This window comes from Necator americanus, chromosome II, assembly GCF_031761385.1.
Source record: "Necator americanus strain Aroian chromosome II, whole genome shotgun sequence".
NCBI lineage: Eukaryota > Metazoa > Nematoda > Chromadorea > Rhabditida > Ancylostomatidae > Necator > Necator americanus.
The window spans coordinates 35,875,908-36,091,280 of NC_087372.1; the positions used below are offsets into that span (position 1 = coordinate 35,875,908).

Genomic DNA, 215,373 nt, shown 5'->3' on the forward strand with positions numbered 1-215,373 from the left:
CTGCATGACCGGTTATGGTTAAGTAGGATTCATGTTGGTTTACCCATTGCATTCGTTGCTGTTATCTCTCTATGGATAAAATCATGGCTGTACTGTGAACCAAGATATGCAAAATGGTGTGAACACGAAAGGAAAAGTTATCCCTGTCGAAGTCCGGCACTCTCCTTAGCGCACAAATTCTTGTTCTGTTATTGAAAATGCCCTGATAAGGGAGTACAGTACTTTCGCGTCTCACGTTTGATTCACTTTCTATTCACATGCGTGCCAAAATTCATCGAAATAGCCATCACTTCGTCAAAAATTGTCATCGTTGTGGTACAGATTTCTGTTGGGTCCCTACTGCCATCCGCCCAAGCTGAGCTTAGCGCTTAGTGTTCGTCTACTAATGTAAAACTTAGAACGTTTCCTCTTCCGGAGAGTTAATGAGTGATTCTGAAGCTGTAAGTTTCCATGGGAACCAAATCATAAATGTTCGAGGTGTTTTCTTCATGTTTTTCTTCTGAAATATACTTAGGAAGCACCCGCTTAGGCTACACACTTAATTATTCATTCCTAAGCCCTCGTGTAGCGGTTGTAAATGCAAATCTGCACCACTTTCGCTCAACGGAAACTGCTGGTTGCCGAAGTTCTACAATTCGCTGGAAGCGGTTTATAACGGCCGTGTTCGCAGAGTTGGCTTTTTTTTTAAGATCTCAGGTGTGATGTAGGAGAAATGACAAGTCTGCAACGGTCTGTTGCTTTTTTTTATGCTGACGCTGCGATGATAGTTGGGTGAAAATTGCATGCAAAAATAAGAAGAGGACGTAATTTGCTATCCGGACCCGTCTACAACGGATCTTCGATGTTTTTCTCGAAGTGTGAGTGAAGGAAAACTCTCAGGCATGAACGAAAAAATAAAAGCAAGACTGGACAAGTTTGGATGCGGTAGCGGATATATAGCTCATGGAATAAATAATAGATAAATAAAAAATAATAAATAAATGAATAGAGTTCAGATGCTGTTACGAATCTATAGATCATGAATGAATATTAGACTATGGAATTTTTGTGATGTAAGGTGTATGATGCATTTCTATGGCGTTTTTTGTTTAATTTTTTAGTTAGTGTAGATTTTGTGGCAACTACGAAACTATTGCTCCAGGCTGGATATTAGACTGTGGAGTTTTATGATGTATGGTGTGTGATGCATTTTTATGGCGTATTTTTTTTTAGTTAGCTTTAGATAGAATTTGAATTGAGATTATTCGTATGAAAACCTAACAAGTTCTGAAGTGATTTCGTCCTCATCGATCTGGTTTTGCTGCTATCGACATGATCTTTGTGTTCGCAATATCTGCAACTTCCTTGTTTTTCGACATGACGCACCTCAGTCAAACTTATAACAATCAATTGTTCACCTTCTTGCTTTCACGGCTGGCTTTTTCGACTCGCCTCTGTCTATTCTTCTCTCCATGGATGAGGTCATCGCTCACGTTAGCGGATTATGAATAGCTGTGCCAAGGTTATGATACAAAAACGTTAGCTTGTTTACACTTTGATTTTCGTCGTCAAAATCGAAACGAGCCAGCTAGGATCCACATAAGTTGTCGTTCTTCATATGAAGCCGTGAAAAAATCTCATCATCCGCATTCTCGTGCAATAACCACTATAGCAATTCCGTATCGTTTCAGAGGGTTCCATTCATAACTAACCTTATTGTGCGCAGCTTTCAGCGAACAATGCGCTGTTTGTGATACGAAAAAAATGATGCGCTTTGAATACTAGGAAGTGACAGGACAATGCAAAGTGCAGAAGAAACGTCAGAACTAGTGAATCCTTGGAATTTCAGTGTGTGCGTCCGCAGTTAGACACTTGAAGAAGGCAAACACCTCATCAAGGTTAAGTTCGAGAACTTGCCTTTTTTTCTTGATCATGCATTGTTAGGGGATTGGCGTTCCTTACTTTTTCTTCCACGAATATGTCCGTTTTTTCTTTTGGTACAGTTAGGGCTGAGTCTGTTTTGAAAATTATCTTTGCTACTTTCAGTTCTGTACTATTTTGAAATGCTAGAAGAAAAGAGTTGTCTACGTTGCACTGAGTGGGTAGTTATTGAATTAGTGAGTAATTAGCTACAAGCGGTTACCACAACCTAGCTCATGCACAGAACTCACCTATTACTTTCAAATGTGACTTAGGTAGATCCGAGTGCGACGAAATTTACCGGGGATAGAAGTGACAACTTGCGATTTGCCATCCTAGTTGATCTAAGCCGGATCGTACACGGGACTGATTCCAGCTCGTTGTGTCCTTTTGGCTTTCTTTTTATCATTTATTTACTGTATTTTAATTGTATTCATCCTCGTTCCATCCTTTTTGGCACGTCATTGACCGTAATAAATAAATAAATCCTCTAATAATCTTCAACATTTGATTTGTTACACATGCTTCGTTTCCATGTTTGATTGCTCCATGAAATCTTTGTTTTTCACGTAAATGAATATAATAGTAGATTCCTGCTGTTCAGAATAACCTGTATTAGATTTTGAGGAATTCCCCCAAGAAATATTCAGTACACTGGGGTAAACGCAGACAGTCATTGAAAGAGAGAACAGCTGGAAGGGATTCCATTACTGTGGAACACTATTGGTTTCGAAATGTAAAGTCGTTCTTACATCTGGTTGGATTTTGATTTGCTTTCATCCATCTTTTACGTCCTAGCGACCGTCTAAAACATGCCTATTGAATCTGTCATCTTCTTACAACCGCCTCCTGTTATTGAACCTGTGGTGTAACGTTTGGCATAAATCTGGTTTGAAGCTCTTTTTTTTGGATAGATTCCCCATAGAAATAGAATTGGAAGGTGAATTAGATCTTGTGTGTTCTCAAACACTTGAGTTGACGCAATTAAACTAACATTTGTTTTGAATAATATTTGTTTTGTCATCAGATAGCCTCTTATTTTTTTTTCAATTTTTACTGAACGTCAGTAGTTCTACCTGATGCAGTTGGACTTTATATCTTACAAGAAGAAAAAAGACTTCGAAACGTGCTCATTTTGCTTAATTGTGCTTATTTACTTGTTTATTTACTTATTTATTTACCATTACTGCGATAATGTTGTTTATGGAGCTACTACAAATGTAATTTGTAACCTTCTAGCAGGTGACTCTGTTCATATGAGGGTATATGCGGGCACATAACTTTTAATTTCGTAATTCTGCGAGGTTATAGCATGGCAGTAGATCCATACATCATGTCGGCAAGCCGTAGATTAGTCTACTTTAACCAGCTGGTGTTATTTTGCTTCTCGAACCTTTCCTTTCTTTACATACATGTTTTCTCGCTCACTTTCGATGTTTCGCGCTGATCCACTACTTACATTCGACCTTGTTTTGTCGATTCGAGTACTGCCGCATTTTTGTTTTGTAGTTGGTGAGCACTCAACCTCAGCGGTCAATCCATGCATGAATGAATGGATAAGTCTATATGGCCATGGTCCCCCCACACGCATTAATCGCATACAAAGGCGTTTTGTGCCGGTTGCGCGACGCGACGGCCCTCATTTCCTCGTCGCCTCATCCACACATTCGCCTGCACATATTTGCACGCATTTCACTCTTCATCTAGATTCTATCTCGCCTATCGTCTCCGGCAATCGTCGTTAGTGCATCACTTGCATCAAAGAAAAAAAGAAACCTATCGTGTGCAGAAAGCACTTTCCGTTTTTCCGTTGTCCAGATACTCATCAGTGTTACTTGACTGATGGCGTTCCTTTAATAGTGAGAATGCTCCAAGGATGAAAAAATGGGAGCATGAAATTGATGAAATTGCCGATACGGTCTCTCGTCATTGTTTGCGACTTGACTCGGCGTGGAGGTGATTGGGCGGTAGTGTCGCTTCACGAACCATTTCACATGCGGTCTAGTTCGTCTGCCTTCTTTCACTCACGCTTGTTTTGCGTAAACATCACGAGGTAATGTTACAGGTAATGCTCACTTTGTTTGAGTGCTGACAGACGATGGGAAGTACACAAAAGAACTGGATCGTTCCCTGTACGTACTCTATCTGGATATAAATAGCTCCCCAGGACTGTTCGTTCATACTTTTCTGAAGAGATGATGTCGACTCTGCCTTAGAGAAGATCGAGACACGGTCTATCTTGAATGAATTGGTGAACTTTCTGCTGATGGTGATTTGTTTTCTTTTCCTTACGTTAAAATGACATTCAACAAGTACCGTCGGTGGGATTTTTTGTCTAACGAAAGAAAAAAGGAAGGTAAGAACTTGCGGTACATTTCCTTCTGTTTCGGTATTATTTTTTTGAACATTTTGCTCTATTTCTAATTCTTTTTTTTGCAAACTTTGCTGTTCAAACTTCCTTTTAACGAGGACTTTTTTTATATTTGGCTAGATGACGCATTAGTGCTAAAAGCAACTCAGAAAATTGCAAAACCGTTTGTTTTTATCCGTTGTTTGTAACGACTGTGCATTTGCGGTAGCGGAATAGTAACTCGACATTTTTTTGAATTGTAGTTTTTCCTTCGTCCTTACTGGTTTTTTGCTACAATTTTTTGGGGCGGCGGAGAGAAGGGAGACACTCAACCGCGCTCGTACCTCTGTAAGTTCTAACTTCCTTTTTTTCCCTTAGTAACTTTGTAAGTAACTTTAGTTTACATGTCATAGGTCCTCTAAGTTAATGCTTAGGTCTTAAGGACCCAATCGATTTAGTTATTTACTTCCAAAAATAAGAGCGCGACTGAGTACCCCGTCTCCCGAGCTACACTTTAGCCCATTTTTTCTCGTTCTTTAACGAATAACCGCTGGTGGCTATGACGATTCATATACCTCTCTATTTCCCTACAACAATAGATTCTGCAACCAGAGACGGTGCAATATTCTGCTATGCTGCATGTGCATTTTGTTCGTATGTCAAATGTTGCGCAAAACTATCGTGCACTTTGTGAATGGCCATGGTGGTGCAACGTTGCAGTGACATGATATTGTGACTATCGTGCAGATGTGAAAGACAGTTCACATTTGATGTGTATGCCTGTATGTGTAAAATACGTTCTGACAAATCTCTCGAATATGATTTCATACTATTATTTATAGTGCATCACATCATTTCGATATAGATTTTTCATTTCTACCACGTTCGGTGCTATACATTTGCATTATCAACAAGTGCATTGCCTCCGACAACCAAATTTGATTTTTCAAGAGAATATTTTGAAGTGCAAGATGCGTGCACCTACGAAGGACATTAAATCCTTGCAAGAAGAATAGGAGAAACAAAAACAAAATTCAATTCATTATCGAGCATAGCGAGAGCTCTGTTGACTTTTTTTTGTCACTGGAACTGAAGATGTGATTAAGTAGAAAGCAAGCGTACGAAATTCGAATAAAGTATAGCATGGGCTCGATTTTTCTTATGGGTTGCCGTAAATTCTCACCAAAAACTCATGATTCCGTAAATTCGATGGGATTTTTTTTGCTGTATTTCTAATCTGTAATGAAATCTTTACTATCTTTGGGAACATCGTTGAGATTATCGAAGTGAATCGCAACTGCACGTGGCAGTATGAAAGAAACTGAAGATTTTTTAGTGAATGTCGTTTCGTGCCAGTCGCAAAATTCCCCATTCGTAACAAATTAGCAACGAAACACTACGGCTGATGTGCACATTCATTAACGTTGCAGACTTCGTCCCGTTAATTTCGGTTAAAGCACATTATTGTAGTGGTCTGTGTTTTGTTTCGAGCTTAACAGCGTACGACAACGAATCGTTTCAATTCTCTTAGTGACTTGTGCGTCGACAATGTTGACAGACACCCGTCCACTTGAGTACGTTACGTGTCACGTTGCCGCCTTGTGGTTAGCTTTCTGCGTGGAAAAGCGATCGACACAGAGGAACTAAGAGTCAGTTCGCAATCCACTCGAAATGACTTTGCTGACTCGAATTGCCTGCCATTCAAAGTGCTCCTTCGCTCGCTAGTGGTTCTTTTTTTTTCTTGTTGCGCAAAAGCAGTTAGGTTGCACGCGCACTTTTGTTCTTTGTTTTTTTTTTTCAAAAAGAAGACTTGTTCTTCAGTGTTTTGTTTGAGGTTTTACGACCAACATAGTTAGCGGTTTCGATCTAAAACAAGAACAAGAAAACTTAAGTGCAGTTCCGAATGTCTCAATGCCAAGGTTTCAAGAAGAGAGGACATGCAGATTGTTGGAAAACGTTCTCTTCTTATGTTAGATCGGAGAAAATAGGGCAGAACATCCCCCATAAAAACTGTGAAAATAAGTACTGATCAAAGAATTTTGTCGTAACGTAGAACAGTGCTTTTTTCTTCGTTGGATCCGAAAAGATGTGATGACTTTGATGAGTGAGGAAATGTTTATAGTTTAAGCTCACACCTACACAATATTCCGCTGAGCATTTGCACTCGTTCTAAATTCTTTTACCGTTTGTATTCTGCCTGCTTTCACGGTAATTGTGGTAACTATTGCTAATTGAGCCAGCTTATAGTTTTGTACTTGGTGAACTGGAAATTTCTCTGTTTTGTGCTGACGGTTTCATGACGGTTTATTGAAGTTTTGATAAGCACTTCAATTGGTCGTTCTTGTTAACAATTATACTGACTCACGCAACGTATGTTTCTTTTGCACTTTCGCTTCACCTGAGACACTCCATAACTTTTTGCTTTTCGACAAAAGTGTAACACTTCCTGCGGTTATTTTTAGCTTTTTGTTTCATTACATATTCAATTTTTACGGCTCCGAAAAGCCTGCTGTATTGTCGCTGCTCCGGCGTTATGAGAGGTGGTCACCTCAATTTCAAGCACCTTTTACGTGAATGTTTAAATCATTAAATCAAAACACTTTCTTATGAGGAGTGTAGTAGCTTTACAACCGATCGTCGACATTTTAACTACGATTGCCCGATTGAATGTATTTGCGACATATTGCGCCAAAAACTCACCCATATGTTCCGAATCGCGGCCATATCCTCGTTACTGCGGCGATTTTCTGGAGGAATTTCGGCGTTGTTTAGGTGTTCAGTGTCGTTTGCTCTTCAGATTCCACACGTCCTTCACATATGGCGTGTCACACCACCATATCCAATTCGCACGGATGGTTCGCGCGCACGCATGTTTGTTTTGTTGTGACCATGCGCGGTGCGCTATGGGCGTGTGCACGCCGCATTTGTGTCCACAACACACACACACACACACACATGTCCATTTCCTCTCTGAACAAAGCTGAGCGGATGGCATTAGGTAACGGTTGAAGGTCGGCATCTTTTGATACGGTAATGGTTGTGTGGTCAGTTGGCCATGGGCTGTTAATCCACAGTGGAAACAGTGGGTGCTAATGCGGTCTGTGATGCGAACGTTTTATCAGTTTTGACTTTGTTTATTCGTGACGATCAGTTCTCAACAGCTGTTTGATTGGTGGAGTCGTTTCGGTAGAATCAGGTGATATGTTTTTTGTCGACAGTTACGAGAATTTTTATGTTATATTCGGAGGGAAATTTGATACATTCCAAAAGCTATTGAACAGGTTAAATTTTTTGTATAAATGCACGTACTTTAAGTGGTTCTGTGATTTCTATAATCTTATGTTATTTCTTATTATAATTGTAGATATAGATAACCTTGCTAATCACTGAGGGTCATGCGAATGACGCGACAGAGAGGTGTTTTCTGCGAGAACTTTCAGTCTCACAAATAGTAAGGATTCATTCCTTTGTTTTCTTCACACTTATTTACTTTATTTGTTTACATTTATCGACATTCAATGTGTACATTTCTACTCGGAATTACGAACTCGATTCCTGATCGTAAAATAAACAGCGCTCTTCCTGATCGCCGAGATTTTTCTGGATGTAGGTTTCCGCTCAATCCTGCAGGAAACAATGTTGTAGATTATAAAGTATTGGTGTAGAGTTTCTTACATTATATTTAGGCGTTCTGCACGCTTCTCACTTTCTCACTTTGAGAACAAATAACGATCAACCAGTTTACGTGGTGAGCCCGGAAAATAAGGTCCAAAAACAATTTTATATACGGTTACTTGCTCTAAGTTAAATTTGAGCTACAAATTTCCTACATAATAGTTAAAACCATTCCATATTTTTTCTATCAAAATTTTTGACTTCTATAAGATTTCGAGACAACGTTGAGTCACGTTTTCACATTAAGAAAAAAGGTTTCGTGGATTTAGTGTTGTTACGTAGGTTCGTTTTTGTTGGAATTATCAGTTCCGTAGCAAATGCTTTTCTGCTGGTGTTTCGACATGAAAGCAGAAATCCACTAACAATAGATTTTTTCTTGAAAATCTGCCAATCTTGCTTTGAATTGGCATCTTTGCCGTGGGTTTTCGGAGATTTTATGCCTGCATTGATTTTAGTAATTTCTCGGCCACTCTGTGCCGATTAATTTACACGTATTTAACATTTTATTCGGAATCGTCATGCTCTCTCGTTACCAATCTCTGTTTGTCTAACGCTACAGTCATCTGACCTTTAATTTCCGCTTCTGATGATTTATCATTTTTATATTTGGATGCTCCTCTCCTTATTGTTTCTATATCATCAAAATATGAACAGTTTTCCTGAATTTTGCAACAACAACTCTGGCTTCCTCTATGGAAGTTTTTGTGGGAATGTATTATGTGGTAGTTCATTTTCGTAATTGTGAATAAAAAACAAAAAAAAAAAAAACGATGCGAAGTTGTTTCCTCTTTGTTTGCTAAACCGCAGATGTTCGCTGCGCAGTCATTGTTAGCCTGCAATCATTTGCATCTCCTGTTACTGTACGATTTATACACCCACCGATCGATTATCTTCGACGTATGGATGGATAATAATAATGTCAACCACCACCTGGATGTGGGGCCACATCGCCGTGCTTTCATCCTTCGAAGACCACTACTTTGCGCGTGAATTTATGAGTGGCATTTTAGCGATGATATACGAGGAATAAATGAATGAGTAAGAGAGCACCAATTGTTAGTAAGTGAAGTGTTTGAAGTATTCTGAGGATAGAAACCGTTTCTGAATTTGTGCCAATTCACGACGTCGCTTCGGTGACCTTGTTAGGACAATTCTGTGGAAGGAGGTAAGGTCCGAGTTCTTAATAGCATTCATATATCAACTCTTGGCTGAAATTTCCTACGACATTTTTGATTCGAGGACAGCGTTGGTTACTCGCGAGTCAGTTTAGTAGTTTTAGAAACGTAAGTGAGAACGTTGCTGTTTTTTTGTTTGCTTTTTTAAAATTCTTCTCTGTGGTTTCATGGAGGCTTTTGTTTCTTTTTTTTTGTTTCGATAGGGCTCTACAAGACAGTTAATGATTTCACTTTCAAGTTCCTCACTTCATTTTGTTCTTATTTCTTTTCTTCATAGCTAGTTCTAGTGGGACGTAGCAGTTTCTGCCATTCTTCCTAATCCCTCCGTTGAGACCTGTTCTTATTCTACTTAAAGTTTATCTTCTAGAAACTTACAAAGTGTGCATTTCGCAGTTTTGCAAATTGCGAATCTAGTTATTTCGCCGACATTTCATGGACGTCCAGATTTGACATATTTTCCATTAGAGCGATGACTGTTCATTGCCCAAATTCTCCTTTATTATTGCAGTTTTATTTTTGCATCCATAGGTTCTTTTTTGGGCTCATTAGAAGTACAGTCACGGTTCTGGTTAGTTCTAGATATTTCTCCAGAGTTTATGTGACATACTGCAATCGGAAGATGAAATTAATTGCAACTGCATGATACTCTTTTGTTTTGCACTTGCGACTTATTTTGAATACTTGCGATGCGACAACTTTTTCATAAGCGCTTGTTTCGTTGGTTTGACTGCCGTTTAACTGAAAAGGATAGCAAGACGTAGACATTGCTCTCTTTTTCGTTTCTCCAATTTCCTAAGCGAAGTGTTGTTGATGTTTTAGCTTCGCTTCCTTGTTTGATTAATTGTATGCTGAAAAATATATGGGTTACATGACGTGGCTCCTTGTCTGGAGAAAAAGTTCTCTCTCCGCCCTCGTCAATGTGGAAAATAGCTGAGTTTCTCTATCTGCGATCTTGAGTTGCTTAAGGTCTGCACTCATTTCCTGTTGGAGGGGTGTTATGGGCTCTTAGAGTTTTTCTCGAGTCTTTTGCTTGCGTTTCCGCTCGTTCGCCTTGTGTTGCTTCAATGCGGGTGTACACACGAAGAATTCGGTGCCCTATCGCGAAAAGCCGTTTGTTTTGCATTTGCACGCGATGTTTTTCTAGCCACTGATTTCTTCCTCTAGCACAGCTAGACCGCTAGATGATAAGACGTCTCGTGGTCAGATGCCGCCTCTGGTGCCGAAACCATCCGTACGTGACCCTCTTGTGTGCTGATTTTTCTGTCGGCCGCAGTGTTCTGCTTTTGTGTTCCGTACCATCTGCCGTACATATCCAGTGCGCATGTGTACGCGCTTTTATTGCGTTGTTCGGTGCCGCGTTTTTCACCACAAGGACGGGGTTATTTGTGGCAGTTGGCGGCACACAGCTTTCCTCCTGCCCGTACTCGCCCATATTTCACTGCGTGATTCGTCTTTTTGCGTTCATCAGCGTTCCCGTATTCCCCCCACTACCGTATTCGTATTTACCACCCACATATAGTGCCACTTCATCTAATATTTACCTTCACTTATGACCGGTGTTAGTTCCGAGTGTTGCATGAGGTTACGTAGGCGGTTTACGAGAAAACTGTGATGTTATGATATTGAGACTTGCTCTTAAACCTTCACAGCCCTTTCACATCTGTGTATTTTTGGCGCGAAAGAAGTCGCGCTCCCACTTTGTGGTCAAATATAAGTTCCTGCAGTTACTGATAGGTAAAATCTTGTACATACGAGGTGTAGAAATTCAAGTTGCCTATACTGAAGTTTTTTTTTTTCTGAAGAAATTGTTCTGATTTCATGGTCAACCACATGTAGCGAATTTGGTAAAGTAACGAGACTAGTGGAGGTACTTATTTCAATGTTTTAAGCTTTTTTTTTCAAAAATATATTGTTCCAAACTTCCGAAGCAGCCCTTTTTCCGAGTCTTTCACAACTAAAGTTATTAAAAAGGTATTTTTCACGTCATAGATGCGGATTTTGTTTTTCATGTCCGTCTTGAATTTTCTGCAGGACCTTTTTTTTCTGCGTTCTCACAATACTTCACCTCCTGCAGTTTAAGTATATATGATAATGATGGTATGCTAACGAGTATGATAACAAAATTCGCGTAAATTTGAAAATGTATTCTTAATATCACTGTTGCCGGAAACGGACAACTTCCCTAGGCATGTCTTCAAGTCTCTAACATCTCACTAACCATTTTTATTCACATTTAGGTTTTTTCGAATTACGTCCTCGACACCTCACCTATTATATGAATGTTTTTCTTCACTTACTGCTGAGAGGAAAAAATATGCGATTGCAAGTAGTCTATAACCGTTTTCGAAATTCCTGGGTGTTATTATGTTTTCGTTTTTTTTTCGTTTATGTTTTTGTTAGAACAAGTAAAGTCACTGCTTTTATAAGTTAATGATGTGGTTTTGTTAAGCGGCGGAATTTTTCAAGTGTTGGTGGCTTTAAAGTGTTTGTTTGTGTTGCTGCGCTTTTCATTTCATGTTCTGTTGGAATTCATGTTTTTGAGTAACGTTTGTTATCCATCAGTCGTCTTAACGTTTCTTTCAATCACCATCCTTCTGACCTTTCTTAAATGCAACGTTTTCGTTTTCTTTCGAGTGTGATTGCTTTACGACTCAATGCTTCTTTAAGCATGCACATTCGGGGCTGGTGGGCACCAGCAGGAGTCGCCCTGAGGCGGTCCGGTTGTAATCGGAGCATGTGCGCAGTTTGGATGCTAAATGGAGTATGTATTCTATGGCCGTTTTGCTAATCGACGAACACTAATGCTTACGCGGATGTCGGTTTCCATCGTAGCATAGCCTTTTATAGCGTTGTGGTCTTTACAGCAGTGAATTACATTCGGGGTGATGCGCAATTTTGGCTCACATCAGAAATATGTTGATCTTCGTTTTTCGTAGGTGTTTATCAGGAGAGCTTCTATGCTAATTTTTCAACTAAGGAACGGAAATTTGGGAGAGAAGTGACTCACGAAGGGGTAAAGACTAATTGACTTCTCCTCTTCGTTCTCTTCGTTCTAAGTGGTTGTTTTCGAATTAGCTTGGAAAGGTTGCGGACGAAACCTCCATGCTTTTTCTAGTCTTTTCTTCTGAACGATTGTCTGATTCCATATGTTATTTCAGACATCAGGGGCGAAGAGAGTCCGTACTTTTTTAAAAGTGATAGCTTTACCCTCTTGGCCCCAAATTTCTGTAAAAGTTTAAAAAACTGCTCTCAAACTAAACTTTTTAGCTAGCTAACTACTAATAACTGCTTTTAGCCATATAGGGTTGTTTCAGGTCGTGAAAGTAACTTCAGCGTCTACTTTTCCGCATTCTTAGATCTAAAAAATGTTCAAATTGTTGAGGTTATTTGTTCTACGACTTCTTTTGTATTTGTGGGATGAATGATTCAATTTTGGCAAGATGATTAGAAAATGAGAAGGCTGAATCAGCTGAAGACTCAGCAGTTTTGCCATCGTTGCTTTTCATATACTTTTGGTCCGCGCCTATGTATTATTGTAATATTTTTCCAAAAATCCTCGCTGCATCTTGATTTATTTTCCGTAAAACTTTGCAGCAATTTGAGTTCTTGTTTAGAATTCAATTTTTAGCAATAATTTGTGATTTATTATTCATATTACAGACACAGGAATTTTTTTCATACCGGCTATCCAGCGTTTGAAATTACTAAGTTACCATCAGCATGACTGTATTGTTGACGTGTGAGAGTTTCACGTAATCCCGTTGCACTGTAGTGGTTTCCATGAATATTCGACTATATTATATTAAGGTTGTTCTTTTTTTTCCAGTAGTTTTTGCCACAGTACAATTGTAATTCGACACAAAGGACGTGGGGATCAGAACCACTTCTTTTCCTCTCATCCGGCCTACAACGATTAGCATGCAGTAGTTGTAAGAAGCTGAGAGAAGTGTTTGCGCGCTCGAGAAAAAAGGTATCAGTTCGCCATGAGTCGCTCAGGGTCTGTTTGCTATCCGTTCTGGTTTTGTAGAATTTGTAGCGTGGTGCCGTGTAGTTACGTAGTCCTATACTGTTGTTCTCTAGGGTCTTTCTTCCAGGCGACAAAGATTTACTGCAACGTTTTCCCTACGACGATTTTTCTTCTCTCGCTCAAACTAGATTAGTGTTCGAAACTATTCATTTCTTCCTTTTTTTGCAGCGTTTCATGCCTTTTGTTTTTTTTTTTCCGCGGACAAAATGAAATACTGTAATTGTGGGCGTGAAATGGACGAAGTCATCAAAGTGATGCTGTGGTTCCAAAGGTGCATTCCAGTTCCTAGTGGGTTTTGACACAGCACATATTTTGTATGTTATTTCATTATGTAGCACGTCTGAACGTAAAGTCAAAACTCCGTCTTATTCTAGATTTCGTTCTCGAAAAGGTTTCTTTCATCTGCTTCTGTGGATAGGAAAAATTAGTTGGGAAAAATGATTATTTACTACTTTGGAATAATCCCTTCTTGAGAAATTGTGATGATTTTGAAAGTCGACTGTCGTGTGTTGGCTTTCTGTATATTGAATAAATTCAAAAGGAAATTGACACTAGCGAAGCATGGTAGTATTCTTTTAAGTAGGAAGGAGGGAACGAAGTTACCGCTTCTGGTCTTTGAAAAATATTCCGTTTGATTCCCAGACTGACGCCTTCATCTGCCAGCATTCCCCTCTTCTGACCAATGCATAGGAAATATCGTAATTCGTCTCATGTACAGAGCTCACTTCCATTTTCACTTCAATACTCGGTTTTTCGTCGAATTCGTGTGTTCAAATTTAACAGATGGTTTTGGACAAACGAAAGAAAAAAATAGTCCCCATGAATAATATTTTCGTCGCGGCATAGCATCTTCAAGAATGCATCGCCAAGGCCGTTTCATTTTTTTTTTCGTAGATGTGAATGATTTATTGGTGAATAGCGTGATTTTTCTCTCTCTCCCTCTCTGAAAAGCTGCGTTTTCGATTATTTTTTGTCGTGTCCAGTACTACATTTTGTCGTCGCATTTATTTCGTTCCACAATTTTCTCGCTGTTAACAATCGCGTGTTCGTTTGCTATTCCAAGACTGTATATCTCGACAAGTTCTTCGTCGGGTCGCTCCTAATTGTGTCGTGATGGTCATGATGTAGTGTTTTTTTCTTTTTGCGCGCATCAGAAGTGCCGCCGTGTGAGTAATCATACAATGTTTTTCTTACAGTAACGAATGCTGTTCGCAGTGACGCTGGAGTTACAATTGACCTCATCGCGAGCACATTGATAAAGAAAGAAGCAATCCGGACTAGTAAAAATGAGGTTAGAGGACAGAGACTGTGATATGCGCGCAAGCATGGCGTCAACGAATGACACGAAGAAACTGTCAAGCGCAAAACAGGAGAAGGCCATTATGCACGACTTCGAAATGCATGTCAAAGGTGAGTATTATTAATTTATAATGTGATTCATTTTTAATTCTCCTTGGACGATCCCGATTATTTGTGATTTTATACAGTAGAAATGTGACAATTCGAAGAGTTTGCAGACAAAACAAATGGAGTGAAAGCGAAAAAAAGCAACAGACGTCCTAGTTTTGTGTAATTTACGTTTTTTGAGTGATGAAGTAAATTGGCGAGCGGGAATTTACTGCTGCTGCACAACAATATCTGAGTGGTTTTGATTGATGAGTTCAAGAAGTGAGAGGATGTACTTCCTGTTACTTCAGTCAATAACACAAAATGTGATATAAGAGCTAGAATTTTGCAATGATTTTAAAGCCCAAGTCGAGAACGATTTTAAAGACTCGGCTTTCGAGGATACAGCGAATCTGATCAATAAATATCCACTGGATGAAACTGTCCCCTATCAGATAGAAACAGAATTGTAGAAAATCCCATCTTCATTGTAGAAAATCCCATTTTTTTGAGTGAATAATTTCAATGTAGCCTTGAATGTAGTATACGGTAGAATAAACCTCTTCGATCATTTGATCCCGAGTCTAGAACGCATTACGTATGATCTTGCTGCAGCTCCGAGTAGCTCACAATTTGAGGCTAAATTTAAAAAATAAAAAAATTCGGTGCTCTGTAAATCCATTGCTGAACCAGGAGGTTTATTAGAAAAAATGAATGCAAATGTATGAATAGTTTCAAAAATTCAAATCAGATTAATCACTCACAATCTACTATTACTAGTCTGCCTTTTTTCAAAAAAATTTCTCTTCTTTTTGTTTTGAAAGTTAATCTGAAGCTATTCTCAATCTTTAGTTTTCATTGTTTTGCAAGAATATCCCCTTTTTTTTACCAAGAGTGCGTCTTTGAATTTGAAGCCTGCAAATTTTTCTTTGCATTATAAATAAGAGGAATTTGGATGAGGGCAAGCTAAAGTCGGATGAACTAATTTGATGCAAGAAGCGAAAGTGCGTGGAGATTCTCAGGGGAATCACGCAAAGTTGAGGTATTCAAAGGGAAAAAGGAGTGGAGCGATTACAACGATGGAATTTCTAGTTTCTTCCGGTTCATATACATGCAGCATATGATTTCTATGTTGTTCTGTCGTTGATAGAAAACATTTTCCATTCATTCCTAGTATGCGGGGAATTCTAATGGTGTTATTATGATGGCTATTAGTCGTGGGAAATCCCAAAGACTCAAAGATTGGAAAATTTGCCTATTCATAATGTTTTGTAAAGTTTGACGCTGATAACGATTCCAACATTGGGGAATGTTTGAACAGCGCTCATTCTGCAGAATCAAGGTTGAAAACAACAAAATAGCGCAAAGTGTCCGACTAACTGTTTGAACTTAACGGCGAATTCCAGGTGGAAGTTTATATTTATAACCAGCAGTTAAATTCTTTTTCTGGATCCATTCGAACGACTTTGACTTCGTTTGAGCCTTTTTTTCGTTGAAATCTCGTAGAAACACTTGTTAAGTGCATGTGTGTGTGTGTTTTTCGTTGGATCAAATTGTTGTGATCGCTGTGCCCACAGCTCAACCTTCGATTCGATTACTGTTTGATTCGCAGCAGAGGGCCAGAGAACAGTAAGGGCAAAGCTATTGAATTTCGTCTCACCGTGAAGCTCTCTTGATCTATAAACATGTTTATATGATATTATTGCGGGTGTCAGTCGGTGATCATGCGGCAGACGCAAAGGAAGCGACTGGTCGACTTGTGACATGCGAAGAAATTCGTTATGATCAGCTAGAGGAGTATAATTCATGAGATGGCTGCTAGAAAATAGCGAGCGAGCGGTGCGTTTGCACTTTTCGCAAATTGCATTGCACCGAAAAGGATTATCAACTGCTAGTGGATCTATTATGTCCAGATTGCAAAGAGGCTGTTAGAAATTTCCTCATATTTAAATCTTGGATATTTTGTCATCTAACCAAAAATAGAGAAGAATTCGGAATCGGAGAATATAGTTTATTTCATTTTATTTTATATTTTATAATGTCCAACTTTCCAAACCCTTTCAGCAAAAAGAGAAAAAAAATCACTTCAGAAATATTTTTATTCATTAAATTCTACGTATTACGAGATTTACGTTCATATGCACTTTGGCGGTGACATTTTGGTGGCAAATATTGCTTCACGCCGTTTTTGTTTTGTCATATTGTTTTTAATTTTTGAAAAAAGTTGAAGAGAATTCCCTTTAAAATCTAACATACGTCCTCCATAATTATTGAAATTAAAAATTGGAATCCTCTTTCTTTTATAGATTTTCAATGCCTCTGTTCTAGGACTGAAATAGAGAGAACTTTGTGCAATTAAAGGGGAAAAATTGTATAATTTATTATTTATATTATCAACATATTGATCCATACTATACTACTTCGTTGACTTGATAATGTCACGTAAGTCAGAAACTGGAAATAAGAATGTTTGTTCAAGCCTTCACATCGATTCGGCATGTAGTGCTTTGAAAAAAATATCACACGTTTGGCTCATGAAGTCCTCTATAATTCATGGTTGCGGCGATAAAATTATTTGCAAAACATTGAAAGGTTGAATATGGCGGCACAATGATCGACTGCGTTCTGCAAACGTGCGTTCCAGTTTCGTTTGAATTGGAGGAACGTTAGTTTTTTTTTCACCTGCTGTCAATTACAATTTCTTTCCGTCTTTCTTAGAAAAGTTCTTTGTTTGGACGGAGTGTTCTGTGCTTGAATCTGGAGCTACCAACATCGCATGAGAAACGTTTTTTTTCTCCTTTTTTCCTTTTCCAACTCATAATTTGAGACGAATGATGCAGTCAAATTTCTGCGGGTCATTCTGTTTTTAAATTTAAAGACCTGCTTAAATTTAACATAATGGCTAAATCAAGCTAAAGTGTGAGAAGGTGCAGAAGTTGGGTCAAGCGAATTTGTGGGAGAAACGGTAGCAAATTGTCCGCTATTTTTTCTGGGTGGATCGGAACTCCGATATCACTTCCACTTCTTTTTTTTTAACCTGAATTCCTGCATACGGTTCCACTTTCACCCATTTTCTGTTCGTGGCGACTGTCTACGGTTCGATACGGCTGAAAAACTGGTGTTTGTACAGGTTTCAGTGCCACTACACCTAGAAACGAGTGATTATTTTAAAAGTTAGGAGTCGAGCCGAGAAAAAAAATCCGGAGAGTATTCCCTGAGAGTTTAGGAAGAATTTGTTTCTAAACGGTGAAAGGGGAAAGTCGGATGAGTTGTGTCACTTGTCTGCGGCTTTGTGGTTTTTTTCTCTTCTTGAAATCCCTTCGAATCGATATGTGAGTTAATCCGAGCGTGTTCAACGGGGTGAAAAAGCTTTTTGTTGATTTGCAACTAAATTATGAGCAAGACACACTTGTAAAGTAGAGAGTGTAAGTGTAAGGCAGATAGGCGGCGCAATTGTGATGTAATGTATTGCGCGCTCACATACACAGACACACACAGCCAGACACTCTCGTCCTCGTGCTACTTAGGCTAAGGCGGGAAAGCACCATTAATCGTCTAATTATTTTAAAGTGTTTACTCTGTACTCAACTGTGAAAATACGTGCTACAGTTATTCACCTCACTGATTGATCCTTGAGTTGAATCGCCTATTGATCGGCGATGAGCCTCAAATTGCCGTTATGTGCATCGCTGACGCTAGATCAGCAACTTATTCATATTCAAGGTACGATTAAGTGTTCGAAGTTTTTCGACAATTTTTTTTGGAATAATTTCTTAGAATTTTCTTCTTTTACAATTTGATAGTGTAGCCATTGTCTTTGATTTGTTCTCTTCCGTACGATCCTCTGTCTCTGTAACAGCTGAGAGAGAGCGTGCTTTTGTTTGATGGAAGTTTATGACGTCGCTGTAGATTGAGATCGAGATTTCTCGATCAGTAAATGAAAGAGATCAATCATTTTTTGAAGATCTTTTCTGACATAATCGAATTGGCCTATTTGATTTGACGCAATTTTGAGTCTATTCAGAAAGTACATGGATGCAATCCACATTTTCGGGAGCTTTCCATGATTTCACATTTTCTTGCAATGAAAAAGTTCATTGCAAGAAAGCTTAAAGTGGTTCGAAGTGGGCTTTTTGCTGTTATCACATACATAATTTATACCTCCATATAGTGAGGTTCGGAAGGAGGCTCCATTACAGGGCAGCAGACCTTGGGTACACACACAAAAAAAAACTGTTATTCTTGGCAATTGCACTTGCGTGACCACCGGAGCAGCTGTAGTTCCTGCTCGAGGATTTTTCCCGGTTTTCGTTTCTACCTCAGCGGTCAACACGATCTGGTAAAGAACAGATGATCACCGCAGTTGGAGGTGGAGGTTTGTATAGCGTTGAAGAGTCCACCTGAACTTTGTCTTGGGACAAATGAGACCAAAATTTGATAAAATACTAGAAAAGGGTAAATTCAGCGTTAAAAGATTGCAAGATGTGTTTTATAATGGGCTATAGGAAAATTGCTTTGATCCTGACCCTCTGGAATTCTTGGAAGCCCACCTATGTTTGTTTGTTCCTGAAGATTTCCCTTAATCTGGAGATTTTCAAGAAAATACACTATATATACATCGTGCAAATCTGGTAGTTAAAGAAAGAAACAAATTTTGTTTGGAATTTTGAGGCGATATTCCTCGTCGTTTCGTCAAAATGTTGCATTTCTCTATTTTACCAAGAAGCTCCATAATTATGTGCGATTCCTCAAGGGAGTCTTTCTTTGCTCCACACATACAAATCGTTCACATGATGAATCGACATCCAGAAGCTCTGTCCATTCCATAGCTACTAGCATACTTTGTTTGTTTGCGATGTTTCCTTAACCGGATTTGATCCTGAATCATTTTCTGCAACGGTTCCCGACGGTTACCTAATCATCCGCATTTGTTCGCAGTATTCAGTTTAATTTCTGAAACGAGGCGTTTTTTTCTGTTGTTGTGAGTTTTATTTTATGCTGAGTCGTTCGGCAAACTTGAAACAAGCACTGCTTCGTATTTTTAAAAAAAAGTATTGGAATCGATATGTTTCAAGCTTAAAGTACTCTCATTAAATGAATCTTAGTGTTTTTGAAGGGCATATCTTTGCTGTAGTAGGTCTTGAAATGACTGGATTGGTCTGCTGTTAATTTATTTCTGGAGGATATGGTTACCTAAATCTGGTCAGCTTATGGGTAATGCTCTGGCATAATCCGCCACTGTCTTAGTCGGGATTCTGTGCTACTGAGATATGTCCTTGAAGGAAGAAATGAGTTCATTGGAGAAATTGGATTGGAGTCGGAGAGAAATTACTTTTTTTACGGCTACTGGTCTTTTACTGGACTTTTGTTTTAGCATCATCAGTTTTGATTGTTACAAATTTCTAGAATTAATTAAGTACAGTCATTACATAAAATATGAATAATATGAAATGTTGAAGTGTAGAGAATTAGTATAGGGGGGGGGGGGGGTATTCTAATCTGCCTTTGCATCTCTGCTCTTTTTCCCCCATCATGATTTCCATCGTTGATGACGTTGCAGTTCTCCATCTGACAATTTCTATTAACGTTACTGACTGGATTTTGTACGCTTACATTTGTGGCGGCTGATATTTTTATTGTGAAAAAAAGTCCACAGTTTACGTGGCATTTTATGATTTTCATAGGCTTTAAAGGACAGACAGCAGGTGTAGCTGTGCGCTTTTTTTCTGGAGTTGTAGTGAAATAAGGAACAGATTGCCGAAGATTTCATTGTTGTCGTTTTTTTTTGTAGTGGCGAGTTTCTTTTTCTGAACGCTGACGAAGCGTATTTCGTGCGGAAACACGAACAGACCGATTCGATTTCGTTTTCGTCAGATTCGTCATTTGCATATGTTGTGGTGTGATTGATTTTGGATTTCCCTGAAAATCCGGAACGTAAGCTGGTCACTGGACTGATTTTACGAAGTGGAATTAAAATGCAAGTAAAATGTCCAGGTTAAGGAACATATAGAGAATATCGAAAAGTTTAATGTTGACGAAATTCTTTTTTTATTCTACTTTTTTTTCTTAAACAGCATCTTAGCGATCTCATAATCTAAGAAAGTTTATTGTCTAAGTAAAATCTGAGTTAATTTTCCATGAAGGTTCAATAAGATCACTGGTAACTTTGAACCTTGTTTATGAACTGTGAAATTGTTTATATGGCGTCCCAGTGGTCGACGCTGAGCATAAAATTAGTAAGTATAAATTTTTCGATCTAATTATTTCCTACACTTTGGCGGGAAATTTCTCGAATTCCCATTATTTTTAGATATCTATAATGGGAAATTTCTTTAGAACTACGAAAATGTGATCTTTTTTTTTGAAAACAGATATTGTTTACATATGATAGTTTAGCTTGGAATGCTCATCTATTGTCTTTAGGTTCCTGGTTTGGTTAACGAAGGTTATTTTCCTACACAAATAACCGTATAGTCGTTGCACTTAAGCTATAGATGATTTAAAGTGCTTTGACTGTGGTTAGGATTCCTAAAAGTATTTGAGAGATCCATTGCGTTATTGTAGAAGAGGATGAGAGCAAGTTTTTGCATCCACTTTTTCAAAATCTTAATTGCCCGTCTCTTTCCCACATGCTTTTCTGAGGTTGGAGCGTGCTTTTTTTGTTGAGGATATTTGCACTTTTGACCGGTGCGCCCCATTTTGCACTATGGAATTTAATGGTGGATCCAGTAAAAACGCTGCAAAAAGTTCCCCTAATCGTCACTCGTTTCACCTTGCACGCCTAGTTGTTCTCCGAAAAATTGCATCTAACGGACTGTCACGGATCTGTAACACGTGTTAGTAATTGATATTTATGAAACAATTCTGTCGGCGATGGCTGTGATGCGGCTGTTCGTGGTAGTAGATACTTTAATGAGTGATCGGAGATTTGCTTAATGGTGGACATCGACGTACACACACGCGCCGCCCGAATGACCATCGCCCAGGCAGGCGGCTGTCGGCCCGATTGGTGGTCGAGAATTGCCCCGCAGCGTAGGTAGTAGTATCCTTGAGGGGTCAGGTGTGTGTGTGCCGTACGGAATCGATCTCATGCTATTGGACAACTGGCGGATGTCCGGGTATCTATGGCTTCGTTTGTGTAAGACATAGATACGTTTTAGTAGTAGCGTGGGAACGTCCGTCCGGAGAAGATATGGAACCTCTCGACTAGGTGGAGATGTTTTCCACGATGTATCTAGAATGTCGTAACCATGGTGAACATTACGAGCACTATACGGTATCAAGTGTACGGTACGTGTATCTCGTAGTTGCTTGGAAAGTAAACCGGTTCCTGCTGCATGCGGGAATTTTGATTGCATAGTCAGAGCAGTTTTTCTCAAACGAACGTTCTAAGCAAATTATGTAGTTTGCAATGGCGCCACCTAAAGAAGTGACACCTAGGAATTTCACGTATGTATATTTGGCTAATATGGGGGAAATCATAGGTAGAAGAAACTATTTTCACCACTGCACAAAAAACTGGGGTTAACATGCCGCCCTTTAATCGTTTTAAAATGTTGACTTAATTTGTTTAAAATTCTGAATTATTCCTGTAGAAGTAATGGAATCATGAATTATTTAGTATTGGTTTGGTTATATTTATTTTTACTGTAAGAAGTGTTGGAAGTTATTTTGGTTAATGTTTGACCAATGATCTAATGTTGCAATGCAATGGTAACCGGTTACTGTAACTAAGACATATGATTAAGTTTTTTGCAATGTTAACTGTTAGAAAACCGATTTTTTTGGAACCTCTTTTCCAAAATGTCCTTTTTTTGGTTCATAACTATGTGACATTTGTTCCACTGGCTTTTTTTTTGCTTGAAGAAATTTTGATTGATGTGAACAAGAAGAAAATAGTGCGAAAATAGTTTTCATGAAGAGTTCACATCTTGCAACTACCTTTTTCTGGATGTAGAAGAAAAGTCGTCCTACCTAGTTTCTCCAAAGCATACCAGTACTGTAATCTTTCGTGTACTTTACCCGTTAGAAGATCTGCTACAGGTAACCGGTTACCGTAACCAAAGCAAAGCCTGTTAAAATTATTTATGTTGTTGTGGTTAAAATTCAATGAAAAGAGGGTTGAAAAGAATTTTAAGTTTGTGGAGAGTATGTTTTCCGCCTTTTTGAATTTCTATCTCTCCCTAATCTTAGGATTGGATTGTGTCCTTTTCCAGCGATAAGTTGTGACGTTTTCTACACACAGGAATTACGAGCACCGATTTAATCCATTTAGATCGAGCGTAGCGCCAGGAATTTAACCGGAAAAAAAGTGTCAGTTTCGTTCTACTGCAGTTGTTTTTACATTCTTCCTATATTGTGCGAGCTCCGCCTGCATTCTCGGCAGCAGAGTCCGTTGCAGTCGCTTATAGTGCAAACGATTCAGGGACAGAGGTTGAAAGTCAGATGTGACCTTGAAGATTTTATCTGTCAGCGGTGTTTTCGTTCAGTTTTCGGATGTGCAAGTTAAGGGAAGATAAATGTGCTGTTTAGTGAAAAGAAATTGGTGTGAACAGGGATAGATTTATTACGAACACCTGGATATTTCGTGCACGGGACAAATCCCTGCTTATTCTATTCTTTTTGCTGTATTTTTTGTATTCATCCTCGCCTTCATTGTTTTGCCACGCCGCAGAGCATAACAAATAAATATTTTCTACTTTCTTATGCATTTTTAACGGCAAAGTATTCAGTAGAAGTATTCTGTTCAGTAAAATCAGCTCCAACCGTTTCATTCAAATTAGCCATCTTAACAAAACTATCGGACTTATAAAAATACCCTCAAGACCGGTAAAACTGTACTGTTCCAAAGTTTCGTTATTTTTCACTAGAGAGGCGAGAATTCGCACCTTTGCTTTAGTACTCTTCCACCTCACCCTAGGGACTTATCACGTTCTCACGAAAGTTTTTAAATGTAAGTATATAGATTGCATACATCGGCTCAACAGATGACTCAGTGCTATTTTTGAAAGCACTACTCAATTTTTGCTTAAAATTTCTATTTTTCCGTAGATTTTTCTAAGCAGATAGCGCAGTGTTTGCTGCCCAAGAAGTCCACAAAGTTGATCGTGCTTGAAGATCAGAGCTGAAAACTAACGGTTCAAGTTCATCAGAGATGTAGTCAGTTCGTTGAAAATGCTCTCATCATCGTCATCCACAGTCAAAAAATTTAAAAAAAAAATCAACTCAAAAGTCAATCAGAAATTAAAATCTAAAAATTGTCACTAATAAAACAGGGCACCAATTATTTGATATATCCGGTTTTGGAGTGGGAATAGTGGAGCAGATAGTTTTCGGTTTTCCATATAACTATGTAAAATATTCCTATATTACTTCTTCTACTATATAACAATAGAATAATCCTAACTATGTGACACAGTGAGGAGAAACTTAAGATTAAGACACTATGATCAATGAAAGTTATTTGAAATCTTGAGAAATTCCCTACTTTCAGAGATTCGTGCCCAGTTAAACGAACAGATTCGATGTATAGGCGAGCGGACAGAGACGCAGATAGCGGTTCTTCAGGTGAGTGTATCAGTATTGATTACTTAGACTTTTCAATCAATACACCTCTTTTTTTAATAGTCATCTATATGGTTCTGTTCTTTTCAATAATGGAATTGTATCCTTTTTTGGTCCCTTGTATCTACCACATTTTTTTTCTATGAATAATATTAAAATTTTGGTATGGGTTTCTTTTTATACGATTTCTTTGGTGCTGTTATAATTTGGTTGTACAACCATAATCTGTTTTTTTTTTCATTTTCAGGAAGTGGACGATTTCTTTCGAAAGCGTGGCGAGGCCGAAGCAGAGTATTCGCGACAGTTGGAAAAACTAGCAAAAGGCATTATGCAACGTCATAAAGCTGAAAAGAACAGGTTGGTTTGAGAGAGAATACGTTCTATCACAAGATTCATGAAAAGTACAGCAGTTATCACAACGGGAACGTGAATGACGCATCGGATAGTTCCCGTGGGAATATGTTTCCTCGTTTTTCATTCCTTCCTGCTCGGATTTTCTATACGTCAGTTGTTCTTTTTCTAATTTCCTGATCTTTGGTGATACCTTATTTTAAAATGAGAAAGGTTTTTTGATGTTTGATGGGAAATTCCTGGACGTTGCACTGGATTTACTTCATCTTAGGTTTTGAGAATGCCCTTACATCCTGGCTTAGCTCATCTGTAAATGGATAATGTTTTTCTGTGGTTGTTGGTGGTTAGCAGTTGGGGTCTTCTGGAAAGATTCTGCGTTGATTATTTGCGACAGAAGTTTCTCTTTTTGTTGATTTTGTAACTATTTACAAGATTTCTTCTGTATGCGGACATATGTTGAGCGTTCGATCTCATTTATGTCCTAGATTCGACTTCCGCTAAAAAAACATACATTGGTCGGTGGTCTATAAAGTGTCATGTCGTACGGGATGCGAATTCCGGATTTTAAGTGATTTATGACAGCCGCAGATGCATTTATGGCTGGAATAAATCCAGACACAAGGATTACGGCTTTTGCTTGAGATGGTAAATGGGTATTGTGTGGGAAAAACAGCAGAACTACTCTTCTAACAATATCCGGTACGCAAACGTTCAAAAATTTCGGTTGCATCATCTTTTCTATGAAAAACTATGAACTCGCGTTCATATCTAAATCCCAAGAAACTGTTGATTTTGTCCAGGCTGATTTATCTAACTTTCCAATTTATTTATTATTGATTGGCCCTTATCCACTGATCTATCTAATTTATTGATAAATCAAGGTGTAAAACGGTCGTTGACTGAGAAAAATTTTCGTAGTGAGTGTTTTCCTCATTGTTTACTAGTGGTGATGAGGATTCTTTTCTAAGCTAATAGTACATCTATAAACAAGAGCTTGATAACCGTAAAACGTTTACAGTATGACCATCGAAAGTACGATTTTTTTCTGGTAATCTGATCAAATTTCACTCGAATGCATTCAATTGTAAGCGAATTATGGGGAAATGAGGGATAGGGGGGAGGGGGAGCATCGTATCCTTTCTCTCCCTTTCTCTTTTTTTTTTCGAGAATAGGTCCAATTAGTGAATAGTATAGGAGCTTCTGTTTGAACAACACGATCCTACTGTCATCGAAAATGTACGAGACTCGATCGTAGATCTCGAATACGGATACGGTAGACGAGTATCCATATGCACAAGTTCTATTTTCCACGATTTTTCTAAATCGTTAACAAATCGTTTGCTTGTCTGGAGCTTTCATTGATGTGGCCTTTATGTGGTAAAGGGATTGTTTTCTTACTCCAATACAACTTGTTCTGTCTATTTTTCTATTTAAATATTTAAATATTTAATTAGGAACAAGAGACGAAACATAACTTATTCTGACCCTCACAATCAGCAGCATGTACGTAGCATCTTTCAGTTTTTTTTTTGTTTGGCTGACCAGAATTTGGGGAAAAAAATGGACGTGATTCTTGATATTTGTGTTAGGGATAGTCATTTGTATAGTTCCACTAATATTTTTATGATTGTGGCTTACCATTGTTGCTCCTATCGATAGTTGTTCCAAAAAAAAACTGCTGATACGGGCACTGTCTTCAGAAAGTACTGCGACATCACCGAAAGGCAAAGAAAGGCTGTTTCCTTGCGGAATTCCTAAGAAATAAGAATAAATGTCTAAAATTCAGAAATACGAGGAAAAGTGATATAAAATTTAATAAGGGTTTGTGCAAAAGTAAGTTTTTTTTTTGAATAGCGTCATCCCAACAAATCAGGTGAGATCGAATTTTAAGCAATTCTTAAGGAACACTTTTAGAGAATCGCTAGAAATTATGTTTCACTTTCTTTGTTTGTTGGATGACGCGATTAAAGGACAGATCGAGAATTAGGTTAGTAACGTTCTCCCAGAGAGTTGTAAATATATTTATTCTAGCGTAGCTAAGTTTTCTGATTGATATTGCAGACGAATAATTTGTTTAAGACCTGTATATGGATTTTTTTAAATGAATTAGGACGATTTATGAAGTGTACTGTGTACTCTGGACGCACAAACGATCCTCGGTTTCCCAATCCTTGGAAATAGTATGGAAGAGGGAGGGGGTTTGTGTTACTTCGTTGTACAACCTCGTACTAGTACCCTTTCGTGTTTTCAAGTGACATTTCAGTTGAACCTTATGTTGACAAATCTAATTATGGACGAAGTACATTACAGTAAACTCGCCCTTGCTACTTTAAACGGACACATTTGATCCTATTTTGAATATGATCGTATGTCCCTGTTTTCATCCCTGAGAATTCTAGCGGTAACGTTAGTTAAGTGTACGTGGATCAGCCTACGACAGGTTGTAGAAATCTGTGAAAACGTCATATATGTGTTCAGTAACTGCTACAGTAATCCTGCCAAAAAAAATCCTCGTCGGAGAAATGTACGTTGGAAATGCAGTTCGTTTTTTTTTAATGATGAAAACCCGTCATTTAAAGTGCATGAATGCTGATCGGGTTGTGTACCAAAGTGCTAGAATTGACGCTCACATGCATTGTTTTTACGGAAGGAGAAAGCTTGAACGATGTTCACGAATAGATCGGAGTGGAAAATGACGGAAGCTCGGCATCATGCACTGGATCAATGTTTTCTTATTTTGCCAACAAGGTTTTCTTTTTTGGAACTTTATGTATGACTCGATGTTTTGACAACTTTGTCCTTGTGAAAGGCCTGAAATAAAAACAAAAGATTTCGGGAGTAGTTTTTTGACGTGAAATTGTGCATTTGCATGTTTAGGGATGTAGGCTTATGTTTTTTTTTTCTTTCTCAAAATTTTTTCCCAAATTTCCAGATTTTCTCAAAAACAATGTAAAAATTTATTTTTTTACTGAACTGGCTAGTGCAGTTAATAGTTAATAAGGAATGCACTACTTTTTTTTGCAACGAACCAGTCAACGAAAAAAACGACATCGATGTCAAATACCATAAATCTATCAAAACGTGGAATCCTCTTTGCAAACCTGTCATCCTCGATGAGGATGAGCTTGACTGATATGTGGGACACAGTACGCCAGCCACATTTTTTCTTCTTTGCACTAAACTGACTAGTGCATCGTAAAAGGCAAGCCGAACGTTTATTCCATGACAACAAATGCGAGATTTGAAGGTCGTGAACTAGAAATGTTGGTAATCGATGGAAACCTAACCTTTCCTGAACATTTAGTGGCACTTATTGTAATTAGGAAGATATATCTGCAAAATTTAGTTTTTGTTCAGGAACTGTCTCAAAGAAGATATAATTAAACATAAAACATAACGATGAACACATATCATTGAAGTAGTGTGCCGTTAAAGGCATCACCCCACGAATCTGAGATGGTACGCATTTCAGGTGGAGTATTCGTATACGGGATAGTAGATTATTGAGAGGGTGGTGATTCCGTCTATTTCTTCCTAGTTGCCGTAAAAAAAATTCCCCGGAAGATGCGGCACGTGCACAAGGCTGGCGCGCTCCAGTCGAACACCTTGTAGAAAATAGTGCGCCAGAACGCCCGAAGCCGTACCTTCGGGGAGTTTTTTTACGGCAACTAGGAAGAAATGGACGGAATCACACCACTCTCCATAATTCACGATCCCGTATACGAATACTCCACTTGAAATCTGCACCACCTCAGATTCGTGGGTGATGCCTTTAACTAAGAGCTAACGTTTCGCTGTTATCGCTTTCGTCAGAGCTTTATTTGCTGAAATTTGGTATGCTCAAGCAAATCAATCATAACCACACATTGAATTATCCCAAGATTCAGCGACAGTCGAACATACGCACTATCCGCTCATTTTTTGTATTATCTAACCAGAGATGTAAGAGTTAGGCAGCAAAATTTAGGAAAGAGGTGAAAAAGTGCTTATCACTCTCTGCGCTTATCAATCGAATCGAAGTATTTTGGACATCGACCTAGTGTTAAATAAAAAAAAATCAGTATCGCCAAGAAGTGGTGATAGAATGTGAAAATGAAGTGATATCCCACATGGCTGATACAATGTGTTTTATTTTGAAATAAGCGAATAAATGTAAGCTTTATAAGGAAAAAATGCATTGTACAAAGTTTTCTGAGGAACGTTGCAATGTAGTGTGCCCAAGAATTTTTTTTGGGAACGTAATACTTAATACAATTGCTGTGATCATGGCCACATACTTACTCAGGTCCATCCATCGTTCCCTGTTTGAGAAGAGAGATCGACAAGCAGGATAGAAATCGTATTGGGGAGAATTTCATCTTGTTGGACTCTTAAAGATCACATCTTCATTTGGAAGAAACAATTTTTTATTCTTGGTAACGCTTGTATACAGAAGAAAATCCACTCACAAGCACTCGTATCAATATTTTCTTCTTCTCATTTTTTCTAGTTCTCCTATTTTTCATCAGAAATTAGTGTGTGCATCCAGAATGTACAAATTCTTCTCAGGTGACGAGTTTTTACTATTATATTATATATTCTTGTTATTATTACATTATAAATTATATTATTATATATTCTTGGCGAGGAGTTACCAAATAAAGAACGTTGAGAATGCGTTGCATTTTAAGCTCCTTGGATCTGAGCGTTGATTAACGTAGAATTCCGGATACGCTACTAGTATACCGTATTTTCAAGGGATGCGATTGGGAATGCTAATATTTGCTGCAGCAGAAAAAAAAAAAAGAAAAAACTGTGTTTGCTCGGCATTTTTCGAAAATTTTTGTAGAATTACGTTCTATAGTATTGTGTAAACATTGACGGAAAACGCAAAACCATACCGTTACGAAATGTTTGCTTTTCTGCGATTGTGCTGCTACTTTAAAAAAAGATTCAAATTCTTCTTGTGAAAATTGAAACGACGAAAACCGTTTCTAAATGCACCATATTTTTTTCAAATATCCACTGAAAATAATTGGACATTTGAGACCTATAGAAGTATGGCACTTTATTGCAATAAATATGGGAAATTTTCCGTCGTATTATTTATTTAACTTTTTTTTGTAGTTTTTGGTGAAGTAATGGGCAGTAGAATGCTTGATGAATGACGAATTTTCAGGGCTGAGCCTCTTTGACTCTAATTTTGGATGGTTTTCTTTTTGGGAATTTAAGAGGGATAATTTTTTCCCCCTTCTCTTCTTCGCTGACGTAAAAAAGAAAACTAGTTATTTGGAGAGCTTCGAATCACTACAGTAATCAATCTGACGACAACCGGTAATGTATTCTAGAAGTGCCTTTCCAGAGTATTACCCGAGTTAATGATCCATAGATGTCATTATACTCAGATGTAGTTCATATGTATAGATTTAGGGTAGCTTTTACGTTCTCTTCCAATCGGTAACATGATGGTGATTGTGTTTTGACGTATGCTACGCAGCAGTATGTCATAAACATGGATTAGTGGATTTATCGGCGCTGTTTCCACCGGCAGCGAAATGGCGGTAAGCTCCTCCACAGATGCCTATAAGCGCTGCTCATAAATATCGGACGCGACACACTCGGTGGTTGGTTGTGTTTCTATGGTGAGGATCGGGGGGTTTTGAAGTGGATTTGAAAGAAGAGGTCCTAGAAAGAGAATAGAAAGTCCCAGAAAGCGAATAGAGAAAGAAGAGGTCCTAGAAAGGGAATAGAAAGTACTAGAAAGGTCCTAGAAATTATCATTCGAAAAAAAAAACTATTGAACTTCTATATTGTGTTATTTTTATGTTCGTAACTTCTGCCCAACATTTTATGAAGTTTTGAGTAATTCATACTGACGGTTTATGTCATGTGTCATTGTCTTACACTGGAAAGGAGCCGAATTATCACTGACAAATCTTGACCTTCCAGTGATTCGCTTACGAATTAAATTAATAAGAGGAATATCTGGGGAAGAAGTAAGAATTCCATTCAGAATAAAAAAAATTTTCAAATAGTTTTTGATATCATTGAACCATAACTCTTTTTTTTTTATAAAAATAGGGATGTTTGGAACCTGAGGAAACAAAGTTGCAAAGATACAACAACTGAGTTTGTTCGGGTTCCCTTGTTCCTTGGTGAATTTTTTGGAGTTATCTTTTTTTCTCTCAGGAAAATCAGAAGAATCAGCCGTAAAGGGGTTTTTATAGGCAATTCAACGTCAACGTTATATTTATTTCCCTGTACTTGTCTTCCTACGTTCAAAATTTAGTTCCTGATTCTTCCAGATAAATCAGTTGCAACGTTCACAAAGGGCATTTTCTCTGTTACTACCATAGCCAGGCAGAACAGAAAGAAATGTCCTTCAGTGTCCTTCGTTCACATGCGCATCCGGCGGCAATTTTATAATAAGATTAGATGGGCGGCATGTGTGTTCCCACGATTCTAGATTATCCTCTCAATAAGCGTGTTGCCTTTACGATTCTAACGAAATCGATATATTCAAGGGAACGAAGAGATCTGGCCGGGTTTTCCACGAATTAGAGGACACCACTGGTTGAAAGTTCGTATGGACAAAGGCAATTTCTCATCGTGTCACTGGAGAAGAACATCGCTTAAGTACACTAGGTTCAGAAGTGCGTGCGAAAACAAAGGAGCGTTTTGTTTCAGCCACATTGTGAGGGGATCGAAACGATGTTTTGGTGAATTCGACATTTCTGTGTTCCTGGTTTGGTAGTGTATGTAGTCAACGAGAGATGAGATAATAAGAAAATCCAGTGGATCCCTATTATGGGCTTGCCCTTTGTGAGATACGAACAAATTCGAGGATTTGCTTGCATGTCTATTTTGAATAACTGCCATTGTTAAGGTACGATGCTAGGAACTAGGTAATTTATTCACCCTGTTATCCCGCAAAGAAAGAAGACGTCGGAAGTCTGGTGATGGAAAGGGTATTGGTAGTTTTGGTATTCGATGATTTGAAGAAGTACAGGGATCAGATTTTATGGAATTTTCGGACTTAACTGGCACTTAACTGTGAAGAAAAAGAAAAGGAAAGGAAATAATTTGCATAAAATGGATGATGTTATCGTTAGCGGTCCAGGTCCCCTACAACTAACCATCCTAACCATGCTTACAATCTTGAAAACCGTGTCCCTTATTGTCAGTTACTGTACTTAACATTCCACGAATTCTGGGTGATATTTACTAGTTCTCTTTTTTTCTGTGGCGTTTCAAAGCATTAGGTAAAAAATTTGAAAAAAGAGCATCAAATAGAATACTAAAATATGCCACACCTTTCCGTAGCTAAAAACCAGAATTGAATTGTCTTTAACGGCGTTCTGAAATAGAAAATTAGTAAATTAGAAAATTAGCAGTGTAGTTCCACAAAAGCCACTAGCAAAGGACAAGAAAATCAAGTATTTTTTAATTGATTTTTTTTATTGTGGAAACTATTGGTTGTTGTGGCCATTATTTTTTTGGCCTATTATTTGTACATCATTACCGGCATTCCTTAGTTACATTACATTTTTATTTTTCTGAAATTTCCTATCAGTGGGACAGATTTAGCGCAGTCGGTAAGAGGTTCCGCTGTGTCTGCGCGATCAAGCGATGGTTCGAAACTGTCCCAGGGCCAACCAAGCCTTTCATCCTTCCGGAGTCGATATATTGGTACTTTAGTGGTACGGGAGGATAAGAACACTGACTTGACACATCGTTTTGCCCCGCGAGTCGTTGTATAGGCTGGACACGCGTTCGTAAACCTCAAACGATTCTGAATTGAAGTGATTGTGGTGGCGCATCCCACATGGATTGATTACCTCCAGATACTTAATCTTTTATCCTAACAGGGACGAGTATCAAGCTTCATTTCTTCATCGATTTAGTGAGGACTGATTTAATTTATCGTTTTGTTGGTTGATGGAAAAGCGGAGTTAGCAGCTTCAGACAGGATATTGGATTCTAGTTCCTTGTTTCTGTTGTGATCACTGCTGGACGAGTTCTCGATTGATAGGTTTTGTCACTCATCCTCTGCTGTTTATTTCAGACGTGATAGTTGGACGCAACATGCAGCATGCTCTGCTTGGCAACAACTGGTCGACGATACTAAAAGCGAGGCTCAACAAAGACAGGTAAAATTGTGGATTCTTGGAAAATTCTATTCGTCCTTAGTAGATCGTAACAACCGCATTTAGGCACTCGCCGAATTGTACAGTAAACATATCACAGCGAGTATAAGCTCAAGATGTGAGGATTTGGGCAAGATCAGCAAAAGGGTAAGTTTGATCACTTATTAATGTCGATCGGAGTATTTAATGATCTTAAGGTGCATGATTTTGACCAGTTCATTATTTTCTTTCTTAATTTCAAAGTAAAAATTTGAGGAGAGATTTTTTTGGAGTTTCAGAAATACATTTTATTGAAAAAAAAAAATCTTTTTAGTGCCGGGAAATTGGTGCACTTTCCCACAGCGAAATTAATCGGGTTCTTACAGAATTGCACACGGCAATGAAGACTTACCAGGTATGGGTTTCGGGTGTTTTTTTTTCTATGTATTGTTTCCGCTATTGGTATTTCCTTTGTTTTCCTGAAGAAATATTCCACTTTTTGCTGATTTTTTAAATTAGATGGTTCTTTTTATTCCTTTGTTTTTTTTCACTATGAACTCTCTAGCTCTGCTATTCCGAAATGGCTGCCGTGGAAAGGAAACTAAGAATAGCTGAAGAGGAGAAACGACGATACGAAGAAGCGAATCCGGGAAAGGCAGAAGGAACTCGGAAATATCGTAATTTATGCAAATACTTGAAAAAGGTTAGCATGGTTTTTTTAGATTTTCCTTTTTTTTTAATAAAAAAAAAAGTTCATGCTTCCTGTTCTAGACACATTGTTCGATTTCAATACTACATCGGTTATTCAATACCGTAATTTTCATTTTCAGAGAGAAGATAAATATGAAGCGGTGCATTCGAAATGTACAAAAGCGAGAAACGAGTATCTCATGTGTGTACGAGCAGCAAATGCAGCACTTCACAGGTAGTCAGATTTTATCCTGTTCTTTTAAGTGGTCTTTATCCCTAACTACTTGCTGTATGTTATGTTAAAATGCCATTCAATCGTTTCCATTTTAATCCCAATCAATCTTACTTTTCCCTTCGTTGGATTCTTTTTTTTTCATGTTCTTTAGCCCGCAAATTTGATTCACACAAAATGTTGACGAGAAAAATGATTAGTTACTAAGTATTTGACGGTTTCTTTAAACTGGTTCCATTCTAAAATGCATTACTTGGAGCTGTTACCATAACTACTAACTTACCATAACTACTAACTTTATCTTCTTTTGTGGAGCCTGAGAAATCGGAGACATAAGTGATTTGCTCAAAATTTTTGAAATTTACCCTGTCCCTGTAATCGGGAACCGTCTTGTCTTTATCAACACAAATTGCAAACTTCCTGTCACAATTCAAATCGGCGTGTTATATTTGTGGGGGTGGTTAGGCAAGGAGTTTTCCACTAATAGTATATATTTTCAGGTTCTTCGCTGAAGATCTCAGTTATCTTATTGACTGCACAGATCTAGGCATGGATTATTGGACGAGAGCACTATTAGGTAAGTGTTTCAAGCAGGACTCTCTCTTATTTTTTATCCTCTCCATCTCCAAACCTTTTTCATATTCTTTTATTTGCGCTTTGGTGATTATATGTGTAGTGTACCGCTCCATAATAACATTTTTTTTTGTATTCGATTCGATTTCCTTTGTTTGTTTATTGCCATCGAATTCTTTTTTCGATAATAAAAGCTCTGCTGAGGTAAAGTGCATTCTGCAGCGCCGAAATTAGCTTCATAATGCAGTCATCAAGGGAAAATCTCAGATTTCATAACCGATTCATCTTTAAGCGACCACAAAAACTCAAAAGAGTGCAAGCCTACTATCCAGCAACTGGATATCTGTATACGAAATTTAAGCCAACGTAAAAATCTTCGCCGTTCACGCTGCTCGATCTCCTCGATTTTTCCGCATGAATGCTTCGATATGCAAGGCAAACGCAGTATTAGTCTTGTACATTCTCCTCCTATCTTTTTCAGGACAAGTAGTTGAAGTTCGAAAACGCCTTACACAACGAGAAATGGACAGTTTGGCTGAGCTTGGAACACTAAGATCGGCAATCGATGCGAAAGCGGACAAACAACGCTTTTTCGAAGCTCATCATGCTACATTCATGTTACCGAAACAATTCGAATTCAGGTAATTGGAACGAATTTCATTCGGTACGGATCAATTTTAAGGATTGATGGATGACAGTTGACGAGCAGATTGTGACAGGGTGCACGTTTTTCGACGTTTTGCAGGCCGCAACTGGGTGACTGCATATGTACCGTATCTGCTGAAAAAGGGATTGCTGGTGAATTAGCGCAACGACAGAAACAGATCGAGAAACGTCTCGAGGGATTGCGATTTGAGAGCGATGAGGTAGGGTTTCATCTAAATTGCGGCGATGAAAAGCTGATGGATGATATGAGAGGGTGCGGTCCAGCTATTTCTGTAACTGATTAAGTGACGAGAACTATCTGTATGGGTAAACAGCGTCTGTTGTGACGCAGAAGATTTTCTTCCGTCCTTGTCATAGAAATACTCGACTGTATGAATTACTGTATAGGCGGGTGTAGGGTAGCGGTTAGAAGTTCCGGTGCCTGCACGATCAATAGGAAGTTCGAGTCCGTCCTAGTCCTCATGAAGCCTTTCATCCCTCCGGATAAGTAGGTGCCAGACTTGTCTGGGAGGATAAAAACACTGACTTGACCTATCGGCTAGCCACCGCAAGTCATTATATAGGCCAGTTACACGTTCTTAAACCTCAAACGATTCTGAATTGAAGTGAACGTGGGGGCGCATCCCAAGCGGATTGATTAACGCCAGACACTTTATCCTTTGTCCTTTATCCTCTATCCTTTATGGATTACTGTAGACATGGGCCTTGCTAGCTCGAACACTTCTACCCTGGGGTAGCCTACGGTGTATGTATTAAACGCATCACCCCACGAATCTGAGGTGGTGCAGACTTCAGGTGGAGTATTCGTATTCGGGATGGGAGACTATGGAGAGGGGGGGGGTGATTCCGCTCATTTCTTGCCAATTGCCGTAAGAAACGGCACTGAAGATGCAGCGCCGCACAAGGCTGGCGCGCTCCAGTCGAACACCTTGTAGAAAATAGTGCGCCAAAACGCCTAAAGCTGTATCTTCCGGGCCGATTTTTTACGGCAATTAGGAAGAAATGGACGGAATCACCACCCTCCCCATAATCTACTAAGTCGTATACGAACACTCCACGTGAAATCCGTACCACCTGGAGTGAGATTATATACCTTTCTCTGAATCGATGTGAATTACGGGACCTTCGCATTTCTCTGTTTTTCACAGCCATTTTTTTATCATAAAATTTGTTATAGGTAAAAGCAGTACGCTTTGCAACGTTATTTATTGATTCGTAATTTTTACTTCGTAAATGATGAATTAGCAACAAAAGAATGGGATAGCGATGTCTCCTTTTCTGTCTCCACTGTTCTTTTGATCTCAGCTTGAATCATATTTGTATTAGGTATTCTGGATACTCGAAAAGTCTCAATTCTGTTCTCATAGCACTGTTTTAGTTGATGTGAAAAAATCTACATACACGCTGTTATCATCCCATTCAGGTCTGGAAAAGCCTGGAAGCGTCCGACCGCCAACTTCTCCAAATGTATAATAGCGACTTCAGAGAGAAGGAAGAGCCAGGCAAATGGCGTCAGGATATTGTGGTTACTTATCAGTATTACCTCAAGGTTTCTTTTTTTTCACCACCATTTTAAGATTCTTTTCACCTTTTAACAATAAAATATCGCTTTGCAGAAATTTGAATATTTCTTACTAAATGGTAATCTTATTGAACGATTGGAAGCAAGAAGTAAAGCGATCACTGAAGCATTGTCGAGAGCTTCAGGAGCTTCAGCAAATAACAGCCTGATAATGGGAACGGAGGAAAGAACTCGGCGACGACCGAAAAGAATAGGCGTCGCCGGCACGGATGATTCGAAACCGCGTCCAAAATTGTTCGGTTGGTCACATTTTGCAGAAAATGCTGGAGTTCTGCGTTTTCAAAGCAAGATCGATTATAGGAGGAAGCCTTGATGAATATGTGGAGGCAACCGGTGAACCTATTCCGTTGGTTGTCGTATCGGCAATCGGATACTTGTCCAGATACTCTTTGAGGAATCAAGGCCTATTCCGAGTTAGCGGCTCACAATCGGAAATCAATAGGTTCAAGGAGGCGTATGAGAGGGGTAAGTGCGCGCCGCAACTTTGACTCCTACTTTTTTCTTTTTTTGCTTTGTGCAAATTTTTTCTTAATGTTTTTCTTTCTTTTGGCGATGAACTCTGACACGCCAATTTAATATTTATTTATTTATCACGCTCAATGTTCGCCGGGGGCGGGGAATGCAACTAAATACAGAAGATACATAGTGAAAAAGCAGCAAACAGAATACAATGGACAGGAATTAGTTTTGTTTCTTTTCTTTCCTGTGTTCCATTACACCACAAAGATGATTTACCATTCAAAGACATCAAAAACTCAGAAAGTCAGGTATTAAGACGGAGGAGTTATTAAAGTGAAGGCAGGCTACAGATATTAGTGGCATCCATCACATAAATCAGCAAGATGTCCTCTTCATGATTTTTATACTTGCTATTCTTCTTTAAATATCAAATATGAAAGTTTTTTCTTATGGTTTGTACAATGTTTTGCACTTTGTTTTCTTTCATCTTTCGTTTTAACTACAGTATTTTAATTCAGGAGATGATGCATTCGCTGATCTAACAGATGGTAGTGAGTCGAACTCAGTAGCTGGAGTACTAAAGTTGTACCTAAGAGAGCTACGCGAACCGTTGTTCCCAATATTTCTTTTCGATCAATTCACAGATTGTGCTAAAGCAGATTCTACACAGGAATTTGTGAGAAAGGTACGTTCGTTGTTCCGATATAATCATGGAAATAGCTAATTCTAGTGATTGAAACAATCTGTTATTGTTGTTGTTTGCAAAATGTTATTTTACAAAGGAGAAGTGTAGGTACAACTATAAAAATATCTTCAAAGGTTTTCTTTTTGAAATTTATGTAATTGGATAATATGGTTGCGCTTGAAACAGGTTTGTCCCCTATTTGTTTTCCTGCATATTTGTTTTTTTTGCTTCTTTTTTCTTTGTTCATTTCAAAGTCATGAAAATGACAGCTCTTTTACTGCATCGTCTAGTCACGAAGTTTGGAATGTACATTATATGTTATAGGAGTAATAAAAATTCTAGCAAACATTCCAGAGTTATTAATATAGTGTACCCGAGAATTTTATTGAATTTCGCAGTAGATAATAACTGCGTGAGTATGCATTAAAATTTTCTTTTTCTGGATTTTCTTCTATTGCATCAGGAAATTTCTAATGTTCCAGGCTCGAGAATTGATTGAGAAGTTACCAGTTTCGCATATTCTTTTGCTACGTTTCCTCTTTGCTTTCCTATCACATCTATGTGAATTCGCTGACGAAAATATGATGGAACCGCATAATATGGCTATATGTTTTGGCCCAACATTATTACCGATTCCGGAAGGCAAAGATCAGGTTTGTGGAATGGTTTTGCGGTTATTTTTTTTTGAAATATAGCGGACTTAAGAATTGTTTTTAAATTTTAAAAAAAATTCTGACGAAAATTTCTTTATGCACGCTTTTTTTACTCCTTCAATTACATGTCAAAGCTAATATAGCGGGTCTGGACTAGATTACGCTCACGAAGTAGTGTTCAGTTTCCTTCTCTTCTCGATATACGTACCATAGTTGTATGTAAGGGCTTTTTAGTTCATGGAAATTAACACAAAAATTTGACTCCAAGAATTGTGAGACATTACTTTTGTGAAAATTGTACTATTCGAAATGAAACCATAAGAGTTGTGCCATCAAGTGTTTCCTAACACCCCTAGTATTGGATTAGTATTCTGCTCCACGAAAAATCTTAACCAAAAATGGAGATAAGGTCGTTCCAGGTTTTCTATCACAATTTTGTAAACGAACTAGTGAGGAATCTGATTTTGAACGTCAATGATGTGTTCCCACATGATCTTCCTGGTCCGGCGTATGATAAATATGCGGCTGTAGCAGACGATGTGGATCACATGGGTTACATGGACGATGTGTAAGTGATGCATTTTGTGTAATTTTCAAAGTAATGTAATTATTCTTGTAAATAGAGAGTTGAGATCTTTTTTTACAGAATCTTTCTACCTAGCGTGCTATTCTGTATTGGAGTTTTTTTTTTGCAGATCAAACTTATGAACGCCTCGCTGCAAATTTTACATACTCGTTTGGTTCGTAAGCCACGGAAACACAAAGTACATTAGTGAAATAAATTTGTTTTTTTTGCCAACAAGGCTTTGGCAAAACTGTGTTATTTGTGCCTATTTGTTGCCTGATGTTTCGACAACCTCGTCTTTATTGAAAGCCTGAAAATGTTTCGAGGTTTTTAAGCATGAAAAAAAAATTATAATTGAAAATAGTTGCAGTAGTCTTTTTTTGCATATCGTGGGATCTTTGAAAGCAAACGGAGGGAAATAGTTGTTTGTGCTGATGTGAAATAGCTAAATATAGAAAATTTGTAAAAATTTCTTTTCTGGTTTTTTTAAAGTAATATTATCCCAAAAAAAGGTAAAAAAGTGAAGTTTAGTTGATTGTCGCTGCCGTATTGGCGGAAACACAGAAGAAAGCGAGACTTGACCCCTCAGCTCCGCTTGCTTCAGAACTCGCAACCAAACCTTTCCATTCAGTGATGGCATCTCTGACGATGAGGATTGTCTCCGAAATGGTATAGGCGGTGGAATGTCAGCCGACTCTGCACTCGTCGAATCCACTTACGATATGTCAACATCCACGGATATAGTGAAAGACACTACCTCATCAACGATCCAAAGAGCACCGACACCTGAAGAAACAATGAGCCAACCGCCAAGTGTGTCCTCAAGGTAGAATTCGCCGAATTATTTACCATCTACTTCTAGACTCTTGGTCCACCACTGAGTGATTCCTGTGATTTAGGTCATCAAATCGATCGAATCTGAATCTGGAGGCGTACTTGAGGCGAATGTCCGAAGATGTTTCGCCAGCGCTGAGAACTGAAATGCCACATTTGATCGCAAATGAAGCTGCGGCGAAGTTTGCTGCGAGAGAACGAGCGGCAACTGCGCCTAAATTAAACTCTAGGTAAGTTTGCAAATTTTATGACCTCTGGATAAGGATCTGACTAGATTTTTTGTATCGTATTGATTCTATGTATTGTAATGTACTGAACAGTGTATTGTTCATTATGCACTCACCTTTACGGTCCCCCTTGAATTTTTTCCCGTTGAGATCGTACATGAAATAAAATGACACCGAAGGAGTTCTTGATCTCAGAAAAGTCTAGGATTTGAAGTGTGAGCGAAGTATTTTGCTGGAATGACACTTACACTTAATTTTTAAGCGAAATTCGTAGGCGGTTGGCCAATGTCTCTAGCTGAATCCCACTTTTTTCAGGCAAACCCCGATTTGGGAACAAGAACGACCGTCCTCACATGGTTCCCATTCCTCAACAGGTCATTCGTATGCATCCTACTCATCTCAACAATCCACGTCCAGCGTTCAATCGCAAACAGTGAACACTTCGACAAGTACGGTACATGGAAGTAACAATACAGTTACTGGCGTACGATTGCCTACGATGACCTCGTTACGGGACCAACTTCATCATTTCCGAAAAGAACTGAATAGTGGAAGAGAGGACACATCGAGGGTGTACCCGATGTGAGTTCTTATATATTTTAAGGATAGGATTGTGTTGAAAAATGTTAGTCTTCAAGGTCTGAGGGATTATCGGGATTTCCACGACGAGTGGGCCAACACAGTGATGGTACGGTGCTTGATGCACGAGGAGGTAGCGAGGCGCCTAGGTGGGGATCATTTATAGTGTTTATATTGTTTGTAATTTATTATATTATATGTTTTAAGACAACTGGACAGGTGCTTAAATGATGTCCGATCGGGAATTGGTGAACGAGGCAGTGAGCCAGCGTTGATGAAGTGGGTTATCATTATGTTCTCACGCTTTCACGTTCTTTTTTTCTAAAAAAAAAAATTAACTGTTCGACGATCGAACATGTGTTCACTGCCATTTCTCACTTTTTTCTCACGATTTTCTTGATGTGAAGCTGTCAACGCGGGAAATTGCAGTCGAACACATGTTGTCGATGAATGTTTTTGTTCGATCTGTGTCCATTAGCACGCTTTCTAACCTGGTTTATGGCAAGCATGGTACGGGAAAAGGGGCGCAAATGCAATATAAGCTTGTTCTTGGTTCATTCTTCGCTTTGGGAAGGTCGAGTTCTTTTTATTTTACGATTTATTTGAGAAGAACTCAGTTAAGAAATCGCAGTCAACCAAAGGCAAACTGACATGCCCATGCCCTTTTTCCTCAGACTATCTCGCGATCGCACCTATCAGGTGAAACTGAGGCAGTGAGAGATGTCTACAACTACTTACACACAAATTTCATCTCATTATAGGACTGATCAACCAGATGTGGTCGCATCCGCTCGACATTCCGTACGAGCACAAAGTGAGCTGCACAAATTACGCGATCGTGAGAACTCGTCACCACCATTGGAAGAACTGGCAGCAGCAGCGTTAAAAGCGTCCCAATTTGACTAGGATATTAGGAACAATATCTGTTTTTTTTTTCTTCTTCGTGGTCTCGTTGAACATCATAGACAGTACACTAGTAGCTTTATCAATATCGATTATCGATTGATCGATTCATAAGAGGGTCATATGAGCATATATATGTAAAACACTTGTCGAGATAGTACACATGTTATATATTCACGTATTCCATGAAGCTAGTCTTTATTCATATTTCGCCCCTGTACTCTTAGTTACTACGGTCCTTATATTCGGATTTGAGGGAAGTTGGCTTCTTACCTTCGGAGTTGTGTACAGACCATGTACCCTTATTGGGTTTCGGTTGAACCCCCTTGAACCCAAATTTTCACAATTTTATTAGAATGGTCCGTGAGTTTTAGGTTACAGCATTGCTTGGACCAACTTGACCAGTCGGCACTTTTTTTCGTGGTTAACTGTCCACAAAAATTCTTCATTAATCAAATTCATTTTCCATTGTTGCGGTCGGTATTCCGCCTTTTTTTTTGAAGATGTTTTTATGAAAAGGATCATTTTTCTGTATTTTTCTCGCCTGGTTCACTTTTCGGGAGTGGTTTCAGATAATTAAATAATAATTTCGCATAATAATCGAATAAACACAGTGAGTAGAGTAGGTTATCGTGTGGCCGATTAGTCCTCGTCCAAATGCTGTACCTAATTTCCGGATTAGAGATGAGAATCGAATATTTTATTCCATTAATGAGTCATTCCGTATCGAAAATGTAACATTTTTCGTGACAAGTTCGCTGAAAAGCGCTGAATCCGCATTGGTAGATGTCTTGGTACACACCTGCAGCCATTCAAAGACTCCAATATTGATCGTTTTTGTAGTGTCTGTTTTTTTGGGACAATGCTGCAAGAGTAAGTCGTGTTCACCTACCTACCTATGAGATTCAGCCTGTGCGCTGCGTTTTTAAATTTCTCTCGTGATGTCTGCCGCCTTTTTCTTGATCTTTCGCTACTTCTTATATTTCTTTCCCCACTCCCCACTCTACATTGTCACTGTCACACAAGATCAACGAATTTCCACCCTATTCGTATCGAATAATAGAAACGACACGAGAACTCGTCCTCACATGTACTATTGTACTTGTTTGAATGTTTGTTTGTTTGTTTGTTTTTTGTTGAATAGGTGAATTGGCGGGTGCCTTTTTTCCTATGAAGAATGAGAATGTTCGTGTATATCCGGCTATCCGCGACTACTACACTACAAACGATGCCTAAATTCTCTGTGACGTAATAAAGTACCTTCCATATAATTGTAAAGTGTTGTTCTAATTGTGTTTTATTGTTTCGATTTACTAATTAATAAAAAAATTCCTGTATTACTGGTTCGTGTGTTTGTTTGTTTTTTTTTCTCGAGCGTTATAACGCTATGAAATTTTGATTGTTCTTTCCATTGGTAGCATCGTTAACTAGAAAAGATGCTTTACTATACTGGAAATTAGAAAAAAAATTGTAGTCTTAGGTGAGTATCCACTAATTTTAACTACTAGCGTCTCTTCAAACCGAGATATTGACAACGATTTGTTGCAGAGAAAAATCGGGAGGTTCACAGAAAAAGGGAATACACGGAAAGGAGTTTCAAGGTATGATATCGTTAACTGAAGACAGCTTCTTTTTAAATATAAGTTGAGTGGTTAGATAGAGTTAAAACTGAAGTGCGTTTAGTAGCGCTTCCTCATGTAGTTGTAATTTGATGGAACGTGTAAAAAGATCGGTCTTCAGCTGAACCTGGACAAGACGATGTTCATGAGGAACGGATTGGTTTCTAATGCCTCATTTACACTTAATTAAAAGAATATATCTTAGTGCTCCAGCTGTGTATATCTGGGTAGGGAAGTTAATATGATGAACGGCTCGACCTCCGATCAGAGTAGGAGCAAACGAGCAGCCTAGGGAGCGTGCAAGAACATCGAGGATGTAGTGAAGAAGACTAAGAACATCCAGGCCCGCGGTCACCTATCCAGCACTGTCGTTCCTTTCTGTTGTGACCTACGCTTTGGAAACCTGGGCGTTTCGCAAGCAGGGGGAAAGTGTGATCAGCATCATAGAAAGCTCAATTGAAAAGCTGATGCTGGGGGTATCTCGATTTTGCGCAAAGCGAAAGACGGGACTAAAGTTCACGTTCAAAATAAAGACTTTGTTTTTGTTTAGATAATTTTTAGACACATTTTTCTCACTGAGCTATACTATGCGTCAGGTCCTATGATGTGTTCTGTTCTTCGGCTGGGAGTAGCCGGTGCTACTGGAATATTGAAACAAACGTCATGTTCTGCAACACAAGCATATTCGAACACGATACAGGTAATATTTGAAACGTTCTTTTATTGCTCCCTTCTCCCTTCCTTTTCCCTGAAACTCGGAAAACTCGAAATATATACATAGAGATTGGAAAAATTTAAATAAGGTTCACTTACTTTTTTCGATCCTCTATTTGATTATTCTCAAAAATTGATCATATGCTTTGTTCCGATTTGCCTGACTAGCTTTTGGTTTAACATAGTGTTCGAGAATCGAATATTCATTGCAGATGATTCATTGGTTAGGAACGACATATTGATTTTTCCAGCGATTATATTGCGATTTTCTCTTCTTTAGAAACGTCCTACAGGACCTCCCGTAGAACCAATGGTGGCAGCATGTTGTGGACAAGGTTGTGTGAACTGTGTATGGTTGGAGTATGCGAATGATCTTATTGACTATTACAGTGAGTTTGCCTCCCACTGCTGGCTTTTACCACGATTATCGTTATCAGTTATCCTTGCTTCCATACGAACTTTACTTTGAGTTTATTGCCTTCTTTATTTAAAAAAAGCGTTAGGATTGTAGAAAAATCTCTCGTTGCGTTGGCAACTACAAACTTTGCCTCTGTGGAAATATTTTGGAGTTTTTCTAACTTTTTGATTAGATTTTGAATTGCTCTTTTTGAATCGATGGAACGATGAAGCAATTTTGGCCGCAGTGGGTTCGTGAAAAGAACGACAACTAGAAGGACCTGTTATCTATAGGAAAAGAAAAGAAAATTAAGTAGAAGAATGTGCGAGAAAATGATTAAATGTTATTTGAGGTGGTCAACGAATCGAAGAAACAATAAAAGAGCTTGAGAAGAAAGTACCGGACGCGAACGTCCGAGCCTACGTGTTAAGCGAACTTCGCCTGAAAATGAGAAGATTTCACTAAACATATGACGTTACCCATCGTTATAACTCGTCAGGATTCACTGTGTCTTTATAGAAAAGCTCAGTGATTCATAAACCCTTAGTAAAATAAAAAAAAAGCGGAGTTTCTTATGCATAACCTAATCGTTTTCATTTACCTTTTCACCATAAAGTACTGTCAACTAGCAATTTCAAAGAGGAAAAGGGCGTTGGCTTGCGGTCATCCCAAAGAGTGCTCTAATTGCTATCTAAGCAAGTTTGTTGAGGTCTGAACTACTAAACAGAGTTTGTTGATTCAGTAATTACGTAAACTAGCAAAAATTTGAACGTCCGGCTAGGGCAGGACTTCAGACTACTTGCGATGCTCGTTCCGCTTGCATTCACTGATCAATAAAGATTAAGAGTAGCGGCACTTCATGCAAATTTTTGGTACAGAATTAAATTTGTCTTTTCCTTAACAACACTTTTTTCGTTCTTTTTAGGAAGATTTAGCATTGATGAGAGATTCCATAGTTTTCTTCCTAAAGACATCAGTACTACATTCGAAGAGTATTTAAACTTGATTTTACACCTATGTTCTTTTGATACTGCTACTTTTTTGAGAACTTGTCTGAACGTCCGGTTAAAGCCGGCCTCCAGACTTTTTGTTGTGTTCCCTTCGCTCGCCATCACTGACCAATGAAAATTAATAGTAGTGACATTTTCTGCAGAATTAGAATGGTACTTTTCTAACAACGCCTTCTTCTTTTTGTCATAAATTTGGGTGAAAGGTGCCACAGGTTTCTTTATACTCGCATCAAATCTACATTTGAAGAATATTCATACTCCAGCTTCAAACACTCCTTCGATACTGTTTTGTCCTTGCATGAGTTGTCAAGATGGTTTATTAGATAAGCATACTTGCTCACAAACTAGACCAAAATCTGGCAACTATGCCAAACATTGCTGCCTACATTGAATGGGTGAATAAGAACCTCCCAACACATGGAAATTACACACAACGGCAATAACACAATATACACGACTACATGAACTAACACAGTTAACACCTCTACGGCTCCACAACCTCCCCCCTAAGATGAACGCATCAAGTACGCCTTCATCTTTGGGTCGGGTTGCAATCGACGAGGCAGTCGGCGTTGTCGAAGTGGTCTAGTCGTCGTCGTCGGCACAATAGTTGGTGCTCGATCCTTGACATTGTCCTTGACGTCGGCGATCGTCCTTGCCATACCATGGTAGCGTCGGTCTTCCTGGTTGAACGGCATCTTGGAGGCTTCAGTCTTCTCGCAGCTAACTCTCCGGTGCTTTTCTCCACGCATCTGATTAACGTGTCTTTACCACAAATCGTCCTCTTCTGTTAGCACGTCGTACACGGCTCGTCCATAGCGATTCTTCACACGTGCAGGGATCAATTTCTCATGTCCCGGGCGGTAGTCACGCATCCACACGAGTTCTTCCTGGCGGTACGATCTCTGCTGTGCTCCATGATGACGATTCAACTGCTCCTCAATTTCCACATTGCCCGTTCCTTCTTCTTTAGCTTATTCCTTCAGCAGCGTCAATGACGTCCTCAACTGACGCCCTAGGAACACCTCCGCTAGAAAGAGATGTCCTGGCGTTGACGCACATGGTGTTCGTCGATGACACTGCAAAAGTTCTGCAAACTTCTCTGACGTCCCTTCCTCCTTAATCTTATGAAGGGTTCTTTTCAAGGTGTCCACAAAGCGTTCTATTTGACCGTTTGACTGTGGATGGAACGGCGGCTCAATTCCCTGCATGTCGCAGAATCCCTGGAACTCCTTCGCTGTAAGCTGCGTACCGTTGTCTGACACGATCACCCTGGGATTTCCGAATTGTGCCAGCAGTATTCTGAGTCTCTCAACGTTGCAGTGGTTGAGAACGACGACATTTCAAAGACTTCTGGCCACTTCGAATACGCATCAACTACCACAAGGTACATCCTACCATTGAGTGGTCCCGCATAGTCGATATGAATCCTGTCCCACGGTTTCTTCTCAGTGGTCCACGAGTTGAGAACTGTCTTCTTTGGCATCTTCGCAGCTTCTTGACAGTTGCGGCAGTGGCGTACAGCTTCTTCGATGTCCCTGTTGATGTTCGCCCAGTACACATATCCTCGGGCGAGCATCTTCATTCTTTTCATTCCTGGATGTCCTTCATGCAGTTGTTTCAAAACTGCTTCTTGAAGTGAGGCTGGCACGATGATTCTGTAGCCAAAATGCAGGCATCCGTTCTGCACTGACAGTGCGTAGCTCAGAGCGTTCCAGGTGTTGATTTGTTCCTTAGGCTTGCTTGGCCATGTTCCTGTCTGCAGCATCCATATGACCTGCGATACCCTTTCATTCTTCCTAGACTCTTCTTCAATAGTTTTCCTGGTCACGGATAGTGCTTTTACGGCAGCACTCTGAACAGCAAGAATGTCCTGTTCAATTTTGGCTATCACAATATCTTCTGTCTGAGCCGGTCTTGGAGGGATCAGGCGTGATAAGACGTCAGCTTGTCCAAACTCTGTCGTCTTGTGATATTCGATATCAAAGTCATATCCGAAAAGTATCAACCTCTAACGTAGCAGTCGGTTTGCCGTGTATACGGGAACCATTTTCTTTGGTCCGAAAATGTGTACCAACGCCTTGTGTTCCGTGAGGAGCTTGAATCGACGTCCATATACGTAACGGTGGAACTTCCGAACAGCGAATATCAAGGCGAGTCCCTCTTTCTCGATCTGACCGTAGTTTCCTTCTGCAGCGGTAAGACTTCGGCTTGCATGCCATATTGCCTTCTCGGTCCCATCCGGCATCCTGCCCAGGATCACCGCTCCAATTCCATGGTCTGATGCATCGGCCACTACAATTATATCCAGACTAGGATCAAAATGCGTCAGGAGCAGGTCTGAAGCAAGTACTTCCTTGGCGCGATTGAAGGCTGCTTCACATTCCTCATTCCATTTGAACGGAACGTTCTTCTTCAACAAAGTATCCAGCGGTGCGCGTAACTGGCACATCTCCGCGACAAACGATCCATAGTAGTTGATCATACCAAGGAACGAGCGAACCTCTGCCACGTTCTTTGGTACTGACATCTGGCGGATGACCTCAATCTTATCTGGGTCAGGATGACATCCGTCCTTATCTATGATGCATCCGTGATAACGGATCTGAGGCATCAAAAAGTTACACTTTTCCAATCGGACGCGTAAGCGTATTCGTGGATCCTTCCGAATAGCGCTTCCAAGTTATGGCGATGCTCCTGTTGTGTGCGGCCTGTGACTATCACGTCATCCAGATAGGCAGCAACGCCTTCCAGTCCACATATCACTGAATCCATGATCTGCTGGAATATGCCAGGTGCTGACTTCACGCCGAAGGGTAGACGATTGTAGCGGTACAGTCCTCTTTGCGTATTAATCGTCAGCATTTCCTTCGATTCTTCTTCAACTTCCACCTGCAGATATGCTTCTGCAAAATCGATTTGCGTGACAAGCTGTCCTCCATTCAGCTTCGTAAACACGTCCTTCGCCGTGGGCAACGGGTGTTGGTGCAACTGCAGCGCATCGTTCAATCCTGTCGAGAAGTCTCCGCACAAGCGGATTTGCCCACTTTTCTTCTTGACTATAACCATAGGCGTGGCCCACTCTGAGTGCTCTACTGGGGATATCACTTGTTCGGCCACCAGCCGATCAATTTCAGCATCCAAATCCGGCACGGAGGCATAGGGTACTGGTCGCTTCTCCTTGAAAACAGGTACTGCGTTGTCCCTTAACAACAACTTCGCCTTAGTCTTGACGCATCTGTCAAGTCCGCATTTGAACACTTCTGCGTATTCCTTCTTCAAGTCTACGGCGATTTCCTCTCGGTTTGCTTCTTCTTTAGTCACCATTCAGCAGTAGTATTTGTCTTTCAACTCCTTGTACGCTGGAAGTTGAATACACCACTCCAGTCCTAGCAGATTCGTGCCTTCGGTGACGTAACAAGTTCCATTACCTAGGATTTTCTTCCCTGTTGTCCGGTCTCTGACAAAGAAGCCTGTGGAGAATCTTCCATCAATCTTCATCGGTGATCCATCTGCCGCTTTGGCTGGCATGATACAGGGTTCCAAGGGTGGAGATCCGAGCTTTTTCCACGTTCGACGTGATACCAACGTGATATCTGCGCCTGTGTCGAGCTGGAAGCGTAGAGAACGTCCGCTGATATTGACATCGAGGTAGGCTCGAGCGTTCTTAGCGGCGAAGGTGACAACGTTCTTGCACTGGCTTTTCTTGCGACGGTTGGATCGTCTTCTTGGTTTCTGTCCCATCTTCTGTCCAGTGCTGGAGGAGAGAAGCGGACATGTGCTTCTGTAGTGCGGTAATCCACATTCCACGAAGTACTTCACATTCTTTTTCTGCACGACATGGACATCATGACTTCCTTCCATGTCTGTGTTGTCCATCTTCAATGCGGTGAAGTTCTCACATTCAGCAACGAGGTCTTCTATCGTCAATGGCGCATCTTCTGTGTGCGTATCCAGTCGACGGAGCATTCTGAGACGAACATCTCGAAGCGACGGATCTTGAAGTCCTGCTACGAACTGTAGCGTCTTCAGTGCTGTGTAGTGCAGCTCCTTCAGTTGACCTCCTTTGTCCATTCGCTTGCGTAACGGCCGATGACTGGCCGTCAGCGGCAATCAGTTTATCCTGAGACACTCGTACGGTCGTCGAATCAGCGTCTTCTTTGACGCAAGGAACTTTTTCAGATTCGCGACCGTCGTCTCGAAGTCGATCTCGCGCGGTTGTTTCGGTAGTATGTCATTTTAATATTTCCGATACGCATCCTCGTCCAGCTTCATGAGGATCAAATCGCGCCTCCTGCTATCCGGCAAGACCGAATCCGGGATGACCGGGCTGTACCTCTTGTACCAATAGGCGAAAGTGTGACCCACCTCCTCGTCGGACACAAACATTTGCACGTCCTTACTCAGCTGGTCGTATTGATCCTTGCTGACCACCTGGACGGCGGTTCTCTGCGTGGGTGCCAAGGCGGTTAGCAGCGTTTTCATTTCTTCATGTTCAGACCGCATTTGTTCAACCATTGCTGCAAGAAAGTTCTCGAGCTGTGACTCTGAAGCCTTACTTTTGGTTCCTCGCATCCTGAGGGGTTCCGATGGACTTGTTTGCGCTTCTTCTGCCTCTTCTTTCTTCTTGTTCGTTGATCGGCTTCTTCTGAGTCTTCTTTCTTCTGGATCCTTGATCGTGCTTCTGCTGGGTCTTCTTCTCCTGGATCCTTGATCACCACTTGTTGTGTCCTTGATTGAGTTGTGAAGATGGTTTAATGGACCGCTTACTTGCTCACAAACTAAACCAAAATCAGGCAACTGTGCCAAACATTGCCACATACATTGAGCGGGTGAATAAGACATACAATGGCAATAACACAATATACACGACTACATGAACTAACATTGTTAACAGCTCTGCGGCTCCAACAGATACCAAATTGGTATAGACACAATTTGAAAGCATTACCCTAAGTATAGGCTTTCCTCCTGTTTTTCCCCAACAGTTATCACAGAATGATGTTTTGACATAAAATGACGTGAACAACATCATCGTACTGACAAGGATAGTCAGATCATGTGAACTGTTCGCTGCTATTTAAGTAGTCGGTTTCCATTCGCGTTGCTCCCAGGGGTGGCCACTGCTATGAAACGGTTGCAATGTCCCATTTATTATACCTTTTGGGATGTGCACACGAAGTTAGTGTTCGATACTACTGCACTGTGGTGCATCAACTCCACATCGCGTCATTCCATTTTACCGCTTTACGACGTCGTCGCACCAATCCGACGTCGTGGGACCCGTCTCACCCCATTTTATAACTATCTAGCGCTGGCGCACTAATTCGACGCTGTGGGACCCTTCTCACTGCTTTCTGGAATTTCGTTGCAAATACGTCACAGCTCAAACCGGTTACTATACACATAGTATGATAATTACCTTATCCTGGAGCTTGTAGCACTTTGTACCACCTTGTAGCGCGCATCTTGAAAATTCGCGTTTGCTTGCTTCGTGACTTTACGAAGATTTCCGCAGTTAGAGTACGGTCGCTCTTTCTATAGCAATTAAGGATCATCAAACCATCCGTGAAATTCTTCCTTGCACTTCGATGCAAACTTCGGCCACAAAGTAATCAAGAGTGAAAGCGAAAATAGTCAGCAAGTTAGCAGTAGCCTCTTTAATGGCGGATACCCGTCGATTTGAAAGCTTTCAGTAGAAGTCGTTGCGATGAATTCTGACAGAAAGTTATAACTGGTCAAGTAAGATAATTGTGCTAATGAACGTAACGACTAAACCAACCAATCTTGTTTAGTGGCTCAGACCTCAAGAAACCTGGTTATGTAGCGGGTAGAGCACTTTTTGAGGCGCCCCTCTCCTCTCCCTCTTCCCCATCCTCAATTCCATTTTCGCCATTTTTGTTCTGAACCATTGGTCATTAAACTAGAATTGGAACTGTGTAAACCGTCTGATACTACTGTACATACGTTGAAGCTCATCTGAAGCGATCCTTCCAATGTTTTTAAATTTCGTTAAGGATTGTGTTTGGTTTTGGTTTTTTCTCTGTGAGTTCTTTTAGTTTCTTGCCATTGTAATACACTTGTTGTGCGATTCGATTGAACAGCATTTGTTTAGGCTCGTTCTAGCTTTCTTTTATGCTCTGTACACAGCTCGTCCCTTTTTTGGAAAGGTCCCAGTCAAGCCCTGTTTAATGTTTTTAACTTGTTTTTCTTTTCCTCGGACTTTCACTGAGGAACCACTAGAACTCACAGTAACACAGGGTAAATGCCATGTTTTTCCCCTAGCATTGCCATGAAAATGTGTCAAATATCAGCCCAAACCTCTTCTCTATTCGTTTTGTACCTCATGCAACAAATAAATTTCAGTGCTTTCATGGGTGAATCATCACTAGAATTTTCCAGAAAGGTTGTTGTTGTACTTCGTTCGAGCATATTAAACATGTGGATTGCACTAACAATGGTACTGGACTCCAAGAAAAAAACTGCATCTATATAAAATGACCGCACGCATTTTTTTTTGTTCCAATTTTAAAATTCTGAGATTTTAAAAGAACCAAGGATGATCTCATGCTGCTCAACAACAATGAAAGAAAATAGCTTTATGCCTAACATATATCCAAGAAAAAGACATTTTGATATATTATTGATTGAACCCGTTATAATGACAACTATGGACAATTGACGTCAATGGATTTGATGAGAAATCAATCGATAACATAAAAATACAGAAAGTGATGGAAGCTCGATTGATTGGGCTGAAGAGGAGAGTGTATCATCCAATAATCATTTACAAATCAACATAAATCAATATGGATCAACCGGATGATCACGCGAACTGAATGAGGAACTAGTTTATGAGGATAGATATCTGTTACGATTGTTTGACAAGTAGTAGTCACCTTCATAGTAAAGTATCCTGGCTGTTGAACATGAGAAACTGTTACCGCTGCTTATAAAAGCACGGATAGTATAGAGAAGTCAAATTATGAGATGTGAGAGACACACGAGGATCTCCTATAAGTTCCGGATCTAATCATATTGAGTTGTCTCATGCATGTGTTACTTTTGGGACAAGTGTTGGCCGCTGTTTGTTACTTCCTAGATGCTGCAAACGCTTCTCTATATTTTTTGTTGTTGTCTGGTTGACCCTTATAACCACCACAATGCGCAGAATAAAGTCCATGCGCGATTTTTGGGACAGCTAAGTTCGTTGGTACACTAACCTTCAAAATTACGACCGATCCATATCCAAAAAAGTTTTCTAGTATTTCTTTCACTGTTATAATGTAGTACAACACCTTCTTCTTTCTGGAAGTTCCAGCAAATCATGCGCTACTTACGGGACAACGTAGGTCACTGATTGTTTGAACAATATTAGATAGCTGTCATATCTCTGCTCCATTTGTGAGAGAAGAGCTTGGAGTCCAACAGAGTTTTACGCTTGCGCCGACCGTGCCCACATACGCGGTGATATATCCTCATTCATTGATCGAACCAGAGATGAACTTGACCTTCTTGACCTCCATGCGTGAATTTATGGGATGTGTTTGTTTCTTGTCGCTGGCTAAACAAGCAATCCAGCTCCCGTAATTACTGGCACAGTTTGTTTAGGTTTCGGATCATCGGTAAGTTGGAATTCGTTGATCGAATGATAATGGCCAACAGCAATCGTTCGATCCTCTTCGATGATCTCCACTCGGAAATTGGATTTATACTGAGGTGGATCCGTACCGGCCGCGGCAGCCGAGAATCGCTCCTCGTCGGTCACCAACTTAAACCCAGGCAAATTGCTGATCATGCTCTTTTTGGCCATTTGCCAACTGGGCGCAGGATCGCTTTGCCAACGACCCGGGCGAGGTGGCGATGAGGCGGCCGGCCAGTCGGAGCCGGTCGAACCGGGGAATCCGGAATCGGAGCTGCTCACGTCCTGCACAATGACGTCATGCGGTGTTTCTTCATTGTGAAAGTTCGGCGCCACAAATGACGGTACGGATTCCTGAAATTGAGCCACGGATAATGACATCGGTGAATAATTTGCTGGAAATGTAGAAAAAATAAGATAACATAGAAAGTCATGCCTGACTGTTCCCAGATTCCGCCAGCGTTTGAGATGCAACGGAATTAAGACGATCTCGGGATTTTCCCGTACCTTTATCGCGTATTCGCTCGTACAACCCGCTATCCATTGAAGTTTGCTGGAAAAAAGTGGGGAAATTTCTGCTTTCCTGCAGAGACTGGAAATTTCTATGGTACAAAGTGTTTCTCATGAGTTCAAAGATTACTTTCGATTTTTTTTTTGTTATGAACGATTCCTCTGGAACAGTTTCACTATAGCCCAATTTCCACTTTTCCCCATCTCCATTCGTCCAAGGTTTCAATATATTACTTGTTGCTTGTCCCAATACATTGCTTGCTTATTTAATTATTTATTTATCTATTTATTTATTACGTCCAGTGGCATGTCAAAAAGGATGTGGCAAAGAGCACGTATACAGAGAAAAACTAAAAAAAAAAAGAAAAAGAAAGTCAAAATTAAATTTTGAAAATATCTTACGAAAGTAAATGAGCTGCAGACTTCAAATATATTTGAAGTTCAAGAATTTAATTTTGACAAAGGTTTAGCCTGAAAACATCCAAAGTTTCCTCAATATTCGTTAATTACTTTCACCCCTACGCAATCCTGCCATCGGCATTTCCCGCTGGTACATCTCTGCGGAAGGATGAGCTGTTTATTTAGGATTTGCGCCGACTGTAGATGATTTAGAACTCAAACCTGCTCATATTCAGCAAGTTCAGGATCTGATAGCTGAATACTAATCAAAGTATAAGCAAGACATAGATATAAACGGCATCCATTTACATCATCCACGAAGATAGATTTCATAGAAGTCACCAGGAGTTCGGCAACGGGTACACTGTCTCACCCTACTCCGCAACCGGTGTCTAGAGATGGAAGCAGTAGCAGTATAGGGTTGCCAAAGCAAGAAATTAACAAGGAAATATCACTAATGCTGGAGTATTGCAAAATTTGTCCAGAAGGAGGTGAACACCGGCCATAATTTGTCCCAAAAGAAACGCTTATGAGACAACCGAATATGATTAGATACAGACAGGTAATGAGTGATTAATCTGTTACCCTGGCTCATCATATTAGCCGCATAAGCTCAAACGGTCACTCTCTCTCTCTCAGCTTCCTGGGAAATTCCTAATAATTCAGGGGAATTTTTTGTCGACCTGAATAAAATTCAGGTGTATAGAATCTAAATTGGCGGTTTTACGAGCCTGGTGTGAGTCTATCGCTACTTTAATTCGCTTTCTAAGTTAGTTTGGGGTTTTTGACGACAATTATCTGATTTTACAAAGCACATATGTTCGAGTTTGTACATAAAATGGGGCCGAACGGATAACCATGAAGAGGTTGATGACCTTTTTGACCTTTTCCTGAGCCTCCTGCACGAAATATCCCAAAAAAACGTTATTAGTAAAAAGGATAGAGGGTAAAATTGAAAGGGTGGATTGTTTCGAAGTTCATTGCCGACGATATAAATTTGTTGGCTACCGAACCTAATAAACCAGTACTTATTTATGCGAAGTTAAAGCAAGCACTGGAAAATGTGCTTATTGATCGGGGGCAAAAATAATGTATATGCGTGTTGTGTACCTTCGACGGTATTTGCCTCCCCGCCACCAACTAGCGCCTCAAACCGTTTCTATCAAATCTTAACCCCACAAGGCATGAAATACCCAAAAATTATCGATTTTTCGAATATTCAGTAGACCTGGACCGGCTCACCTTTCCTATTTGACAGTAGCCCTCAGCCTCGTCGTCATCAGATTCACGATGTTCCCGTACGCGAAGCAATGTGCGACTCTTCGGATCGAAACTCACTAGTGACGTCATCGTTCCGGAGATCTTTCCGAATTCTTCCTCATTGGGTCCGTCATAACCTCGCAGCTCCTACAACACCCATACTTTATGTACGTTGAAATAATGCATATTGATCGGAATGTCGGAACCTCATGCATGCTAGCTCTACGTGGCTGTTCAGACGACTTCCGGAAACGTCCATTCACTGTTGTGGACGACCTCAATGTCTGAGGTTGTGGTTGGATGTCGTCCTTATCGATCGATTTCACCGAAGAATATTGATCGAAGTGTGGTTGTGGCTAAAACAAATGTGCTCTGTCTGAGAATCCTTGCGAAAAACCAATTCAAAAATCGATAAAATAAGTAAGTAATCACCATCGAATTTGGTCGTATTCTTGCTCTTTTGTTTCGGTTATTTCTCTCGTACGGATACGGTGGGATACGATGTTCAGGCAACGCTACCGTACGCATATCATCATAGGAAGAGTTCGTATAACCGCTCCTAAATCATTTGAAATCAAGAAATGATTATGCGGGAAGAAAGTTGCCATTTTTACCGAATATCGTTGAGTGACGACGTTGTTGGCCGATGATGCCGTTTGATCTGCGCGTACTGTACTGGCAACGGCATCTTGGGACGATCCTTCTCACGGCGTCGTTCCAGGATCACTATGATGCTAAGGATCATAGTGATCGCCGCTAGAATCACATGCAACAGAGCTTGACCCGCTTCGATTTGATTATACGGTAGTATGCACGGTGATTGGACCCATTTTGATCTGAAAACCACACTGATGAACTGCTATGCTCGGAGAATTGTGCTTTTGAATCAACTGATCCTGGAACGTCAGCAGGATCCCTTCATTTACATAAGCAGGAGTAGTGTAACGGTGAGCAAGAAGTGAACACTCACTTCTGTAGATCAAAATGCGCTCCACAGTAAGGAGTGTGTCTCAGGAAGAACGAATAGGAGTACGGTAGACCGGCTGACAGTACCGGTCTGGAGATATCTCCGAATATCCCGATATACCTGAATATGAACAGAACTCTCCAAAGAAATCAATAAAAATTTTGCAGATCTGTAAGGATTTGAATTGATTCCCGGATTTTTTGCTAGTACCACCTATGCATACCTACACTGACTGTCTAGAGAAATCAGCGACTGTTTATGGTTCTATTACGATCGCCATGAAAAGTGTGCATATTGATCAGTGCAGTGTTTTTGTTCTCATTCAAACACGGGAGTTTTCAATTTTCAAACACGTTTTCTAGGAAAACAAAATTGATTGGAATAGAAAATGGATATGTGCGGCTATGTGACGCGGCTATTTAAATTTTAAAAGCCAGAATTTTAAAAAAAAATTAGAAGAAGATTCTGTGAAAAGCATACATATTGATTAGCGGTAGCCTTAACTCAGCCCAGCGAACGCCCACAGAAAAATTTACGTCTGGTGTAAATAAACTAAAAACTCGACATTTAATTTCAAAAATATACTTGAAATATAAAAATAATAAAATATGGTAAAACAACATTTCAGCCTTAAATCCCGGATACGGACGCTAGTAGCGTTGTTCGAATTTCCGGCAGTCAGCTATAGAAATGTTATTCCATCGTATTTTTTTAAAAATTATTTTCATACTTTCAATTATATTTTTTAAATTTAGATTTATTTCATTAATAAAGGAAATATTGTAATAAAACTCACCATAGAAATATTAATACATTTTGACATATTGATATTACGGTAGATATTGTGAGCGCTACCAGAAGAAAAACTCGTTTCTGACATACACCAAATAATCCGGTGATACAGCAAAGGATCTGAAATTAAACCAGCTCAGCTGAACAATCAATAAATCAATAAAAGGATAAAAAGGAGAAAAGTTGAAATTTTGTGCAGATTTTTGCAAGCAAAAGCATAAATCTCCAACCAATCTCTTGAAGAATAAGTTCTGGTGTTGTACGAGTTTCACACTTTTATTTCCAGAGCACTTGGATAGTTATTTGCTTGTTGTTCATAGTACACCACTCGGTAAATTGATTTCTTCATTATACTATTATTTATTCATTTATTCGTTCATTATTTATGAAGAACATAGATATTGATTGACGTAGCAGCTGTTCTTTTCTTCATTTTTACCACTTTTCACCATTTTCAATCTTTTTTTTTTAACCATTACCGTCTTATTTATATATATTTCACACATATATGTTCCATATATATTATATACATATATATATTTGACATATATTTCATTCTTATAGAAAAATGGGAAGAAAAATTTCGTATAGAATAAAAATTTACCAAAAAAAAAACTAATTTTTGCAAAATTTTTCGTCACTTCCCAAAACATCCGAATGCGAGTTTTGGCAGAAGACCCTCTTTTTTTTTGCAATAAATTTCACCGACTACCCGTCGATTTTTCCAGAACATAATCAGATTTACCTTGAAAATGGTGAAAGTTATCGCCCTGCTCGGCATTGTAGAACCAGTTCGTCATAACTGGTGGTGGCGAAATGTTTGACCTTTCTTTCGGCGTCTGCGTTTCTCTTTCGCCTACTATTTCTCTGATGCACACAAAATGTGATTAGGCGATACAAAACTTGATTTCAAAGTCGGCCTTCACATTTGTGGTGTTCATAAGAAATTTATGATCGACGTTCGTTGAGCGCAGCGCACAGCGCACGCATACGCGCACAAGCGCGTTACGTGCTTGAAAAATTTATGTGATCATCGTCGTCGGCTGGAACGTGCGATGCATTTTATGAGGTACATATCACAGCAAGAACGCGTTCCTGTCGACCACCGCACACGCAAAACTCGAACATTCGATCCAAGGTGAAATTCTGAGGAAATTTCGATCAATTAAATTGAATGAATCAATGAAATTCTGAAATTTTGATCGCAAGCGAAGGGACCTACGGCATACGCTAAACTGAGGCTCCTTCTCGCATCCTACCCAAAAGGTGCTGGTAAGACCCTCATTGGATCACACCGACGACGCGATTAGGGTGGGAATAAATTTTTGAAAAAAAAAGAATAAAACTCTCTGTCATCTCAAAACACCAAACATAAACTTGGTTCCTCAAACAGTCATTTAACTGTACAGTTGTGAGGGAAAATATAAATAAAATTATTTTATAAAATATCCGGGAAATATCCTGAATAGTAGATTCAACGTAATAGTACAACCAATCGCTTTTCACGAACAAAAATTGAGACGTGATTATCACATCGTTAAGAAAATTTCGGAAGTTTCAGGAATTCTTTAAAGAGCATTATTTTGGACATGGCCTGTACTTACAAAGGATTAAGTATAAGGTGTCAATCCGCTTGGGATACGCCAACGGGCTTTTACTGCAATTCAGAATTGCTCGAGGTTTACGAACGTGTAACTGGGCCATACTTGACTTGCGGTGGCTAGCGGAAGATCAAGCCACCTCGCCACGGAAGATGTTTTTATCCTTCCAGACAAGTCTGGTACCAACTAATCGACCCCGGAGGGATGAAGGGTTTGGTTCACGCTGGAGCGCAATCGAACTTCCGATGGATCGTGCAGACACAGCGGAACCTCTCATCGACTGCGCGTCTATGCTTCTATGTATTAAGCAAATTGGTTAGATGAAAGGATTTTTGAAAAATCTGAAATTGGAGGAGTTTAAAAAAAGAGATAAAACAAAAGATTTAAAAAAATTGGAATTGGAAGATTTGAAGAAGGAGATTAAAGAAATTAACCGCCGTATTTCCGCAGCTTCGCAGCTGATCTATCCGTTATCAATTTTTTTGCTATTTATCAATATAAAAGGGCGTGTGTAGTGTAGCGGTTAGAGGTTCAGCCACTTGCACGATCGATCGGTGGTTCGAATCTGCCCCAGTGCTCACCAGGTTTTCCTCCGGGGTCAATAATTTGGTAACAGACTTTTCTGCAAGGATAAAAACACTGACTTGACCCATCGGCTAGCCCCCGCAAATCATTGTATAGGCCATTTGCACGTTCGTAAACCTCAAACGATTCTGAATTGAAGTGAACATGAGGGCGCATCCCAAGCCGATTGATTAACGCCAAACACTTTGCCCTTTATCCTTTATCAGTATAAATCTACAAAAATAAATCTACGAAACACAATACATGTATTTTAGCCTCCAATATTACGCTAATGATTTTTCCAGGTGCATCTCTACGATCTAATTTTTTAGAAATATTTAATAAAGGTGCACAAAAAGAGCGCAAAGAAGGAGAGATGTGATTTGTCTGCGTCCTTGCCGTTAAAGTTTAGCGTATTTCAGCGGACCAACATCTTGTGGTGATTACTTGCATCTTTTTAGATTTCTAGAAATCTACTGTAGTATAATTAACTGGATTTCAATTTTGTTTTACGTAAATTTATTATTATACATGCATTATGTATGTATTACGGTGTATTATATGTATTATGTAATAGCATATCATAATTACGTTGTATTATGTGTATTATGTATATTTCCTTTATATATTTATATATATATATATATATATTACGATGTATTATGTTGTTTTACTGGTTTTTTGGACGTAAGGTGATATCCCTGAAGTCTGTCGCTACTTCAGTGCAGACGTTGATTCCTTTGTACTGGTCGGTCGCGTCGTCTGAGAGGTATTTTGAGTAAACAATGCGCTATTTTCAAGGAATGAACAAAGAATTCAGCTGGTTGTTATGTACAAACAACTTGAGAACCTTTTAATTCCGTTGTGGATCGAATTCGACACTAATCCTTTCCCAATGTCCACTTCCACTCCAATAAATTTCATGAGGAGATACTTCTGGAAAACTTTTCTTTTCCAGAGAACCTCAGAGAACCCTCAGAGACGAGCTGCGCTACCCTTTCTCGGCGAAATTCCAGCGTGACGACCCCCTGCTGAGCAGCAACTCTTGGTCTGCGGCCTTCGTCAGTGGATTAAATGCGTATTGATTGGATATGGGGGATCCCTGTTTGTAACGTATGTTTAATGGGATGTAATCCCTTGGCCATATGTTGGTAATCCAAACCGAGCATGTATCTGTGTTGTTTGCGCAGGTACGTATATGTAAGTACATTATTGATTGCTTCGAGGTGAAACCACGATCGCTAATCCTAGATCCTAGATTACGAGCGCAGGTTCACGCTAATGAGCACTTCATTTCATATCTGAGATGATTAAGGTAAAGACATAATTTTAGTTTTAAAAAAAATAAGTTGAATGTTATAAGTAGAATGCAGCACGAATTGGTGAAAGAGCAAATCATAAATATAATATTGATATGAAAATTCTAAAAGAAAATTAAACCTGGATAAAAATCCAAAAACAGAGTGTTGTACAGAATGAAATTCTCTTTCAAATAGTTTTGTTACATAACCCTGAACACTTTTTTTCTGCCCGTCTAAGAGTTTAAATTTCAAAAAAAAAAAAACACCATTACTTATGGATCAACCTGAAAGAATTAGCGCCACACGGTTACCAAGGAGGTGGGTCCGATGGATTCAGCTTCAAGACCTCAAAGCATAACCCTTGCACAAGCTAATTATGTGATTAATTAATTAATTAATTAATTAATTAGCAAATAAGGATATATGTAGGGTAAAATTAAAAAATAAAGAAGTTTTTTGACGACTTGTTTATTTTCTCCCTTTCTAAGCACCGTTCCTACAGACTAAATCTTAGCGCCAGCAAGAAAATTGATGAATCCCTCTTTAATTGAAGAGGTTCCGATCGAGATGGCTCGAAATTTCAAAGTTATTTTCTGCCGCCAAAACGAAAATACGTCAACTTCCTCTAAAAAAGGAAAAACTTTAGAAAATAGTTGCGATTTGCTGGCTGTCGGTGAAGAGTTATATCAAACTTTTCAAAGCAGCTAATCCTGAGGATTTTCAGCTTGTTAAAAACAATCATATGATTTCTTACTAAGAGATATAACATGGGAAATTTCGAAAAAAAAAAAGAAATCAATCCCTTCTATTCGTATTAAACTGTTAGTAGTGCTTTGTGGAAAATATCTAGTACGAATTTCCTGTTTCATCTCTCACAACTAGTCCGCCTTTCGAAATTTCACAGCAGGCAGAATTTCCTAGCAGGACCTTTCGGCTGATGTATATGCTAGGAAAACGAGTTAAACGTATAACTTGCCCAAAATTAGGGGACAAAAAAAAGCACTTATACTAATTTACTACTAAACATACTAAATGATTTACCACTAAACTACGCACTACATCCTAAATAGTTTTTTTTTTTCTTGAAAATTTTTGTCGAATGTTTTCCGGATTATATTTCAGGGATTGACTACGCATAAAACATGAAGTAATTCCTCAGCACGTGAATTCGTCCCTCCAAGGATGAGGTAAATCAAGACCTCACCGCTCACCGCACTGGGTCTTACTCGTGAAGGGACTCCCATAGAGAGGATAATCCTATTAGTCGATGCGATTAACTGTAACTGGGTCCCGTGGAATATTCGGCTCTAGTCCTTCAAATTCACCTCCTTGCTAATACTCAAGGACTCTTTTTCCACGTAGCTAAGCGTTGTAAAGAAGAATACACAGCTATGACGTATTTTTGTTCGCAGCTAGATCATCCCGTCGATTTTTTTCTGCGTGTAGCGCTGCAGCAACAACTGTTATCCGATCGTAAACGAGGCTGATCCTTGCGTAATTATGGTTGCTTTACAGCCGGTTGACTGGGAAATTCTATGGCCATCGGTCGAATTATGTTCGCTCCCGTCACCACGGACCACCACCACGACCTAGTTGCATGTCATGCGTGCATTATCCCGATTCACTTTAACCTATGGGGAGATCCACTGAAACAGTTCGCGGAGGCACAGCTAGATCCAGAAAATTCTCTGGAAAATACAATCTCCTAGAACTTGCTAACAATTTTCCATAAACTATAATTTTGTACTTATTTGTATTATGTTATTTTATTATTTTTATTATTTTATTTCATTAGTTGTTCATTTGTTTATAGAATATATTTATTGTTTATTTATTTTATAATTATTTTCCATTTCCATAGAAGCTCACAAAGATAATAAAGGTAGTTGGCAGTTTTAAATAAAAAAAAAATAAATTATAGTAGGTAGATAATAATAATAATAATAATAATAATAATAATAATAATAATAATAACAATAATAACAATAATAATAATAATAATAATAGTAATAACAAATTTTGCACACACTAGTTTACTACAATAGTGTTCAAAGTAATCCGCAGTCCGTGCGGGACCTCCAAGCTGTACATAAATGTGAGTATTGATCGAGATATAAAGTACGTGTGCACCAAGAAACATACAAATATTTTGAATTCTTGAGACTCTTAAGCAACGTGATTGTATGTTAATTTATCACCTACAGTAGCCTGATCAAAATAGGACCAGAAACGCTTCTTCAGCGTGAATTTAGGGAAGTGATCGATTTTTTGAAGGTATGTATCACATGGGGAATCACTTTTAAACAACGCGACTAGCGAATACAGCCGTACAGTTTGCACCACTATTCGCGAGGGTCCCACATCCTCTCAGGAATATGCCCCCCTATCCAAAAGACGAGGAATCCTAACATAATTAGAGCATTGTTAACGAAATCAGTGGAAAATACTTGCGAAATATTCAACAGTCATAAGATCCAAGCTTTTGTGGGTGCTAACGGATAAGAAATTTCTTGGAAAATTTTAAAATTTAAAATTTACATAGATAGCACATCATCATGTTACGAAAAATACGATTACAACAAATTTTAAGCGTTTTCAACTCCACATGTAGGTTCAATTTTGCATAATACGGTAGATCGTTGAATTATTCGATTAGGGTTAATAATAACTTGTTTACGTAACTATTTAACCAATTATTACCGATAATGTGTTCGTGTATCGGTAGGAAATTGGCCCACTTTACTTGAGTCCGACCGTAGTTGATCAAGGTCTAATTGCATCCGCAAGAAATCGAAATGATAACCAATGTTTGTGCGCTTCAGAGACGGCGATAAGGGGATTTAACGTGACCTCACTAGGACATTCTTCGGGGAATTTGAGACGTGTACGAGTTATTCGCGGTCGTAGACACATATGAGTGTTTATTCCCCAGCAAAAAAAATTCTCAATCAGCATTTATAGAGCAAAACGCTAAAGAAATTTACAATAATTCGTTATTTGTGACTGTGCCTGATGCAAGTGCACGGTGACATTACAACAATTCCATTTGTTGGAAACTATATGAATGAGACACGAGAATTGGTCCCCACTCACATCCCCAAAACCACGCGCTTGAAAACTTCATGTTTATTTCCCTTGTGAATAGAAGGGAGACATCCAGAATTGCTCCAACCTATTTATATGCATGTTCACTGACTCCATTTCTTCTTCCTCTCTCCCATCCAATTAAAAGGATAAAGGATAAAGTGCCTGGCGTTAATCGATCCACTTGGGACCTTCGCCACCACTTCTATTCCGTGGTCGTTAGAGGTTCATGAACGTGTAACTGGCCCCAGCAACGACTTGCGGTGGCTAGCCGATGAGTCAAGTCAGTGTTTTTCAGCGCCACTGCGGATTCGAACCTCCGATCGATCGTGCAGCCAGCGGAACCTCTAACCGCTACACTACACCCGTCCATCTTTCTATTTATATTCCGGTATTTTCCTCACATATCCTCTCTTGCACTCATTCATCACTCTAATACATATTCCCATCTACTTCCTTTTACTCCTATCTTGCAAAATGTGTTCACAAGTCTTCACACGCCTTTTCTCTCTTTGTTGCTCGGCAGACGATATATCCAGGAATCGTCCAGGAACTCTTCCAGAACCAAGTATTTTTCACCTATTGGTCCTTGAGCAAGTCCGAATTTCACGCGATTGCAGTGGAGTGAATAAGATAGTTTTATAAGAAGAAGATAGTTTTATAAGTACGCACTCTATTAGATTTCCATGGCTATTGTTCACGTGGTTTTTTTTTTTTTTTTGAGAAATTCTACTTCGCCCACTTCTAATTCGTAGCCAATTGCGATTAAAAACAGAGATCTGATTTCTTGCTGCGTACATACAAAAAAAAAACAAGCTGCAACGAGGCAACCGAAACCATAACCGTAATTCCTGGAAAAAAAATCCAGGAAAAATTATTGGTTTTTTTTTGCTATTCAAATTTTGTTTTTTTGGTCCTCTTTTCTTCTGAGTAGTTAATGGAAAAATCTAGCACTAGTTTGAGGACTTTAAGGACTTAAATTTTTAGATGAAAAAATTGAAAAAATTCTGAATATGGTTGGAGGTAAAGAATACCATTTCTCAGCTATTATTTCGCTACGGTATTGCAAAAATGAGGAAAATCAATTTACTTCAGAATAAAGTTCCAATTCAAGCAAACTTAACATCCAGGAAAAAATGGTGATTTTTTTTGCTATTCAAATTTTGTTTTTCTGTTTATATTGCTCTGAGGAATTAATGGAAAAAGCTAGCACTAGTTTAAGGACCTTAAGGACTTACGTTTTTAAATGAAGAAAATTAAAAGAATTAGTGGATATAGTTCTACAAATCATAATTTTGAAAAGAGAATAAACTGAAATAATAAGGAAAATGAGGAAATAAGTCCCATATGATTTTGATTCCTCTTTTTTTTTTATTTTTCATCGCTTCAGATTATAGCTGACTATTTACATACGATTATACGGCGAAGTTGTGGTTGTCGTGTGATGTTTAGCAGTAACCTGTTCGGTGTAACCTGTCACTGCCCACCGTATTTAACCCTGAACCCACAATTAGCCCTGTTCGGCCGATGTGATCGTCGTCGGATTCGGCGATCCTCGTAAGGTCAACGATGATTTTCTGCGTAACGCAGTAATTATTGTTTGTGCTGAAACGATACGATGTCATGTAAATTAGAATGTCAGTGTCATCGATTCGGATGAGTTCTACGGTCATTTTCCTCCTAAGTCATTTTCCTCCCTCGTCATTTATTCTCGTTTCCCTTTTTAGTGACGAAGCTTTCGCGTTCATCGTCTGACAAACAAAGGAGAAGTAGCAGGCGGTAGCTCAGCAAGCAAATAGTTGCGGTCAGCCGTCGCGCATAGATAAAGAGGATACCTTCGGGTAAACAATGTCCCCGTTATTGATTGTTTCGAGATCGATATTTAAAAAAACTTGAAAGGTTCTCAGAAGGTTGGGTCGTATTTAACTGTGAGGAGAAGAAAAACCGTTTTCAAATATTAAAGAAGCGAAATCATCGATTTTCATAAGATTTTCATATCGCCACTCCCCCGTTTATACTTCACTTGAACAGAACCCGAGAAAAACATGCTCTAGTGTTTATTTGTTGACCTGCTGTAAATCTAAGCAGCTAGTGAAACAGGAAAAATTCAGTAGAATTATCGGTGAAAACAAAAAAAGAGGGCTAATGTAATGAGTGCATTCCTTTTGTAAGTAAAAATATTCTTATCGATCGAAACATAGTCTTATCGATTTTTTCGGTGGAAAATTACGTTAATCACGTGAATTCACCCCCCACCGATTCGTTTCGTCCCCAATCGAGCACCAATTATATTTATAACAATCGACAAGAGTTAGCGCGGCGTTGTGGGACTGGTTGCTATGAGATGATTAAGGGAATAGGCGATTAATTATGCAATAGTATTAACCACCACCATTACACGGCCATAAACCGATCGATAAATCAATCGATATGATGTCAGTGTTGAAATGATTCGCTCATCCGGAATAGTTGAGATGGCACACATAAATCAGCTCAAATAAATGAAATAACGCAGATAAAAACCTACACAATCCTCGAAAATTATTGACTCCACACCTCAATTATCGATTAGATCAAGGACAAAGCAAGATTCAATGGCGTGAAGGTATTCAATCAATACTATCCAAGTATCCGTGAATCAACAACATCTAATACTCCAGGAGTAATCAATAAGCGATCGATTAATCCCGTAATTCCTGCATAATCCCCAACATAGGAACTGTCCTCAAGATCATCCTAATCCGAATGCTGTGCACAGCAATCAATCGATTAATTTCCCCTCTAGAATTTGCGCACGAGTTCCACACTTACGATAACATCTAAACTGCCATCGATAGCCATACAGGTTCTAAGATTGGGACGGTGCTTTTTTTCTGCTGTCCCTGATCCTCAATGCTTTTCGAGCGGCGGAAAAACACTTCAATCAATTGCAACGGCGCGTTCAAATCAATCTTTATCACCATTATTTTCAGACATACGGGCGGAGCAACGCTGCCAAACGTGTTCGGAACGGATGCTTTGTCCCCTCTTCTTACCCATGGCATAATATGTAGAAAAAAACGCGCTCGAATAGCAGGTTGACGATTACGGTACGAGTCCTTTGATGTTAGCGCCGCGATAACGTTTTCACGCATTTAGATTGTGGATCTTGATGTATGGATTTTTATGGACTGCTTCAATTTAAGTGTACTAAGGTCTTCTTTCATGATAAGGCATTCTTTAACCTTTCGATGACAGCGCGGTTCAACAATGAAGCGAACTTTTTCTGACCGAGTGGTACATTTTTCGCGACTTTCTAGTTCTTTGGAGGTTTTTTTTGTACATTCTGTACTTTTTTGTACCGCTTATTGTTTATTACTATTAGTACTATTATTTCATTGCGCAAGTATTGCCCGTAGAAGTCGATTGACGCCAGATACGCAAAAAAGCGCGCTGTCGTCAGTGGGTTAAAGGCATCACCCCACGAATTTGAGGTGGTACGGATTTCAGGTGGATTTCTATTCGTATACGGGGTAGTAGATTATGAGGAGAGGTGTGATTCCGTCTATTTCTTCCTAATTCCCGTAAAAAAAACAGCCCGGAAGATGCGGCGCGCGCACAAGGCTGGCGCGCTCCAATCGGACTCCTTGTGGGAAATAGTGCGCCGGAACGCTCGAAGCCGTATCTTCCGGGCCATTTTCTACGGCAATTAAGAAGAAATGAACGGAATCACCCTTCTCTCCATAATCTACGATCCCGTACACGAATACTCCTCTGGAAATCCGTACCACTCCAGTTTCGGGATGATGCTTTTAAAATTCACCTGAATTTCTGTCTCAACTGAGTCTGTTTCTCACATTTCTCACATTTCTCACATCGATTTATCGATTTCAACCCTGCAGTTGATCTCCTGATTAAACGCCGCAAGTAGGTGTGCCGTCGGGCTTTTTCTTTCAAATGCGATCGCGTAAGAAGCTGTCCCAAGACGAATCTCCGGTTACTGTGGCCGGACCTTTGGTGTTAACGACTCGTTTTAGTGGTTGCTCTAAGCAGACCTCGTACTTATGCGATAGGACAAGAAAATATGAAAGAATATTCCTTAGTAGTTCGTTTCAGATGACGATAAATGTAAGACAAACGAAACAAAACCAATAAGCGATCAATAACCACCCACCTGTAGCAGATTGAATCCGACCGGGATCCATAGTTTTCCGATCAGATCGAAAACTTGCCGAGCAATAGTGATCAGCAGCCAGAATGTCAACGTGACAATCAGCCAAATACTTGCGGACATAATAATTTTAGTAACAGAGTAGCACGAATAGTAATCAATAATCACACTCGATCGATAATCAACATTTTCCAATAGTGTTTTCGCTGCAAAAAAATATATGTCACATCAATCTCGTGCGTTTATACTAGGCGATAAGAGAAAATCAGGGAACGAACGTAACGTGAAGTATGGCCAGCACATTTTCAAGAAAGCAACAGGGCTATCGGCATGAGAACACGTCACTGACATGTTTCCAATACAGTTCATACTATATTTATGTGCGCGATGTGAAGCGAGAACAAGCGATAAGCGATCTAGGACACCTTGTTGTAAAAAGGACTGCTAGTAAAATTATAGTAGTAATACAGTACAAATACTAAGAGTGTTTTTATGAAGAAAAATAAGGAAGCAGGCAAACAATTACAACAACAATAATATTAGAATGTGTTTATAATAATAACGTGACCAATTTGAAAAATAGATCAATAAAAAATGGTGAAACGCGACTGCGGCACGGTTGTACATGTGATTTTCGGGAAAAGTCCCGTTCAAGCACTTATGCAAAGCCCCAAAGCGTCGCCACATAAAAGTAAAACGGCAAGACAAATACGGTTGTCGCTGACTATGCCCGCTATGCAATGTTTGTTTACATTGCAGGTGTGTGAACAACACCGCTAAGCACTAAGAAACACAATGACCAAGAGAGCGCTGACACCGTATACGATTTCAGGCGAGCGCCTGGACTTCGATCTGTCTCACATACGAGCATGTGAAAAAGCGTGCAGCGTTCGCAGCAGCCGCATGGTTTTTGTGATCTGGGGGAAAAAAAGTCGATTGCTTCACGATTCGAAAGCTTCCCCTTATGCGCTCTTCACCGAATGTACCTAATTAAAGGTTAAAAATACAATATGGAAAATACAAGCGAATGCGAGGTCCTGAAAAGAAAGTGAAATCTAGCCACGAGTGAAGCGCATCAAGGCGGTTTTGACACGATGTTGGAGCACCGTGAAGAGAATAAAAGATGGATCCTGCGACGAAAATAGGATATATTTGGAGTGGGATCTTTGCGTATTGACGGGAATCGCTTGTGGGTCCCACAACGAAGGGAAGCAATAGAAATTCCAAATAAGATATAGGCCGCAAGAGTCGTCTCGATCTCAATTTAGCCAAAATCTAGATACTTTCATGGAATGACGATGTTACATAGTGATACCCGTTTATAGTCGGCGCAAAAAAATCGCTACATTGAATCATCGCAGACCATTCTTCAACGAATAGTTTCCTCCACGCTTTCTTCTTACTGGAGAAACTAACCAGTAACCAGTAGAGCGAGCGGATATAGTTTCATCGAAAAACCGATGACGACGCAACGCGGTCCTGTAAAAAGACACTTTGTTCGCGCTAAGCTTCGATTACAGAATAAAAAGTGGGTCCCGCGTGGAGAAAGAGAACATCCACCGAGGAACCGGTTTTGGCGGGCGGCAACGATAAATATAATAGTACATACAAACTAGGCTGGATTTTTGTGCGAGTTTTGTTTTAATGGGAATTATCCAGAATAAACAAGGTGTAAGCGTTCTTTGCGGAGAGAACCTGATATCGTTACGATTCAGGTGCTGGATGAGTCAAAGAATTGAATGAGGAGGAGAAGCTATGAATGAACGGAGGAAGGAGAAAAATAGACCTGCTGTCGGCCGTTGTTGTTTCGTTGAAAGAAACGATGAGTGTTATGAGATCGCGACGTTCACCAAAGGAAGACCGAACGGTTGAAGAAAAAGCGGTTCCCATACTATTGTCCGCATTTTCGAGAACGGAGAACATTCTGGATCTTCTTCGTTTTTTTTTTTCTCGGAAATGCTATGCCTATGGAGTCGTGCTCGAACGGAAGCGTGAAGATCTGGGACACGGGAAAGAAACCGAAATGCTGAAGTATACTTAGAGAACCTGTTTCAACCTTGGAACGACTTCTTTTGCTAGGTAATTGTGATCGTACCTCTCAATCAATAAGCATCTAATTCACAGGAAGATTAATTCCTATAGTTTTCCGTCGACTATGAACAAATATTTGAGGGATTAACGGTACTGTAGTCCTGATATGGAAGCATTGAAGGAAATATAATTTCTAGTGTACAACTAGGGCTTAGCTATAGAAATACAATATAAATACAATTAATTATGAAAAAAGGAGCTAAAATTATAAAATTACAAAAATAAAATAAAATAAAATAAAATAGTAAAAATAACAGAACAATTTGTAAAATTAATTCAAAAAAGGAGTTTAAAAAGCATGGAAAGGAGCAAATCTGAAAAAGATAATGTTCTGAAAAGCAACTATAATGATAGAGACAGATAGGACACGTGGAGGTATAAACGACTAGAGACTGCTGAAAATCGCTGCGGATGCTGCGTTTGCGGACGCGTCGCGGCCACTGGGATGAACATAAGCGCTACACTAATATATTATTAATAATTATGTATATATATATATATATATTGAAATAAGGATGTCAGAGCGGATTGATTTCTCCGTAGCCAACTTTACGAGCGGAATTCCGCCATATCCAGTAGTGAATGCTGTTCGACGTGACCTTCAACCTCCTCAAAAAGTAGACTCCACTTCTCCCGATGGGGGAGGAAAAAAAACCAAACCACATAGTCGTCGGCCACGGTCGTCGATGGCAGTGAATCAGTATGTGCGATCAATTATTAGAAAAAAAACCGCGGCGCTCGTGCGTAGTAGTTGCCGAAGCGTGCGATGAACACGAAAAGAAAAAAAAAAAAGAAAGGGCAGGGGGAAAAAAAGAGTGCAAATCGAACTAGTTTTATTTTATTCACGGCCGTGCCACTACACTTCACTAAGCCTCTATCCATAATTATTCGGGTCTATTGAGGAACAGAGTGATAGAGCAGCCAGTGAACGAGTAACTATGCAATTAACTGGGTTAATGATGGATTCCGGAAAAGATTTACGGACCCGCTTTAGAACAGTGAAATCGTATAGATCGTAAAAGTGAAAAAACGATAATAATAATTTATATACGATGCAACCAGCATACAAATTATAGCAATATTATTATTATTACTCCATGATTACATTATTATAAGGTTTAGTGCTACGAAAAAAAATTGACATTATTAGGAGTTAAAAATACATTATCCTGTGTAACGCGATTATAGCCGCCACTGAGCAACTGCGATGAGCGCTGCGAAGTGGGATCCAGCGAAAGTGGCATCGATAAAACAATAAAAGCGCATGCGTTGCGGCGGAAGCGTTGCGGCGGAAGCGTCGCGGCCAGCCGTGTAAACATAGCTTGCACGACTATGTACTGTTCGCAACGATATAGGAGGTAATTTCTTAGCTATTTTTTTTTAGAAATTTCGACGTTAAATAAAGAAAGGTAGTAATAATGTGGTAATAATAAGGGGCGGATGTGGTGTAGCGGGTAGAGGTTCCGCTTCCTGCACAATCGATCGGAGGTTCGAATCCGCTCTAGTGCTCACCAAACCCTTCATCCATCCGGGGTCGATGAACTGGTACCGCACTTGTCTGGGAGGATAAAAACACTGACTTAACACATTGGCTAGCCACCGCAAGTCATTGTATAGGCCAGATACATGTTCGTAAACCTCAAACGATTCTGAATTGAAGTGAACGTGGGGACGCATCCCAGGCGGATTGATTAACGCCAGAAACTTTATTTATAACTTTATAATAATAATAGGTAATAGAGGTAATAATAAATAATAAATAATTTCTTAAAACATTTATTATTCGTATTTTCTCTGCAAGCTTTAATAAAGACATGACTTTTTTGTGAGAACAGGCATTAACTGATTTTCTTCTCGTTCCACAGTCAGTTTAACGACGAAGGACAAGAATCTATTGAAGATAGGATCTCAAGGATAATTAGCACATGTTGATTGGTTCTTCTTCTTCTTAAAATTTTTAATAAGTTACAAGTACGCTTTTTTTGTCAACTCTGAAATTCGTTGTGTAACTGATAGAGGATTATCGGGAAAAATGTGACTGGAAAACGGATAGGAGTGAAATTACCGATGGAGAACTCATAAAAGCAAAAATCTGTCACCGGTTCATGGGAATATCGTGGATTCAACAGCTGTGCCGTATATTTCCACAAATCTTTATACATTTGCAATATGGTTAGGAGAAATAGTTACTCCTACACATAGCCCACTCAACATCCCAAATCATCTATGTAAGTGCACTAAATTGAGGTGTAAATCTAATTTCTAGTTATTTTTTTTTCTTGTAGAACTCATATTCCTTCTGCAAGAGTTTGATTTGAAATAAACAGGAGTGGCGAGGGTCAAAATCACGCATTAAATAAGTAATAATATTCTTAATTAATTTGATAATAATTGTATTACTAGTAAATAAAGGAAAAAAAAACTTGTAGAATGAAACTTCCAGATAAAGATTCCTTAATGTGCTTGATGCATCAAGAATTTTCATCTCACATTTCCAGATGTCCGGAAAGAAAAGAGTTCTAGTAACTTATGAAAATTGTGAAGAAGAACCAATCAACAGTAGTAAGAGAAGAATCAGTGCTGGATTTCAATTCTTTGGTAATTTTGTGAGTAATAAGAACAATTTCCCCTTCAAAATACTAAGAAGAGGTCGGCAGAAAACGAAACAAACCGCAAAAATCGATGGAAAATTGTGAATTCGCAGGAATTATACCGTGAAATTTGCAAGTGCACCAAAACTGAACGTGACATTTCACAAACAACAAAGAATACGGTTTAAAAAAATATGGAAAAAAATTTGTAATGAAGTCCATAGCGCAAAAATTTGAAAGAGATACTAGAGAAATGTTGTGTCATCAAATAAAAACTGTTTTCTTCGGTAGTACAAATAAAAGACATTAGCGCCGTTCTTATCGTGCTCCCGATAACTATAAACCCTTAATCAGGCAAATATATTGCCCTTCTGTGCAGGTAAGCTGGATGAGAAAAGGAAATCACGCTGAAACGAATAAACGAGCACGGAAATTGGAGGTGAGAGTGAATATAAAAGGGGCGGGGCTTGGAGTTCTGCACTGAATGCCCTTTGAAAATATTCGTCGCTAACTAGTAAGGTAAGGTTTCAAGGCAACACACACAATAATTACGCGGAACTGTGCCCGCACGTGCAAGTGTCGTATAAAAGAGGGTAAGACGATGATCGGCTGGTCGACGGGGGGGATAGGGACGGGGGCGACGGCGGCGGTGGTCGGAGGTCGGCGTCCGCCCGTCCGCACGACAAGATGGGCGGGGCCGCCGCGGTCAGCCGCGGCCCCGCCCACCCCCACAGCGGCTGGCACCATCCATATGATACAGTACATCGCCGCCGCGCTATCACCACACAATATTGTTGAAAAATTTGAAAAGGGGACTGAAACGTGGCCACCAGAAAAAAACAAGATTGGTCCTGAGAAGAAGAGGCAAAAGAGCACAAAGAATAGGTGGTGAGATGTAGAGCGTGCGGGTGAACAGCGGCGCCGAACAGTCAACTTTAAGGGGAAAAAATCAAGTGCGACCGAAAATGACACCATCACGTTTTTCTGCGTGACGTCTAGAGCACTTAGATGGAAAAATCTGAAAAATCCCTCGGTATTGATCAGATGAGAAATAATCGCACTCATCTGGAAAGTACAATATAAATAGAAAAATATAGTGAAGAGGTCACCTACCGAGGTATCCACGCCGCACTTATGGAATCTGAGAAATTTCAAGATTTCTTTAACTTGGTACACTTTTTTCCCACGGTTCGTACGATGTCGTGAAGTAAACACAATCATCATAGAATGAGACCACTTTTTACGTGAAAATACACTTGAACTCTGAAAGACCAAAAAATGGAGCACTTAGACACGATTTTTAAGAGGATGGCCTGCTATTCATTGAGTATTTTTAGAGAGACGCAGAGATTCAGAAGATTCTGGAATGTTCTGGAGTACGCAAAAATTCCTCTCGGTTACGATTTTTTCACAGCACTTGAAATCTGAATTCCCTGTGTTCCACGTGAAGAACAAAAGTACGCATATAAAATAATCTAAGAACTAAAAAAAATAAATAATTTCAATAATAATGGTAGAACTAATAAATTAGATATATTAAATCAATAAACTGGATATATTAAATTTTAGAACTGCCACGAATATACGGGATTTTCCTAACCTGCACACGCTCGTGAGCACTTTCCTAACTTCAGAAATATAGATCCGAACACATAGAAAAATTGATCCACAACTCGGAACCTAATTTTTAAAAAAAAGTAACCTTAGGTATGCACTTTAGTGAAATATAACTCAAAAAGTGAATATTTCGCAATAGAGGACTCAATGGTCACTGTATCGATCGATAGTTAGGAATGTTTATGGAGCTGTTCCTACTTGCTGATTAATTACTTGAATTAATTGATTAATTATACAACATTACGATTAATGACCTTTACTAACTTCACTAATTAATGTTATTAGCTGCATTTATTGCCAAAAAACACTCCATTTAAATTTTTTTAAGAACAGTTTTTTTAGTGGAAGTAGATCCGGTAGAAAGTAGGAATAAATGCTAGATAGGTAGCAGGCACGACTACTCGCCGCTACATACGTCTTCACCTAAAATTGCAATTACCGACTACATGGGTCCTAAAGGGAATTCATGGGTAAATTATTGTCTCATGCCATTCTCATGTTACAAACAGAAAATTATTTAAAAAAGAAATTAATCTTAACAGAAAAATTAATTAACGGGAGAAAAATTTAAAAAAAAAGGTTAAACAACGGAAACAGCAGCTGCCAGCAGTTCACATCGCTTTTCTTAGTAGACTGACACAAAAAATATATGTATCGATCGAGGCCAATACATTACGTGTATTGCAGGATTTTAACCGTGTTCCGCAGGTTCTCGGTATAATCTCGGTGTAATTGTTCTCTCGCGTATGAAATCCGTTCAAATCAACCGGAAACGAGAACCGAGAACCTTCGTCTTAGGTTTTTCATTGTGTAAGCAACGGCGATGGCGTTCGTATATCAACGATTAACGTGATTAATGACGACAACAACAAGGCGACACGGATACGGTAGCCGGAAATATTCCGCAAACTGACATTGAATCACCAACGATATCTTCGAAAATGTCTTTCTATGCTCTAAAGCGATCAGACATGTGCATACAACTGGAATCTAAATACGAATCCAGAAGAAAAATAAGAAAAGACAGATGAAGCCGTATAAAAGCAATCAAAATGGATGCTAATGTTACGCTGTCACTGAAGTATAAACGGACATTTGGACACAATAGAAAAGTGGGTAAATGTTAGGATATTTGGTAGTTATACCTATGTAACGATACCAAAAAAATAGCTGATCAATTGATCCCGAAAAATAAGTGCTTCTGTTTCACAAAACTTCTCACGTCATAGTATTCGTGTGAAAATTGCTCGAAAAATTCCGATTTTTGATACGGTTCACTAAAAAAGGGAACAAAGGAAAAGATAAGCAAAAAGTAAGGTAAGAAAAAGAATCAGAACATTTGCTTCTGCCTTGTGAACTTTTGGGAAATCGACAAAAGAGATTGAAGTACAATAAACGCTAACTTTGGACCATCCTACGCTCATGAAAGTGATCTACCCGTCGACGTTTCGCCAAGTAACCGGACGTTGAAGTTGTTTTGTCGATGTTCATAGGAAATATTTAGAATATTATAGATATTTTTGTCTATATAGATAGACGTGAATGAATTTCTCCCAAAAAAATCCTGAAAAATAAAATCAACTGAGAGGGAGAGTAGAGAAATGAGTAGAATGACGTCAATTTTGCAGTTTTTTTTTTTCGTCCAACCGCTTCTGCAACTCCAATTACAAATAACAAGAGAAAATTGAGGGATTCCCGGAAAAGTGGCAGCTTTATACGAGAAAGTTTTGAGAAAACAAATTGCTAGAAGAGTTTTTTTTAACCGAATCCGCAATAGAGTAGTGATTCCGGCTTAATTCGAAATCGAAAGAATAAGAATACATAACACTTTCCCATCACTGCGTTATAAATCCAGCAAGTAATACTCCAGAAGAGAAAAGGATAGGAGTGGATTAACTCGATATTGCTTGTCCGTCCACTTATCGTTCTGAAGTATCGTGTTGAAGTTTAGCTGCTTTTTTTTCCTAGGAGAGGACTAATTCGTCTAATCCTAGGCAGTAAAAATTGTGCGTTGAAGGGTTCTGGAGCCTGATCTTGTCCTATATTCTTAGATATATCCATTATATTCGTCGAATTGCTTATGTACTTCGCCTTTTTGCTAACCTTTTGACAAAAATAAACCACCGATTCAATCCTGCAACATTTCCGCTTCAAACACTCCAAGATACATTCTATACCTCATTAAAACGGACTGTTTCGCTAGTCATTTTCTCATAAAAATTAATTATTTTATAGAACCATCACCCCAACAAACAATTTTTTTATAGAACAAAGCTAACGTGGCATGAATTTCCTATGCGAAAACTCTGTCTCTGAGCTCGTAAACTGCGGGATTGGAGAGTGGATCTGTTCATCTCTTCCTATTCGTCGTGAAAAATGGCGTGAGAACCGCCTTAGTTCCTACGAGGCACGTGAGAACAAGCACCGTACACGCGCCGCATCCAGCTGCACAGCGGTCGAAAGCAATGGGTTCTCCTCAACCGCCTATTCAAGTGAAGCCAATGGATGGATTTCTGAGGGGACCAGAACGTGTACATAGAGGAGCGTTCTAACGTTCCTCGTAAGAATTAAAGGCGTTCCCACGCCTGTTTTATTGAGGACGATTAGGGAGAGGTTAGCGAAACTGCTCTTGATCCTGCGATCCACAATCTCATCTCTTGATTTTGTCGTGGATTCCCTCACCACTTTGGATTCCTGATATGCTTCCTTTAAGCTAATTAATAATAATTAAATAAATTCAAAGACAAATTATATTCATTTTTGAAATTCAAATATTTTATATTTATGTAGTATTTAAATTCAAATACTTTTTTCTACTGTACTTCTTCTAACGATCTACAAACATAACTATAAACTATAAACCGACTAAACCAGTAGATATGTATGTCTCATTGTTTACTTGTTTACTCATACACTTATTTATTTATTTATGTACCATGGATTTGGCAACCATTTGAATCTGACGACAACCACTTCTTAGTGTATCAGCTTTTATACGGTATGGCTTATTTAGCCATTTGTTTACGACCACTTGTTTGTTTGTTTATTCGTTTAAACTCGTCGAAGGTGCGCTAGAAACAAGGCAGTAACACCTTCGAACAATTTGTAAGAATAGCTCCTGAGATCGGTACGCAGCTGAAAACTTGTAGCTATTTGTACTTTTTGTTGTCAATAGTAAAATAAACAAATACAAAAACATGATAATGACATGAACAGTAATTATGAAAATAAAATTAAATGAATATGAATATTTGTGAAAATTAAATAATAATACAAATGAATATACAAATATAACAATCATATAAATAAATATAAAAATAAAATAATGATATAAGTAAATGTAAATAAAAATACACTAATGGATGTATTCTTTAGAAACGAATGTCACATTATTTATATTTGTTTACCTATTTATTTGTTTATTTACATCCACTTATATCACGAAATTAGTGCACAAATTGCTGAAGACTTGCGCACCCATGAATAAAATCGTCCTTTGGCCTGTGATCCAGCGATGTGAATAAAAAAAATCGAGAGAAAGCTAAAAATATGCTCCATATCCGTGGATCGTGCCTGTAATCCGTGAATGTGGTATAATGTGGTATAAACGACTGGTGAGAGATTCACGGCGTACAAATTTCTTCTCACTCACTCACTGCTACTTCAAATCCATTCTCATCCAAGAGGCTTATCCAGAGAATAGTACTTGAACGTTCTTTTTCACGTTGCAAAAACACTGTAACGTGTTCAGTTCTCCCGTAACGCAACGCAAAAGCACACGCACGCGTATGTAGTACGCAGTGATTTCACTCATTCATCCCCGTCATCCCTCGTCTGCCCTTCAAATCCAGTTCCCATTGAAAACGAGTATAACAAGTATTTAAAGATAATAAGATTCACACGATTTATGATCTTGTGAGGAGTAGGAGGCGGGGGCGGCGGGGGAAGATTAAACAGGATTTGCATAAGGTAGTTAGTTGTAGACGCGGTTTGTAGGTTGTAGAAGCGCATACGACGGAGAAAAAAAACCTCCGACTGATTCCAGAAAATTTTCCCCGCCCCGATCAATGAGAAGACAAGAAGAAGAAGGTGTGTGAAACTGTTTCCCTCCACTGTATCCACGTAAAATCCAGCGCGCCACGGAGGGTTGTGAGAGTAGAGGGATGGAGCCCGTAAAATTTTTCGTTCGCTTATTCGATCACCCTGCTGTTCACGGTAGATCATAGCGTTTGAGTAAAGCAGTACATCATAATCTCATTAAAACTATGTTTTTTGTTTCATTTCGTTTTGTTTGTTTATGTACCATTAATTTATTCATTCTTTTCATAGAATTTAGTTTAAAACCACTTATTTTTATGATAGACAAAAATTGAAACTAAATTTGGAAAATTTCCAAAAATGACGTACAAAAATTATTCAAAAAAAGGATTATTGCAGAGCAACAAGTGTAGAATTTCCTTAAAAAAAAAAAGGAAACAATATTAATAACGACATTGAAAACAGTTCTCCTAAGTCCTCTTACCCTAATCAAGAAAGACACTGACGTTATTTCCTGAGGAATAACGGTTACTTTTCTGGATTGATAGAAATTGTTCTTAGTGCTTGTAAACAACATTTTAAAAAATTAACATTGTTTTATATGACATATTATTATTTTTACATTTTGTTTTTTTGTTCAATCTTTAATTATTTTCTGATTCTGACTTTCTGTCACATACATTTTACAGTTGCTTTCTTAAAAGTTTATTTATTTACTAGTTTCCTTTCATTGTACCTACATTTCACCGTTTTTTTCCTTCAAACTTCATTCGTTTTCTATTTTCTTGTAGTATTACATTAAACATAACATATTTAATATTAATTATTAATGTTATCTATTATTAATGTTTAATATCAACATTAATATATTTTAATGCCATTTTTCCCAATCAGGAATAATGCGATTCTTCAGAAATCTCTTCTCTTCTTGGTTTTGCATTCACCTTTTCCTTTTTCAGGGTAGAGTGAATCCGATTTTAAAGGCACCATCGCTAACTGCAAATTACGAGATCGATGTTTTCATCGCATTTTTCATTTAAAACCTATGCTACAGAAGAGAAGTCGTCATGAAGAGCTGTGAACCCGTTTTTTTTTTCAAATGAGGTCTCCGAAATCACTTACTTATTTTCGCATCAATTAATTGATGCGAATTTTTAATTGACAGAAAAGAAAGAAAAAACAGAATAAAGCCAAACTTTGCTCTTCGAAATTGCACCCATTTCCCGTCAATGTCTTCGTGTGTCTTGGATCGCCTATGATTTGACAACGTGAGAAAAAAAACGAAGAGAAAACAAAGTAACTCCTTTACATTTTGTAGGAAAAAAACCTCATTTATCCCTTAATAATCAACATCTTCTGAATACGAATCCATAAAAATCAAACAATAAATTCCTACATACATTGTAATTTCTAAATTCTAAATCCTTTTATAGGAAATGTTATCAAATCATAACATTTCACATTTATTTTTCATTCATTCATTCATTCATTCATTCACTGGTACATCTACTCATTTTTGTAGTCATCCAACACGAATTCATATTTCTGATTCTCCTTACTTTTACTTCTCTTCCACATTCACAAAACCGCTTGCAGTTTCTCAGAAACGTCTAGAAATACAGGATATTTTTCTCCATAACATTTCTCTTCACTTTTATTTTTACATTCTGTCGTAACAATTTCATTATTCACGTAACACATACGGTTCTTTTAAACGATAAACATTTACTCTAGTTGTAATCCAACAAAATACTGAAATCGACAAGGAGATGTTGATTTTTGAATCATTTTTTGATAACTGCACCAAATAAAGAAATTCTACAAGATTGTTACTGTCGAAATACTGTAACAGCACTAGAAATAATTTATTGAAAGGGGAAAATCCGTGAACGTGATATCACATTATTTACAAGAAGTCATTCAAGCACATTCTACAATCCACAACCTTAGCACACAATTACAAACAAAAACAAAATAGATGCGAAGCATGGGGACTGTGGCGGTTTCGGAGAGCACACAACACATGTATGGAAGATAAGAGGAACATCATTTGAATGGGAAAATCGAATTTTTTTCCAGAACGTTTTCAAATGATTGAATCCACCATTTTCATCATTATTTACAGGTGATTAGCACTTATAAGAACATCTACTTAAATAAAACAGTAGGCGAAAATGCTTAGAAAGCTGTTCGATGAGCAGAACTATAGAAAAAAAAAACATCGAGGTTACATTGAGCTACCTATTGTTTCAAATATTTTAAAGGATGAAGAGCACATACCTAGATACGGTATCGAGAACTGCTGGTTTACTTTGACCTATTTATTGTAAATTACCAGTTAAAATGAGTGCAGTAAGTATAAACCCATGAAAATTACCAGTGAGGCAACACAAACGCTACAGAAACACAGCGAACTTAATTTTAGAAAACTTCATCTTAAGTGCTATAGCAAGATATTTAAAAAAAAATTGGCACGTTTCCAAAAGCATACTTTCACTTATTCATCATGATGTAACGTTCATTCTTTTAATTTACCGTCCAGTATAGTGACTAGAATTCCAAATTTTTTTCTTCGAGAAAAAAGTTCTAGAAAATGCTCTTATGGACACACATACACACAATTTCCCTACTGGCACCCACTCTTTTAAGGATCTGACAATAGCCTAGCCATATTTGACAGCACATCTCCTCAAGACAATTCGAATCCAGCTCCGGCGTTGATCGCATACCTATAAATACTGTATTATCATATATTAAGAGGTGTTGAATCATCATAAAAATAAAATAACCGCATTTTTGCAATCGCTAATAGCCGAAATAATTCTGATCCACTACAAAAAAGAACCATTCATAGCAGCGCCCATTCATTCATTCATTCATTCATTCATTCATTCATTCACTCATTCGCACACTAATTCGTCTACTCATTTTGGTAGTTATTCAACATGAATTCATATTTCCTATTCTTCTTGCTTTTACTTCTCTTCCACATTCAACCGTGTGCTGCTTCTCAGAAACGTCTAGAAATACAGGATATTTTTCTCCTTAACATTGTCTTTAGCGAAAAATAAACGGAATAAAAATAAACTATTAAAATAAGTGTGTAAAAAGAGTCACAAAAATAGTAGAATAGCAAAATATAGTAACAATTCCATAAACAAGTGGTTTTGACAACTGAATCACAGGACCAACAAAACGGTAAACTCAATACGGTTCACACAAAAAGCTTAAAGAAAGGAAAAAAATAATAGGGTGAAAGCGTGTGAGTGCACAAAGCAAACGGAATGTTTTGTGGACATGAATCTGGTTTTTATATTGTCCTTAAAGGCATCACCCCACGAATCTGAGGTGGTGCAGATTTTAGGTGGAGTATTCGTATACAGGATGGGAGACTACGGAGAGGGGGGTGATTCCGTCCATTTCTTCCTAATTACCGTAAGAAACGGCCCGGAAGATACGGCTTCATTCGTTTTGGCGCACCATTTTGTACAAGAGGTTCGATTGGAGCGCGCCAGTCTTGTGCGGCGCCTGCACCACCTCAGATTCGTGGGGTGATGCCTTTAATTCATAAAACTCATCAACTACCACTAACTAAACCTTAACTTTAACTTAATTTGAGGTATTTGATGAGTAGTTGATGCTAGTTAACTATTAACTGATTGATCTTTTCTCCTGACTGCATTTTAACCGTAATGAGATAACAAGGCTTTAAAAAATTAGAATGATAGATAAATTTAGATATTACTTTATTTTTCATTTAATTTTTTTAGATATGATTTAAAGACTGGGGGGAAGAACGAATGTTCCTTTTTTTAGGCCAATCAAATCCATTTCAGTTCGTTGATCGGCTACGACGCCTGACGATAAATCATCCTTTATCCGATATCAAAACGTTCCACCTTTTAATTATGACATTTCGTCATCGGAATCAGAACAATTCCAAGTCAAGAAAGAAGAAAAAATACGGGCTTTGTTGCGCGTGTGTAAATATTTCCATCATAAGAAAAAATTCCAATAAACATTGCTACTAGAAAATAACTTTCAGCCATACGCACGTCTTAAAATGCATCCACATAACTCGAGGACTGAACCATGTTTTGTTACATGTAATTCAATAATAATTTAATATTAATACAATACAATAGTAATATTTATTACACATACTTTGTAATTAATTCACATGCGATATTTCTTCTTCTTCTGGTGGTCACAGCCCCACAGCAACATCTCGACAGCTTGACGCAGCGGTCGAAATGTAACTCAAATCAAAATCGAGAAGTTTTTTTTTGTCTACATGCCAATTATACTAAGCATTCAAAATTGTGAAATTCCTCAATAATCTCCTTGACGAATTTTTTCTTAATGAAGAGGAAATTGCATAAAATGAAAAACTCTTGTATTTTCAGAAAGGGGCAAATTTAACGTGATTAACTTCATTAAACGGCTCTGTTTAAACAATGTTTGTAGTTACCAACTGTTTGGCATATACAATTTGTAACTACAGTATCCGAGGTAGATGGATCAGAAAGAAATCTCCCTAAGAAAAAAGGTGAGGTCAGTGGTTATCGAACAAAACCAAAAACCGATTGCTCCGTTGAAATTGTTTTTAAAGAAAAATCCTTGTTATCCCAATTGCAAGTCCTCTACCCCAAATCAACCAATCTCTGATTCATTTCATCACAAATATCGATTTCAAAAAAACGTTCTTAGAGCAACGAACCTCAATTTATCTTCAAGTTTAGAGCGCGAACTATATATGGGCAACTTGAAAAGATTCATGCATGTGGCACTTGTCGGTAAATGATCAGAGTCATGTACCTGGAACGAACGCAATGATCAATCAATTTTGATGAAACAATAAGGAAAATAAGCACTTGAGAAGAGTGCGAAAACTGATCCTTGATCATTTCAATGACATGGAATATAACGCATAGGCCAAACGACATGAAATACGCACGCAGTTGCGTACGCAGCTTCTCTCGGTGGAGCGTAGCGGCTAGGAGCGCGGTGAAATCCTTGCTGGCACCACCTATCGCTGCATTTAGCGACGGTCTCACCTCGATTCCAAGGGCTGCCTCCACCGCACCGTTTCGAGCGCGTACGCAAATGCACCGCAACTACACTCGTGATTCTTGTCGCTTTGACCCGACTATACTCCACTTTTGAGCATGTTCCCCTCTATTCTAAAGAGCATTTGCGAGAAGACTAGCTTCTCGCAAAAAAAAAAAAAAGAAAAACTCACCAGCTGAATTCCGATGGCTGGGTAAAGCATTTTAAATCCTTCAATTGGTGGACGTGAGCAACCCGTAATGAACCTTAAATTACACAGCTATTTCCCAGAAGAGGTGAAGTAGTTTCAAAAAGTAATGCAAATGCAGAAAAAAAATAATGATAAAGACGAATATACACAGAAGAACTAAATAGAGAACTCTAAGTTCACTTACTTTAGTAACCCGCGTTTATCTTCTGGCGACATGTCTGAGACAACGCTCCAAAACAAATTCATGTAGTCACGATCAGCTTCGTCTAGGACACACACACAATAAGAAAAAGTAAAACAAAAACAAACAAAATAGACTTTACTTGTAAGTAAGAAAAATTGTTCAAAAAAAATTGTACCAAAATAGTTGCAAAGAACAAATGAAAACAATTTTGCGCATCATCAACAACAATGGACGTAAGTTTGGCAAAAAAGTAGAGTTTACATCTCTAATGTGCAAACAAGAAGATCCTCTCCGGAACGATTACCTTGGATTGAAATTTCACAGAAAGAGAAGCAAATTGTGGAAAAGGAGTGTTTTCAAGTTCCATGATCAAGAAGAAATTCAAAGAAGAGTAAAACCAACGAGACGCAACCAAGAAAAAAAGGATATCACCTCGAATATTATGAACAGCGGTATGCTTCATCATATCGTCCACATCCAGATCAGCATCCGCTCCACTCACAAGCGTTTGCAGTTCAGACGGAGAGAACATTGCTAACCATCCTGGATCTATTACGGTAGAAACTCCAGCACGCATTGCGTCCACTAATGGTTCGATCTGCACGTAAAGCAAGCTTTTTTTAGATAATCCCAATTTACGAGGTTCTTTCCAGAAGTCGCATATGTATCGTAAGATCGCAGCTCAGCACAAATTTTTGAGAACAATATTGCAATCCACAAATGCGACTCCACCCAATAATAGCTTAAAAAACGAATGTGCATCTTTTTAGGACATTTATTTCATATTAACTAACCCGCTTGTACAAGAACAAGTTGACATATGATCTAATGTATTCCAGTCGATTGTCGACGGTTACACGAATGTTCCGACCACCCGGTACAAGATCCACCGTCTGTAAATTGCGTATCACAACATTTCCTCAAACAAACAAAAAAGACAGACAAGTCAAAATCCTCAACAAAAATTATAACATAAAATAATATGTTACTTTCTCTTTTTAGGACGTGCAGATGAAAAAAAACCGAAGAGTAAAGATCCGATGAATCGGAAAAAATAGGACCCGTACCTGGACATCACCAATGTCATCAACAATAACACTAAAATCGAGTTCCAGAGCAGCTAATTCGTCCGCTGTCAGGCAACGCAAATTTTTCAGATGTCTGTAATTACAAAAGTTAAAAATAACGCCTAAGCATCAGTACTGTCTGAATGATCCTAGGTGCTACGACGCCTACTTGTAAATCGCTGGATCGTATGACTTCATGTGATGTAGATCAACATCAGTTTGCCTTCTTCCCAACAGTTGCGATACGAAGAACTCAGCAAATCGTATTTCTGCCATTTGCTTCTCGTAGATCAACTGAATAGCATGTTTCCACAGATAAATGTCGTAGAGAACAGGAAAAGTGAAAAATAATATCAGTCCAGAGTTAAAGAACAAAACTCATTGCTTTTTTTTGACTGTTCCAAAAGGACACTTTTACTAATTGTTCAAAATAAGCCAACGAAAGCCTAGTTACCATATACCTATCTATTACCACCCAGTTTACGTTAATATCCACAAGTGGAATTAATCGCAAATTACCATACTTTTTTTATGATATCCTCAAACAAAATTCTCAAACATCACACATACTTTTGCAACCACTCGACCTAGGAAGAAAAAATGTTGAGAGTACGAGTCCGGATACAACTGCACGGAAGAAGGATTCGGATACAGTAGCCTAAAAAAAAGTGGAATATATTATATATTCTAAAATCGACTGTAATTCCCAGCAAATTACGGAAAAAAACATCGATAGATCAGAGAAAAATTCACCTATCATGAGTGTACTTGAAAAAACCTCTATCCGGATCGAATCCGGTTCGAAGTAGTTCCGTCAGAAATTCTCTATAATACCTCCATTTCGATGCAAATACTAACATTTGAAGTCATTTAATTGCTTTTACCGGACATTGAGACGTTAAGTGAGTTGACAGTCGTAGAAAACTAGTAACTCACCTGAAGATCCCACCGCCATCAATGCCGACCTCATTCAGTCCAACCCAATTCGTCATTGACACTCGAACAGGGAGGCGAAGATTTGGCGCTAAAAGCGACAATCTCATGGCTGTAGAAAGAAGAATAAGGGATTTTTTAATAGATCCTCAAGTTCAACCCAGCCTTCCAAATCACAAAAAAGGCTGAATAATTGATGTGAAACTGTGATAAAATAGGAGGAAAACAGAAATTTGCAGTGGGAAGTTATCGGCATCAAAATTTTGAACGAAAGTCGAGATTAAAGAGGGAGAAATTTCACTGCTTAGAAAAAATGGAATAATATGTAGTGAATTAATATAGAAATGATATTCAAAAAATTAAAAAAGGGATGAAATAAACAGAAGAAAGAACGGGGAACAACAGTAATGAAAAGAAAAAAATGAAAGAGAAAAATGAAAAGAAACATTTGAGTGAATGAATGAATGAATGAATGAATGAATGAATGAATGATCATACCATTGCCCAGCGATAATGCCTCGAAAGCGTCTTCATATAAATGTTGTCGACGTACTGCTATCGTGATCCCATTACGACGTGAACCCATTCCTGCTGAAATTGAGGACAGAAAGTTATCAAATAGAAAATTTATAAGCATATGTATCTCCAAATGAGTGTATTCCTTGAGAAAATGTCGTCGTTTCCCTGATCCACTCTCAACCACACCAACAACTTTGCAACGATGGAGCAAAGAACAAAAATTTTCAAATCTTCATAGGTTGCAAAATCAAATCTCGCGCAAATAAAGAACAATATAATCTATAATGAATTTTTTCGAACAAGTCATAAACGGTACCTTACTACTATTTTTGTCTCTATAACTACAGTGTACAAAATGCACAATACATACAGTACAATATATATATATATATATATATATATATACATTACAAAACAAATATAGAAGAAACTCACCAAAACTATGGAAATCGTCCACAATATCATTCGCTTCGCGGTCGTGAGCCAGTAGATCTTGGAATATCTAGAATTCCTTACTTTATTCGAAGAGGTGGAGTAAAACACTTAACACGAGAGTACTCTACCTTCACTCTCTGCATAAAGGGCACCACAAATGGGATTGATCGTATAATGCTTAGGTTCCTCATATCTGCAGTAGAGGCTGGCAGATCATGTGAAGGCCCAGCTTCTTCATCGCTCTCACTGCTGTCGCTACTAAAAGAACCCTAATGCAATGAAGAAATAGTGGTCCTGCTCAGGAGTGCATCTTGAGAGGAACCTACTCCGTTTTTGGTCTTCCGTGTAGAAATCGCACAAAACTAAACGGTGTGAACATTCGTTGCTGTGCTTCCATTCCAAAGCCGCGACGCCGTGGTGGTAAGAAGGACCGTCTAGTTACCACCACCTCAAAAATCAAGAAGTGTTAATGAATGAACCATTTCAGATTACTTACTGAAGTCAACCTACTTGTCTTTGATGATTGCTCCAGAATTCGTGCGGAAGGAAGTGAACGCGAGAGTCTTTCGCATAGAGGGATTGCAAAGTGGTGATCACTGTTTCGTACAGGTATGACCACTGGAAATGGCGCATATATTATAAATTTTCCAGCTACAGCATATCGTCAGTAGTACAATTATGTTATTTTGTTATTGTGCAGGTTAATAAACGCATATAACAAACCATATAAGAGAAGAAAGCCCATCAAATGACGCGAGCGAAGTAAAAAGAAATAAAGTGAGGTAAACGAAGAAGAAAGGTGCATGGGAAAACGGTCAAGAACTTCTAATAGAAGAACGACTAATATGACCTTAAAATCTCGATCACCTTGATCAGCTTGACTCCCGTTGATCTTCGAACTGGTCGAGCGGGCGCCAGTAATCCTTCCATTTGTCCCGATCGCGTGCCAGAGTAGCCCAGTGGTTCCTCCTTTCGCCTGGGACCCGAAGAGCATCATATTTTTCTTTGAAGGACTTCGTGAAGAAATCTGACCATCGGGTCGGCGGTCTGTCTTCCTGTAGTGCGCTTAATATCGCGGGGAACCCAGTCGCTCACGGCTCTGGTCCAACGGTTGTCATTAAAGCGCATCACGTGTCCGGCCCACCTTATTTTAATTTCCTTGGCAAACGCGGCGGCGTCTCTAATCTTCGATCGTTGACGTAGGAGAGAACTTCGAATCCCGTTCCTCACTTGCGTGAAACGGGATACTCCTAGCACCACTCTCTCAATTGCGCGTTCAATGACGCCCACCGCGTTTTCTTCCTGCTTGCGAAATGCCCAGGTTTCCGAAGCATAGGTCAAAGCAGGAAGTACGGTGGTGTTGAAGAGGTGAGCACGGAGCCGGGTGTTCCTGGTCTTCTTCACTACATCCTCGATGCTCTTGTACGCTCCCCAAGCCGCTCGTCTCCTCCTGCCCAGCTCGGGGGTCAGGTCGTTCATCATGTTCAATTCCCGACCCAGATAAACGTAGCTGGTGCATTCGGATATGTTCGTTCCGTTGAGCGTGAATGGGGCATCCGAGACACATCCGTTTCGCATGAACATCTTCTTTTGTAGATTCAGCTGAAGACCGATGCATCCACGTGTTTTGTCGAATTCGGTCAGCATTCGTTCCGCTTGGCTGATGCTAGGTGTTATCATTACGATGTCATCAGCAAAGCGCAAATGGTGTAGCTGCCGGCCATCAACCTTCACTCCCATGTCGTCCCATTCCAACTTTCGCATTGCGTTCTCGAGGGTGGCTGTGAATATTTTGGGTCAAATTGTATCACCCTGTCGGACCCTCCTCTTCACGTCAATTATGATGTTCTTGTAGAATGGCGAAATTCCGGTCGTGAAGTTACTGTACAACTCTCGAAGTACCTTTATGTACTGAGTAGGGACACCTTGGTTGTCCAAGGCTTCCACGACCGCTTCCGTCTCAACTGAGTCGAAAGCCTTCTTTAAGTCGATGAAGGTGAGACAGAGCGGCATCTTGTACTCTCGTAATACCTCGATGAGTTTCGAAACAGTGTGAATGTGGTCAACCGCGCTGAATCCTTTTCGAAACCCTGCTTGCTCGCATAGCTTTCCTTCATCCAAGACTTTTTCAATCCTATTAAGGATCACTCTTGTAAAGAGCTTGTAGATGACGGACAGTAAGCAGATTGGACGATAGTTGCCGGTGTCATGTGGATCTCCCTTTTTATACAACAACACGGTCTTACTGGTCTTCCACTGTTTAGGAACCTTGCATTCCGACAGATAACGTGTAAAGAGCCTCGCCAGGGTGTTGATCAGTACCGACGGAAGGTTCTTCAGTGTTCTGGTCTTATTTTGTCGGGACCGGGAGCCGTACGATTTCTTACCGACATGATAGCATGCCGTATTTCGGACGGGAGAACCTCTGGAATGACTTGTCCGTCTTCCCTCAGATGATGAGGAGGCAAGTGAACATGGCTGTCGAAGAGATCAGAGTAGAAGTCGTAGATGATTTTCTCCATCCCCCTTCTCGATGCAATGGCTGTTCCCTTTGGGTTCAGGAAAGCAGTCATCCTCGTCTTGCGACTGGCGAAGTCTCGACGGGCATAGCGGATGTTTTTCTCCGCCTCTGCAGGCTCAGCCAGCACTTCTGCTCTTACCTCTTTAAGGTCTTCCTTTATCGCCTCTCTGCAAAGCCTTGCGAGCTCGGACGTGAGTTCTTGGTTCCCTGCGGCTCGTGATGCTGCACGCTGGCGTATCAGCTCAAGAGTTTCAAGAGACAGGCGTCTCTTGGTGGTTTTAAAACTCTCAGCCTTCATCGCGCAGTCGTGAAGGTGTTCTACAAGCCACCATATTCCTCGTCGATGTTGTCCATTGCGGAATCTTCCCAAAAGCCGGCTAGCGTAGCAAAGAGATCCCAGTTGATGATAGTCCTGGGATTTCTCTCTCTGAACTTGGCGGCTTTCTCTGCTCTCCTTGTGAAGGAAAATCTTCCTCGGAGGAGGCGATGGTCCAATCCCGTATAGAACTTTGGTACAACAGCGACGTCGGTCAGGCAGAACCTTTTATTGACAATGATGTGGTCTATTTCATTACGGTACCCTCCACCGGGTGACTCCCACGTCCAGCGCAGAGAGGACGGCTTTTGGAATTGCGAGTTCCCATGGATGGTCTTAGTCGTCATGATGAACTCGGAGAGCCTGTCCCCCTGGTCATTCCATTGTAGGCCGTGGGTCCCAATGTGAAGTTCCTCCGGCGTTCCTTGGGCCAACTTTGGCGTTGAAATCGCCAACTACGACCTTGTAGAAGGCATGATCTTCTCGGCAGAACTTCTCCAGGTCCATGTAGAAAGCTTCGACTTCTTCTTCTTCGTAGCTTGATGTTGGAGCGTAAGCGACGAAGATAGTCAATGCTGGTGTTGGACCAAATCTCCTCATCCGCAGACGTCCTATTCGGGTCGTAAGTTGTTCGAAAGAGTCGATGTTCTTTGCCATACTCGTGTTGACGAGGACGCCAACTCCACCAACACCTCTACTGTCGCATGTCGCAGAACAGTTCTTCTCCAGTTTCATATACGGCATTGAGAGGGTGACGTCGTCTCGTCTCGGTCAGTCCAATGACGTCGTGCTTGATCTTCTTGGCTTGCATCATCAGATCTTCGATGGCCGCTTCCGATGCAAACGTACGTGCGTTATAAGTACAGATCGCCATCCTAGTTCCTTTCCGTTTTCATAGCCTGCATGACTCCTGCAACCCCGTCCTACCTGGCGCTACCGTACCAGGCTTTCCTCCGGAATCAGGAGACTCTTTTCTATTACTGTGTTTTGCGTAAAAATTTTAAAACCCATGGGCAGGTTGCAAGCCTCTAGTCCCATGAGTTTCTGGGAGAACTTCCGTTCTCCCGGAGTGGACATGTGGAGCTTTTTTGTTGAAGGCGACTCCAAACCGCCTCCCTTGCATCTCCCAATCACTTGATTGCAGGTTTTTGGCCGGACCGATGTGCGGGATACAACGATGTCATGAGTCAGTCCTGGCTCAGCAGAAACAGGGAGTCCATCCCCTGAATCCACCTGCATCTCTGGGCAAGCACAAGGTCGTTTTTGGTCCGCGATTAGCCCCCTATCCGCCATCCGGGGACGCGCCACGTAGCCTCGCGACTAACCGGCTGTGATCCCTCTAGTGAGGGAGATCCGTGGAATATCTCGATAGCGGAGTTTATTTCTCGCTACGAAAAGAGAGTTATATACTGACATTATAGCAAATCGAAAGCAAAAAAATCATTTTAATAAATTAGAGAATGAGAGTGAAAAATAAATAACTGAACGATAAATTGTTCAAAACGGTTAGTACAAAACAACTCACCTTGGCTGCGTCACGATTCCTCTCCTCTGCTGCTTTTGCTGTTACGAAGAAATCCTCAGGGAAAGCAAGGTCTATTAGGCCCAATCCAACATCTCTATAACACCGCTCAATGACTAATCGATACGAGAGGTTTTAACTCCAATAATCGTAAGTAACCGTGTTCATACTGAATAAAGCAACCCTATGATATAATGTGACTTGCACAGACTAATCACTGGTAACTGCTACGGAATAACTCGAGGTTGACAGGTTTTAATATTTAAAAATTTTACCTTTTCAAGCAAATCAGAAAAAAGAACATTATAGTCATTTGATTTGCTAGGAACCACAGAAAGCTGTTCAAATACTTAATATATTTACCTTATAACAGTGATCATTTCTCTGAGTTTTTCGTTGCTGAAAATGATGTTCGGATGCCCAGCAGCAAAGTCAGCGTCATCTACAGAGGTTATGCACGCCACAAGGCATCCACAGAATAAAGACAACGCTTGCGTAAGCTGATCTCTAGAAGCGTCATCCAAGGGATGTCCTAAAGTACAAAGTATTCCGTGTAAAATGATATCGAAACGCTTTTACTTAAATTTCTAGCTAACTTACCCATTTTCAACAAGTCTATGTGATTCGATAGTCGTCCGGAAGCGCAGCGCGATTGCAGATTCATCAATATTTGCCACAACCTCAATGTTGCACTTTGTAATAAAATAAATGAATAAATAAAATGTAATTAAATCCGAAACAGATATACTAATTCTAATACTTATTCATGCATGCCGACGAGGTCCCCAGCATCATCATCGTGTCAGAGTTACGAATTTGTTTCTCAAATGCTACTAGTGACCAAACATTTTCGTCAGTCGGGAAAAGCACTGAAATTTTCAGCATTAACAAAAATAAGGTGCAGACTAATAATTTTAGTTAGGGAAATCTTGCAACAAAAAAAAAGTTTGTTTATTTTCAACGACCTACCAGCATTCTTGCAAAGAGCCGAAAAGGCTGGAGATTCGAATGACGCATTTATAGAAGTGATCATAAACGCTTGTGCCTAAAAATTAATACTTTTAGATTTCGGCGCAACAATATAGTATAGAATTTTTAATAATTATGTTGGCGAAGCAAGTTATCACAACGGAGGCGTGAAAGAGAATGAATTTGATGAGCTAGAAGACAAAAATTTATCAAAAGAAGGCGCAACCATACTATATTGTTAGATTTATTGGACACTACTTATCGCAATGTACTATTTTCGACATTAGGGGTAATTGCCTACCAGAGCAACATATAATAAACAAAGGTCCCTTCGAAGGCAATCTAGTAGAGTTTTACAAACCGTTTAGATAATCCAAATACTCAGTGTAGCAAAAAAGGCTATACACAAACCTTTTCATCTGCCAGTGCCGTCACTTTGTCCTCAGATTCCAAATGTTGCATAACTTGCTTGTATCCCGCGCATGTAGAAAGCAGCAGAAACTTGTCCTCATCAGATACTATAACAGAACCGACTCCAGTTGTTTAAGAAAATCAGAAACTCTACACTTTTCTTGCTTTTTATCATTAAGCTGTCTACAATTGAATTATATTACTCTACTGTAGATCTTCTCCTGGTTGTTTTGAAATTTAACATACTTCAAATTCTGTCAATTCTCTCAATTACTCTGAGAAAAGTAGATGATTGATTTATATACATTTTAACGCTGAATCATCTACTTTTCTCAGAGTAATTGAGAGAATTGACAGAATTTGAAGTATGTTAAATTTCAAAACAACCAGGAGAAGATCTACATCTAGGAGAGAACAAGTACTTTGAAATCAAAGTGCGCATGAAGCACACAAAGTCTCGTCACAGATATCTGCAAAATATAATAAAAGCATTTACCTGCACAATGCTCACAAATACCAAACAGCAGTCCCAAAAAATATGTCGACGTTATTCCAGCAGGTACAGTGTCAGCAGTCGGTTTGGTTCCGAACGCGTCCAAAGTGTCCCGAAGCGAAATTCTGAAGAGCCTATCGTTCGTATTGTATGAATTCGCTCGTATCTCAAATTTTTACCAACCTCGCTGCTCCAAGAGAACGACAATAGTATGGTATGACCAAAGAAGCCATAACAGCTGAATGCTCGCTCGCACATATGGATCCAATAAGAGAACGAATTATTGAAATCCTACAGAAAATAATAACGTAACACGACAATAAAGAAATACGATAAAAGCTACCTTTCTCTTCCAGATGATCTCATTATAGGAAGTAATAACTGTTCGCAAAGTGAATCCAGACGTGGTGAGAGACGAGTTTCTATAACAATGGGTGCTCCCTTGTCACGTTCCGGAGCAAGTTTTGCAACCAACTCCAGCATGGATTTGAAATAGCCCAGCTGAATGGTTTTTTTATGGAAAGAACTCTTTTTCGGATAATTCTAGTAAATCAGCGAATAGACGAAGTTAAACCTTAGTTATATGAATTGAGTCCCGTGGTTCAAGGAACGTTTCCAGAAATCTGAAACCATAATTGCTAAGAGGATCAAATTGACACAGAACCACACAATTTAAAAGTGTCAGCAAAAGAATATAATACCTAATAGGCATCACAAAATTCGTTTCCTTTCCAGCATGTGATAGATATCTCAGAAGGCATTTGTAAAAAACCATCTTCCCTTGGGCAGACAGAAGTCCACTTTGTTCTCCATGTGCACGGAATAAACCCAAAGCGGCAGAGCACAAAGTAACCTAGACGGCATCATTCAAAAATCCTCTCAACTATAACATATGACAACCAGTCCATGTCCAAAATCCTTCAAATTAACACACGATTACCAGCTCAGATGATATATTTGCTTGAGCAAAGCAATCAAATGAGTAAGAATAAAGCAGAAGCTTTTAGACTGTATGTACGCTAAAACACTTGTGATTTACAACAACTTCGAGACCTCAGTCGAATTTGCAACTATACTTCTCTGGAGAACTAACAAATACAAACCCAAGATGTTCCCAAAAATCCTCACCAATCGACTATCGTCGTCAGGATGATGATAGAACACATTAATACGAGTCATTTGAAGGTTTAAAGCCTGAACGAGATAGTTTCGACAATAAGTATAATTTGTAAACAAAAAAAAACTTAGACAACAATTACTCAAAGGAACGCGAAAATTGAATTCCTTACAGGTTAGTCCTAGTTAAATTTAAGAATATTGAAAGCAAGGAATCTCAAAGAAACATAAAACATGTGATAAAGTCAACGATACTATATTACGGAAACTTGTAATCTAAGTAAAAGCAAAAGTTTAAGCAAAAGTTTGGAAAGTATTCAGTTGGAAGAGTACTCTAGAAACTAAATATCGAAGTAAAAACCATCACTAAAGCTAGAGTCAAAAAAGAGGAATTGATAAAAGCACTAAGCAAACGACGTGATTCAATTTTCTGATTTCTCAGAAAGCATTCAAAAAGTTCATGCGACCCAACGTAACCTTCCTTTAACCTTTAAATTTTACATTCAAATAAGTATATTCAAAATAAAAAAAAATGACTATGCTCTCGCGATGTATTTACAGCACTTTCCGCTTAACTTAACCGCATATTCGTCCTCGTAAATTTTCTATCACGTCATCAAATAGCACAAAGGGATGACTGCTGATCAGAAGTAATGACCATAAGCAAAAAAAGAATCTTAAGAACTTTGTATAGGATAAAATACGAAGTAAAACACAACATAACAAACATAATTAATTCAAACAATAAGTATGCCAAGAAGGCATAGTAGTCTATTCCATTCCAATACCTCTTTTGTCGTTGGTCTGCCAATTTCATCGAATTCCTCGCGGAGCTGTTCAGCAATCTCAGTTCGTGCCTTGTACGCTTTCCAAGATCTCTGGACAACTATGGCGGCTTTCTGCTGTTTCTGGTCTGCAAGAATTCTCTCTTAATTCTTAAGATATGGAGTAGAAGAAATAATTTGCGGAGGAAATCAGGAGGAAATAAGAAAACAGTAAAACCCTCAGAACAAAAACAAACGAAAAACTATCCTAATAACTCCTAGCAGACGTATATCCATCTACGGAATGTGACGATTTCATTATAAAATACATTTTTATGACCGTAGACGAAAAATGGATGCCTACCATACCCCAAACAAGTCACATTGTTCTTTCCTATGATCAGACCAGCAATCAATAGTCTACTCACCGACGGCTCGCGCCTTTCGTTGCGCTTCCAGCTCTCGCAGAAATCTCTCCCGATCATTCTGAAATTTCTTCGTAAATAAAGGAACTTTATTTCCATTGGAACCGCCAAGGAACTCACAAATGTGTTTAATACAGCTTCTTGTTTCTTATTCCTCTTTATTGATCCATCAAAATCGACTAGATTTAAGAATGACATCTATAATTTTCATTTGGGAGATTTTTAAAAGTGAACCTGTGACTTAAAACTGACCTCGTTGACTTCAACTATGTTCTGTCAGTAATCTCCTTTAGCATTTATCGCACTAATTGACATACCTGCATAATCACCTATACGTCTTTCCCTTTCTTTCTCTCTCTTTGCAAAAATCCACACCATTCTTGTGTTCAACTAAGTTAGTTTGATGTGTAATCACCTATTCAATTTCCTAGGAAAAATTTGGAAAAGTTCTAAATGATGTCCTAAAAATTTTCTCGCTTGAGGTAAGGAGGTTTTTAAAATGAGACCGTAACTTCAAGATTGGATTTCACGTGTTATTCGGCTCGAAGTGGCTGAGATATTAAAGCCAACAAGGGGTTTTACGCTTTACGAAGGAATGGAACTGGGTCGATCGCAATTTCTCGAAGCTTGTCAATCAATGCCACCAAACTCACTAAGCTAACATGACGATGTACCAAAATCGCATGAGGTTCTCATGCATGCATTTGTTTCAATTCTTTAACGTTTTCAATCCTCCGATTCCGTCTATTTATGCCATAGTTTTTAAATTTCTCCTAGTCACTACTTCTACAACACTCTGCTCGTCCAACTCGAAAACGGTTGTTTCCTCTCCATACGTATATATCGGTACAACATTGTTCAAAGGTACATACAGGGATTAAAACTCCTTGTTCTTGCAATACACTAATCATAATTATTTTTTATTCCACTCTTATAATCATACCATAGCCGAAAAACAATTTTTCCTCAATTTTTTTTTGGCGAGTGCTAGCAGTGTTACCCGAAACAAGAAAAACAGTAATGACATATTGAACTTTTGAAAGTACACCGATTCATCACAAAATACAAACAATCACATTTGAACTTCATTCTTCTTCGCTTTCATCTTCATCACTATCCTGTTGTAACCACTCAACGATCGGTTTCATTATTCGGTTTAATTCAGAGCTCTGAAAAAGGAAATGATCTGAAATTTACTTACGAGGTTCATCAATATAGCCACAAAAAAAACTAATTCACTTGCATAGGATTTGAATATTAAAAGAATAAAGATCAATAACAATCTTGGTACTGCTTAAAAAGTAGTACACGATTTGAATATTACTTTTAAAAAAAAATTGCTGAATAACTTCCTCTGTACAAGTAGGACTCATTTCTAAGATCTTAGGCGCATGAGGTTGAAACTAGAAAAACCAAGAAGAAAATTAGTTTTAGAATGAGGCATATTAGATCGATATATTTCAAAGTTCTTTGTTAAAGTAAGAATCAACCAAAACAAGCTCGTTATTTTATATCGGTTCTAACCGTAATAATATTTGAACCAAAAGCAAACCCATGGAAGTAAAAAAACAAAGAAAATAACAATATGGAGTGAAAATGTTGATGAATGTAGAAAATCCCGAAGTGTCTTTGCTACAGTCTAATTCAAAGGTGGATAAATGAATAACTGGATCGAGAAGGACGGAAGTGCAAACAGCAAATATTGCTGGACAGCTTTTCAAAACATCACCTCATCTATTGAACTCGTCCATTCCAGAATAGCATCTTCCTCTAGTACATCTAAATCGTTGTACAAAAAATGCACCAGTCGCGCAATCATCACACCAAATTCCTCAGGGCTCTCTTTGTATCGTTCCTAGAATGAGAAAGAATATTTATGGAAATTACTGTATCAAGAAATGACTAGGATGCAATTTCTCTGCGTTTAGTGAATCCCCATCGATGATACCTCTTCATCACATTGATACCAAAGTAAACCAAGCTCTAGTGAGATACAAAACCTGTAGGACACAATTACCCCGACGTTCGTTTACAACACTAGGCTGGTCTTCGCGGAATTTAAACAAATCGAAAGTAAATGAAAGGATAGTGCCATACCTCTATCGCCAATAATAGCTGCACTTGGCTTTTCTTTGGTTTATAATAGTTTTTGAATAACAAGATCCATTTACTGCAGAGCTGAAAAAATTACGTGAGTAGACACATAAATAAACAGTAAGTAACATCAGGAATGACCGGGGAGCTAAACAAATCGATAAACTAGAATACGTATGATAACTAAATAAATAAGTGAAAACTAACTTCTTTCAAACCTTTCCAGGTCTCATTTCCTGGGAGAGCTAAGAATGCGGAGAACACATATTTAGCAACATCTTCCATTGATATATTGTAAGCAAGCTTTGACGAGTTGATTTCAAGTATTAAATTATGCATCTGAATAAAAACCAAAAAATACAACAAAAAAAGATGCATTTTTCGTAGAATCAGCACTGATAAGAAAGTGTTACGAAATTTTATGCTTCATGATCACGTAAAACACATGACGCACAGGAACTGTTTGTTTGTTATCTTTCAAATGTATCGACTCACCTGCTGATCACTGAATGTAAAGCCTTGAATCCTCTCCATGCTTTCGGCGACTTCCTCGTAAAACTGCGCAGTTGCGTCCAACTCAGCTGGTTCACCTGATTCACTCTCTGTGCCCACATCAACTTCCTAAGCGGATGCTTACTAATAGCTGGTAGAGTACATCACAGAAAGTAGAGGGTCACGAAAAAAAAAATAGAAGGAACCAAAACTTTGAAGAAAACACAAAGGGAAAGAGAAAGAGGCGAAAAAAAAAAGACAAATACATTTAAAAAATATTTATCACTTACATTCTCATCGCCTACACTTCCATTCCCTGAGTCAGCCTTTCGACCATTCACAGTCCAGAAAGGTCCGCCACTGGCGAGCGTCCAAATGTGGACATCTCCAAAGATCACCATTGCAGGTGGAGAAAAATCCGAAAAATCAAAGATGAACGACAGCTTACCCTTGATGGCCTTGCACTTGATAGTTTCATCAAAATCTTCGTGAGGTCGACATGAACATAAGGCGCAGTTGGCAGGTAGATCCATACCGGCAGGGTAAGAAACCTGGAGTATCAGCACTTACTGGAGCAACCTCATTCTTAGCAATTATGAATATCAAATATTTCAACTATTCTACTTAAAGAATAAATGGCATCAAAAAAGAAGAAGCTAAAGATTTATTGTCCTCGGTTATCTATGTGAAAAAGCAAATTGTGGCCGAAACCTATGAGTTCCTATCTAGCTTTTCAGCTCATCCACAGCTTGTGTACATTACAAATACTTGTCATCTTCTAATATTTTCAGTGCTGGTGCCAACAGCTTGAATGGGTTTCGAGAATAAAGCGGGAGCGTGTTTCGATCAATATTCTGCTGTTCATCTGGTCAAGCAGTGAAGCTGAAGATTTTTCGAAATATGATGTGAAGTGGAAATCAGGCAATCATCTCCTAGTAAACATGATATAGTAAGTAAATAAAATAAAGAAATAATTCAGAAAATAGCAGAAACGAATAAGGTGATGAAAAGCCTGAAAAGCACATCTAAGCGGAACCACCTAAAATAGAAGCTGAGACTTCGTGACTAGTTGTGTTCCCTTCAAACCGCAACGCCCGCAAATGATTTTTAACTTGGGGATATCCGATTTAAAAGAAGGGTTCCGAAAAATTTAAACCGTCACAGAAATCTTCGTTGCTTTCCGAGACTATGACGGACTGGAAATGGAAGATCTTTGCAACTTTACAGGCTAAGAATGTAAATAATACTTGAACATAAACTGATTTCTCAAGACGCACATACTTTCCGGCCACCATGTGTTTGATGTCATTCATCTCACAGTTCTAAAATACATCCTTACTTCGGCTGATATGACGGAATACTTTTGTAGTTGAGTTCCATCTGGTATGCAAACACCATTCCCAATTACGGACTCTTCAAGACGACAGTTTGCACCGATCACGCAATTTTCACCCACTATGCAGTTTATAACAACGCTATCTGCTCCTAAATTGATTATTCTACGAAAAGCACTTGCATAAATAATCACAAATAATTCACTATAAGACTTAAAAACAACCTACCGATATGACTAGCCCGTCCAATAGTTGAACAACTGACTATAGCTGACTCGTGCACATCACATTTATTGCCGAAGGTCGTGTTGAAAGCACGTTTGCAAACACTAGAAACCAGATGCCGATGTGTTTTTAACATGGTTAATCGAATAACTTCGCGGAAGATGACGTAGTTTCACGAAAAACCCCAATCATCATACGTTTCAAGTACAAGAGATTTTCGTGAACTAGACCTTTTGAAATTTCACAGTTCAACGATATGGAACCAATCTAACGTCGAGTGATACTTGAATACAATGATATTTTCAACAATAAGTCTATTATTAGAAAATTACTAGGTAAAGTAGAACTTCCCATATTTAAGATGTTCATTTGGTAAGTAATGGATCAGAAATAATCCATTTTCTACTCAAATTCTGTTGCTAGGCAAATATATCACTATTTACCTTCCTACTGGCGACAATCTCCCAAAATCTTGTTCATCAACAGCTACATATACATTACCAGGCAAAGCGTTGAAACCACAACAATCCTCACATGTCTGAAACGACGGATACAACAAGCTAATCAGCACTGTATGACCAATAAACGAAATCAGAGAACCCATGAAGGTACAGTGTCGTAAACATACTCACCATTCTATCAGGCACCAATGGATAAAACCACCGTTCCATAAGAAGATTACTTATAAGTAACAGTGAACAGTAATCACTAAAAGTAATAAAAACAGCACTCATTGGAAGTTGATGAGGTAACTAATGCCGAAGATAATGTGCGTCAGGAAAAACCGCTATTTTTGTTTAATATAGAATATAGCAGCATGCGCAAAAAAGAAAGTTTGATGCAACCAGCCCTCACCAAAACACAAGCACGAGTTTCTTTCTTTTCGTACTCAACCACCTTTCTGGCTCTTTCCTTCCAAAAATCAATCAAGAAAGATGTCGTTTACTGGCAATGTTGCCACGCTACCACTGATTACCAACTCTCTTCCAAATGAAACGCGAATGAAAATCAAAAAGTGATGGCCAAGAGCAGGCCGCTCTCATCGAAACAAAAGAGTTTTCTGTCCTCATATCACAAAATTCTGATTCTGTCATGCACAGATAAAAACAATGCACAAAACTTCACCGAAAATATGGTCGATTCCCTCAGAAATTCATCTCAACAGTATCTTTCATGGAGAAATTAAATCAATTAAGTTGTTACACTATGGTAAGAGGTTGTACAAATTTTATAGCACACCACATAGCACCCACTACTCCAGAACAACCCTATCGCAAAAGTGCATTAAAATCTCAAGCTCATTTTTTTTTCCAAGACAAAGACAAGTATATTCTTTAAGTATGGCAGACTAAAAACGATAAACTCACGTGACACTAAGCGCAGCCTCAGAGGCTGGAAGTACTTCAACATGAATATTCTGCAGTAGTATTTCTTCATTGACTAGAATTTCCCTAATAACGTCATCTCTATGTTGAAAATCAAAATTGTCGCTAAACTGAGCCGAAATATTCAATGAGCATATTGCAATTCCGCTATCAACGATATCTCGACGTATGACAGTATCTCCGATGAAGTGGGGCTGTAAGAGACAATAAAACCGTCGAAAACGAAAAATATAGGGGAAAACTTTAGGAGTAATGGACACCTTATCGATATCCAATTGAGTGGGATCTTCTTGTTTGTGGTAGATTTTCAGCTTCTTCGTCGTCTTTTCAATACCAACAACAGCATTTTTGGGAGTTTTGAGGTCCGAGTAAATCACAGTCATAACGTTATTTTTATTTTCTCTACGTCGTTCCCTGCAAAAAAAAAAACATCCGGGGAAATGATAACCACGACGAATTGAAGGTACAAAATCAAAAAAGTCATGAATGAAATTATTTCGACTGTATCGCGCCCAAAATAACAAAGATTACTAGACTATGTTCGAAAACAATCCTTCTTCAAAATAATTACACTTTGATTCTACAAAATGTTTACATAGCATCGATTTTCAAGTTTCATATATCTTATTTCCATTTACTAGGCAGCAAATTATTCTTTACCTCTGCAATGAATCACCTCATCTATACATAATAACAGAGAAACCACGAGTCTCAACAAACCTATAGGCAGCTATTTGAGCTCGAAGAGTAGATGAAGTAAAAGTTGCAGGATTTGAAATCAGCAAGAAATCACCTAAATCTTTAAAATTTAGGTAAAAAAAAAACAGCGAAATCAGAACCCTGCAGAAAATACCCGTTAGTAATCCTCGAGTATCCACTTCTCTCAACGCATCGCCAACACTCATTGCGTTTTTGCAAGATATTACAGATAAAGACTCAAAACAATGTTTCCATTGCCTGTAATCGATGTTAATTGATAATTAGAAACAATAATTAAGGTGCTAAGCCATGAAAGTGTACACGAACCTTTCGACTTTCTCCAAATATGGCGCATTCTTTTCTGATACGACAAGCATAACTTTTCGAACCTCGGTTCGCATTATCCATGACAAGGTGAAATCAATTAAAGGCACATTACAAATGGGTTGAAGACACTGGAATGGGATATGTTTTAAATCTCTCAAAACGCATCTGATATGTAGTTGAAAATGCATAAAATTTGGCACCAGCATCAGTTTTATGAAAACAATTAATGCCAGATGAGAAAAAGAATATGACATGCTTTCTACATGTATGAAAACCGCATAAATGAGGCATACATTTTAGAGAAAAAAAAAAACTTATTGAAAAGAAACAGCGAAAGGCGTAATCATAAAACGAAAAAAGCGACTTACCCATGGTCCAATCGTAGGTGATAGCGGGGCAAAACGTGGATCATATGAATCCACCACTATAACTCCAGTCAACGACTCCGTTTCCTTCTTTTGCTCCCGTTTTGGAGGCATCGTTAGTGTTCTTCGGCGAGCCTTTAAACGATATTAACAAAAAATATTTCTAAGAAAAGAACAGTAAAATCAAAAATTCCAATAAAATATAAGAAATAATGATAATAGATAAATTTACCGACTGTAACCTTGCTCTTTCAGACAAAAACTGTTGAAAGTACGCAGAAGCGCTACGGATATAAGTTTTTATTTTACGTCTCAGTAGATTACAAGTAAGTAGGAGATAGTCAGTCAGGCTTCTCTTCGTAGAGAGAACTTAGAATTTGGAAGAGAAAGTTACTCCTTTGTTAGATTCGAGGAATCTGAGAGGCGAACGAAGTGAAATAACGCTGAAATCGTGACTTCACTCTTCAAGACCGAGGAATTTCGTAACTGCTGATGCAACATGAAACGTAGGTTTGGGCGATGATGAACCATGAAAAGTCCTCCAGAGTTTTGTGGAAAGATCAATAAAATATTGAGTATCAGTATTAACGTACTGGTAAATATGTACGTACACTGCATGATCTTACTGTATGAAATTTAGGCGAAATTCTAGTGAGTTCTGTTCTTTTTTGTTCTTTTTAATGTCACAACTACGGATGTTTTCAAATAAATAAATTAATAAATATATATATATAGTGGCGGACAAAAGTTTGGCAGTCTTTTTTTTCTCTTCGAGCTTTTGCTCTGATTTCCCATTTTCTTCTGGATGAATCCAGTGCACATATGCAAAAATGATGTAAGTAATACAATTTTTATAAGAAAAGATGAAAGTCGCAGGAGGACATTACGTGATTTAAAATTTTGTTGAAAACAGCGCTGACAAAAGTTTAGCAATTTCTCGGTTCTTGCGCTATTCGCCCCTTCATTTCATTCAATGGAAGAATTACTCGCGCACGATCGATTTCTTCGAAGCAGAAGGAGAGTCAAAGGGATCAAGGAATTACTGCCATCACGCTCTTACTTACTTTACTAGCGGGTGCGGGCGATGGAGAAACCTAATGGCACGAAAAGACGCTCTAGCTTACGTTTTTCTCTTAGTGACTTTAACTTACATGCTATAGATCCCTTAAAACCAATGCTTAAGTCTTGGGAACCGGTTCATTTAGTTATTTACTTCCAGAAATAAGGCCGTCACTGAGTGCTGAGCGCACTCCGCCTGCATTTTACCCGAAATTTAATCTAATTTCCAAAGAAAGAAAGCACAGCCAGTACAAAGTACGATGAATCAATAGGTAATATAAATTGGAAGTTGTGGGATTCATACCAGAGTGTAATATCCGAGAAGATCGATAACTACCTCAATACTATATCTCATCCCTTTTGAAACCCTGCGCGACAGAAATAGAGTTTCCAGGAGAAGTTGATCAGGCAACATTTAGAGTTTCTCTTCTGTTGGGATGCATATGAGCTGTTGGTGCTGCATCCCGACGCTTCATTTGATTAAAAAAACGATTTTTTTCTGTTAAATAAAGAGATAAATCAGTCAACGCTCAGGAAAGAAAAATGACAAAACTACAGTCACATGGAACTCCTTAACACTCAAAAAAGGAAACAATTTTAAATGAACATTCTCGAATGTCAAGTTTTAAAATCCCACCACTGAACGAGAACACACAACAACCACCTAAACAACCGTCTACATTTCTTTGGTTGTGATCTCCATTTTCGTCCACTCATTGCATCATCACACTTTAAAACTGTTATATGTCTTCCTAGTGCTGAAATTCAACCCATTTCTTGAAACCTTTGCACTCAATCCATCCGGACATTTCATAAACTTACTACTGGTCACGGTTGCTACACCCATTTTAATTGAACTTCAGAGCTGGAAAACACAACACACACCATTAAAAAAAAAAAAGAAAAAAAAAAAAAAAGAAGAGGGAAAGAAAAAAAAAAAAAAAAAAAAAAAAAAAAAATTGCGTAAGCTGCTGCGCTCGAAGCGGCACAATGCCGCTAGAGGTTGATATCGATGTAGGACAAACGTAGGCCGAAAAAAAAACTGCGAAAACAGTGACTGGAGTCGCGAATGGATCCTAGTTAGTATCGCTCATCATCGCTGCTGTTCGCGATGGTCCCGCCTCGATTCCCTAGGCGCCGCTATAGGCACGAACGCTTACGCAACTGCACCAAACTTCATGTGGTTTTGTCTCGACTATAATCGCTCACACAACTGCAGCGCAAGTCAGAGCATCTATTCCTGATCATCTAGGTCCGACTGCATATTTGGCAATTTCAAATACGTGTGCAAATAAGCAAACAGTTAGAAAAAAAATACGCAGTAAACAAGACATTTCTCTAGAATAGAGTAAAAAAAAATCAATAGTAAATAGTAGTAATAATATAATAATAATAATATAATAATAATAATAGTAAAAAATGGAATAGAGTATTACCGTATGGATGTACACCAGATGATGGACACTGTCGAAGATACGCCATTTTCGTTGCGCCATCAGCAGTGAGTTAGTCTGAGTAGTGGAATAAGCCGTAAACCGTGTCTTTCTTGGAAGTTTAGCGCTTCCATCGCTTGATATGTATGGACCGGTTGTTACTTGTCAGTTACACCATTTCCCTTGTTATAACATGATTTTTAATTAGGGTTGACCTATTTCAGCATGTTTGAACACGTTTGACGTGGTAGAGTACAATTTTATTGCAACGCAATTTGTCGCATGTTAATTTTTAATTTTTAACAAGTGAATTTCATTTTCAAATTTTAATTTTTCCGCAATTTTCAAAAAGTATTAGGCTGAATCAGTGATAACCACTGAGAGCGGAAAAGCTAGTACAAAATAAGGAGTACTGAGCGCTCAGATCCCAAGATGGCAACTTTTTTTTGTTGAAGGGATCACCCCATGAATCTGGGATGTTACGGGTTTCAGCCGGGTAACGCCTATACGGGGTCGTAGGCTGTGCGGAAGAGGGTGATTCCGTTCATCTCTCCCTGTGTAAGTGTAAACGTACGATCCCGGAACGCTATTTCTTACAACGGTTTCTGTTGCAGTGCGCAACCCTTGCGCCCCGCCCCCACCTGCGATTCGTGGGGAACCCATTCGGACTATACTTATTACAATTGTATGTTTTTAGTTACTTACACACATATTTCTATTCCTATTTTTTCTGTACTATAATTATTTCTTATGTTTACTTAATTTCACATCTATATTTCCGGATATACTCAGGTCAAAACGACATGAAGCACGCTGCTGTAGCGCAAGTGACCGTGCGTGCTCGAAGCGACGCCGTTGAACGTGATGGTTGCGATCGAGGAGGGACCCTCGTTATTGGCAGTCCGAGTGAAACTAGCGATCGGTCCCGCCCCAATACTTAGCACTTGCTCCACCGCGCCGCTTCGAGCGCAAGCTCATATATCTCAGATAGTTTTGAGCCAATTATATTATAATGTATTCGATGGCGACAATTCTGGATAGGAGTCATCACAGTCTTCTTTGTGATCTCGGTTTGCAAAAGCAACAAAAGCAAAAATGAGTGTTGGAGTTGTTTACTCATTTGAAATGAACTCTATCACGCATGATTTCTTCTATTTGTTGTTTGTTGGCTCTGGAACATGAGTAAGTTTCATTTACTTCGTACGGTGACTCTCGAATGCTTTACAGTCTCTTCTTCAGCTTCTTCGTCACCGCTTCAGGAACTTTGCGGAACACACCAGACAATAGTACGTTTCAAATGGAACCTTGATTTTGGCGTAACACACGAAGAGTTATTGGTTCTTGGTCATTTAGATCTGTTTTATACTTATTTCAGTATGCGAAAATCTCCAATCATCGATGGATGGAACTGAAATTGTGAGTTTACGGGGAAGTTCCAGGTTTGAGTCACAGTATGGGACACATTCCATATTGCAGAAGCTCTGCCTATTACTGAATTCTAGGAAAAGATTCCTGTTTTTGCTCGAATGATCCAAATACAGGTTTTATTGCAGCACATCCTAAAGAAGAGAGTATGTCTAGCAGAAAGATAGCTTGAGTTGCAGACGCGTTGCGATCGTCCAAGTAAACATATGTATCGGCGTCTAAACATAGCTCTGAAATCCTAGTATCCAGAGATGAGAAGGATGCAGAAACGATCCTTCTCCATTCTTCTTTCTTCATCCACCAAATCTTGTCCAAAAATTACCAACCATATAAAAAATATAAGAATCCGATGGTTTGCAGTTACGTAAAATATTTAGTTCCTGCAGCGATTGATCAGTGAGATTTACTAGTTTACTTAATCCTTTAGACACCCAATCTTACTTAGTGCAGTTGCGTAAGCGGCTGCGCTCTTGTTAGCACAGTCCATCGCTGCAGTTCGCGATGGTCCAACGTCGATTCCAACCGCCATCTTCACCGCGCCGCTTCGAGCGCAGCGCACCGTACGCAACTGCACCGTGCTTCGAGTCGTTTTAACTGGACTATACAACAAACTCGTTATTTCGACTAAAATTCATATCCGCATCTTTAAAGCTTTTCTGCAGTGGCAATTTTGTAGTTTTTCAAGTAAACAAACAAACAAACTCGAAAACATTTATTATTTAGTACGACACAATATAAATTCTTGAAATGGAAAACAAAAAAGTGGCGTGCGAATTATTTCCAAATTTCTGGCTGTTTGACATCAATACAGAAGTTCATCATGAATTTGTGTGCTCTTTTGCACAAGTCGAAGCAAAATCGAACGTGTATGAACTTTTGCTGAAGGTTCCAGTAATAACTGACAAATTTTGTAGGCAAAATACTGCATTGGGCAGAAAAAACTTGGAAAATCTTCAATCGGATTCTTTTTCGATGCTCGGACTATCAGTGAGGATCTATTTAATGATCTATTCGAAAGCGTTCTCGAGGTTGGTTTGTGCTTTCTCAAAAGGGGGAAAAAGAAGAAGAAACGTTCATAGCCGAGGATATATGAGCATTTTTAGGTTAATATGTGCCTTGATGTACAGAATACGTTATTCACGCGACTGAGATTCCCGAATCTGTTACGATGGAACGCCTGTCATGCAGGTACAAATGGAACATCCACGTTATAGTAATTGTTATGTGGGAAAGGAAGGAGTCATCTCAAGACAACCATTGAGTCTATTTTGACAGAGTTCCAAAATCACATCTGAACGAAAAATAGGCCTTACGAAGGAGTTCGTCATCACCTACCTCCTAATCTCTCCCATAAAGCGGGGTTCATGGTTTTGACGCGCGGCGCTGCGCCATCTGACAGAGTACAGGATAGCAGCAAGGTGGAACGACAACCACGAGGTATTTGCAGCAAATGACGCGAAGGCGTACACTTTTTGCCGCGCGCGAACACCTCGCCTTATTTCCTATCTCGTGCGCGGCAAATCAATAGTGTGAACTTTTCTCGTTCGTGTGATTTCTCACGCTGCGTCATCTGCTGTAAAAAAAAAAAAAAACTATGAACAGGCCGTGGAACTCCTGATACCTTTAATTCACATATATTCAGTACGTATGAAGTAATTGGATAAGGTGTTTGGCGTTGATCAATCCGTTTGCGATGTGCCACCACGTTCACTTCAATTCAGAATCGTTTGAAGTTTACGAACGTGTAACGTGTAGTCAGTGTTTTTCATCTCCCAAACAAGTCTGGTACCAATTTGTCGACCCTGGAGGAATGAAAGGCTTGGTTAGCACTACGGCGGATTCAAACTTCAATCATTTAAAACCTTCAGCGTTACCTCTTACCGACTGCGTTACACCGCCTTTATTCAATACATATACATCGCATTTATTCAATATATATACATTATATAATATCTGTACACAGCTGCTTTCCTCTTGTTAACTTTGTGAATTAAGGTGCGGCTCTAACGGTAATCGGTAATCCCGAATTAGTGTCAATTGAATTCAACCCAAATGTGAAATTCTACCAAAATGAGCATGTGAATAATCCTCCAGTGGCGATAATACGTGGTAATCGCAAACTTGAACGTCGGAGTATTGAAGAACTTATGAGGATCTTCAAAACTTTTCGATTCCTCGAACCTATAGAAGGCGGTGAGTTACTGGAATTTTCTTTTTTCTTCTGGATCCGACTGGATATGGCTCAGAACTTCACGATTTCTTGCTTCGCCTCCTGCTTAATCACATTCTATGGCACTGCTACTTCCCTAATGTGATTTGAGCTCCTTCAGGTTTTTTTTTCCTGCTGCTGTGATGTTTCTGAAACAGTAGCGAAATTTTAGAGTACAGCAAAAACTGGTGAAAGCAAAATAAAAAATATTTTTGGGAAGCAGGAAAAAAGGTCACCTGCAAAAATCATTCGATAATAATCATTGTAGCTGTTAGTGCACCTTGAAAAAGTTACTGTAGCGGTGCTGCCCAACTGTACTGCCTGTCGATCCAACCATTTCTATTGCCTAGCAACAGAACAGCCCTTTACATGGAAATATATCCGAGAACTCAGGATTGTAGGGCTTAGGATTTATACTTTTCGCGTACGTATGAAACAAAATTTCAGAATGTTCCACACCTGGACGTATTGAGGATCTAGCTCAACTGAACTGTGAAGCCTATTATGGAGACATTGTAAGTTTTCTGAAATGTTGCAATGGAGTCAAGGAATACTGTTAAAGAACACCTGTTGTTCATTGCAAAGTCTGCGTCGCATCAACTTTCCGGCACTTTTGTTCACCTGGGTAACCGCGACGCGCTTGAACCAACTCGAACACCTTTTGAAAGGGAGTGCATGCCTTCAACAACTATGGGCTACTATGTTGATTAACAATCGAAAGTAGCTGACTGAGATTTCGGCGTCCGGGCTAACGTTAACATCAGCGTTGCAGTCTTCCCGGGTTTAGCTTGTAAAACTGAATAAAAAATAATAATTTCATTAAGCTCAATTTAAAATATTTTCAAGGATACGGATATTGTTGAGATTCGACCAAAAAGACTGCGTCTAATGGATTTCATTTTCGAAGTTGTATATCCAATGCGTCTGGTTTCATTGTCATGTAGCCTTATCTTCGTATTCAGTCGTGTTGCCTTGTGCGACCGCGTTGCATTCGCTGCAATTCGAAGATTCCTGTAGGTACCTTGGGAGCGTGCGAGCTATATAACTTGCACCGTTATATGGCAAAAGCTTTCCATAGGTTAATAAAGGTGCTGTCGCCACCATGCCAAACCGAGTGTCCTTAAAGGTCGAATGCCTGGGTGAAACATGAAATCTTTGGCAACAAACATCCGTCTCGTAACATTGAACTCCCGGTCGCTGTCAAGCTCCAACAAGCCGCTCTATCCAGTCTTCTGGGATATCTGCATTCACGTTTGCTGCTTTTGAGGAAACACGCGTCAGACATCGCGCTCTCACTATCGACAGCTACACCATCCCTGCGGCGACGCTGAGAGGAAGGTAGGTGGCTGCGCGATAGCTGTGAGGAAGGATTACAACAACTTGGTGGAGGAATTCGTCTCAACGTCGTTTAGATGCGCCTTTGTACGGGATCGCAGAGGACGTCAACTCTGGATCAAAAGTGCCCATGCACCTACGGAGACCGCAGAGGACCGTAACAAGGACGCGTTTTATGATGGACTCTATACACTGATATCCAAGATACTAATCCAGGAAGCCGTGATTATCAGAATTGATGCTAACGCAGAGATGGGACTTGAACAACTATCCGATGTGCTTGGGGAATGGTTTTTTCTCACGGAGCAAACATCGGTTAACGGAAACCGTCTGATAGACCTTTGTGAGCAGACGAACCTCATTACTGTATCCTCGATCAAAACGAATCATCGACGCCATCAGCTTTTGTGGCAAGAGACAACCCCATCAACGGCAGGAGAGCAGCGAAAACGGAAGATCTCGGCTCTTCAGGTTCAGCTCGATTGCTTTTGACGAAGAACATCCCTTTGTCAAATATCCAAAAATGTAGAGCTGGCTGGGATGTCGCATTCGATTCTGACAACCGCCCAGTTCTTCTCAGCTTTATGGTTACGGAAAAGATATTGGGGAGCTCAACATCAACTGAAACTCGACTCGAAAAACGAAGAAAGCAGTTTGCCATATCATGATGTGCTGATAGGAGACTTGGGCAGCGCCGTCAACGGTGATGGAGAAGCTCGAGTGCATGGAAAGGAAGCTGTTTAGACGATTTCTTGGCTACTTTTGGTCAATGGTGTGCCATAACGAAGAACTTCACTCGGAAATGGATATCGTTTACTGGCAGATAACGCAAGGAAAACATGAACATCTTGCCCGGGCTTCTGAAGTAGTTACAGAAAACCGACTTCGCTTAGGAATGTTCTGGACAGAAGATCTGAGGACACGTGGCATTGATACTCAAGACGTCAATTTCCGCCGCTTATGGAATAGCGACGGATGGGTAGATTCTATGCGAACTCTAGCTGAAGATCAAACAGGATGAGCTCGTGTAAGTTCAAGGACGACACAGGCCGGTGAAGATGCGGTTAGCCGCATTAGGCCGTAACACCCGTTCACCGATCAAGTCAACTAAGTCACGTCATCTCTCGGAATGATTATACTTTGCACTGTAATCAACGGCAGACCCTGAAAAATTCAAGCGATATCATCTAGATTAGTCTAAGCAGAGCGCTTTTTCTTTCAACTTGGCCTATATTATGAATAATCATATGGAATAAACTCATTCGGGAACTGGCGCTGTTACATGCGTTACAAATCGTCCACGAGTTTTAATTTATATGAAATAAAATAAAAATAAGGTATTCAAAAGAAATAAAATGAAATGGAATTAGCATTAAGCTGAAAAAAATCATAATTATTGCGGTAAAATGGTCCGCAATTCGCTTTGACATCTCTTTATTATCCGACCTCGACTACTTTCAGGTTCTCTCCTATAATGCGGAGGGTGAAATACCACCAGTTGCTGGTGATGTTGATGGTTGTTTAATTGTCACAGACACATTGCTTACAGACATTGAATTTCTTCGTGGATTCAGATTTACTCCTGATAGATATTGTCAAAACGGTAAAAAAAAACATCTTTTTATCAGTCACACAGCATTTTCAATGTTTTTCATTTTTTTTCATCTTCAAATCTTATATTTACAGTGATTGCTCGTAATCCATTTTTATGCATATCTGAGAAATTGGAGCAACATTTGAGAAGTCAGATGAATATCTCTATCACTGACAACATGGATATTTTCTGTCGGAAATGTTAGTTCGCTTTCGGTGCCTTTCTAGTATGTGAGAACTAGTCCCCGAACATCAACGATGTCGCCAAAAACCCAAATATATAACTCTAAAAATAGATATTTGCTATTGCTATTTGCTGGTATTTCTATTCAGAAAGAAGTATTCGCGATGCCACACTTAATGCCAACGTTGTAATTATTGCTCCAGAATCCTCATAAAAGCAGATTTGCAGAGATGTTTGAGGTTTCCTTCTTATTCCTCAGAGAAATATTTCCTACGATTACACTCAACAACGTCTCTTAGTTGATGAAGAACACATCAAAAGTCTGTGAGAGTACAAGCGAAAAATGGTCCTCGCCAGTTGTATAACATATGTCCCGTAACACTACGCTACCTAGTTCTGCATGCCGTCTTCAAACTTCTCCTTCATTGTTCTCAGCTGAGAAACTGATAAGAGTTGTGATAACTTTCGTATGTCGTTAATGGACAAAGAATATTTGGTACCTGTCAAAAAAAAAGAATTACTACTTGTATCTGTGGTGTAATAGGTTCATACCACTTTCGGCGGAATCGAGATGGGACCATCGCGAACTACAGCGAAGAATGGTACCACGCTCAAACGCACGCAGCACGCGAGCGCAGCCGGTTACGCAACTGCACCATGCTTCATGTTGTTTTCTCCCGACGACTATACGTCGAAGCATTAACTGTTTTACCCCTCTTCTCCAAAACATGCATTATTTCTTGTCTCTTTCTGGTATGGGATCCCTTCTTTTCTTTTGTTCTGTTTTTTCTTTCTCTTTCTTTAAGATAGGATATAGAATACATTTTTCCTACAATTTTTAGAAGAAGAATTTCTGGAAATATAGTGACTGACTGGCAGTTATTTGCTGTTATGAGGAGAAAAAAGAAGATAGTAGACAAGAAACAGATATTGCGCTTAAGTTCCTAAGCGATTAAGGAGATAAAAGGATTGAATGAACACGATTTTCCACTAACGTTTATCCTTTAACCTGTACTTATAGATACGAAACGTTTCTGACATTGCGACATGTTTGGGAACAGTTCTCGTGGTGAACGAAATGATATAGTTCTTAGATCAAAGATCAAAAGTCGTTTCCTCTTTTTCTTCAGATGTAGAGAAGCATGTGATGGTTTTCGCACTCGTGGGAGGTTTTTTCGCTGCAGTCTCAATTTTCACCGTATTTTTGAAACTATACTTACTGTAGCTGAATGGAATTGGTGTAAAGTACATGAACCCACACATATACAGATGACAAAATTCTCGCCCTTTTATTCTTTTTTTCTTAAATAAATGACATTTCCTGTTGTTCGGGATGTTGTGGTTTCATGTTTTGAAACACCAACGATTGTAATGTTTCAGTATGATTTCTTATTTTAGTGTTTTTCTGTGTTTTTCTAAGATAATGTGCTGGTATTTTTACGTTTTCCCGAATAGCTATAAGTTTTGTTCAAACGTCGCTGAATAAAAGTTTAGGCTTCTTTTTTCGTTGTTTTAGCAGTGAATCATTTCAGAAATGAAAATGAATGTGTAACCTAAAAGTTTAAAAAAGTTCCGTAGCAGATATATGGGAATTTCCTCGCAGCAACATGACCTCACTGGCCAATCTCGGAGTGCTTCAGAAGAGCTAACTCGGGATAAGGGGGGAAATCTTCGCATTCATGCTTAAATTTGATACCGCTACCCCGCTAACTCTGACTAGAAGCATTACCGGTCTAGGTGCTGGCTGGTCCTTATGTTTACTCTCACTGCCGCTCCGCATCACCAGAATGTCGTCATTTCTTTTGCCTGATATCCCCTGTTCTACAACTATCTTCGTTGTACTCGTAGAACGCTCATCGGGATCGTTTGAGTGGAATAATTATCTGTGCATAGAAACGTTACTCACGAAGATTTCTAGAACTTTAGGAGAGAAGGTGGAAGCAGAGATCCTAGTGTATTTGGATTTTAAAAAAAAAAATTATTTCCCTATAACACTTGTGGGATGTTTTTCTTTCATCCGCCTTATTTCCAGCTTTTTTTTCGGTTTGTGTTTGGACTTGGTCTCCGCAAGTTCCACTTCATCCTCCCCAACCTCTTCTTAAGTGTTCACTGGTCATAAAATTTTTCCTCAGATGAAAACAGATTAGAGTAGGAAATCACATGCGAGGAGGAACTACAGTAAACGCAAGACATCTGCTCTTGTCGCTAACACCTCAGCGCGCTGTTTTTCACAGATAGGCTCAGAAATCATTCCTTACAAAGATGTCTAGACATTGCTTTACTGTTTCGTCTTGAAACAGAGACAATCCCGAAGGAAAATCTCCGATCCTCATCTGACATCATCCATTATTGCCACTGTATGGATTGTTGACGGCACAACCCTGCATTGTACGCAACTGCACGCAATCTTCGAAGTAGCTAGACTTTTCTCTCACAGTCTCCGTTTTCTTTTTTCTTCTTTTCAAAATGATTGGGTTTTATCTCCTTTACTGTGTGATTTTTATTATGTGTTCATTCATTATTTCCTTTTTCCATTTCAGAGATAAAACTCACCTGGTTGAAGGATTTATGACAATTTTTAATTTCTATCTCTTTAATAGAGATGGTGTCTGTATCTTCTATAGAGAATGGAGAAGAGACAAACAATCAGGGATGCCGAGAACAGAGGTTACTTGTTGGGTTTTCTCTGTATTCGTATTTTTTTTTCAGAAAGAAAGTGTACATTCGTTGGATAGTATTTATGCCTCTTCTTTGGAGATATAGTTATGGAGCAGAGAGCAAGAACATAGGCTGATAAGGGCTTCGAGAATTTTTTTCATTATTTACTTCAGCTATATTTATTTCAGGAGTTTAAGCTGATGTTTGGAATGCTTTTATCACTACGTTCATTCGCAGAGCGACTTTCAAGTAAAGATGGGTACGGTTAATTCCTCTTTCTTGCAATAATACAATTCTTAATCAGGGATAATTTGGTTAAATTGTTTTTAGAAATTATTCTATTCTCGTTCTTAGAAATACTTTGGATTGCTTTGTTTCGATTGAGTATTTTATTTTCCTGTAATCACACTTACTTTCTTGGTTACTAGTCGAGCGATCTTCTACTGAGTCCAAGGTTTTGAGATATTTGGATCGAACAGCCTTTTTCAAGGCTATACCTTTCCCAACGGCCCTCTTTAATGTCAAAACCTTTTTTTGTTGGTGATTGACTTAAAGCTCAGTTTTAATGAATGCATAGGAGTCGAATTCTTTATTGAGCTTGTTTTACGAAAATTCGTTCAGATTTGATTTTTACAAAGTGATAGTGTTATATTCATGATCTACTTCTGAAATTAGCGCGAAAGAGGTCTCACAGACCTCAAAATAGAGTACCGACTTCTGGCCTCCTCTAACCACTTTAGCACCCAACGGGGAATTTTGTTGTTATCACAGTATGCTAACCTTATCTATCATCTCATATGAAAACTTGCGTTACTCATCTGGTATCCTTTTTCTAATTTTTTTTTGTTTAGGCAACAACTTGTTCGATATTTCAAAACGTCATCATATCGAATGAATTATATGGAAACACCAACGGGCCTTAAAATGGTCATGAACACTGATCCATCGGCAGTAGGGATCCCTGAGCTCATAAGAGCGATTTATCAGGTATGTCGCCAATAATTGAAGGTATATAGGTTCTTTAGAATAAATTATTAAGATCTATGTGGATACTGTTATGAAAAATCCTTTGATTGATACGTCGACGCAAATCACTAGTGATCTCTTCGCTACTCGAGTTGATCAGCTCGTATGTGGTCATTCATCCTATATTTGAGAATAAGTATGAGCAATTGTATTGTGATTGTACAGGTCTTTATAAAGTGTATACTTATGAGTATGCAAAAACGATTACATTTTGATGTTCTTTATTCAAAGATTCCGATTTTTTATATGGATTCTCCAATTCCTTGACACTTGAATAATGTTCCGAGTAAAATTTTCAAATCACTTTCCATCGGTTTTTATTCTTGCTTCTCATTAGATACTTTTGTAAAGTACTGGTCGGTGCTTCGTCAAATCAATTATTTCGAGCTTCTTCAGCGTTCTCCTTATGTTCAATCGGGCTCCTTTAAAGGGCGCATACCATGAATTTTCATAGGTATAGAAGCCTTCCATGAATTCTCATGGAAGGCTTCTATACCTATGAGGTCGCAGATTGCGGAAAACCACGTGGTGCCGCTCATCTCTTCGTCATCATTGTAAGAAACTGCATGGGAGTCGCTTTAGTTGCTACCAGGTGCGTTAGAACATGCCAGTATGTTCACGTTCCGTTCCCCCCGGCTTCCGTGCCGTTTTTTTACAGCGACTACGGAGAGATGAGCGGAACCACCTAGTTTTAATCGTAGGTGCGATAGGGAGTAGCCGGACCCTCCTCAGGTGAAGGGAGTCAAGCTCATTGGGTGCAACCTAAACAAAAAGGTCCCTTCGCCAACGGTACAAAAGTGAAAGGGGTCGACTATCGCATGTATAGTTTTAATCTACGACCGTGTATAGAAGCTTTCCATGGGAAGTCTATGCTACGTCAGATTCGTGGTATGCTGCCTCTAATGGTGTTACCTTTTTGTTTTTATACCGATCAACATTGATCAATACGGTTGCGACTTCTAACAAAATGATAACAAACGTTTATTATTACAAAAATTAAAAAAAAAAAACTTAACAAATATTAAAGAAAGGAATGTAATTCATTCCAAATTTATTAGTTTTTAACAACGAGATGATGAATGACGACCTCAGGCCCAACCATCACCGCATCACGAGCTGCTTTCTGGAAAACATTTTCTTTTGATTCCTGATGGTTCCGATGCAAATACAGATCTTTAGAAATACTCCATATAAAGACCATCGGAGGAAAACATTCTAAACATGTCTGATAGTTTTATTCTGAATGTTTTTTTTTTCGTGAGCAGTGCAACATCCTCATAAGATTCAAGATGAAGGATTCCACAAGCGATTAGGATTCTGCCCGCGGCAGTGTACGGCCCCCTTTCTAAGACGAAGGGTTCAAATACTTGCATCAATACTTACGGGGCGAAACTTCCTTGTCAAAACACCAGAGGGGTTTCGTTGTTTTGCTGTTTCTTTTTAAAGAAGAGGTCCCTTTTTACAACATGGGACTCACCTTCATAGTAGCAATTTCTTCTTTCCAATCCTCTTTTGCAATTCGCTTGACAGCCTCAATGAATAGATTCTTAGCTTTGTGGCAATTTTCTTTGAACGTTTTCATAACTAGCTCCATTGACACCTAAATCAAATGTTAATGCCTATTGAAGTAAGATCTAAATTTTAATTGTTAGAGAGATCTAGATTTTTTTTTCGAGAGGATGGACTTAGTGTATACTCGTCTAACTTAGAACTTTACCATTCTTCATCGAAATATAAAAGTGATATGCGGTTTGGCGAACGCTGAATAAAGGGGACATTGCCACTCGAAGAGGAAACCAGGATTCATGAGTGAGACTCACATTGTTGCTGCCTTACTCATCTAATTTGTTTCCATTCCTGATGCTCATTAGTAACTGATATTTTATGTCGACTGGGATATCGCACATCGGTTACGGATAAAGATATGCTTCGTGGTCGTATTTACCGTAGTTCAACAAGTACACATTCGAAGCAAAGAAGTAAATTTCAAACAAAACTCTGACGTGCTCATCTTCTCTCCAACAGTCGTAATCAGTGACTAGAGCTGTTGTTGCATACGGTATTCCAAGTTCTTTGGCAAGACAACACTAAAAAGAATCTGGCAAAATCATCACTGTCGATGCGACCAACTACGTCTCAAGAATTGCATAGTTGTTGTCTTACAAACATAAACATAACGGAACAATACCTCTGGTATCATTGTCATGTTAATCAAGTTTGCACCCCAAGATCGGAAAATACGGCTTTCCGCTTTGGAAGAATATCGAGGACCATTAATACATACTCCGAAACCACCGTCATGATATTTAAGGTTAAGATCCTTAGCCGCTCCAATAAGGATCTGTGAATGAGTTAGAGTTGGAAAATTGTAGCAACATTCGCTGTTCAATATTCTAATTGTAATCTCACTTTTCTTAACTTCTCATTGTAGGTAGGATGCATCTGAATGTGACAAACTCCTGGAACTTGCGGGACGGTCCCATCGAAAAATGTGGTTTTGCGTCCAGTTGTTCTGAAATTGTGCTTTACTTTTGCAAATATAGCTGACAAACATTGTCAGTTATTGATCATCCTCGGATCAGATAGGAAAATTAGCAGCGAACATAAAGCAAGCAATTATATAATTCCTTCTGCTTTATGTCTAGTTTGTGAAAAAAAGCTGATACGTGAAAAGCAGGATTAGACTTTACCAGCTAGACTTACTCATACAGCGGAAGGTTCAGATCATGTTTTTAGGGACCTTTTAAATGCAGCTCCTATCCATCTATTACCAAAAACATTAGAATGAATGCCATAAAACAAACAATTCTTGACGATTGTGATTATTCGCTTTCTGTCGCGTACAGGCACACAGGATAAAAGCATGGTGTTAATTCACTTGGGATGCGCCAACTAAGAATCGCTCGAGATTTACGAACGCGTAGCTGCGTACTGTTGTATACTGTGCAAGCTCCTAAATGATCTATGCTGTAATCACGCCGCTGTACTTAGCTGTTACACCAACAATGTAACTGCCATCATCTTATCACGACTTGATCACAGCTCATATCCTTGAATGCGATAAAGACACCTTTTTTGAGAAATGTATGTGTAGCGAATAGGGAAATTCAATTGACGACAAATTCTAAGCAATACAGATATTGAACTATTCACTTATAAGAAAGTTATGAATACCTGTCAAAAACTGAGTCAGGAAAGACGAGATCGCCCGGTTTCACATCTTCTTGCAATGATCCACAAGCGATTGATGCGATGATCACAGAGGCGCCTACACGTGAAACATTTACGAACGCAAACAATAAAAGTGTACAGTCTTAATTACCTAAAGTGTGCATGCCCCATAAATTAGCACGAAAATTTACGTCTGAAGGCATGATATCGTGTTTACGGCCATGACGAGCAAGAATAATACAGTGAACATCGCCAATAGTTCCTGAAAAGAAAAAAATGGTCAGCAGAACTCTGCATATTTCCTTCCCGTCAAACTGAAAGGTATATCTCAAAGCACAAACTACGAAGGAAGGTGTACGGTTATTCATTCTGATGTTCACGCGCTTATCATGCATCTGCATATAAGTTTGCTCATTGATAAAATGAAAATGTTTACTTTCTGATTGACGTGACGCGTCTATGATTTATTCAAACAATCGCGTCACGAAACAGAAATGAAAAATCCTCCACAGAGTTCCAACCCCTACCATATTTTCGATTTTTGCCACTATTTTCTCATTGTCCCAAACAGGATCGAGAGCAAAACACTGACAATTAAGGGTGAATTATGAGAGGTAATTAACGAGCGAATGGTAATTAACGAGGACCAACTGCGGGGGAGAAAACATATAACCACATCAAAATTCGATGTTTCGAAAGAAGATATTTTCAAACTGGTTTGATTATTTGCGCATGTAACCATTTTTTATATTCCTAATGCTGAAATGAATATGGATTCAAACAAGTTGTCCACTAACGTGTTGATACTGAAATCAACAGTATCTGGGGCACTGTCTCAACAGCTAAATAGTTATGCCCAACATAGTTGTTAATTATTCACTTCTATTTTTAATTATTACATAGTTTGTTCCTAATCAATTGACCACTTAGATCGAATACATGAATGTATAAATTGAAAGTAACAAAACAAAGCTGAAACAAAGGAGGAGCTGGACCCTCCTCAGATGAAGGGGGTCTAGCTCATGGGTGCAACTCAAGTGACGAGGATCCCTGAGTCAACTGTACAAAAGTGAAGGGGGCCCATTTGCCAACCGTACGAAAATGGTGAGGGTCCTTCCGCTGACAGTCCAAAAATGAAGCGAGTCCTTTCGCAAGCCGTCCAAAAGTCAGGAAGGTCCCTTTGCCAACCGTCAAGAAGTGTAGTGGGTCGGAGAACTGACTATCGCATTCATGGAATAAAATAGAATGAATGTGAACCCGCCACCCTCCCAGCTGTACAGTAAGATCAAAACGACATGGAGCACGGTTCAGTTGCGTAAGCGGCTGCACTCGAAGCGGCGCGGTGGAGATAGCGGTTGGAATCAACGTGGGACCGTCGCGAACAGCAGCGATGGATGGCGCCACCAAGGGTATTCCCGTGATTCCAGCCGTTACGCTCCTCCACCCCGCTTCGAGTGCAGCCGCTTACGCAACTACACCGCGCTTCGTGTTGTTTTCACCTTACTATACCTTTTCAAGAGAATGCCGTGAGGTTTTTAATGTCAGTACACCATGAATTTTACGATCTTGGGATCGTTCCACGAAAAATGATGTAAGTGATGTAGATTACGAGTGTGAGTGCATTCATGTCCAATTCTCCCTCAGTGTTCTGAAACGACCACCTTGTGCAGATTTCTTCGAAGTCACTTGTAAAGCCTACTGGAAGGCTACGGTTCCCTCAGCAACCTGTCCGTTAGCCTTATTTAAGTAGGCCGTTGGAGAAACCTCATTGATTGTCGTCCGCTCGCTCATAGATGCGGCGCGTCCACTGGAACCGCAGTTTACAGTGTGCCTAGTAAGAAAATTTGCACACGAAGACCATTTCCCATGCCGTTTTGAACGATTGGGCGGAATCGAGCGTCTTCTCTGTCTCATATTCGTAATCTACTCCCTTAATCCTATCTTCATTGGGGAGATCCTAAAATCCCTTGTGATATGCTGCCGTTAAATCAAACGATGAATCTCCATCCGACTCTCATGGAAATAGAACATCCATAAACCAAGAGAAAATGGGCGCAATTTTGTAGCAGATTGTCTTCTTGCGCTTAATTTCAGATAGTTCTGCTCCAGACATAAAGACAGATCCCTTCGCACAGTTCAATTCTTACCTTCAAGGTACTTGTCGCTAGGCTTCCCGAATGGTGTTTCCACTTCCACTTCCCTTGCATTTTGTAGAATTTGTGGATCTTCGAGACCGGATCCACCTATGATCCCCACTTTGAATACCATTCTGTCGATAGTAGTTCGGATGAGGTTGTTATTGGTTTGGTCACTAGAAAAAAAAAAACAACTAATAACTAATAAAACAACTAATTAATGAAACAGCAAGCAATAGACGAAACATTTGGATGGGTAGACCAGGTAGGTAGAACTGAAATGAAAATGCGGACTTTCACATCGCATTGCCACATCAATAAAGATCAAAAGATCATGAGAAAGATCGATACAACAACCCACAAGACACAACCAAAAGCTTTTTCCACTCAAAATTGATGTTAGATGTTAGTAGAATTAGCAGAGGATGTTCTGGATTATGATATGCAACAATGTTTATTTTTACCACACACAGCACTAATCGATTACATCTGATTCAACGAAATTCGCAATCGTGAGAATCTGTGTGGGACCATCGCTGCAAGACTCGTTGAAGAGACTTCTTACGGGCAACAATTTAATACGAACATCATATATTCTTCAGACGTTTTCATTAAAATAAGACTCGGTATGTACTGGCTATATACAGAAGAAGAATTGCGGTTGCCGATACTAACACAGGCGACGGAACTGGGTTATCGATCGACATTATCGAATAAGAATTGACATGAGACTATTACTTGCTCTACTACAGTCTCGATTTGTATATGTAATGTATATTTGTTGTTTGTTTGTTATTTTGTTTCTTATTTTTTGTGTATTTGTTTGTATGAACCTAACCCTAGAAAATACTGTAATGCGGCGATTGCTCGACCTTTCTAACATACTCACTCACAGGCACCATTGTCCAGCCGCGTCGCGGCTGCTTGGTGCAACTCAACTGCTGGCAACTTTATCCACTTGTGGAAACTATTCTTTTACGTTTCACTTTATCCTTCCTTTAGGATGTGAGGCTTAAAGACACTGCAGACTGGAAGTGGCGAAGAAAGGCTGGGAAGACGCAGGATTTGAAAGAGAAGTAATAAAAACAGTCCTAGAAAAATATGCCACCAATAATATAGGGAATCAAATCGTCACCAAGTTTTCGTCTAAGAAAAAACGATGAATTTCCATCGTCCTTCATTGTATCGCAGATTACACAAAAGCCGGTTTCCTGGAATTTCTACGTCCTAATTTTTTTTTTTTTTTTGCCCGACACTACTGTTAATGACTATAATCCATCACAATAGTGTTGAATGGTGTTAAACGATAAGACTAGCCGAATTACAAAGGAAGGATTCGAAAAAGTAGCCGAATTTCGGATGAATGATTCGTTAAATGTGGATGTGTTCGATCTTGCAAGCGTTGCTGACTCGGTGCTGGTCCTGAGGCGATTGTACTGTAGAGTTTTAACTTATTGAAAATACCTTGAGTTATACGAATTTCTTGCATCGAAAGAGCGTATAAAGAGCGAAGGAAGAAGCGTAAAATCGTAAATAGGTAGGAATCTGTAGGAAGCACAGCTCTCTCCAAAAGAACGTGAGCGGAACGAACGTAACAAGTAGGATTTGTACCGGTTCCGTAATTGAAACGCACCACAGAGCCAAATCCACAAGTGAAAATACAGATTTCCAATAGTACATGATGAAAATCTCTTTGTCATCGCCACAAATAATCCACCTAATAATGTCCATCACAAAGCCTCATTCTATCCACACAATTCAATATACAGCTAAAATTCGGCGCAGCTGGAATAGAATAAATGTGATTCAATGTTAAATGAATATCCACAAATCCCATTTTTGAAATTATGGCAGCGAACCATGAAACCGATAATATATCCCCAAATAAATAGGGGTGTAGTTGAAGAGGACACTCGAGTGCCCCTGATAATCCAGAAAAAACGCGCGAAACAGCCTTGTGTGATATCGTCTCCCCTACGATACAACTTATTACGGGCGCTAGAACGCGGGCAACCTGCCACACGTGGCACGATTGTGAGGGCTAGAGAGCTTTTTCTGCGCATCTGGGTTATATTAACTGGACTGTGGACAGTTGACGACTGCAGAACTGCCGCGTGACAAGTTGTGTCGTTGAAGACACAAGTCCAACGTACGCACTTCCACACTTTTTTCCGGATTACCAAGGAGAACAGAGCATGATCACGCTAATAATCGTGAACTACGTCCCTACTCTTAACTATTCGTGCAGAGATCCCAACTTAGTCAATTTCGCGATAGGCTACCATTAAGAATAGACAGAAAACTGAAGTTAGGAGTTCCAAGAATTTTTGTTTCCTGTTCTGGATGGATGAACTTGGAGAACGAGCGAGAACTACAGCGAATTACGAATGCTATAATGGAAATAAAATAAAAGTTTTGAGTGGAAAAGTAAACAGTAAAATGGTCACAGAAATAGAAGTAAATAGTAGAGGCATGCTACTAAACATGAGTAGAAAATCACATTTAAAAAGATAATGCTTGGAGAATGAATGAAGGATTATGCGGGCATCAAAATGTGGAGACCGATCAAGTCTGGAATCATAGATCATATTGATTCAAGATCTAAATATATCAGATCCTCTTCAGTTACTAATACGTATGTTTGTATCGGAGGATCGTTTGAAATAAGTCGCTTCGTTCGAAATCCTCTTTCCTGCTATGCCAATGTATTAAAAGCAGCGCACCAAGAAATCGACTATGTTGGAATGAAAAGATAGAGATTAGAGGGGTAGATCACAAGTACGAATGCGATCACGTTCAATTCCCCCTAATCATCGTGGAAAATGGCATGGAAAAGACCCTTGATGTACGAATTTTCCAACGAGACATCTAACAACGTGTCACGTATGCGAGCGAGAGGACAAGTAAATGGCTGCTGACGACACCTATCTCGGTCGCTTGCTGACGTGGCGCACATGCATGCACCTGAAAATGTGGCACGTTACAGGATGCCTTGTAGGGAAATTCGAGTCATTTCCAAACAAAGTCATTTCCCACGTCATTTTCTGAGGATAATTAGAGGGGAATTGAGGGTGTAATAGCGGCCGTACTCCTGATCGTTATCCTAGCATATCCCAACGTCGTCAATTTCTGGTGTGCGACCTCTGAATGTTACTCAGCATATTAGTAACCAAAAAAAAAAAAACCGAAGAATTGGTCTTCACACCCTAATCGTTATGAGAATCACGTCTAACTGAAAGACTACAACTAGTCGTTTTCGTGGTAGGCTGACTTTAAAAGCATTTTGTGAATCTTAGGTCCTGCATGGAAATTTCGATAGATTGACATCGTTTAGGCTCTATTCTTGTGAGATTAAAGGCAGCATACCACGAATCTGAGGTGGTGCGGATTTCAGGTGGAGTATTCGTATACGGGATCGTAGATTATTGAGAGAAGGGTGATTCCGTTCGATTCTTCCTAATTGCCGTAGAAAACGTTCCGGCGCACTATTTTCTACAAGTAGTTTGATTGGAGCGCGCCAGCCTTCTGCACGTGCCGCATCTTCCGGGCCGTTTTTTAGGAAGAAATGGACGGAATCACACCCTTCTCCATAGTCTAATATCCTGTATACGAATACTCCACCTGAAATCCACCATCTCACACTCGTGGAGTAATGCCTTTAAAGTGGATTACTCCATTATAAGCTCACCACCTCAATTTCAGCTCACCAAATTGTTTTGAATATTTATTTTGTTCTGTATTTGCACTGTTTTGTACATTGAGAAAGACTTAGAACGAAAAAATAAAACCGATAAACTGTTCTTCAGTGCCTAATCTTTACGGAATCACTTCTAACTGGAAAGCTACATAGTGATTTTGGTGGTAGGCTGACTTTAACAACATTGTGTACAGTCTCAGATAGAAATTTTTTTAAAAAGTTTTGCATCGTTCATTCCTCTCATATTGACGTGGAGATCCAGATTACGAGACAATTTTGAATGTTTATTTTGCTTTGTATTTGTATTCTATTCTACATTACAAAATAAACAATAAAATGCAAAAGAAAAGAGATAAAAACCAAAGAAGTGAAGGGCGCTAGAGAGTGGGACCATTCCAGTGAGTTGCAGAAAACAAACAAAAATTCAATCAATTAAATGGGTTAAATAGCAAGACAACCTCTTTTTACGCAATGGCTCGAAGCTGTGCAGCTGCCGACTGCAGCCTTTCGCTTTGTGATACGGACGGCCCTTGGTGAAGAAGAATAAATTCGGGACTAATAAGGAATTTATTAGATTGATCAAAACGTCCAGAATAAGGAGTGCTTTTCTTTTCGTTGACCTCGTAATCCGAGCACTTATTTTTAGAAAAGTTTTCTGGATAGCTATGAGGAAGAAGCTGAGAAGTAATCTAATAATTAATGCACCGTTGAGACTAGTAGTTATCAACGATGAATTACCGTATCAGAGCAAGCGGTGACACAAAAAATGCGAATTAAGTGAAGAATTGGTTAAAAATTGGCGTTACATGCCAAAGAAAGAGATTTTCATGGTAGGAATGTTAGTGACAATAGTTTAATTTCCTAATTTAATTTTTTTAGTGGGGCGGGTGTAGTGTAGCGGTTAGAGGTTCCGCTTTCTGCACGATCGATCGGAGGTTCGAATCCGCCATAGTGCTCACCAAGCCTTTCATCCCACCGGGATCGATAAATTGGTACCAGACTTGTCTGGGAGGATAAAAACACTGACTTAACACATTGGCTAGACACCGCAAGTCATTGTTTAGGCTAGTTACATGTTCGCAAACCTCAAGCGATTCTCAATTGAAGTGAACGTGGGGGCGCATCCCAAGCGGATTGATTAACGACAGGAACTCTATCCTTTAACTTTATCTTTAGTTATTTTAGTGATAAGAAGGCAATTTTGCCAGTGAAAATAAACGAGAATAGACGAATAAAAGTAGCAGCCAAAGCGAAAAGACTAAATGTACTTAAATTGAAATTTTTCATCTAATTACTTTTTTTTCCAACGCTTAATAATTTCTCAGATTCTTTCTCAGATTTTTTCAGTTTCTAGGATTTCTCAGATTAATTTCTAATACATTGTTTTCAAGGAATTTTGAGTAACACAACAATTCTGAATACAGACATTTTGGAACACTTTTTTTAAAGGAGGAAACGGTGTTCAAGACATCTTCGATATCACGAGTGTACACTAAATGATGGTAAAATGAATGATTCTGTGTTCAATGAAATTTAAGGAATAAAAATTTAAAAAAAAAACAAAGAATGAGGTGGATACTGTCGAAGATATTTGGGAGGACGAACGATGGAACAACGAATTGCGTTTGGTTCCACGGGCTAAAAAAGAGGATCAGTGGGAAAGAGGAGAAGATTCACAGGTGACGCTTTTCGATTCTCACATAAATATCGACGGAAATTCAAATTTATGCTTATGAGCCGGGCATAACTTCGTGCAAAAAAACATCAACGACAGCAAATTCAACGCATAGCTTTTCATGGCTTTCCGTCTCACTTCGTAGCACGCTATTTTTTTTGGTGTTATCGTTGAAGTAATGGATTTACAAGGTAGTGGAAGTTTTGTAAAAGTCAAAATTGAGTCCATTGCTTTGCAAATTTGTTCTGATAAATTTCTATGTGTTTAGGAATTTTGGGAAAATTTTCTTCGTGGTTTATGAATAAATCCAATACGTCAAGATTAACGGAGATATTCCTCGCCTTGTAAATCTTATGTTGAAATTCTTATATTATTCCTTTTATATATTTTATATCATTTGTATCATAATTAACTATTTAATTAATATTATAATATCTACATAAATTTATTTGTAATATTGCTTCTCGATACAGTACAAATTAATGGAGACAGGGGCCGCGTATACGAGTCTGATTGCTACCTGCACGTGGTGGCCCTGCTTTAACTAAACGCAATCAGGCGTTCGAGTGTACGCGTTGGGAACGTACGAGCTATATAACCTGCACTGTTATATGGCGAAAGCTTCCCATACATTGCAAAAAGGTGCTGTCGTCCAGCACACCGCCAAAGCCCATAACCTGAAAGGTCAACTGCCTGAAGGGAGCATGGAATCTTTGGCAACAACCATTCGTTTCGTCACGCTGAACTGCCGAACACTATCGAGTGAACTCCAACAAGCCGCTCTATCCAGACTTCTGCGATATCTCTGTGTGCCTTTTGCTGCACTGCAGGAAACACGCATGAGAGATCGGCCCGTCATCAGCATCGAAAATTACACCATATACTGCGGCGATGCTGATGAGAACAAAGTAGGTGGCTGCGCGATAGCTGTGAGGAACGATTACAAGAACCTGGTGGAGGAATTTGGCTCAACGTCGTCTAGATGCGCCTTTTTACGACTGCGGGATCGCGAAGGATGTAAACTCTGGATCGTAAGTGCTCACGCACCTACGGAAACCCCTGAGGACAACAGTAAGGACGCCTTCTATGATGAACTCTATGCGTTGATGTCTAAAATACGAGGCCAGCAGGTGGTCATTGTCGGAATCGACGCAAATGCGAAGATGGGACTCGAACAGCAATCCGATGTGCTAGGAAAATGGTACTATGCAGCGGAGCGCACGTCGGACAACAGTGACCGTCTGGTCGACTTGTGCGAACAGACGGACCTCATCATCGCTTCCACTTCCGTTTAAGAGGAATCATCGACGGCATCAGCTCACGTGGCAGGAGTCAACCCTTTTAACGCCTGAAGAGCAGCGCAAGCGGAAGATGAGGACTCTTAAACTTCAGCTCGACTACGTTCTGGCGAGGAACATTCCTCAATCAGATATCCGAAAATCTAGAGCTGTTTGGGAAGTCGCGTTCGACTCTGACCACCGTCCAGTTCTTCTCAGTTTTAAGATACGGTTCCACAAGAGAAACCGAGGAGTTCCTCTTCAATCGAAAATCGTCATGGCAGGTCTGAAAGACGATGAGTGCAGAAGAAAATTCCGCCAACGTTTGTCTATTCATGTTGGAGTACGGACCAGGAAGAAGCTTAGCGATGCGGATTCCTTCACAAAGTGCATCCAGGACGCTGGAAACGCTCCCGGTTCTATTGCCGCGGAAGAAGTTTGCCTTTGCAACTGCGGAAACAAAATCCACATACAATTCTGTATGTGTCGCGCGCAGCGCTGGTGACTTCAACCCGGAAAAGCGTCTTAGAAGGAAGCTGCGTCGTCAACTGCAACAAGACCGCGATAACGAGTGTACGTCAAGAGCGATGGAGTTTGAGAAGGCGTGGGAGGGCAGGAACCCGCGGAAAGCCTACGCTCTACTAAAACAGTATAGCGGCAAAATGAAAAGATGTTCCCATGTCCTCAACACTGCCAATGGGGTAGCTGTCGGTGAAGCAACCCATTCAATTTGGAAGGAACACTTCAAAACCTTGCTGAACCGGCTGGCACCGTCAACTCCTGAACTCGAACACGTTCATAGACCGACATATGCGATTAACGAGGAGCCATCGACCGAGTAGGAGGTTCTGGTCTGTATTCAGAAAATGAAGAATGGAAAATCTGGTGGAGACGACGGGATTAGCTCAGAAATGCTAAAATATCTTCCTCCGTCTGGGATTCGTGAGATGACAAAGATCATCCGTTCAATATGGATAAACGAAAGGATACCTGATTCGTGGAGACACGCTATCATAATTCTCCTCCACAAGAAGTTATTCGTCACGGACCCAAGGAATTATCGAGGAATCTCTTTGCTGCGTGTTATGTACAAGGTATTGGAGCGCATTATCCTGGACCGACTCATTAAACATCGCGAAAAAACAACGCGTGACGAGCAAGCTGGCTTTCGTTCTGGCCGATCTACGATTGACCAGGTGTTCATCGTCAGGAGAGTGATCGAAATCTGGCAGCGGTATTCGAAGCCAATGCAACTAGCGTTTCTGGACTTTGAAGCCGCGTTCGGCTCTCCCCACCGAGGCCGTCTTCTCAACGCGCTTTGCGCCGATGGAGTACCAGGAAAGTTCGTTCGCTTGCTTGATGACATGAATCAACGAACAACTGCTGCAGTTCGAACACCAGCCGGATGTACAACACCGTTTGAAGTGGTAACTGGAGTAAGACAAGGGGCGGTGGCAGGACCCATCCTGTTCAATTTCGCCATCGACGACATTATACGAAGAACAGTCGACCAGTGTCCTGCCGACATTGTCTTACCACCATCAGGGTGCCTTGACTGACCTCGAGTACGCCGACGATGTTGTTATATTCGCGGAAAGCAGAACGAAACCTCAACATATTGTCAACCTTGTATCGAAGCTGGCTGCAGCCTACGGACTACGCTTACGCCCTGATAAATGCAAGCAGATGTGGATCTCTTCGAGACCTCGAACGGGAATCAGGGTGGATGGACAACCGATAGAACTCGTCGGTGAGTTCTGTTACCTGGGCTGTATGCTAAAGAACAACGGCAGCTACGAGAGGGATGTTCAGCAAAGATGCGCTAAGGCCACTTCTGCATTTAACTCCTTAACGAAATGTCTGTGGTCGACCCCCATCACCAACGAAGTCAAGCTGCGAATCTACCTATCCGTAATTCGCCCCATCATGATGTACGGATCGGAGACTTGGGCAGCACCATCAACGGTTATGGAGAGGCTTGACTGCACGGAACGAAAGCTGCTTAGACGGCTACTTGGGTACTTTTGGCCTAGGGTATGCCACAATGAAATGTTTGCGCAGAAATTGATGTGGTTTACCGGCGGATGACACGAGGAAGATATCAACATCTTGCACCGCCTTCGAAAAAATCGGCTAAAGCAAATCGTCTTCGCTTCTTTGGTCATATATTAAGGAGACCGGCAGATCGCCTTGTCCAACGAATTCTGAAGAGTTCATCGGGTTCGAGCTGGAAGAAGCCACCTGGCCGAAAAAGGAAGTTCTGGACTGAGGCAGTGAAAGAGGACCTGAGGACACTCGGCGTGGATAGGCAGTTCAGGCGAGACGTAAGATTTCGCAGAACATGAAAAAGCGACGAATGGATTGATTCTGTGCAAGCTCTCGCAGAAGATCGAGAAGGTTGGGCAGAGCTGTGTTCAAGGACGGCACACTTCGGCGAAGATGCGGGTAATCGCGTCAGGCGATGACATCAGCCCGCCGATTAAGTCAGTAAGTCAATGGAGACACTTCTCACCTTGCAAATCTTACATTGGAATTCTTGTATTACTCGTTTTATACCATTTATGGGGCGGGTGTAGTGTAGCGGTTAGAAGTTCCGCTTCCTGCGCGATCGGTCGGAGGTTCGAATCCGCCCTAGTGCTCACCAAGCCTTTCATTCCTCCGGGGTCGATAAATTGGTGCCAGACTTGTCTGAGAGGATAAAAGCACTGACTTGACACATCGACTAGCCATCGCAAGTCATTGTAGAGGCCTCATCTGAATTGAAGTGAACGTGTGGGCGCATCCCAAGCGGATTGATTGACGCCAGAAACTTTAAACTTTAACTTTTATATCATTTATACCATTTGGATTATTAATAACTAATTAATTTATATTATATTATCTATGTGTATTTACTTACAATATTATTTCTGGATATAATGAAGATTAAAGATAGATGACTGATAGATTAAGGACTGTAAAGCAGAACATGACGTGAGATTTCCTATGAGGAAGGAAAGTTCTATGGGATTTGCAACGACTAGAAGTCGACGGCCGAGAACAGACGTTAATTCTCGGACGTCCGACGCGAAATGAACGCGGATTGCTGGGAAATTTTAGCATGAATCGAACAAACAGCACTATTGGGGGAGCGAAAGAAAAAAAACAACAACCAGCTGAACGGCACAGTTTCATCGTTGTTCTCGTTCGCACTGCACGTGTGCTGTAAAGCAATAGTTGTAGGGAAAAAAGTGCTTCGTGTGAATATTGGGAGATGCTGAGAACGTCGGAGCAATGCGTTTGCACTTTCAGCAATCGAATAGAGCACAGAACACTTCCAGTTCATTAACGTTTGTTTATTTATTATCTGGCAAAAGTTCAATTATCGAACGCTGTCTACCGTACCTGAAAAAAAAAACAGATTACTTCGCTACTAGTCATTATGACTCAAAACTGGGGAATGTATGATGCATTCAATTCGAGCGCTATCAGTGCTACCATTCCTAATAACTTATGGATTATAAAAACTGTATGAATGAGACGATCCGGTTAGACTGGCGGGGGAGTTTGATCGGAGAACTCTCTCTCTTTCTCACTACTTCTCTCCATATATTTTTATCTTTTTCTATCTTTTTCTCTCTATCTCTGCCTCTCCCTCCATCTCCATCTCCCCATCCTTCTCTTTCTCTCTTCATCTATCTACGTATCCCCATCTTTATCTCTCTTTATCCCTATCTCTTTAGCTCCCTCTATCTATTTCTCTCTATCTCTTTTCTTCTCTACCTCTATTTCTCTTTCTCTCTCCCTCCCTCTCTCCCTTTCTTTCTCTCCTTCCCTCTCTCCCTTTCTTTCTCTCCTTCCCTTTCTCTCTAAGAAAAGCAATCGATCAAAGAGAAAGCAAACTAGAAAAAAGATATTGTAAAACAAAAAAAAAATAATATATGACAGAGAGATGCTCCGACAGAACTTCCCAAATTACAAATTATTTTTTACTTAATAGAAATATCCCTGCTCAATGTTATTTTCTTTTTTTTTCTATCTTTTTTCACCGTAGAGTAACTGCACTTGTTTGTGTTTGTTCTCGCCATATTTTTTGGCATGCCATTGACAAAATAAATAAATGACATAAAGTAGAAATAAAGGAAAGAAGTAAATTTTAAAAAAATGCCAGTATTAGAAGAATATTGGAGATAATTGTAATGTAAATAAAAACAAAATAAAATAACAAAACATAATAATAATATGAAAATGTCATAAAACTGCTCTTTTCTGCATAGCTGCTACGATCCTATCGTACGAACCCAAAATTGTGGCTCGCAGAACTTTGGAGGCGTTTTGGATAAACGCTAAAAGTGCAAAAATGAGTAGAAGGGAAAAGTGCATAGCCGTGACCGAAGAGCTGGCTCTGTATCCAAGACATTTGCGAGTTTTGATCTACGGATTCATGTACGGTTCGCGTCCTAGTCGGTATAAGCGGAGCGATTCCATCACGTGGATGTCCGCTAACATCACGGTAACGTGGCTACTGAGGTAGGCACAACAATTTGGGCTCTTCTGGGTTTCCGTCCCCGAATGTAATATCTGAGGGGATGATGGCTTGTTCTGGATGAGGTATTTGAGAGGATATATTGCAAATGATCTGACTTTCCAGGCTCTGACGAAAGCGACAACGCCGAAACGTTAGCCGTAATAAAGTTTGTTAACAATCCTGGCTCTTGCTTCAATTCGACGATATCACAAGTCGCAATCTCTTTGACAAGATTCAAGGAAAGTCGAACTTTCGCACTTCTGGAAAATATGCCGACGAAAAGATGAAAAATATGATGGAATATGAAGGAATAAACAAATAAAACAGACGGAACATGGGACGAAAAATCAATACGGGAAATATAGGAACAGCTAGTAGTGAAGTGCAAAGAAAACTACCTCAGCGGATTTTTAATGATTCGAATCTTATCTTATCTGGCCGGCCATGTTGTTACTAGTAGGGAAAGGCGAGCGACGAGGAGATAGTAGGAGGAAATCAATAGTCGTCCTTCCATGCATGGTGCATGCGTACACAAATGCACGTGTTGAGCACAAAAAAAAGAGAAAAGCAGCTATGGTAACTCCGACATCGACGTGACGTCGCCACCGCACTGCCGCCATGGATTCGGATTCCAGTAGTGATTGTTCGATTGGATTCCCCAATGGAATCAATATTTTCCCGAGATGATAGATGACACTTTAGCGAATACTAACGTGCATTTTTGTCGAAAATCCTGTTTGTTTTGGGAATTCCCGGGTAAATCACAGGAATTGTGATCAAGCAAATAGAAACAATTCTAAATAAACAAATATAGTGGTAAGAAAGGAGGAGATGGGCCAGTGGCGAGAAATCCACAATTTTGCTCATAGTTTTTCCTTAGGCTGTGGAATAATTTGAAAAAAGTCGAATGATTTGATCTGATTGTGATCTGATGAGAAAAAGAAAGGAAAAATCGAGAGAAATTACTTTTAGAAAATTTTCCTCCATCGATCCACTACCAGTTCCAAGCTATTATTGACACGCTTGAATAATAATAATAATAATAATAATAATAATAATAATAATAATAATAATAATAATAATAATAATAATAATAATAATAATAATAATTGCAGAGTTTATAAATTAACTAGCACCAACAAATTAATTTAATAAATTAAAAATTAGCAAAAAAACGATTTATGCACCATGCCTGCATAGATGAGGTTAGAATCCGTTCAGATCAGTCAGTTCACGGTCATATGTGTCATAAGTCATATCATTATTGATTCGGTCACCAGAACTGTTGCCCATGACCTCTAATGATTTTTCACTACATAAAACATTCCTTTCAGAAAAAAATTTTAAATTTCTGTTACTTCAGAAATTTCTTTTTATTCTGGTTTCAACTCCATCTTTATCATTGTTTTCGAGTATAATTTTCTACGACAATTTTGATTTTAGTTGTCCTTCATTTTTTCACTTTTTTTTTTGTTCTACATCCTGCTCTTTTTTTCTGTTCATCCTAGAAGTACATTTTCGGATGCATTACTTGTGAATATATACGATGTGCGAAACACTTTCACACCTCATAAATAAATAATAAATAAGCAAAGAAATAAATATAGTACTTGGTTCGGTGTGCATTCCCCAAGGTCCCTGACAACCATGGAACAAAAACAGCCAGACACCACCATCACCACAGCAGTTGCTTTTTTTCTCCTACTCGACAAACAACCGACATTCATCGGCGGCGTATGCGGTCATTCCGTGGCCAGCAGATCGTCAATATCGAGTGGTGTACGAAACTTTTTTTCATAGCGCTGTAAGAGTTATTCAATCGAGGTCAGCTCTCTCGTCAGCCCGAACAAATTCCGTTCGAATATTCGAGTAGTCGAAACGTCTCTTCGAGCAGAACCCCCCAAACTCATGCACCTATTCCTTTGTGTACTGCCGATCCCAAAAATTGTAATCAATCGCAGAGATAGGGAGGACGGCATCCTACAAAGATGTTTTATTTTACCAAACGTCCTTATCCTTATGACGTTCAGGATATGGGGAAATGATCTCCTATGAAGCTTCTTCACGGTCCATAATTGAAAATGACTTCTTTCGTTCCATATAGAGAGATGAATGTAGCATATGCTATTCATATTCATATTCAGTAATCTTCTTTAATTTTTTCTTTAAGTTTAGTTTAGTCTTTCTAGTTCTAGTTAATTTTTTTCTTCTTTAATTTTGTAATTAAATGTCTTTTCCAAGTTTTTTTTTGGAATTCAACGCTGAACTGGGCGTATTTTAATTAATTAATTAATACCCAATGACCAACGTATTGTTTAGTTTTGTGTCTTGATCTACAATCCGTACGATCGTCCATGAGTAAAAATGTTACAAACGCCATACCAGACAACATATCACTGTGTACAAGGAAGAAGAACAATTTGTGCCGAATTTTTTATATTAAATCTATGCTAACGAAGAAAACAGAATGGTTAGTAAATAGGAAAAACGCTTCGGGATGTGTTAATTCCTGCGAACTGCCTTCATGTAACAATTACACGCACGACAACCGTTTACATGGATGATGACGTAGGCGGGACTTTACTTCCATTACATCCAAAAAACGTATGAATGCCTCTTTAGTCATCAGCTACGAGGTTCGTCGTTCCATGCAAAAAATAGAATATCAAGGCGGACGTTGACGGACGCCGTCAACCCGTCAACGTCACGAGGCATCTCTAGGAAAGATTATTATCATGATCATGAATCAAACAATGCGTGATTTCACCAATTAATTAATATCAATCAATCAATCAATGAACGAAGGATGAACGAAATTGAAAATAATAGACATAAAAAAAGGAAAAGGACCCATCGAGAATTACCACACTCAATACGTAAGAGCTACGGTATATGATGAATATATGAAACAATTGCATACCTAGTCAACAACAACAGGGTTTCTTCTGGCGAATTAATATTCATAATTCGATCGTAACGAGTATATAATAATTCGTTTACACTACAGTAACTACCCAGCTGTTTTCGATGGGCCGCCAGGACACCAACCAACACTTTAGAAAAGCATGAAGGAGCTTGGATACGACCACTGACAAACCGGACATGTATACGGGTGGTAAGATGCGAGCGGGCGAGCGACGAAAAAAAAAGCAGCAGAAAAGCAGCACACACGCACATTATACAAGGAAAAATTGTAAACAACAAACAAACGAAGAACCATCGCAATCATAACATAATCATAATAATCATAATGTCGTATAGAACTCTAGATAACTCTAGATGAAGCGAAAACGCATCAACAACAGGTGTATGTATGTATTGTAGCAGTTAGAGTGTATCAAATATATAGATAGACATACCCCAGCAGCAAAACAGCAACAATTCTATGATTAGGCCTGTGTGCTTCGTGTGTATATATGGAAGAACGCGACAAGCAAGCATGAAAGTGAAACATATCAGGGGAGCAATTCATTTGAAGACGATTATAAGAAGAACCGACGGCCTAGCAGATAGGAGCGTATTTGACTAGCAAAACACCTGCAGCACGGCGAACCACAGTAATCTTGGGACAACGAAGGAGAATTAAAATAATTTGGCAAAATTTGGAGAGTAGAATTGACGTGAATTTTGTCAATTAAACCTAACAATGACTACATAAAACATGATAGTGCAGATATGAAATGAACCATAATAAAACGGACATATCATATCAAATACAGTGGAACGATGAACAATGTGAGCGAAGGGAAATTGTGCATGCAGCTATTAGGCAGCAGCCAGCGCTGCTTGCACAAGTACAACCAGCTTTATGTTGAGTAGAAAGGCGTATTTCGCTTCATTCTAATGAACAAACAAAAAAGAAAAAGAAAAACAATCACATTTAACACACGCACTGGTTAATGATGATGTAACACCGCGTACAGGTCTTCGAATCCAGGCACTTCGGGTCGGCACGCCCGTAATGCATTATCCAACTTAACCCGATCGATATTTTGGAGGGATGGCAAAACCTCATCCTGATACACAAACGAAGACATCGTCGCGTGATCGTGTGCATCTACTTTTGCGTTCATCTCCGTCTACAAGAGCACAAATTGTTTTCTTGAAAATTAAGAAGAAAAGTTAATGATAGATGTTGGGGTTTAGATTTATGGTTTTTTTTTTAAATATCGCTTTCATTAGTTCTGGCAGCGAGCCTTTTTAGAGTTGTAATACAAAATAAGCAGCGGTTTGTGAAGACTGATGTCCTATACCAATCAAGTCGCAAGGATTAACTGCCAAAAAGTTACATAGAAGATAAAATCGAAAAAAAAATGTCATAACGGTAAAGATTTAGAAATTTTATGCTAGACGACTTCATAAAGAGATTTATAGGACATTTGGACGTTTCCAAGAAATGAAAGAAAAGTATTTCAAAGATGTAAATCACATCAAAATGCTTCCACAATTAGAAGCTTCCGAAATCCAACCGAACAAAAACAAAATGTGTAAAGCAAGCAGATTTGCCTGTCGAAAAATGTATGATCTTATAGAACCATTTAAAAAAGTCACATTCTCTGAAATTAAACTAACCATTCGTCTCAATGAAATAACCAGCAGCTCAAATGACTTGTCTTTTCGGTCATCTTTTGAAGCTTCTATGAACACATTCGTGAAATCCTTGAAGGACGGTCGAGAGCCAGACGTTAAATTGGGATCACAGTACACAGCGTTTACCAGCAGCTAAACAATGAAGGTATAAGAAAAAATCTGTAAAAAAAAAAGCAAATGAGAAATCAATGGATAAATAAGTAATTACATCGGCTAATTTGCACCAGATGTCAGGAATATCCATCCACATCTCAGCCTCGACAGCCAATGCGCAGTATCGTGCCATTCTGCAATCGGAAGCATAAGATATTCCAGAAAAGGTGATAAAATTGCAAAGTAATGTAGCGAAATTGTAACAAACCCTGCCAAAGCCTCCTGTTTTGTCTCAGGAGTCTGCAACGCAAGGCATAACATGTGTCCAAGTTTAGGAAGTTGCGGTTTCCGGACCTTGAAAGATTATGGTAAATAATTCACGCAAAAGAAATATCAAGTTCCGGTGAACTAGTATATTTTAAAAAAATATAAAAGCTTGTATTTCCGCAAAAGAAAGTAGTCGAATAAGGAGTTGGTACAACTTACCTTTTCGACGGCATATTCCGTAAACCGGTAGAACACTTCGTTAACACTTGGACATCCGTACTTTTCACTGTTTACTATTTTAGTGATGTCTTCCACGCACTGTAATATAATGGAACTTATTTGTTTCAGCTGCATTTTCCCTTTAAAAAGGATGATAATGACAAACCTCCTCAAGTTTCATATCCCCTTCGTCATAACTTTCCAAAACAGCGCCAACCTCTTTACCGATCTTTTGATATTTCTCTTCGCGCAAAGCTTTCACCTCTTCGGAGTCTGTCTCCTGGAAAAAACAGAGCAGTAATAATAGAAATTTTAGTTGTTTGTAGTTTAGCTAGATCTGTTATGAATAGAAAAAAGTACTCGGCGGTAATCACAAATATTTCTAGAAAGACTAAAATTAATTGCTACAAAGTAACCCATTGTGGAAAGAAGAGTTGCACAGGCATTTGTAAATTTTGATTTCAAACGTATTTCTCAAACTTGAGACACTCAAAAGTAATAATAATAAGCATATTTTTTTAGCATAATTTGAATTTTGTAACGCACGATTTGGAAATTAAGAAGTATTAAACGCGAGAAACCCACCGGTGTAGACTCAGTTTTCCCGGAACATATCGTTTTAGCAGCTGCTAATGAGGCTGCTCGCTCATCTACGCCGGAGTTCTGAAGAAAGAGAATTCATAGGGAACCAAAACATTACTTTTTTCATATTATATTCTTCAGTGGATGTACTCCAGAACCAATAAGGTTAGTTTGATCACAAGAAAGTTTAGAACCTTCGAAGTGACACAAGGAAAGGATAACAAATATAAGGTGGATATTTGTGGAGAAGGTGCAAAAGGTGGTCTGAGGATACCACTCACTGCGTAAACTAAATATTATCCAATAACCAACACTTTTAAGATACCAACCTTTCGTTGCGCTTCTTCTCGTCCAGGCTTTTGCCAACCAGCCTTTGCCGTTTCTGTGGTGGAGGAGTTGCCACCACCACCTGATCCTTGATGCCATGTTTTTCTAGCACCTCCTAATGAGTTGTCACCCTAAAAATGAAAAACACTAGGTTCATCTCTAGAACTAATAACACTACGCTTACCTTTAATAACAAACTAACACTCTTCGGTTGAACACTCGATGGGGTCTGTTTGGCTTTCGACGCTGCAATAGACCGTCGATCTCCTCCTTTCGCTCCGCCTCCAAATCTATTGTCAAGAGAATTTCGAGCGACAGGTGGATTTCGACCGTGTTGTGAAGTGCTTCCTCCCGTTCGCAATTTTCTATCATACTAAAAAAAAAAGCAGGTCAGTTAGATACAATCAGAAATAGAAGTTCACGCAAACAAACAAAACAATCCAACTGTTAATTAGATTATACTCGAGAAAGATAATGTTGAAGAAAAAAAAAACTACAGTAGCGATGGGAATATAAAAGGGTAGGAAAAATTATTTGGATGTGCGAGTGCGCTTATACTAACCATGAACTCATATATTCATAGCTGTTGCATGCTATGAATATATGTGTTCATGGTTAGTGTAAGCGAAAAATCCCCTACATTCCAGGTAAATTTGCAGGAAAAAAGACTAGGAAAGTTGAGGTAGCCCTTTCGTAAAAGGATATATAACAAAGAATATAGGAATCTAAGGAGAAATTTTGTCAAACCGTTAGAAACAAAAGTTAGAAAAGACATGAATTCTTAGGACAATTTACGTCCAAAATCATTGAGGAAAAATCTAACCTGATCCCGTTGCAGTTGGTTCTCCATCTGCTCTCTCTTGATTTCATTATGAATCTCGGCGATCTTCTTCGGTCCCTGGTCAACACCTTTCCGGGGTATCCACCGATTTTGTCGTAGTTCAATAACATTCATTATCATAAACCTGAGAAAGTGAGCATAAATTTCTGGAAGGAAACTCAAAAAACCATTATAATCTACCTAATTTTGTTAGTGCACATTCCTGATATACATTCAAGATGTTTCAACGTTTGGTCGAGGTACTCCTTTCCGTTAAATTCCGGAGTAGACATATCGAGTTGCTTTCCAAGACTTTCAATCAGTTGAATAGCGCATTGGAGAGATTCCTAAATGGTCTTCTTGTCTTTTCCCTCATTTGTTTTAAGAAAAAAAAAACTAAAAATAAAAATGAAATAAATTCATTTGGAACAATAAATATACTTAAAAAAAAGTTTTAGAAAAGGGATTTTTTTTTTTTGAAAAGAGGACGATAATACAAAAAAGGTTACCTCATCGAATGGAGGCTCGGGAAGCTTTCCTGTGTCAGGATTTCGGTGTGAGTGCTTGATCAAGTCAAACAAACACCATTGCACGATCTTTGTTGATAAAAGAGATTGGCGGTACAATTGTCCGATGAACCTATAGATATCAACTTAGGAAGAAAGTAAAGGAAACTAGCGACTGAAGTAAATGCCATTTAAACTAAGAAAGCAGCTCTGACGAAGAATTTTTGGCACGTACACAAAAAAAAAAAATCCTTCTCAACTCTTAAAAACAATGAACATACGTAATATTTCCAAACTTTCTCCGCCGGAATTTGTTATCGGCCTCTTGCAAATCAAGCTGCATTTGGAGCTTCTTCTTTGGATCCTCTTCATCATCGATTGCTTTCACCTGAGCAGAAAACTCAATCTCCAAAAAAATATGCATCTAAATGAAATTTTTCGCTACCTTCACATTTCGCTCCTCTTCCCATGTCTTGTTAACGAACGTTTCCTGAGCTCGATTGAGAAGTGCATTACGACATAATGAAAGCTTTGAATTTTCTTTAAGCTCTTTGTCAACCTGAAAAGCTCACAGTCGATCTAGTGAAATGAAAAGACTAGAAAACTACGTGCGCTAACAATTCTTTTTTTTTAGCGAGACACCATCACTGAGCCTCTCAACTAGGAAATTTTTGCACGAAATATATATATATATATATATATATATATATATATATATATATATATATATATATATATATATATATAGGATCTAGTAGACGTAAAAACCTAATTGACGGCATAGAAGTTTTTTTTTTGTGGAACTAAAATATACTACTTCTTATCGAGATTACTATGTTAACACTAAATGATGACTCAAAATATTATTCAACCACGTTTATGTCGAACCATTGATAATCTTAAAGAATTCATAACATTTTCAAATCCCCTCGAAATGAAGTAGTCTGCACTCCCCCTGAGTGAACCTCTTTTCTGAAGAAGCGGGCATAGACAATTCTTATTTCCTTTCTAGCAAAGGGCAGAATTATTGGCGAGTGACGTCAAATCATGAGCTGAAGACCACGTAAAACAGATGTAATGAGATTAAATGCTGTATTTCTGCAATAAATAATTGCGACCTCTCTTGAAGCTCTCTTTGTAGGTGGTTCTACATTTTCATTTATAAAATTATATTTATATATAATTGTCCCTAATTATATCCATAGCGTGGTATACATGATTCTATCGTAAATCTTCAAGCTTAAATTGCCTGTGGGTATCTAAATCTTACTAGACAAATGAGAAACTTAAGTGCTCTGTGGGGAAAAATCGGCTGGATGAGCGCTAAATTCAAAAAAAAAGAGGAATACCAGAAAAATATTGTAAGAAATTTACACTAGGATATTTAGAGAGAACTAGAACTCATTCCAAGAAACACAGTTTTGTACCCTAAGTCCCGCAAGTCCCTGTCATATAGCTTGCATAACCTATGCTCAGAATGCGCGTAATAAAAACACGTAAGCTGAGAACATGACGTATATCGTATCAAATGTGGGTTCAATAAAAAAACACTTTGGGTCTAATGATGATTGCAAACTATTTATTGTGTATTTGTGTACAGACAAACCACGTTGCTGGCTTGTGAGTAAACGACAGTAAAGAAACTGTAAAATATCGTTACCATTTAAAGCATCATTTTGAAGAAAAAAAACTTAAAAAAGGAAAACCCAAGACTTCTTCCACCCATACATGAATTCTTTATAAAGTGGGTTCGAACTCAACTAGTCCCTTTTGGACGAAGATTAGCCAGTTTTTTCCTAAGAAAATGCAGGAAACGATGCAAGAGAACAGTCTTTTTGTCTGTTAGTTCTGCTTCTCCTACAAACGTGTTCTCAACATAAAGCAAGTCCCCAAGACCATATGTTTCACATTTCATATTCAAAAGAAGTAATGACAGAATGATGTCATCCATCTATTCGATACTTACAATTGATTTCACATGTGATTATGAATGAAAGATGTCACAGATAGAGGTGATTTGAAAGGAAAATGACGAACAACTAGATTTTCTTAGTTCTTTCAAAATTCATCAGTAAAAAAAACCAAAGCACATTTTCAATCACTGGATCCCAGCAAACCCCCCAAATCTCTCATAGCACCAAAGTCGTAATGGTACAATGACGCTCTTCTCTTGTTTTTGTTGACTATCCACGTGCAATGCACACCCTCGTCATGTGTTACGTCCGTGTATACAAAGTAATGTGGGCACTTAGGGAACTCAAAGTGATGCAATCCAGTAGCATAATCGCATCTCATAAAGTTATAACAGTTCAATGGAAGCAAAAAGGAAAAGCGTATACCTGTTGTTTGCAAACTTCGGCATAGATTGGACAGAATTTCGGTTCTTCAACGGCTTTATCGAAGATAATATTGATCACCTGAACCGAACTCATCGTTTCTTTCTCGGAGAAAGCCACAGAAAACAAGATAAGACGCATACAGAGGTCAGCTGTTCTTGGCTTGACGAGACATTGTAGGAGAGGAACTCCCTTATCAGTTCGTCCTTTGTAGTCGGAGTAATTTTGTTCATCAAAGATCGAACATTCTTCAGCAACAGCTGAAAATATCAAAAATAAGGGCCAAAACTCATCAGAAATTATAGATTATTCTATGGACTTGCCTTGACCCTGGCTTCCTCCTTCTCCAGATCTTCCGGTCGGATCTTCTCAGCTTTCCATGCATGTTCAGCTTTGTGTAGCGGGATAGCTCGTTCGATATTTCGTTCGATCGATGGCCTAGCCGACGGAGGGAACTTCTTGTTCCCACCGCCTTTGCCACCACGATGGTCGTTATGAGAATATCGACCACCATACTGGAATTTAAAGAAAAAAAATTATGCTCTAATGGTGTAATGTTCTTTGCAGAAATCCCCAAAACAGAAGAGAGTGGAGCTATTTGGAGCAGCATTATCTGCTGAATTAATTCAAACTACAAAGTTTTAGCCGTATCTCCGGTTCAAATGCGAAATCTATCCCTGCCCTGTTTACACAATCATGCATCCACCACACCACACCCTATCAATCACGAACCGATAGCATTCAAGTGAAAAGTCAGCTGCATGACTACCGAGTATTTAGGTTACAATCATATAACAATCGGAAGGAACGGATAGCAGAAAAAAAATAAACAAATAAATAAATAAAGGGAAAACTGTCGGCGTAGAACCTTCTGAACATGATCAAAATGGTGGAAATATGTCATCATCAAATTGTTAGTGAAGATATTACAGATTCCAAACGGCTAATATATTGTTTGCTGATTTTGATCTCCGATCACGAAGAAAGGAACTCGTGAAGAGATTTTTGGATCTTTTCTATATACTGCTATGGAGGCAGATAAGAAAACATTTCTGAACGATCTAGGCTCTGACTCTAGATTGTCATAATGTTCTTTGTAATTCTCTTGTATTTCTTTCCTAACTATCTACGTTTTGCAGAATATGCCATAAACCACGCCAGCACTACGGAGTTATAGTAATCATAACAAAAAACAGGAGTCTTAACAAAATCAGGAATAGTGAATTACTGGTTTTTCTTAAACTTAAGTAAGAGTAGCGCTAAAAATACAAATATCCCTTTTCGACAACATAAAAAAAATAGGAGAGGATTAACTCTTAGGAGAACAGGGAAGAAAAACCGTACCGGCCGGTTCGAGGGTTTGTTCGATTGTCGAGACGGGTTCATCCATGGTGGAATAAAGTTGTGCTGCTTCTTGTTGTCGCTCCCCTTTGGCATCGAATTTAGATCAATGCCTAGTTGAACAATTTTATCATGGCTAAGTGGGCATGGGCATCGTTTGAACTCCTGGAAAAATACAAATATTTCTGTCTTTCAAAAGGTGGTTTCAAAAGATTCCTGCCTTTTCAATATCCCTAACGCAATATAAGAATGCCCTTCCATAGATCAAATTCTCTTTGTCAACTTCGGCTGGATTTGCTTCTAGTAACTGCAGCTGAGCATCGAGTTCAGTTTCACGCAGTCGTCTCCTTTCTTCCTCCTCCTATGCGGAAAAAAAGGTTGGTGAAGAAAAAAAAAACGCTAAAAAAAACCTCTCTCAGACCACTCACCTCAGCTTTACGCCTCTCCTCTTCTTCGGTATCTGGTGTTGGAGCATCCGGTGTGTCAACAGCATCCACTGAAGACTCCTCCGGTTCTATGTCGGCAACAGACGGTTGGTCCGTAGTGACTGTTGTTGCGGATGTGACGGTCTCCGGTGGTGCTCTAAAAGAACACAATAACACATTTGGTATAACTGTTTGGAATACACTTTCAGAACGAATCAATATAAGAACTAACATCTGGAAATATCGTAGCAACCACATGGTGACAGGGACCTAAAGTGCTCAGTCTAACTAGCAGTGTCCATCCAACGGTCACTCACTACACACTAGAGACGCGGATCGCTATGTAATCAATATAGGGGCCGGCGAAAAACTCGTTTCCGCGCAAATTCCTTCAAACCCATGCAGAATGCTGCAGGGACACCCCCTTTCACGGTGTCAAGGTTAACATCAATAATACCTAGCATCTATGACATGACTTGATTCCACATAGCGCCACGGCGACAGAGGTAGCGGGCAGCGGAAAAGTACCTTTAAGAATACGCTCCCGTGGATAGATTCTACGGCCCATGTGTTAGCCAAATAATATGTGAATAGCAGATCGAACTGAAAGGGTTACAATGCAAAAACTGATGAAACACCGTCTCTGGAAAAATGTTTGCGTGGAAAAAAAAGATTCCCTCTCCTCCTACAGGGTGGCACGAATAGGTACGAAATCCGCTTTGTTAGACAGTACACCTCTCAAGACAGCGTTTTTCAAACTTTAAATTAAACCACTCAGTTCAAGGAATTCTTCTACAAGGATTTTACGCACTTATTCATTGGGATGGAGATAACGGATTTTAAGATTCTATATAAGGAAATTACGACAAGCCAAATTTTCAAATGAACTAAGTAAGCAAGACAGACCGATAAAAGAAAAACAACATTATGAAAAACTACAAAAGTGCAGACTCCTACAATACTTCCAGGCTACCATTTCCCTCCTACCAGGGATTCATAAAAGGCTGATGTCTTATGAAATATGCTGATGAAGATGAACATTTAAATTAATCTTTTCTATCCAATTAATTTTTACGCCACAAATCGAAGGCAGTTCCTTGAACGATTGTAGCTCTTTTAGGATTTTAAGAAATTCGCTCAGCTCTTCTCGCATTGAATTCTGCATATGGTAACAAGCAGACCTTTCCAACCGCAAAGTGTTATCAGGTAGTGCAGCCTTATCTGTATGTGCAATTTACGTGCAAATAGACGACAGTGAGCTTGAATCATGGAGACTCAGAACAGTTAGGTAGTAGACAGGTTAACTGCTCAATGTCTACACACCTCAAGCTCATTGGTGACTTTGTATACCAGTGTCCGACATTCATCTTCAGGGATTTTTTGCTACTGAAAGCATATTAGCCCATCCCTTATATTCTTCACAGTTAAAATCCATAACATGCCTGGAGTTTTTTTTTTCCTTGGAGTATTTTGGCTTGAGATGACTCTCTTTGTTAGATGTTTTATAAACAATTGCATGAATGTCATAAAATACGCGATCATCTTTTTTATTTATCAGAAGGGATTTTAACTCGCTAGCAAACTCGAATCTCATGGAATCAAGATGTGTAAACCTTATCAGTGTAATCTCACTTCTCAGAGTCGGATTAAACCCGCAGCGTGTTGGAGCGAACCCAAAATCAGTTGGGTCCCAATTGGATATCTACTCTTAGGAATGAGCTCAGCAAGTATCATTGCTATCGACGAGAAAAATGTCCAACATGACATGAAAACGTTTGTATGGGTTCTTATTATTGTTGTTTATTTGATATTCGAAGCAAAATCCTGTTCAATTTGAAACCTCCAAAATTCCTAACAAGTTCAACTCGGTGTCCTTCTAAGAAAATCGCAACAAGCAAGAATGTGACTGGCACTAAGTGTGGCGTTAAAGCCGACAAGTTGAATCGAATTTCCTGTTCTTCACATTTCATGAGCCCTTAGATTCTTTAATACTCAATAAAAAAAACTTGAAGTTGCATTCCATGAAGTTCACATCAAATGAATATGGTACGAGTTCCATCTCAATGTCAACTTTAATTTGGAAGATCCAAACACGCGTGTAATGCGAAAGTGCAACTCGCCAAATTCCTTTCTTAGGTGGTCTTTCTGCAGTTCATCAGCTTATTTTTCGAATTTTTTTCCTGCCTTTCAGATTAACAAAAAGTATGATGTCGCATATTATGAGATTTATACTATTCTTTGTAACACACATAATAAGAAGAGTCATCTCAATTCAACGTATGCAACTCCAGCAAAAAATCAGTGTGATATTAACTGGGAAGAATACAACGTTTATAAATGGTTCTAGTTAGGAAAAAATAGAACCCAAAAATGATTTTCTAATCATTGATTGCAATTTCCTAATCATATACTTCTTCAAAAAATGTAATTTTGAGCGAAAAACTCCATCGAGAATAATCTCGAAGTAATCGAACCCTAACTTAAACATAGCTGACACGTTTCGCTCAACTCTCCAGCTTCACAGCTAATCTTCCTCCACTTTCACGTTGTTTTGTTCAACTCTAGTCAACTCTTCCAAATGTTTCCGTCCAAACTGGCAAAACTAGTTATGTTTGCTTATTCAAGGCCTCACTGAAGTGTCTTTTAACCTAATGTAATAGGAGCTCACGTCAAAAAGCAGTGGATCCACTCTAGAGAACACTCTTCACTATAACATAAAGTGTGAATCTCCTGCGTGTTCTCACAATCATGGAAAAACTTCGGCTTTCTACTAATCTATGTCGAGGTTGATCTCCTTGTTGGGCAGAAAACAGCATTTCTGCCCTTTATTACATAACACATGTCCTCTTTTCTAGCACGTGGAGTTTTCCTTTTTTACATGACTTTTTTAATTCTAGTTCTTCGGACACTTTAAACACAATTTAAAAAAGCATCTTTAAAAAAAGACGAAAACATAATGCTACTGGCAAAATGTGTGCATTCGGTCCTCTCTGTCAATCCCACGCATCAACGTTATTCACTTAACCTCATCAATGTTGGGGTGGATGCACTATGCTAGCAACTCAAAAAGGTTAATCGCCGATCCGATGCAGGCATGAATGTAATGACTGCCAATAAATCACTGTCAGAACAGTTCAAGGGCTGCATGACGGTGTAAATTTCCTTCAAGACATTCATCACAAACTATCTATTTGCTGGCATTCAGAACAGCTTCAACGTCCCGTAATTCCACCTTATAGCGAGGAGGAACTACTAGATCGTGAATAATTTCATAGAAAGTAACGTAGAGATGTTGATGTAGCTTCTGTTACATATTCAAGCAAATAGTACTTCTTTGAACCAAATCGGATTAGAGAAGAAAACAGAACGTCGAGACACTTACAGCTCGGATTTGGTGCTCTCATCTTCGGGTTCTTCGGTAGGAAGTTCAGGAGTAGCGGCCGCTGATGAATGAGCATTCTCTTCCTCTTCAACTGGTGGCTAAAACACTAGGTTTGACTAAAGAAAATGTAAAGTCATGGTGTCACTACCGTAATCTCCTCTTCTGCTGTCGTGCTAGGTTCCGGATGTTCGGCAGCAGCTTCCGAATCTTCGACGACTACATCTGCTACACTTTCGACGGCGAGTGCAGGCTCATCAGAAGTTGGCTCAGCTTCCTTCTCAGCCGGCTTTGCTTCTGGTGCAGGTTCTTCCGTCGGAGGTTCTGGAACTTCCGGTGTGGGTTCCTTCTCTATAGGTTTTGTTTCTTCTGTAGGGGGTGGTGAACTGGATGCTGCCTCGGCAGGAGGTTCGGGTGGAACTGAATCTAAAAAAAATGGAAATAAAGCGTTTAATAAAAGGATCTGGAAGCCGTACCTAAACTTACTTGATTTTGTTGAAGAGGGAGTTGATGTGGCTGCTGCTGCTGACTCTGCTTGATCCATTTCATTCCGTTCTTGAAGTTGTCGAGTAAATTGCCGCATCACTTCCGACTTCTTTTGTTCAGTTTCATCTATATCCTTCCGCCCTATAAAATGAATGAATTAATAAATTGAATGTATAATGCTCTAAATGAATTCCTAGCGTCGGATACTGATATCGAAACGATCAGACGTTTACTTTACAGCTGCTAGTTCTCGAGAAAAAAAAATTCTCAGAATTGATCTAACCAACGAAACAATAGCGATGTAGACCGTAATGAGATATTTGCAAACATAGACATTATAGACATTACATAGACGAAACTAGTCATACACTTAACATTATTCGGCTAAATTACCAACAAAAAAAACTTGAAAAACAACAAGTCACTCTTGCTCAATTCGATAATATTACAACAAATTTCTGTATTAATTTACTGTAGTCAGAAAGCCACAGCAGAGTGAGATTAATGCCACGACAACTGCTTTTAACACAGTACACAATGACTATAACATATGCTCCTCCGCATGAAACCTTTCGAATAATGTTTAACGCATATTATAAGCATTTGTTCAGTCCTTGTTGTGTAACTTATCGATTTTCTTCGATGTTCCTTGATGTTAAACTAACGAACTGCGAACATTCTTTGAGTCAATACCTTACGACTCATTGATCTTTTCTTTTCAAGTACGATGCTACTTGAAAGATGCATTGAGAGCTTAGTTTCGAAAACGATTTTTTTTCGATACTTCAACCATAGCTATTGCTAAAGTACTTCTATGACGCAATTTTTCTGTGTTTTCCTAAAGCGTCTGGGCCAATCACTTTCAATCTCCAAAATTTTCCAAAAAACTTTTAATCTCCAGAAAAAAATGCAACGTAAGACATGGTCCATTGACGAAGGGGAAATAGACCGAAAGATGATACAAATAACCAATAATAGAAGTGTAATACGTACCTAGTAGTTATGAAACACGAAACCCAGTCAAGATTTCAGCGCAGAGCTTTGTCACGTACAAGAACAATTGTTTTCATTAGTACAGGTCTGACTCATATTTCCTCTTCACTGACATTAACTCACAGAGCAGTGTTAAGAAATAAGACTAGCAAATTCAGTTGTATTTTTAGTTGACACTGTAGCCAAAACAAGATTTCTATAAAACTTCAGTCTATTCTCATACTGCCTAGAGAATACTTCACTTCACCAAAACTGTGTTTTGTTTAGAAAGTCTATCCAGTGCCAGATGGTGCAGTACCAAATCCAACAATTCTTTCGAGAAAAAAAAAGATCCGTTCTAAGATGTACGGAAGAAATGAGCGAATTTCAATTCTACCACGTGAATTCTCACTGGAACTGAACGCATACTTTGGAGTTGCGAGCAACTAATCAAACAAAATGAACTGAAATAAACTTTTGTTTCAGGATTACGTAGCGAGAACTTCCTGAAAAAGAGATCGTATCTTGACACAACGTTTAGAATATCAGTTGGGGCTTAAGAATAAACGGGAAAAAAATGAGTTGAGGCCTAATAGCACATAACTATATAACCAGAGGTATTTCGTTCGTTTAACACCACAATCAGATGAAATTGGCAAAAATGTCACAACAGGGTAACCTCTTAACTTTAATACTTATGTGCTCCATTACCACTTTCGTTTTAAAATGAACGTGAGGCAGAGGGATAACCAATGAGAGACAATCGTCCTAAGCAGCGCTCTTTCCCAGGAAGTGAAGCAAAAAAGTTAAACCCTGACAGAAACCCGAAGTGGCATTCAACGACTTCCACCGATATCAGTATCAAGTAATATTTACGTCATCCACCTACGACTGAGTTTAGCCAAAATGATGTTAACAATATTATCTGATATATTTACACCCTAAAAAATACGTAATCAAAAGCATTAATAAAACTTTTGCTCAGATCACAAGGAGTCAGTTACTGGTGTTCTGAAAAAACATTACTATCAGTTGAACATTTTTATCGATTATTATGTTTGCGCAGTAATATGAACTAATCCAAGAAGAAAAAGATCTTTCGAGACACATCCTCAGATTTCTCCCTGGGAGAAAATGAGGAATCCATTTTTGAAAAGTGGTAGATGATTTTGTTGAGGTACAAATCCATTTTTTTATAAATATTCAAGTACTGGGCTTCTACGGGACAAAGAATGCCTGAATAGTACAAACTAGAGTTTATTCCTAAAAAAAAAACATACTGTTCTACGATCAGCAATTTGAGAAAGCTAATAAATTTCCATGTCCCGCTCCCTCTACATAGGAGCTCCACGATGTTAATCCTGATAGTTTCGCAATGATACTAACAGTCAATAGATTAGTCATTAATATAGGATAAGAAACAATGTGTTTTTGTTGAATAGAAGATTAGCACAACTTAGGTGAGCTTCCTTCCAAAAAAAATTATTACCGTCTCTTACTTGTATTGTATTCGTACAACTAGACTTTATTAGGTAACGAAAAAAAGTACTTGAATTAATTGTACAAAAAGCAAAGAATCAAACGAACCTTTCGTATCATCCTTTTTCGCTTCTGATGCTGCATCAGCACGTGCACCTAAGTCAACTTCTTCTAACGTGTTCGGATCCTGTATAGTCAAAATACTTTTATTCCGTTGTTGCTGTATTTGCTGTGGTGGAGCTTGCATAGGTATTGGTGCTGGATGCTGAAATACAGCTAATCCTTCAGCTATCAGAAAACCTAATAGTAGCAACTAAAATTGCACACGAACCGTTATTTGTTGACCCATATACATTGTGCTCATTGTTGCTGCATGTGGATCATAATCCATTCCAGGTTGTCGATATTGTGGCCCAGGAAAACTGAAACGGAATTAATGATTTAAGACAACCGAACGTACGAGAATGTACACTGCCAGATCTCAATGTTGATATCGTCGAAACAAAAGCAGTACTTTTTATAACACGAGACCGGGCACCTGTATGCAATTAAATCGAGCCGCCCGGAGGCAAACAGCATTTGTTCACAGCTGAGAATCAATAAAGCTCCTAGCAAAAACGAAAGGGTTGAGATTTCTGGGAACGGCGTACACAATGAAGAAAGGGCAAGAAACAAGAGAAACCTGTGAGCAGGAATTGCCGCCGAGATAACGGTTACACAGGAAACAAGAGCTTCGAGAGGGTTAAGCCAATAGCGTGTAAGCTGAATAATCGCTCACAAAATTTCTTGACCTTCACACGACAAATGATAGTGCTAGTACTCTGCCGCACTTTCGAGGTCACAAAGATTAATGGATACATTTACATGTACACAGCCGATAGACCGATGCAGGTGATGCGAGACAAAAAAAAATCTGCCTAGCACGAAGTAAGCAACAAATGTCAGGTGTATATTGCATTCTGCACAAATTCCTTGAGGAAACAGCGAGCATTCCTCGATGTGCCATTCAAAAGAGAGCCAATTTTGAAAATGACATGACAGTGAAATGGTATCTGGGAAACGTTATCCACCAACAGGCGTGTGCACTTTTTTCCCGTTTTGGTTCCTAAATGACATACACATAACGCAGCCAAAGTTGAAAAGCATACACGCACAGCTTTACGCGCGAATCCTCATTAATCTATTCAATCTATATAACGAGAAAATTACGAGTATAGCACCACACTATTCACAAAAGTTGTGGATCGATTTGCAGTTGAGCCGCTACAACTGTCAAAGATTTAGAAGGATTTCCAAAAAACGCGGGCTACCTCGGTGTTTCACAGAAAGTACAGTATGATAAATAAATAAATATATATGCATATTTTTCAAGTAAAGAGCAGGAGCGACCCATCACAACAAAAACGTAGAATTATTAAATAAATGTAGGCACGTCTAAGTCGCAAAAAAATAGCACAGCTTATGCAACAAGGTCTAGAAAATCTTGCCATCTTTTTCGGGGGAACATAAAGAAATTCCACCTACACGACTCTTTCAGAGGAAAAAATTATATCTAGAACTTGAAATATGATGAAGAACCGCAATGTTGCAGTGCGTCTACAAATTATTGGGCTAGAAGTGCATCAGTCAACAAAGAGAAGCACATACGAGAATGAGTTCATTCAATACCACTGGTATGCGAAAGCATAGAATTGATTGACACCACTGAGTTGGATTTGCTTCACCTAACACGGCATGATGTACTCAACAAAAATGTATTCCGTTCAAAAGTTATAAAAAAGTATGCAGGATATCTGTAAAATATCTATATATGTGAAACCGGTCAGAGTTTGTTTGTACACATAACTAAACTATTGATTGATGCCGACAAGGTTCTAGAAATTCCCTTGTCGCCAATTTACACGACAAAGGAGAACTGACATCAATGAAGTCCAATTAATGTTCTTTCAGCAAAGCTCTGTAGCACTCTCCAGCGCCGTTTCCTCTGTTTTCTAAATTCACCAATCTATTATTTTAGACTTTGAAGAAAATAAAATTCCTCCTATAAACAGGGATACAATAAATTACACTTAAACACGTTAACATTAATTGTGTAAAAATTTAACGCCAGCACTACGCCTTGATTAGTGTAAAGTTATGCTGTGGCCGGTTTTCTTGAATTGGGGAATGCATAGCAAAAACAAGTAGCTGGAAAGTCGCAAGGACTATTTAAAGAGAACCAAAGGCTCTACAACTTACTTTTATGGAAAAACAGTAACCTAACTTCAGAGAACGATACAGAAAGATTTCACGGCTAATATAATTAATGATACCTAATGACAACAATCTTACTATCTACCAGTCCCGATTCAAAATTAATGGTACGACATGGAACCGCAAAAATTTACCGGCAAACATGACTGAAGAACTCAACGTAACGAAATGAGTTCTGTACTAATCTCAACCCTTACGAAACAATATTGAACATGAAAACAAAATTATCTTCAAAAGGTTAGCTGGCAGTCTGCTCTGAACGTCACGAGCTGCTGGCTCCTCACCCACAACAGATCCAGGTCAATCACAACAAATATCATTCCCAACCACAGCACCTTATCCTTTAAATGATGAGTGGTAAGTCAACGAACTGCTAGAAGATGCGACATGATATATAGAAACTTGGTAAATAACAGAAAAAATGATCCATGGAAGTTTGTGAATTGTTAGTGATTGTAACATGAAGTAAAGAAATAGTACTTACAACTGTTGTTGTTGTACGTACATCTGCTGCGGTTGGTAGTACTGTTGTGGTGGTTGGGCTCGCATGTGTGTTGGCGGAGCTAAGAAAGGCAAGATGAACATCGAGGCGATGAAACTCACTGGGGTGTGAGAACCGCAAACACTCAAATCAGGCGGGTCTTTTCGTTGCCTGCCCTGTTACTGTTACGTTATCGATCGACCACAACACAACATCTAGTGAATTTGATCTACCAGTCAAAAAGCAGAAAGAAAAGCAAATCAGTCAAACAGTGAGAAATATGGGTTGGGGTTTGTTAATCTGACCATTGCCTGGCCTCGCCACGTAATGGCCGCCGTGCTGCAGAAACGACATACCGTATCCCATCGGATGTATCGTTGTGCCCACCGGTAAACACATTCTAGAAGAAGAAAATGTATATTAGACAGTTGATAAAAGAAATAAAGATAAAATCCTAGAAATTGAAAACAACTGATGCGACATACGTGGGACTTGTCATATCGTATTCTTGTTGTGGCGCTGGAATATTCTGAATAGTAGGGGTAGCAAAAGAGGGCTGAGGTGCGCCCATCGGCATTGAAGCAGCACCAGCATGGTGCGAAGCGCCAACATTCAAAGCATCTATACAAGAAAAACATGAGGAAAATTCCAGAGGTTCAACTACAAAAAAAGGAAACAAGAACGTAACATACCTTGAGTGTACGGCTTCGACTTACCCCGTTCTCTGGATATAGCACTTGACATAATATAAGTTTGAGAAACTGAAACATAAACAAATGAATGAAACACCACCGCTAATAATTCCATTAATCATTGCAATCGATGAACGAAACTAGGAAAAAAAATTCGACGGGCCTAAATCGAACAAGCATCGCGTTGACGGAATTGCGCTAAAATCGAACTCAATTGATCCGTTCTTGAAAAATGAACTTCAGACAACAATTCCACGACATAGAATGCGTATAAGAACAGATCAAAGCGATCATAACACTACGGTAAAGGAATCAATACTCGAAATTCAGGGCAGATTTTTTGCCGACCGGTCCCGTACGGAAGACGGTGGTGAATTTCTCGGCTCCGTGCCAACGGCCTCTCATCGCATCCGACAACTCGTACAACATGATTGCTTGAGTGACGATTTCGAAGATTTTTCTTTTCTTATTTCATCATGGTCCCGTGTGTTACGCTTCGATGCAAACACGAATATTCTTTCTAGTTAAGGATTTTGATGTAATCCATCACTATCTTCGATTATATCCGGCTGTGTTTTGTTGTATGTTGACGAGTTTTCTCATTTCTCATCAGTTTCGGTAGTTCCTTATTCCATCATTTCAAATCGCAGAGCAGTTTGATTCATTGCGAGTTACTGTACTGTGGGTGACTGGCTAAGGGACTTCTTTGCGATGTTGCGTGCTCGTTTACTCATTAATTCGTGGAGAAATATGGTAGTTAACGAATGGCCACCGGGATGTCCTTCCTCGAATGAATAGATGGGAAAATAAGTCTTGGAAGCGGCGTGTTAATGATTTGTTGCCGTAGTAAACATATGGTTATTCTTTAAAAAAAAGGATGGTGGTTAAAGAAAAAGCGGTAAGTTAAGATGGTTGGATAAATGTAATTGGATTGGATTCGCGCAGGATTTTCATCATTTTCTACTTAAACAGTACAGGACCCATTCTTTAGAACAAAGTACCTCCTTTGGAAAAAATTATGGTGGGAATGTGGAGGTGTTAGAAGTCACCCAACATTTTCCGGAAATAAAATTCCGTTGAAGTGTCGTCACCAATGTCACATTTCAGATAACGGCTATGCCTTTGCGGAAAAGTGTTCAATAGCCGACTCGGAAACTAATAGAGCTATGAAAAACACGATTTTTGGGATGGAATGGCTTAGGGATAAAGGATGAAGTGTCTGGCGTTAATCAATCCGCTTGGGATGCGCCACCACGTTCGCTTCAATTCAGAATCGTTTGAGGTTTACGAACGTGAATGTGACTGGCCTATACAATGAGTTGCGGGGGCGAGCCGATGAGTCAAGTCAGTGTTTTTATCTTCCCAAACAAGTCTGGTACCAATTTATCGACTTCGAAGGGATGAAAGGCTCGAAATGAGCACTAGGGCGGATTCAAACTTCGATCGATCGTGCAGGAAGCGGAACCTCTAACCGCTACACTACACCCGCCCTTTGTACGAAGATATATCCGCACCAAAAGAATTAGGATTTGTGGACGTGCCTGAGTACGAGGAACATACAAACACAAAACAATGACCTATGGATGCGTGTGGATTGAATTAGATAGGCCTAACTGGAACTTATATTTCTGTGAGAAGCTAGAAAAACAACATACTAGTGTTTACGCTACACCCACCCTACGGGTTATGTCTGGAGTTTCCCGAAAAGGAAAAGACGCTAATACTCAGTAGCTAATTATGCTAGTTTTTAGTTGAGCAAGCAGATGAAGAATGAGAGGAGAGCTGACAGTTGAGGATAGAAGTTACGGATAAAGATGAAGGTAAGTAACACATGCATGGTTATAGATGAAGCGGAATTAGAGGAACTGTGGACATTACGAAACACATCTACAAATATGAGGTGATTGACGAATACTATCTAGTACGGAATCATTTTACTCATGCGAAGTTTTCTAGCTGATGTTTTTAATTTGTCACCTTTGTCGCTTATGCCAAAGTTTTAGTGAGGAGAACTGTGTTTTCCTCTGCCATTTCGAAAGTATTAGCCGAATAGGACTGGAACAAATTAAAATTTTTGGTTTTGTACCTTTAAGTGTGCATGTTCGTAAATTCTAATATTGTCTAAAACTAAAACATCCATTTAACGCCCGGCATTACATTATTGTTCTCCGAAGCAGGTCGTTGTTAAAGTTAAGCAAAAAAGAAGTGTGAAGAATTGCAGTTTTAAAGGTTAACATCAATCTTCATGAAATTGTATGCGTCTCGTAACCGAATCACTTGAATAGTGTAACAAAACGGACGGGGAAAGTGTAATCATATGCATATGAGAAAAAAAATACATGAACGAAGCAGTTAATAATGAAAACAGAAGAAATGGTAAACAAAAAACCAGAATAACAGCAAGATAGCAATAAACGAAAAAGTAAGAAGTTCTAATCGTATCAGTGCGGAATAAGACTTTATGAGATGGGGTTAGCTAATCAAAACTGTGGTAGTACGAGAGTACAGGTTGACCCAAGCCGAGCGTTCTCTATCGCATCTGCTTTATTGATCCCTCAAGGAATATTTACAGGGCATCTTAACCGTTAATTAGTACTACAAGCAATTTTTACCCCATAGACAGCCGTATAAATTATCCCAAAGCCAAAATCGGTCAGACCGCATAGGAATCAAGTAAAGCGGGGTGCAGGTGGGGAGAGAGACGAAGAGAGTGATGAGCCCTTTAGGAAATCTTAATCTAAGAAGTGAACGTTTATTGGTTAAAATTTCACTCAAATATCATTTTAAACGGGAGATGTACTATCGGTCAGTCCAGAACAGAAGATGAGGGTGTGGGGAGGAGGTGCGATTATTCGGTTCCATCTTCTGTAGTCGGGTCAAAACGACAAGAAGCGGCGCGGTGAAGCTAACGGCTGTGCTAGAGGTAGGATTAGCAGAGGTCCTCTTTCGATGTTAACCGCTACCCGCACCGTACCGCTTCGAGCGCAGTCGCGTACGCAACTGCACAGAGCTCCATGTCGTTTTGACCCGACTATGGTATCTGTCCATCAAAGACAGAAGACGAGGTGCGACGAGAAGGTGGGATTCTTCAGTTTCATATTCTATTCTATATGTGGAGAAGAATAGTTGAAAATGTCTAACTGCTCAATGGAGGGTATATTTTGGTCGAAACGCCATCAAGCGCGGACAGTTGCGTAGGCGGCTGCGCTCGAAGCGGCGCGGTGAAGCGCAACGGTTGGGGTCGTGTGACGGTCCTCGCTACTGCCACCAATCTCCGCAGTTCGCCACGGTCCCACATCGATTCCAACCGCTGTCTCCACCGCACCGCTTCGAGCGCAGGCGCTTATGCAACTCTCCGTGCTTCATGTCTTTTTGACCCGACTATATGTCAGGAAGAAATTGTAGAATTTATTGGAGTACTAATATAATGCTACTAACTTCCATGGATATTACATGATTATTACATATTTATACGTTTGTCCATACAACCTAAATAGCACAGTTATAACAAAAGAGTAGTAATATTTAGTACTACTACTCTATTCTTGTCATTGTGCACAGATAAAAGATGTGGTTGTAGAGAGGAAATGGATAGAAATCTATCCATTCCCTACTTCAAAATTATTGTTTGGAATAATCGCAAATACCGTATTCTCACCATGAGAAATGTTATTTTTCTGCTTTAAAAAACACTTCCTTGCTGCATGTAATTATATCGGTACGGAAATGTCACCTTGGCAAGAAATATGGCTACTGTACAGAACGTGAGAACGCCAGTTACGCAGATTTGTTCATCTTGGTCCGTTTTCTCTGTCCATGATGAACTTCACCTCCCTACCTCTCCCCTCCTGAGCGAGACACACTGCACGATAACCCACCGAATCCCATTTTCTTTCCTGTTTTTCTTCGTTTTCGCTTCAAAGAATAGTTTTTTGCTCTCTCCCTCCCCCCTCCCTTATTCACGTCATGCTAGCCGGTTTTTCACAAAGTGCACATAGAAGCTGTCTCCTTGTACTGTAATGTAGTGTAATTGACGTAAACGGTGTCGCATACACGCTGCGCGACTCGAACCTGTGTTGCGACCGCTCGGTACCACAGAAATCATGTCGTCTCCATGTTAAGGTCCGAGGAGAAAGACGTCCATTTAAGACTTTTTAGAATGTGCTTCAACGGACTATTAATGTCCAAATCGTTGTGAAAATATCAATAATAATCAGAAACACTTCAGGAGAAGACAATTCGTGAAAGTTTACGAATTAAACCAATATTTGTTTGCACAATTCCAGGTTTGGTCTTGCGAGGAAGCAGTTTAGGGAAAAATGTAGTCGGGAGAGGGCTTTAGCATACATGTCATAGATTCTCTAAGACTAATTCTTATGTCTTAGGGGCTCGACTGTTTCAGTTATTTACTTCCGGAATTAAGGGCGCCAATTAGTGCCCTCCCCCCACTTCTAACCACATTTTACCCGCAGTTTGTTCTTGATAGTAATTTTTGGTCTTTGTCCACTTTTCTACTTCTTATTGAAGTAAAGTGATGTGAACGTCCTCCCCTTTAGATCTGCAAGAAATTTAGATTTTTTTTTAGTATAATTTAGAATACTTTTTTAATTTGAAACCTAGTTATAGTTCAACATTACTGTTTTTCTTGAAGAAAGCATTGTATAGTCAGATCAAAACGAATGAAGCTTGGTGGTGCAGTTGCGTCAGAGGGTGCTCGAAGCGGTGCGGTGAAGCTAGGGGTTGGGATCGAGGTGGGAAGTATGAACGATGAGTGGGTCCCTCCTCGCTACGATTCAGCGTACTGCTTCGAGCGCAGCTGCGTTACGTAACTACACCGAGCTTCACTCGTTCTGATCCGACTGTAGTATATCAGCATATTCACGAATCCATCTATTCCCTCTCCAAGCTACTGCAAATTTTTCTGTGATGCGATAAAATTTCTCAGTAGTCTCAGGTCCTGAAATTTGTGACCGAGCATTGAAATGACTTTTGTTCACACCCGTTCTGCATGAGCGCGAGACATTTTGGAGTACAAACGGAATCAGATTCATGTCGTTTCAGAGTGACTGCGCATCATTTCTTTAATATGGAAAACGTTGGGTATTAAAAAAATATGACCTGATTCATTACTGGTTCAGTCTGGTTGCTAATATCTAATAAATCAGGAATAATACTTTTTCAAGGTTGGATCTATTTGCTAATAATCAAGAAACTTCGGTTTCGAACGACAGTACTAGACTTTTGAAGGGAACTCTCTCTCTCTCTCTCTCTCTCTCTCTCTGTGTTAAGACGAGGACAAGATTCATTACTTGATATTGACTACTATGACCACTTAAGCGTAGTAAGGAGCAGCAATATATCACAATTCATAGCATAAGAGGCCGAGAAACATGAATAAATCATTTATACTGCGGTAGAACCGACCCTTTCTGAACGATACGTCGCATCGGATGCCGAACATCGGCGACGATTCGCCGGTAAGACGTCATTGCGATATGTCATTGTTCAAAAATGATCGATACGTACCTTATGTACTCTGTCGTTACACTAAGGACGAAGGTAGATAAGAAAATATTGACGTAAATAAACGCAAAAATTCCTCACAAAATAGAAAGAAGAATCATACGTAAGTGAAGATAGAAGAAAATGAGGAGAAGCCGTCTTGTTGATTTCTCCTTGAATAGGCGGAGGCGGTAAACTTCTCCACCTTAGAGAACGTGTCTCGTTTTCGAATCCAGTCACTTGTGAAGGAAAGTGATGAGTCATACTGTCCTCTCTAGATGTAAATGTATCGGATTCAATAAGCGTAGTTCTATTGCACTTCTAAGGAATCGATTAATTGAATGTTATTAGATTGGTTGCTCGAAATCTGTGTAAATATAATAATGCTATAATCGTTATAGGGCTAAGCACAGTCATTCGTTGTATCTGACTGTATTTTCGGAGTGGTTTCGTTGTATATCCTTACGCAAGAGTTTATATTTAAATGTAAACACTGGTAATATCATTCCCAAGCTTATTTCAACGGCTTTTCATGTGTGGTAGTTGAAAGTTTAAGAAGGGAACAGTTTTAATGTGAGTTGGCATTTACAGTCAAGATTTTTCCTAAATAGAACTTTCCTACTTCCTAAATTTAATGATTCTTTCATTCATAAAGAATAAGTGTGTTCAGCTTACACTCGATTACTTGTGGTCTTTTTGATTTGTTTATGTTACAAGCGGCCTTCGAAAACATACTAGTACTAAACTTTTTTAAATCCTTTTATTATGTTTGAAGTTTTCATGTAATTTGGTGAGAAATTCTGTGGTAGAGGCGTTCGTAACTGGTTTTCTCTGAGTTTGGATTGGAAACGATTTTGTGATTATCAATTTAGCGTGAGAGAAATTTTTTGGACTCATGGAAAGCACGTGAATTAAAAATCCCCAATATTATCATTGTTATTGGTCGAGACATCGTTGCTGTAAATCACTCTAAAAAATGAACGCGATGTGCGTTCGGAAGGTTTGATCATTGATGGATAATCATACAACGCATGTAAACCGTGGTGAAGTCGGGTAAAAAAAAAGCTGAAATTGCGTAAGCGGTTGCGCTCGAAGCGGTGCGGTGAAGCTAGCGGTTGGAATCGACGAGGGATCATCGCTAACTGCAGCGATGAATGGTGCTAGAAAGGGTCCGTGCTGGATCCCAACTGTTACACTCCACCGTGCCGCTTCAAGCGCAGCCGCTTACGTAACTGCACCGTACTTCCTGTCGTTTTTGACCCTACTATAAAATATGGCATATAAAAAGAGCCGACACAGCTTACTACCGTTGTGGTTACTGTAACAGTTAAAGTTGAGGGGTTTGTTTGCATTTGAAAGACCTTTTTCTTTTTTAGTCTTTTGAAGCTTAGGATTTCTTTTCGTTAGTGTGGAGATGACCGCTGTACTAAGTTGCATGTGTTTCAGGGATTTTGGTCCCTAACGTAAACGTTGTTGTCATAAATTACTATTTAACATTAAAATAACGCACTTAATGTGTCAACGTTCAGTCGCTCACTAATAGCCGAATAATCGCTGAACTTCCATTACTGGATACGATCTGTTACGAAGAAATACCACATAGTACGTTTATTTGTATGATTAGTACGTCAGTTAAAGTCTTTATCCACATTCGTAAAAGGAGGAAAGTTGAGGAAATCCTTCTTTCCGCCGGCCAAATAGTTTCACTGATATGAATCTCATTTTGTTCTTCTTTGAAATGGAAATTGTTTGCAAAATCTTCCCTGCAACAGAAAATCTGTGGTGAACGATTCTCTTTTGAGTAATGAAAGGGTAACACATCGTGACAACAGTTGATTTTGTATGGTTTGATTGAAAATAACATGACTGTTAGTTTATTGATAGGTCTTAAACTGATTTGAAGCTGTGCCCACCATCTAAGACTGTCCTTGAATCTTCTGGCATGTGCAATATGTAGCTTTTGATCGATTTCCTTGAAGCTTTTTTTTTTTGTGTTTGTGCGCTGCGTTCAGACGGCAGTTGTCCTCTAAGGTATCAGAAAACAGATAAATTGCTACTAATTATCCTACCACTTTCTTTAAAATGCACGTAATATCTGGCCACGTTGAGTATTCTCTCTCGCACAATCGTTTTCTTATTAAAGTGAGCTGATTTAATGTATGATACACGATATTTTTTACCTTTCATCTATTTGTGGTTTTTTCCAATGATCCACATTCTATGTTGTGTACTTCGTATCTTTTTCTTTACGGTATGCTCCGAAATGAATCGTTTAGGTTGTTAAAATCCTGACAAAAGTGTTTCCAGTCACCCCAGGCATGGGTTTGGTGGCGAGTTGTGTACTTTCTGTAACAGCAGATGACAGGGTTTGTAAATTCTGTTACGGTGAGGACGATCAAAACAGTCGGTGGTTACGACCATGTATGTGCAGCGGATCTCTTAAAGTGGGTCTTTCTTTCATCGTTTCGTTTTCCTAAGGTAATCGAATAAACCAAGAGTGATGTTTTCTTCGTTGTAAGTGGAAGGTGTCAGCTTTTAAATGAAATTTTAAAATAAGTTTTTTTCTCTTGAAATGTCGACGAAATTAGCAGCACTTGCATCAAGCGAACGACACAGTTGCAGTTCGCCCAGGCGATCGTAATCAAAATACTCATATTTTGAGAATTAACCCAGAATGATTCATTCAGTTAACTCGAAATGTATCGAGAAGACCAGATTTGCGTTCGGCACTAGTCGTAAATCTTACCTGTCATTATTTTTTTGTTTGTTTGAGTGGATGTCATCATTTAAACCAATTTATAGCTCGCATTAGGTATCGATTATAGCTGGCCGATGCCACCACCAACACTTTATAAGTGATCACTCTAGCCTTTCGACTGTTAAGAGTATTAGACGTACTAGATCTTGACGTTTGATTTCTTTTTAATTTGATTATAATTAGATATTAATTAGACTTTTATAGATATCGAAGCTGAACTGGTACTGTAGGCGACAGTACGTTAGTAGTTTTACATAAGTTGTTGTTCTAAGAGTACTCATTTCCATAGTATTGTGAAGTTTTGGCTATTTCTTATTCGATTTTTTCTTTAAATTGTGTATTTAGTGGGTTCACGTAAGATGTTTCGATCACTGGATGGAAAAAGCACCCGCACAACAACAAGTGCAATGTCAGACATGTCGGTAAGTATTCCGAGCGACTTTTTTACACCATTAGAAAGTTTGTTCGGTTTGGTAGTAGTTATTTACTACTAACTTATCAACACCAACTTTTATTCACTTGAAATTAACGATTATCAGTGGATCTATTTGCTTGAGTTTAGGTATGTCTACGTGAAAACCTGGGTTTTGAAACCTTTCGCCGAATGGTGCCGCCCAGCAATTAAACTTTCTGCTTGGGAATGTATTGAAATATTTCTCGACACCTATTCTACTTATAAGTTCTTACGCGGATTCATTTTAATGTTAGATGGCCATAGGTATGTCCAGTGAAGCTTTTTTTGTTTTTACTGTAGTTTTCATATGATGGTTCCCTTTAGTTTAACTTTTGGTACATTTTTTTTATTTTTTGATTATGTAGTCGTATTTATTGTGATAAAATCAGCTGCATTTAGTCTTCCATATTTGGCATTTTGCTCTGATTTAACGCCGTATATTATAGACATTCCTTTGCAGAGGTAACCTGTTTTCCATTGTTCGTAGATTCCACACTTTTGCAGGTCTGTTGTAGTGCAGTGCCTTCACTTCTTGTTCTGGCGAATTTTCATCGCTACCGATCGTCGACTGGCTTACTACGGTTCCTTAGGGAGACAGTTGTTGTCATCCATCTTCGAGATTTCCGTCAAAGATTTCGTTCCTCAATCGGATGAGTGAGTTTCGTTCATTAATTTGAAATATTTGTTCTCCTTCTATCGTAATCACTAGAAGCATCATTAATCCCTTTTTCTTATTCAGTCTCCAGCTTTATTAGCAACCAAATTGAATCCAATACTGTTTCTGTTGAGGTGAATGTAAAGGATTGGAGAATTCTTCGTTACACTAGGATATTGGTTACCTTCTTGAAGAATTTGGTCGGGCTGAGGTGGTTGTCCACCTGACTATGAACGTTTCTTGTATAAACCACTTCTTTTTGTTGGTGGTTTACTTGTATTTCATAGTCGAGGAAACAAAGAATCACCAAGAAACGGAATGACTTTTTGGATCATTCTGAGTTTTTCGAAAGAATTTTCCAATGTTGCCTTGGAAACATTGTTCAGAATAAATCTCTTTAGTCCACTACGTCTCCTTGAGTGGATTGTCATAGCTTAAAGCTAAAACGAAAAAAAACCTTTCTTTTTAATTCTATTAACATTGACAATTCTATTGATGTAATTCGAATGTTAAAAAAAACACACAGCTCTCTTCTCTGATAAGAAATATTGACCTAAAAAGAACTTTCTGAATACCTTAGAACCTTAAAGGTTCAAAAGAGCTCCTTGTCTTTCTCCTTTTGTTAGCAATAACAGTAATTCCTGACAATGTTATTTTTGATTACTCTTATCTATTTTTCGACGTACATTTTCTGCTTAACAAGTCATGTCCATGTTTATACTTCATTTTTTTCTGCATTGCCAATTTTGTTGGATTCAGATCATCCGAGAAATCAAGTGATTTCGGATCGCCGACGCCAGTTTATAATGAAGAAGTGCTCTGAGAAATGTCAAAACTTCATTAAGCTGTACATATCAGAGTTTATACACCAGAAATGACGTTAAATGGTTTTTTTCATTAACGACAACTATCCTGTTGTGAATTGAAGAAGAAAAGAAGAAAATTTCCAAGGCTATCCATTTTCTAGTGTTTAACTAAACCTTAAGTTCAGCGAATTCATAGAGGTTATGGGACCACCTGTGCCTCATTGTAGTGTTTGGACAGTGGCTTAGAGCCACTTGAAACTCTCGTCGCTAATCGATTGGATCGACTTTTACGAAGGGTGGTCCTGTTGAAGGTTTCCTAGGTTCAGTCGGGTCCTAAGATCCTCTAGAGTTCTGATTTTGTGATTATTTTTACTTGCTAGTCTTATCTTAGTTGTTTTGTATGTAACACTTTTCCAGAAGTGACCTTGTTTTTTCGTCTTTTTTTATTGTGTGAATACGTATTGTTTTCCTCTTTATGGCGGGTCGTTATGCGAAGTATTGAAAAGAAATAAATTTTGAAGGTGGTGGTGATTTCATATTATTTTACGATGGGTTTTAATCCAATATAATTTCTGTTCCAGTGTGTGTTTCTCGCTGAGAAAATCGTTCATTTATTGTGGTGTGTCTGTAGTTACGGTTTTGGCGAATTACCATATATAGCGGTGTCAATATCGGCTAATCCGATTACTAACTTCGCATTCCCGTAAGAGATTAATTCTCGCAACCTATGCCTGTATAATGTTCATATACGCATGCTAGTATGGTGGTAGTATTTGTGTTTTTCTTAACTTTATAAGTTAGCAGTCCCTCTAAATTGAGTTTGACGCTGATTTGCTTCTATTTTGACCATCGCGTGTGCTTGTTTCATTTAGAATTGTATAAACAACCCTTTATTTCGCTATTTCGTGAAGCAATGCTGGTCTTTTCTAATTTCTAGGCCTTCTATTCCCGTTTTAAAAATCCCGCCGTTTTCCAGCACCATCGATACTGCACGACGATTTGAGTGATTTTTCTTCTCTAGAGGGGTGAAAATCAGGAAATTTTTCTTCTCTAGAGGGGTGAAAATTGGAAAAAACTTCTAGAAATGTAATTGAGTGGTGGTTTTCCGCTTGTTCAAGCTTTATTTGTAGTCTTTTCAATATGATTATTTAGTGCAGTGGGTTTCTTCACTCGCAGAGACTTTTTTCAACAAATCATCTACATCTTTCTTATATTATACGGCAAATAATGGATAACAAGAGAGTTCTGGTTGGGACAAGGTCCCTTTCGTGAACGAGTACTCGGAAGCGTGATTCCTAAGGGTGAAATTTCCAGAGGAAATTACTAGGTTCGTGTGTTTAGGGTTTGACAGCGCAGCGATGCACTTTCCCTTTTTTTGACTGACCTTTTACCGCTCTCATCATGTTGCGAACCTCTTCTCTGTGCGAACGTAGTTATTCTGGATTCGTCGTTAGTATCTGAATTTCTGGTATGGTCACTTTTATACTTTCTTCTCAGAGTGCGACAAATTTTTTAAATGATTTTGCAGCTAAGGAGGTGTATTATAATTACTTATTTGAATTTTTTAGATTGCAAGTCTAGTAATGTTTTATTGTTTCTGATAAAATTTAATTGTATCTGCTGTTGCACTTATTAGTATTTTATTGGAAAACAAATAAAAATAGCTTCACCTTTTGCGTAACTGACCATTTCATAATACTCAATTAACCAGGGTTCTTGACCGCATTTGTAATCGCTTTTTTATGTTGAGGATAAATGGAATAACTTCAAGGAAAGGGTATCACCAAATTGATGATTTTGGAATCTTTAAGCGAATAAATAGTAATAGGAGAGTAGTTCATGGATATAAGCTTGGTCACGTTTGGTTTGGTTGGTTGCACGCTTGTCTCCGACGATTTGCACCTTCTTATGTGTGTAGAACGATAGCGATTCGCAACTCGTCCGTGATTGTACAGGTTGAGGAGCTTTTACTACTTATTCAACTTATTTTACTTGGACTGCAAACGCCCACGGAATTCCCCGCGTTCTATTGCGTTTCAAGTGACTTCGAGGGTGGCACGGGTGCAATGAAAGTTATTTCTCTGGTTTATTTTTTCTGGCTCACCAGTCAGAATTGACTGTGATAACGCTCATAGTCGTGATTTACGCCCTCACCTCTCTCTATTCGTGGATTGGTCTCAACATCGTCAATTTCGTGGTACCTGCCCTTAACTATTTTGTGAAGTAACAGATTAGATGTGATTGCCTTTCTTCTTATTCATTTGGCTTGAATATTGTAGCAAATTGTTATTCTCATGGTACAATCATAATCTTTGAAGATCCTTTCTCGAGATTATGGCATACCTGAGTTATCTTGCATTTTTTAAAGCGAAAAGCGTGAATATTTCCTGATACCGAATCTAGAGACACCAGTTTACCAGTTTCTTTACTCTTCTGGATGGAGTTATAGCATTAGCCAATTTGTTAATTTTGTTAGTAACTGATCAGAATAAATCCCCTTCTTCTTTTTTTACAATACGTCATCGTTAGGACACCAATAGGCCATTAATAACCGTCATCTGACAACATCAGTGACTTTTTTGTGCATGTCGATCCAAACTCCTTGTTCAATGTATTGCTAATGAAGTGAGCTAGTAGGCAGCTGGAATATGTTGGTATGGAAGCACTGTTCACTCGCCTATTTTCGTCCTGTGCCGATAGTGAGTAGGTCAAGAAAATAAGAATAAAAATGTATGCGTTATCTCTTTCCCTATTCGTACTTGTAGTAAAATTTTGACGATTTTTACCTTCGCTCTGGTTCCTATTCGAATAAGAAGGGCGAACTTTCTTGAACTCGCATTTTATTGCTCCTCGTTCGATTCTTTTTTTTTTCTAGTAACATCTGGATAATCTCAACACAGTTTTCTTTTTTTCCAGCCAAATCGTCATTACCGAAGCTTCTGATATAAAATGCGTATGATAAAGGAACATGCGGCACGATTTGTCGCCTTCGTCATTCGTGAACCGATGCTGTTCGTGCAGTACGTGCTAGCAGCGGCCGTAGCGCTAGGCATGTTCACATTCGTGATGCATTGGAAGGTACAAAAATCGATCAAAAAGCAAGAAAAGGTACGTTTGTACGTTTAACCAGGGTTTCTTTCAATTTCTATATTTCCATTTCAGATACGTAAACAGAAAGAGAAAATACTCCGTAAGTTACACGGAAGCCGCAAAAAGGCACAGGAAGAACAGGAAAACATGCTAGCACTGGAGAAGGACAAGGATGCATAATTTAGTAGCATGAGTTCGAAGCATTTTTTTTTTCATATTTATTAGTCATTGATGATTATTTTGCGAAATTTCCACACGTCGTAGTTCTCACACGACGTGCGTTTTCATCGAAAGCTGCTCCGCGCATACGCTTTTCTTCACCTTTTCTCGCCATATAGTGCGGCAGCATGGTTTGAGGCGTGATATTTGTGTACTTCGAATTTCTACAGGAATTTATATATAGATGATATTTAGAGATTTTCAACTTGATGCAATTGTGTTACCTTATATGAGATCCACGCAATCTCTTTTAATTCAAATTCATTTTTAGTGCTTGTGACATATCCTTCTCTTTTGCTATATGATTACGATGTGATATTTTTCTCATATTTACATCGCATCTCTGTATGAACCCTATAGAATTTCTTTTACGATAATCAGGAAAGGAAAATTCGAGAAGCAAAACGTAAGTGATCAACCATCAGCAGGAACTTTAAGAGATGTTTACGTTGCGCAGAACGCCTTCATTATCGAATGTTAAGCCATACATCGTTACTTACGTTACTTTACGCCTCTCCTGTCTTTTGCCTCCTTTTCAGCTTTTTTCGAGCAGATTTCCCACTTTTGTTAGCAACCGTAACCCACCCCTTTTTCAAAAGTACTATTATTCTAATAACGTTTGGGAATGACCTTGTAGTTAGGACAAATGTGACGTGGTCTACCCTGCTTCAGAATGAGGACACAGCTTCACTAACCTATTTTTATAGAATGATTCAAAATGTGACTTTATGAAATGAAATTTGTAGATCTTATAAATGCTAGTATGATTTCATACTTATGTCACCACAAAAATTCATAGGTGCCTTATCCTTCTATTTTCCTTTAGTATATCTCACCAGTTCTCATTTAGTTGGTTTGTTAATCGTAGGGGAAATTAATCTTTCATAAGTGCGATAGGGAGGAGTTGGAGCCTCCTCAAGTGAATTGGGTCTAGCTCATTGGGTGCAGCTCAATTGATGAGGATCCCTTCGCCAAGCGTCCAAAAGTGAAGGGGTGGGGGCGCCGGCTCCGACTATCGTATCTATGGTAACGACTGTCCGATTTCCGCAATTGCGGAATAAGATAGCAACGAATAGAATCAAGTTCGAGATGTCGAAGTCCGTAAATGCAGAATCGTTTTGGAATTTTATTCATGTATTATGTACTTTACATATATCGATCGAAAGCTTCTCGAATTTCTTTAATTAATGAATTTTGAATGAGTTTGAAGTAGTTGAACAGGTCTCACCATGTATTTCTGAAGGCCCAATCTGAAAATTTGTAATCATTATTCTTTTAAAGTGATGTGTATTCGTGTTTATTTTGATGTGCATATGTAGAATCGCTTAACACATTCGCCGATATTTGCAAATTTACCGATCGAGCCAAATGTTCAGATGTTGTAACTCCGTAAAACTAGATTGCACCTTCAAGTTACAAGATACTTGTTGAGATACTGATCGGTCGATCGATACCAGTAAGTGCAATAATTCTTACACACGATCTCTTTCATGTGTTGTTGTGTCACGTTTATTACTTTTGCTCACTTTTGGTGCTTGTTCTTATTTGACTACATTTTTTCTTTTTATTATTACATTTTCGTGATAAATATTTCCCACACTTTTTTCTTCCAGTGAGAAAAAAAGAACAGTTTTTTTTCGATCAAGAAACTTTGACAATTTTAAGCAATATTTCGAAAATGAACGAAATCAATAGCAGTGCTGCAAGCCCTAAAATCTTTCCTATGAGGTGAATAGCGGCGCTATCGAAACGTGTTATTTGAGTGCTTTAATGGGGGGTCGCATCTTTCAAATTGTGAAACCAGATTTATTCAAAACTAGTTAATGCCTTGAGATATAATGATCGTGCAGTAATAACCGGTATAAAGTGATCATAAAGTGATCAGGTGTTTTATGAGAATATCATTGACGTTTCCTTCGTTCCATCTGCTTTCTTCTGTCATCATGGTAAAGTTTGTTCAGTTCCCCTCTCACACTTTCACTGGCTTCCATGAAGATCTGAATAAAGAAGTTATGAGGAGGACAGAGTAGAAGATGAAGAGGAAAAAGAAAAAAAAAACAGTAAGTCTGAAGTGTGAATAGTTCTTTTTTTTTTTAGTGTAAAGTACAAGTATGGAGATAACAGAGTGGACAGGTCCGTTTTTTCTTGGGTTCTCTGTGCTAGGAAATCTACTTATTCAAACTTTCCTGAAGATTTTTGTACTTACTTCTAATTTTTAATTTCCCATGATTTACATTTGGAACTTCTATTATCGACTTTTCTCTTGTCGTCATTGAACTTTCTGTAATATGAGCTTCCAGTGTTTTCCGAGAAAACCCTCAGTCTGTTTTTAATTCCCAACATCCAATGCCCAGGGGAAACCGGTACGGTCCAAAACAACGACGAATTCAGAGGTGCTGTTTAATCTCGCTTATGTCCAAATAGTTAGTCTGCCTGCTATTAGGGACCCATGTATGTAGGTATTACTGTATTAATACGTGTTAACCGCACGTTACCTCAATGATGCGCGTTAGAACGCAAAGCGGGACTCAACTGACTACGTGAAGTATGGAGACCGCTTCATTTTTGGGACGAAGGTACCCAGTAGCAGTTTGAAATAATTGATAACATTAACAATAATAATATTTCTAAACTTGCACGATACTTCTAATTCTAATTTTTTTGGGAAGTTCTCGAAATTAAAAAAGAAGCAAGTACCTTGTGTCTTTCCTCTCTGAGCTTGGAAAGCTTTTCATGTGCAGCACGAGCTTCAGGAGTGAGCTCCTTCAGCTAAAAAAAAAACCTGGATCATGTTGGTAGAATTGTGAATAAACACAGTAAACCCTACCTTTTTCTGGAACTCATCTCGTCGTCGTTGTAGAGCCGCATGGAATTTATTGAACTCCTTCAATTGTTCAGCGTTCAGAACCTGTAATGTAATTAGTGATTGAAAAAAAGGGGAGCTGTGTTATTAGAGCGGTGGCAGGTGCAATCGCTTGCTATTGTTTGAAAGGGGAAAAAAAAAACTGGTGTGATTGTATTATTTCAGAAGGTTCTTCTGTTGTCTTGTATGATTAATTTGATCGCTACGGGACGCAGCGGTATGTCAGATTGTCGTAGAACTATTGCTTAAAACATCATAATTTTTTTTTGACGAATTTTCAAAGGCTTGGAACTCGCTAGAAATGTTTTGTGCCAAAAAGTGGTGACTAAATTTATCTTAATTTCCCGTAGAATAAAAATCTCACCTTTTCGGCTAGTTCCTTGAATTTCTCCGGCTTCTCCTCCCTTGAAATCGAATGATCTTTCCATAAAGCATCGAATTTAGCGCGTACCTCATCGGAAACACCTTTGAGGAATGCTGGACCTCTCGGTCGCATCGCTCGATTTCTAACATCAGCGGGTAGTTCGTCGAGCTAAAATATCGTAATATTTCGATTTTGTTTTCGGCGAAAATTTTGTCTTATAAATACAGCATAATGTGCCATGCGTTAATTTTGGGACAAGGACACATTCAAACTGGCTCCCTGGTCATGAGTAAGGCGCATAGCGCACAGTAATTTTTTGGGCGATCCATGCAGACACACTTCTGACCAATTGAATAAATGATCGAAACAATTTCACATCAACCGATGCGTAACTTTTGGGACAATCACCTCGGAGGCTGACGAAATAACTGATGACTTACTATATCCTTAGTTTCTTGATGTTCTTTGTCACATCCTTGACCGTCTTCGTAGTGCTCCCAGATTTTCTTGATTTTCTCCTGAGCGTCTTCTGGTAAGCGGCCGGTGAACGAGGGAAGACCGCATCTTGTTGGGCCCTTAAAAAATTCTTTTTAAATAAAGGTAAGAACCATGTTGGAGGTATCGATTCCTAGAAATTCTCTTGAAAGTGACAGAATGACTAACTCTCCGTCTATGACCTCCTCCTGCTGCAGCATAGGTGACGAATAGTAGAAGAACGGCGAGCTTAATCATCTGGAAACATGCACTCCCACATGCGCCATAGAATATGTGCATATCGATCGACGAAAATAGCCACAGAAACTTATTACAGCGAAGTTCACTATGAAAGATTAATGATATCCAAGACTGGAAGAAGGATATGGAAGAAACTGAATGTTTTCGAGAACGTCAGCAATCAATGAGATCTAGAGCTACTAACAAATGTACTTGATTACCATTGTTTTCCGTGCAGGACCCCCTCGTAGACCCTGAATAATACCACAAACGAATCGAAAGGAAAACGCGCCCTACATATTTTCACTTGCCGCAACAAAATAGAGTGAGTTGGTTGGCGGCGGAGGTCATTTACTGGTCCGTCCGGTCTGTGCCCCATAATTATAGGGGCGACGGAAAATTGCACATTGATACTCGTGAAAAGAGGTCGAATGTGGTTTCTGTGGTCTTTGACTGGTGTTGTTGTTCAGCGAATTACAGCGAGAAGTTTTTATTTTGATGCAGGTTTTTTTTTAAAATTCGGATATGGATTGGGAGATATCCAAGATGGAAAGCGTTGAAATTCTTGACTTTCTAGAGTTAAAATAGTGGAATTTCAGCAGAAAATGTTCTTTTGCCTTTTGTCCTCAATACGTTATTAACTCTTGTCAATAAATAAATAAATAAATAAGTAAATAAAACAAATAAAATAGGAATAGTAACAATGATTCTCTGAACAGACTCAGGGACCGGTTACGGCATCAGAAATATTTAGCGATAGATTTTATTTATTTATTTATTTAGCGCTGAATAATCTCCTATCATAACAATAATGTTGTTATCTGTTCAAATATTAAGGAGCACTATTATTGTTATTATTATAATCATTTTATTATTACTATTATTATTATTATTATTATTATTATTATTATTACTATTATTATTATTATTATTATTATTATTATTATTATTATTATTATTATTATTATTATTATTATTATTATTATTATTATTATTATTATTATTATTATTATTATTATTATTATTATTATTATTATTATTATTATTATTATTATTATTATTATTATTATTATTATTATTATTATTATTATTATTATTATTATTATTATTATTATTATTATTATTATTATTATTATTATTATTATTATTATTATTATTATTATTATTATTATTATTATTATTATTATTATTATTATTATTATTATTATTATTATTATTATTATTATTATTATTATTATTATTATTATTATTATTATTATTATTATTATTATTATTATTATTATTATTATTATTATTATTATTATTATTATTATTATTATTATTATTATTATTATTATTATTATTATTATTATTATTATTATTATTATTATTATTATTATTATTATTATTATTATTATTATTATTATTATTATTATTATTATTATTATTATTATTATTATTATTATTATTATTATTATTATTATTATTATTATTATTATTATTATTATTATTATTATTATTATTATTATTATTATTATTATTATTATTATTATTATTATTATTATTATTATTTATTTATTTATTTATTTATTTATTTATTTATTTATTTATTTATTTATTTAAAGTTTGAACAAGAGCTATTCGTGTGGACTTTCTTCTGCAAATCGAAATTAATGACCTGAATAATGTGAATAATCCTCATTCTACGTATGTATCTCACTCTCATTCTAGGGAAAAAAGAAAATATGGAAAAATTTAAAATTTACAAGTGGAATTGAAATGACAAACTTGAATAATAAATAACTTTTTAAATTTTGAAGTGTATATCGCTAGGAATAAATTTTTTGAGAAAATGTGAAAAGTTATAGGTGGAATTAAACAACTTCGAACTGTAAGTAATTATTTGAATTTTGAAGTGTATAATGTCAGGAAAAATAATTTGAGAGTTACTTATGAGAATTCATACACGAAATAAAAGTAGACATGAGCAAAAACTACCGTATTTAATGACCTATCTATTTCTGGAAAAAAAGATGAAAATGGTGCATGCAAAATGCATAGCTCGGATATTATATATCAAGTATTACGTGATTTCTGGTTGAGAAAAAAAGCCCCTGTTTATGTAGTTACCAAACAAAAAAATCCCGTCAAAATTAATCCAAAATTTTTCCAGTTGAAATTTGAACAAAATTTTTTTAAACGATTCAGCAAAATATGTACAATGATTGTGGTGAAAAATACCGCCCTTGAGCCAATAACTATGGAAATCATATGGGGAGCATTAGTCTTAGTAGGTTTTCTAATTTTTCATTTGAATAGGTCCAATAAAGTTAAAATAATTAAGAACATCGATAAAAAATACGAAAAGTAAAGGAGATGTTGACATTTCATTGAAAAAAAAAAACGTTGGGAGTGGCACGAGATGGACACTGTCAAATAGAAATCCCACCCATTTCTCGAGTCAGCTCTGGAAAAATCGTTTTATTCACTCGTCCAAGGCATTGTTTCTGTAAGAAATCGAAAAAAAAAGACAAAATTGAAAAAAAGCTGCAAACTAGAACTAAACGAAACCGTGACAAGTTAACGTATTGAAAAAGAAACTAAGAACTATATGTTAATAAAACCCTGATGAGAGTGATGATTTTAAGGAAAATAAAAAAAAATAATAAACAAAGGGTTAGTAGGATTCATAAGAAGAGAACAGCGCATAGGCCTGAGAAAGTTGTTTTCGGCGACGTTTTGGCACGGCATCCATTGATATCATACTCCGGGAAACAGTTCAATATTCATGCATTACAAATGGTGGATGTAACAAGTTATTCGTCGTCGACAACAACTTACTTCACATTTCTAGGTGATATTTCTTCTTAATAAAAATTTATGCTCTTAATTCTGAAAAAAATACAATTTTAGGATTGATAGAAGTCATATTTTAGAGATGGAGGAAAAATTTCAGGGGAAAAAAAATCCCATAATGAAAAATCCCCGAAGAAGCACTGGTGGTGAAGCGTGGATTTCGTAGGTCCTGTTGAGTGTTCAGCGCTATCGGGGATTCAGCAAAGTGAATTCAAAAAAAATTCCCCGAAATCACCAGTGAAGCATACATTTCGAGCTTTTTTCCGGGTTCGGCGCTATCGGCCAGTGGTGAATACCTCACTGAGGAGGACGGAAGAGCACGTGAAGTGCTGAACAAATATCGAACTGCCATTCTAGCGTGTAGTTAACGTTTTTAACGGACATTTTGAGAGGAAAATGTGACAGAGGAACACGGGCGAAACAAAATTCTCTTTTTGTTGTTGTGGTTGTTGTTGTTGATGCAATTTCTATGTGTTGTTAAAGTGTTCGTTGAGAAAAGTAAAAAAAAAGTAAAAAGTTAATTTTATAGGGAAAAATATGACCTAGACAAGTTCACGTGACGAGTTCACTGAACCAGTTACGATATATTAATGGAGCACGGAAAAATCCGTGCACCATGGAATCGGAGCTTCTTTTCAAGGCTTCCTCTTAAAGGCATCACCCCACGAATTTGAGGTGGCACGGATTTCAAGTGTAGAGTTCTTATATGGGGTCGTAAATTATGGAGAGGTAATTCCGTCGATTTCTTCCTAATTGCCGCAAGAACGCTCCGGAAGATGCGTCGCGTGCTCAAGGCTGGCGCGCTCCAATCGAACTCGTCGTGGAAAATAGCGCGCCGGAACGCTCGAAGTCGAGTCTTCCGGGCCGTTTTTTACGCCAATTAGGATGGAATCACCCTTCTCTCCATAATCTACGACTACTTATAGGCGTAGCCCACCTAAAACCCGCACCACCCCACATTTCTGGGGTGATCCCTTTAAAGGCATCACCCCACGAATCTGAGGTGGTGCAGATTTCAGGTGGAGTATTCGTATACAGGGTGGGAGGCTACGAATAGGGGGGTGATTCCGTCCATTTCTTCCTAATTGCCGTAAAAAACGGCCCGGAAGATAGGGTTTCATTCGTTTTAGCGCACCATTTTGTACAAGAGGTTCGATTGGAGCGCGCCAGTCTTGTGCGGCGCCGCATCTTCTGGGCCGTTTTTTTTTTTTTGCGGCAGTTAGCAAGAAATGGACGGAACCACCTCTCTCTTCATAATCTACTATCCCGTATACGAATACTCCACCTGAAATCCGTACCACCTCAGATTTGTGGGGTGATGCCTTTAAATGAGGAAAAAATCAAGGAAATACAGGTTTTAAATAAGCCCATGCACTTTTTTATCATCTTTTTCTTATTCCTCGGTCAGTTGCTGTTAACTAGTGAGTACCGACAATTAGATAAACTGTTTCCCTTCCCTCTCTTCTGTTAGTAAGCTATTTAGCTGTACTAATAACTGTGTGGTGATCAGAGGGCGTCTTCTAGTCCGATAGACGGTTATACATGCTCTAAAATAATGTTACTTAAAAAAATTTAAATTTAGTCACAACTGCCGACGTTTGGCGATAGAGATTGTAGAGCGCGAGTTAGAAGTTCACAATCTTCATGCTGGATTCAATTGTCGCGTGTCTGCGTTAGATGAATCGACCGCAAGCATTCTCGTGGCGAGACCCACTTCTTTAATATCGCTCTATGGCTCAAAACATGTCCGCCACACACTTTGGACGAGTTTATTTGTAATCTATTCGCGTATTTTTCAATTCTATTTTCTACTGACGTCAAAGAGAAAAGAACAATAATATTTGAAGAGTTTTTTTTTAAAATAAAATTACAGTTACATGTTGCATTAATTTTCCCTTAAATTACAATTATATACTGTGAGTTGTCAATAAGGCCCTTTGGTACATTTTTGAACCACAGTCGCCCGAGTTCTGTATCAAAGTGATCGACAATCTAATCAAAAGATGAGTGACTTCTTTGGGTGGTTTTATTGTTGACCGAAATGCCTTTGTTGTTGAGTAAAAACAAGAATATCCAGAAAGGAAAAAAAAAAAGAAAAAACGAGGAAAGAAATATTTGAGATAGCTACGATTTGAATAATTGAACGCAATGCTATTCTCATTGACCACTGAAACAAAATTAGGTATGGACAGTGTTGAGAAAGACAAATTCAATGAATTTCAGGAAAAAAAACAAAGAGAGGGAAAAGCTGACTTTAGCTTGGAAGAAACGGAAAAATCGATCGTATTGATTAGACTTTTTAGCTATACATTCAAGAGAGTCCAGAAGATCTTTTTGATTGTGGTTATGTAGTTGTTAAAGGCATCACCCCACGAATCTGGAGTGGTACGGATTTCCGATGTATGCGGGGTTGAAGATTATGGGGAGGAGGGTGATTCCGTTCATTTCTTCCTAATTGGTGTAGAAAACGGCCCGGAAGATACGGCTTCGAGTGTTCCGGCGCACTATTTTCTACAAGGAGTTCGACTGGGCGCCAGACCTGTGCGGCGCCGCATCTTCCGGGTAGTTTTATACGGCAATTAGGAATAAATGGACGGAGCCACACCCCTCACCATAATCTACTATCCCCTATACGAATTCTCCGCCTGAAATCCGCACCACCTCAGATTAGTGGTATGCTGGCTTTTAAGGGACATAAACCTGGGACCGATCCAGAAATATTGGCAAAATTAGCGCGCCATCGACTTGACGTTATTACCGGCGGCCGCCATTTATGACCTCCAGCCCATAGTGCCTCCGAACAGGAATTGGTTAATCAAGGGACTGCCCGTTGATAGCCGAGCCACCGCATTCCTCCTAGAGCTCAGATCAGGGATTATCCTTCTGTTGGTGGATGTTTTAGAATTTTTTTTCCGACGGACATAAGAAACAAATTGGAAAAATTCCTGGCCACTTCCATAGAAAATATTAGCTGACCTGAGTTTTAGTGAGTTCCGCTCAGCGAAGTAGGACTGAGGACTTTTAAAAGTCTTTAAAAGTTTTATTTCGAACATTCGAATTTTTATACCTATTTATTTATTTGTTTATTTTATACCTATTTATTTAGAATGTTCTTCAATGATGAACACGAAATGAACTGTAATGAAGTGGAAATGCATAAAATAAAATGAAATGATGAAAAGAAATTAATTCGAAGGATTTGCTGAAGTTGATTTCTGATTAAAAAAACGTTTAAAAGTCTAGAAAACGAAGTGAAGTGAAATGAAAATGAAAATGAGTAAAGTAAAATAAAATAAAAAGGTAAAACGAAGGGAAATGAATTTGAAGGACTTGTGGACGTTGATTTCTCGGAAATTTCTCTGCTTCAAAAATAAAGGTATGTAGATGGTTTACATCGGCGTGCTGGGATTTTCAAGATTTTCCTTATGTATAATCCTCCAATATTTTTAAGGATTTTCACCATTTTTTCAAAATCGATTCCCACACATTTACACGCAAACACATGGAAATTTTCGACGATTTATATTCCGGACAATATTTCGAACATTCGAATTTTTGAATTTTTATACCTATTTATTTAATTGTTTAGTTTACACCTATTTGTTTAGAAAGTTTTTCAATGATGAATATTCCGAATAAACAAATTTTGACATTATCTCATTTGTGAATGTTAAATTCACCAATTTCCCATCGATAAATGTTTGTTATGAAAAGGATCCTGCATTCGAGAAGATTACAGATCCAGATGGAGATGAGGTTGAACACGGTAAATCTACACTAATAACGAGTTAATGTCTAAAATCGACAAAAATCAACCAAAAAACATCATCCATGTGTTAAATTACATGCTATGGACAGATTTTGGCTAAGAGACGAAGCTGAACTTATAAAAGATTCATTCACAAAGAGTAGATATATCATTTCTTAAATGTAAGAGGAGTGGCTTCCACGGGAGCTGTTCATCCGAACTCCTCTATCCAGATTGATGCACGTTTGCAAGTAATGACGTTTTTTTTTCAAGAATTTAAATTCGTGTCAAAAAAAAGAAGAGTTCAGCGTTAGGCAACGCGTTATCCAGGAAATCATTTCTTTCCTTTTTTTCTTTAGTCCTCTACAAAATAGTGTTTTTGGGTTTTTTGTGCGGTTTATTTTTTAAGTTTTTTATGCAATTTTTGTTTTAGTTTTGAGACCAACATTATAATTTAGAAAATGGCGAAAAACGTGAATTATAATTTTTTTGCCTGTTTTTTTTCCACGCACGATACGATAAATTTAGGAATTTCTATTATGAGGTGAACGATGGACGGTCTTTGTAGGAAACGACCGACTGAGTCACAGGAATGAATGAAAAACAGTATTTTCATGTTATTCGGCAATTAGGTTTCCTGTTTTGTTTTTTTTTTTCATCCGTGAATCATTAGGAATGAAACAAATTAACAGAATTACTTTGGATGCTCTGGAGCAACGTGGTTTCATAGGTCGTTTCATGCGTTCAGTGGATATTATCGAGAAATAATAATATAATATATTATAATAATGATATAATAGTGTAATAACAATGAAATATATGGAAATAGATTGTGATCCTCTCGATGTAAAATCCTTAACGAATAAAAGCAGAGAGATCAGGCTCGCCTACTGAGCTGAGATTAATAATTTATTAAATACTTATTAGCGAACCACTGTAATCAGTAAACACGGAAACAATTAAGGAAAAACTTTAACATTTTACATTTTACACTTTACATTTTACATTTTTACATTAAGGGAAAAAGAGAAAAATTTTCTGCGAAGTCTGAGAAAAGAAAGCGAAAACGCTGTGAGGCTCATTATTTCCAGATAAATAACGATAACGAGTAAAGGAGCAGCGAATCCGGAGGGAATCGCGCCGGAAGTGCACCAGGGTTCACGGTCTATGTGTTCGAAACTCAGATAACAAAGACAAATAAGAGTTATCCTGACGGAGGGAAAAAGAGGTGATGAAGAAATGTTTGCGGAGTTCTCTAACGATGCCGACATTTTCGCCTTCTTCATCGTCTTATAAGACGGCTCTGAGAAGAGTTAGGCGAATTGGCGCTGACGTTGACGTTAACGCAAGAAACGACAACGACGGTGGTGGGCGTTAAAGTTGGTCAGCAACCGAACTGTGTGCGGTACGTGATTCGCCGGATGCCGGTCGGTTGGCTGACGGATTGTGTACGGACGGTTGTAATAGTCAAATGGTGGCGTTGAACGATAGAAATCGGGGCGGTCGACGACGACGGCGGCGGCGGCGACCGCCCGACGAAAATGGATGAAGGGGTATCGTGAAAAACGAGCCGACTAGATGTAAGGTCAATGTTCGACAATCTTCATCTCACTTGAATTTTGATTTAAAAAAAGGGGGAAGTATTTTCGACACCGCGTGAATGATTCATCGAAAAACTGCTTATTTATCACTTCACTTATATTGCAGATATCGTTCAGGAAAATTCGCAAAATCCCAACTTATTTTCTTTATTTTATTTGATCCTTCCCTATTTTACGTGGAAAGGTCAGTGTTCGACAATGTCCTACTTCGAATTTCGATCGCTGGTCATAAAGATGGAACTTCATGATATTAAATATTATTATTAAATATTAGTATAAATATTGGACTGATTGAATTGTCAGATATTTGTTTATTATTTATTTATTTAAATATTGCGCTTAATGGTGAACAGAATGTGATAAAGGCAATAAAGAGGTAAATAAAGAAAAAAACCAAGCAAAAGCCATAGCCATAAAAAGTAAATAAATAGTGAAAAAAACAGGAGGAGAGAAAAAAAATACATCGATCAGGATTAGTTCTATGTATGTACGACTCCAGCCTAGGTAATTTGGTAAATAAATTGTACGCAAGTTTTTTTTTCTGCACAAAATAACTTAGAAAATAAGTTTTTGGAATTAAAAAATTATATGAATGAAAAAAAAAAACAAATGAATGTATCTCTCAGAAGATTCTAGCTTATGTTCGGGAATCCTCTTCTGTGTTCAAACCAGGTTTGTGGGCCTCAGACGCAAACGGTGTCTGGCCAGTCTGGCCACATCAAATCCCAGATATCTGATGGATTTTGAATACGGACAAATAAACATGAAAAGTTATGAAGTGAAGAAGAGAAAATAGGTAAGAAATACGCCGTATCCAGGTTAAAACTACTGAATTAAATGGAGCTGGACGTGTTCAAAGGTGGGTTTAGTCTAAGTTCAGCTAATCGAATAAATTTGAATCGAATGAATCGAAGGAATGAATTTATCGATAGATCAAACACGCTGAGTCCATGAGAAATTGATATAAGTGCAACTCAAATTTTCCTAAGTACAAAACGTGTTTTTTTCTTCTTTCTAAATGAAAACGACAACATTTGACGACTATTTGGAATCAGTTTACTGGGAAACAATTGTCTTCGACGTGCTCAGCTGGGCAGACGCGACGCGCACGTGCCGCAACGCACGTACTTCTGCTGCTAGGCACACAGTCTCTCTTCTCCCTAGTCTCTGATCTTAATCGAAGGCGGGCGCCCAACTCTGATCCAGCTGAATGTCCGTGCGGTGTCTATGGCACAACAAATAGGTTATGGACATAGTACCTGCTTTCGAAATCGCTCAAATCTTGGAAAATAAAATATAAAATTGAAGATATGAATTTGAAGTGAAGATTCGTTTGGTTTTGTGCTTTCTTTAAAAAAGATTATTCAGTCCGAACATTCTTCTTCACGGCAGATTGGCATGGAAGCAAAACAGGTGACGGTTTACTGCCCTGTCCGTGGTATCCTGAAAAACTGAACAATCTTTGCTTTGTGAAAAAGTTTTTTTTTCTCTCACGAGAGTTTTAGCGTCTGGAAAAAATGTTCTTCCTGAGAGTCGTTCGTCGGAAAAATTTCTTGTGTTATATCTACCTCTAGAACAAAACAAATAGGGCATGAAAGAAGGGTATCAATTATTCTGGATTTGCTGGGGACCAGATCTCGCGTGAAATTAAAACTACGCGAAACTGACCAAATATCACAACAAAATTTCTACATCTGGGCAAAAAGAACTGCACAAGCTCATTTGGAAAGGTAGAGGGTACAAGAAAAGAAAAGAAAAAAATGAAATGTCGAAAATTGAAAATCGATAACGAAAAATAGAAAAAAGATAAATAGATAATGAAGTAAAATCATGCTCTGCGACATAACATATGGCTCATGGCAGGGTATAGAAAGAACTATAAACATGTTAACAAGGATGATAAGACAAAGAATAAATAAATAAATAAATAAATAAATAAATAAATTCAAGACTAGAGTTAAGAACACCAAATATATGTATGTTGTGCGGGAAGACGCCTTTTAATGGTGATTTCTCGCTCATTATCCAGAAAAAGAAAAACGATCGGCAATTATCTCAACCGATTTAACCAATTAGATGGTGTTTAATGCAGCGAAAAAGAATCCAATAACAACAAAGATGGCCTAATTCGTCTGTGCACACACCCATACGCACTGTTTTTCCAAATAAAAACCTCTCCAGTCACAGAGAAAGGGTCATTCAAACCCGAGTTGACCTTGGTGCTTGCCGCTACGTCGCAGAGAATCAAACCATGCGCAGGATTTATGTGGGATCATTTCAGGCGCGAGCTACCAGGCTGATACGGAAAAATATGGGGCATAAAAACAAAGTCCTTAAGCAAATGTTGTTTGAAGAGGGACATGTGCGAACATTCCAGAAATTTCTCGTTCCGTTATCTTAGCTATTCAGTTGAAACAAGTCCCAGGAATATATCGAGAAAAACTTCTGTCATGGATGAACTCCAATTAATTAATCGATAATTAATAAGTTCTCCAGCTATAGGAGCTGTTTGCAACACTCTTTTATTATAATCTAGCGAGAACTAGTCCCCAACTGACCAACATCTACAGCGCTCTTGCGACAGAACTGATGACAAATATCAGCAGTGTAGAGATTCGCATCGCTTACCCTCCCCTTTTGCAGGTTTTGAGTGCTATGTGGAAAATTCAGGATCTTTATTGAGAAGACTGAGAAGAAAAACGTTTGATATATTGCTTGAAAGGGTTGTCCCTGCCCCTGCGGTATAACCGGAGGACCAGTTCTCGCCAAATATGCACAAACGTTAAGAAAGTGTCTGACAAAAATGTTTTCTACTTTTTTTCTCTACATCTTTTCGCACAAGTTACGTTTCGACATGGAAGCGGTATCCGTAGGTGAGAAATTTTACTTCTTTGAGAGGAGAACGTGAAACGAAAGTTAGTTTGTGAAATCTTAGGTGGGAAATGAACTATCTACCGTGCAACCCATTTTTTCCACTTTTTTATTTAGAAAAAAATTAGTCTGAGAAGAAAGAAACCGTATAAAGAATCATATTTATTGAATGAATAAGTTAGTGAGTTAATTTAACCGCGTTGGTGAAGACGACGGTTTCTGTTGGCGGCACGTCGTTGGTTTCTGCGGTGACGGCGAGCGTGTGCGACGCGTTTACGGGCAGCACGATGGCGATTGCGTCGGAGACGGCGGTAGAAACGCTAGAAATCGTTTTTTTCTTCTCTTGTGAGGAAGAGGAGCTAGATAAAGGAAGAACTGCTCCGGTATTTGCTTACTCTTCTAGCGGCAGCAGCCCGTCTTCCTCCTCGACGAGCACGGCGACGAATAGCACGCTTTACTCGAGTAGAATCCTAGAATGGATAGATTAATGCTTCTTTGCAATCCCCGAAGAACAGAAAGAAGACGTTTTTACGGAGTGGGCGGGGCAAGTACGCTCTGTCATTGGGTCAGAATCGTATTCACATTAATATCATTGTTTTTTTTAGCCAAAAAAGGTCAAAATAAATAATTTTGTTTGATGAACATCGTACAAGGAATGATAACATATGCTACTCTAAAGGAACCAAGTTTTGGTATACTAAAGTGTTATGAGAATAACGTTAAGAGAATGGGACCCTTACAAGGGTATTATTTGAAATAATGTGAATATCAAAGATATTTCAGTCCACATTCACTCACCTCAACTTCATCTTCGACTTCAATCTCCCTTTTGAGAACGCTGGTGATCTGAAAAAATCCGGGTAAAACGCGAAATTTAAGCTATTCTTGAAGTGAGTCCTAGGAGGTTAGGAACGTGAACGGTTCCTACAATTTCCTTGTCTTTTTCGTTAGTGACTCCTTCCAAAATGTCCTCTTCTTCCTCTCGTAGCGCACGAAGCTTCTCTAGGACAGCGACACCAGTTTCGCTGAGCTCTTTCTGAAGGAGACCAGACTAATTCATACCATTATTTCTACTGAAACAAAAAAAAAGAAAGAAAAAAAGATAGTATGGATTAGAGTTCACATTTTCCGCCACATCCTCGGCGAATGCAACAGCTGCAATTGCCAGAATTCCTACCGTAAGAAAGATGGACTTCATCTGAAACGGATAGAATATTTTAGCTTATTTTTAATGTCAGAAGCATTTTCAGAGCTCGCTTCTTCTCTTTTAAATTTTTTTTTGTACAGGATATTTAGAGGTTTCTGGATGGATTTCTTGGATAACGTTGGAGTAACGGAGGCAAGAATGCATAAGAAGTTCTCAGATGCTATGACGCCGAGAAAAAAAAAAGTTGAAGGAAAGGATCGGAGAAAGATCCGGGAAACTACTAGTACTAAATAGTATGTGACGGATTCAGGAGTGCGCAGAAAATGAAGGAGGACTCTACTTTTTGAGGTGGTAAGGTCGGAGACCAGTTTTAACGCCATGAGAACATTTAAAATCACGGACGGACTTCAGTGAATCTTTGTGAATTTCCAGCGCAAAAGGAGCAAAAAAAGAAAGAGAGAAAAAAACGGTGATAAGAAGAGCGGAGATCGTTCCTTTTTTCAAATTCACCAAAATTGTTTCACAAAAAAAAATCACTATGTTAATTTTAATGAAATTCTGCGGTGCGATATTGATGGAACCAGTGAACTTTGAATTCTTCATTGAAAATCTGGACCGCTTGGAATTGCTTAGGAATTAATTGTTACATTAGAATCGTTAATTAACACGTTGATTTCTCGTTGAATTATTTGAAATAAAGTAGGGTTTTTGAGGTCTCTAGGCGTTTAAAGGTATTCTAAGAACATTTACGTTTCTAAAAATATTCTAAGTCTCCGATAAAGATAAGGAAGATAATGCAGATTAAGGTCCAAAAACAAGAGGGTGTGATTTTTTGACAGGAACAATTCTTTTTTCTCGATTTCCACTCCAAGAAATAAAAGAAAAATTAGTTTTGCCTGTTAGAGGACTTTTTCTTTTAGAAGGATTCTATGTTTTTTTTTTCTCAAATGTGAGGGATTTATGATTTCATCACTATTATGATTATGGTTATGATGATTATCAATATGATTTTTCTTATATATTTTTAAAAGGTAGTGGTTCTAGGCTTAATCGATTTGTTTTCAAGCGCACGGAAAATTTGCAATTTTTCCTTTAGTTTAGAAAGAATGGTCCCAGGATTCAACACGGGCAGTGAGAGGAAGGAGCTTAGAATTGAGTGAAGGAGGACGGTATGCCTTATGTAATAATGTTGCGTAGTGTCTTTTATACGCTATATTATGGTAGTGTAAAAAACCTGACCAAAAGAGGTTTTGGACGGTAGATATCGGCTAGGAAAAAAGAAAAAATCGAACCTCATAGCCGCCATACTGCGTCTATCTCTAGCTGATCTCGCCGGTCATACAAGCATTTACAGTTTTACAGCGATGTTGAACGATCATCCGAAAGCTCTCTGCATTCAGCAAATCCAGAAAATTTCCGAACAATCGTCGATATTACGAAAATAAGGACAGTCATCGCGCAGCAGTTCGTCGAACGGTGACAAAGTGCCGTTGAAATTCCGTCGCAAGCGTTACGGTATCCTGGACAGATTCTGAAGAATGTGGACTTGTTTTTTTATTGTATTTATTGTTATATGTGTCATTTGATACTATCTTTATTTTATTTTTTTAAATTTATTCATAAATTTTCAAATTTTATATATAACTAGAAAAAAAGAAAGGAAATATTGTAGGTATGTGGTCTAAAAAGTGCCGTTTAAACTCCATCGCAAACGATACGGTATCCAGAACAGATCCTAAGAATGTGGAATTGTTTTTCTATTGTATTTATCATTGTTATATCTATCATTTGGTACTATCCTTATTTTATTTTTTTAAATTTAAATTTTATAAACTTTTCAAATTTTATTGATAACTGCAAACTAAAACGTGCCGTTGAAACTCCCGTCGCAAACGATACGGTATCCTGAAGAGGTTCTGAAGAATGTGGATTTGTTTTTCTATTGCATTTATTATTATTGTTATTACTATATTTGTTGTTTGTTTTTATCTTCATTTTATCCATAATCACAGTCCATCAACAACAGGATATATTTCAGAGAACATTTTGAGAATTTCTTTGATAATCCTAGCAAAACTTACCACCACTTTGTTTGTTTACCTGTGGAAAGTAACGGAGTAAACAAATATTCCCTGCTTGTTTCACATAAGAAAACCTGATGTGGTCTCTGGAATTGTCGGCCGCGACAAATTTTAGGATCTGAGAAAAAAAAAGAAAGGAAATCTGGGAGATATGAGGTCATCCTGCCTGCACTGACCTTTTTCCTTATCTCTACAATAAATGTATGTTTTTAGGAATATGATACATACCAGTGAATTCTATTTTATTGCAATCTTCCGGAATTCTGCCGCATAATGGTATAAGGATAGCGGAAATTTTGAAAACCGGTACCTCTGATTGATCGCAAACACACACAATCCAATAAAACACACCTTATTACTCTCATAATCTTAGCATGAACAGAAATTCTATTGAAATTCTCCTCAAAATGACTAGTTTTAGTGTTTTTAGGAGCTGCACAAGCTGTTCAAACAGCTAAATGTGTTCCACACCTCGTATATAACTAACTCCTCAAAGATACCGTAACCTTCATTTGCCTGATCTTATAGCTGCTATTCGGTCTTTCTGACATAGCCACCTAAAATTGATTATCCATACTTATTCCTCATGTTATATTTATTTTCTCACTTATTTGATTTATTCATCTTAAGTAGTTCACACACTGATCGGATGTAGCGTAGTCGGTAAGATGTTCGCCTGTGACTGCACGATCAATCAATGGCTCGAAACCGCCCTGGAGCCAACCAATCTTTTTATCCCTCCTAAATAAATTGGTATCAGACTTCTCTGGGAGGATAAAAACACTGCATTGACTCATTGGCTCGTCCACGTAAGTTACTGTAAGACTGCTTATGCGTTCCTAAAAATCGCAAACGATTCCGAATTGAAATTGAACACGTAGGTCCACAAACTATAGGGATCGATCAATCGACCGTGCAGTTTTATCATTTAGCTCAGACTCCTAGCATTATGATCTGTGGTGTGTTTAGACTTTGTCGCTTATGTGCAACATGCCGTGATGATGTACTGCGCTTGACGCTTGACCTCCTACAAACTTGTCCAAACACATATATTCCAGTATTAAAAGTGTGGAGTGTGGACCTTCAAAGATGAGGAGCTGATTTTTTAAAAAAAAATTTGAATGAGGATTTATTCCTTCTGCTATATAAAATTGGTCTCAGAGATGGAAATCAGGAAATTATCCATGTAGGGATCTCTCCAAAAGTAGATATCCCCATGGGTAGGAGGTTGGTTGTAATTAGTTCACGACTATGTTCAAGGTTAGTCCCGCCTGGTATTCCAGAAAAAAGAAGTTGACTGCCCGGGCGTCGCCTACGATGCAACAAGCTACGCGATAGAACGCGGGCAACTTCGTTGCTGTGGCCTAAGTCTGCAATCCCACTAATATGACTTAATTAAGCACCAGGAGCTACAAGACATGCACAATTGCAGCCGTGCTCCACAAGTTGCCATCGTTCTACTACCCGTAATAGCTTGCATCGTTGGGAACACAGAACACATTTGAAGATTTTCCACACTTTTTGGATTACTAAGCAGAATTGAATGTGCTCACGCTCAACTAACTACACTCTTAGCTCTATCTATTCTTGGTGAAATCCACTGTCAATTTCGTGATGCACTGCCTTTAATGGAAACTCTAACTTTCAAACCAGAGGTGGGCGAGTCCTGAAACAACCATGGTAGTGACGTGAGAAGCGTCAAATTTTGCATATACCATTGTCTATCCAAGCTGATTTTGTGTTTATTGTAGTATTTAGGAAAGAAAAGTAGAATACGATTTCTTTTACAGTAACGATGAGTATCTGATTCAACTTGGTTCGTGGGGATAAAAAGTACAGTTTTCTTGAGAATTTTTGCTGAACGTCCCTGAGCGGATTGCAGAAACAGTGCAGACGCTTCATCAGGAAGAAATTATAGGCCTCGAATCCATGCACATTTAATGCATGGCATATCTTATACTTTAGAGGGGAAAAAGTAAATTCTTCCTGAATGACTATGTGTTGGTATTTGGAGTCGTGGTAACAATCAGTTGACGGACGCAACGTTCAAATTCTTTGATAGCTCCAATAATTCTCAATTCTTTGGTTCAAAATTATACTTCGTGACAAAATTTTGCACTTAGAGGACGTCGTCAGTGCATCTCCTTCGTCTCCGATTCCCTAGCTGCTGCGACAAACCGGGTTCTAGTGCGAGCGCAGTTGCAAGATGATGTTGTATTGGTGAACATCCCGAACGACAGCATCAAGCGACAGTTGGTTCGCAGTAGCAGACTCTACGATAGGCAATGTGTGTCGGAGTGCAGCGTTGTTCGTCCGTTCGGTAGAATTAGAGATTCCACGAAGATCGGAGTAATCTACCAGATAGAATGCTTGACATGGATTGACATCTATTGCAGAAATTGAAAGGATGCTGAACCTGCGTATCAAAGAATATCTGGTAAAAGGTGCGGAAACACAATAACACCCTCAGGGCGTCACAAGAGTAAGAAACATGATGGAATTAAGTTCGAAATAAAGTGTACGATATCAGCCGACGAGAAGGAAATATCTGCTAGGAAAGCAATGGAAGCTTTTAGGATCTCCGCCAGGAATCCGTCCATGAATAACAGAAATGAGTGCTTATCAATTACCAGTGACTTTTTGCTGTTCGTTACACTCTTACCTCTATCTAACTATAAGATATAAGATTGTCTATTGATATAAGATGTGAGGCTGTGAGCTATAAGAATTTTCCAAATGTAGTTCCTCAACACTATCCAGACACCCAGACACCAGTACTTAAAGGCATCATCCCGCGAATCTGAGGTGGATTTCAGGTGGAGTATTCATATACGGGAGCGTAGATTATGGAGAGAGGGGTGATCCCGTCCATTTCTTCCTAATTGCCGTAAAAAAACGCCCCGAAAGATACGGCTTCGAGCGTTCCGGCGCGCCATTTTCTACAACGAGTTCGATTGGAGCGCGCCAGCCTTGTTCACGCGCCGCATCTTCCGGTCCGTTTTTTACGGCAATTGGGAAGAAATGGACGAAATCATCCCCGTCTCCATAATCTACGATCCCGTATACGAATACTCCACCTGAAATCCGTACCACCTGAGATTCGTGGTGTGATGCCTCTAAGGATGCTGCATGCGCAGATCTCATTTGCTCGGTGACAGTCTGTAAGAAAGTCATCATCAGCCCCGTCAGTCGGTGAGTCTGGTCAGTTTGTTTCCCTTTTGATAGTCTTGTATGGTGCACTTAGAATAAAATCGAGGCTCGGCAAGGAGAGAGGAGGAGTTTGATGGGATATGCATGACATCAAAGACCTCGAACCATTTCCAGGCCTTTGATAAAGAGGATTTTGTCGAAACTTCAGCCCAATAATAAAGTTTCACCAAAACCTCGTTGGCATAACAAGAAAACATAAATAGAGATACTTGGAAAGTTTAATTCAGAAGAAATTAGGAAATTAGATGAAAGAAACCCATCTGACGTCCTAGATTCTTCTGAAGAGAAATCATTTTCGGGTTAATTGGATATATTGTCGTTAGAGTGCCGAATGGGAGTTTTTCCTAACTACTCTCTGAAAATCCACAGCCAAAAAGACGAGTTTGGAAAAATGTCGAGGAAAGAGAACTCTCTTGAGCTTCCCTCTAGTTTGACAATGTGAAGAGTCATGAGAGGTGTAGCTTTTTTTATGGAAAACGTCAATCCCCAATGAAATACCACCAGTTTTATCGATTCCTTGGATTGATCGGGGAGAAGAGGATTGAGCAGAATGAAACTACCCTTATATTCCATAAATCCTTCTTTCTCGAGGTCATTGCGTCCGGATAACGGTCCTTGAAAACGAAAAAGTGTTATTCAGCTTGGAACGAACATTTTCTGCTGCACACATATAGAGGCGCCTCTTATGAGGACACTCAAGCAAGCTGTTCCGTTGAAATAATGTGAAAAAACACATGGAAAGGTCTAAATTGAAAGCGTGGTGTCCTATTCGTGGTAGGAAACACAGCTAACACATTCAGGAAGGAAATTCTTAGTGAAACTGTTCCCATGTGATGTTGATTCAGCGAGGAACAGTGAGGAAGAGTGAGAGTTTGAAAAAAATTATTCCTTTTTTGATTAGAAAGAAAATGAACTCTCCCTGGAGACAGATTTGCTAATTTTCCCGTCCCGTGGGCGAGTTTATCACTCCGTTTTAGTACTTGACAAGCAGAATGGAAAACCATATGAGTATCATATTTATTGAATGAATAAGTTATTCGAATAGTTTAACCACGGCGCTGAAGGCGACGGATCTTTCTGGCGGCACGGCGGAGATTTCTCTGATGGCGGCGAGCGTGCGCATGGCGTTTGCGTGCGGCACGGTGGCGGTTGCGGCGGAGGCGACGGTTGAAACGCTAAATTAGGCGTAATCGTGAATGTGATCGTGTACGGTACGGACGATTACTGTATTGCTTACTCTTCTGGCTCTTCTGGCAGCGGCACGTCTGCCACCTCGTCGTCTGCGGGCGGCACGTTTCACACGGGTGGACTCCTCGGTTTTCTGAATTAGGGAGGATGTATTCACAATCACGGGGAGAATTTCCTCAGAAAATAAAGTCAAGAGGTTACCTCAAGCTTGTCGGCCTCATCTTCTTCTTTCTCGAGAATGTTGGTGATCTGAAAAATGTGAAATTTAATTTATGGGTTAGGGAAATATTGTGGTTTTCCTACCAGATCTTTCTCTTCTTCATCGTCAATTGCAGCCAAAGCATCTTCCTCCTCTTTTCTGAGCTCACGGAGTTGGTTGAGGATTTCGAGACCGCTCTCGCTGAGCTCTTTCTAAACCATATACTGTAAGCGTTAGTAGACTAGGAGGTTTGTTTTTTGAGGACTTTTTTAAGAGCTAGAAAATCCTAATCCACGAGTTTGTGCAAATTTACGTAATTATACTAGGAAGGCGAATAAGAAGCACAGAAATAGTAAACCGCTAACCTTTTCCTCCTCGGCAAAAGCTAGAGCAGACACTGCCAGTAGGCCTATAGCCAGAAAAATTGCCTTCATCTGAAAAGAGAAAAATGATTTTGTGTATTTCTGAAAAGATATTTCTTGAACTTTCGAGCTTGTAGACACGGAGAGAAAAATTCTTTTCTGAAAGTATTCCAGAGATTTTATCTTCAAAAATCCGACTACAATTAATTTAAGGGTGAAAAATTCATTTTATGAAGCTATGATTGATAGGATTGGAGATTGATGGAAATGGGTTCCCGAATAGCTGGCCATCAAATGGAAGCGAATTTCTCAGATAATTTTTCAGAGAAGAAAAGTGTGGGAAGTTTCCTTTTTAGGCCTCTCAGGATTATTTAAGATGAAAACAGGTGCGAGAAAAATTGAATAGATCCATTCGAATCAAATTCGAATCCATTCGAACAAGGAGGAGCTAAATGTGCAACAGCTCGTAACTGCATTCGTATTTGTTTTCGAGGTGTTTTCTTATGAATCTTTTTTTTTTCAAAAGAAAAAAAAAACTCGCTCGGTGCTTTCCAAAAATATTGGTAGATCCAGGTGCGGAAAACTAAAATCAGGAAAGTAAGAAATAGAAAATCTTAGGATTTCTCACTAGACAAACTTGCCTGAACGAGAAAACGTTTGAACAACTTGACTATAACTTTAAAGGATACGGTGGACAACTTTAGAGGAGCGAAGGAGCTCGTTATGCTTTATGAGGGCAGTGTTTGAGCTTTTATAAGGCTATGCCAGCTAAAAAATCGGTACGGTACCTGAACAATCAGTGCCGTGTAGGTTTCGGAAGAACCTGTCCACGACCCACCACGAATCGTGCGAAATACGTCCTGTGATGCGATAACGCGTTTCGTAACACACACTGATCCGATCTACTACAGGATTTTTGAGCTTCTCTCGCTAATTTTGAGCATTTTTTTAGACAGAGGATTGCTCTAAAGTAATAAAATACACACAAAATAACATGCGCATTTATTTTTTTATTTGTTTATTCAATGTTATGCGAACAAGGGTGTGGAAAAAAGGGAAGCTTCTCTTCCTAAGTTTGAGCATTTTCTTTGGACAGAGGAATGCTCTAAAATAATAAAATACACACAAAATAACATGCGTATTTATTTATTTATTTATTTATTTATTCAATTTTATGCGAAAAAGGATGTTGAAAAGAGGAAGCTTCTCTCCCTAAGTTTGAGCATTTTCTTTGGACAGAGGAATGCTCTAAGATAATAAAATACATATAAAATAACATGTTTATTTATTTATTTGTTTATTCAATGTTATACGGAAAAGAATGTGGCAAGGACAAAAACGAAGCAAAATAAATAGATAAATAAATAAATAGGTAGTGAAAAAGCAGAAGACAGAGCCCAGAGAGCATTAGTGATCAGTTCGGTTTATGTTCAAAGTATATAAAAATACAGAAAAATACAGTTAACACAAATATGATAAATATTTTTAAAAAACAAATAAAATAAAACAGAATAAATAAAAAATAGATGGGTAGAAATGAAAAAAATAAAGATAAATGCAGCACACTATTGCTCAGAAAGCATGTAGTGTTGCTTTAAAATCAATTATAAAGCACTTGCCATTGCCGATCGCATTCGGCCTCATAATTTCCTTTGTATTGTTTCCATTATGGATAAAAATTCTTATATTTTTATTATTCCAAGACTGGGCGTCAGATTATTAAAGCAATTCTCACATATAACTGACTTCAATTATTGAAAAAAACGGTTTTTAAATCGTGGCGTAGAAAATAAAAAGAAAGAAAAAAAAGTGCAATAACCTTAAAAGTTCAGCATAGCATTGTGAAAATATTTTGAAGTAGTCCACCAGATGGGAGCACATAAAAAATTTATATTCTTTGGGTCGAAAGAGGTCAAGAGGAACGATAGGACCAGAGTTCTATATATTATCGGCTAAACTCACTAAAATCCATCATTTTCGTTGGAGCAGATGCGAGAAGAGCTAGAAGATTTTCCTGGAGACCTTGAACATGCGTACACGGAAATAAATTCTAGAAAAAATTATTCTTTTGGTGAAATTATTAAGTATAGTACAGATAGCATACGAATTATTTATCAAACGATTCCTCTATCGTTCGCCATCAATCGAACATCTCAGCCCTGGTGGTTAGGAAAGAATTCAGTGGATATGGCCGGTCGAATCATTTGTTTTGTTTAATTAAGGTTCTAGTGCTCAAATTACATTCTCTCGTATCCAGGTGGTTCTCTTTCAAAATTTAAAAATTCAACAGTGAAAAACTGGTTAGAGATGGATCGATGTTTTTTTCTCACTAGCAGCTTATCTGCTCATTCACTCATTCACCCATTCATCCACTCATTCACTGACTCATTCATTCATTCATTTATTTATTTATTCATTCATTCATTCATTCATTCATTCAATATCGTTCGTCCGTTCGCTCAATATCGTCTATGGTTTATCAAAAAAGACAAAAATAACTAAAAATATTGATTAAAATTTATTTTCTACTAAAAAATTTATAAGTGCGTTTAGTTTTTTTCTTTTGAACTCGTTACGATCTGGCGACCAATATCCTTTAAGAATCCTCCAATTTTTTTTTCCAAAAAGTTTATGGCTTACTGTAAATAATCATATTGTTTGTGAAAGCTTTTGGCAAAATCAAACTTTGCTACAAAAATAGTAAAGTATTGCTAAACTGCATCTATTTTTAATCCGTTTACGAATTAATTTTTAAATTATTTCATCATTACGTTCAAAAATTAAACCAGTCGCCATTCATTCATTCGTTCATTATATTTCATCGAGTTTTTTTTTCTGAATTTTTTATTCTCCAATGCGATGAAGAACAAAAAAAAATAAGTAGAGAGGGATTTAAAGGGATTATTATCATTAATCTTATTGCTATTATCAAAATCAATTAACTATGGAAGAATTACGACAACATCATCGTTTTCATTCATTTATTTACTTTGAAATGCGATCCAATAACAATTTCCGAGTGCTACAAAGCATTTTCCGAGTACATATACATTTTCCAGAAAATCTTATTCGAAATCCGAAAACATGTACTTAAGAAGGACATTTTTTGGTTAACGTTCTTCTTGTTTGCAATTTTTTCCTCATTAGAAATGTACATATACGTAGTCCTCCGTTACCAGTCCTTTAACTTTTCATCTTGTCATCTTAAACATGTTTTTGTTTCGTAGAGGTTCTTGTTGAACTCTTTAATTAGTTTTGAAAACTTAGTCTTTAAGAAAAGTCTTTAAAAAAATCATATTTTTTTAGTCCTCAAAGAAATCATATTCGAAATCCGAAAACATACTTAACCAGGACATTTTTTGGTTAATGTTCTTCTTGTTTGCAATTTTTTCTTCATGAGAAATTTACTACCGGTCCTTTAACTTTTCATCTTGTCATCTCAAACATGTTTTTGTTTCGTAGAGGTACTAACTGAACCCTTTAATTAGGTTTTCATATACGGGTTTTATGAGTTTCTTTAAAAATCGGTGAATAGCTTAGAAGAAATAATTTTTCTACTACCTTCAATAGTAATTGGAGAGATTTTCTTATCTGCTCTGTTTCCTGGATATAGGAAAAGAGCTGCGATGACTGTAGGCTGCAAAAAAATACATTATGTCGCTAAGAACGAATTGTGTTGATTATTTACTACTTATTTATTCAATTATTGCCATTATTATTATTATTATTATTATTATTGTTATTATTATTATTATTATTATTATTAAAGTAAAAGGATAAAGTCACTGGCGTATCAATCCACTTGGGGTGCGCCAACGCGTTTTGCTGGAATTCGTAATCGTTGAGGTTTTGGAACGCGCGTTGGCCTATACAATGACCTGAGGGGGTCAGGCGATGATCAAGTCAGTGTTTTTATCCTTCCAGACAAGTCTGGTACCAATTTATCGACCCCGGAGGGATGAAAGGCTTGGTTTGCACTAGGGCGGCTTCGAACCATCTACCATGTAGCTACAATGGACCTCTAACCGACTGCGCCACACCCGCCCCATTATTATTATTATTATTGTTATTATTATTATTGTTATTATTATTATTATTATGACTTTACCATTATTGAACATTTCTGAATGCCTGCTAGAAAGTTCCGGAAATTTTGCTCTGAAATACCCTGCGTTTATGAAATGCACTCCGCCCGTCAGTCATTCGCAAATAATTTTTATTCAGAAAATTTTAGGAATTCTCTCTGACATCGCTATTAATCGAAAATTCGTAACATTTTTGGTGAAAAATGTTTGTGATTGGATAAAAATTCAAGGGAGATGAATGTGGTTCTATAGTTTTTTTTTCTTTCCATTCATTTGTTGTGATTTGATGAACGGGTACAGTTGCGATGCGGCGCGACTGGCATGTTGCCAAGCCCGAAGAAACTATTAGAGAAATTTCGTTCAGTGCAAAAAAAAAAATGTTGTAATTACAGCTGAAACCGAGTAATTAAGAAAAAGTCTGAGGAAAATGTAGAACTTTTTTCGAAAAAAAAACTAGACTAAGGATTGTACGGCTTGATTACGTTAGGATTACTGTAGCACGAGGAAAATTCAATGATTTTACAGTCTGCCTGATAAAATGTTGTCAAGGAGGAAAAGGTGGGAACGAAATTTCCGGGTCATATGCTGCTGTTCCTGGGTGATGAGGCAACGCTGATCACTCTTGATCCCTAACCGAATTCTTCGATAGTAGATCAAAAACAGTGGATTTGATCGACAACGATCATCGACATCGATCCATAATTAAGTCCTATCACAATGTGTTGGTGTGTGTGTGTGTGATCATTAGGAAATATTTTCCCACTCGATCCAATCCAATGGATACGTTACGATCAGATTTTCAGTTTAATCTCCTATCAGTTCAGCATTCTTTACGCAATGCTATGATGATCTCTTCGACCCACCTTCAGCATTCGAACGGTATCCGTTCGATTCGTGGATTAACTACGGGGTTTTTTTTTCACATAGATAGAAAAATTTAAAAATGTCAACAAAGTCTCCAACATCTCTCCATTTATTAGTATTTATAAAAATTGTTCAGCATATTTGAGCCTGAATAATTTGCGGATAATAATAATGTAACATATATTGGGCCCATTTATAGCCACATCATCTTGATGTTCCACCTATAACCTAAAGGTAGATTCATTCTACAATAAATATACAGATTCTCTAAAATTATCCTTTCTACTCATTTTTCTATTCTATATTTATTATTATTCTTTTTCTCCAAGGAGAAAAAAAATTTGAGGTTTTTCGGATAACCGCTTATCCAGAGCTCTGCCATCTTGTTAGTTATAAATTTACAGTAAGAATTAGGACGAGTAGGTAAAAGAAATTTGAGATCTGCTTCTGGGTGATTTCATTTTTCTGTTCATATATTTTTATTTTATTTATTTTATTATTATTGTCTGTTCATATGTGCTCCAAGTCCGACGTGCTCATCAATTTTTACGTTATTACTACTATTTTTTACTGTTATCTTTTCATATATATCCATAGTCTGGCAGAGGTCCCATAGGGAATCGGAAAAGGCAGTCATTTCTCCAAGGATGACCGTTTCTTGGTCGCAAAAAAAAATCTAGGAGCTCACCGCTAACCTGAGTCATGTAGAGCTTGATTTCCTCTGGTTGAGGATAGAAATAGGGGTCACTTGTTTATGAATACGGTACCGTCGACGTTTGAGTCGTTAAGGGCTACGGGGAAAAATTGAGAAGGGAAAAAATATTACTCGCTCGGTGATTTCCAATAAATCAACTAATATGATGATTTTTAAACAATTTTCTCCATTACTTGCTCTGTTATATACTCTTTAACGGTTATACTAAATACTGTAGGATACGGTAGAATGTCGCCTGTATTCTTCTCAAGACCACCTCCACCACCGTAACCACCTATGCGGTTTACTAGAAATATTCACCACAATGATTAGTTCTATGTTGTTCTTTTCTAGCTTTTCTGGACTTTCCTCAAACTCACCACTGTCTGCTGGTAACTATTTACGTAAACACAAAACGTAAACATGACGTAAACAAGACGGAAAGAAGACACGTGTGCTCAACGATATCTCTCCTTGATGAAAATCACGTTATTGCGCCGTAGAGTTTCGAAGAGAAAATTTCGCATGTCCAAATTCGGAAAATCTTGTTTCGTTTACGTTTCGCGTGCATAGTGAGCGCGACAATTTTCTCTCCACGCGCTATTGTTTAGCGTGTTTAGCGGGATCACTATCTACGGCAGCGCGGGCCACTCGGCGAACCCGGGCGCCGTGATCAACAATAGCTTACGGGGGGTCCGGTAAGCGGCCGCCAACTTATCAGGTTTCGCGCATCGCGCCCGCAACGCATATATAAGGATCGGACCTCATCCACCTAACCAAGCTGCACCTGGCATTTCATTCTATTCAAGCACATCATCTGCTTTTCTTCTTTATTTATTTAAGAAATATTTTCTTAGAAGTATAAATATATATGTTTTAGAATTGTTTTTTGGGAAGCACATTTTAAAAAATATATTTTTCTGGTTTTGTTAAGGCAATTTCTGCTCCCAACGATTTCCACTTAAAGATTTTGTGAACAATTTCGTAAAGTATCCGAAATGAAAATTTCTAAGAAATAGAATGTTCCCAGGGAGAAAAAAATTGTTAGCGTAAATGTATGGTTAACAGCTTTAGGTACACAACATCCCATTTCCTATTTGTGTCCTAACGACGAAAAATCAATATATCGATCGGACACGGTTAATAACTCCACTGAAGATTCATAGATATGTTTAGAGATCTTAAGTGTATGAAGCGTGTGAACTAATGAGGACTCCGAAGATTTTCCACAAAATTTTCGATATGTTCGGAAATTTTTCACTGGAAGACGATGCGTAATTCTTAGTTTAAAGTTGTTTTCATGTAAAAAGATGTTCTGAGTTAAGAATTTAAGGAAATCTGCGCTTTTTGGAGAGTTTTTCTCAGGAAACCTGCAAAACATCTTTCCACGGTGCCCTCTACAGTCAGATTATAGGGCCAAGGAGAAATTTCTAGGAAAAATAGGCTTTGGACTTATCGCCACAGTATTCAGTTCTCCTCAAAACTGTTCATCCGGGATTAAACAAAATTAGAGAAAAAAGTTTAAAATAAATAATAATAATAATTTCGATTCCTCAGGAAACCATAGTTATCTGTACTGAATTTTATTGAAATACAAGAACAATGACAGAAACGATTTGAAGAAAAAAAGAAAATATCTGTAGAATTTTATGTCTGCTTATATATTCAGCTATTTGTTTGTGAATGAAAATATTTTCGTGACATTAGTTCGGCGGCATTTCTTTTTCACAAAGTTAAAAGAAATTGAAGCATAGTCGGAGTCAGTTTTCTGGAAGAATATAAATCACCTAGAGGTCGGAAATCCTCGCTCCTTCTCTCTACGCGCGATTCGTTTTGCTTTCAAACTGTCTCAGTACTCTTCTTCCACTCATATTCGATATCCTCAGATGAAGTACCTACTGGTTGCGTTCGGCTTGTTCGCCATTTCTACGCTTTCCTTTGCTGAAGAGGTAGTTTTTTTTTCTCCTGCAAAATATAATTCTATGAAAGCCATTCACCTGTAAGAAAATTCTTTATTCCCAAATGTTTAGATCTCCGAAACTGGACAAGAAGTTTTGAAGAAGATTAGAGCACTTAAGGAGGAGGAGAAACAACTTTTGGCGACTATTACCGATGAGGAGCAGAAGGATCTTGTAAGTTTTGCGCGCACACAGAGTCGATTTCAGACATCTTGGCCGTGGGCGGGTCTACATGCGGCGCGGCACGCAACGCGTATCTCTGCTAACTCGGGCTTTTTGAAGGAAGTGGAGGGCATTTTTCATGGGTTACTTCAAATTGATGAGATTTGCATGTTCTTTCCTGCAAATGTCTTTGCAAATTTTTGCCCAGGCCTTATAGCCGAGATTACCTAAAATGAAAGAATATGTAATTATTTTTCCTGAAATAATAAAACATGCCTAGGTCGAAGAGGCTCTAGACAAGCATGAAGAGACTGAGGACAATAAAGCTATTGCCACTCTGGAAAAGGAGCAGAAGGAGGAAGCCGTAAGCCCCGTACTAACATTTCTCTTCGAAGGAATCCAACCATAAAAGCATGAATTTCAGGAAGAGGAGCAGCACCCACGTGAGAAGCGCGCCGCTCACAAAGGAGTAAGTTTCCGCACGCATGATTTGGTGTTCTCGTAGGAATCCCTTGACGGGAAAGTAATCGAAGAATTCTCGCTTTCCAGAAGAGAAGACACGCTAAGGCCAAGGCTCGCCGTGCCCGTAAGCTTGGCGCGCACAAGAGACGTGCCCACGCTGCCCGACACCGTGCCAACCTTCGCCGCGCCCGACGCAACCACCGTATCAAGAAGATCCGTGCTCTCCAGAAGCGTCGCGGATAATTTTTTCTCCCTAAAGTATTTAATTATTGATGATCGTTAAGTAAATGTTGATCTTTTCATTTGTGTGGTGTTTGTAAACATATCAGAAGCAACGGGCAGGGAAATAGCACCACTAAACCAATTCAAAATGTGTGAGGCCGCAAAACCAGGGATGAGCGGTTCGACCGCAGTTCGTTCGTCTCGGTTTTTAGGATGCAATAAGTTGCAAGTTAACGAATCTGATGTTAAGTTAACGTGAATAGATATAATCCTCGCCTCCTTTTCTCCAAATCTTAAGGTTCCTAGGCTTTATTTCTTACCTTTTTCATTTCCACTTCTCTCTAGAAGTATCAAGGTGTTTTTTGACATATTTTTTCTCTTAGAAGGGTAGAGAAGAAAGAGAAAAGGAGAGAAAAGAGAAAATTTTGTTAATAATCCCACTCCCACAAGTTTTTTCCCATTTCCAGCTTTTTCTCATTCCACTTCTGTCCAGTAGGTTTAAAGTGCTTTTTAAGAATCTTTTTTGCTTTGAGAGAGAAAGGGATGAAACAAAAAAGGAAGAAAAAAGAAGGCAGAAAACCAAGAGCATCAAGTAAGAAAAATATTAGGTTTCTGAGGAACTGCTTCTCTGCGGTCCCCAACATTTAAATTCACAGTAACCCGGAATTTTCTCTGCCTCAAAAAAAATTCAACATTTTGGTGTCACATCGTTGGATGAAGGCTGGTGTTATATTATTGATTGGAATATCTTTTTTTATAGAATGAAAAATGAAAATGTCAGAAAGTTAGGAAACAAATTTATTTTATAACTTAATTCCACGAAAATCAGGCGACTAAAGGGATTTTACAAGAGATTTGTGACAAGAAAAAAAATCAGTTGAATCCACGAAAAGCTTCTAAAACCTAGCTTATTGAGTAACCTTCATTTATTGTTATTATTTTTTATTTTTTATTGTTTATTGTTATTCACTGGTCATTAGTAATCCATAGGTAACTTTCCAATGCATCACTGGTAAAGGAGTACAGTAAGTTCTAGAAGCAGCAAACTGTTTGCTGCTGTATCCCTCATACATAGTCTCTCTAAATCAGCGTTCAAACAGTAAATTAGGAAAACCACTTTAAAATCCTAACAAAAAACCCGTATTTTCCATAAATAACACCTGAGCCTCGCTCATTTTATTTCATCTCGTGCCTAGTTTGAAAGAGATTTTTCTGGAGGATTTTTACTGCGATAAAATTCCCCTTTTTCATTTGTCTTTTATTTTCACCGATGAATCATTCGGGTTATCACAAGGAAACTTCAAGATTTAGTCACTGCTGGCTTGTGAATGTGAAAAAAACGGAGAACGGAAAAAGCTCATTTTATCCTCATTCATTTTCCATCATTTCGGCATTCCCCAACAATTCGGGTGGGTGGATTTTTCCCAAGAGTTTGCTAATGTTGATGTTGGACGGAGGTGTACTCATTTTATCGCTATGCAATACAGTTTACAAGCGATACAGAATGGAAGGCGATTTTATGGTTTACGGATTGTAAAAGGGAAAGGTATTGTTCGCAGCACTTCAAAAATTCACGTCAGTTGACCCGAAAACCTCAACGCGCCGCAATTTGATTTAAAATTATCATGAAATTGGATTTTTTCACTATATTGAAGTCCGCTTGGCTACTATTCTTGAGAATTCTCTTTTATTATTTCTAAGATTAGTTTTTTTAAGAATATTTTTCTCGATTTTTTCTAGTTATTTCACTTCTTCATAATTGTTTCCATCCCATTCCATATCCATTCCCCATCGCATCCTACGCGTCTGCTATGTTCCATGGGTGCAAATCCACCCGAGAATCATTTATCAAGTGTTGCGAATATCGGATATCTGCAGGCTTCCACGTTGCGATTCAGTTCCGGGATACTTGATCCTGGTCAGTGTGACGGGGGGCGCTTTTGAATGCTGAAGCAGTGAGAGAAAAGCCAGAAACAACTAATGTGTCCTAATGATTAATAAAAAAAAATACCTGATCTGAATAAATCTATTAGCTGAGATGATAGCGAAAAAATAACATGCGCAATTTATAAATATTAAAATTAACAGAAAAAAAAACCTCGAAGCAGAGTTGATATGGAAGAATGTGAACTTGGAAGATTAGGTCAAGAATTTTGGAATTTTTTTCAGAATTTTTTTTAGAGTTCTTTTTAGAAAAAAAGAAAAAATAGAAGTTTCGAAAAAAGAAACTGACCAATCAAGCATAATATTGAAGTCTTGACATAGTGTCGATCGTGCAAAACACGAAATCTAAGAAATAGAGGCAAAAAACTCCAGAAAAATAGAAATATTCAATTTTAAAGGTAGAAACGCAGAGGAAAGCTGGGCGAGATCGAGAAACGTATGTAACTTCTCGAAAGACTTACCGGACGTTTTACCCGAGAACCGATTAGTTAGTAGATCACTGAGTTTGATCTGGATATGGCTAGTGACGGGCATTGATTCACTTCCACCTATTAAGCCATTAAACTCCCCGAAGAATAAATTAAGTTGTTGGAGTATTATGTACATTGTTATCACATCCAGGTACATTGTGTACAATTGGTACCTGGTAATTTGTTCTTGTAGTATCCCTTATTGCGATAGTTGTTGTAATGTTATCCCTTACTACCTACTTATTTGTTGCCATGTTATCCTTTATTACCTAGTTATTTGTTAGTACATCATAATCGACCTATAGTAAGGTTAATTAGTGACTCAGGGTTCGCGCAGAAATGGGCGGGGTTTTCCAAGGCGTATATAAGGGCGCGTCTGCGGTGCTAAGAGGTCAGTTGATCGTATAACCGAGCAAAGAGAGGTGGTTTTTCTGAGCTCTAGTGAGTGATCAAAGATAAGGCGAACAGCCTAGAATCAGTGAAGGAAGCTGAGAGGTCCTGAGTAGCGGAATCGATTGGTCGTCGAATAGCTGGTGTTACGGTGGGGGTCGCGCACAACATTTCGCAATAGCTAGGAGTAGCCAGGTTAGGATCAGCTAGTGATCTCACAGCCGCATTTATCCTGCATCACCAATCGGCATGAACCCTAGTATTTACGCTCGTGTTATTATTGATACTCATCTAATCACAGTGCATTACTATCGCCTCGTTAATCTCAGGAAGTTGCCTTAGATACTCAACCAGTTATTCTCCTTCACTTGCCATTAATTGTCATCGGTCATTTCGAATAAAGAATATATTATTCGACTGTGTGGATACTGAGAGCAACGGTCTATGCCGTGAATATTTTCCGTCGTGTATTCGTGTAATTGCTTGAATACAACCGCGCAGTAAGCACCCAGCTCTATCGTGAGGTACGGCGAGCTGTATTTAAGGTGAGACTTGTGGTCTGGAATCCCGGAGCACTGTCCAGTTTAGCGGCAATTTACGTTTACAAAGTATGTTTTTTTGTTAAATAAAGCTGAACATTGACGTTTACTTAACGGCTGAACACGGCTCAGTCATTCGTTCAGTCTGTCAGCAAACCCTTTAAAGTTTTACCTCAGTCACTTTTACCTGTGTACTTATTAGCAAACTTCCCTCTTTCATAGAATTTGCGAGCTGTTCTCCAACAAAGTCTCATGGATGTAACGTTTTATTTAATTGAAGAAAAAAGTGTGTTTTGAGGCCCGTATTCACTGTTCCAACTTGCATGATTATCGCGATGTGTTGTGATGATCAGTGAGTGAATACGGGACCTTTTGATGGCCACTGATCCGACTCACAATATCGTTCACCCTCATTTTGTTCTCTGGTTTTGTTTTTTTTTGTCTTTGGAGGTGAATCCTCGCGTGATCTTTAAACGATTTTTGTACACTTACTCCTTGTGAATTTCAATCGTTCTTTATTTTGGTTGGCTATAACGCGGTTGGAACGATCAGCTACGAGTGCACGGTCGAGGAAAGAACGAAACCGCCTGGGAGCCAACCAACCCTTTCATCACTCCGAGGTCGCCATGTTGATATCTGACTGGTCGACAAAAACACTGATTTAATAGATCGGCTAGCCTCCGCAAGTCATTGTATAGGTTAGACATGCGTTTGCAAATCTGAAGCGAATCTGAATTAGAGTGAACGCGGTTGCGCATCCCAAGCAGATTGTCGAACAGAATTGCACCTCGTTTACGGCATAGTAGATTATGGAAAGGCGGTGATTCCGTCCATTTCTTCCTAATTGCTATAAAAAACGTCCCGGAAGATGCGGCGCGTGCACAAGGCTGGCGCGCTCCAATCGAACCCGTTGTAGAAAATAGCGCGCCGGAACGCTCGAAGCCGTATCTTCCGAGCCGTTTTTTACGGCAATTAAGAGAAATCTGAGGAATCCACCCTTCTCTCCATAATCTAAGTTCTCGTGTACGAATACTCCACCTGAAATCCGTACCACCTCAAATTCGCGGGCTGATGCCTCTAATGGACAAAAAAGCATGGATTCGTTGTCCGAAGAGGCGAGAACTGGTTCCCAGTTCAGCTGTAGTATAGCTTAGTCAACGGTGATTGAGCATGAACGGAAATAAAATACGTGACAAGTGACAAGTCAATCTTTCTATCCATTTTTTCTAATTTCAAGAAAGTAAGTAGATTTTTTCATTTTCAAAAAGTAATTGCGTTATTACAACTGGATATGTAGTGATTTTTAAAAACAGTGATCAATTAAGAAGCAATTAGCCAGGTGAGAGACGAGAATAAACCTAGAAACTTCCAATAATCAGTTGTTTACCGGGAATTTTTCACAAAAAAAAAATAAAAGTGGACATTTTCTGTTACTCAAAAGCCCAGACATTTTCTGTTAGGTTACAAAAAAAAAAAGTTTTTTAGTGGTTAACTTAAGCGTTAATTCCGTTGTTATGCCTCGGTTAGGAACGAATGAGATGAGAGTGCATTGAAAGAGAGGAGTGCGTCAGACAGACAAATTATGATTGACGTTCGATTCACAGCGGACGCATCGCAGTCTTCGAGGTTCACATTATCGCCGATTTGTGCTCAAAAACATCAAAAAAGATTTGAAAAACAACAATTCTTAATTCTTAACAATAATTTTTTAAAAATCTCTGAAAAAATCTATGAAAGCAGTATTGTCAGATAGATTTTTCCTTCTTATAAGCGAAAAATTTGCTTCTGCTTCTGCAAATCTTTCTGAGAAATACACTTTTTTAATCTCCAAAATTTAACTTTGTTTTTCTCTTTTTTTTCTTCATTTTTTTTTGCGCCGATGTTTCACGAAATATATTCGAGGGCTCAGAACATTTGCCACTGCTGAAGGATATCCTTGAAATTAAAATCAATGATATAAAGATTTCAAGCCTAGTATTCGTTGTAGAAGTTTCGTTTAAGTCGTGCGAGCATCTCTACAGTATGCAAATAAATAATTATACAAGGCAATAAACAAGTAATTAACCAAGTAAACAGGATAGAGCTGTCCTCCAGAATATGAAGCATTTTTGATTCTTTACGATCGCATAAAAACTGGAAAATCACTTTCCTAAAGTGTTTAGAAACTTTCGCATTTTTCGGCTGATTCGTGACATGTCTTGAGAAATAATCAATACGTATTTAAAAAAAAATTGGGGTTAATTGAAAATATCACTCGCTTCCTCCAAAAATTCCGAGCTTCAAACATGTACTGGGGAATTCCATTGTAATTTTAAAGATTTTATTTGTCACATTATTTATTATTATTTTTGTTTTGTTTAATTTTCCTGCTGAAATTTTGACAGAAAACAAAAAAAAATATAGAACTCTATTTATTGCGATTTTCAGTAAAGCCATGTCTATCTTGCTATTGCTACACATAATTGTACAGTACACGGATCATTCCTTCTTGAGTTGGTCCTCACGCTTCGCGTCTGCGGCTCGCTTCCGTGACGCTGTGATTCTCGCACGTACGGCCGCACGATGTTGTCGCGCTTTCGCCTTACGTCGAGCGGCGGCCGCCGCGCGACGCTGCTTATTGCGTCGCGCGCGACGTGCTTTGGCGAGTGCTTGTCGGGCTTGACGAGCCTTGTTCGTCTGTAAAAAGAAATGTATTCTTTTAGGATGTGTAGGAAATATTTGATTTTTTTTCAAGGGAAAAATCGAGCTGACCTCACTGTCTGATGTTTTAGGTTTAAGTAGGGAGAAGAGGTCCAATGTCGGTGGGGTATCACGTTTCGGTCGAGCCACAGTTGCCGCTTTGAGATCCTTCACTTCGGCCTCGATCGCCATCGTTTCGACCTAAAGAAATAAAAAAAAATAAAATAAATAGCAAATATAAATATACGAATGTAAACAAAAATAAAAATAAAAAAAGTCACAAATATAAGCGTACAAATATAAACATGTTTATAAAAATCCCAAATATAAGTGTCTTTGGAGTTTTTATAAAAATAATAAAGTCGCTACGATCAGATGCATGGAACAATTCTTTGTAGATTCTTCTTTTTCGCTTTTTTATTCGGAGGAAGATTTTTTTATTGTTTACTAAAGGCGCTTTTCTCATAACTATTTTTTTTTTGTTAGTGGATATTTTTTTACTTCAACAAAAGATTAATTGAATATCTCTAGCCTCTTTTTTCCAAACAGAAATTATCGATAATAACGCTTTTTCAAATATTTAAGCAAGATTTTTCTTTTCAAATTTTTATCCTTTATTTGTTTCAATTTATATTTTATTTGTTTTTTATTTAGACAAGAAGGAATATACTCAAAAATTCTGCAAAAAGCTTTCAAATGTATGGTTAAATCAAAATTGGTTGATAAGGTAAACTATATGACTAAGATGCAATTTTTCAATCTTTAAAAATTTTCCCTCTCACTTTAAGCCTAAAGTAAGTAAACAATGAATTAGATGTATGAGTTTTTCATTAAACCAACCAAGTCCCGTTCTTCCTTCTCCGAAATTTTTTCAAGCTCTTTCTTTCCCTGCTCTCGAAGCTCTGTCACCTTTTTCAGGATTTGTTTCGACTCATCGTTCAGCTCTGCCTGAAAAATCACAGAGGTTTCGGAGAGAAACCGATTCATTCATTTGAATGTTTCCATCTGTTTTAAGTGATTATCGATTTTTCCGGAAATAAAATTGATTCTTCTTGTGCAACTACGAATAGGTAATTGTCCCGTACCTTAACTACTCCTTCCTCATCTGCTGATATTTGGGCGAGAAACGGTAGTATGGCGCATACTGTACACAATAAGATACGCATCTGAAGAGAGATATATTAACGAAGTATATTATATTAATATATTTGAATATTTCTTCATTTTTTAATGATATTTTTATCGGTGTCTACAGCATCCACTCGAAAAATTCCTTCAAGAGTTGAGTTAAAAAAGACTAGATTAAAGAAGGAAAAGAGAAATTCAGTGGGGTTAGATGTTTTTCCTTTTGAAAAGAAGATAAAAAAGTAAACTTCAAAAAACTGGGCAGGAAAAAGGCAATGGAGCGGATATCTATCATACATGCCAGATATAGATGAATATGCATCCAGAAAATACCCGCTGTCGTAAAATTTTGGGTTTTCTTTTGTGGGAATTTCTAAAAGGAGTTTTCCAAATATCTAGTGAAGTTGTAAATTAAAAAAAAGTTTTTACGCATTTTTTTGTGAAAAATCGGAAAAATCTATACTCGATGCTTTTAGCCTGGAAAACATGCAAAAATTCCCAATTGCGTAGCTGACTTGGTGAAGCATTCGTGAAAGTAGCAAAATTTCGCGTGAACAATTTTCCTTGTTCATTCTTTTTTTTTCTTTTGAAAAAATTTGCATTTACACTGAGACTATGAGAATCGAATAAAGTGAGTGAATAAAGTGAAGAACTATGTAAAACTCAAAAATCACCTTAAGGAAAGAGCGACACCGGTTGGGATTGGATCTACGAGCGAATAGTCGCTCCTTAAGTACACTAAGAGAAGATCTGGTACACGTGATACTGAAATTCTCGTCGCTAACAAAGCGAACTTACGAAGATGGCGCTGCCTGGATCGACGACGATCCACGGAGAACTTCATACGTCGGTTAGCGATGCGATTCCCCGACTAACTATAAAAGAAGCGGATTTTTATGGCTAATACCTCCGCATCCGCATAGCTCAAACCGTAAATATTCATAGGTTTTTTTTTTGTGATGAAGTATGCTTTGTTTTTGTTGGAAACCTGCTAGAAAAATAATAAAAAATTATTTTGCGTCTCTTCCGTGCCAAAAATTATTTTATGACATTGTTCATATGTTCCAAGGGGATCACTATCGCTCAAAAATTGAAAAATGTGCCAGCTGTGGGCCTTGATTGAAAAGAAACATAGCCACTAATTTTGAAGCTAGCTCTACATTCTAAGGAATTTTTATATGGAGAATTTTTTTTTTCTGTTTATACTCAATCGTAATCCAAGTCGAAATCCATAGGCTCACGTTTTGAGTACGCTAGAGACTGACTTCTATACATAGCTAACACTCGTCTATCCCCACTAAAAGAAACAAGGTAACAAGTAACTGTGGCTACTGCCTCCTATACATGTCGCTTGTACTCGCTTATGTCGCTCACATTCACAGGCGATCGTTAACTGTTTGGACGAGCCATCGTTTTGCTCACTAGGCAGAGAGATCCAACCGGAGAAAGAAGTGTATTTAAAACTTACAGTACGTCTCCATGGGACACATTTCTTATCGCACAATGAACAGCAGAGTTTGTCGCTTATGTACGCTGTCGCTCGCGTCGCTCTCTTCGAGCCGCTAAATTCTCATTTCCTTTTCATTTTTTTCTGTCGAGATTTCTTTCTCAATGCCTTTTATCTACAATTGGTACATGTTCAATCGTAGTTCAGTGTTTTCGGATGAAATCTGTGAAAAAAATCAATAAAGCACACCAACACTTTCCAGATGCGACTGTTACTTGTTGCGCTCGGGTTATTTGTTGTTTACGTGGCTGCACAGGATGAAGCAGCTGCGGAAGTGAAGGTAAGGGAGTTGCGAAATTCTCACGAATCACTTATTTTGAAACTGTCTTTTAGGTTGAAAACAACGAGGACGATGCCGGTACCGAACTTCAACTTGAAACTGAAAAAGACTTGGTGGGACCTTTGAGTGAAGCTCACTTGTTCGTGTAAAAAAGTAAAAGTACGGTTACAGACAATTGGCCAAGGTGGTTCCGCTTTGGAGCGATCGAAACGAGCTGCCGACTTGTTCGCGGTTCTGAAACCTAAAAAAGCGGCCAGGAAGCATAGGGTGAGGAGAAATTGGACTATGAAGGAGCCGTCGTAGACATTTAACCGTGGTTTCAGAGAGGAGCTGCTGCCGCTCGCCGTAATCGTCGCCGTCTCAGCCGTCTTCGTCGTAATCACCGACTCCGTCACCGACGCAACCAGAAACGTGCAGCTCGTCGCCGCGCCAACATTCGACGACGTTTCGCCAAGGGACTCCGTCGTGCGCACGCGAAACGCACCAGGCACGCTAAGCGTGCGCGCCGTGCTCGTAAGAATTCTGCTGCGAAGAAGGCTGCAGCGAAGAAGGCGGAGACCGCAAGCGCCGCCGCCACTACCCCAGCTCCCGTTGTTTAGGACAGCATCTCTTAATTTATTATACTCCAGGCGATCAATAAACAATAAACGTTCAGTTCAAGCATTCTGTCTTCATCTGATTTGGTATTTACAAGATGTACAACACGTAGGTAAGAACGGTTTCACTGTATGCAAAGGTGCATCAAAAATAAAACAAGAAAAAAAACAGATGTTTGTGTCCCATAGATTGTTTGAAAAGAACATCTAAGGAAGAAGGTGTCGCTTTCACTCCTCTTTCAGAAACAGTTCGACAGTTTTTAAGAAATATTTGGTGACTAAGAAGAAGTTTATATACGTATTTTTTATTTTCACCATTTCTATAGGACTTTCCCTACATTGATTTCTGGGTGGGTGTAGCGTAGTCGGCAAGAGCTTCGGCTGCGACAGCGCGATCGATCGATGGTTACAGACCATCGCAGTGCCAACCAAACAATCCACTCCTCTGTTGTGGGTAAATTGATAGTAGACCTAGTTTTTTTATCCTTCAAACAAGTTGTTTGTTGTAAGGTTCACATGTTTTCATATACCTTGAATGATCCTGAATAGAAGTGAAAAGTGCAGGCACAACTCCATAGGGATTGATCAGCGGTCATTTGACGCTTTTATCCTTTATTCGTGTGAAATCTCCTGAATGTCTGATTTTGTTGATGGAGCCAGAATGTTTCATGCAGTCATTAGAACCACAACGTCTGATTTCGTCAGTGGTCCCAATATTGATCGCGTATAAGGGCACCTATGCGCGCTCCAGTTCAGAAATCGATGACGGTTGCTGGTTTGGTAAAGCAATCAAATTTGCACCCTCCAGGGGAATTGCGTGGTTGTCCTGCCGATAATTATGGATGAAGGATAAAGGACAAGAAGTCTGGCGTAAAATCAATCCGCCTAGGATGCGCCTATGCGGTCACTTTAATTCAGAATCGTTTGAGGTTCACGAACGTGTAATTGGCCCATACAATGACTTGCGCGCGTTAGCCAATGTGTCAAAACAGTGTTTTTATCCTCCCTGACAAGTCTATTGCCAACTTCGACTCCGAATGGATGAAGGGTTTGGTTGGCACTAGGGCGGAGTGTTGCACGCTATGGAGATGCGGATAGGATAGGTGGACGATAAGTGTAACGCTAAACGACAAAGTATTCAACGACACTGTACGCTCCATCTTCTGCGTCGTCTCGATAATTGAGAAGATGAAAGAGGCGCGACTGAGATGGTTTGGTCACGTCTTACAGCGAGAGGAAAATTCTGTTGCCAAAACCGCTCTAAAGCTCGACGTTTCAGGCGTGATGCCGCGCGAAAGGCCAAAGACTCGCTATTTGGAAAGTGTAAAGCTGGATATGATAGATGCACGTTTCTGTACGGCTGATGCAATGGATAGAACCAAATGGAAGACAAGAAGCAGAAAGGCGGACTGCAGCAACGCGGGACAAACGCTAGAAAGTAGAAGAAGAAGAAGGAATGAAGGGTTTGGTTGGCATTAAGGCGGATTCGAACCTCTGGTCAATCACACAGACACAGCGTAATCCTTTACCGACTGCACCACACAGCTCCGCATCACCGATAGTAGTGTTAGAGATCGACGAGGATCATTTCATCTTGCCGCTATACTGTCTTAGTGAAGTATAGGCTGCCGACGGCTCCTTGTGGACCTGTGAACCTCTCCTTGTTCCTGTGAACGTCCATTTCTCCGAACAATCACTTTGCGCCTGAAAACTCAACATTTTTCTAAATATATACATAAAAAAAATAAGCGCCTATTAAGGATCATCTCGGGAAAATCTTCCGTTCTCGCTCTTCCGCGTCTGTTCCAAACTACTGTTTTTTGATGAGCTGTACACGATGTTGTGAAATAATTCTATTGGGTGACGTTTCGGCAAAATCGCAGTCTTCAGAGCATGAAATGGGCGATCTAATTCACAACTTAAAGGCATCGCGCAGCGAATCTGGGATTTCAGGTGAAGAGTTCCTATACGGGGTCGTATGGAAGGGAGGGTGATTGCGCCCATTTCTTCCTAATTGTCGTGAAAAACGGCTGGCTGCGTTTTTCACGACAATTAGGAAGATGCGTGGCTGGCTCCGGTCGAACTCCTTATAGAAAATAGCGCGCCGGAATGCTCGAAGTCGTATGTTCAGGGCCGTTTTTTTACGGCAACTGGGAGGAAATAGACAGAATCACCCTACTCTCCATAATGTACGACTCCGTATAGGCATAATATGCCTGAGACCCGCACCACACCAGATTCGTGGAGTGATGCCTTTAAACGACCAAACCTCTCCACAACTAAACACGGTGCTATCTTCGTTTGAAATTCCAGTGACATTACTTGTATTTCCCACTGGTATAAGTTTTATAAAAGGGTTTTAAAGCGTAAACGTAAGTAAGTTAAACAAATTAGAGAATAATAATGCATAAAATGAGATTGAAGAAGATGTAGGGTGACTTGAAGGTGTTCGGACGACGACACGTCATCAAATTGTCATCAAGTCCCTGATCAAAAGAAGCAGATTTGCAATTAGCGGATTCAGGAAGATTTTTCGTTTTGCATCTACGATCTGAGGGACAAATCAGCTCCATCTACATTGTGTACACGTCATGACGGTTGGAGAAAAAAGTTGCTGATGAGATCTGTGACTGAGCGGTGTTCTGCTAATTACTGTAGCAGAAAAAAACACCAGATACACTCAGATCCAGGCGTTCGATTTAGCTGATCCAATCTACGATAAGTGTCTGTTGATTGAAGAACTCGATTTCATTCGAATAGAATGCACCTGTAATTTTGCAACAAAAGGTGTCATTTTTTTAAACAAAGAGAACTTTTTCTAGCGTACAATAGACATCATATTAGGCTGGACGGAAAGTTTTGTCACCCATTTTTCGAAATTTCCAGAACTTTCCATTTTTGGGCGGAAAACATGTTGCACCATGTTGTAGTCGTAAAAAATTCTCGAAGTTTCTCCACAACGGGGATGTATGGCCGGGGTCCTTCCTTAACTTCAATCACGATAGCAATTACGTAAGAACATCTTCGAGCTATCATGTTCTGTGAATGGCGTGGCGGCAGTAGAGCAAAGGCAGCACCCCAACATTAACAGCAGATTGGGCGAGGGTACCACCACGATCAGGACCATCAAGCGCTGGTTCGCTTCGCAAGCAGAGACACCGATTTCGAAGACAACTCCCTGTCGGGACGCCCCCACACTGTCGAAGACTCCGCCATTCTCGACGCTGTCAAAGAGGATCCGGAGATCAACTCTCGCAGTCTTGCGGAGAGACTTGGGTGTAGCCATTCAATAGCCGTCAGTCGTCTCCAGGCCGTCGGCTACAGAAAAGTGCTGGCTCGTTGAGTCCCTCACACTTTAGCGGATGGTATCCGGTTTACCCTGGTATCCATCTGTCAATCTCTCCTTCTTCATCCGCATCGAAAGGAGTTGCTGGAAGATCTTATTACTGGAGGCGAGAGGTGAGTCCTCCGCGAATCTAACGCGCATCGTTCCGTGTGGCTCCCTCGAAGAGAAGACTCGCCGACGCAAACTAAATCTTACCCCCATCCTCCAAGAAGTGTCTGCTTCGTTGCTTCTGGGATTCGAAGGTAACGCTGTTTTATGAGCTACTTCCACAAGGCCACACCGTCACCGGTTCCATATACGCTAGTCAACAGTCAGTCAGAAGCTCCCATCAGACGTTTGGGAAAAACGGCCGAGACGAGTTTCGGTGCACCTCTTCAACGATAACGCTAGGCCTCATGTAGCTAAGGAGAACCATGAAAAACTGAAGGAGTTAAGGTGGGACTCGGTGCCCCATCGTCCCTATTCTCCCCACTTTGATCTTTCAGACAACCACTCATTCCGACCCCTCAAGGCTTTGTTCACCAAGTTTGAAGAAGTCGAATGGGCGATCAGCGACTTCTTGGACTCCCAGTCTCCCCATTTCTGGGAGAAAGGGATCGCTGACGAGCCCCTTAGGTGGGACACTGTTGTAATTGATAATGGTGAATATATTATAGATTAATTTCCATTGAAAGCTGAGTGAAAAAAATAAAGCAGGAAAAATGACAAAAGGTGACAAGACTTTCTGTCCAGCCTAATATATAAGTAAATAATAGACTTGATTGATATAAATAATGAATTTTTTAAGTAATAGATATTTTAATTTTAATACAATATAAGTAATTAAATCATAGGCATAATGTAGTATAACACAAAAAAATTGTGGGAAATGATATCCAACGTATTCCACGTAAACATTTATTCATTCCATGACACTGACTGAAAGATGAGATCAGGGCAAAAAGAAAAAAAAAAGAAGTAGAAGGAATGTCTTGCGGAATCTTGTCTACATCCCCTCTATTTCTTTCCTTTTTCTCTCCTCAGATTCAGACAAAGAAAGATGCAGCGTGATGACAAATCGCACACTTCAATTTTGGTTCTTTTTGATTCTGGCCTCCGTTGCTATTTTGAGATGATACGATCGGGAGATTCCCAAGAATTCAGCAAGTTCACGTGAAGTGGAACAGATTTTATCGTTCTTACTGCCAACCACATGCTTTTCGGAGCCATGCTGCCGCTCAACGAACTCCACAAAAACTCCGCTGTTGTTTTTGCTGCGGTAGCGTACGGCCCTCATCTACCGCAATCGTTCAATAGTAATATAGTAATTTTCATGCGAGGATTCATAGATACCGTTTAATTGCCGGAATAATTCAAAAAAAATCATTTTAAGAGCGAGGAAGGAAGCGATGGCAAGGATGACAGTAGTTATGAGAAGACACAGGATCCCTGGCTTAAAGCCATCACCCCACAAATCTGAGGTGGATTTCAGGTGGAGTATTCGTATACGAGATCGTAGATTGGAGAGGTGGGTGATTCCGTCCATTTCTTCCTAATTGCCGTGAAAAATGGCCCGGACGATACAGCTTCGAGCGATCCGGCGCGCTATTTTCCACAACGAGTTCGATTGGAGCGCGCCAACCCTGAGCACGCGTAGCATCTTCCGGACCGTTTTTTTTACAGCAATTAGGAAGAAATGGACGGAATCACCCTTCTCTCCATAATCTACGATCTCGTATACGAATACTTCACCTGAAATCCGTACCACCTCATATTCGTGGGCTGATGCCTTTAGAAGTGTTTGCGTTCGGAAATTTTGCCGGCGAAAGGAAAAGTTTTTCGCCAGTACCAGATATGTTCCGAAAAAGAAAAATACCTTTCTGGAAACGAATCCTGTACTAAAATTCACACCAACATCTGTAATCGGATATAATCCCTGATTTATGTTCTGCTCCGTTGATCGCCCGCATCACCACCATTTGAAGCATATTCCGGATGCTGCAAACACTTAGAGACAGTGAGTTTTCGCGGAAAAAGGAGAAAATTCCAAATAAACCAAAAGTTATTTGTTAGCTTAGATGTTTTTCTAATTGTTAGTGAAGAGATCGCTTAGAAATATGACTTCATACGTTTTTTTTAAGGATTTAATTCGTTATTTTTTGGGACAGTACGCTTTTTTTTCGTGTCTCATCCAATGATTATATTTATTGATCTATTTATTTATCTGTTTACTAATCGCAACAGTGTCACAGGACAGTGGAACGAGAAATTGTCAATGCCCCAACGTAATAGAACGATAATAGTGAGTAATTTTAACCCAATACTCACTCCAGTATTTACTGGAACACATACCACCACGGGTTCATACTTCACCGTTTCTTGTCCCCTATTATAGGAACATATAGGGTAGGTGCAGCAGCGCAGGTGGTAGGAGGTTCCGCTGTTCGTACTGAACGCTTCGTCGATGGTTTGAAACCGCTCCAGAGCCAACTAGTCCTTTCATCCCCACGGGGTGATCGATAAATTCATCCCAGACTTGCCTGGGTGGATAAAAACACTGACTGCGCCTCACAGGTCATTGTAAATGGCTAGTTTCACGTTCGTGAACCTCAAACGATCCCTGATTAAAGGGAGAACGCGGTGGCGTATCTCAAGTGGATTGATTAACGCTAGACACTTTATCCTTTAATCCTTATCCTTAGCTTTTATGATTTTAATGATCTATGATTTTTTTTAAAATCTATAATCTTTATGATTCAATTTAATTATATTTGATTTAATTTATAATATTTAATTTATTTAATCTTTATAATCTTTTACGATTTTTTTAATGATGTGTACGAAGAATGGAGCAGAATGCTGTTATATATGTATGCGTTCAGAGCTACAAATCATATTCACGTGAAAACTCGTCCACATAGCCTCGAATTAAGGCAGTTGATCACATTCTGAGATCTTGAAGGGATCACCTCACGAATCTGGGGTGGTACGGATTTCAAGTGGAGAGTTCCTAGACGGGGTTGTAGATTATGGAGAGGAAGGTGATTCCGTCCATTTCTTCCTAATTGCCGTAAAAAACGGCCCGGAAGATGCGGCACGTGCACAGGGCTGGTGCGCTCCAATCGAACTCCTCGTAGAAAATAGCGCGCCGGGATGCTCGAAGCCGTATTTTCCGAGCCGTTTTTACGGTAATTAGGAAGAAATGAACGGAATCACCCTTCTCTCCATAATCTATGGCATAACCCACCTAAACCCGCACCGTCCCACATTTTTGGGGAGAAGCCCTTAAATTCGTTAACGCGTTAAAGGAGTTTCCTGTAGGTATTGGTTCTAGCCTAGCTAGGCTATAAAAATCGTGGAAAATCCCCCGGACTGCGTTATCGCCTTGCGCGCTCTTTGTTCCAAACATGAACCTGAACAATGCAGATACGGTGAAGTCCCATCGTTCACCATATTTTCTTTTGTAAGTGTTGATTCAAGAGCGAAAAATCCCCCGATCCCAACGATTTGATTTGCCGGTTCAAGAGCGGTAAAAAGTTGTCATTGTCTGTTCGGAGGAGACGGGTTGCTGCGCAAAAGTGTGGTGAAAAGAAATGCAAACTACTTGACGACTTCCAGAATCGTTCAGGATCTAAACGATCTGAATAGATCGCCATTGTTTGATCGAGAGCAGTGATGGTTTGATTTATTTCTGCACTTGGCTGCTTTGAAAAATATTAACGGACACCTGACCAGATTCAATTACGATGCGACAAAGGATAGAACGTTGATGAAAAAAAAACTAAATAAATAATTAACCTAAATAATAAATAATATTAATTGATCTTACAGTAAGGAAAAAGTCACTGTCTCTTGCTGAGAAAAAAATCCCGAAGAAAAAGAAAAAAATAAACACAAACAGCAGGTGTTCAAGAACGTGAACAAAAATGTTCTAGTGAGAAAAGTAGAAGAAAATATCAAAGAATGGAAAGAATGTAGATCAGATATGGGAAGAGATCAAAAATCAGAAATAATTTCAAAAATAAAAATTAAGTAATTGCAAAGAATTGCGTTAATTCAGTGTCATTTATCTGATGAAATTGATATGTTTGATGGTGTTTTTTGCTAGAAACAGTAAATGAAGCCGAATTCGAACCTAATTAGGTCTTTAGATCGTATTACCGACTAAATACAAGTAGGTAAATCAATATTCGAATGGAAGTTTGGACATTGATTCACCTATTACCTACTTTTTCCTTCTATTCCGTAATTACTTGATCATAAGACAGGAACGCTGACAGAGGGAATAAATTGAGGTAGAGTAACCAGAGAATTTTATAAGGTAAGCAAAAACGTGGACGAATTTCTGGAAAAAGCTCAAATCCGAGTAAAAAAAACTTTAAAATGAGATCAATCGAGCCCAGAGATTAGTACAACTTAAGCGTTGATGGTATTGATTAGGCAGGTTTTTGAGCAAAAATATTTTTCATCAGGTTGGTAACTCGATAAATCTGCTTTTCTTTAATTTTCCTTTGTTCTTTTTTTGTCTTGTTAATTACATAGTTGGTAATATTGTATTTCACATTAATACGTGAAGTGATTGGGATATTTTTTTTTACTCAAATTTAATTTTCTCAACTTTTTTTTCCAAAGAAATTATAGGGGTCGATTAAAAATAAGATACCAAGCAACTAACTCTCTTTCTCGCCTTTTCCGTCGCTCAATTTATACAGAATTTACTACTAGTTATATTTTCTATAAATTTTATTTATTTTATTTGTTTTATTATAGGTAATAAGCAAACTATTTTTTCGCTCTTTTTTTTTAAACAAATAAACAATTGGGTTCAATTTGAGTGGAACTCAATACACGTGTTCTCGTATGGTTGCAAAAAGCGTACTAGGTAGTATTATTTACTTATTTTTTTTGTTTTTTTATGTTTATATTTATTTCATTGTAATTTAATACAGGATTTATTAGGATTGGGCTCCCTTCCTCAGTGAGGAGCATCAGGGAAGGCCAATCTAAAATGGATCGTCTAGATTGAGGTGAGCCGATCCACCTTTACATTTTTCTTCCACCTTTTTATTTTTTTTAATGAACAATGACATATGAACAGTATGTATTACGTCATAGAAGGACAAGAAAGCGTGTTTTTTCCTCGTTGTTCAACTTTCACAAAATTATAATTTTTTCTCTTATATTATATCAAAGCTAATTAATAAAGTGCTCTTTTCGCCTTTCTTTTTAAAAACAATATATAGAAACAGTAAATAATAAAAAATAAGGAAATAAAATAAATAAAAATGAATAAATAAGGGATTAATAAAAGATAAATTAATAAACAGTTAATTAAATATACATAACAAAGAGACCTTTTTTTAAACAATGAATGGAAAATCATTAGTAG

The 215,373-nt window shown here is 38.8% G+C and overlaps 28 protein-coding genes across 48 annotated transcripts; 13 read left to right on the top strand and 15 right to left on the bottom strand.

Moving 5' to 3' along the window:
• Positions 1-14,412: 14,412 nt before the first annotated feature.
• Positions 14,413-44,375, top strand: RB195_020514 (uncharacterized protein; the record flags this gene model as incomplete). 3 transcript variants are annotated; one of them, XM_064188850.1, is made up of 27 exons in its annotated part: positions 14,440-14,536; positions 24,006-24,079; positions 24,324-24,433; positions 32,472-32,556; positions 32,620-32,700; positions 32,867-32,947; positions 33,098-33,235; positions 33,363-33,457; positions 33,955-34,031; positions 34,509-34,668; positions 34,773-34,893; positions 36,117-36,242; positions 36,310-36,514; positions 36,576-36,740; positions 37,253-37,419; positions 37,902-38,072; positions 38,492-38,640; positions 39,269-39,463; positions 39,537-39,701; positions 40,014-40,280; positions 40,337-40,426; positions 40,485-40,556; positions 41,039-41,167; positions 42,729-42,781; positions 43,396-43,499; positions 43,794-43,902; positions 44,263-44,375. In XM_064188850.1, the coding sequence occupies 27 exons, from the start codon at positions 14,440-14,442 to the stop codon at positions 44,373-44,375; spliced, it is 3,399 nt and encodes a 1,132-aa protein (XP_064044730.1). The 3 variants fall into 3 exon arrangements, with proteins under 3 accessions (XP_064044729.1, XP_064044730.1, XP_064044731.1); XM_064188848.1 differs by lacking the exons at positions 42,729-42,781; positions 43,396-43,499; positions 43,794-43,902; positions 44,263-44,375 and having other exon boundaries at positions 14,413-14,536; positions 41,039-41,183; XM_064188849.1 differs by lacking the exons at positions 14,440-14,536; positions 24,006-24,079; positions 24,324-24,433; ... (19 more) ...; positions 41,039-41,167; positions 42,729-42,781 and having other exon boundaries at positions 43,401-43,499.
• Positions 44,376-45,426: 1,051 nt separating this feature from the next.
• On the bottom strand, positions 45,427-45,672 carry RB195_020515 (uncharacterized protein; the record flags this gene model as incomplete). Its single annotated transcript, XM_064188851.1, has 1 exon — positions 45,427-45,672. The coding sequence occupies one exon, from the start codon at positions 45,670-45,672 to the stop codon at positions 45,427-45,429; it is 246 nt and encodes an 81-aa protein (XP_064044732.1).
• Positions 45,673-45,687: 15 nt separating this feature from the next.
• On the bottom strand, positions 45,688-48,994 carry RB195_020516 (uncharacterized protein; the record flags this gene model as incomplete). 3 transcript variants are annotated; one of them, XM_064188854.1, is made up of 6 exons in its annotated part: positions 45,688-45,887; positions 45,933-46,178; positions 46,319-46,931; positions 46,995-47,500; positions 47,548-48,234; positions 48,352-48,994. In XM_064188854.1, the coding sequence occupies 6 exons, from the start codon at positions 48,992-48,994 to the stop codon at positions 45,688-45,690; spliced, it is 2,895 nt and encodes a 964-aa protein (XP_064044733.1). The 3 variants fall into 3 exon arrangements, with proteins under 3 accessions (XP_064044733.1, XP_064044734.1, XP_064044735.1); XM_064188852.1 differs by lacking the exons at positions 45,688-45,887; positions 45,933-46,178; positions 47,548-48,234; positions 48,352-48,994 and having other exon boundaries at positions 46,188-46,931; positions 46,995-47,450; XM_064188853.1 differs by lacking the exons at positions 45,688-45,887; positions 45,933-46,178; positions 46,319-46,931; positions 46,995-47,500 and having other exon boundaries at positions 47,534-48,234.
• A 165-nt stretch (positions 48,995-49,159) lies between these two features.
• RB195_020517 (uncharacterized protein) lies at positions 49,160-49,741 on the bottom strand (the record flags this gene model as incomplete). The annotated part of the gene is made up of 1 exon (XM_064188855.1): positions 49,160-49,741. One exon carries the CDS (start codon positions 49,739-49,741, stop codon positions 49,160-49,162), a length of 582 nt encoding a protein of 193 aa, XP_064044736.1.
• A 2,743-nt stretch (positions 49,742-52,484) lies between these two features.
• On the bottom strand, positions 52,485-67,313 carry RB195_020518 (uncharacterized protein; the record flags this gene model as incomplete). The annotated part of the gene is made up of 9 exons (XM_064188856.1): positions 52,485-52,916; positions 52,999-53,115; positions 54,714-54,878; positions 54,938-55,087; positions 55,164-55,290; positions 55,346-55,567; positions 55,702-55,818; positions 56,495-56,610; positions 67,194-67,313. The coding sequence occupies 9 exons, from the start codon at positions 67,311-67,313 to the stop codon at positions 52,485-52,487; spliced, it is 1,566 nt and encodes a 521-aa protein (XP_064044737.1).
• Positions 67,314-80,216: 12,903 nt separating this feature from the next.
• On the bottom strand, positions 80,217-88,744 carry RB195_020519 (uncharacterized protein; the record flags this gene model as incomplete). Of its 4 annotated transcripts, XM_064188857.1 has the most annotated exons (19): positions 80,217-80,256; positions 82,248-82,345; positions 82,770-82,842; positions 82,972-83,053; positions 83,404-83,569; positions 83,766-83,864; positions 84,039-84,132; positions 84,208-84,332; positions 84,609-84,696; positions 84,792-84,863; positions 84,975-85,062; positions 85,470-85,562; positions 85,926-85,992; positions 86,054-86,183; positions 86,252-86,373; positions 86,436-86,543; positions 86,793-86,901; positions 87,070-87,695; positions 87,828-87,938. In XM_064188857.1, the coding sequence occupies 19 exons, from the start codon at positions 87,936-87,938 to the stop codon at positions 80,217-80,219; spliced, it is 2,391 nt and encodes a 796-aa protein (XP_064044738.1). The 4 variants fall into 4 exon arrangements, with proteins under 4 accessions (XP_064044738.1, XP_064044739.1, XP_064044740.1 ...); XM_064188859.1 differs by lacking the exon at positions 87,828-87,938 and having other exon boundaries at positions 86,776-86,901; positions 86,958-87,689; XM_064188860.1 differs by lacking the exons at positions 80,217-80,256; positions 82,248-82,345; positions 82,770-82,842; ... (13 more) ...; positions 86,793-86,901; positions 87,070-87,695 and adding an exon at positions 88,313-88,744 and having other exon boundaries at positions 87,723-88,259.
• A 20-nt stretch (positions 88,745-88,764) lies between these two features.
• RB195_020520 (uncharacterized protein) lies at positions 88,765-89,109 on the bottom strand (the record flags this gene model as incomplete). The annotated part of the gene is made up of 1 exon (XM_064188861.1): positions 88,765-89,109. One exon carries the CDS (start codon positions 89,107-89,109, stop codon positions 88,765-88,767), a length of 345 nt encoding a protein of 114 aa, XP_064044742.1.
• A 28-nt stretch (positions 89,110-89,137) lies between these two features.
• RB195_020521 (uncharacterized protein) lies at positions 89,138-89,506 on the bottom strand (the record flags this gene model as incomplete). Its single annotated transcript, XM_064188862.1, has 1 exon — positions 89,138-89,506. The coding sequence occupies one exon, from the start codon at positions 89,504-89,506 to the stop codon at positions 89,138-89,140; it is 369 nt and encodes a 122-aa protein (XP_064044743.1).
• Positions 89,507-89,695: 189 nt separating this feature from the next.
• RB195_020522 (uncharacterized protein) lies at positions 89,696-94,785 on the bottom strand (the record flags this gene model as incomplete). 2 transcript variants are annotated; one of them, XM_064188864.1, is made up of 18 exons in its annotated part: positions 89,696-89,995; positions 90,288-90,381; positions 90,648-90,816; positions 90,885-90,964; positions 91,045-91,153; positions 91,254-91,329; positions 91,665-91,771; positions 92,161-92,282; positions 92,341-92,448; positions 92,501-92,658; positions 92,732-92,780; positions 92,859-93,010; positions 93,286-93,351; positions 94,062-94,186; positions 94,466-94,523; positions 94,583-94,660; positions 94,715-94,735; positions 94,780-94,785. In XM_064188864.1, 18 exons carry the CDS (start codon positions 94,783-94,785, stop codon positions 89,696-89,698), a joined length of 1,878 nt encoding a protein of 625 aa, XP_064044744.1. The 2 variants fall into 2 exon arrangements, with proteins under 2 accessions (XP_064044744.1, XP_064044745.1); XM_064188863.1 differs by lacking the exons at positions 89,696-89,995; positions 94,715-94,735; positions 94,780-94,785 and adding an exon at positions 90,037-90,150.
• A 762-nt stretch (positions 94,786-95,547) lies between these two features.
• Positions 95,548-103,938, bottom strand: RB195_020523 (uncharacterized protein; the record flags this gene model as incomplete). 2 transcript variants are annotated; one of them, XM_064188865.1, is made up of 18 exons in its annotated part: positions 95,548-95,631; positions 96,192-96,317; positions 96,560-96,640; positions 96,764-96,895; positions 97,052-97,177; positions 97,339-97,433; positions 97,497-97,599; positions 98,388-98,533; positions 98,611-98,711; positions 99,051-99,145; positions 99,240-99,315; positions 99,975-100,186; positions 100,253-100,406; positions 100,713-100,785; positions 100,846-100,949; positions 101,019-101,146; positions 101,387-101,518; positions 103,879-103,938. In XM_064188865.1, the coding sequence occupies 18 exons, from the start codon at positions 103,936-103,938 to the stop codon at positions 95,548-95,550; spliced, it is 2,028 nt and encodes a 675-aa protein (XP_064044746.1). The 2 variants fall into 2 exon arrangements, with proteins under 2 accessions (XP_064044746.1, XP_064044747.1); XM_064188866.1 differs by lacking the exon at positions 103,879-103,938 and adding an exon at positions 102,780-102,857.
• A 79-nt stretch (positions 103,939-104,017) lies between these two features.
• On the top strand, positions 104,018-111,846 carry RB195_020524 (uncharacterized protein; the record flags this gene model as incomplete). Of its 3 annotated transcripts, none has more annotated exons than XM_064188868.1 (12): positions 104,018-104,029; positions 104,395-104,433; positions 104,490-104,560; positions 105,115-105,161; positions 105,251-105,291; positions 106,215-106,328; positions 106,404-106,488; positions 107,296-107,493; positions 107,957-108,024; positions 110,306-110,447; positions 110,531-110,638; positions 111,752-111,846. In XM_064188868.1, the coding sequence occupies 12 exons, from the start codon at positions 104,018-104,020 to the stop codon at positions 111,844-111,846; spliced, it is 1,020 nt and encodes a 339-aa protein (XP_064044748.1). The 3 variants fall into 3 exon arrangements, with proteins under 3 accessions (XP_064044748.1, XP_064044749.1, XP_064044750.1); XM_064188869.1 differs by lacking the exons at positions 104,018-104,029; positions 104,395-104,433 and adding exons at positions 104,352-104,371; positions 104,668-104,797; XM_064188867.1 differs by lacking the exons at positions 104,018-104,029; positions 104,395-104,433; positions 104,490-104,560 and having other exon boundaries at positions 105,092-105,161.
• Positions 111,847-113,189: 1,343 nt separating this feature from the next.
• On the top strand, positions 113,190-114,435 carry RB195_020525 (uncharacterized protein; the record flags this gene model as incomplete). Of its 2 annotated transcripts, none has more annotated exons than XM_064188870.1 (4): positions 113,190-113,288; positions 113,468-113,538; positions 114,131-114,266; positions 114,319-114,435. In XM_064188870.1, the coding sequence occupies 4 exons, from the start codon at positions 113,190-113,192 to the stop codon at positions 114,433-114,435; spliced, it is 423 nt and encodes a 140-aa protein (XP_064044751.1). The 2 variants fall into 2 exon arrangements, with proteins under 2 accessions (XP_064044751.1, XP_064044752.1); XM_064188871.1 differs by having other exon boundaries at positions 113,274-113,288.
• Positions 114,436-115,359: 924 nt separating this feature from the next.
• On the bottom strand, positions 115,360-119,744 carry RB195_020526 (uncharacterized protein; the record flags this gene model as incomplete). The annotated part of the gene is made up of 8 exons (XM_013442527.1): positions 115,360-115,428; positions 115,783-115,905; positions 116,309-116,392; positions 116,494-116,646; positions 116,715-116,817; positions 117,480-117,573; positions 117,628-117,738; positions 119,624-119,744. The coding sequence occupies 8 exons, from the start codon at positions 119,742-119,744 to the stop codon at positions 115,360-115,362; spliced, it is 858 nt and encodes a 285-aa protein (XP_013297981.1).
• A 5,850-nt stretch (positions 119,745-125,594) lies between these two features.
• RB195_020527 (uncharacterized protein) lies at positions 125,595-126,278 on the top strand (the record flags this gene model as incomplete). Its single annotated transcript, XM_064188872.1, has 1 exon — positions 125,595-126,278. The coding sequence occupies one exon, from the start codon at positions 125,595-125,597 to the stop codon at positions 126,276-126,278; it is 684 nt and encodes a 227-aa protein (XP_064044753.1).
• Positions 126,279-126,556: 278 nt separating this feature from the next.
• Positions 126,557-127,102, top strand: RB195_020528 (uncharacterized protein; the record flags this gene model as incomplete). The annotated part of the gene is made up of 1 exon (XM_064188873.1): positions 126,557-127,102. The coding sequence occupies one exon, from the start codon at positions 126,557-126,559 to the stop codon at positions 127,100-127,102; it is 546 nt and encodes a 181-aa protein (XP_064044754.1).
• Positions 127,103-127,126: 24 nt separating this feature from the next.
• On the top strand, positions 127,127-127,819 carry RB195_020529 (uncharacterized protein; the record flags this gene model as incomplete). 2 transcript variants are annotated; one of them, XM_064188875.1, is made up of 1 exon in its annotated part: positions 127,127-127,819. In XM_064188875.1, one exon carries the CDS (start codon positions 127,127-127,129, stop codon positions 127,817-127,819), a length of 693 nt encoding a protein of 230 aa, XP_064044755.1. The 2 variants fall into 2 exon arrangements, with proteins under 2 accessions (XP_064044755.1, XP_064044756.1); XM_064188874.1 differs by having other exon boundaries at positions 127,208-127,819.
• A 127-nt stretch (positions 127,820-127,946) lies between these two features.
• RB195_020530 (uncharacterized protein) lies at positions 127,947-131,054 on the top strand (the record flags this gene model as incomplete). 2 transcript variants are annotated; one of them, XM_064188877.1, is made up of 5 exons in its annotated part: positions 127,947-128,278; positions 128,434-128,584; positions 128,646-128,743; positions 130,560-130,690; positions 130,891-131,054. In XM_064188877.1, 5 exons carry the CDS (start codon positions 127,947-127,949, stop codon positions 131,052-131,054), a joined length of 876 nt encoding a protein of 291 aa, XP_064044757.1. The 2 variants fall into 2 exon arrangements, with proteins under 2 accessions (XP_064044757.1, XP_064044758.1); XM_064188876.1 differs by lacking the exons at positions 128,434-128,584; positions 128,646-128,743; positions 130,560-130,690; positions 130,891-131,054 and having other exon boundaries at positions 127,947-128,348.
• A 3,609-nt stretch (positions 131,055-134,663) lies between these two features.
• On the bottom strand, positions 134,664-152,444 carry RB195_020531 (uncharacterized protein; the record flags this gene model as incomplete). Of its 3 annotated transcripts, none has more annotated exons than XM_064188879.1 (32): positions 134,664-134,846; positions 135,340-135,489; positions 135,566-135,644; positions 135,719-135,804; positions 135,937-136,035; positions 136,103-136,216; positions 136,522-136,599; positions 136,848-136,976; positions 137,030-137,218; positions 137,669-137,810; positions 137,867-138,012; positions 138,175-138,304; positions 138,453-138,559; positions 138,617-138,730; positions 140,511-140,588; positions 140,651-140,767; positions 140,831-141,022; positions 141,852-142,013; positions 142,069-142,209; positions 142,277-142,430; positions 145,656-145,753; positions 145,804-146,078; positions 146,139-146,279; positions 148,698-148,745; positions 148,794-148,854; positions 148,921-149,011; positions 151,327-151,405; positions 151,680-151,723; positions 151,809-151,944; positions 152,016-152,084; positions 152,179-152,239; positions 152,364-152,444. In XM_064188879.1, 32 exons carry the CDS (start codon positions 152,442-152,444, stop codon positions 134,664-134,666), a joined length of 3,774 nt encoding a protein of 1,257 aa, XP_064044759.1. The 3 variants fall into 3 exon arrangements, with proteins under 3 accessions (XP_064044759.1, XP_064044760.1, XP_064044761.1); XM_064188880.1 differs by having other exon boundaries at positions 151,629-151,723; XM_064188878.1 differs by lacking the exons at positions 152,179-152,239; positions 152,364-152,444 and having other exon boundaries at positions 148,698-148,854; positions 151,629-151,723; positions 152,016-152,067.
• Positions 152,445-157,465: 5,021 nt separating this feature from the next.
• Positions 157,466-162,207, top strand: RB195_020532 (uncharacterized protein; the record flags this gene model as incomplete). Of its 2 annotated transcripts, XM_064188881.1 has the most annotated exons (7): positions 157,466-157,492; positions 159,047-159,119; positions 159,825-159,961; positions 160,621-160,697; positions 160,838-160,993; positions 161,234-161,383; positions 162,144-162,207. In XM_064188881.1, the coding sequence occupies 7 exons, from the start codon at positions 157,466-157,468 to the stop codon at positions 162,205-162,207; spliced, it is 684 nt and encodes a 227-aa protein (XP_064044762.1). The 2 variants fall into 2 exon arrangements, with proteins under 2 accessions (XP_064044762.1, XP_013297978.1); XM_013442524.1 differs by lacking the exons at positions 157,466-157,492; positions 159,047-159,119 and having other exon boundaries at positions 159,836-159,961.
• A 2,932-nt stretch (positions 162,208-165,139) lies between these two features.
• Positions 165,140-165,460, top strand: RB195_020533 (uncharacterized protein; the record flags this gene model as incomplete). 2 transcript variants are annotated; one of them, XM_064188882.1, is made up of 2 exons in its annotated part: positions 165,140-165,298; positions 165,353-165,460. In XM_064188882.1, 2 exons carry the CDS (start codon positions 165,140-165,142, stop codon positions 165,458-165,460), a joined length of 267 nt encoding a protein of 88 aa, XP_064044763.1. The 2 variants fall into 2 exon arrangements, with proteins under 2 accessions (XP_064044763.1, XP_064044764.1); XM_064188883.1 differs by having other exon boundaries at positions 165,146-165,298.
• Positions 165,461-167,400: 1,940 nt separating this feature from the next.
• On the bottom strand, positions 167,401-169,458 carry RB195_020534 (uncharacterized protein; the record flags this gene model as incomplete). Its single annotated transcript, XM_013442523.2, has 6 exons — positions 167,401-167,496; positions 168,197-168,268; positions 168,327-168,407; positions 168,727-168,894; positions 169,167-169,301; positions 169,390-169,458. The coding sequence occupies 6 exons, from the start codon at positions 169,456-169,458 to the stop codon at positions 167,401-167,403; spliced, it is 621 nt and encodes a 206-aa protein (XP_013297977.1).
• A 793-nt stretch (positions 169,459-170,251) lies between these two features.
• RB195_020535 (uncharacterized protein) lies at positions 170,252-171,049 on the top strand (the record flags this gene model as incomplete). Its single annotated transcript, XM_064188884.1, has 1 exon — positions 170,252-171,049. One exon carries the CDS (start codon positions 170,252-170,254, stop codon positions 171,047-171,049), a length of 798 nt encoding a protein of 265 aa, XP_064044765.1.
• Positions 171,050-180,686: 9,637 nt separating this feature from the next.
• On the bottom strand, positions 180,687-181,693 carry RB195_020536 (uncharacterized protein; the record flags this gene model as incomplete). Its single annotated transcript, XM_013442522.2, has 5 exons — positions 180,687-180,815; positions 180,891-180,965; positions 181,294-181,341; positions 181,424-181,531; positions 181,619-181,693. 5 exons carry the CDS (start codon positions 181,691-181,693, stop codon positions 180,687-180,689), a joined length of 435 nt encoding a protein of 144 aa, XP_013297976.2.
• Positions 181,694-187,979: 6,286 nt separating this feature from the next.
• On the bottom strand, positions 187,980-193,639 carry RB195_020537 (uncharacterized protein; the record flags this gene model as incomplete). Of its 2 annotated transcripts, XM_064188886.1 has the most annotated exons (7): positions 187,980-188,108; positions 188,171-188,254; positions 188,323-188,370; positions 188,425-188,532; positions 188,686-188,754; positions 189,471-189,542; positions 193,631-193,639. In XM_064188886.1, 7 exons carry the CDS (start codon positions 193,637-193,639, stop codon positions 187,980-187,982), a joined length of 519 nt encoding a protein of 172 aa, XP_064044766.1. The 2 variants fall into 2 exon arrangements, with proteins under 2 accessions (XP_064044766.1, XP_064044767.1); XM_064188885.1 differs by lacking the exons at positions 189,471-189,542; positions 193,631-193,639.
• Positions 193,640-196,211: 2,572 nt separating this feature from the next.
• Positions 196,212-197,150, top strand: RB195_020538 (uncharacterized protein; the record flags this gene model as incomplete). The annotated part of the gene is made up of 5 exons (XM_064188887.1): positions 196,212-196,274; positions 196,356-196,457; positions 196,726-196,809; positions 196,870-196,914; positions 196,995-197,150. 5 exons carry the CDS (start codon positions 196,212-196,214, stop codon positions 197,148-197,150), a joined length of 450 nt encoding a protein of 149 aa, XP_064044768.1.
• A 5,800-nt stretch (positions 197,151-202,950) lies between these two features.
• RB195_020539 (uncharacterized protein) lies at positions 202,951-205,757 on the bottom strand (the record flags this gene model as incomplete). 2 transcript variants are annotated; one of them, XM_064188889.1, is made up of 7 exons in its annotated part: positions 202,951-203,148; positions 203,224-203,352; positions 203,992-204,099; positions 204,237-204,317; positions 204,951-205,014; positions 205,075-205,114; positions 205,745-205,757. In XM_064188889.1, the coding sequence occupies 7 exons, from the start codon at positions 205,755-205,757 to the stop codon at positions 202,951-202,953; spliced, it is 633 nt and encodes a 210-aa protein (XP_064044769.1). The 2 variants fall into 2 exon arrangements, with proteins under 2 accessions (XP_064044769.1, XP_064044770.1); XM_064188888.1 differs by lacking the exons at positions 204,951-205,014; positions 205,075-205,114; positions 205,745-205,757.
• Positions 205,758-205,985: 228 nt separating this feature from the next.
• On the top strand, positions 205,986-206,662 carry RB195_020540 (uncharacterized protein; the record flags this gene model as incomplete). The annotated part of the gene is made up of 4 exons (XM_013437424.2): positions 205,986-206,063; positions 206,117-206,176; positions 206,235-206,330; positions 206,387-206,662. 4 exons carry the CDS (start codon positions 205,986-205,988, stop codon positions 206,660-206,662), a joined length of 510 nt encoding a protein of 169 aa, XP_013292878.2.
• A 1,185-nt stretch (positions 206,663-207,847) lies between these two features.
• Positions 207,848-208,138, top strand: RB195_020541 (uncharacterized protein; the record flags this gene model as incomplete). Its single annotated transcript, XM_064188890.1, has 1 exon — positions 207,848-208,138. The coding sequence occupies one exon, from the start codon at positions 207,848-207,850 to the stop codon at positions 208,136-208,138; it is 291 nt and encodes a 96-aa protein (XP_064044771.1).
• Positions 208,139-215,373: the final 7,235 nt, after the last annotated feature.